The 243,793-nt window shown below is 43.3% G+C and overlaps 3 protein-coding genes across 3 annotated transcripts; 2 read left to right on the forward strand and 1 right to left on the reverse strand.

Moving 5' to 3' along the window:
* The first annotated feature begins 20,360 nt into the window (after window positions 1–20,360).
* DUSP16 (dual specificity phosphatase 16) lies at window positions 20,361–62,941 on the forward strand. The gene is made up of 6 exons (XM_077807424.1): window positions 20,361–20,684; window positions 21,922–22,060; window positions 45,661–45,824; window positions 54,638–54,797; window positions 56,790–56,913; window positions 61,414–62,941. The coding sequence occupies exons 1-6, from the start codon at window positions 20,454–20,456 to the stop codon at window positions 62,591–62,593; spliced, it is 1,998 nt and encodes a 665-aa protein (XP_077663550.1). The 5' UTR covers window positions 20,361–20,453; the 3' UTR covers window positions 62,594–62,941.
* A 25,979-nt stretch (window positions 62,942–88,920) lies between these two features.
* BORCS5 (BLOC-1 related complex subunit 5) lies at window positions 88,921–214,489 on the reverse strand. Its single transcript, XM_077825382.1, has 4 exons — window positions 214,075–214,489; window positions 212,107–212,250; window positions 123,698–123,855; window positions 88,921–89,768 (listed from the first exon to the last, which is right to left on the reverse strand). The coding sequence occupies exons 1-4, from the start codon at window positions 214,130–214,132 to the stop codon at window positions 89,538–89,540; spliced, it is 591 nt and encodes a 196-aa protein (XP_077681508.1). The 5' UTR covers window positions 214,133–214,489; the 3' UTR covers window positions 88,921–89,537.
* A 13,089-nt stretch (window positions 214,490–227,578) lies between these two features.
* Window positions 227,579–241,279, forward strand: MANSC1 (MANSC domain containing 1). Its single transcript, XM_077807425.1, has 4 exons — window positions 227,579–227,689; window positions 232,636–232,951; window positions 233,947–234,087; window positions 240,267–241,279. Exons 2-4 carry the CDS (start codon window positions 232,729–232,731, stop codon window positions 241,094–241,096), a joined length of 1,194 nt encoding a protein of 397 aa, XP_077663551.1. The 5' UTR covers window positions 227,579–227,689; window positions 232,636–232,728; the 3' UTR covers window positions 241,097–241,279.
* The last annotated feature ends 2,514 nt before the right edge of the window (window positions 241,280–243,793 follow it).

A 243,793-nucleotide genomic window follows, 5' to 3' on the forward strand; every position in this document is an offset into this window, starting at 1 on the left:
AAGTGTTTTTTCTCTGAACTTAAAAACAAACCAAAATCTTACATTTCTGATGCAATTGGGCTTTAATTTGGCTGGATGTGTGCCAGACATTCAGCTTGTGGTGTTTGGGTCATTTAATTCTTGGCTTCCAGCAGTATGTGCCCTGGCATGTTGCTTCTCAGTCCCAGTATGATGGACAAACAAGAAAAGAAGCCTGAAGGGAAAAACCTGCTCTTTCTGCACCTCTTCCCAGGGAAACCAGACAGTGAGCTTTGCTGGAATTGTGGCTGAGGGGAAAATGACTCCCCCTTCCCTCCTGCATATCTTGACCCATTCCACAAATATGTTACCTAGGCTTCCAACCTCTGAGTCGGGGGAGAGCTGTGCTGAGAAGACAACCTCTCATTTCCAAGAGGACCTCATCACCTAGACTTTCCCATCCAAAAGGCATCTGGCATTTATAGGGAGAGACTGGTTCTCCCAGTGTAACACCATTTTTCTTTCCCCACAACCAGCTGACAGTCACTGCTGGGGACAGCAATCTTGGACTTTCTATCCTCTGCGAAATTCCCAGCAGAAAAGCCCAGGAAGATATCTGAATAGATAGAGAGCTGTCTAGCTGATATTTTATTCACTGGATCTTGGCCAACTACTTCCAGGGTACTTATCTCTCCTGTAACAATTTAAAAGGCATACCTTTTTTTTTTTTTTTTGCTCCCATGTACTTGCCCTTGGAAAATCTGTCTTGCCATTTGGTTTGTTTATACTGTATAATGAAGCCTTGAAACAGAGAAAAACATGAAACATTATTAGTTTGGAAGAGCCAGATTATTGGGTCTTGGTTTCCCTCTATTCTGTATGGCTAGTTTTCATTTCCTTGTATTCCGCTATGGTTGGAGCTGGTCAGTTTTTCAGAAGAAACAAATATTTGTCAATTCACTTTTGTGTGAGATTTTTTTTCAGAGAAAATACCACTTTTTCCCCCCCCCGAGTAGTCCTAGTTATAATGTAGTTTAGCAGGACCACAGTTTTTCATTGACCACTCTACCAATGAAAGAGAGAACTTAAATCTTATCCATGCTGCAGCTGACACTGGTGCTGGAAACAGCCCTGATCAGCCTGGAGTTTTCCGCATATAGTGGGAAGGGATATTTTCCCCTCCAATTGCATGCTAAGGAACCCATGCTATAGCATTGCACCACAGAGTAGACTATGGTATGGATTTATGACATCGTGTCAGGAAAAACAAACATTTCATGTCGCCACTGGTCAGAAAAACCTGGACTAGCATCACTTCATTACTAGTGTGGACCCTGGACAAGGTGTTTAGTAGACTGTTCTATTGCACTTTCCTTTACACTAGGGATCGGCAACCTTTGGCACATGGACCATCAGGGAAATCCGCCTGCAGGCCGGGACGGTTTGTTTACCTGCAGTGTCCACTGGCCAAAAGTGGTTCGCTGTTCCAGGCCAATGGAGGCCGCGGGAAGCGGTGTGGGCCGAGGAATATGCTGGGCACCGCTTCCTGCAGCCCCCATTGGCCTGGAATGACGAACTGCGGCCAGTGAGAGCTGTGATCGCCCAAAACTGTGGACGCTGCAGGTAAACAAACAAGCCAGGTGCCAAAGGTTGCAGATCCCTGCTTTACACCCTCATGTATGTTTCAGTGTTGGGAGTCTCTGCTTCTTTTGTCATTAGAAATAAATAAATCCGTTTTTGTTAAGACGCCTACAGCAATAGATAATTCCCCCCCGCTTCCCTCCAAAAAAAAAAAAAATTGCTATTCTCTTTGTAACTGGCCAGATACCCTAAGTATTTTTCTGCCTTAGGGCCTGATCCTAAGCCCACTGAGGCCATTGGGAGTCTTTCCATTGACTTCAGTAGGCTTTAGATCAGGCCACCAATGACCAAAGTTTAACTGTTAAATCCGAACTTCACAATATACTTGCAGCCTCATAAACCATCCCTTATGCCAGAATTCCCTAAGTACTTTACAAGAACCTGGGCAAGATCTGTGTCTGAAACAATAAAGATAGAAAAACTAAATTTGTTTTTTGGTTTAAAAACATTATATAATCAACTGAGTTTGCCTCTTTTTCTTTTTGGGGGGGGGGCCTGTATGCAGAGCGTCCCCAAACTAAGGGTCTAATCCTGTGAGATGCTGTGTGCCTTCAAAACTCATTCAGGATTTTGCTAGATCAGGCCATAAAGGTTAAAAACAACTGGAAGCACCTGCTTCCTAGGTGTTCTAGACTAGCAGTTTAGGTTTAAGTCAATAAAGCACTACCAAAAAACCCCCACCAACCTCTCTGCGCAATATTTGAGAGGAAGCCAGCGTAACTCCCTCGAAACTGAGGTGGCATGCCTGAGTCAGCTTAGTATGAGCTAAGCATCTGGCAGCAGTGTTAAGGTTGAAAGAGGCTCTCAGGAAAGCTATATGCTGCTAAATGTGGCATGTTTGAACAGGAGACTGACATCATTCTGAGTTCATAGTCACCAAAGAACAAAGTATCAGCCATAAATTGGACTGACCTATTTTTAAGTCACTTCTGAAAACTTATTAGTACAGCATGAAGCTTTTGTAAGCCGCTTATTTCCATTCTAGCCTCTTGATTAAGCAACAAGTCATCCATTTCTCAGAGAACTTTCTAGTTTCTTTTTTCATAGGTTTTCTTCCTTGATTTTTCCTATTTTGGCCTCATTCTCCAGATGGAAGAAGTGATTAGAATGACCACTTGTGGTATACCTGATATTCCAGGATCAGTCTCTAGGAAGTAGAGACTGGAGGTATAACAAAAGACATATGCAGCTCATACGTGCCTATCAGCTTCTTAGAGTGAAACTAGAAATCTTTTTAAAAAGATGTAAAATATTCCCACTTTTTGTGAAACTCAAGAAAAGTTTGACTGAAATGTAACTGGCTTATCGTAAATACCTTCTGAGCAAGTCAACTAGGCAAATTTTAAAATTGCATTGTCAAAGGAGCTCTTTATCTTCTTAAGGTTTGTAATGATTCCTCTGGAGACTTAACTCTGAAATGTTTCTGTCCTAAATTTTGTTTCCCTTCATCATAAATATACATGTTGATAAATACACATGAATGTTGGCACCGGTATTCTGGAATTTTTCTTTATGAAACTGCTTTTGGGTTTTGTTTGCTTTTGTTTTTTAACTTATAAAAAGCACACTCTTCCCAGGATGTTCAGGTCATGTGTGATCAAGTTAATAAAACACAAAGGTATACGTGAGGTAGCTTTAGAGAGAGTGAAAAACTTGCCTCTCTCTGGTGGTGAACAACCAATCCTTCCCCCATTTGCTAATTGCCTGCTAAGTTGCTGGGCCTGGCAATTTAGGGTGAGCTTTTCAAAAGTGTTTTGCATTGGCCTTACTCTGCTTCCATGGAAGTTAATGTTTACTTTTTTTTTCTTTCACTATTTTATTTGTTCTTGTAGAAGTAAAACATTGAACTACTAATTATAGCATAGAACTATTATTTATTTGTATTAGCATTGCACCGAGGAGCAGGAGTCAATGGATCAGGATTCCATTGGGCTAGTATGAAGTCCAGTACTACTTCATTTGTCACTGAGAACAAATGCTCAACAAAATAACAGCTGCTGACCTACAGTTGCTATTAAAAAGGGATCTGTAAAATCATTCATTGTGTAGCTGGAGGAATCTGAGTAAATGTAATTAAATCCAATGTTTTTGTTTTTAAATTCTTTTGTATATATATTTTATAGATGGTGTAGACACTTACAGGCGCACTTCGGACAATGAGTATGTCATGTAAATGAATAATAGCCCACGTTGTTCCCTGCATCTTCAAAGCTCTGTGGCAACATTATTGTGTTATCTGCTGCAAAATTATATAATCCCCGTGGGTAATAGATGCTCTAGAAAACACTACATTTGAAAATATTAAATGCTTCCAAACTGAAAGTGTAGTAAGGGAGCCCGACAGATATTTTGAGGGGGGAAAATTGTACGGTTATGGCATTCTTCTATATGTATCTGTTACTCTATAGAGAGATAGATAGATAGACTTGGCGAAATTCAATTTGTATTTTTTGATTAAATTGAAGGATAATAGCAATGCTTGTTTTAAAGTTTATTTTTTATTAACTTTCACAGTTGTGGGAAAGTATTGGTGGTGGTGGGGGGAAAGGGTCAGACAGTAAAAGAGCGTGACAAATGTTTCCTGACAGTAGGTGTTAAGATTCAGAAAGTTAAAGCTTTATGACAATTTTGTGTTTTAATGGTTAACATCACATGTCAATATACAAAGTGAATATCCATTAAATCAAACTCTAAGTTTCTTTGGTAACAGAAATTTGTAGATAGAGAATGGAAATATTTTGTCTGTGTATGCCCAGTGAAATAAACATTTACTGACATTTACTGATTAAAAAAATGTAATCCTTGCAAGCCTATATATATGGTGCCATAGAGAGTTGCAGGTGGGGAACATAAAGCAGAAGTCATATGGCTGGAAACAGTAAACCCCTAAAAATTAAATACAAATTCTGTGTTTTAGCATTCTGACTACCTAATGCACCTGCCCATTGTGCCATGTGCTCTGGCAAGTTAAATACTGTAGTGGCTTTGAGACTACTGCTAAACTTGAACCCTAAATGCAATACCAAGTAAGGTCCTAGCACCTTTCATACAAGCATCTCGAAGCACATTACAATAAGTACATGCTGTGTGCTGTCACAGCCCTCTGTATATCCATTGTACTCACAGATTTTTCTATTACTGATGTCATTCAAATGACAAATTGGAAGTAAATGGCTGATGGGGAACAAGAAGTATCCCTACAAATGATGTGCATGGGGCTAAACTTGCCTGGAAAATATTTTCAGTTCTGATTTTTCTGAATTATCCTCTCAGAAGTAAGTGAGTGTTGGTGGAAGGGGCAATGGTAGGAGTTTGGCCCCTAATCTTGCATCTGAGGACCCTCATGTAGACGCTCTCCGCATTGCAGCGGTGAAAGTAAAATTGATCTCTTACCAGTACGGGGGCCAACTCCGGCTCCCAGAAGGGACAGGGCAGAAGGGGTGGGGTTGGGGGTCAGCGTCCCACAGCCATCCCATCCGCGCTGCCCGGCCCATGCCACCTGGGGCTCCAGTAGCGATTTAAAGGGCCCAGGGCTCCAGCTGCTGTCGCGGTAGCAGCAGTGGTGGCCTGGGCCCTATTAAATTGCCAGCCCCGGGGCAGCTGCTCCTTTGCGCCTGCCCCCACCCCAAACCACCAACGTGGGAGGGCAAAAGGAGCAGCATTTTAAGCAGGGTCCAGCTTCATTTCTTTGCTTGATAGGGATGAGCTTAAGCACATGCTTAAGTGCCATTGCTGGACCCAAAAATATCCCTTCAGATCAGAATGGCACATACTGGTAGGGACATCTTGCAGTAGCGCTGTTCTAGCTGCTCTGTTAACAGAGGACTTCCCCTGGACTCTCCCTAACACTTCGGCTTTGTCTACACTAGCACTTTTGTCGGTAACATTTTTGTCGTTCAGGGGTGTGAAAAAAACACACCTCCAACTGACATAAGTTACACTGACAGAAGTGCTGGTGTGCACAGCGCTCTGCCAGCGGGAGACGCTCTCCCGCCATCATAGCTACTGTCGCTCATTGGGGGTGGTTTAATTATGCTGGGGGAGAACTCTTTCCCGTTGGCATAGAGTAGGTACGCGAGAGATCATGTAATGGCACAGCTGTGCTGCTGTAAGCTCTCTAGTGTAGATGTCGCCTTCGCCTCCATTTTAAAAAAAATTAGAACAATCTTCATTTTGGGGTAGACTTGTGGAGTGTCTTGAACTTTGTTAGCTATTAAATGTAAGTTACATCTTATTGTCAATCTGAAACGTTACTTGTGGTAATAAGATTGCTTTTTCTTTTTTACATATATTTTTGGGTGCCGTTCCTAAGAGCTGACTAGACACGTGCAATACTGTGTTTCCAAACACAAGGAGGAAGAAGCAAGCTATTAAAGCTGACCTAATATTTAAAAAAAAAAAAAAAAAAATCCCTGTAGCTTTTCTCATGCCCTGGTGTGAATGAGTTGAATGCTCGTTGCCCTCTGAGAATTAGTTCACTTCCTCAAATGGGTGAAAGATCATAGAAATTAACCCACTGTTTACCACAGTGACAATGTTTAATGCATTTTTCAGTTTTTAAATGAGGCCTGCTTCTCTTGTGAAGGTGATACTTTGTTTAGAACTATTCCTGAAAAGGCACCCCTCCCCCCAAAAGTTATTCTATTTTTCTCCCACAATAAAACCACCATTATGCCCTCTAGGCTACTTGGTGAAGAGTTCAGCACCATCCTTCCACTTGCTCCCTGAAGTGGCCACAGAAAAAGATACTTTCTTTTGCTGGATCATTGCTGGGGCTTGCCTCTGATTCACTCTCTCACAAAACATCCATCCATCATTACACTTGCCTACAAGGTTTTTTAAAGAAAGCTAATCACAACACCCTTTTACTATATCTGCGATCCTAATCTTAAAGGGGGCAGGCATTATCTAAATTCTCTGGGGTCATGCTGGATAAGACAGACTAGTGAAAGAGGTGTTGTACTGGATAAAACTGGAAATACTGTACTTAAGTTTTTAATTTAGCATTCTTCCGCAATCCACTGGCTTTTTTGTTTTTAACTTGTTCCCTAGTAAAGATGTTATATAAGATCACCGTTTACACTGGTCTGCCCAATTAGGGTGGTTCTTGTGGAGCAGTTGTATGCAATTTGATTGTATTGCTTATATATAAAAACCTTGAATGCATTGTAATTGCCCCCATGTTGTAAATGAGTGTGTGGTCTATGCTGCTAAGACATAGGAGTTACTGAAATATAAAGAGCTCAGAGCTGCAGAGTAGTTGGTAACTCTAGTCTGTATTTGTGCATTTTAGGTCTTTGAATCATATGCTAAAATTTTGAGATGATAAACCACAGTGTTACATTTTTGGAATGTATGTGGCCAGTCTCCACATCCTGTGGGATCACATAAATGAGACTCTCTTAAGTATTCTATGTAGGGTTTATAACGGGAAAGAGGCAACTACCATCGACCTCCCAATTTGGATATTTGAGGGTAGCTGTAAATCCTTAAATCCGCCCTACATCCTGTAACTTAGGTCTCGAAAGTATTGTCTTTTGAGAGGAGGATTGTGTGGAATCAGGCAGATAAGTCTTACAACTGGGTCATTCTGCTCCAGCTAAACAGTCTGACCAACTTTATATCAGACCCTTACTAGGCAGAGGATTAAACCTACATGGACCAAGACAAAAGATGACCGAGCTCATTGTTAAGAGGCAGTGCCCCTCTAGCTGCGAGAGGAAGAAAGGGTGCTGGGATTCCTACAAGGGTGCTGTCCCTGAACCATGCTAGAAGGCTTGGTGTCTCACGTCAGCTTTTAGTTAGTGACACATTTGAAGCCACACCATTCAACCCTGGTGGCTGCCGAAAGAGAGAGGAGAATTCTGTCTCTTTTTGTTACAAGATTGCAGCACAGTAAAAACTGACCAGCTTGGGAAAGCTTTGAGTAGCAGCAGGGTTGAAAATATCCAAATTTTTGGTGCAAGATACAAGCAGAACATAGTACAGTAGAACCTCAGAGTTATGAACACTTCGGGAATGGAGGTTGTTCGTAACTCTGAAATGTTCATAACTCTTTCAAAAGTTGTTCTTTCAAAAGTTTACAACTGAATGTTGACTTAATACAGCCTTTGAAACTTTACAATGCAGAAGAAAAATTCTGCTTTCCTCTTCTTATTTTTTTTGTCTGTGTTGCTGCTTGATTGTGCATTTCCGGGTCCAAATGTGATGTGTGATTGACTGGTCAGTTCATAACTCTGGTGTTTGTAACTCTGACGTTCTATTGTATTAATAATAATTTTAAAAGGCTTGAAGGGTTTTCTTATGTACCATAAATAAGCAAAATAATAAACTTATGTTTTACAAGTCACCTTTATTTACTGTGTATTAACTTTTCCAGTATCAGCAGAAAAATCCCTCCTTGTCCCAATGAACAAAAACTATTAAGTGTGACTAACTGAAGTTTGCATTTTAAACTCAGGGGTCTCTCTCACATTTTGCTTAATTATAATATAGCATCCTCCCCTCCCTCCCCCTCACACCAGGCTCAAGAGGAGAATAAAATGCTTCCGAAAATTACAGGAAATGTCTGTTCCTGCAACAACACTGCCAGGGAATTTCCAAACGCACTTAAGTGTGGTTATGAACGTTGCCGGGGCCCAAGCAGTCTCCAGTCATGAGCAATTCCTATTTTAAACATGTTTTACTGGAAAGAGGTAAAGTGCTTTGAAACTGCTAAGTGTGTCTGTTTGTTTTTTATCTGGTGTTCTGCAGAGTGCATGTTGTCTAGGTGTAGAGTGGTACGCTGGAATTCAGGAGTTCTCTGTTCCATTGTATATGCCTGGCCAGGATACTTAGCGTCTCTGTGCCTCATTGCCCCGTGTGTAAAATGGGGAGAATGCTAATCTAGCTCCGCATGGTGCTGGTTAGGTTTAATAATTGTTTGTGAGGACTTTGAGGCCCATGGATGAAAGACACTGTGAATGTGCCGAGTGTTACTAACTACACTATTGTGATAGTTATCTGAGGCATTGTGAGAGAATTTGCATAAAAGGGATTAAGTCAAGACTTTGGCAACCATGCACCATGGCAAAAGGTGTCCTGGGACTATTCCAGTACCAACTCTAATAAAGTTTTCTCTAAGCAAAACCAAAGGTGTGTGAAGCACTAGCACCAATTATTAATAGGCTGTTTCTAGCCAAATGCTGAACCAAGACTGCACAAAGAGCTTTCACTTCTCTTGCCTCTGTCCCTACCCCACTGCCTTCTATTGGGATCCCACGTGGTGGGGAATGGGGGGAGCAAAGGGAAGAGATTTGCAGGTTTAATTCCTGTGTGGGCTTCAAAGGAGCTCTGCTGGAGCGAGCAGGTGTGAGGACATGTTAAATTGGCACAACACTGAATAGATTATCTTGTGCTGCTGCTCTTGGTGTGTACTGCCCTTCTTCCCCCTTTTCCCCGTTACACACGTGTATGTGCATGCAAGTGTTGCATCCTTAGCCTGGAATTGTGGAGGAGTTTCTGCCACCAGGGAACTTCTGCTGGCATAAATTTAGCCCTTGGTGGCTAACATACTTTTATAAAACTTACCTACCCAGTGCTCCCGCAGACAAACTACCTGCTAACAAAACAAGTTAGAGGTTGTGGGTATTGTTTTACTGTATCATGTGCAAACATGTCATATTTTTCAAAGATTTTAATGCCTGTTATCACAAAGTAGAGAGGTCATTCCTGCAGGTCCTTCCAATGCAAGATGGCATTAATTTGAGAGAATCTGCAGCATCTTTCAGAATGAGCTCTGCCCTCTTTTGTGATGACTCCTTATGGTTTTGTTAGATTGTATATGCTACATGGTTGAGAACCACTTCTGGATTTCATAATAAGGCAATACTTGGCAATGGTTTGTTATGACAATTAAGTAGAGTTGCCAACTGTAGATAGTGATTTTTGTTTTCTTTAGCCTCCCAGGATCTGTTGAGTGTGGAATGAGCATTAGTGTCTTTATTTTTACTTCGTTATGATCCTTACTTCCACTTAATCATCTTTCAATAACCACAGGTACTTGTAGAGTTTATACAGAAATTAGTACATATGCTTTAAACTCTGAATAAGCTAAATATTGGTTCTAGGTAGTTTCCGCTATTGGACTAAGTTGCAACGTGATGGAATTGGGAGCAGTTAGTTACCATTTCATATTCATCTGTAGCCAAAAGACTGTCAGTTAACTTTATTAATAGACATTAAACATGCACCCCTGTGGGCCCTTGTAAATATTTATATGGGATGCAGTTGTACCGGTCTGAATTTAAGAACTTTCCAGCAGGAAGGTAGGTCAGCCCACTGTTCATAAAGCATTACATTTGCTTTAATGTCCAGCTTTTCATTGTAGTCAAAGGCTAGGATGTTTGTCTCTAGAAAATAGCAGTTGAATCCCCCCACAATCTCTTCCATTTTAATGGGAGGGAAAAAAATCACATTTCTATATCTACAAGTGTTTTTTAATACAGAGAGTTGTGGGGAGGGAGTACTGCAAATTATTGAGAGTTGGAATCATCATGTGTGTTTGCTTTTGACTTATGTTTTAGGTACTTTCTTCTCAATGACGTGTAGGGTGGGGGAGTATCCCACCTGGCTAATGTAGAAATTGGCTTAGATTTGGGTAATCATTGGCAATTGCAACATCCTGATAAGTGAATTGATGATGTTCATACCACCTCTTGACTTCTTACATTCTTTTAAACTTTTTCATAAATTGTAACATTGCCAGGTGAAAGTGAATTAGCTCCCAGGTACCTCTGGTGTCTAGAATGAGCTAAATTTTGAATGTTCTTATGTTTAAAGATCATGTTGGGCTAGTGAAAATCAGTTGTAAGTCTTTGCTGGTTGTCTGCAGTTCCCTGAAGATGGGAAGCTTAAAAATTTGTACTCTGACATTTGGCGTTGAAGCAGATTAGATAAGCTGTCAGTGCAAATGACACATGCTCTCACCCAACAATGAGAAATGTTTCCATCTGGAAACAACTTATTGCTTGGGTGGATTTGGGGAGGGAGGCCAAGAAATAAACTGGGTGTGTGAGCTGCGGATTATTGAGCGAAGCACTATATCAGCAACATTCTTCAGTGTTTCCCATGACTTCATATTATAGCAATCAGGTTTGTCTGCTATAATAAACACTGTAAATAAGCCTAATTGATCTTTGGAATGAAATAAACAGCTTGACTTCTCAATAAGAGCAAGTGAATGATAATCAATTATGGCCACTCTGAGTTGGTATTCGTGCATTAGGAGGCCTCTCAATAACATTACACATGGATTGAGAGATAAATAGGACAGTAACAGACAGTTGTTGAGAAGCATGCTATGTCACTTGTGAAACTGTTTTAAATGACATTTGTATAGTGCGCAATATCCCACCATTGCTTAAAAGTAAACTCCACCCATCTTGCTTAGCTCAGCTGTCTGAATCTGCTGGTCGTGAAAAGCACTTCAATGCAGAAATCAGATGAGAGGTATTTTGAAAATAAAGGGCAAGACTTTGCAGACTATAGACCGCAAGGTGACCCGAGTGTGAATTTGAGTGAAACTTTTCAGCTGATCCAGGTAAAATGAAACAGTTCACAAATTCGTGTTAGTTGCGGCAATCGTTTTGGTCAAAATGAAAAAAGAAAACATTCAGAACTGTCAATGTCAAAACGAACCACTATCAAAGCTTTGATTTTTCAGGCTAGATTCACAAGGGGATTTGTGCACCATTCACAAAATGTAGGAGATGGTAGTGGTGGAGGTGAGGTACCCCCTTTTACCAAACAACCCTGTGGTTAGGGCATTCACCTGGATGGGGGAGAACTGGGTTCAAGTCCCTGCTCCAGCTATTTTGAGGCGAGTCCCTCTCAGTCTCTCCAGTTGAAGCTGTTCTATGCTTTAAAAAATACTTAAATATTAATTGGAGCAGAGACTGGAACCTGGTGTCCAGTACTCCATGTATTCTATACAAAGCAGAACAGCTTCAACAGGAGAGATCAAGCAATCCCCACCCCAGAGTAAATGAGAATTCCAAAAAGCTTCAGTTTGACCCACACCAATTTGTGTTCCAATTTCTGAAATTGCCAGCTAACCCAAAAAATCACCTCTACACAGGAATTAGGCACTTTGTAAATCCTGTCGGGTGCATATCTGCATTGTTAGGCCCGAACAATACTTTTTAAAACTCTAGCGCCAGGTCTAAGGTTTGTAACTACAACTTTCCAGTTAGTGCTGGTAATGGCATGCTTTCTGAAAAACGTATTGTTTGGGGCTTCAGACTGCAGCATGTGAGACTAACTACATTTCCAATAAATACCCAAAATAAAAAGAAATTGTAAGAGGTCTTTTTTAAATGTTTCTATTCTGCTTTCTATAAAATTCAAAAATTTGGACAAGAACTTCATAAATCACTGATGTAATGCTCTGGAATATGGGAATTTATTGGCAGTAGAGTCAGGCATACAAATTATAATTTTAAAATATAAATTTCAGATACATTCTGAAGGTTATTCATGCAAAGAAGGTGCTTTTCCTCCATCCCGGTCTGAGCTGGGCAGAACAAGATTTGTCCAAAAGTCATTTAAAACTACTAATCACAACTACTAGCAATTACTGATCAAAAAGCATGAAGAACAATTTGCTGAGCAATGATGCATTGACAGAAAAGTGTCTGCAGAGCATTTCCGCAATGAATTGCATTTCCCTTTATCATAAACAAGCATTCTGTTTATCAGGTAATCAAAAATGCATGCTATCTGCATTAGAGTTGAGCAAACATCCTGGGTTTCACTGCAAAATCTGCCAAAAGGGGGAAGTATTAATTTAAAAAAAAAAAATGCACAGCGTCAAATTTTCACTTATAGGCTCCCTCTGTTCATGCAAGCCATACCACTTTACTAAGACAGAGACAATACAGGTGAGTCGCATCATACGCGCATTTAACTTACACAAATTCAACTATATGCGCTTGACAAAAAAAAAAGAAAAATAACAAGATACCTTTAAATAGTGCAGGCGATTCTGCCCACCATTCCACTCAATGAGTGTATGCCCCGGAGTGAGCGTGAGATGGGAGACGTGAATCGGCTGTTCCCTCAATCGATCTCCGTTCCCACGTGCCTCTCATAATATGAGCATCTTACCGTGCTGAGTGTGATTCTAGTGGTTAAAGATTTGTATTTTTCATACAACATGGCCCCTAAATGCAAGCCAACTACTTCATCTGGTGCTCAACTGAAGAAACAGCGATCTGTTCCAACGCGGGAGGAAAAACTGGCTGTGTTGGACTTATTGAGAGACAGTATGTCGGTCTGCAAAGTGGCGCGTAAATATGGCTGCAACGAATCTAGCATCCATGCCATCAAGATTCGAGAGAGAGAAAGAGAAATTCATCAAGCCGTATCATCAAGTGCTCCAATAACTGCTAAGATGAAGAGCCAGGTGTGTGATAAGACTTCAGTGAAGACTGAAAAGGCATTAAACTTATGGCTGGAAGACATGAACCGTAAACGTGTGCCTATCGATGGCAACACGTTGCGAGAAAAGGCTCTTAGCCTCTACGCGCTGTTCAAACCTCCCACCGAAGAGGGACAGCCTTCTGATGAGAAGGAATTCAAAGCCAGCCAAGGTTGGCTAACAGTTTTAGGAACCTCTTCAACTTCAAAAACGTGCAGACTACTGGTGAAGCTGCATCTGCCAATGAAGAGGCAGCAAATGCCTACCCCAAACAATTAAAGAAAATCCTAGAAGAAAAGGGCTAGCTTCCGGAACAAGTTTTTAATGCTGACGAGACTGGGATCTTCTGGAAAAAAAAATGCCCAACCGCACTTACACTTCGAAATCAGAAAGACAAGCCCCTGGCTTCAAAGCAGCTAAAGACCATGTGACTGTGTTGTTTTGTGGCAATGCAGCAGGACATTTGGTAAAGCTGGACTTGCTCTACAGGGCCACAGCTGCCTGTGCCCTAAAAGGCAAGAACAAAAAACTCCAGCCTGTGTTCTGGCAATCAAATAAAAAAAGCTTGGGTGACGGCAGCATTATTTCTGGATTGGTTCCACAAGTGTTTCATTCTGGAGGTCAAGCGGTACCTCGAAGAAAAAGGACTTGACTTTAAAGTGTTGCTGATCATAGACAATGCTCCTGGCCACACTGCGGCACTCCGGTTTGTGCATTGACATTGAAGTCGTCTTTCTCCCCCCTAATACCACCTCCATCCTCCAAATCTCGACCAAGGCGTGATTCCCTGTTTCAAGGCCACATGCACGAGGCTTATGTTCTCACGGATATGTAGTGCTATGGATGCTGATCCCAGTCTTAATGTGATGTAGTGTTGGAAGTCCTTCAACATTGCCGATTGCATCACTTATATTAAACAGGCCGTGTATGCAATCAAGCCTGAAACAGTCAATGCATGTTGGTGAAACCTATGGAAAGAATGTGTGAATGATTTTAAGGGCTTCCCGACCATTGACAAAGAAGTGAAACGCATTGTTCAGGTGGCCAGGCAAGTGGGTGGTGATGGCTTCGTCGATATTCTTGAGGAAGAAATTGAAGAATTAATTGAGAGCCATAGAGAAACATTGACTAACGAAGAGTTAGAGGAATGGATAAAATCGTCTACAGAAGACGAAGATGATGACTATGACGAACAGGAAGAGTCAGCAAGTTGGAATCTTCATAAATTTGCTGAAGTGTTCCAAGCAGCGAAACACTTAAATGATTTAATTTCTGAATATGATCCCTCTATGGAACGACGCACCAAAATCACACGTGGTATTGAGGACAATTTGAGACCATATCAAGAAATGTTTGAGCAGCTCAAGAGACAACAGCGACAGTTGCCGATCACCATATTTTTCAAGGAAAAACAACCAGCAGCAGATGAGCCTACAAAATCAACTTCTCGAGCTGAACCAGAGCCAATCACTTCGTCTACGACTCGCTCTCCGTCACCCAAGCTCTCTGTCACCTCCGTCTCCTGGATTGACATCAAGCCCTGACAACCCCCTGTAATTAAAAATACAGTACTGTAAAATTATATTTTGCATATGTACTCTATTATGTAATGTACATTACTGTATACATATTATTGTACAGGGTTGTATATACAAACATGTGCAGTATACTGTACTTTATGGGCGATTTAAGGGATTTTCAAGGGTAATTTTGACTATACGTGATTTTCGCCTTACGCACTGACTTTAGAACCGAACCCCCGCATAAGATGTGATTCCACTGTAACGCACTTGTATTCTGGCTCTAGATGGTTCCAGACATGAATTGCAGATACACTGGAGGAAGGGCAGGCAGGAGCATGTGAAAGTTTTATCTCTGTGCTCAACCACAAGTGCCCAAGTCACTCTTGAAAATAGTACTTGGGTTCTGTGGGCCTGAGATGCTTTTGAAAATTTTTACTTGAGGTCCTCTCTCTCCTTGTCTTCCTTACTGCTCTTTACTATTAGACCAATTTAGAATGCCCTAGTGGGGTAGGGCAAAACCTGCATCTTTCCATGCTCTGTGCTGACCTTAAAGCTTAAGTTGGCCTGTTGTATTCATTCTCTCTGAAGCATCTGGCACTGGCCACTGGCAGAGAGAGGATACTTGGACCATTAGTCTGTCCCAGTATGGCCGTTTTTATGTTCTTAAGAGGTGAGTCTGAGTAACAATGGTGCTGCTTGGGTCATCTGCAGTTATTGAACCCAGGCCCTGTAGGTCTAAAAGCATGAGCCTCTACTACTTGTTCTAATGGACCTAGTCCTTTAGGTCACAGGCAACAGCAGACTCCTAAAAGTCTATGGGTTCATCTGTACTACAGCATGGACGTTTTGGCTCCAGCAGAGACTTGGGCTAGTCAGACTGGTGAGTTGGATGGGCTTGAGACCCCAACCTGCTGCCTGAGCCACAATGCCCATGCTGCTGCTGTTTAAAGCGCCCTCGCTTCCATTGGAGCTAGTGTAAGTCTGTCTACCCGAGCTGGGAGGCTCACTTTCCAGCTGCAGTGTAGACATCCCCTCTGCGTGGTCTAGGCAATGGGAGGAAATAGAGAACCATAACTTGTTTAGCATGAATTTCATACGTGACACACAGACTTTCTGCTCTTTTATGCAGCTGGCCTATAGAGTTAATATGTTGTATCTTGCACCATGGATTGAAGTTGATGGGAGATTCCCCACAGGACTTCCCTTTGAGCAGGATCCCTTATGCTCCACTCCTCACTGGAAATCATCCACTCCTCCCCCACATACATACAGCTTCTCCCTACTGGTGGATAACAATCCGATCTAGCCGTTTACTGTTGTTTCTGTTGGTCTTGAATTGAAATATACCTCCAACTGTATGGGTAATAGACTCCTTTCCAGAACAATTTTCATTCCCATTTTTCTGCGGTCAGTGTGGGGAGACCTCTAGTTGGTATATGGCCCATAATTTGAAACTTGATTCCGATGCAGTTTTGCTTAAACAGCAAAGGTTTTTGCCTTGAGTATTGGAATGTCTTGTTCAGTCCCCAGATAATCTCTTTAGAATGCTGTTGATCACGTGTCTAGGAGAGAACTTGTAAAACAGGTTGCAGAAAGTGGAATTTACCCTAAAACCTATAGATGCCTGACCTCTGCCCATGTATTATTTTGTTTGGATCCATGACCAAAACTAAACCTCATTTTTTTTTTTTCATCTTTTTGCAAACGGCAACAGGAGAAAATCCACTTTTTAAAAAAAACAACTTTTTGAAACGCCTTCCTTACACAGGTTTCAGAGTGTTAGTCTGTATTAGCAAAAACAATGAGGAGTCCTTGTGGCACCTTAGAGACTTATGCCCAAACAAATTTGTTAGTCTCTAAGGTGCCACAAGGACTCCTCGTTGTTCCTCCTTACACAGTTCTACCACATGAGCAGTACCTGTGATCATCCTGTAACTTGGGTTTTCTAAGATGTTTCCTGGTCCAAAGATCAGCAATATAATGGCCTGCTTTTGACACGTTAATTAAGTGCAGCCTCATGACGTTGTCACTTATGTTGCAATGGAGCACAATGAATTGACAGTCACTCCATGATGCAGTTTAGTACATGAAACTGGCAGCCATACATGTGAGACAAAACTAAAGTCAAAGTGCTTGTAACATTCAGATTACCACTATGTAAACACAGCCAGAAGTTTGCAGATTACAAAACTGTATTAGAAAATTTACTAAAAGGACTCAAAGAGAGCCATACCTCTTAAAAAAGGGGGGTGGAGGGAGTCCTTACAATCAGATTTTTAGGGTCTTTGAGAAGAATTTGTGGCTTTAGAAAAACTCACACTGTGTGAGAAGGGGCTGACTGTGTCAGCAAGAGGGAATAAATTGCCTGGGAATATTGCTTTTTTTCATAGCCTCTTAATTTACTTAATAATCCTTTTCTGAAGGAATGTTTTTAAACATTTATAAATCAGTAAAATTAAGAATGTTGAAAGTTCATGAAACTTCTTACCTACTGTATTTCTTCTTTGTTATTCAGACTTAAACTCAGCCCTTTACCCATCCAAGCAGAACATCTAGCTCAGTAACGGCGTGATCCAAATCCCATTGTAGCTAGTGGAAAGGCACCCATTAATTTCATCAAGCTTTGGATCAGGCTCTAGTATGTCTGGGTACAGAGAAGTGAATCCAAAATTCAGGGTACAATATATTAATACAAATCTAAACATATTTTTTTCTTGCTGGTTTTAGAAATTAGGCATAACTCGCTAGGCTAACAAGCTCTAGCCATGCTTTATGTTCTTTTGTAACAAGATAGTTTAAAGCCTGTTAACTAGTTCAGCTTTATCCCCTTCGGCCTACTTTTAAAATAAGCGTGGACTTCAGTGAACATTCTATGTAGGAAAAGCATCTGCTGGTCAGATTGCATAGATAGGATTTCGCTAGTTCCTAAAGGTCTGCTATAGTAATTTTTCCCACTACTTTATTTTGGCCTCTAGAGAAATATGTATTTCACTAGGTCTGAATAGAAATGGTGGCAACTTGCCATGAAGCAGTGGGGTCTTGGCAATTAGATAAACAACATTTTATCAACCCAGTGACTGCTTATGTACAAGTCTGGCATGTTTCTTGTGCTGGTAAATGCAACACTGTTCTCTTTAAAACATGAAACAAGTTATTTATCCTAGGGTTGGTTGGTGTGTGTGTGTGTGTGTGTGTGTGTGTGTTTTAAGACTAACTCTTGCTGTCAGAGTGAACCTTGTTCACTTTTCTGAATTGAGATTAGATATATGGGGGGGGGGTACGTGTTTTGAATAATCTTTGTCTAATTAATGGAACACCTACTGCTGTGGGATTTCCCACTGCTAAACACAAATGACCTGTTACTATAACAGAAACCATGTATACAACCATTTCTGAATTAATTTGAATTCATGAGCTTATCACAATAAAGATGTTGTTTTCTTCAGACTTGACTCCGCAAGGTGTTAAGTGCTTCCTGGAGGGTGCTGAGCTCCTTTAACTCCACTTGTAATCAGTGGGATTTAAAAGTACTCACCACCTTACACAATTGGAACCCCTGTTCATTATGCTTGCAGACCAAGGTGCATGTGCTACTTTAGACCCTGATTCTGCCCTGGAAAGTCTGCAGGCCCATCCCTACCTCTGCGCTGTTTGTAGTTCAGGATTAGGGCTGTAAAATGTGTTCTACCCTGGACGTATTCTGGCTAGATTTAGATGAACACTTAAAAGAAATCTGAGGTAAGATTTTTCTTTTTTAAAAAAATCCAACAACTCAGTATTGCAGATGGGGTTGTGTTCAAAGCCTCTTATCTTTGCATGTGCATTGTATACTAAATTTCAGAAATATTTTTTTGCAAAAATTAGTGCTTTGAAGTTTACAGAAATGTTCCAGTGTTTAATTTGTATCCCCCAAAAGAGACTGATCGTTATGGGGATTTTAATAATTTATTTAAAACCTCGTCCCTCTGCCCCTTTTCTCTAACAATCCTCATGGTTGGATTGCCTTGCTTGCCTATCATCAGTCTGGTATAACCACTAGCAAATTAAGATTGCCTGGGTTGCAGGTCAGATGCTACGAGCCTAGGCTATAGCTAGCTGACATGACAAAGAGCTGCTAGATTTGTACTTTGCTTTGTATCAAAGAGGTACTTCAGTTTTATATATGACATTTCCCTAAACAACAGAAAACAGCATTACTACACTGCAGAACCACTTGTAGCTGAGAAGGATATATTGGACAGATTTAAGCACAAATTGTTCATTTTGGGTATGTCTACACTGCAATTAGATACCTGTGGAGGGCCCATGCCAGCTGGCTCAGGCTAAGGGGCTGTTTAATTGCAGTATAGACATTGAGGCTCAGGCTGCAGCCTGAGCTCTGGGACCCAAACACCTACACTGCACTTAAACAGCCCCTTAGCTCAAGCCTTGCAAGCTTGTGTCAGCTGGCATGGACCAGCTGTGGGTTTTCAAATTGCAGTAGAGACATACCTTTTGTGGTCCTGCTAGCCATGCTGAATTTCTGGCAGGTTTGCCCGTTTCTGTTAACCCTAAACTGTGTCCATTGCTGTGGCCTCTGAGTACATATCCCACAGGTTCCAGAAGCAGTGCCCTCTGGGAGACTTCAAAAAGCAGCTGACCGACTGTATTGGGAGGACAAGATGAACCATTTCATCTAGTTTGTACACCACTCTGGCACTAAAACTGTTTAAACTGGATTGGTTGAGGTTATATCAGTATTTAGCTCTGCTGAAGTCACCTCCGAATGATATTTAGCAGGCATGTAAACTGTTTGTAACACACCTCTCACAAGTGCTCCAATTAGACTGAACAAACATGGTGAATTTCTCTAGTGTAGACAAGCCTTATGTCATTGATACTGTACGTTGAATGATAAACCAAAAAGTTTGGGTCCTGAAGGCAGCATGTTGCTCTTGTGTGTTCTCTTCACCCACCTTCTCCAACCAGGGGAGTTGATATGCCATTTTAGCTCCTGACAATTTCCACTCAAATGTTTGCCCTCACCTTAAGGTGAAACTTTGAAGAAAGGCCGTGCACAAGCTCACACAAAAAATCCTTTTCAAAGCATCAAGCTTTTACATTTCCCTAATAAATTGTAGATCTTCTCACTAAATCTGCTGCAATGCACCTAGAAGGAACACCAGTGCTTAGAGCAGTGTTGCATAATTCTATTCTAACGCACAGTCTTATGAAGCGATTGTTCCAGTGACAACAAAATTCTTCAGTTAAGACTGACTGACTGTATTTGCCCCAACAGGGTAATTGTACAGCCAGGATAGTTGGAGTAGAGTCAGAAGAGAGTCAGAGCCCACTCTTCCAGATATTACCCCTAGCTCTTTGGAATGTACAGCAAAGAAAATGTGAAGTTTTAAGTGTATATTAAAAATGTAATGTCTGCAGAGCATGGGCTAGATTGTGATAACGTCAAATACTGTATACTGCAAGCACTTTTCTTTTCTTTTCTTTTTTCCTTTTTCTTTTTCTTCCAGGCCCTCAGTCCGGTGCAAAGCTGGGAGCATAGGTAAAGAATGATGTAATGCAGTGGCAGCCCAAAAGCATCTTTTGTTTGAATTGTGAAATGGCTACTCCATAGTAGTCTCCTGATGAATCAGATGTGAGGGGCTGCTTTGTGGAACGAGCCCTTTGTAACAGCGCATCAACTGGAAGCAGAAGGAGACATTCACTTGGAGGGCTCTTTCTGAAAATGGGTTTAACTTTTCTTTTGCCAGTCACTACCAGCATGACCTCATACACTTTCAGTACAATGGAGTGGCTAAGCCTTTGAGTACATAGCCATTACATCATCTCTGCAAATTAGAAAGGGAGGTGGTAAAAGAGGCCTTATTGTTGTCATGGCTGATGAGATGATCAGGACTCAACTCGTGGTTGCTGAGAGGTTGGTGGCTTTACTGGAAAGTGGCACAGAAAAATTGCTACTGATTGATAGCCGTCCCTTTGTGGAATACAATACATCCCACATCTTGGATGCTATCAATATCAACTGCTCCAAGCTTATGAAGCGGAGGCTGCAGCAGGACAAAGTGTTGATTACGGAACTCATTCAGCATTCAGCAAAATACAAGGTAAGGATGGTTTCCCCCCCCCCCCTTTTTTTTTTTTAAAGGGTGTGTGGAAGTAAAACTTTAAAATAAAATTAACTACATTGTAGTGAAATGAGTAATGATGAACTGCAGTCTTCCACAACTTTATTATCTAGTTCTCAGGAGCTACAGTAAATAAACTACTGGTGAATTTATGCTTATAGACGATACAGTAATGTTTAAGAATTTAAGATTACTGAAAATCTCCCCATCAGTTTACTTTTCTATAACCCTCTTAAGGGTTTTTCATGTAGTATGGTCCCTGTATGTAGCTAATTCGTATTTCAAGTGTATGTTTTTGCAAATTAAACTTCAAACATCTTGGTGTATAAAATACAGTGAATCCCATGGTAAGGAGCCCCTTGAGAGACCACCACAAAAATCCAGTTGTTGGAAGTTTTTTTTTTTTTATACATGTGGAACAGAACTATATTTAATACTTTCAAGGATTGTTTGGGATGGTCTTTTTTTGGGCAGCAAGGATTGCTTATTAAAGGGTTTTACTGTACGTTGTGGAAGGAAATGTGTAAATTCGAAAAAACCCCACCCATTCTGGCTAACTTTAAAATATCTTTTGTTTTGGATTTAAAAGATAAGCCTTTCATAGTTAGGCCAATGAGAGAGAATTTTAAGTGTAATTTTAAGTGAATCTATTTGTGGATTTTATTTAAGAGGTCTTTCAACGTTTCCAAAATATTTTGGGTTGGGCAGAAAAGATTGGGGGGAGGGGGAGAAGAGAGAGTGAATGTCTGCATAAACTTTTTGCCACAGGTTGACATGTTATACATGGTGTAATCTGGAAAGTCTAATTTTCAAAAAAGTCAATCAAGTTTTATAGATGTAATAAAATATACTTGTAGCAGTTCAATGTCTTTGGATAGGTAAATAGTTTGGGAGAAGAAACTAAAGCTTTGTTGCTTTACATTTGAATGCAAAACACCTTAATTTCAGGTAAACTTTTTTTAAAGTGGCTCAGATTTGCCCAGTGGATGAACCTCATGCAACAAGCTTCAGCCCTGATCAGATAATCCATTTACTAAACCCCGAAGCAATACAGTACAGTCAGGTTTACTAAGAGGTGTAAAAATGTCAGTTTTATTTAAACCTGTATGTAAAATCCAGATACTGGAACCACTGTACAGTAAAGATGTAGGGTCTCTTAATTCTGTTTGGTAAGGTTTCCTATCCTTTCCCTTATTTGCAATTATTTGCTTTTCAGATTGAGATTGATTGCAAGCAGGAGGTGGTGGTGTATGATCAAAGTTCCAAGGATGTTGCCTCTCTCTCCTCTGACTGCTTTCTTACTGTACTACTGGGCAAGTTGGAGAACAATTTCAACTCTGTACACCTGCTTTCAGGTAGGATGCAAGAAAATCACTTGAGCGAGGGAGGGTGTAATTCTTTATATGTAAAGAGTGCACACTTTCGCTTTTTTGCCTGTATTAAGAAAAGCGTTGTACTAAACCTGCTGTAGTCAGGTCACTTACGTTTATAAATGTAACTGTAGGGTTTTAAAAAATAGTTACAGTACTATGTGCAGATAGATGTATATGCTGCACATGTGAGCATCTCTATAAAGCTTAAGGTCCTGACTTCTATTTACACTAGGGCTCTTTACACTATTCTGGCTCTGTAAAACGAGAATTGGGTTCTAGGCTTTTTACCTAGAAATGCTGATTATATTTGACCCGGAAGCAGCTTTAGGAGTGCAGTTCCTGGCTCTTAAAGCCTTGTATACACTTTGGCTGGGAGGAATGTCCCTCCATTGCTGAACTGGAGCATAGAACTAAAATGTCCACACTGGGGAAACAAACACCATATTCTCAGTCTTGTGTGGTTTTTATATTTTTTCTCTCCCCTTTCCCCTGCTCTCAATTCTCCCCAAGTCTGAATCGGAGAAACAGAAAGCTATAATACAGGGTTAGTTTTTGTTTGGGGTGTTTTTTTGGGGGGAGGGTTGAAATGGAGGGGCAGCAGGTTCTCCTGTTCAGAAGGAGATGCAGTAGACACACACATGATACCAAGTGAAGGGGGATAAAGTGAAGCCAGTGGTGGGAAGAAGAGAGAACTGTATATAGCAGTGGTTCTCAACCTGCAGCCTGCAGGCCGCTTGCAGCCCAATCAGCACAGAGCTGCAACCCATGTGACATCCTCAGGGCCATACAGGTAGTATTGGATGAGACCCACATAACACATTGAAAGGAGGAGACTGACAGTGTGGGGTAAGTGGACCAGTGGGAGGCACGCACACATCAGTTTCGGACTGAGTTTGGTCTCTGGGCCAAATAGGGGTGAGCAACACTGAGGATGCAGCACACTCAGCTTTTGGAGATGCTGCTTGTTTCTCCTACTCTAGTTCCCACATCCTTATCTGGCCCAGTGAGGGAGAAGAGTTGGTAGGCTAAGGAGAAGGGAGCTGAAAGAAAGGTTTGCAGGGCTTCTTTGGCAGGGGAGGGAAAATTTCAGAAACCTGCCCTCCAAAAACAAAACACCAACAACAAAAACCTTCAAAGAAATTACTGTAGTCATTGGGAAGGGAAAGGTGCATAGAAATTAAGGAGAAAATGGTTATAAGAAAATGAAATGCAGAGGGAAGGAGGAAAGGGAAGAAATTCTAAAGAAATGTTTCCTTTTAGCAGGAGGCTGCATTTGAGGTTTTTCAGTGACTTCATCCAACAGTGGTGGTGAATTGCATTGGTTGCTGATAGAAACTGAGAAAATTGCCCAATTTGAAAGTGGAGTGTGGGGATCTCAGGGAGATATTCCAACAGAGAGAAACTCAACTAAATGCCTGTTGCTAATGATGCAGTGAGAAGTCTCGAGTGCTTGAAGCAAAATGAAGTTATAGTTATTTGACTTCAGTGGGAGCTATGCACAGACACAGAGTAGATTTGTTTAACTGTGTCGGGGTGCTCGGAGACTAGTTTTACTTCTTGACTGTCTTATCAAGAGTTATGCTTCTGAGCTTTAGTTTCTGTCTCTACAGCCAGGTAATTCTTCTTGTGTATGAGACCCCCCTCAACCTAATGAACAGGAATAGTTTTACCCTCAGGCACTGGATACATTTAGAGAGAAATGCTGAGAGATGTGACTAATGCTTTATTAAAAGTGAAACTCTTTTTGTTTACAGTGGACTTGTTAGAAGCAGTTCATGCCACATCATGAAATCCTTTTTCTGATCAAACGTTACAAGTGTCTAACTTGTCCAACTGGCTGTGTTGAGGGTGCTTTTTTTTTTTTTAAATAACGTACGCTGCATTGTTGCATCATGCCACAATACAAAGTATTCACACTTAATGCACCCAGAGGGAAGACGTACCAAATTCTTCCTCCTCGAAATGCCTTACAGCTCCGTAATAACTAAGGGACAGATCACCGGCAGAGGAACCTGAAGGAGGCAGCCAGAGAACTCCATGAGGCTCACCTCCCAGCATTTTCAGGGCACCATTATCCTCTAATGGGAGTGGGGAGATCAGTCATGGGATCAGTGAGGAAAAGACACCTAAGTTCTGTGGAGATTGACTCTCTGCATCAATTGTCATTTTCCTACTGGTGAGCTCGCTCATGTCAGTTTTGATGGAGGCACAGAAGGACTCAATGCTGCTTTGGAAAAAGCATTAACTCTGTGTGAGTGAATGGACGGATAGCTGGGTGCTGAGCAGGGGAGCATGTTCAGTCTCCTGCTCTGCTTTCACCTCCATGTGCCTCCTAATCTCCATGGAGAGAAGACCCCAAAGAGCAGCCACACAGACTCTTCTGTGGCGTTGAGGAGAAGAGTGAGTGACCGTGCAGAGGGAAAGCACCCCAACTCTCCACGGCCAGGGCAAATCCCACTTGTGTAGGTCATGTTTACACTAGGAAGAAAGGTTTGTTATTGGCACGCTAGTTACGTGGTTAGGCCAGACCAGGCAAGTTTTAATTTTAACTATTAAAGTGTTAGCTGATCAACATAAACCTAGGCTCCCCACTAAAGTTGAGCCCCGACCATCTAGTGTGTGACTACCCTAGTGTAGACAGGACAATATATACTTTAACTTGTATTTAAAAACCTGTTTTCTTAGTGAAGGGAAGGCTGTAGAGTCACCCTCACGTAAAGTGGGGATAATCTGTTTTTTGTTGTTGCAGAGTATAAACATAATTGAGAGGTGGAAATATTTACTACATGTAGTAGATTAATAACTGTGTGCTATTTCAGGAAAGATGAGCCAAATAAGAAACTACTATGGAAAAAAATTGATAACTATTAGTATACTCAGACTACACTGCTTCATCTCCAAGTTTCCTTCTTTTATATCCAACTTCCTCTGTTTTTAGTATTTGTATAGGAAAATATCTTGTCCAGTCTAAAATGCTGTTTGTTTTTAATAGAAGGTTAGTAACTAAAAAAGGAGCAAGTCTTACACAAGTGGTGGACAAGGCTATAGATTAGGCCACAGTAGGAAATGTAATCTTAGAAAAGTTGCCTTTCCTGCTTGAGTATTTTAAGTATGAGTCTAATGGAATGAATCTTTTTTTGCCTGTTTAAAAAAAAAATTATGTAAAATTTAGTGTTTAAAAAAAAAAAGGCAATAGCTTGCTGGTGCCTTGCTCTGTAGAAGACTGGATAAAATTGTTCTTTCAGCAAGTTGATAACAAATCCTTGTAAAACATTTATGGCTAATAACGAGTTTAAGGGTCAATGCACCTTGCGGAAAGGGAAAAACTTAAGTCTAAAGGTTTTTCTTAATCACTGTGTAGCTTATTTACAACAATGACCTGAAATAAATGTGTTTTGTGGGAGGAAAAAAAGTAAGTCTCAACAGCAGTTAATAGACTTCTTGGGAATGGTCTCACTGATCCCCATTACTGAGGGTTCAATGAGTTGTTTGGTTGTGTGTTTTTTTTTTTTAATTGAGGCTTAATATGAAGGCACACCTCCCCCTTGAAGATTACTTTTAATTGAAATTACAGATGGAAAGCTCCTTAAAGGGACGCTATTAGCTAAAACCCTGGATTTGACCTAGTAAAAACACTTGAATCTTGTGAGCAACATTCTTAGGATTCTAAAGGTCTGTTTTGGCTTTTAAATTTACTACTCATGATATTGAAAAAGGGCACCCACTGCTTATCCCTATTCCCAGCACGCCCTGAGGGAAGAAGGTGGTGTGCAGAAAACTCTGTGCAAGCCTGGGACCGAGCATCAGGCTGTTTACTCCCTCTGGATCCCTCGGCTCAGGTGGGAGGGGGAGAGCAGTTGTCTGGGCTGGTGGGGCTATGGCTGGCCTATGGGTGGGTTTGGGGGTGTGGATATCTGGGCAAGAGGGGGGCCTTGCAGCTGGGCTTGTGTGGAGAGGGTGCAGGTATCTAGGCTGGGGAGGCCCTGTGGCTTAGCTCTGAGGGGGAGGGGGTTTGGGTGTATTGGCTGGGGGGACCCTGCTGCTGGGCTCAGGGGTGGAGGGGAGGGGTTGTGGGTGTCTGGCCCCCGGCTGGGCTTGAGGGGAGAGGGAAGAAGGTAGAGAAACTGGGTTGTCATAGGGGTTTCTTTAACTCTCTACTCCTGGGGGAATTTTTGTGTGTGTGTATTGTTACAGACATACTTGCTGACAGGTATTTTGAAATAAATTCTCAAAATAATTGAAACTGGTGTGATTATGTAGTGCTGTTTTGACAAAAAAATTGCAGGATTTTAAAATATTGCGTGCAGGATTTTTAACGTTTTGGCACAGAATGTCCCAGGAGTAACCCATGTACCACTATAACTAGGATCTTACAACTTACACTAGAGCTCCCATCATTTCTATCGCAGGTGGAGCTGCATCTGCAGTAGTGCAAGAGTAGGAAATTTTAAGAAAAAGCTCAGTATAGATACAGCCTGTCATTGTAACCTATCCTTGAAGTGAATAGGGCCACTCATGTGAGTGAAAAGTTACAGAATTAGGGGAACAGGTTTCAGAGTAACAGCCGTGTTAGTCTGTATTCGCAAAAAGAACAGGAGTACTTGTGGCACCTTAGAGACTAACCAATTTATTTGAGCATGAGCTTTCGTGAGCTACAGCTCACTTCATCGGATGCATACTGTGGAAAATGTAGAAGATCTTTTTATATACACACAAAGCATGAAAAAATACCTCCCCCCACCCCACTCTCCTGCTGGTAATAGCTTATCTAAAGTGATCACTCTCCTTACAGTGTGTATGATAATCAAGTTGGGCCATTTCCAGCACAAATCCAGGGTTTAACAAGAACGTCGGGGGGGGGGGGGGAGGAAAAAACAAGGGGAAATAGGTTACCTTGAACCCCGACCTGGAATATTGTATCTACTACCCAAGATCCATAAACCTGGAAATCCTGGGCGCCCCACCATCTCAGGCATTGGCACCCTGACAGCAGGATTGTCTGGCTATGTAGACTCCCTCCTCAGGCCCTACACTACCAGCACTCCCAGCTACCTTCAAGACACCACTGACTTCCTGAGGAAACTACAATCCATCGGTGATCTTCCTGAAAACACCATCCTGGCCACTATGGATGTAGAAGCCCTCTACACCAACATTCCACACAAAGATGGACTACAAGCCGTCAAGAACACTATCCCCGATAATGTCACGGCTAACCTGGTGGCTGAACTTTGTGACTTTGTCCTTACCCATAACTATTTTACATTTGGGGACAATGTATACCTTCAGATCAGCGGCACTGCTATGGGTACCCGCATGGCCCCACAGTATGCCAACATTTTTATGGCTGACTTAGAACAACGCTTCCTCAGCTCTCATCCCCTAACGCCCCTACTCTACTTGCGCTAGACATCTGGACCCATGGAAAAGAAGCCCTTGAGGAATTCCACCATGATTTCAACAATTTCCATCCCACCATCAACCTCAACCTGTTCCAGTCCATACAAAAGATCCACTTCCTGGACACTACAGTGCTAATAAACGATGGTCACATAAACACCACCCTATACCGGAAACCTACTGACCGCTATTCCTACCTACATGCCTCCAGCTTTCACCCTGACCACACCACACGATCCATCGTCGACAGCCAAGCTCTGCGATACAACTGCATTTGCTCCAACCCCTCAGACAGAGACAAACACCTACAAGATCTCTATCAAGCATTCTTACAACTACAGTACCCACCTGTGGAAGTGAAGAAACAGATTGATAGAGCCAGAAGAGTTCCCAGAAGTCACCTACTACAGGACAGGCCTAACAAAGAAAACAACAGAATGCCACTAGCCGTCACCTTCAGCCCCCAACTAAAACCCCTCCAACGCATTATTAAGGATCTGCAACCTATCCTGAAGGATGACCCAACACTCTCACAAATCCTGGGAGACAGACCAGTCCTTGCCTACAGACAGCCCCCCAACCTGAAGCAAATACTCACCAACAACCACATGCCACACAACAGAACCACTAATCCAGGAACCTATCTTTGCAACAAAGCCCGTTGCCAACTGTGCCCACATATCTATTCAGGGTACACCATCACAGGGCCTAATAACATCAGCCACACCATCAGAGGCTCGTTCGCCTGCACATCCACCAATGTGATATATGCCATCATGTGCCAGCAATGCCCCTCTGCCATGTACATTGATCAAACTGAACAGTCTCTACGTAAAAGAATAAATGGACACAAATCAGATGTCAAGAATTATAACCTTTATAAACCAGTCAGAGAACACTTCAATCTCTCTGGTCACGCGATTACAGACATGAAAGTTGCTATATTACAACAAAAAAACTTCAAATCCAGACTCCAGCGAGAAACTGTTGAATTGGAATTCATTTGCAAATTGGATACAATTAACTTAGGCTTGAATAGAGACTGGGAGTGGCTAAGTCATTATGCAAAGTAACTTATTTCCCCTTGTTTTTTCCTACTCTCCCCCCCCCCCCACGTTTTTCTTAAACTCTGGATTTGTGCTGGAAATGGCCCAACTTGATTATCATACACATTGTAAGGAGAGTGATCACTTTAGATAAGCTATTACCAGCAGGAGAGTGGGGTGGGAGGAGGTATTTTTTCATGCTTTGTGTGTATATAAAAAGATCTTCTACACTTTCCACAGTATGCATCCGATGAAGTGAGCTGTAGCTCACAAAAGCTTATGCTCAAATAAATTTGTTAGTCTCTAAGGTGCCACAAGTACTCCTTTTCTTTTTGAGAATTAGGGGAAAATTTTCAAAGGCACATATGATAGGTGCCTGATTGCTATTTGAAAATATTTTCCTGAGGACATCTTTACTTTTGCACAGCCTTGGTAAAGACCTGTGTGCTCTCTTAAGCTTCCCTTAGTCTGTCTCTTTTGGCCTCTCCGGCACACAGTTCCTAGGCATGCTCTGTTACCCCTACAGAGAAATAGGTCGCGCTGGCCTAGGCCCCGGCCCTAGGATGAGCGCTGTACAGCATCCCAGACAATGGGGCCATGATCTGATTAGGAGCCTTTTACTCACTGCTGTAATATAATGGATTTGTTTTTTAATCTGCTCTAAGAACTCAACAAAATCTGTGTGAAGGGACTGAACAGGAGAGTGCAAGGAAAAATAATGCTGTCTGCTGAAATGGCAGTGTTCCTAACTGAGTGAGCTGCATGAGCTTATGTAATGGAAAATGGCAGGCATCCCTGTTTAGCTGAGCTGGAATGCATGAATTGTAATGATCTGAGTAGATCTGCAGTTCATTTAAACAAGGTGGAAACATGGCAGATGCATAGAAGTTCAAGGCAGAAAGCTGACAACTTTATTTTCTTTGGTACGAACAGGGAAAAAACTGCTGTGGCGTTAGATAAGCATTTTAATATGTATGGGGGGAAATATGGAACGGAAACACAATTTTGAAGGTGCTACTCATAAGCCACAATTGAAGAATAGCTAATCTTACATGAAGCAAAGTACTGCTTCGCTAAGCTTTAGGTATTTGTATACTTATGGGTTTTTATATTAATACTGCTTCATTTTGTTAGTGAATGGTACATAAGGCATCTCTACAACCCCCCCACCCCCTCAGTCTTAGTTAAACTCTTGTTTGGAGGACAGCAACTTCTTCAATTCTAGTTTGCTCTTCTGGTCTTTGGTTCTAGGCTAGTCTTTTACATGGTCTTCGCAATTGTGCTGAAGCAATCCACAAGTGAAAATAGAAATGAGGTAGATAAAAATAGATAAGTTTGCATGAGTTAGACTTCGTTATCAGGCAAAAACATTCTTTAAACAATTAGAAACGTTGATACATAGCTTTAATTTTTTAATGGACTTTTTGTCTGAAGGGGTATTAGTCCCACTTTATACAATTTACAAATGGAAGTGACCCTAGTTGAGGAGGAAAAAAAGAATGCCAACCCGAAGTTTTTTGGTTAAGTGGGAAACCTTTTATTTGTCAAATGATCTCTTGCTGCTTCTCTAGTGGATGCTTGCTGCTTGGTTTTTGGTCTGTCACCTGGGATTTAGACTTTACTGTCTCTCACTACCCATGCCTCCTGACCTAAAATCAGTTAAAAGTGTGTGTGTGTGTGTGTGTGTGTGTGTATATATATATACACACACATATATAATATATAAACACAGAGATTGGGAATGGCTATGAATATCATCTAAGTCAAGAGTGGCAATGCTGAGAAACTGGCAGAAAGATGAGTAGTTTTTCTTTTCCCTCCTGTCCATGTTGACAGAGGAGAGTGAAGAAAACTTCAAAGAGAAGTTCTGCCTCACCTTTTAACTCGGATAATCTCTAACAAGAATCCAAGTTGGGAAGGGCAGGGAGGTTGTGGAAAATCAGACTGTTTGAATGACACTAAAAAGGGTGATACAATCTTTGTAACTGCTTTTCTTGGGTATCCCCACTATGCATTGTTCCTGGGCTCCTCCAACAGGCCTTCCATCCTTTCAAACAGACAGTTACTGATTGATCTCTGGTTTCAATTGAGTAGCTAAGGAAGGAATTCTTCTGTGAATCTTGCCATGTAACCATATATCTGGCTTTTGGTTTTCCAGCAGTATGTGTTTGTCAGACTGCTGGGAGATTGTGCTAAATATTTCACAAGAGAATTTTTTTTTTTTTTAAAGGATGTGCTGTTTCTTTGGACTTCATTTAATAGGCGCTCTGCGTGGATTTCCAATACCCTCAGTCAAACCACTAACCAGGGATGGGCAAACTTTTTGGCCCAAGGGCCACATCGGGGTTGCGAAACAGTGTGGAGCGCCAGCTAGGGAAGGCTGTGCCTCCCCAAATAGCCTAGCCCCTGACCCCCATCCGCCCCCTCCCACTTCCTGCCCCCTGACTGCTCCCCTCAGAACCCCCTTCCCATCCAACCCCCCCCGCCCCTGCTCCTTGTCCCCTGACCGCCTCCTCCCAGGACCTCCCGCCCCTAACTGCCCCCCCCCGGAATGCCACACCCTATCCAACTCCCCTGCTCCCTGTCCCGTGACTGCCACAACCCCTATCCACACCCCTGCCCCCTGACAGGCCCACCGGGACTCCCAGGCCTATCCAACCTCCCCTGCCCCCCTGGGGCCCCACCCCACCCCCACTCAACCCCCCCCACTCCCTGTCCCCCCTGGGATCCCACCCCCTATCCAACTCCCCCTGCTCCCTCTCCCCTGACTGCCGCCTGGGACTTCATGCCCCTTATCCAACCCCCCACCCCCTTACTCTTACCATACCACTTAGAGCGGCAGGATAGGCTTATTTGAAAGCCTGGGAGGTGGGCGGGCATAAGCCATGTTGCCCGCGTGGTGGCATAACTGCAGGGGAGGGGCTGGGGCTAGCCACCCCGGCCAGGAGTTCAGGGGCCGGGCTAGACAGTCCCACGGGCCAGATGTGGCCCATGGGCTGTAGTTCGCCCACCCCTGCTCTAAACCAAGGGTTCTCAAACTTCCATTGCGCTGCCACCCCTTTCTGACAACAAAAATTGCTACACAACCCCAGGATGGGGGACTGAAGCCTGAGCCCACCCAAGCCCTGCCACCCGGGCAGGGGGGCCAAAGCTGAAGTTCAAGGTGGGGGGGGGCCTGTAACCTAAGCCCGGGGCAGTGGGGTCTGGCTTTGGCTTCAGCCCCAGGCAGTGGGGCTCAGACTTCAGCCCTGGGCCCAGCAAGTCTAATGCTAGACCTGGCAACCCCATTAAAACAGGGTTGCAAACCACTTTGGGATCCTGACCCACAGTTTGAGAACTGCTGCTCTAAACTGTGGTATCTGAAATTAACTTAGTCTCTGTAAGTTGAGAAAGAGACCACTTGAACTCCATTGATGTTTTAACCTCTCACAACTGGGGAGTCTCATTATAAAGGTCAGTTTTCTCTGACCCGCCCCCAAATAAAATTTCTTCCCTCTTCCTCTCCTCCTGGGCTTCTGGGGTTGTCACCCATCCGGGTTTTACCCAGACAGTCTGGTTTCTGGCTTCTGTGTCCAGATGCCATTTAGGGTTGCCAGGTGTCCAGTTTTTGACCAGAAAGTCCAGTCAAAAAGGGGACCTGGTAACCCTAAATGGCTCCCAAACCACAAGTCCGGTTACCACGGGGTGGGGCTGGGTCATTAACATGCACCAGGCCCTGCTCAGCCGGGGCTGCCTCCTACCTGTAGGCAGTCTCCTTGAGACGATCCAGTGAGCGACAGGGTGGGAGGGGTCCCCCGTTACCAGCAATTAGAAAGGTAGCAACCCTACAGCTCCTCTACCAGACTTTTGGCAGAGGAGAACTGCATTGGGCTCCCTTCAGAGCTTGTGATGTTGCTCCTTTTTGACAGAAGTGTGAGGAGTAAATTAAGTGAGGAGTGGAACTGTCTGTTCTTCTTACTAACTTTTCATATTTCAAGTTCAATTTCCTGACAGTCTCAAAAATAAGGAATATTTTGGTTTGTGAGGAGATAAGATATTAAAACACACATCTGCCCACACGCACACATGCACGACTCTTGCTTTCTTGTGCTTTGTCCATGTTTTCAACTCACTTAAAGAGGGCACTCACCTTTAGACACTTATGGGAAAATTTCAGTTGTTGTGTCCCTAAAGCACTTGAGAGCATTAAGTAATTAGTGTGCAGTATGTATTAATCTTCTCAAAGTAACTTTAAAGGGATGTTAGGAGGAAGGATTATCTAGTGGTTAGTGATTTATTTGAATTGTAGTTATATCTAGAAGTCTGAGTTCAGGACAGGGCCCTATTATGCGATGCATGCATTCATTGAAAAGACTAATTCTGCCCCCAAAGAATTGTTTATTGTCACATGCTTAGATTGTAAAAGATGGATACAAGAGACAGTGGGAGTGCAAGGTAACAGCTAGACTACTCTGATTAGTGTAACCGTCAGTGATGACAGCCCTCCAGCTGCCTACTCATTGTTGAGTATTTTCTAGGCATCACAGCAGAGGTGAGTTTTTCGAAAGATTTGAAAGAGGATAGCGTAGTGGTCTTGTGGAACTTTACAGAAACTTCACAGGAACTTCCTTCCATGCCAAAGGGGCTGCATGGGAGAAGGGGCAACAGTGAAATTGGACTGCTGGGCAATGAAGGCTGGCATCACTGGCTGAGCAGGAGCAGAGATTGACCACTTATGGTCATCAGGTAAGAGAGGAGGTAATCATCAGGTAAGAGAGGAGTTAGGGCAGGGCTAACCCAGTTATGGACTTAAAACTGAAGATGAGTAGCTGGTGCTTGTGGTGAAAATGGGGAGTTTGAGGTAACTGGAGACCAAGAGTTATGACATCTGGATCTTGAGTTATAACTGACTGCCAGGGACTTCCTGTGTGATCACTGTGTCTTTGTTCCCCATATATAAAATGGGGATAAACACCTACCTCATGGGGTGAGGAGCCTTTATTAAAGGGCTTTTGAGCTTCTCTCAGCAAACATACTATGTAAATTAAGTATTTTTAATCAGAACCTGCTAGTGTTTAAATTTTTGCTGAAATCTTCCGGGTTATCTTTCATCAGCACACCCGTTGAAGTGTGTATGAAGGCCTAGCTTGATCCAGCTGAAGGAACTAAGGTGTGAATACTCAAAATAAGGCACTGGAACGCAGTCTGCGGCGAGGAAGCTTCTCATTTTCTTTTCGTAGTTTAAAATGCCTTTGCAGTAGGATTCCATCTTGAATGGTTGAAATGGGTATTAGATTGTACTGATAGAGTATTTAAGTTACACATTTCTGTGATTTGTACTTTACAAATCCAGATCATAGATCCAGAACCTAGGAGAATCTGTTTCTATAATAGAGGTTATTGTCTCTCTTTAGTCAAAGATGCTGGTTTGGTGGCCCTGGAGAAGGGAAATTCTCTGTCTACAGAACTGATATAGTACCTGCAGCAGCAACCAACAATATTTTTCCCAATGTTATCAAACTACCCCATTCTGACCTGGCGGGACCAAAATTCTAGGATTGTGAGAGTAGCTCTGTCTCTATGCCTAGTCAGTCTTTGCATGTTAAACAAAGCAGTTTTAAGGACCTGTCTCAGTTTTTTCTCCTACAAACTAGTTGTGACAATTAGCCGTGCCAACTTTCCCATCATTCGGGTACCCCGTGGTCGAGGTGTGTGGTGTAGGCCTCTCTCTGTGCCGAGATGATAATGAATTTGAACAGGAAAATAACTCCGCCTGAGGGAGTTTGTGAAAACTTTATCCCTTCTAGGTTTGGCCCTATATTGTTTCCTGAGTTAGCTAGGAAGGGAGCTGAAACGCCTCTGGTATTAGGATTCCTTAACAATCATAACACATGTAAACTGTATTAGGAATCTTGAGTGCTTTGATCAAAGGGAGGTTGAGCAGCCACCACTTTTCAGATCCATAGCAACAGGGTAATTAAATAGGAGACTGAATTTTGGCAGAAGTCTGTGAATGGAAGTGGAGGCATGTATGCAAGGAAAGCTGGCTTTACAGTAAAGATCGGGGGGAGCACACTGTGTTTTCTGCCACCCACAAGCATTTTGGGCTGCTAAACCACTGAAGGCTTTTGGCACCATAACGTAGTTTCATAGAAACTCCATTTGAGAATCATAGCCACAAGTAATGAACTAAACAAGTCTGCACTAGAATGCACTGTGGTACATCAATATGTGTTGAGTGCGCTGACCGCTACCTAAAATGAACAGATGTTGATGTTTATTTAAAACTGTGAACTCATTGAGGAGAATCCAGTTCATTCTAACAAGCTACCTAATGAATTGATTTAGGTTTAGCCAATTATGTCTAATTGTAATTTCTTGTAGAGTTGTATCTTCTAAACTCCGTTAATAAGTTTACAGAGCCAAAACAAAAAGCTGAACTGTAGTGGATTATTTTTTTCAGATAGGTACAGTCCAACTGACTTTAATGTCAACATCCATTTACCAGAATTTTTTTTTTTTTTTGGACATCTAATTTCTTCTTCTATAGGACCAGACCTTTCTCCAAACCAAAAAAGAAAATTGCCAAGGCTGAGTGACATTTTTGCAATTATTTAGAGCTGAAAAGTGAACTCCATTATGCATCTCACTGTCTGTACATACTCTGCAAATAGGTTGCAGTGAAAAGCCACTTTGACAGTACAATAATTGACATTAAGTACTCCCTTGGAACTGGCAATCATTTTTTCATACAGTAAATAAGAAATTGCAATTTAGCTTTGATGAATAGAAACAGTTTGCCATTTAGTTTGACATGAGGTGAACTTATCTGTGTTACCATATTTTTATTTGCAGGGCACAGGTAATCTTTCAAAACCGTCATTTAAAAAGACCTTCAAATTTCTGCACTTATTGGAGGGATTATTGGTTGTGTTTTGAAAAGAGAATGAAAATAGCGCACAGTTTATACTTTTAGGAAATTCTCCCCTTCTGCCCCCCGTCCATAGTTTTAAAACAAATAGAAGAGAAGAGGCTTTGTTTTGTTGAAAGTCAAAAGACCAAGTTGTTTGATTCCAATTTCACAATAAAGCACAGAAGAACGTGAATGGCTCAATAAGGCTATTTAAAAACAAATATTTCAAAGTTCTTCTTGACTTTTTCAGTCTCTCTAATTCCAGTCCTTTGTGCATTTGGCAGTTGCCCTGATTGCTAGGGCTACAAAGAATAGCTTGCCAGATATTTCAAACAGAGGATTGTCCTTGTGGTTTAGGCACCCCTGGCTAGAAGGTGAACTGAGATTTACCAAAACTTGCCTAGGAGGTTAGGACCTAGGCCCAGTTAAGTTTATCAAAAGCTTCAGTGAAACTTTGTTAAACTACTAGCTCTGATAATGACCTGTAGATCTTGCTACAGTTTCAACATGCCCATGTGATTGATTTACTATTTGCAAGGGCTGGAGTGGTAGTGGAGAATGGGTGTTGTTTAGAAATGAGTGCCAAAAGAAAAGCACATTTTCTCTTCCTAAAACAAACAGCAGGGTGCTGCAAATCTGATCTTGCCACTAGCCTAGTTCCAATTTAAGTAGTTATGGAGATGATTTAGAGATTAAGTTTGCCTTGGCAGAAAGGTGATGCACATGTTATGAAAACAAAATCTATTTCTTCCCCAGTAAGCTTGAATGTGTGATTCTTTTCGAAGGCAGGATTTGTGCTTTGTGTCCTCATCTGTCCACTAAGTTAGTTTTCCAGTTACCTTTACAGCAAGACAGTAGGTAGTATCATTAACTAAAGCTCTGTTCTTGCATAGGAAGATGCTTATATTAGGGGCATGCTAGTTTTCAGCCTGCAGGTACTCTAGTATGGAACACAACCAAGCTTTACAGCCAGAGATGCTTGAAACAAGATGGGATACTTTTTCACTATCGGAACATTTTTATGTAAAACTTCAGTATCATGTTTCAGTATTTCTGATGTCAAAAATCAGCTAACAAAAGTATGGACGGTGCCAGATCTTTGGGCTGGAATTTAGTTTCACTCCTATGTTGCAGCTTAAAGTTATGGTACAGATAGATATTATTTGTTTCGAGTTCTTGATACTATGCTCTATATTTGGATCAGAAAGTCTAAACTGAAATTGTTGCATTTCCTCGTGACAGCTGTCAATATTTTTACTTTATTGAGGCTGTGTTTGTGTGGATAATGGCTGCTGTTTGAATTGGTCTCTGCTGTTGTGGGGAAGGAAAAACAGAAGGTATTTAACAGAAGGGAACTAAAGACACATTCATTAAGATGTTGCATCTGACTTTAAAGGAGTGTGGCACATTAAAGGTAGACAAAGTAATTAAGAAATAAGGATTGGTTCTCACACCCTTTGAAGGCAGTGGCTCTGTAGAAGAGTGTACTCACCACAGGCACACCGCCTCATGGCTGGGCAGGACATAGTGGCTTCTCCTTTGGCAGCCCTTGAGCTTCAGCCCAACTTCAGGCTTTGTGGGCCTTCCAGCAGCTGGCTCCAGGCTTTTTGCACCACTGCCTTAGGTGTGCCCAGAGGGGAGCCCAGGCCCACACTCTGCTCTGGATTCCAGACCAGGAAAAAGAGAGAGTCTGTTTCTTCAGACCCTCTCTTCTGTATCCCTTGGCTGCTTCCTACCATAGTCCACAGCAAGGCTCTTCTCACAGCCTATTCCTAGGTTGACTCTCTTCTGCAGATCCACCCCCAAAATGGGAACCAAACTAGTTCAGGGGAACAAAAGAAACATAAAGGTCCTGCACCAGGCCTGCCTGTCTGCCCTCAGGAGGCTCTGAGACTTTAGAGGCTCTGGTTTGGCTCTGGCCCCAGCTGGGCCTTGCTTTGTGAAGCTAGCCTAAAAGGTCCTCTCACAGTCAGCCACTACTGGGCTGGAATCTTCCTCTTTTTACTCCTCCCTCCAGGCTTGGCATGTCACACCTGTAACAAGGTGGGGCTGATTGGGCCTCTCTGACTCTTGTTAATCCTTTCTTGGTTAGTGTGGAGTCTATGTACCCCATCATAGGCTCCCACTGATGCCAGTGGGACAGAATCAGGCAGTGATGTACAATGCAAGAATTAGGAAAACATTTAAAGGAACTGAAAGGTCTCTGACATGAGACTGGGTGTAGGGAGAGTCCATTAACAGAATGTCAGTGGTATCTGGATACTCGGGGCGAGAGTGAGGGTGTCTCCCTAATGATAAGCTCTATTAGATTAGGGAATAGTATCCCAGAGGAAGTATTGGAAGCATCATCAGAAGTAGAAGACGATAGTTTGACTTTGTTTAATCTTCCTTCTCCTTTCAGGTGGGCTGCTGAGACTCTGGCCCTACAACATCTTAAATCAGCTACATCTAAAAGTCTTGACCTGCCACATAAGTGACTAAATATTCAAGAATCTCTTTTCATAAGAGGGAAGAGTTAAAGCAATATCTGGTACACGTTAAGAACTCTGTAAATTATTTGGAAAGGGCCACAGTTAGTCCACAATGCATTGCTCAACATATTAGTCAAAGGACAATGAATCTCTCTTCTCCAGAATGGAGATGAAGTAGAGTAAAATAGGAATTATCTGGGATGGGAGCCTAACTAATAGGAACTCTTGAAAACACTGAAACCGTGAATGCTTTGCTTTTCTTCCCCCTACTCCAAGTGGATGACTGAATTATTTTCCTCATCCACTCATGGCTGGAACTTGCTGCTGGAGGCTAAGGGTATGTCTACACTGGCAAGTTTCTGGGCCACAAGTTATACCACTTTTATCAACACGCTGGAATTAAACTGCTGTTGCGTGTCCACTCTGTGCTCCTTGTGACGCTGGAGCGCATCCATGTTAGCCACTCTTGCAACAGCAAAGACAGCAGTGCATTATGGTAGCTTATGTTGAACTGGCTGCAGGGTGCTTTGGGAAGGGTTTGTAATGCCCCATGGGGCGGGCCCAGCATCACATGATGCAGGTTTCCCAATCCCATTGTTCCATGGGCATCCTACTACATTGCCAGCTGCTTTGCAACTGAAGTGTGTGCGGGGGTGGGCGGGAAGAGTGAGTGAGTGTATGTAGGGGGGAGAGAGACAGTGTGTTGTGGTGGACAGAGTGTGTGTCAGCATGCTGTCTTGTATGTTCAGACAGCGGCAGGAAGCAACCAGTCCTGAGGCAGCGGGAGAGGGAAACCCTGACATCAGCATCGGCTGTCAGAAACGGGGGAGGAGTGCATGTCTCCAGGGCAGCCGAGTTCAAAACAATGAGCAGAACGGTCATTTGAGGCATTGTGGCACAGCTCTGGAGGCCAATTACTGCGCAGAAAGCAATCAAGTGTCTACCCTGGCAATAGAGCGCTGGAGCCTTTGCGCAAATAGCCTTATGACTCTCGTTGCGGTGGCTTTTTTGCAGCACTGCAACTGAGGAGTTTCTGCGCACAAAGTGGCTTGGCAGTGTGTGCGCATGTCAGCAGTTTGAGCGCAAAAAGCTGCTTTACTGCACAGAAACTTGCCAGCGTAGACAAGCCCTAAGGGAATACCATCAATGAAACTCTTCTAATGTAAACCTCTCTTCAGCTGAGCTTGTTACCGGCAAGTCATTTGGCGTAAAGAATAATATTTTGGAGACTAACGTTTAGCGCTCAGTTATTGAAGACTGATTGATTGAGATCTTTGGCTAATACTCTCTTCCTAACATAACAAAAGGGAGACTTCTCTCTGGGTAAAGGGATAGATAAACCTGTAAATAGAATGGTTTCCCATAGTATTTTGTCCTGCTGAGTTACTTTTGGATTTTGCCAGACATATTTTGCTTTTCAGATACGTAGGAGCTGTTAAGAATGTGACTGCATTGTAAGACACGGAAATGCTTTGAAAATCTGAAGTAGATGGGATTTATATTTTTTATTAAACTAAGGGCCTGGCGACACTTGCAGATGTAGAGCGCTGTGAGTTAAAGCAGCCCTTAGAGAGCGCAGCAGGGAAAGCGCTGCCGTGTGTTCACACTGTCAGCTGCAAGCTCACTGACGTGGCCACCTTTGCGGCATTGGGAGCGGTGCATTATGGGCAGCTATCCCACAGAGCACTCTTCCCATTCTGACGCTGTGGCTTGTGGGAAGAGGGCGGTGGGTGGGGTGCAGGGCATTCTGGGTCCTGTCCCAACACCCCATGATGCATCGCTTTGCATCCCAGCAGTCCCTGTGCTTCTGTCCACATTTGGCGCCATCTTTCAACATTTTTTGTACTGCGTGCTGTAGGAATGGATCCCGAACTGCTGAGGAATATGCTGATGGTCTCAGCAACACATCACAAATAGCAGTCAAGTTACTCCTCAAGCTACTGTAGCTACTGGACACCCGCTCAGGCCCAGAGGGGTTTAAAATAGCCCTGGGAGAGGGCTGGGGCAGGGGAAAAGCTGGGCTGATTGGCAGAGCAGCCGCAGCTGGGGGCCATGCCCCAAACAGACCCAGCGGGCCATATAAAAGCCAGGGAAGCCAGGAACAGAAGAACACTCTCTCTCTAGCTCTGAGAGGGAGGGACCTGGCTGCAGGAACCTGAATAGAGGATCTAGTTTGGAGCAGGACTGGGGAAAGGCCAACGGAGCTGGGGAGCTCTGGCCTAGGAAAGCCCCAGGCTGCAGGCCTGGGAAGGCCTATTAGGTATGGGGGTTGCAGGGGCAGCCATGGGTAGGCAGAGGCAGCAGGTCCAAACCCAACCTTGCCTGTGATGAGTGGCTCATACTGCAGTCTGCCCCAGGGAGCGGGAGCCAGCTGGTGACTGGCAGGAGCCTACGACTGAGGTGGGAGGGGGAGACCCAGAACTGTGACAGTACTGCCAGGGGGCAGCGCCCAGTTAAAGGGGCACCAGGGTTCTGGGAGGGACACAAGAGCCAGCAGCAAGGCGAGACACCAGCTGACAGAGGGCGCTCTAGAGGCTGGAATGTTAATTCCCTGAGATGACCAGCAGGAGGTGCCGCCGGTGTGTCCGCCTAGTTACACTACAAACTGATAGTGAGGAGTCCGACAATGATGTCGACTCACATAACGCATATGACACAAGATTGCTTGTGGCATTCACGGACATGCTCACCACCGTGGAACGCCACTTTTGGGCTCAGGAAACAAGCACTGAGTGGTGGGATCACATCGTCATACAAGTCTGGGATGAGGAGCAGTGGCTGCAGAACTTTCGGATGAGAAAAGCCACTTTCATGGGACTGTGTGAGGAGCTCGCCCCCACGCTGCGGCGCAAGGACATGAGATTGAGAACTGCCCTGACCGTGGAGAAGCGGGTGGCTGTTGCAATCTGGAAGCTGGCAACTCCAGACAGCTACCGATTTGGTTGCTAACTAGTTTAGAGTGGGGAAGTCAACCGTTGGAATCGTGTTGATGCAAGTTTGCAGGGCCATTAATTGCATCCTGCTCAGAAGAACCGTGACTCTGGGTAACGTGCATGACATTGCGGCTGGCTTTGCACAAATGGGTTTCCCTAACTGCAGAGGGGCGATAGATGGCACGCATATTCCAATTCTAGCACCAGCCCACCTAGCCTCCGAATATGTTAATTGGAAGGGGTATTTCTCTATATGGTTCTCCAGGTGCTTGTGGATCACCGTGGGCGTTTCACTGACATTAACACAGGCTGGTCCGGAAAGGTGCATGACGCACGCATCTTTTGGAACGCCGGCCTGTTCAGGAAGCTGCAAGCCGGGTCTTTCTTCCCAGACCAGAAGATCACTGTAGGGGAAGTTGAAATGCCCGTTGTGATCCTTGGAGACCCCACTTACCCTTTAATGCCATGGCTCATGAAACCCTACACATGGAGCCTGGACAGCAGCAAGGAGCGGTTCAACAACAGGCTGAGCCGGCGCAGAAAGACTGTGGAGTGCCCTTTTGGCTGTTTAAAGGGCCGCTGGCACTGTCTGTATGGGAAGCTGGACCTGGCCGATGACAACATCCCCACGGTTATATCCCTGTGCTGTACCCTCCATAACATTTGTGAAGGGAGGGGTGAAAGATTCAACACCTGGAGGCTGAATTTGAACAGCCAGAGAATAGGGCTATTAGAGGGGCCCAGCACAGGGCTGCAAGGATTAGGGATGCCTTGAGGGAGCAATTTGAGACTGAAAGCCACCAGTAATGTCTGGTGCCCTGCACGGGAGTGAAGTGCAGTGTTTCCAGTGTCAGTAGGAATTTGTATTTGCTGCACTGACTTGCAGTGCCTGTTGCTTTCCTGGGCTAAGGTATCTTTTACTTAATGCAATAATAAAGAATGTTTTCAAAGCCAAAAACTCCATTTATCAAAAAGAAACACAACTGCTTGGGAAACAGAAAGGGCAAGGGGGTGGGGTGGGAACGGTAGAATCACAGATTTGCGTATGTCCTGTGATCATACTCCGCCTTCCTGTCTGGAGTGCTGTGCAATGAGTGTTGCGCTTCTGGCTGGCTAAAATGCATGGTGAGGGGGGTTGGGTAAGGGTTGTAGTTTTGCAGGGCTGCGTGGTGAAGCTACAGGTGTTGGAGGCAGCTGGTGGCGATAAGAACCCGGATGTTGGGTAAAGTGGGTTGGAGGTGACATGGGGGCACGAGAGAGTTTTGGGACAAGGGCTGCGAGAGGGGGTGGGGCGGGGGCAGAAGTGCTCCGCCTGCATGGCTATGAGCACCTGTATCGAGCCCGCTTGGCGCTCCATGATGCTGAGCAGCCGGTCCGGGCTTTGGTGCCGGCGATCCGCATTCTGCTGGCGGACCCTCCTTTCTCTCTCCCGCCACTCCTGCGCTTTTTGATTTTTCATTAAGGGACTGCTGCGTGACTTCATGCAGCATGTCCTCTTCCTAATTCTTTGGAGTCTTTCGGCCGTTGATTACAAGGACGGCTGAGATCTCAAGATTGTAAAGGCAAAATGCAACACTTAACAGAGGCAGCGTTGTTCACACCAGACAGAGCAATGATTCGGCCGTACTTAAAGTAGACAAGCACAGTCTATACAATAGCAGAAATTGCCCATCCCAAAGTGAGCACACATAACCCACAAGAGTCCCAAAATTGTGAGTAAGCACAGGGGCAAGGGGGACTGATTGTTTCAGGGCTGTACTGTGCTCCGGGGTCCTGTGCCTTGGGGAGAGCCAACAGCGGCAGGGGGCCCCTATACTGAACGCTTTCCCCACATTTTCCACAGGAGTTCGTCCGGGAAGATATCTCACTTCCAGGAGGGTGACTTGGGAAGCAAGGGAGGGTCCTCTACTACAATGGGATTTCCACCCTGGCCCATGTGCAGCTTGCCTGTGTGCAGCAATGGTCCTCACGGCACAGTGGCATGGACATGTTAGCCTGACTGGGACAAGGAGCACAGTAGCACTGCCAAGGAACCTGTGCCAGCGGATTGCCCAGCTTCTGCATGAGACCTTTTGATGAGATCACTGAGGCTGATTACCATGATGTGAGAGACACATGAACGCCCTATTCACCATCTAGGCAAGCATGCAGCCCTAACCCTCCTCACCCCAAGAGCCTGCACTGAACAACTTCCTTCCCAAAATAAAAGCCGCTTACCGGGCACCCCCTCTGGTGTTTGTTCTTCCCCAAGCACCGGCCACCACAACTGGTTACCTTCTTCCTGGCTTGAGAACTGTCCTGGCTGCATGCGTCTAGGGATTCCGGGGTGTCTTCCTCCGCCTCAGCACCCTCGCTCCCGCTTTCCTCCTCGTCCTGCCTTGTTGAACTGGGCTCTGAAGTGTCCATGGTGGTACTCAGAGAGGAGGTGGGGTCGCGTCCAGCTCCTTCTAGAAAAGGCAGGTCGTGGGGGCAGCACCGGAGTGGCTGTTTGCCTCGCGGGCTTTGTGGTAGGCATTCCGCAGCTCCTTTACTTTAACCCTGCACTGCAGTGTGTCCCGGTCATGGCCCCTTTCCAACATGTCCCTTGATATCTGCCCAAAGGTATCGTAATTCGTACAGCTGGAGCACAGCTGGGACTGGACAGCTTCCTCCCCCCAAATACTGATGAGGTCCAACACCCCGCCATTGCTCCATACTGGAGATCACCTGGAGGCATGGTCACCTGGAAAGATTCGCTGAGAACACTCCCGGCCTTGCTGACCAAACAGGAAGAGGATTTTCAAAATTCCCAGAGAATTTAAAGGGCGGGTCTGACTGTTGGTCACCTGAGGGAAGTGCAGTAGAGATCAAAGTGATGACCAGAGTGGCTAGAACAGGCATTGTGGGACACTTCTGGAGGCCGATCAGAGCGCATTAATAGACCAGGGCGTCCACACTGGGGCTGTGGCGCTCAAGCCAGGGCGCATCAAGCATTCTGCTTCTCGTCGAGGTGGAGTACCAGGAGCGCTCCAGCCGTGGAGTCCGGGCGCTCTACGTGCCTTGCCAGTGTGGATGCGTCATGAGTTAGGGCACCCGGGGCTGCTTTAATGCACTCTAACTCGCAAGTGTAGCCATGCCCTAAATTTTGGTAAAAGATGTCAGATCTGCCAGCAGTAGAGACTCAATTCCTATATATCCAGAGAACAGATACAACTCAGACAGTGGCAGGACAAGCTTTTTGTGAAAAACAGTATAATTTTGTGAATTACTTTATTTTTTTGTTACCTGTTACTGCAGTTTGTAGTGTTTGGTATATTTAGCACATTAATACTCTATTTTCTAGATACAAAGGATTTAGGGGCATTTATAATTATAATCTGTTTAGGATTTTCTCTCTACTTTCCTTACTTATAATTCTGTATAAGATCCCATGGGGAGAGAACTGGAGACTCTTATCTTGATTTGTATCATACTTACTGTCTAATTTTGAATAGCATTGGCAAATAAACATGTGCACTGAATAAGTGGCTGGGTACTTTTTAATGGTAATATGTAAATTGTTCATGAGGCATGAGAGTAAAAAGCCCATGCTTTAGTTTAATTTGGTTTCTAGCATGCTAGCTAGCCAGATTTTGCTAGCACATGTTTGCCAACAACTATGTTGAATCATGATTTTTAAACTCTGTAAGGCCAGTGCAGATGGAGCATATAGCGTGGCTTTTTAACACTAACACAGTTCTCAGGGGAAACCTATCCACACAGGAGAAAGGAATCGATCTTGAACTGTGCTTATATGTTTGTGGCTAACCATCTTAACCTTTGTCTGCACTAGCATTTATCTTCGTATTTCCTACCAGCAGAGCTACATTAATGGTGGAAATGCTAGTGTAGACAGATCAGTGGTAACCTCTGGGATTTTAGTCCTAGCGTCAGATAGATCTTCTTTGAGCAGACTTAAACAATACTGTGGCTAAAACACTAGCAGCCAGTCTATACATGTGATAATGCAATGAGGGGAAAACTTCAGTAAAAATACTAGGATAACCATAATGTGAAGAGAATCTAAAGCATTAACCAGAATGATTGAGGGACCACTTATTCAAGATTCGTGTTATTTTTACTGACCAGCTGCCAGGAGAATCCCAGAATCTAGATTTTTATTTTTTTCTTTCTTCCTTTTTTTTTTTTTTTTTTTTTTTTTTTTAAAAAAGACCGAAGTTTCTACTTGTTGCAGCTTTGAAACGTAAGGTCTACAGGGAGACTGGCTGAATTTTTTTGTTGGGGCACAAGGCTAGGATGACGAAAAATTCTGCAGTCAGTGTTCATTCAGCTAACAATGCATTTTAACACTTTTAAAAACCCTGTACTGATGACACATTCTTCACTGCAATCGCTGTCACAGCAATGGAAAGGAGAATTATTAAAGCCTTGGCTCAAGGGAAAAGGGACAATGTCATTGCTAATTCTAAGTGATCGGATATCTTGGGGGGGGGGGGGGGTGTTGTCTCCATTCCACAAGTAAATATTGAGAATTGAGAAGTACCTCAAGTTTTTGAGGTAATGAAGAGAAGAAACATTTCAGGCTTCTTTTAGATCGTTATATCATTGGTGGGGGGCATATGAAGCAAGACTCTGTGCTGGATTACATACTGAACTTGGCAGTCACAGCAGCTCTGGAAAAGATGCACATGCAGCTCTATCAACTTGCTTCTCTAGGGTTTTCCAGCTGCATCCCATCACCGCCTCCCACCCCCAGAATAATTTTTTGTGTTTGATATTGGGGGTACGCTAAAATACTTTTACATGGCTTTGTCTTACACTCTCCCCACTGCACTGAAACTCAGGTTTTTGCTTTTCTTAGGTGGGTTTGCTGAATTCTCCAGCTGTTTCCCTGGCCTCTGTGAAGGAAAATCTGTTCTAGTCCCTACTTGTATTTCTCAACCTTGCTTACCTGTCTCCAACATTGGTCCAACCAGAATCCTGCCTCATCTTTACCTTGGTTGCCAGCGAGATGTCCTCAACAAGGTGGGTACTTTGAAATTATTATTTACGGCCATGGATATGTAGTTTTCAGGAGTGGAAAGAGTTGCTTAAAAACAAAACAAAAAAATATACAGATCACGCTTTCTGAAATAATTGCGTCTCAGTGTTTTTTGTGAGTGCATTGTGATGTTGCAGCAGTACAAATGCAAAACACCTAGAGTAAATGCAACTGACAGCCTTGTGTGGCTTAACCTCAATCAGCTATGTGACACCTACTTCAGCAATCTATCAACCAATGGAAAATTTAATAATCTCTCACTGCAGAAGTTGAACAGGCTTCATGTGTGGCTCCAACTAGTTCTTCTGGCAAACATACAAGTTATGAACACAAGTGTACTGATGGCAACTACAGGACAAAAAAAATTGTGTTATTTCATGTATTTTCTATAAGTACTAGGAAAAATCTGTTTGAAACACTGGGCATCTTGTAAGGAGATATTACTGCGCGTATCTTTCTTTAAAGTCACCTTTATAAAATATACAGTCTTAGACAGTCCATTGGGCCTTTTAAATTCATCCGTACTATAGCACTGTAATCATGGTAAAACACTGATCACAAGTATAAATAAGGTTAATAGATCGCTGTTCCTTTGCTGCTTTCCTAAAATCAGCAGCCCTGCAGTGTCTTTAAAATAGCCAATTACACCTTCTGTTGGGGAACTAAATGATGTTCTTGCAGTGGGGCAGGCTCATGATTTCTCTAAAAGCTTCCTGGTTTGAGCATTGGCCTGCTAAACCCAGGGTTGTGAGTTCAATGCTTGAGGGGGCCATTTAGGGATCTGGGGCAAAAATTGGGGATTGGCCCTGCTTTGAGCAGGGGGTTGGACTAGATGACCTTCTGAGGTCCCTTCCAACCCTGATATTCTATGATTCCTCAATATCTAATTTCTGTTGCCCTGTGTGTACACATCAACTATCTACATGCCTGGCTCATGCGTCAGCCCTCCTGTCATCTCACCAGGTAATCACTTTTTTTTAATGTTGAAATGAAGGGGGGGGGGACCTTCCCTCTTTCTCAAAATTCCAGTTTATTCCCATTTGACAGCTGCTGTTTACAAGGTGTTTAAATACTGAGCTGTGAGAACTATCTAAGACCCACATAAGGTTCCTCCACTCCCACCCCACAACATGTTAGTTCTTCACCCAAGTAGGGAATGTCCAGTTTCATATGCATATGTAAAAACTTGTGTGTGAAGACATTTCTTGTTCCAGTCTTAACAGGCTTGTAATTCTATCACATTCAGATCCCTTTACCATAATTAGATTCTTTCCAGTTCCTTCTGTTTCTCTCTGCTTTCCAGTCTGTTTTTAATAAGGTATTGTTCATGGCTTTTTAGACCCATTATTTTAATGGAGTCCTTGCAGTACAGGCAATTTACTAGATACTTTTTTCCACAGCACATAAAGAAAGCAGCCAGTATGGAGGTTAGTCCGTGGCGATTATATTCACTTCAGATATTTCTTTTAAAACTTGCACATATTTTACTGTGCAACAAGCCAGCAGTTTAGACCCGACTTATTTTTGGTGGATGTCCGAGCAATTTATCATTTTTCTTAGCATGTATATTCTTAGTGGCCCCAGGACAGTACAAATCAAAGATTTTTCTTTTCTCCCTTGCCACAAACCCATAGAACGTCTCCAAGAAGCTTTATTTTCTATTCTGATTATTTTAAATACACAATGCTATTCTGGTCCCCAAGGACGGTCATGTCCAGACATGACAAAGTCCAGCTGAGCAGCCCCCATCAGGTTCCTGATCAAGGTCCCTGCATTCAGGATGAGGGACAGAACTCTTGCCCTCATGTTATCCATCTGGTTCTGAGGCACTAAACGTTTGCCATTGGTTATGCCTATAGTGGCCCCTAGCCAGTGAATAATCCTGGAGGGGAAAAAAGAAGCTCCTCTCCACACTTGCAATAATTTAATGCCTGTAAAGGGAGGAGAGCACTTGCACAGTTGTTCTATGTGTAATCTTCAAGGACAAAGCTTGGGTTAACTTTTGATGAGAAATGGGTGTGGGGGAAGGGGAGTGAATCCTGTCAGAGTGGAGGGGTTGCTATAACCACAGTGGCTGTCTGTGGGGGCCCTGGGTGGCTCTTTTTTTGTTCAGCAGAAGCAGGGGACCATGCAATGAGAATTTCTGATCTTGATGTAAAGGTATGTGGCCGCTATATTGATCAGTCCTTCAGTTGTCCATGACTACAGTTAGAGTAGGACCCTAGAATTCCATCAAATCCTGCATTTCTCCATCTATCTGTTGAGGGAATTCATGTCTAAAATCACTATCCACTTTCCATTTCCTTTGGAGAGTCACATAAAAGGTAGAATAAAGTCTACAGAATCTCTCTCCCCCACAGTTGGTTCTTCTGTCCCAGTCCTGGACAGATTATTAATTTCTTCATTTATCAGTTTGCTAGAAGTTCTAGCAGAAACTAGGAACCTGTCTTTTGGGTTTCTTATCAGGTCCAGGGCAAAGCTGCATCTTATGATCTCAGACCTATTTATCCATCATACTTTTTCTCTCTCTCTCTCTCTCTCTCTCTCTCTCTCTGAACAAAAGGTGGAAGCCTCCTTTTGTGAACTAGGCATCTCTGACGGGGCTTACACTGCAATAACTAGGTAGTTTTAAGGGTATTGATGGCCCTTGGATGCTTATTGTTCTGGTCACTAGCCTCTTCTGACAAGTCTATACCATGGCTTTCACCTTGAATATCTGTAGTCTTTTCTGCCTTGTCTATGTAGCTGTGAGAGCAAAAAGAAGATCTCTACCTCTGGAATCCCATTGACACCTTCCCAGGTGATTTAGCAGCAGAAAGAGACTTTCCTTCTCTGTGGTGGGAGATGCCAACAGCCTTCATTTAGCTTTCCTGAGAACCTCAATTTTCTGGCAGTCTGCTAATACTAACTGTGAGGGACACGTGAGGCACTACGTTCCACTGAAGAGGTTAGAAGAGGGCTCACAGTGATAAGAACCTCCAGTGTTTGATCGTGCCTAGATCAAAGGACCACTTTCACCGCTTCTGTAGTGCCAGGATCTGACTGTTGAGAGAATGCTTATAGGGAGAGCAATCTAGAAGAGACGGATCATTTTAAAAAAATGTTCCAAGTGGATGAAAGTGAGGACTCTCTGCTGGAAGGAAGGAAGGGAACCAGACTTAGTGACAAGTAGCAGAAGAACTTTCTCTGAGGCAGCCATTAGGATTGCATGCCCCTGACTGACCGCTCGGCTTCTGTCTCTGCTGCTTAGGATAAGATATGCTTCTTGTTCATGTTTTTAAATTATGAAAAGTGCAGTAAAGTGTATGGGCAATTCTGCAGGAAAATTCTATAAAATTCAGATCTCTATTGTCCTTGCTTTTGCCTTCTAAGTGCTCTCTAATCATCGATTGTGTTGTGAGCAATCCTAACCAGACCAACTGATCTCCATATCACCGAAACTTATCCAAAATATTCTGCAAAATGAATTATAAATCAGCTGTGGATATTGGAGCCTGTAGATGATTCAGTCTAGTTTATGGGGCTGGAGGAGTCTCTGACACATCACTTGGCAAGCTTGCTGAGTGTTGTCCTCTGCGGTCTTATGTGAGACTCCTGGGAGAAACAAAACATTTTATCCTGTTGCAGAAGTTTTTGTACCTTACAATCTGAAGTTACCAATAATCCCCAACCTAGACCAATTAAAACAATATTCACAATGTTTCTGATTCATATGTATAGTTGGTATATAGCATCACTTAGGAAAAGGTAAGGCACGCAGAAATGTGTGGTTTCAGTTTTTGTTAGTCATCAAAATTTGCAACTTCTTTACAAAGTCCTAGGGATTCTTTACATGTTCACTGTATTGACTTAAAATATTTGTTTAAAGAAATTGTAAAGAGAACACCTATTTCTGTTTTAGGATTTTATATTGGATAGCTTTTTAGTATTTAAATTAGAAATAGGTACAAAGTTCAGAAATGCTTTTCGTGGACCCATTATGAATTTAGTACTTGAGCCCTGGCACTGGAAATATTTAGGCATTTAACTTTTTGATGGGTCTACCCATATGAGAAATCAGTCAGACTGCGCATGCAAGCAAAGTTGGGTATAAACGTTTGTAAAGTCAGGCTCTTATTAACCATTTATACTATTAACTTTCTGTATTTTTGGATAATGAAAATTGATGAGTCAGTTCCACTTTCTGGGTCTCAAAACATTTAAGACAAAGTTGAGTATTTGCAAAAATGTTACAAGGGAGTATTTAGGTCCAAACACACTCTGTTTTTGTTGATCTTAAAATTTTGTGTAAGGACACAACCTACATTTTGGGCATACGTTTACCTGACTGTGTCCCTTTTAAAGGATGGCATATAACGTACAAGTTTTTTTATAGTCAGTGTTTTCAGGTGTAGGCAAGAGTTGCTCAGGCTCATGTATATTTCATAAGCACATTTTACACAAGTTACTGTAAAACCTTTTGCTTTGCTCCTTACAAAGCTATTTTGTTTTTCTAGACCTGGCTTTTGTGTCCTGGAAAAATATGGCATTTTTGGGTAGTCATTAATTTTAAGATTAAACAAGTCGCAAAAGGTAAATAACTTGATAAAAGAGCATTTACCTCCTTTTCACATAGTTGTTAGTATTAGGATTTCTGGATCTTCCTCCCATCATAATTCATTTCTTCCTCTTGGGTGCCTTACAGTGAAGTCACTGTTTTCTGGTTATTACATTATAGTCTGCAGCTCTGTGAATGATTTTATATCCCAAACACAAGGAATCATAACTTCTTTCTTTAGGCCTAGTCCCAAAGATGAGCACTAACTCTTTTTTACTCAAACACACACAGGCTTGGAATGTGCTGTTTTATGCCATCCTCTCCATTCCAATTTACATAATCAGTTCCTCACCAAAAATCTTTGTTTGCGCTGAGGTTCTTAGAGCGAGTGGCCCACCAGCACCATATGAAAAAGCTAAGAAAGAAGCCATTCAATGCCCCATCTACATTCACTCATCAGTTCCCCTTCCACAGCTAATATATCTCCTCCCTCATCCTGAACAAACAGTTTCAAACTCCAGCAATGGTTGTTGGCAATAAGTTTGGGGTTTTTTTCCCCTGGTGGGCTTTCATAAATTACATTGTGTGGTTCTGCGTGTGATTTTTTGTACAGGCTTGTGAAAGTGAGGTACACTGTCAAACTGCAAATGGCAACAGCGTTCCTGTAACATTTAGGAGAACTTACGTGAGTTGGTGATCTGTATTATTTTTAGTGATCTAAATTTGGTTATTGATTTGATTTTTTTTATAGTATTCACACACAGATTTCTATACTGTTACACTGTATTTATGGCCAGAGTTAAGGCTCCATGTTGGTTATTCAGGATGAGTTTGGAGATATGTGAACTGTGTGTGGTTTAACCTTTTGTATTTTTTAGCATTTGCATTGATGGGAGTCAAGCAACCTTTGACTCAAACTTAAAAATATTGTGCCCACCCCCACCAAACCCCATTCCCAACCCATGGCACTTTCTGTGCACAGCTCAGATTAGCCCCTACATTCCTTCCATATTCAGATTTAAACATTTGCGTATCAATATGTAATAGCTAAATGTGATGTAATGGAGAGTGGGGGAGCATGTTGCAGAGTGGTGCTGTGGAAGATATGCGGGAAGCAGGATTGAGGAGGAGGGGTGCAGAGCCTATGTGTGATGGAGAGAAATTAGAATTGGGGCTTGGCCTGTGATGGGGGTGGGGAGGAGAGAGAAGCTGTGCTGTGAATTGAACTCCTATGGAGGTGTTGGTAGTGACTCTATGGTTAGGGTAGCATTGAGCTTGGCACTCACATCAGAACTAAAATGCCTGTTTCATGTTGGAATGACTGACTGAAGTAACTTCCAGATTTGGCACAGTAACTCTTCAGAGGACAAATGATTTTTCTGTGTGTGTTTTAAGCAAACTATTTATTGACTCTTGTAGAGGAAACATTTATAAATGCTCCCTGTTAAAGACATTGTGCTGTATTCCTCACATTTCTCTAGGTCCCTGGCTATACAAGATTCTCAAATATAGCAGTAAAGAGGGTTGTATGATCAATAGTTAAAGTGTGCAACTTGCCAAATATGTGTTTGTGTTCTGTTAATCCCTAAGTAGTTATATCCTTATACTGTGCCAAAAAATACACACACACACACACACACACAAGTTTACTACTGCCAAACTGATTTCTTTTTTAAAAATAGAACTGGATATGCAAACAGGAAAAGGGAGAAATAAATTTAATGGACAAAAGATCAAGTCTGCAGACATCTTAAGAGCCAGCTGTTTGGGAAGATATAATAATGGAGAGGTGGGGGCACTAATTGCTGTAAACTGTATATTTTTAAAATATTTAAATTGCTTGAACCAACATTTTTCTTACTGAATGTGCTTACATGTAAATCCCAGCCTTAATGTGACAGCAGTATCAGTTATTTTTAAACAAATATAAAGCTGTGCAGCAATTAGTCTCACGCACACCCCCACCCACCCACCCCCAATCTACCTTTACTATTGCATTTTCCCATACTGAGGGCTGTTAAGGAGGTATGTGCCTAGACCTGAATTTCAGTAGAAGCTCAGTGCCTAATTCCCCTAGGGTCCTTTTGAAAATCCCAGCTGGAAGGGTTTGAATGTGCTTATAAGTGCATTGCTCATCACTGTTCTTTGGAGAATATACACCCTGCAGCAGAGAGCTTGCACAAGTCCTGAAGCCCCACTTACAACTCATGTTTAGGCTGAATTTTACCCACTGAGTACAGCAAGCCAAAATGGGGGGAAACTTTCTCTTTAGCTCAAACTCTTGCGCCTCTAGCCTCCAGACAGTTCTGTTGGAATAAGGTGAGTGCATCTCACACACACACACTTTCCCTCTCTGACACCCCCCCGCACCTCTCTTCAAATCTGGTCATGTGCCAGATGTCTTTTGCGTAAGGCCCAGTCCAGTTGGTAAGCAGTCTCAGAGCATGCCTGATTGGGCCCTGCAGGTGAGATAGGTGTACTTTGAAATCCCCTGGGGTTTAGGCATGAGCTAGAGCACCAAGCAGCTCAGCAGCATCAGGATTTAGGCAGGCTTGCACAGGCCCACCAGCAAAAACTTAGGTTCATGGCGACTTTAAGTGCCTTTTGGTTAGGCAGCAGCTGAATGGGAGTTTTGAGGATCTTAGTGCTTGGACTTGGGTGCTTAAGTCCCTTTGTGAATCTAGCTGTGAGTGACTTGCCCAAGCTCACAAAAGAAGTCTGCGGCAAAGCCAGGAAGCTAGGATGAAGAAGCCCTGATTCTGACAGATGTTGGGGAAAATGAGTTCCAAATCAGGACCTTTAGCTCTTCACTAACCAGGATAGACTGATTTACCTCTGTGTCTGGAAGTATGATTTATATGCAGAACCTACCTTCATACAACTCTCAGAAGCCAGAGATATGCCAATCGGGGAGGTGGTTAACTTACTGCTTGGTGATGAAAGTGTTTGTTCGTTCATTCTAGCGGGGATGTTCTCACTTGCCATTATTAAGGCTAAGATTTTGTCATGGTTAGTTTTAGTTAGTCACGGACAGGTCACAGGCAATAAACAAAAATTCACTGAAGCCGTGACCTGTCTGTGACTTCTGCTGCTGCAGCTCCATGGTTTCTCCCACCACTGTGGTGGCTGGGAGCTATGGGGGGGTCCCCCTCCGCCCGCGGCGGCAGGCAGGGCCACCATATTTCCCAAAGAGAAAATGGGACACCCTCAGCCACTCACCTGAGGCATCCCCCTCTCCCCCATCCCCGCGCAAGGCTGTTGGCTGTGGCTGAAACCCCCAGGAGGGCCCCCTCAGGAGTCTGTCACCTGTCGCTGGAACTTTGCAGGGGGCCCCCTGTTGCTGCAACCTTGTCAGGGCCCTGCTGGTTGACAGCTCCAGAGTCCCACAGCCCCTGGGGCTGAAGCAGAAAATGTCACGGAGGTCTCTGGAAATCACAGATTCTGTGACGTCCGTGACCTCCATGACAAACATAGCCTTAGCCATTATCCATGCAAAAATGCAGAGAATATTGACTGCAATAACAAAAAGCTGGAATTGCTAATAAGTTACATGCATTTTAGGGATCATTCTTCTATTGCATTAGCAGTATGGGAGCTATCAGATTCATTTCACACTTTTCAGTGACCCCTCTTTTATACCCTCTCAGTGAGGGCAACTTTATTCTGGGACGGATAACCCAGAACTACATATGTGGTAAGTAAGCCTGTTAATACTGGACCTGTTGAGAGGGCCAGTTCTGTTGCTACCAAATGAACGTATATTTTAACAAAAGTGGCAGTGAATCCCACCTCTCCTATTAACAACACTTTACACTTGAGAACGGGAAGGGTTCCCCCCTCCTTCTTTGTAAGTCTCCCCGATGAGTACGTAGTCATTCCATCCATTTAAGTGTGTCTTGAGTGTTCAGATGGATTTTAGCAAGATAATCCAACACATAGAAATTTTGCCAGAAGCTGGGAATGGATGACAGAGGATGGATCACTTGATGATTGTCTGTTCTGTTCAATCCCTCTGAAGCACCTGGCATTGGCCACTGGTCAGAAGACCAGATACTAGGCTAGATGGACCTTTGTTCTGACCCAGTGTGGCCGTTCTTATGTCTAACATACAGTTAGAATTATGCAAATAAGAATTCTGATCTAGCTTCCAGTTAAGTAACATTCCAAGTAGGCTCAGGTTTACTTTTATTTGCTTAATTTTCTTACCTTGCAGAGATAAGGCTGTATTTTTTTCACTCTTGATCTTTGTCTCTTTTATAGGAGCTGATGCAGCAGAATGCTATTGGTTATGTATTAAATGCAAGCAATACCTGTCCAAAGCCTGACTTTATCCCAGAGTCCCATTTCTTGAGAGTACCTGTGAATGACAGCTTCTGCGAGAAAATTTTGCCTTGGTTAGACAAATCAGTTGATTTTATTGGTAAGATGAGATAAAACAGTTCTATGCTAATTATGCCATGTTTTTTAAAAAAAGCGTTTTTATCCATTTTAATTCTTTGATTTTTTTTGCTAAGTTTCTCATCTTTTATTATGAGAAAGTAACCAGAAGCACCTGATCTACCTTCCATATTGCAGTTGTCATTTTATATACCACTCTCGTGTCCCTACTCATACATCTCCTCTCTAAACTCAACATTCCCAAACCTTCAACTTCTGCTCCAGCTCAGGTCTCTGTCTCTAATTTACGTTCTTGTCTATCTGTGAACCCCTTTCATTTCTGCTATACTTATTTTGAGATAGAATGTGTAGATCGGAACATGCTATTCAGAAACCATCATCTTTAGCACAATAATATTTTCATTATTTTTGTTCATTCTCTATGTATATGGACATTTTGCTTATTTGGCGGGGGGAGAAGGGGGAGCAGTGCTACACATGGACTAGATGGTTTTTATGGAGTTGACATCGAAGACTTTCTCCTGCCTGGTTACAGTTACTTTGAAACGTTGTTTGCTTTTAAAGTAGTTCAGTTGCATTTATCAGCATAAAAGGCAGCGCCACATACAGGAAGAAAATTACATGTATAAATATAGGTGTGCATGTGTTTTAAAATATATGCAACCATTCTGTCATCAGAAAACGTTAGTTAGCTGGTAATCTTTGGAATAAGTAATGCTGTACCCTCCCTACATGGTTTCTCTGTTGGCTAGGAAACAGCCTGCCTCTCTACATCACACTAACAGTTAAGAAATCAGCAAAGGTACTTCTGCTGACAATTTGTAGAGGGGATTTTGAAGGTCCTGGAAGCAGTAAGAGCATCAGCACATACCATAGCAGTGCCATAAAAAGGGAAGTAGAGTCAAGTGCCAATCGCAGATTCCTGCTGAACACACATGTAGCGTTACATAAATGTCAGGTGTGAACAAAGAACTCTGTCATAATCTTTCTTAAAGGGAAATGGGTCAAATTTGGCTTCAGATTCAGCATTTTGTAAAAGTAAGCTTATCCAAAAGCTAAGAAACGTAACCACAAAGTTTATGTACAATTTGACGGAAGGCTTTTAACAAATAAACAATTTTATAGTGACTTAGCAACAGCATTGTAAGGTTTTCTTTCTCTAGCACAGATTAAACAGACAGTTGACACCGACTTATCTTTTGCATATGTCTTAGCCTAGATCATAGAATTTCCCCCGGTCACATACTATGTGATGTAACTAAAATTTTGAAATCATTGCTCTAAGTATGAGTTCAGTATAAATGTAAATTTTGGCTTCAGAGGAAACGGAAAGATTAAAGGTTTGGGCTCCCCTCTTTTCCCTTCTCTTGTATCATGTCCTCCCTGATCCAAAACAAAGGTGTACGTGTGTGTGTGTGTTTGTAAATATTACAGGTTTCCTTTAAAAAAAAAAAAAATCTGCATGAAGATCTTGAACTTTCCAACACATTAATGATTAAGCTTCCATTGAGTTCATTGGGTGGAGGATCAGGCTACAACAAAGCTGCTGCTCCATCCGTGGGTTTTTTTTGTTTTGTTTTGTTTTTTTAAGGAGAGGGTGTTGTGTTTAGAGCAAGAGAGCTGCACTTTCGGGTCCTGTTCTCAGCTTTGACATTGACCCACCACGTGAACGTGAGCAAATCATTTAATTTGTGTTACATTTTATTCCTATACAAAATGGGAACAAATCCCCCCCCCCCGGTCAGGATTATTATTTAATGCATCGTGAGATGGTAGTTTCTGTAATGCTGTTTGTATATAGTAATATTCTTAATACAAGAACAGATCAACATGGATACATGCAATGAAAGACAACAGATCAGTCATAACACTGATTTCTGCTTGAAGCTTCCATGGGATTGGTAATAAAGAGTGAACTTTAAAGTTCTGTCATTTTCACAGGGAGGCTTTAAATATTTCATCACCCTGTGCCATTGACAGTGACATGTCTTGAATTTTTCTTTTTGTTGTACAGAGAAAGCAAAAGCCTCAAATGGGCGAGTTTTAGTGCACTGTTTAGCAGGGATCTCCCGCTCCGCCACAATTGCAATTGCATACATCATGAAAAGAATGGATATGTCCCTTGATGAAGCCTACAGGTAAGGACAGACTTTTCCTTTTAAATTAGCTTTTGTGCTTGTCAGCTTGAAACTTATTAACATTATTTCATCCTGTACTCTTTCCTCTTCATCCAAGAATGCCTGAAGTCACTCTTGCTTTAAATATGGGCTTCCTGCAGACTCAGCCCTGTCGTTTGTAGGAAGTAAAAACCTAACATTGATGTGGACACAGCTGCAAAATGAGGACAGCCACATGCATGGAATGAAGCGACATGCTGCAACTTGTATTAAATTTTAATATACAGATGGGGCATTACCCGCCCATCACCCATGCTCTCCTATACCAGGCATTTAATTGGCTCCTGTGTGGGGGTTACAAGGCTCCTTACCATATAACCCATAACACAGGGTGGCTTTCTTCGGCCGACCTCTTCCACCCCCCTGCTCTGAGTCCCAGCCTCCCTACCTCTGACAAGAGGGACAGAGGCTGCAGAAGGCTTGAGACCTCGACCCACGAGGGCCCCAAGGTCTGACCTATCACAAGAGCCCAAGGCCCATCACCAAAATTCCCGGTATTATACTTGTGGGAACCATTAATTTTATTCTCTTAACTGCACTGGAAATGGGCTGCAAGTTGCAACAAATAAACTCCACCTCAGTACCTTGGTTAGGTACTCAGCACATTCCTATTTAACCCACTGTGGCTTGAAGGTGCCACAAAGAAGACAAAAACTCCCTGGTCCTCTGCCAGTTGGCCCTTGAGAGAAAAAAATCCTTCCTGATCCCCTAAACAGGTGATTGCCTAGACTCTGTTTAGTCTATCAGCATCTGTCAGACCGGGTTCCCATCCCTACTTCAAGTGGGTAGGGTGAGCTGCTGAAATGGAGCCAAAAGAGGCTCCACGTGGCCCCTGTGCTGAGCTGAATCCTGAGAGCTGTGGAATGGTGGCCAATCAGCACCTTTCTCACCCATCTGGCCAATGGGTGCCAGAGACCCCAGCGGGAGAAGCTACCTATTGTCCCTTGGTGAGTGTCTCCCTCCCTTGCTACTGGGACTGTCCCCTTTTCACCACTGGCCCCATCAAGTTCCCCCACCCATTGATGTGGGTGTGTGGCATTTAGCTCCCAACTGCAGAATATAGTCTTGGCCTCTGCTCAGAGTAGGTAAGGGGCAGAATGTTAAATAATAGTAATAGCTAGGAAGAAATAGAATATGCAGATGAGACCACATATAGGCCACCATCTAGTAGTCTGTGCCAATATAAGCCACAAAGAGAGAGGAGAGAAACCAGAATAGCAAATGTTGTTTATATAGTGTGTGCACTTTGGAAAATGCCAGATTGAATCTATTGATTTACTGGTGGTATTGGATGATGATCACAAATGGCTGTAGTGAATGTCTTCTAGGAATTAAGTAAACTGAAAGATGAATAATTTGTTGCCATTGAAGTCCGTCAACGATCATTCTGAAAATCTTTTGAAGTAACAGTTCTTTGGGCAGCCCAGGGTTTTGTACAAGAATTGAGCTCCATTTCACACGAGTAGGCAATTTTGAAATCTAGTTTGACTGTGAATGCTTTGGGAAGGTTGAACACAGACTTGTTACCACCATTTTTGTACTTCATTTGACAAACATTTTGTTCTCAATGCCACAGAAAGCCAGGCTGGCTTTCTTTTTGTTTACTTCTGAGGAGGTTGTTATCTGTAACGTGTACTGTAAGCTCCCAAGAACATAATTTTGAACAGCTGCTGCTGAGCTGGTTAGACACACCTTGCCAATTACCCTTCTTCCTATCACAGCAACACCTGTAGTATTAGAAATCTGCCTGGGATTAACTTCTATTTGAGTGGCAGAATTTCTTCTGGATCTAATCAATATTTCATTAGACGGGGGATAGGAATTCTCGTTTTTAAAGGCTGCTTTTTACAGAATGTGAGAGATGTATCATGCAAGATCTGAACACTGCACCTCCTCAGAACTAGTTAGGAACCTACTAATGCAAGGGAACTTCCATTAGATATGGTGAAAGTGGCATAAATAAGGGATGCTGATGAACAAACTAGGAATTAGACAGGACACAGACAAAAAATACATGGTTTATGTGCAGTGATTACCTGTGTCACAAGGCAGACTAAGATTTTGTGTTACAATCACTTTAAGCTGGCAACATTAAGAGAAATGAAACTGGAGTTGTATGAATGACAGAAGTCCAACACCTTTTTCTAGTGAGATTTCTCATTGGCTCTAAGCACTTGCAGTCAATTGAACTTTTGCAATGAATTCTAGCATGTCACTGTCAATCAAGTCAAACTTCTGTGCAAAGGTGTGCTAAAGGACTTTTTTTAAAAAAACACAATTGTTTAACATTGTTTTGGTGCAAAGCTTTTAAAAACGAAAATCTACAAAGGGCATATTTTATTTTCTGAATTAGTGAAAGGTAGAAGATAAACAACTATAAAATAACTTGTCTGAAACCTTAGCTTTACATTTGTTACCAGTAAAATCCAAGTGAAGGATCAAAGTATTTTCTCTAGTTTATTTGGTACATCTGACAACATGATGGAAAGAAGCTATTGGGTTAATCCAACAAGGGCAACCAGCAGAGAGGAAAACAATTAGAACAAAGATGGTATGAAATCAATGACTGACTTCCTGAACACGTTAGAATGAATGCTTCAAGTTCCTTGCTCAGGAGATTCCGAGATGGAGAATTGTCTGCAGGATGTCCCTTTCTCCCAGCTGCCAGAGAATAATATGGATGCATGTGTAAGGGTGGTAGAGTCAGCTGCCATTTTATGCTTCTTGTCTGATCTTCCCATTCAAATTATTATTATTATTATTATTATTATTAATTTGCCCGTTTTCACTAGTCACAGGATTAGCACTGAAAGGGTTAGCATAAACTGTAATCAGAAGGTTCCAAGTCCTCTCCATGACTGGTAGCGGTGACTACTGCAAACCAAACCAATCTCTTGCGTTTTTGTAGTTCTTTATTTGATGGTTCTATAACTTAGTTATATGGATTTTTCTGTTTTAGTCTGACTGGAACAGTTTCTTGTGGATACTTTTTTTGTGTTTAGCTTTTTTAACGTAGTATAGTTTGAGTGTTTTACTTTTCCACATGTGCATGTTTGTAAGAGAAAATTACTTTCTCCTAGAGTTCACTAGGGCTTGATGGTTTTTGCTCCTGTTTTAATACTCTTCCTCACCCCATTTCCCAGGATATTCCTAGACTTCCAGATATTTGCCTTTCCCTGGTGGGTTTTTATATTTTCTCCTCCTACCCAAATACATGATCACAGGGACAGATGCATTTGCTGCCACTTCCACTTATACTGGCTTTTTGTGATTGCACCTGCCATTTTGTTACCTGTGTAATTCCAGGAATGAAAACACAAGGGTGGGAGGGTGGGGTTGGACTCCTATGCTGGCACGTACAGTAACAATGGTAACTTTTTAGAGCTTATAAAGAGCAGGTAGTATTCATGGGCTACAATGCAAATCAAACAAGTTGTCAAGATGTTACTGTATATAACTTCAGAGGAAGTGCTTGCCCAGACTTCAATATTGAACCTCTGTTTACTTTTGGATTCTAATTTAGCAAATGTACTTTCTTAACTTTATATATTTTAAGTTCATCCGGTTCAATACTGGATGCTTAAATTTAAGCATGTACATAAATGCCGTTGATTTCAATAGGCTGTAAGGACTTGTTTCAGTGCTTTACCCACCGAGCATGAAGCAAATTTTTACAAAATTGCCAGCCAAGGAACTGGGGGGAATCTATTTCTGAGAAATTCTGAAATGTTGACATAGCCCAACTGTGTTGCATTTTTAGATTTAATTAATCAAATTATATAAAAGTCAATTAATTTTCAGTTGGCTGAAGACCGAACTGATGCATCATAGAAACCAGTGGTCCTTGTTGCACAAATTAGGCCCAACATATTGCAGATCAGGCTGACCCTGCCTACAAGAAGATAAAAACAGGATAGAGAGAAGATCAGAAAATGCTAATGTTAGCAAGATAAACTAATTTAAAATATTGAGAGAGAGAGTTAAAAGTGACCTACGAGGGAGAGGGGCGAAAAGAATGAAGAACTCTTTTCTTTAATATATGAAGAAGGTCTGAGAGGCTCTTAAAAAAAAATCCAGCAGAACAGGGTATTCAAAACCAGATAATCTGAAGTAAAAACTTGCACAGAATAACTCCAAGCCCCTGTTAGGCTTTCTTTATATATAGTGAGGAAGAAAAAATAAAGGCACCGTTTCCCCCCTCTCTTTAAGAAGAGCAGTGTAAACTGTAAAAAGGAGAGAGACTATTTTGGGTTGTCTAGTTGCTTACCTTTGAGTCATTCAGTTCATTGATGTCCCTGCCTTTCCCATGCATCCATTAGTGGTGCTTCTTTGAACCTGAATCCAAATACCTTAACAAGAATCAAGACCCCCCAAGGACTGTAAGCCCAGTACTCTCAGTGGGAATATTATTCACATTTTAACCAGTAGGGTTTTTAAATAATTCTTGCTTTTCCCCCTTAGATTTGTGAAAGAAAAAAGGGCAACAATTTCTCCCAACTTCAATTTCCTGGGCCAGCTTCTGGATTTTGAGAAGAAGATTAAGAACCAGACTGGGCAGCCTGGACCAATGAGCAAGCTGAAACGTTTGCATTTGGAAAAAAGCAGCGAGCATGGACTGGTCCCGGAAAGCGGACAGAGCAGTGGCCTCTCCACTAATCAGCTTGGCCCTAACTCTACCTCCGAGCCTGTGGAGCAGAAGCTGATGGACTCTGGAAGTCTCCCGTACTCGCACTTGCCAGCGTTAGAGGACAGCCCGCTGGTACAGGGCATAAATGGACTCTATGTGTCCTCGGACAAGGTAGAAGATAGCAACAGACTGAAGCGCTCATTTTCTTTGGATATCAAATCAGTATCCTACACAGCAAGCAGCAGCTGTGTGGCTGCATCGGTGCAGGGTTTTGCCGCATCCGAGGACGCTTTAAAACAGTTGAACGTCTGTAGCATTCTAGACGGCGGCAACAAGCTGTGTCAGTTCTCCCCCGTCCAGGAAGTTTCCGAACAGACGCCAGAGACCAGCCCCGATAAAGAGGCGGCAGATCCCCCCGAGAGACCGCAGAACGCCTGGCAGCTGGACAGCCAGAGCAAGCGGCCGCATGTGGGGAGAACCAGCAGCGGCAGCACGACTCAGAGGTCGCTGCTGTACCCGCTGCATCGGAGCGGGAGCATGGAAGACAACTACAGAACAAACTTCCTGTTTGGCCTTCCCACCAGTCAGCAACACGTGGGGAAGTCTGCTGCTGGGCTGGGCCTCAAAGGCTGGCACTCTGACATTTTAGCTCCTCAGACATCCACCACGTCCCTTACCAACAGCTGGTATTTTGCGACTGAATCCTCACGCTTCTACTCCGCTTCCGCAATCTACGGGAGCAGCGCCACTTACTCTGCTTACAGCTGCAGCCAGTTGCCCACGGGCTGTGACCAGGCTGGCGCTGTGCGCAGGAGGCAGAAGCAGGGCGACAGAGGTGACTCAAGGCGCAGCTGGCATGAGGAAAGCTCCTTTGAAAAGCAGTTTAAGCGGAGAAGTTGCCAGATGGAATTTGGGGAGAGCATCATGTCAGAAAACAGATCCCGAGAGGAACTGGGGAAAGTGGGCAGCCAGTCTAGCTTTTCGGGCAGCATGGAAATCATTGAGGTATCTTGAGACATGGCAGACAATTGTGACACTGTAGCTGGCTTATTTTTCCCCGTTTAAAACAATTCCCTGTAAATCTGAAATTTTTTTAAAAACTGGGGCTTCAGTGTGAAGGCAATGAATAGATTTATTACCAGACATGACAAACTAATATCTGCACGGGGGAGAGCCGCTGTATTTTTTTTGTTGTTTTTCTCCCCCTCCCCCTTAAGATGGAAGGCCAGATGTTTCAGAAGTTTTCCCTGACAGATGAAGCGATTATATGCGACAAATTGCACATCCTTTAAACGAAGCTTTCTTGGTGATAGGCCATCTCCCTGGTTCCACTGACACACATTACTAAAAATCACAAACAAATTCTAGTGCCCCTCTTCAAACCCTTCCCTCCCCCCCACACCCCCAATCAACAATGCACCTTAGCCCTGAGACTGAGCCGACTTCTGGAGAGAGATCCTTTTCCTTAAGGACAGAGACTGGTTATGAAACCAAACAAGTGGTGACTGATCACAGCAGGGCTGGGCTAAAAACAAAGCTCAGACAATGTAAATATTGACATAACTATCATTCTCATGGACAGGTTTGAGGTGACTTGCCAGAAAGCTGCTTTAGAGCAAAACCCATACCTCAAAAAATAAAGAAAGCTACAGCTTTCATGGCGACGCACTCTCTGGTAGTCAGCTTGTAAGCAGTGTGAGTAGATGACTGGCCACACAGTGAGACTGATTAAAACGGTCTCCGCACAAGTTTCTCAGTTGGCTTAGAGACCAGTGGTAGAATTTAATCTTCTCAAATGTGCTCAATCCCCAGTTCATTTAAACACAAAACCAGACAGAGTTTTTTAGTGTGTGATTCTGAAGTTGGCTCTTGAGGTGTAAGGGGTCACCTCTAAACCTGATATTAAAGGAAGAACTGAATGCTGGTAGCATGAACGGTGGATAATATTTAGGGTTATGTGCAAGAGAGACGTGGCTGGGTGCAAGTAGCACCATCCCTTTGTCTGCCGAAAATTAAATAGGTGACAGAGCAGAATTTTTTTAATTTTTTTTTTAAGAAAATGAGTAGGAGCCTTGGATTTGACCCCTCAAGTATAGTAACAGTGTGAGAATTGCCCCGTCTGTACTTTTCCCTTTTCCTAAAGGGGAAGGCTTAGTCTCTACTTCCAACCTTTTAAAAGAAATAAAAGTAATTGTTTCCATATCCTTGCCCAAATCCTGAGGATTCGCACATCCCTAGGCATGTACACATCCCTTCTTTAATCCTCAAACCTTGTCGGACCCACTAACTTCAGATGAGAAGTGGAGTAGCCTGTTAAGATCAAGCCTCAGTCATCCAAGAGGGACAGAAGGGGTTCCACATTACTGTCCTTCAGGGACTGGGGGTAGAAGATAGCATTTAAAGAAATGAGATTTAAAAAGAAAAATCAAGACCAAGTGCTGGAGATAAAAGAATTTCCCATGACATGTTCTAAGCTAACCTGAGAATCTGGCCATTGCAGTTCTATCTCTATCCCCACTGCAGGGCTTCTATGCTAATACAACATAGTTTTGCTGATGGCGAGAGTTGTAAATCCTGCCACTGCTGCTCTTGTTGTTGTTGCTGGCCAGTACCTGTTTCAGAGCCTTAACTACCTATTGGAGATTCCTGCTAGGGAAGATCCTGTCATTTCCTTGCTGCCAGAGGGGACAGGGATAGGGCTCATTCATTTATTGTATTTTTATTTATTCTGAGAGGGAGAGAACCAGCTGCTTTCTCTCTCCAGCCTGTGATTCTTGTGGTACTCTGGCTGCCACTTCATATGCCTTGTTAGAGGATTATGGTATTAAAATAACAAACGATACGCAGGGGTCTAACATCATGCTTCGTTGTTCAGTCCAGCATTGTGACAAAGATCACAATTTGAAAATTCTCCAGATCCCTACAGCGTCCTGCAGTAGGCCCCCCTGTTTGTACAGTTTCAGTGCAGGCAGCTGAAAATATAAAATACTTTAAAATGATTTAACTGCTTTTTAAAGCAGTTGGCTGAGGTTTTGTCAGTTAAGATCTGGTAGTCACTGAAGCCCTAGTTCAAGTCAGCAGCTTGTTTTTGTTCTTTAAGAGTAGCTAGTTGGTGACTCAAATCTCAGGTTTTACTATATTGAGAAATGGACAGGATTTTGTCTTTTTTGTTTTATTTGTGGCTAGGATGTGACTTAAATGTCCTATGATGGACTTTTTTAAAACTAGCACTGAGAGAAAGCTACAGAGTTGATTAACTTGATCCTAAAGAGTGCGAGACACACAGACTGCAACTGGAATGGTTGAATCCATAGACTGTGTTTGTTATGTGTGTATGAAATGCAGGAAGGGAGGGTAGTTTCGGCAAGCATGTAGGTTGATACCACATTGTAAAGCATATCAGGTCTTGGCTAATCGCTACCCATGCTGCCACTTGTTTTATGTAGCAAGTGAAAGTGACATTGAGCATATAAACACACAATGTTTGTAATATACAGGATACATGTGATCCATTTATCAGATCTCATGTATACCAGATTTCAGTTACAACCATTTTTTTTAAGTAATAGTTGAAATCAAATATTTCACAAGAAGGGGGTTTGGAAAGTATTTTAAAGACATCCCTGCCAGCAGAAACAAAGCTGAGATCGTCCTGGCTTCTGCTAGGAGACTTTTTTTTAAAAAAAAAACCCTTTCTTGGCAACTGAAATCTGGTCTCATTGCAACTCCTCATCATTCCAAACATCCTCTAATCAACTGTTAAGTCATGGCTGCAGGATCAGCAGGCTATTGGATTGGGCTGTTGAGTGCACCAGCATGGGAGAAAGAAGCTTTGGAGCCTGTCTAGTAGTGGTATCTCCTTATCTCATTTCTGTACTCGTATCCTGTACCTGAGAGATGCTAGAAAATGGGTTTAAGAAGCTTGGAAAGTGAGACGGAGGCTGGGGGGAGCAGTGTGTAAATGTTTAATCTGAATATAATGTTCTTTGGTGTATGGCAAGCTGTTTAAATGGTTCAAAGATGAGTTTCTCATCTTGATGTGTCATGAGCATTACTTGTATGTTATGATGAAATAAAATCAGAAGTGGTACCTGTTTCTATAGAATGGCTGAGAGACTTTTTGCAGTCAGCTGCAGAGCATGCACCTACCGGCTTGCAATACAACACAGTTCCAAGCAACCAGGAGGCTGGATCTCCTGTATGCTTTGTCAGCGGCTGCTGCTGGTCATCTACTTATTAATGAGAGAATGGGCAGCTTTGCTGAAGTGGAGGCAAACGAATGTTGAACTTTAACTGAGCTTAGTCACACTTAGCAGTCAGTCGTGATTCTACATCTTCAATAATCATTTGGTGTTTTTGCCTGTCCCCACACACCCTCTACCCATTAGAACAGCAACAGCTGTTGTATCCGTGTGTTTAACAATAATTGACGGTTTAAAAGGTTAACACAAATGCACAGTGGTACTTGCTTTACAAGGCAATAATCCAGTTCCCCAAGTGGATACACTGAGGCTTTGAAGAACAGCTGTGCTACTGGTCTTGCTGCAACTGTTTCAAACTCTTTAAATTACCTAGGGGCCGGGGAGTGCCTCTCATGCTATGCTCTCGTGCTGCCCTTCCCCTAGTTTGTTTAGCATGACTGACAGATGCTGCATGGGCAGGTGTGCGCACACAGTGCCTTCTTGCTGCTGAAGGGGAGTGACGCATGCGGGGACAGTGGACATGCCAGCCTGGCCTCACCTTTCAGACTCAGTCGTAGTGCTTTCTTTTCTGGGAAAACCTAGTAAGATTAAACTCTGACAGTACTGAACGGAGGATGTTTCTTTGGCTGAGATGTCAGCCTACCAGCTGGTGAAGGCATTGGTGCTGAAGGTGCTCCTGCACCCCCTGGCTTGAAGCAGTTTCCATCATATCCAGGGTTTATGGTTTGGTTCAATGGCTCTCAGCACCCCTGGGTGAGCTGTAGCTCAGGAAAGCTTATGCTCAAATAAAGTTGTTAGTCTCTAAGGTGCCACAAATCCTCCTTCTCTTTTTGCGCATACAGACTAACACGGCTGCTACTCTGAAATGGGTCAAGAGTGATAGTACTGGAGACTATAATGACTCCTACAAACCCTTGCATGCCAGCTTATTAAAATCATTCCTAACTATCCACCCAAAATGCAGCAGTCTCTTCCTTTTTTTAAAAAAAAAAGTTCCATTTATAATATTAAAAGGGAAAGGGCCAAACGTTTCTGTATTTCCCCTTCCCTAGGAGGTAGTAGCACCATGTAACTCGCAATCTTACTTTGTGTTGGCTTTCTGAAAACAAACTACCAGTGCTAAATAACTGCTTGAATCCAATACAGGAAAAAAAAAATATAGGGCAAGAGCAACGTCTCATCTAAACTGCGTCATGTTCTTAGATGAAGAAAAATGCCCATTTTGAAAACTTCCGTGCAGTGTCTGCCCTCACGTGGCTTCACTCTGCCCCCAGCAAGTCAAGTTCTGATTTAAATAGAACATTTTGCACTTGTTCTCCTTGAGAAATAGACCTTAAAAGGAACAAGAGTCTAGTTTCAAAATGAGTCTCCTTATCTTCCAATTGTTCCTCACCCCCACCCAGCTGCATGCCCCACCCAGCCTTTCCATGATTTACCGTACTCCTCTCCCCACACCCACCCTCCTGTGCTCCGTGCTGGTTCCATCAGAGCACTGCAACAAGAGACCCCAAGCCCTCCCTGGCGGAAGGGAAGGAGATGAAATTCAGTTGGACTCACCATAACTTTGTCAGCTGCATCAGCAGCTTGCATGCTGCCACAAGCCAGTTCCAACAACATTCTCAAATCTGCCTCTTACTATTTCAGGGGTCTGGCAGCCTACTGATTAAATGCACGACCTTTTCACCTGTGGAACATCTAGGTCTATGCAGCAAAGAAAAACACCGGGCTGTTTAATTGCTGTGTAGATTTCCAGGCTCAGTCTGGAGCCCAAGCTCTAGGACCCTCCAACCTCTCAGGGCCCTGGAGCCCAGGCTGTAATCTGGGCCTGGAAGTCCACACAGCACTGGAATAACCCTGCAGCCCGAGCCCTGGCTGTCTAGTTGCTGTGTAGACATGCCTTTAGCTTGATATAAAGGCCAAGTTCCAGACCTGGGTTGTTCAGTCCAGATTCTAGTGGACAACTTGGTCTACTTCTCCAACCACAACACAAGAGAACTCCATAATGCAGAAAAAGGCAATGTGGTGCTGTTGAGTGTAAGGAACTTAATACCAATAAAGTAAAGCATTTCAACTTTGGTAAGAGAGCAGTAAGTAATGTTTCTCTACAGACATTTTTCCAGATTGTTCAAGCTTCCCAAAGTGTGTGCGCAGAGCGTTCATCTGTCAAAACTGTAACTTACTGTTTGTAGCGAAGGGCTGTGAAACAGTCTGCTGCTAGGTATGAACACAGCAACCATACAACCTGATTTGATTGGTGCTTGTTCTGTTTAAGAAAAATGACCGAAGGGTGGTATTTTCAAAAGACTCAGTGTTGGCCTAACTCTATGTCCACCGTCTTCAGTAGGAGCAGAGTTAGATGAAGGCTGAACAGTTCTGAAAATCAGAGTTCTTCCTAGGAGCTCCTGACTCTCTCACACATTAAAGCTGAGCAAAAACGCATCTGAATTTTAAATTCAATAGTTGGGTTTTTTAGTCACCATGCTATTCCCTCACCAAACTCCCCTGCATTTGTTTTTAACCTTAACTTCCTCCTGAGGTAAAGAAAATATTCCATTATTGTAGTACTCTGCTGATCACAGTGAACACTCTCCCAGAACATAATTTGTTTCGAAGCCCAAAAGGATTCTACTCCTAATTATCCTTATTGGACAACTGAGCTCTGGGCAAACTACCCCTCTAGAGTATTACTTAAAGAAAAGGAGTACTTGTGGCACCTTAGAGACTAACCAATTTATTTGAGCATAAGCTTTCGTGAGCTACAGCTCACTTCATCGGATGCATACTGTGAAAAATACAGAAGATGTTCTTATACATGCAAACCATGAAAAAATGGGTGTTTACCACTACAAAAGGTTTTCTCTCCCCCCACCCCACTCTCCTGTTGGTAATAGCTTATCTAAAGTGATCACTCTCCTTACAATGTGTATGATAATCAAGGTGGGCCATTTCCAGCACAAATCCAGGGTTTAACAAGACCATCTGGGGGAAGGAGGGGGTAGGAAAAAACAAGGGGAAATAGGCTTGAAGAGAGACTGGGAGTGGCTAAGTCATTATGCAAGGTAACCTAAGTTAATTGTATCCAATTTGCAAATGAATTCGAATTCAACAGTCTCTCGCTGGAGTCTGGTTTTGAAGTTTTTCTGTTGTAATATCGCAACTTTCATGTCTGTAATCGCGTGACCAGAGAGATTGAAGTGTTCTCCGACTGGTTTATGAATGTTATAATTCTTGACATCTGATTTGTGTCCATTTATTCTTTTACGTAGAGACTATCCAGTTTGACCAATGTAAATGGCAGAGGGGCATTGCTGGCACATGATGGCATATATCACATTGGTGGATGTGCAGGTGAACGAGCCTCTGATAGTGTGGCTGATGTTATTAGGCCCTGTGATGGTGTCCCCTGAATAGATATGTGGGCACAGTTGGCAACGGGCTTTGTTGCAAGGATAGGTTCCTGGGTTAGTGGCTCTGTTGTGTGGTATGTGATTGCTGGTGAGTATTCGCTTCAGGTTGGGGGGCTGTCTGTAGGCAAGGACTGGCCTGTCTCCCAACATTTGTGAGAGTGTTGGGTCATCCTTCAGGATAGGTTGTAGATCCTTAATAATGCGTTGGAGGGGTTTTAGTTGGGGGCTGAAGATGACGGCAAGTGGCGTTCTGTTATTTTCTTTGTTAGGCCTGTCCTGTAGTAGGTGACTTCTGGGAACTCTTCTGGCTCTATCAATCTGTTTCTTCACTTCCGCAGGTGAGTATTGTAGTTGTAAGAATGCTTGATAGAGATCTTGTAGGTGTTTGTCTCTGTCTGAGGGGTTGGAGCAAATGCGGTTGTATCGCAGAGCTTGGCTGTAGACAATGGATCAAGTGGTGTGGTCAGGGTGAAAGCTGGAGGCATGTAGGTAGGAATAGCGGTCAGTAGGTTTCCGGTATAGGGTGGTGTTTATGTGACCATCGTCTATTAGCACTGTAGTGTCCAGGAAGTGGATCTGTTGTATGGACTGGACCAGGCTGAGGTTGATGGTGGGATGGAAATTGTTGAAATCATGGTGGAATTCCTCAAGGGCTTCTTTTCCATGGGTCCAGATGATGAAGATGTCATCAATATAGCGCAAGTAGAGTAGGGGCGTTAGGGGACGAGAGCTGAGGAAGCGTTGTTCTAAGTCAGCCATAAAAATGTTGGCATACTGTGGGGCCATGCGGGTACCCATAGCAGTGCCGCTGATCTGAAGGTATACATTGTCCCCAAATGTAAAATAGTTATGGGTAAGGACAAAGTCACAAAGTCCAGCCACCAGGTTAGCCGTGACATTATCGGGGATAATGTTCTTGACGGCTTGTAGTCCATCTTTGTGTGGAATGTTGGTGTAGAGGGCTTCTACATCCATAGTGGCCAGGATGGTGTTATCAGGAAGATCACCGATGGATTGTAGTTTCCTCAGGAAGTCAGTGGTGTCTTGAAGGTAGCTGGGAGTGCTGGTAGCGTAGGGCCTGAGGAGGGAGTCTACATAGCCAGACAATCCTGCTGTCAGGGTTCCAATGCCTGAGATGGTGGGGCGCCCAGGATTTCCAGGTTTATGGATCTTGGATAGTAGATAGAATATCCCAGGTCCGGGTTCCAGGGGTGTGTCTGTGCAGATTTGATCTAGTGCTTTTTCAGGGAGTTTCTTGAGCAAATGCTGTAGTTTCTTTCGGTAACTCTCAGTGGGATCAGAGGGTAATGGCTTGTAGAAAGTGGTGTTGGAGAGCTGCCAAGCAGCCTCTTGTTCATATTCCGACCTATTCATGATGACAACAGCACCTCCTTTGTCAGCCTTTTTGATTATGATGTCAGAGTTGTATCTGAGGCTGTGGATGGCATTGTGTTCTGTATGGCTGAGGTTGTGGGGCAAGTGATGCTGCTTTTCCACAATTTCAGCCCGTGCACGTCGGTGGAAGCACTCTATGTAGAAGTCCAGTCTGCTGTCTCCACCTTCAGGAGGAGTCCACCTAGAATCTTTCTTTTTGTAGTGTTGGTAGGGAGGTCTCTGTGGATTAGTCTCCAGCGAGAGACTGTTGAATTGGAATTCATTTGCAAATTGGATACAATTAACTTAGGCTTGAATAGAGACTGGGAGTGGCTAAGTCATTATGCAAGGTAACTTATTTCCCCTTGTTTTTTCCTCCCCCCCCTCAGACATTCTTGTTAAACCCTGGATTTGTGCTGGAAATGGACCACCTTAATTATCATACACATTGTAAGGAGAGTGATCACTTTAGATAAGCTATTACCAACAGGAGAGTGGGGTGGGGAGAGAGAAAACCTTTTGTAGTGATAAACACCCATTTTTTCATGGTTTGAATGTATAAGAACATCTTCTGTATTTTCCACAGTATGCATCCGATGAAGTGAGCTGTAGCTCACGAAAGCTTATGCTCAAATAAATTGGTTAGTCTCTATAGTGCCAAAAGGACTCCTTTTGTTTTTGCGAATACAGATTAACACAGCTGTTACTTGACGTTCAACTGGAATTCAGGTCTTCCAGGTGGAATTGTCATACTTAAGGCGTATTAGAGTTTCTAGAAACACATCTTCCAGTACAGATTGTGCTGCCGGACTATTAGGGACAGCTGTTATAAATAGAAAAGAAAAAGGGGGCTATTTCGAGCATTCAGCAGTTCCACCCTTTTCCATAAAGTGCTGCCTTTCTAAAAAGCTGGAGTGTAATTAGGTTTATCAACTGCAGCAAAAGAGACTGAAAGATTATAGAGTTGTCCTAGTAGAGGGAGGTGCTGACAATTAGTCATTTACATTATATTTTTAGTTTATGGGAAATGTCTGAACATGTAATTCCACCTACTGTTTGGGAACTGGCAGAGGTAAAGCTCTCACTAGGGTACTACAGATTATGGCGACAGAGCTTCTGATTAAGTCACTGCTTTGACACTGCCAGAGCACAGTGGACAAAGGCTGAACAGGCATGGGGAAAAAGTTAAGGCCTCAAAACTGCAATTGACTCCATGCAAATGCATGCCTGCACCAACCAGTGACCTAGACAGTGCTGGGGCTCGTGGGTAGAGGGGACTGCCTGAGTGGTTCTCAATTCAGGACTGGATCCTAACTTTATACCATATGAGAGAGCCATTTCAGGTCACCACTGGGATACAGTGATAGACTAGTGTGAGAAAGCTTGTACAGGGCCATGGGGTGGGTAAGTAGGACTTCCAGTTGCCTGGACTGCAGCTATGGTAACATCCCACAATCGCTTTTAAAATATAAATTGGTTTAACAAATATTTGTATTGTTCAAAACCCCAGCACAAAGGAGGGGTTTTGCACTGTTTGCTCCTATCCCAAGCCCATTCTATGCAGGCAGACTCACTCACTTTTTCCTTGTAGCCCATGGTCTTCCAGCTGGCTGGTCGCTGTTATGGGGTGGTCAGGGTGGTACAGCCTGTATCCTCCCCTCCCCCGAATTCCTTGTTTCCCCTTGACCAATCCTACCCTCTCCCCACCCCTCCCTAGCAGAAGCAGGATCTAGTGAAAAAACTTTAGCAGTTCTGTTGCAGGAGTGTGGCAGGCAGCAACCAGATTTAGGGAGGCTTCCCTCTGGCTCCCAGCCCAGCAGCTGTTTCAAATCCTTCTGCTACACACAATGCAGTCCTAAATGTATGACCCTAAACCCACTGCCCAGTAACACACCTTTACAGCAGGAGACAGCTACGGCTGTACTGATGGTGTGTTTAATGCTATGCTTTATGGTGGCAAATACCAGGGGTCAATGGTCAACCCTCCTGCTTCACAGGCTACAGTCCTAGTGCTAAAAGAAAAGGAGTACTTGTGGCACCTTAGAGACTAACAACTTTATTTGAGCATAAGCTTTCGTGAGCTAGAGCTCACCTGATGAAGTGAGCTGTAGCTCACGAAAGCTTATGCTCAAATAAAGTTGTTAGTCTCTAAGGTGCCACAAGTACTCCTTTTCTTTCTGCGAATACAGACTAGCACGGCTGCTGCTTTGAGTCCTAGTGCTGTATTTTGAAGCTAGAAATTATCATGCAGAAAACCTGCTGCCAAACTAACAGTGCATGTGTGAAAAGGTAATACAGGCCTATTGTGATTATTGAACACTTCTATACTTAAAGCACTCTCCTGCAGCTTAATTGGCTGCTGGCTGAATCACTACAGGATGACCCCCTAGGCTGCCTGTAGGACCCACAGCTGAACGCCAAGCATTTTTCAGAATGGGAAGGTTACCTTCAAATGGTATGCGTCCTAAAACGCAGAACAGGGTTAAAGACCTCCACCCACAGGATGACACACAGGAACTGGACAGTACTTCTAAGGATAAGAAGTTTTTCCCCCCTGAAGAAGTCTCCACAGAGGAGGTTCCAGCATGAATCACACATCCTTCGTTTATTAATAAAACCCAAACAGTGCCAAACAGAATAAATATTTCAAGTCAAGGTTGTCTCCTCGGCTAGAGAGATTTGAAAATGTCCTTAGACAACAGCCCAGTGTGAGAAGTCCTCCTGCTGGCTAGCACTGGAGGAAGCTGCATTTTGTAAATAAACACACACAACTTTCATACGGCATTAAATAAACTGCTGGACAATCAACCTCGCTCAATAACATAAACCACTGAAGCGGCACTAAAGTGTCGGTGGGGCAGGACAACATCTATGCTACAAGTCTCACCATTCCGGTGCACAGTTAGGGTACGGTAGAACATGGCCATCCCCTATCTTCGCTACTCCTATGAGCCCCATTACTATAGCACCTGACCACTCACAATCTTTAACATACTTATCCTCACAGCACCTCTGTGAGGTAGGGCAGGGACATTATCCCCATTTGACAGATGGGGAATGGAGGCCCAGAGAGACTAAGTGACTTACCCAGCATCACAGAGGAGGTGTGTGTGTAGCAGAAAATGAACTTGGGTCTCTCCAGTCCCAGGCTAGCACCCTAACCATTAAGCCACCCTTCCTCTCTTCCAAGCTTCCCCACTGCAGTTCTAGAGTAATGTCCTATCCAGACTTTTTCACTCCCGAAGCTGTACCAGATGAACATGGGCTAGTAAGGGTCAGGCTAATTGAACAGAAATTAGAGTATGGCATTCAAAGCTGTAAATCAGTCGCGGCTGACACATTCACCTACCCATCCCACCGCTGTGACTACTGCTGAATGACCTTATGCCCTTCATTTTAAGCTGAAGAGAGGAGGGGCAGAATTATTGAGGGCGCAAAGATCTGAGGCAGACTGTGGAAGGGAGAAGCAAAAATGGGGCAGCCTCCAACCCAGTAGTGCCAGGCTTCCCTTTCAGCAGCTATTGCTGGCCCTCTACCCCCTTTTACCTCTGTGCTACTTTAACAGCCATTCAATATTCCAACTTTAGTTAGAACGGGAGCCGCCAGGTGCCTGTTGGGACAAACTGCTGCTGAAAGGCTTCCTGGCGGGCTGGATAGGGGACCCAACTCAACCAGGCAACTTTCCAAATGGAGAAGGAAAAGAGGAATGAAAACACTCAGTATTTTTCCCTATTTCTTTAAACAGTTTATAACCTTCCCCTGCTGTTTTCTCCTCCAGTTAGGAACTATTTTTCTTAGTGGAAGGATAAACTCACTAATCATTATTTGTCCATCTAACCCCCCTCAAAATGGTTTTAATTTTTTTTTTTTTAATCAAACATTTACAATTATAAGGAGCCATACACAGGCACTTCTCTGGTGGCGGAAGCAACACAATGTTAAACTTTGTTTGATGTCTCACTACCACAGCGCCTGCTCTCACGTCTATCTGGGTTTCACACCCTCTAGCGCCGCATGACTTCAAGCAACCCCCAACCACATCTTTCCTCTCCAGCATAGGGACGGTGGCAAGCAATACCTACACACTGCCCTCTCCAGAGCTTTGGCAAACTTTTGGCTGCACACCCTCCAGGCCTACCTAGAAAGGCTGCAGGAAAGCAGCCTATCAGAATGCAGCAGGCTCAGGTAAAAGGAGCTACAGGGTCAGAGGAAGGGGCTCTGGGAAGTGGCCCAGGGAATAGCAGCAGCAGCTATTGCAGAAAGCCACACCTGGCTGCTATTTATAGGTTCCCTGGGTCAGGATCTGGAGTACTGGGTGGGCCTGGTGTGGCCAAAGCCCTGAGAAGGGGAGAAGGCTTGTTTAGAGGCCCAAGTGAAGGGCAGGACTTAGAGTCTCCAGAGTGAAAGCTCTGCAGGAACTGCTCTCTACCAGGGCAGACACAGACTTAAAGCTAGCCCAGAAGGGGCTGAGGACTGAGCCCAGAAATAGGGCTAAAGACAGTAACAAGGTCACAGGGACAGGCCCTGTTGGACCTTTTACCCCAGGGTTCCTTCATGTGTTTAGACTCTGTGTGACTTCGCTGAAGGGCTGAGCCACTGAAGACCCACCTGATGAGGGCAAGAGATGAGTGTGCCCTGTCACAGCAACAATCTACTTAGTGAGAAAACTGATAAGTCTCTGCACACCCTTAAAGACTCCTGTGCAACCGTCTGCTCCTCTGGTATTTACACCCCAGCACCTTGGAGAGGTTCTCCAAACCATCTCCTTATAAATAACATCCTGCTCCTCACCCCTTTTACCATCAGAGAGCTTATGAGCCTCCCAGGAAGTGCCAGAAAATGCAGCAGAGCAGACAAAATGCCCCAGTGTTATCCTCTGCCCAGTCCCAACCTCCTGTCCCATTTTGATGGGACCCCAGGGAGCTGACAATCAGTCCCCACTCCTTCTGATACCCGTTTTGGTGGCCACCTAGCCAGTTTCTTTCCAGTACTGCATCATATTGTGTCAGACAGATGGGTCCTAAAGATCATATCCAGCAGCTACACAACAGAACTTCCTTCCATCCCTTTCACAAAACCCCCTTCCCCATCCTTCTTCACGGATCCCTCTCACAAGAGGATCTTCAGACAGAAGGGAGACTCCCTGATCCAGCTAGCAACTGTAGAACCCTGCCTCCTTGACACAGGGGGACAGGTTTTCGTTGGAGATGCTTCTTCGTTCCCAAACAGAAGGGAGGCTGGAGACCCATCCTGCTCCTTAGACAACTGAACATCTTCATACGCTGTTCAAGATTCAGGATAACCACCCTCGCATCAAACTCCTTGAACTGAGAGCAGTACATGAAGCCTGCAAAAGGTTCCTTTCATCTGTGCCCTGCATGTTCAGGTCATGTCAGACATTATAACCATAATATACTATGTCAACAAACAGGAAGGAGTGAGGTCCACCCCTCTGAGAACAGAGGTGACCAAATTCTGAAACTGGTGCATCCAACACCAGATCATCATCTTGGTAGTGCACCTTCCGGGAGTAACAAACATGTTGGCGAACAGTCTCGGCAGGCATTTCAACAGTGAACACAAGTGGGGACTGCACGACTGGGTGGTACAGAACATCTTTCGACAGTGGGGATTTCCAGCGTGGAACCTCTTCATGTCCCAAGAGAAGAAAAAATGCCAAGCCTACTACTCCCAAGCAGCTTAGGTCCTAGTTCACTGTTCAGAGCCACTAACGTATACCCACCCATCCCTCTTATCTTGAATACTGAGAAAAATAAAGCAGGGCAAAACTTTGGTAATTCTGATGGCACCCTGCTGCCTGAGGCAGTTTTGGTTCACCAGCATCCTTCATGCAGCAGCATGTCTGTGCCTATGATTCCAGCAGTTTCCAAACCTGCTGACTCAGGTCAAAGGCAAGACCAACCATTCCAACCCAGCATCCCTCCATCTATAAGCCTTGTATTTGGATAGACAACAAGCTTAGAAAGGTCATGTTCACAGGGGGTACAATACATCTTCTAATAACAGCAGGAAGATCTCCATGAGAAATGTTATGCTGTTAAATGGAAATATTTTCTATCTGGTGCCAACGTCGCCCAATACCTCCAAAGCACTCGGAGCCCTACCATTTTGGACTATCTCCTTTCCCTAAAGAACTGAGGCCTATGTCTAAGCTTACTGTGTGCATTTCACAGCTGTCAAGGTTCCTCCCCCACTCTGAACTCTAGGGTACAGATGTGGGGACCTGCATGAAAACCTCCTAAGCTTACTTTCACCACCTTAGGTTAAAACTTCCCCAAGGTACAAATTAATTTTATCCTTTGACCCTGGATCTCCACTGCCACCACCAAACTCTAACTGGGTTTACTGGGAAACATAGTTTGGACATGTCTTTCCCCCCAAAATCCTCCCAACCCTTGCACCCCACTTCCTGGGGAAGGTTTGGTAAAAATCCTCACCAATTTGCATAGGTGACCACAGACCCCAAACCCTTGGATCTGAGAACAATGAAAAAGCACTCAGTTTTCTTACAAGAAGACTTTTAATAGAAGAAAAGGAATCACCTCTGTAAAATCAGGATGGTAGATACCTTACAGGGTAATTAGATTCAAAACACAGAGAATCCTTCTAGGCAAAACCTTAAGTTACAAAAAAGACACACAGACAGGAATAGTCATTCTATTCAGCACAGTTCTTTTCTCAGCCATTTAAAGAAATCATAATCTAACACATACCTAGCTAGATTACTTACTAAAAGTTCTAAGACTCCATTCCTGTTCTATCCCCGGCAAAAGCAGCATACAGACAGATACAGACCCCTTGTTTCTCTCCCTCCTCCCAGCTTTTGAAAGTATCTTGTCTCCTCATTGGTCATTTTGGTCAGGTGCCAGCGAGGTTACCTTTAGCTTCTTAACCCTTTACAGGTGAGAGGATTTTTCCTCTGGCCAGGAGGGATTTTTAAGGGGTTTACCCTTCCCTTTATATTTATGACACGCCCCCCAAATCTCAGCTAGGGTGAAACGCTGGCTGGGATTTCTTCCTGGAGCTCTAGGAAAAACAGAGTTAATAAGACACATGCACCTCTAACTATACTACCAAGTACATAAAGACTAACAATATTTTCCACATCTCAAGGACGATTTTAACCAGTTGATTCTGGGAAACTTTCACGGGAGAGTGCATCAGCCACTTTGTTAGAAGCTCCTGAGATGTGTTGGATGTCAAAATCAAAATCTTGGAGAGCTAAACTCTGAGTAAGTTTCTTGTTATTTCCCATGGTGGTAGTGCAGCATGGTCGGTTTGCAGGTGGAAACGCCGTCCCCAAACATATGGGCGTAGCTTTTCCAGGGCATAGACAATGACGTAACATTCTTTTTCACCGACTGACCAGTTGCTTTCCCTCTCAGACAGTTTTTTGCTGAGAAACACTACAGGGTGGAATTCTTGATCAGGTCCTTTCTGCATTAAAACTGCTCCAACACCACGCTCGGACGCATCTGTGGTTACTAGGAACAGTTTGTCAAAGTCTGGGGCCCTTAGTACGGGGTCAGACATGAGTGTCGCTTTAAGCTTGTTAAAGACCTTCTGACACTTTTCGGTCCACTGAACGGCATTTGGCTGTTTCTTTTTGGTTAGGTCTGTCAGTGGGGCGGTGATTTGGCTGTATTGCGGTACAAATCGTCTGTAATAACCAGCCAAGCCCAAGAAGGATTGAACCTGTTTCTTTGATTTTGGGACAGGCCACTTTTGGATAGCACCCACTTTGGCCTGTAGAGGGCTGATAGTTCCTTGACCCACCTGGTGTCCAAGGTAAGTCACTCTGTTTAGGCCTATTTGACACTTCTTAGCCTTAACAGTTAGTCCTGCCTCCCTTATGTGCTCAAGGACTTTTTGTAGATGCTCCAGGTGTTCTGCCCAGGAATCCGAAAATATGGCCACGTCGTCAAGGTAGGCAACTGCATATTCTCCTAATCCCGCTAGGAGACCATCTACAAGTCTTTGGAAGGTGGCGGGTGCATTTCGCAGCCCGAAAGGGAGTACATTAAATTCATACAGCCCGAGATGTGTGGTGAAGGCTGACCTTTCCTTGGCAGATTCATCTAGCGGTACCTGCCAGTACCCCTTGGTTAAGTCCAAGGTAGAGATGAACTGGGCCCGTCCCAGTTTCTCTAATAGTTCATCTGTGCGTGGCATTGGATAGTTGTCTGGGCGAGTTACAGCATTTAGCTTACGGTAGTCCACGCAAAAACGTATCTCCCCATCTGGTTTGGGAACTAGAACCACTGGAGATGCCCATGCACTTCCAGAGGGGCGGATTACACCCATCTGTAACATATCCTGGATCTCCCAGTCTATAGCAGTTTTAGCTTGAGGAGACACCCGGTAAGGTTGGACTTTAATTGGGTGAGCATTACCTGTGTCAATGGAGTGGTATGCCCGTTCAGTCAGTCCTGGGGTGTCTGAGAACGTTGGCACGTAGCTAGTGCACAGCTCCTTGATCTGCTGTCGCTGCATACGCCCAAGGGTCATGGAGAGGTTCACCTCTTCCACACCACCAGCACTTTTCCCTTCATAGTAGACACCTTCAGGCCACTCAGCGTCCTCTCCTCCCTGGGCTGTAAACTGACAAACCTTTAATTCTCTGGAATAAAAGGGCTTTAGAGAATTAATATGGTACACCTTAGGCTTTCGGTTGGAGGTGGGGAATGCTATGAGATAATTAAGAGCTCCCAGGCGCTCCTGGACTGTGAATGGCCCTTCCCACGATGCTTCCATTTTATGGGCCTGGAGCGCCTTTAAGACCATGACCTGGTCCCCTGCTTTGAAGGAACGCTCTTTGGTATGTTTATCATACCAGGCTTTTTGCTCTTTTTGAGCATCCTGTACGTTTTCTTTAGCAAGGGCTAAAGAGGTTCGGAGGGTGTTTGGTAGGTTGGTTACAAAGTCCAGAATGTTAGTACCTGGAGAAGGTGTAAATCCCTCCCATTGCTGCTTCACCAACTGTAATGGCCCCTTAACCTCACGGCCATATACAAGTTCAAATGGGGAAAACCCTAAACTGGGATGGTGGTACAGCTCTGTAGGCAAAGAGCAACTGCTGCAACACTACGTCCCAATCATTGGAGTGCTCATTTACGAATTTACGTATCATGGCCCCCAAAGTTCCATTAAACTTCTCCACCATGCCATTTGTTTGATGGTGGTAAGGAGTGGCAACCAAGTGATTTACCCCATGAGCTTCCAAAGGTTTTCCATAGTTCCTGCCAGGAAATTAGTCCCTGCATCTGTGAGGATGTCGGAGGGCCAACCTACCCTGGCAAAAATGTCTGCTAGTGCCTGGCACACACTTTTAGCCCTGGTGTTGCTTAGATCTACTGCTTCCAGCCATCGGGTGGCAAAATCCAGGAAAGTCGGTATGTACTGCTTTCCTCTGGGTGTCTTTTTCGGAAAAGGACCCAGAATATCCACAGCTACTCGCTGAAATGGAACTTCAATGATGGGGAGTGGCTGGAGAGGGGCTTTGACCTGGTCTTGGGGTTTTCCCACTCTTTGGCATACTTCACAAGACCGGACATAGGTAGAAACATCCTTGCCCATTCCCTCCCAGTGGAATGACCCCCCCAAACAGTCTTTGGTCCTGTTCACCCCAGCATGGCCACTAGGGTGATCATGGGCTAAGCTCAAGAGCTTGGCCCAGTATTTAGTTGGAACTACCAACTGTCTCTGAGGATGCCAGTCTTCCTGGTGTCCACCAGAAAGAGTTTCTTTGTATAAAAGTCCTCTTTCTACAACAAACCTGGATCGATTAGAAGAGCTGAGAGGCGGTGGGTTGCTCCGTGCTGCCGTCCAAGCTCTCTGGAGGCTTTCATCTACTTCCTGTTCGCTCTGGAACTGTTCCCTTGATGCTGGAGACATCAGTTCCTCATTGGATTGTGGACCTATGCTTGGTCCCTCTGGAAGTGATGTAGGGGATGGGGCTGTTTCCATTGACTGTGAACCGCTTTCCGCTGGGACACTCTGTTGGGGTTCCAGCTCTGGCTGAGCCTCTTGTGTAGGGTTATGGGCTGCTGCCGGTTCAGGTTCGGTGGGGCCCTCTGGTGTTGAGGTTGCAAGTACTGGATTCAGTGCTGGCAATGGGTCTGGTGCTGGTTGTTCCGCTGGTTCCGGTTCTGGGACTGGTTCCGTCTGGGTCTCTGGGACTGGATCCACTACTGCTATTGCAGACATTGGCCTGGGGTCCAGGTCCATCACCTCTGACTGGGTCCTGATAGAAGTTTCCGGAAGAGAGCTAGGCCTCACGACTTGTTTAGCCTGGCTGCGGATGACCATTTCCACCCTCTTGGCCTGCTTCACATGATTGGCCAAGTCTTCCCCCAACAGCATGGGGATGGGATAATCATCATAGACTGCAAAAGTCCACGTTCCTGACCAGCCCTGGTACTGGACAGGCAACTTGGCTGTAGGCAAATCGAAAGAGTTGGACTTGAAGGGTTGAATCGTCACTTGGATCTCTGGGTTGATTAAATTGGAGTCCACTAAGGAAGCATGGATAGCTGACACTTGTGCTCTGGTGTCCCTCCACACGGTGAACTTCTTCCCGCCCACACTCACAGTTTCCCTCCGCTCCAAGGGTATCTGGGAGGTATCTGGGCCTGCGGACCTCTGGTGTGATTCCGGTGCAATGAACTGTAATCTGTTGGGGTTCTTGGAGCAGTTGGCCTTTACATGCCCCAGCTCGTTACATTTAAAACATCGTCCAGCTGACGGGACACTGGGACGAGGTGGGTTGCTAGAGAACGGGGTGGTGGGACGATAAGGGGTCTGGAGGGTTCTTCGGGAGGTAGGTGGGGCCTTGGGCAGCCCCCGATAATAGGGTGTGGTCTGGGGTTGTCCCTTCTGGTCTCCGCTCTAACTGCGACCAGTTTTCTTCTTCTCTGCCACCTCCACCCATCTGGCTCCAATCTCTCCTGCCTCGATTACAGTTTTGGGCTTCCCATCTAGGATGTATCTTTCTATTTCCTCAGGAACACCCTCTAAGAATTGTTCCATTTGCATTAGGAAGGGCAAATTTACTGGAGATTCAACACTTGCTCCTGATATCCAAGCATCTCAATGTTTCACAATGCAGTAGGCATGTCGGGTAAATGACACGTCTGGTTTCCACCTTAGGGCTCTGAACCTCCGACGAGAATGCTCGGGTGTTATCCCCATTCTGACTCTCGCCTTGGATTTAAACAGTTCATACTTGTTCATGTGTTCCTTAGGCATTTCAGCCGCCACCTCAGCTAAGGGTCCACTGAGCTGCAGCCTCAGCTCTACCATGTATTGGTCGGTAGAGATGCTGTACCCAAGGCAGGCCCTTTTGAAGTTTTCTAAGAAGGCCTCAGTATCATCGCCTGCCTTGTAGGTGGGGAACATTCTGGGATGGGAAGTGGTACCTGGAGAAGGATTGCTAGGGTTTGTTGGTATATGCTGCTGAGCCTTTATCTTCTCCATCTCCTCCACAAGCTTCCTCTCTTTTTCCTTCTCCTCCAGTTCTTTGGCCCTTGCCTCCATTTCTTTGTCTCTTGCTTCCATAGCTCTCCTGTGAGCAGCCGCTTGGTGTTGTTCTGCCTCTTTCGCTGCCTCCCTTTCTTTGTCCTTTGCCTCCAGTTCTTTGTCCCTTGCTTCTATTGCTCTCCTGTGAGCAGCTTCTAGAGCTTTTTCGATTTCTTTCATTGTCTCCAGTTTGGCTAACTCCAATTTGTGTAGTGCCTTGGTGTCTGCCATCTTTACCTCTCTGTTTTTAACTAACTTTACACCCGAGGGTTAGAAATAAAACAAACAAAACTTGGCTTGTAAAATTTTGCTGTGCTGGAATAGGATATCTATTATTTGTTAGTGGTTGTCAATCCGCAGAAAAAGGCAATTCCCTTTGTCTCTGCTCTGGCCCCCAAATCAAAGCAAAAAACCTCCAACTACTTGGAAACCTGCTTACCAGCAGCCCAAAGGAAAAAAAAATCCTTTCAAACCTGTGCTCCTTGTAAAAAAAATCAAAATCCTAAAAAAAAAAAAATCCCTGCCACTTTTGTCTCCAGGCAAATGGGTAGAACACCCTCCCTCCCATTTACTTTTAGGGGGGAAAAAACCTCTGGTTTGGAAGACTGTGAATTTCCCTGCAAGTGCTAAGTACCCTGCCTCCACGCAAAGAAAACCTGCAATTCACAAAGATAATCCCCTTTTGTCTCTGCTCTGGCCCCAAAGCAGAGAAAAAACTAGCTGCTTTCAGTTGGACCTCCTTTCCAGCAGCCCCAAAGGAAAAAAAAAATTTCCTTTTTAAAATCTGTATTTCTAGTTCAAAAAATCTCAAATTGATCTCAAAATGATTTCAGGTTAATCCCACCACTCTGCCACCATGTCAAGGTTCCTCCCCCACTCTGAACTCTAGGGTACAGATGTGGGGACCTGAATGAAAACCTCCTAAGCTTACTTTCACCACCTTAGGTTAAAACTTCCCCAAGGTACAAATTAATTTTATCCTTTGACCCTGGATCTCCACTGCCACCACCAAACTCTAACTGGGTTTACTGGGAAACATAGTTTGGACATGTCTTTCCCCCCAAAATCCTCCCAACCCTTGCACCCCACTTCCTGGGGAAGGTTTGGTAAAAATCCTCACCAATTTGCATAGGTGACCACAGACCCAAACCCTTGGATCTGAGAACAATGAAAAAGCATTCAGTTTTCTTACAAGAAGACTTTTAATAGAAGTAAAGGAATCACCTCTGTAAACTCAGGATGGTAGATACCTTACAGGGTAATTAGATTCAAAACATAGAGAATCCCTCTAGGCAAAACCTTAAGTTACAAAAAAGACACACAGACAGGAATAGTCATTCTATTCAGCACAGTTCTTTTCTCAGCCATTTAAAGAAATCATAATCTAACACATACCTAGCTAGATTACTTACTAAAAGTTCTAAGACTCCATTCCTGTTCTATCCCCGGCAAAAGCAGCCTACAGACAGACACAGACCCTTTGTTTCTCTCTCTCCTCCCAGCTTTTGAAAGTATCTTGTCTCCTCATTGGTCATTTTGGTCAGGTGCCAGCAAGGTTACCTTTAGCTTCTTAACCCTTTACAGGTGAGAGGATTTTTCCTCTGACCAGAGGGATTTTAAAGGGGTTTACCCTTCCCTTTATATTTATGACAACAGCAATCAATACTTTCCATGCTGTGGTGGTGATCTATTCAGTCTTCACCCACCCTCTGACTTCAAGGTTTTTGAAAAGGACTTACCAGAACATTTCCTCTGGTACCAGAACTGGCACGAACCTGGGACCTCAATCTGGTGTTGTCAGCGCTCACGAATCCTCCTTTTGAATCTTTGGCTTCCTGCTCCTTTTATCTGTCTCTGAAGGTGGCCTTCCTGACTACAATCACCTCCACAAGACTCGATGAGCTCGGCGCCCTTATGGCAGACCCTCCAGACAAGGTCTTTCATAAGGATAAGGTTTCTTTGAGGTTACACTCCAAGTTCATTCCCAGCGTTTCCTCTGAACTCCTCTTGACTCAGGTCATATACCTACCGGTTTTCTACCCAAAACCCTCACAGCACCAAAGAAGACAGGAAGCTCCATTCTCTGTATGTCTGCTGTGCCTTAGTTTTCTACCTGCAAAGGAGAAAATCCTTCAGGAAATCTCTGAGATTCTTTGTTTCCATTACTGAGGGGACGGAAGGGGAAGCAATCTCCTCACAGAGGCTTTGTAAATGGATCCCAGATTGCTTCCTGCTCTGCTATGAGCTGATGGAGACTCCCCCTCCCCCCCCAAGAGGCGGAGGGCTCACTTGGCTAGAGCTAAGGCTACCTCAGGGGCTTCTCTTCAGGGTGTTCCCCTCCTGGATATTAGAGTCTGGTACAAGCACATCCTTCAGCGTGGTATATGGTTCCTGCAGTCTGTGGTGCAGCATGGTTCCTTGCACCCTCCTCCTCTATGAATACTGATTGTGAGTCATCCTCAGTAGAATACCCCATCGGGACCACCACTCAAAGAAGAAAGGAAGGTTATTTACCTTGGAGTAACTGGAGTTCTCTGAGATGTATGGTCCCTATGGGTATTTCGCTGCCTACCCTCCTTCTCCTTGGCTTCAGAGCCTTTCCTCAGGTGATTCACAGTAGAGAAGGAATTGGAGAGGTGGTCAGGCTATGCCATCCCTTATGCCCTTGGGTCAGAGCATGAGGTGACAAAGGCATGGACAGTCTCAGTGCATGAAGCCCATAAACACCCACAGTGGTATACCCATGGGGATCACACATCTCAAAGAATTCCAGGTACTGTAAAGTAAGTAACCTTCCTTTCTCCAAAAGGAAAAGTTTGAGTTAAATAGGTGTTACTAAAACACACAATGTTTAGAAAATCTACTCACATTTCAGCCCCCTATGACAGTGGTTCTCAACCTTTGCAGACTACTGTACCCCTTTCACGATTCTGATTTGTGTTGTGTACCCCAAGTTTCACTTCACTTAAACGACTTGATTACAGAATTAGACATAAAAATACAAAGGTGTCACAGAACATTATTACTGCAAAATTGCTGACTTTCTCATTTTTACCATATAATTATAAAATAAATCAACAGGAATATAAATATTGTACTTACATGTCAGTGTATATATAGAGAGCAGTACAAACAAGTCATTGACTGTGTGAAATTGTAGTTTGTACTGACTTTGCTAGTGCTTTTTATGTAGCCTGTTGTAAAACTAGGCAAATATTTAGATGAGCTGAAGTACCCCCAGGAGTACATAGACCCCTGGTTGAGAACCGCTGCCCTATGATATCAGAAACCCACCTTGTTCTCTGGAGGATTTTCAATCAATAACAGGAGGCCAACGACTAATATTTCTAGTTTAAAACAAAAGAAACATAAGCCACCAAACATTTTTTAGCAACCCCCAAACCATCAGACCTTTTTTCACATCATAATGCAGCAGCAAAGGACAGGAATGTTTATTTTCCTTTTACAGTCACCTTTGAGTATTATTCGTGCCAGGGCGTGGGGCTGCATCTCTTCCAGAACTACTGGCCAGCTGTGTTTCATGGATGACATAACGGAGTGTGTTATTGGGACTATTTTTGATGCTGTTTGGGAGGAGGTTTGGAAAAGGAATTGCATTAGTAGGCTGGTGACTCAAGGCTTACACCAAATGCCATACTAAACAGCGTGAAGGAAAAAAAGGGCATCTAACACCTTGAGTATCACATATGTCTGAGATGAAGACAATAAGCAGGACACGGAGCAAACTGGAGAGCAGCAGCAATTAAGAAAACCAACAGCAGCAAAATGACCAAAGCAGCAGCTTATGGACATACAGAAAGGAGTAGCTTTCCCTCCGCAAGTGGTCCAAAGACTTATGGGTTACAAAATCTAATGGTGGAGAAATTAAATAAAATTGTGAACAATTACAGAACGTGTACATGGCATTTTACAAAGCAACTGTCACATGTACGCTTTCTGTGCCACCCATTGAACAGAATGGCTGACACTTGTATACACACTTTTGAGGATGTTTGGCATCAGGGCCCAGTTATATTTTCCAGTTAAGCTACTGATTTTACTGGTTTGTTTTGATACCCGACACGGAGGCCTGCAGACCACATTGTTGTTTCCTTGCTATTTGTAAAGCACTAACAGGGTGCTCAGCAGTGTCCAGAGATCTATACAACCAGATTCTCACAAATAAGAATTTTTTTCAGAATCAGACCATTTTCTAGATGTTTCATGGCAACAGTGCATAAATTAAGAAGTTGCTGACTTGCTGTGGCATCTAAGTTCCCTCTAAGCTGCGTGGCCACACAGCAGGCTATCAAGGACCTCACAGGCAGGGAGAAGCGCCTCTCCCCTGGTCCCAGAGCTGCTGTGACAAGGGCCGGGGGGAGTTCTCTCTCCCCGCTGCAGCCTGCACCCCAAACCCCTCATCCCAGCCTCACCCCAGAGCCCACACCCTGAGCCAGAGCCCTCACCCCAACCCTCTGTCCCGGCCCTGAGCCCCCTCCCCGCACTCCGAACCCCGTGACCCCACCCTGCCACACATCATCTCCATACTGGTGCACATAACAAAATTAATTCCGCACATGGACGTAAAAAATTAGAGGGAACATCGTGTCACCTGCAGCAAATTTTACATCACTGCCTTAGTTTCTGCAGCTGTAGTAAAATGGAGAGAATACTCAAGACACCTGCCTCACTTGTGCTGCAAGGAGCAATACTGGAAAGTACTTAGAAGATGGGAAGTGCATGTGCGCCACACTTCGAGAGACAGAACAAATTGCGGAACCACAGGATATATTGCATCTTTGATATAGTACCTTAATAGCAGGACTGTCCAACTGTCCAGACCTTTATGGGAGAGAAAACATTTACAGTACCTACCTTCTAAAAAAAGACCTAACAAAATGTAAGCTCTGGTATCTTGTGACCTACCCAGAGGTATAAGCTTCCAGCATCTAGCTCCGCACAGCTGTGGGATATCGATCATTCAACTCATCATTGGTCTAGGACTGAATATTGCCCATCCTGGATCTCAAGCCAGTGTAATTCGAGAGAGGAGGTAATACTTGTGTGTCAAGTTGATTTAAGGAAATATGGCAGCTGTTTGAAGCTGCTCGAGGGAATGTCAGACACCCAGGGGTGATGGAATAGTGGGCAGAGATCAGGGTTGCGTCAAGGTGCATGATAAGGGATCTTATTACAGTGCTCCCCAATTTAGCAAATGGATCTCTCCACTACGGTGGAGAGGCAGTGTGTATTATATGGCTTTTGGCTTGCAAGTGTCTTGACAATCTAGGAAAGAGCCCAGGACCTCGGGGCCTGATTCCCCCTTGCCTTGAACTTTGTGTTGTCATTAGCACTTGTGCAAAGCAGTTGTAAAATACTACCATTGGTGTGAGAAAGGGGGGAATTTTGATTTGGCAGTGTTTTGCTCACAAGTACACAAGGTATAAAGCAATGGAGAACTGGGCCCATTAAGCTGCCTTTACTTGCATGTACCCTGCCAATAAATCTTTTGCCAAATCTGAATCATTAATTGTTTCTCATTTCAAAGGGACTCCATTCCCACACAATGGTCAGAGGGCTTGAGTCCAACCATTGCTATGTTTCAAATATAAGTCAAAGTGGGCTGCACTCTAAAATATGGATACCAATACAAGACCACCTGGCCTTAGGTAATGCAACAAGAGAGAACAATAAGCAGCTTGCTGCCAACAGGCAGCAATTAATATTGACAGGAGCCTGAGCCACTCTTATTCACCAGTGCTTACACACAAACTTTGGCTGAATAAATTCTCTACATGTACAATAATGTTTTCAAAGCCCCGAAGGAAGCATTCAAAAAACCCTTTGGGTAAATTACCTAACCATCCACTACATGGGGAGGATGCCACAGGAGGCTCTCAAACAGAACTACGAGTGGACTATTAACATTCAAAGCAGCCAGCAGGAATCACACCCTGCTTCAGGATTCCAAGATCTGGGCCTGCGGTAGCATGCTCCCTGTGGAATGGTGTAACGACTACTCAAGCCAGGTACAGGTGTGCTTTTCACCCTCCGTGGCATTTTCTGGTTAAAGTAACAAGCCCATGTTTGGGCCTGATTGTGGGTCCTGATTTCTTTCCTCAGGTCGCTACAAGCCAAAAGCAGGGAAGGGTTCCTCACTTTTAAGACTAATCACGAAGCAGCCATTCAGGTCATTACATATTTGTGGCTTACACAGCACCGTTCATCTAGAGAGCTCAAAGCACTGTACACAGGTGAGTAAAGTATCATTACCCCGATTTTAGAGACTGAGAAACCATGGCCCAGAGAGGTGCACTGACCTGCCAAAGGTCACCCAGCAGGCAAGTGAAAGAGCTAGGAATAGAGCCCAGCTGTCTATGTCCCAGAGCAGAGCTCTTCCAGCACCAGTACACTGCCTCCCTTCCAGAGCTGCGTGGTGTTTGCAATAGAGTGAGAACGTCCTGTTGCCTTTGGAGCAGTTTTCTGAGCACAATCCCGAAGGGCTGTGTGGTTTTAGTCATGAAACACTGCACTCACAACTGCTCTCAGAATGAAGGCAGCTGAGCCAACACACCAAGCTCAATGGACACTTCAGCCTCCCTTCCAAGATAGAGGACTACAGTCTTCCAGCTAAAGGCAGCAGCAAACAATCTGACTGGCATGTTAAAGGCTCCCATCACCTCACATTCATCTCTTGATGCAAAACCAAAGGATGCCAAGGTTTCGATAGAATTGCTCTGGGGTAAATGTCCCGGATTAGCGTCACTACGTGGGGGGTTAGAGCAGGGCCTGTATAACAATAATGACACAGACACATGGAACTGGAACAGTTATTCATTTACAGCCCCACAAATTAGTAAGACCATAAAAATAGGAGCCTCAAGGAAAGAGATGCTGACTAGAACTGAAAGGGAAACTTCCTTGCCACGCAAACCATGTTAATTACAACAACAGGCAGATTTAATAAGCCTGTTCCTGGTTCCACATTTTCACCTACAAAATATACATGTTTCCAGGGCTGGGGAATATTGTAAATATCTGCCAGCCATCTAATTGTCCACTTCTCAAGTGGCATGGAAAGTACGCTACAGGGTTTCTTACACCCAATACCCCTTTGAATTTTTTCGAAAAAGATCAGGTGGAGGAATCGCTCCTCTTTGAGGCTGAATCTAGTTACAGGAATGAAGCACATGTTTCAGTACAGATGGAGGTGCTATGGGGATAAAGGAAGGGTAAATTTTCTTCTCCAAACAATCCGAATAGGGAGCTCCTTTATTCCTGGCTGTACTGTTTCAATGCACAGTTCTGGCAGCTGAGACGGCAAAAAGTCAAGCAACAAAGCGGTCTGTTCCAAGGGACTGCCAATCAGGCGTGCTGGAAGCGCAGCGTTGTGCTGAATGTGTGAACGAGAAGGGGAGGAAAGGGAGTTTGGAGCCACTATAGCTTGAGCTCCCGGTCAGGTTTCATGGTGAAGGGTTCCAGCCTCTCGCTTTCAGGCAGCATGCTGTTTAGCTTCTCCATGAGAGGGACCGTCTGGTCAATGCCCATCTGTATGCGGCGGAGGATCGCAGACATCTCGTTGACCTTTTGGATCTGCTCTGCATACTTGGCGTACCTTTTCTGGCGCTCCTGCATGAAGCTATAGAGAGTTTCCACTGAGAGGTCCATCTGTTTAAAAACAAAACAGGGAGGGCCACGTTAGGCTAGAGTTTCCAAATGCCTTTCAGCGGGGCACATGACTCTTACCAGTGATCAAGTGTATTTGTCAGTCTGCCAGATTTACCAGTAGCTAAAAAGGCGCTTCTCTAGCAGCTCTATCTTGCCCATCTCTACAATTAGATATAATATGTACCTACCGATCATGGAAGTGGTATGGATCAGTTAGTGCTGGAATAGCACTCTGCATTTATATCGCTTATTTCATCTTCAAAGTAATTCACGATGCATCATCTGTTCCCAGCTTTCTAATCTACAATTTTAAAACCTATTAAGTGTTCCAGCTGTTAGTCATTTCTGATGAATGCATGACAGGATAATTCCTTTTTTTTTTTTTAAAAGGATTTTGAATATTGACAGATCTAGTGTACACATCTCTCTCAGTCACAGCAGTTGGGAGTATTTACATTCCAAACCCTCAGGAACCATCTAAGACCCCAAATACCCAAGCTTGCAACGGCTCAGTCATATGATCACACACTTGCACACACTTCAGTTTGCTGACTATTCAAACTCTGGTATTTCCAAGCACTTGGGCACAGGTCATGTCTCTGGCACGCAACATTGGTAAGTGGGAGTCCTCAATCATCAGTTGAAGTAAGATAAATATACAGAATTGTGAAAGTACTACATTCAGTCTCCACAGAAAACTACCTCCTCAGTCACGAATGAAGAAATGCTAGGTGGTGGCTACCAGATGAAGGGGAGAAAGCGGGCATGATGGCTTCACTTTAGCCCACAGGCCTTCTGCTCTCATTGTCACCAGTTCAAGTTACCATTGTGGCACTTGAATTGGCAACATCACTGCAGTGAATTTCAGGAATCCAGTCACACTACTGTAATATGGGGAGGAAAAGAAGCATTTTTGATCATGGAACTCCTTTCCTATTTCCTCAACCAGCACCGCTTTCTGTTGTTCTGCTGGTGTGAACAGGCTTGACCAAGATTGCTTATTTTAACTAATAGTGGACATTAACTAATAGTGTTAGATTGAAGGTGCTGACCCCAGTAACTGGAAGCTCAACAGTGACTTACAAACTAGCTAGCTTTGCTGATCATTTCTGCACTGTACACTTTTCCACACAGCACTCACTAAACAACTGGGTTCTGTCCCAGCATGCACTAGGGAAGGATACTCTGGGAGCAGACTCTTTAGCTGCTCCAAAGTTCTGCTTGTGAATCGGGAGGGGATGTCCCCAAGACAATAGAGAGGAGGAGTGAGCCAAGGTTTTGTTGAATGACCGTTGAATTCAGTTGATGCAGTCCACATCAGCAATGTCTGGCAAGAGCTCAGGAAGAAAAACAGCCGGGAAGGAATCAAGGCAAAAGTAGTCAGGAAATAATATTTTGCTAAGGAACTGAAGTTACAAGTAGTATTAAAATAATATATGTCTGTTTAATTGCCCTGCAGATTTAGGAGCATTTTTTCTATCACCTCCACCAGTGCCGGATACAGTATCAATTAACCTTTAATTCTTTCTAGCCTGCTTTCTGTCACTCTCAGGCTGAAATCCTTACTTTCCCCTCTGTTCTTTCCTGTGGATTCCTCCCGCTACCCTTTCACACATGGGACAAAATAAAAGCCAGCAGAGCAGGAAACTCCAAATCGTGTGGAAACAATTTAAGCCTGCTTAGGGGTTTCCATTAAAACTTCAGCTTAATACTTTGATGCTAGTTCTGTAAATTGTAGTGTGTAAAAGCAGATCACCACCAGGTCGGCTTGGCATGGAAGTAAATTCAATCCAGTGCCTAAAAATGAGCCACCTAATGAGAGAGTGCTGCGGTATGGTAGGCAGTTGGAATCCTTTCAAAAGTCAGCATGCCTCATTAAACAGAGCAACACGGAGGCTGAAGTAGAAATCTCCCCTGGTTTTAAAGTTTTCCTCAAGATACGTTCTTCACATGGCCTCAAAACCCCAAGCAATAGGCAAAGCTCATCTTTACAAAAGGTTTGAACATAATAAACAATCAAATAATCAGAATTAGCAGCTTCTATATAGCACACTTTATTAATAGATCTCTGGACACTTTGTGAATGTGAGTAAGAATCATTATCCCCATTTAGGGAAGTGGAGGCACAAAAAGTTTCCACTTGACCTGCAAAGAGGAAAAAATAATGGGCTTGTGCTACTTTGGATGTGCACACAAAGGCTAAAAAAGAGCCAGTCCCCCCCCCAGCCCCCAAAAAAGGTGGGTGAGGTCACTTGGGATGGTTGGGTTTTTTCCACATTAGTAATTCACGTTTTGTCTGCTCTGGAAGACTATGGCAACTGCAGAGCTGGCGATCTCACAAGAAGGGTGAAATTTGCGCGTCTGATTGAGGGGAGATGGGATTTTTGATCAGACTGTTTCAAAAATAATGTTTTGTGTTAGCATCTGTTTATAATGCCAGCGCCTATCTGTGTATTTGGGCCTGTCATTGTTACAGGGCCAGCTGCACCTCTGAAGTCAATGGGTGTCTTTTCCTTTACCTTAAGGGGCTTTCAGGTCTTAAGCAACATGCCCAAGGACAAATAAGAAGTCTGCATCAGAGTCCAGAACTAAACATAGACTTCTCAAGTTCCAGTCCAGAGTGTGAGCAACACTACAGTCCTTCTTAATTTGGACTTGAGGAAGAGGAAGTGTTTATCAGTTAGGGTGCAAGAACTCAAAATACACATCCTCCAAGACTTCCTCCCTTCCCTCCTCCTGTCCAAAAGAATTCCTCCTGCTAAATTTAGGCTTCCCTGATTTTGCATTTTTATAGTAAAACAGGATTTTTCCCCCACCCCCACATAAAAAAGTTAAGTCTTAACAGTGTAACACAGTAAAAACAAGTACAAGCCCAATGTTTTTTAAATATGTTCTTTTGCAAGTGAATGGCAGAGTCAGCAATAGAATCTGGGTCTGCTGGTTTCTAATCCAGTGCCCTAGTCACTTGGCCAGTAATGTTGAGAGAACATTTCATGCACCTAAGAAGTAAACAGGCAGTGTGTTTACAGTCATGAAAACTGGATCTCAGCCAACTGTGGTTGAAACACTGCAGAGGACTTTGGAGGCGAGAAACTTCTTCAGACAGGAGATTAACTTTGTTAAGTTTAGGCTCCAGAAAACGGGGTATGATTTTGTTTTATTCTTACTTCTATCATTTGAATCTTGAATCTTTGATAACAAATGTATTCTGATTTTCACTCTAAATATATCTAAGTGCCGTGATATTAAGCAAGGTGCTAATCCTGAGCTGAATCATTCAATCTGGTGTGCATTGTTCCTCTGAGGCCAGCAGACCTGATATTACTGTGAGCATTCAGTGGAGAATGGACTGAACACACTATAAGGGAATGTTTCAAAAGGGACTTGGGTGTCTTTGTTGGTAACCAGAAAGGCAAAGTAAGGGCTGGTAAGGGCTGGCAGAGCTCAAAGGAGAGTGCCTGGGTGGCTGACGGTGCTGGTGCTGGAAACTGACACCCAGTTAAGCACAAGAGTCCCTCATGATGAGGCAGGGGCGTAACAAGGTAACATTCAGTCCTGGGTACCCCAAGAGCTGATGGGGAAAGCATTACAAGTGTTTAATGATATGGATGTAAGTGAAGCTATATGAAATGTGATGTTTTTAAATTATTTCCATTAAAAAGGTTTCAAATTACACCAGAGGCTTATCGCCTCATATTGAGGAACCTTAAAATGCTTGATATATTAAGTCAAGGAGAATATGTGCATTAAATGGTGGATTATTTGAAAAAAACAGATTAAGAGTAAAGGGGCAAACACCCGTGACAAATCAGTGGATTTAATAGCTCAAGAGCAGTTCTCTGAGATTTGCACTGAAGAAGTGTGAATTGCTGTGTGGCAGAAAACTCCTATATCAGTAGAAGCAGCTGCAGAAACAGCTGACTTATACATACAAGCAAGGCAATGCAAGGAGCACAAGCCCCAAGGAGAAGGACAAAGATTTGGAGTAAAAGTGGGTCCCTGGTTTGTCCGTAGGAATAAGGAAGAGGGGAAGTAAAGTCCACCCAACCCCAGTACCACTCTCCTCCAAGGACCCCAGCCCAAGAAGATGGTCCCTGAAAGTGTTACCATGTGCTTCCCCTGATCACATGAAAAGGGAGCGTCCTATGAATGAGTTCCAAAGTCACTCAACAATCTGTTCGGGTTAATATATCTATCCTGGAGTCAGAAATTTCAGTGGTGGCAGAGGGAGCTCTGGTTAACTCTGTCAGGTCTGACCTCTCGGAGGAGGACAAAGAGTTCATTAAAATGGCCAAAGTAAATGGCAAAGTCTGTCAAGGCTAACAAAACACTCGTGCTCAGATCTCCCTAATCAGGAGAGATGTGGTTCAGGAAAGCAACATGCTCTCTGGGGAAGAAGTGAACCTGCTACTGTTAGGTCAGGTTAAAATGACAATGCCTTTAACATGCATTCTACTGGAACGGGAAGGTTTAAGGGGTAACTTAAAAGTGGGAGTTCTTGAGCATTTACTAGCTGATGTGCTGGTTGGTAATGATATGCTCTCACTGCTCAAAGCTGTTACTATTGTGACACGTAGTAAAAAGGAATATGTCTCTCAGCTCCCAGACGTGAACACTGAGGAAGGAAAGGTGGATTCTCTCTATCAGCAGACAACAGTTTTGTGTCTCAAGGTGCAGAAGGAGGGGGAGCCTTTCTCCTTATTTGTGGCCAGACCTCCTTGCAAGCAAAAGCGAATCAGTTTTTGATGTTGAACAGGAAGCAGACTCTCCCTAGAAAGCATAAAAGGAACCATATTCATCAAGCCCCAAATCAAGAAAACAGGGGAAAGGTTTTTTGTACACGAGGGAAAGGATGTACAGAAAAGCACCTTTAGGGAAAAATAGAAGGCCTGGGGAGCCCTACAAACAACTGACTGTGCCACTAAGCATTGTGGGGAGTTAGTGTTACTAACCCATGACTCCCCTGGTGCAAGTCACTTGGCATCAGAGAGGACATATGAAAAGTTACAAACAGCCCAATACTCTGAGTATTTATGACCCAATATTCAGAATGAGGGAAAGAAATATTTGAGACTTATGTCAGCAGTGGAAAAAGCCTCTAGGGCCCCACAAGGCTTCCATGCACTCATTACCAATAATCAAGGAAACACTTTTCCAGGGTAGCCATAGATATTGTTGGGCCAATGCCCCAAGCGACTCAGAGAGGAAAGAAATATATGCCAGTAACAGTGGACTTCACCACAAGATACCCAGAGGCAGTTGCTCTGTCTACTATAGAGGCTGAAAGGGTGGCTGGGGCTTTGTTCGCTATATTCAGCGGAGTAGGTTTTCCAAAAGAAATCTTATCAGATAGTGGGTCAAATTGCGTCCGCGCTATTTACTGTCTCAGTTAGGGAAGATGTAACAGGTAAAACAGCTGAGCTCTGCCCCATATCACCCATGAACAGTTTAGTTGAAAGCTTCTGTGGGATTCTAAAAACAATGATGGGAATATATGCAACCAAAAGGGCAAATGGCTGGGCTATAATGTTACCCACCCTGTGTGTTAATTGCTTTGAGGGAAGTACCCCAAGAGTCCACTGGGTTCATTCCATTTGCTCTCCAGTCTGGGAGAAAGGTCAGAGGTCTCATCAGGGACTCCTGAGAGGGTGGCACTGGGGCTAAGGGGGAACCAGTGACTGAATAGATACAGAAGCTTAGGAAAGACCTAAAGTCTGATGGAAATGGTTCAGCTGAACCTCAGTAAAAGCCAAGCTGCACAGAAAACGTGGTATGACCACAATGCCTGCAAATGATCACCTGATGTTACTCCTTGTAAAAAGGCACAAAATGGGACCCCACCACCACCAGGTCCCAAGGCTTGGGCTCCAGCCTGAGCTGAACGTCTGCACTGCAACTTTATAGTCCCACAGCCTGTGCACTGTAAGCCTGAGTCAGCTGACACGGGACAATCGTGGGTGTTCTACTGCAATACAGACATACTCTGTTGAGCCCTGCCTACCCCTATCAGGCCATATCAGACCATTGGGAAAACACATCAGTAAATTCATAAGGAAATACAAAGTATGCTAGAAATAGGGCTAATTAAAGAGTCAAACAATCCTGGGCCTCACCAGTCATCAAGGTTCCTAAGAAGGATGGGACTACAAGGTTTTGTGTTGATTACAGAAAACTTAATGCTGTCACAGTACCTGATTCATATCCTACGCCCTGAACTGATGATATGTTTAGGCAAGGCAAAATACTTAAGTACTCTTGACTTCAAAAGAATATTGGTAAATCCCATGAGCGAAGCACAGAAAAAAAACCCACTTTCATTACTTATTTGGGACTTTATGAGTTCAAAGTGTAACCTTTTGAGTTAATTAATGCAGGAGCCACTTTTCAGAGGCTTGTTAATAAAGCATTAAATGGGTAACAGACTATGTATGGGCTTATATTTAGGATGCCCCAATAGTCACCAAGTCTTGGTCAGATCATAAAAACCACTTGGGAATTGTGCTGATGAAACTCAGAGAGACAGGTCTCACTGTGAAAGGTGAGAGAATGTAAAATAGGCACAGTCAAATCCCTTATTTAGGGCACAGGGTAGACGGTGGCCAAATTTCTCTTGAAAATGGAATCTATTGTTAGCTGGCCTAGATTGCAGACTAAAAAGCAAGTCCAGTCTTTCATAGGTGTGGCTAACTACTATTGCCGATTTGTACCCGGTTTCAGTGACATGGTGTCTGCTATCGCAGAGTGGTGCAAAAAGACAAAGACAAATAAAGTAGTGTGGATAAAAGCTTGTCAGAAAGGTTTTGATGAGGCAAATAAAACCCTGTGAAGAAAGCCTGCTCTAGCCAGTCAGGTTTTGACAAAATACTTGAACCACGTACCGATGCAGACATGGGTTTAAGTGTGGTACTGATGCAAACGGGGAAGTAATAAAAAGCATCCCACTGCTTTCTTTCATAAAAAACTGACACCTACTGAACACAATTATTCTGTCATAGAAAAAAGAATATTATGCTATTGTGTGGGCAAGCAGTTAAGGTCCTAGCTATTTACCAGAAAATGTAGGATCCTAACAGACCATTCTCTCTTTTGGTATGGCTACATTGAACCAAAGGTACCAACACCAAACTACTACACTGAACAACTGCTCTAAGAATATGGCATTGCAATTGTGCATATTAAAGGGAGAGAGTATATAGTGGAAGATGACTTGTCCGGGCAAGAAAGTTATGGCCAGACAACTATGGATCAGCCAGTGGCTAACCCCACTGCATCAACATAAGGAGGGGAGGTGTGACCCAAGAATCTCTTAATGCCAACTGGTAAGGGGACAACAGGAATGTCTTGATTCTGATATGTCCACTCTGGTTCACCAAAAAATGTCAAGTGAGGTCTTAAATGAAAGCCAGGGTCACACTGGTCATTAATATCATTGTGAAATGCATTTAAGGAATTATGTTTATGTACTGAAAACATGTCCTTAGATTTTGTATCAAGACATGAGTCACCAGCAGAGGTGAAGAAACGGGTTTTCTGCCAGACAAGAGATGTTTATTCACCTCTCTCTGTCATATGTAAATTAAGCACTGTAAGCCAGCACTGTTATCGAAGAGATGTGAAATCAACAGGGCAGCCGCATACAAGAACAAGAAGCCACAGGGGCTTACGCTGTCTAAGGGTATGTCTACGCTACGAAATTAGGTTGAATTTATAGAAGTCAATTTTTAGGAAGCTATTTTATATAGTCGATTGTGTGTGTCCCCACTAAGCGCATTAAGTTGGTGGAGTGTGTCCACAGTTCCTGCAGTCTCCACTGCCCACTGGAATTCTGGGTTGAGCTCCCAATGCCTGACGGGGCAAAAACATTGTCGCGGGTGGTTTTGGGTACGTTGTCAGTCGCCCCTCCCTCCATGAAAGCAATGGCAGACAATCGTTTTGTGCCTTTTTTCCATGCAGACACCATACTGCTGTCAGCAGACAGTGCAGTAGGACTGCTAACTGTCGTTATCATCCACCGCTTCCACTGCAACTCTGCTCTCCTGGTACCATGAATCCTCCTCGCAGGTCCTCTCGTCGTTCTGTATAAATATCTATTCTCGTGGCAGCCGTCGTCACCCACCGCTTCTGCTGCAACTCTGCTCTCCTGCAGACGACATACCACGGTAAGCATGGAGCCCACTCACCTCACTGCTGCTGTTGTGAGCATTGTAAACACCTCACGCATTATCCTGTACTATGTGCAGACTTGCAAAAGCAGGCAAGGAGGCGACAACAGTGCAATCATGATAGTGATGAGGACATGGACACAGACTTCTCTCAAAGCACGAGCCCTGGCAATTTGGACATCATGGCGGTAATGGGGCAGGTTCCTGCCGTGGAATGCCGATTCTGGGCCTGGGAAACAACCACAGACTGGTGGGACCACATAGTGTTGCAGGTCTGGGATGATTCCCAGTGGCTGTGAAACTTTCGCATGCGTTAAGGACACTTTCACGGAACTTTCTTTTTCACTTGCTTTCCCCTGCCCTGAAGCACAAGAATACCAAGATGAGAGCAGCCCTCACAGTTGAGAAGCAAGTGGCGATAGCCCTCTGGAAGCTTGCAACGCCAGAAAGCTACCAGTCAGTCGGGAATCAATTTGGAGTGGGTAAATTTACCGTGGGGGCTGCTGTGATCCAACTGGCCAATGCAATCACTGAGCTGCTGCTATCAAGGGTAGTGACTCTGGGAAATGTGCAGGTCTTAGTGGATGGCCTTGCTGCAATGGGGTTCCCTAACTGTGGTGGGGCAATAGACGGAACGCATATCCTTATCTTGGGACCGGACTACCTTGGCAGCCAGTATGTAAACTGCAAGGGGTACTTTTCAATGGTGCTGCAAGCACTGGTGGATCACAAGGGACGTTTCACTGACATCAACGTGAGATGGCCGGGAAAGGTGCACGATGCTCACATCTTCAGGAACTCTGGTCTGTTTGAACAGCTGCAAGAAGGAACTTATTTTCCAGATCAGAAAATAACCGTTGGGAATGTTGAAATGCCTATAGTTATCCTTGGGGACCCAGCCTACCCCTTAATGCCATGGCTCATGAAGCCATACACAGGCAGCCTGGACAGTAGTAAGGAGCAGTTCAACTATAGGCTGAGCAAGTGCAGAATGGTGGTAGAATGTGCATTTGGACGTTTAAAAGCTCACTGGTGCAGTTTACTGACTTAGTTAGACCTCAGCAAAACCAATATTCCCATTGTTATTGCTGCTTGCTATGTGCTCCACAATATCTGTGAGAGTAAGGGGAAGACGTTTATGGCGGGGTGGGAGGTTGAGGCAAATCGCCTGGCGGCCGATTACGCACAGCTAGACACCAGGGCGATTAGAAGAGCACAGCTGGGCGCCCTGCGCATCAGAGAAGCTTTGAAAACCAGTTTCATGACTGGCCAGGCTACGGTGTGACAGTTCTGTTTGTTTCTCCTTGATGAAAACCCACCCCCTTGGTTGACTCCACCTCCCTGTAAGCCAACCAACCTCCTGCCTTCAATCACTGCTTTCAGAGGTAATAAAGTCATTATTATTTCAAAATCATGTATTCTTTATTAATTCATCACACAAATAGGGGTAAAACTCGCAAGGTAGCCTGGGAGGGGTGGCTGAGGAGGGAAGCACTGGGTGGGGTGGTGGATGAGGGGAGAAGGGAAGGACAAGACCACACTACAGTTCAAAACTTATTGAATGCCACCCTTCTGTTGTTTGGGCAATTCTCTGGGGTGAAGTGGCTGGGTGCCCGTAGCCTCCCTCCCCCCACGTTCTTGGGCATCTGGGTGAGGAGGATATGGAACTTTGAGAGGAGGGTAGGCAGTTATACAGGGACTGCAGCGGCGGTCTGTGCTGCTGCTGCCTTTCCTGCAGCTCCACCAGACGCCTGAGCATGTCAGTTTGCTCCCCCATTAGGCTCTGCATTGCATCTTGCCTCCTCTCAGTGTGCTCCTCCCTCCTCTCATCACATTCATTTAACGCTTTCCTGGACTCTGCCATTGTTTGCCTCCACACATTCTGCTGAGCTCTTTCAGTGCGGGAGGACTGCATGAGCTCTGAGAACATGTCATCGTGAGTGTGGTTTTTTCGCCTTCTCATCTGTGCTAGCCACTGAGACGGAGATGATAGGGGGAGTGTAGAAACATTTGCAACTGCGGGAGGAAAAAAAAGGAAGAGTAATAGTTAAAAAGATACATTTTAGAGAACAAAGGGAAGACTATTTCACACTGAATCAAGCGATTCACATTACATAGCACATGTGCTTCACTCCCCACCACAGCGTGGCTAGTTATCAGGGAAGATCCCTCTCAGCCAAACGTGAACAGCTCAGCACAAACGGGCCTCCCCCCACCACATGGCAAAGGCTTTTAGAGTACCTCCAGGAGAGCTTCATGGAGATGTCCCTGGAGGATTTCCACTCCATTCCCAGACACATTAACAGACTTTTCCAGTAGCTATACTGGCCGCAAATGCATCCCAAGTCTTCAGGGCAAATTAATCATTAAACACGCTTGCTTTTAAACCCTGTATTATATTTACAAAGGTACACTCACCAGAGGTGCCTTCTCTGGCTTCATGGTCTGAGAGCCTGCCTTGGGAGGGTATTGGCTCCAGGGTGATGAACAGTTCCTGGCTGCCAGGGAGAAGGGATTCTCCGCTTGCCTGCTGTGCGCTATCCTCAACCTTCTCCTCCTCCTCCTCATCCACAAAATCCTCATTCCTGTTGCATGAGACTCCCCCCTTGCTGGTGTCCACGGACAGTGGTGGGGTAGTGGTAGGGGCCCCCCCTAGAATTGCATGCAGCTCATCATAGAAGCGACATGTATGGGGCTCTGACCCAGAGCGAGTTTTTTGGTAGGCTTGCCTCAGCTCCTTAACTTTCATGCCACACTGCTGTGTGTCCCTGTCGTAGCCTCTGTCCATCATGCCTTTGGAGATTTTGGCAAATATATTGGCATTTCATCTTTTGGAATGGAGTTCTGCCTGCACGGATTCTTCTCCCATACAGCGTTCAGTACCTCCCATTTGGTCTATGCTGGAGCTCTTTTGCGATTCTGGCACTCCATGGTCACCTGTGCCGATCAGCTCTGCATGGTCACCTGTTCTGATCAGCTCACCACGCTGGCCAAAGAGGAAATGAAATTCAAAAGTTCCCGGGGTTTTTCCTGTGTACCTGGCCAGCGCATCTGAGTTGAGAGTGCTGTCCAGAGCGGTCACAATGGAGCACTCTGGGATAGCTCCCAGAGGCCAATACTGTCAAATTGAGTCCACACTACCCCAAATTCGACCCAGCGAGGTCGATTTTAGCGCTAAACCCCACGCCAGGGAGGAGTACAGAAATCGATTTTAAGAGCCCTTTAAGTCAACAAAACAGGCTTGGTCGTGTGGAAGGGTGCAGGGTTAAATTGACCTAATGCTGCTAAATTCAACCTAAACTCGTAGTGTAGACCAGGGCTAAGAGTACAGACAAGGAACTTTGAGGATATAACTAGAAAGCAAAGAAAACACTGCAGCTAGGAAGTAAATACACTGCCTGTTTACATTAAGGAAAATGGGATTCCAGCCAACCTTGGCTGAAATGCTGCCGAGGACTTTGGGGATGAGAGAAACTTCTTTAGACAGGAGGGAAGCCTGTTAGTTAAGTTTAGTCTCTAGAAAGTGTGTCATGATCTTGTTTTATGTAACCATTTGTTTCCAGTATTCTTGTTCTCTATCACTTGAATCTGAGAGAATAAATGTATTCTGGTTTTCTATAAATATATAGAAGTGCTGTGATATTAAGCAAGGTGTTAATCCTGAAATGAATCATACAAGCTTGTGCCTACATGTATCTTTGGGGGATTAAAGACCTGGTATTTCTGGGAGCGTTCAGTGGAAAAGGGGCTGAACATTATAGGGGAATGCTTCAAAGGGCCTCTGCAACTGGGGGCCATCTATTGTTAACCTGCAAGGGAAAATAGGGACTGGCAGCGCCCAGAGGAAAGTGCTTCAGTGGCTAACAGGGGTAACTGATGGAGGCAGGGGTAACAAGATGACTCACAGTCCTGGATACCCTGACAACCATCACACAATTCATGGCATTTTGTGACATTTTGCACATACTGAATAGTTGCATTTCATCCCACAATTATTTCTGACCCATGCTGCTGACCAGAATGAAGATGTCAACTTAGTCAATGGAGGATTCAGATCAGCACTGGACGCTACCTTCTCCTTTTCAAGACACAGTGCAAAAAATAGTATTGCAAAAATGAATGATTCCTATTTCTGAGCCAGTGGGATTTTATAGCACTTTTACAGTGAATACACGTTGAGCAATGGGAGGTTGAGGTCACAGCTTCTAATTTTGATCTCAATTTTGTCCTCCCTTGTGCTACTCACACTTTTTCATAGTTTCAAGATTTAATATGGGAAGAGAAAATACAATGAAAGTTTCATGACTCTTGAGCTTTGAGGCAAATTTTTAAAGCAGCGTTTGCCATGTTGACAGTGGTAGAAAAATATATTCCACAAAAAATGCTTTGTCATTTCCAACCCCTCTTGAAATTTCCCTGGTGGCACAAAGATTTTTCTCTTTTCAATAACAACTTTGGAGATCCCAATGACATGTTCCAAAATTTTGGTTTTTGCAGGTTTCTCTTGTCCCCGTCGCCTTCTCTGCAGGCTTTCAACCTCTGTCTCTGCTGTGGCTCAGAGAACACTGCAATTAGAAGCAGATCTTTATTCTGCAAAACTCACTTATTAGAACAATGCCCTTTAACATAAATGGCCTCCACTGTGCACTGTCAGGTGCCTGGCTATGAATGAATGAGTTTCTTCTTGCAGCTGCACATAAATCACATCTGAAAATGACAGACAGGAACATGACTGCACAGAATATTAGTCATGATGAGCTGGTGTGGAAATTCTTTTAAATAAATACACTCCAAGCTGAAGACAGACCTTCTCTCTGTCAGAAGCTAGAGAAAATGTGTTTGGCGAATTACATTTTTGATAATGTTATGCAAGGTTAACACAATATCATGATGATTTCTTGATGGTGGAATATCTTCTTTCTCCCTATCTTTTATGCTTGAAAATGAAAAACATACAGGGTGAGTAACCTGGTCAGTGCATAACACAACATACACGAGATCCAGGAAGCCTGAACCCTGCTGTGCAAAAGCAATTGTGGATAGTTTTTTTCTGGAGTGTTACCAGGCCAACATTTGCAAAACAGATGATTTCAGGTTTTGTTTACCACTTCCAAGACCAAAACCACGTCAACCCCCTCCTTTTCCATTTATATAACCTATCTTTGATGCAAACAATGCCAAGGACTCGTTCAATCCACTCTCTGCAGAGATGTAATCTGAGCTAGGAGAAAAAGAAGCATTTATTCTAATTGGATGTAAAAGTCCTACTAGGATTTGAAAAAGTACACTGGAACCTGTACTACACACAAAGGGCCAAATTCCATGCCCCAAAAGCTCCATTTATTTCAGTGGAGTTTCTCTATGTTCATCTACATGATCCTTCATCACTATAGCGTCTGAGCTGCAGAGTGTCTTAGCTAAGGTTTAGCCAGGACGGCAGAGTCTGTAAGCCAAGGTCATTCATATTTTTGGATACAGGTTGTGCATATATTTTACTTAAAGCAACACCAGAGTGGTTTTTTAAAATAACTTCTGTAATTTTTAATGTGAACCTTTCCTCTCGGTTGCCATGTACATTTCTGGGCCTTCCACATATCCTGACTATAAGAACCCATCTTTTTCTCACAACCTCCATTCAGCACTTCCATATTTCTAACCAACTGGCATCCCCTTAACAAAACAGACTCAAGGTAAGATGTGACAGATCTCTCTCATCACTAAATGCTGCTATGAAGCCTCCTGAAAATACTATCAAAATTATGTGTTGTACTGCTTAAATACATCTAATGTTAGAGAGTCCTGTTCTCAGTGCTGTGCTGTGTCACTAAAAACACACCCAAGTTCCTGAAGGCCTCACAGAAATGTGTGTTGTGGACAACTGCTGTCCATTATCATTGCACATGTGCTAGCTCTATCCTTCTTCTTGCCTTTTACTATGGTGATTAAGAGTGAAGATGCAAGTTAAGAACAACTGGAAGGCCAAACATTTACTTAGTGTCTCTTTATCTGGATCTGTTGAGTGATGGGTTGGCGCAGTAGTAAGGGAAGTTTAACCCAATACTGACTTAAACATTTATAAAGTCAAAATTGTAAGAAGACCAAAATACATTTCACTGTAACTGCACTTAGCTCAGATCTAGACTGGAACACCACAAAATGCCACTTGGTATTAATTACTTCATTCCCTATTTCCCTGCCTCTCCACCCCAGGTATTTACAGTCTGTTCAGGGTCTTCCATTTTTCTCCCCATCATTTATAATACCTCACATTCAAATAAAAAAGGCGAAACATTTAAACCTAATAAAATTCAGTACTTTCATATGTCTCATAGGATTAATCTGTGCAACTCACGCTACCGGGACATTATGATACCACATGCTTTAGTAACAATCTTCACATGGTAGAACTGGCTGTCAGTGCAAGTGCCAGACATTTTACAGGTTTCAGAGTAGCAGCCGTGTTAGTCCATATTCGCAAAAAGAACAGGAGTACTTGTGGCACCTTAGAGATTAACCAATTTATTTGAGCATAAGCTTTCCTGAGCTACAGCCTCAAAGTTATTAGTTTGATTGTTGTTATGAGATTTGTGAAATCTGAATCATCACTAGGTTCCTGACTTCCTAGTCTGAGCTGCAGATTGTCCCTTTTTAGACTTTTAAAACTCTTCAGGAAGTATTAAATTACACTATTTTAACAGTTATGGGTGATTACTTATTTTAGGAAAGAACAAGCTTTTCTGTCTTCAGCAAAATTACAGGAGTTAAGAAAACTTGCTACCATGAACAGTTCAAACAGTATGTTCTTACCCAATTCTTTGAGGTATTTACCCGCTGCTGTTTTTTGCCACGAGTTTAATACGTTTGGTACACAAAAAAGTCGTAAACTTAGTCCTTTGACTTAAGCAATTTATCAGTCATTTGTCTCCCCGTCACTGGATTTTGCTCAATCGATTCAGATTTTAGAAAAAAGGTATTGCAATTCTTAATATTGCAAATTTTTCCATATTAGCAGGAAAACTCCCTAGTTGACCCAAATAATAAATCATTCAGTCAGTGCTTTTACAAAATATTCGGCACAGACTTTAAAAAGAGTCTCTGTGAGACAAGTCTTTTCCAGATGCATTAATATGCTCTACATGGGGCTACACCTAAAATCCATTCAAAGCTTGTCATGGACTGCTCACTTGTTAAATGAGATATCGCAGTAGAGTACATGACACTGGAGCCCTGGGATCTGAACTGGCTGCCTATTGGTTTCTGTATGGAAATTAAAGAAGTATTATTTTTGATCTACAAAAGCCCTAAATACCTTGGGATTCGCCTATCTGAGAGAATCACATTAAAGTGGAGTACCGAATCTGGTCCAAGAGATGCATATAGCTAAACCTCTCGGTAACAGCAACCATAATGTAATTATATTTAACATCCTTGTAAGGGGGAAAATACCAAAGAAACCCAACTTCAAACAGTGGAACTACATAAAAATGAGGAAGCTAGCTAAATGGATATTAAAAGGAACAGTCACAAGGGTGAACTGCCGACAAGCTGCATGGAAATGATTTAAAAACACCATAATAAAGGCTCAAACTAAATGTACACCCCAAATAACAAAAAAGTAAGAGGAACAAAAAATGCCACCATGGCTAAACAACAGCAGAGAAAAAGAGGCAGTCAGAGACAAAAAGACATCATTTAGAAATTGGAAGTCAAATCCTATCAAGGAAAATAGAAAAGGAGCATAAACTCTGACAAGTCAAGTATAAAAATATAATTAGTCAGGCCAAAAAAGAATGTGAAGAGCAACTAGAAAAATAAAAACTAAACAGCAATTTTTTTTCAAAAGTACATCAGAAGCAGGAAGCCTGCCAAACAATCAGTGGGCCAGGGACAATCAAGGTGCTAAAGGAGCACTGAAGGGAGACAAGACCATTGCAGAGAAGCTAAATGAATTTTTGCATTGGTCTTTACTGCAGAGAATATGGGGAAGATTCCCACACCTTTCTTTTCAGGTCACAAATCTGAGAAACTGTCCCAGAGTGAGGTGTAAACAGATATGGAATTGTCATACCCTAACTTTGAGATGTAATCTATCACTTAAATCAGCCTCTGTAACAGATGACCAGCCTCTGTACCAGATGACTGGAGGACAGCTAATATAACGTCAATTTTTAAAAAACACTCCAGAGGTGATCCTGGCAATTACAGGCCAGTAAGCCTAACTTCAGTACCAGGCAAATTGGTCAAAACTACAGCGAAGAACAGAATTAGACACATAAATGAATACAGTATGTTGGGGAAGAGTCAACATGGCATTTGTAAAGGGAAATCATGCCTCACCAATCTATTAGAATTTTTTCAGGGTGCCAGCAAGCATGTGGACAAGGGTGATCCAGTAGATATAGTGTACTTGGACTTTCAGAAAGCCTTTGACAAGGTCCCACACCAACGCCTCTTAAGCAAAATAAGCAGTAATAGGATAAGAGGGAAGTAACTAGTTAAAAGATAGGAGACAAAGGGTAGGAATAAATGATCAGTTCTCGCAATGGAAAGTGGTAAATAGTGGGGTCTCCCAATGATCTGTACTGGGATCTGTGCTGTTCAACATATTCATAAATTATCTCGAAAAGGGAGTAAACAGTGAGATGCTAAATAAAGTCTGCAGATAATGCTAAATTTCTCAAGATAATTAAGTACAAAGCATACTGTGACGTTACAAAGGGATCTCACAAAACTGGGTCACTGGGCAACAAAATGGGAGATGAACTTCCGTGTTGATAAATGCAAAGTAATGCACATTAGAAAACAATCCCAACTATATACACAAAATGATGAGGTCTAAATTAGCTGTTAACAATCAAGAAAACATCTGCTTATTGTGCAGTGGCAGTCAAAAAAACTAACAGAATGTTAGGAACCATTAGGAAAGGGATAGATAAGACGACAAAAAAAATATCATAATGCCACTGTATAAATTACTCCTGGGAGGATTCTGCGTGACTGTGCACCTGCAGAAAATCTCCCCCGCCCCCCAGCAATTTCCTGTGTTTCCCTGGAGAAAATGGCAGGGAAGCAAAGGGACACTGCGCATGGGAGAGGAGGGTGGTGAGCGACCATGGGCACAGTTTTTTGGAGGGGACTGTCCCCCTCCAAACAGGCGAGGCATGGGGGGGGCACATGGGGTTAACATGCCACTGCCGCCCCCCGCACCCTGTTCTGCAAGCGCAGAGCTGCCCGCTGTGTCTGGGCTCTGCTGACTCTGCAGCTGAATGCTGCCTTCTGGCTTCTGGTTCCCCTCCTGTGTGCTGGGAGCCTTCCTGTTTTTCTATTCTGTGCAACAGTGAGTGCCCGCGGTGGGGCTGGGGAAGAGGGGTGGGGGAAATGAGGGAAGAGAGAGTGGGGAAGGAAGAGGGAGTGGAATAGGGCAGTAGGAGGGGAATGTGGAAGTGATGGGAGGGGGATGGAAAAGAGAAGGGGATGGGGAATCGCAGAGAGAAGCAGAAGCCCGGTATGCTGGGTCCCCTCTGCAGCAGCTGGGGCTCCCCCATTAAGCAGGCCCATTGAACACTCACCCTGACAAGCCCTATCCCCTACACCTGGAGCCCTCCGATGAGCCCCCCACACCCAGATGCCCACCCCACTGATCCCCAACCAGCTGCACTTGGACCCCCAACCCATCAAGCACCACTCCCCCAGCACCCGAAGACCCCCACTGAGCCCCACACACCCAGACCCTCCCACCGAGCCCCATCTCCCCATATCCAACTTCCTGAGCCTCAACCACCTTCACCTAGATCTCCTGCAGAATCCCATTGCCCCTGCACCCAGAACCCTCCAATGAGCCTCTGTGCATCCAGATCTCCCACTGAGCCGCCCACACCAGACTGCACCACACAGAAACCTCTCACCCCACACCTGGATCCCCCCACACTAAGCCCCTCCACACTTGGATTGTCCTGGGCTGAGCCTGCCCACCCACACCTGGTGCACCTGGCACAGAGGGACAGAGCCCCAGGGTGTTTCTGGGGCAGGCTCAGCCCTTGCACTGGGTCAGGCTCAGGTGCAGCCTCACTGCCGAGTCCCTATACTGGGGGAAGCGGGGGCTTCAGGGTGATCTCCCACCTCAATGCAGCCAGTGGCCTGTGCTCCCCACTGCCATGCTGGAGCCACATTTATTTACTGACAAATAAAATTTGCAGAATTTTAAAATATTGTGCACTTAATTTTTAATTTTTTGGTGCAGAAATCCCTCAGGAGTAAATTAAATCCACGGTACAGCTACCTCTTTAATACTGCATGTAGTTCTGGTTGCTCCATCTCAGAAAAGATATATTACACTTGGAAAAGGTAAAGAAAAGGACAACAAAAATGATTAGGAGTATGAAACTACTTCCATATGAGAAAAAATTTAGAAGACTTGGACTGTTCAGTATAGAAGAGAGACAACTAAGAGGGATATTATAGAGACCTATAAAATCATGAAGGGCGTGGAGAAAGTGTTATTTACTCCTTCACATAACACAAAAACCAGAGGTCACTCAATGAAATTAATAGGCAGCAAGTTTCAAACAAACATTTTCAGGAGATGTTATGAGGCCACAAGTATAATTGGGTTCAAAAATAAATTAGATAAATTCATGGAGGATAGGTCCATCAATGTATTAGAAAAGATAGTCAAGGACTCAATCCCATGCTCCAGGTGTTCCTAAACCTCTGACTGCCAGAAGCTAGGACCAGACAACATGGGATGGATCACTCTATAACTGTCCTGTTTATTCCCTCTGAAGTATCCGGCATAGGCCATTTTGGAAGACAGGATACCGAGCTAGATGGATGATTCTTGTGTTCTAAAGGCACTAGCCCTGTCTACATCTTTATCAACCGCTAAAGTGCAGATTTTATATAAAAGAACAAAGAGTACTTGTGGCACCTTGACCACATATTTATCTGAGCGTAAGCTTTCATGGGCTAAAGGTCACTTCATCAGATGCATGCAGTGGAAAATAGAGTAGGAAGAGATATATATATACACACAGAGAACATGAAAAAATGGGGGTTACCATACCAACTCTAACAAGAGTAATCAATTATGGTGGGCTATTATCAGCAGGAGAAAAAAAAACGTTTGTAGTGATAATCAGGATGGCCCACTTCAAACAGTTGACAAGAAGGTGCGAGTAACAGTAGGGGGAAAATTAGCATGGGGAAATCCCCGATAATGTCACGGCAAACCTCATGGCTGAGCTTTGTCCTCACCACTGTTCCCTCTAAGCTGTGCGCGCGCCCTAAACCGCACACACACAGCGAAACACCGCATGCACAAAAATTTGCACGGAAGAAATTTTTAGTGCACAAGGCCTGTCAAAAATTAGCGGGAACATTGGTCCTCACCCACAACTGTTTCACATTTGGGGACAATGTATACAAGTCAGCGGCACAGCTATGGTTACCCACATGGCCCCACAGTATGCCAACATTTTTATGGCTGACTTAGAACAACGCTACCTCAGCTCTCGTCCCTTAACGCCCCTATTCTACTTGCGCTACAGTGATGACATCTTCATCATCTGGACCCAGGGAAAAGAAGCCCTTGAGGAATTCCACCATGATTTCAACAATTTCCATCCCACCATCAACCTCAGCCTGGTCCAGTCCATACAACAGATCCACTTCCTGGACACTACAGTGCTAATAGACGATGGTCACATAAACACCACCCTATACCGGAAACCTACTGACCGCTATTCCTACCTACATGCCTCCAGCTTTCATCCAGATCACACCACATGATCCATTGTCTACAGCCAAGTTCAAAGATAAAACCGCATTTGCTCTAACCCCTCAGACAGAGACAAACACCTACAAGATCTCTATCAAGCGTTCTTACAACTACAATACGCACCTGCTGAAGTGAAGAAACAGATTGACAGAGCCAGAAGAGTACCCAGAAGTCACCTACTACAGGACAGGTCCAACAAAGAAAGTAACAGAACGCCACTAGCTGTCACCTTCAGCCCTCAACTAAAACCTCTCCAATGCATCATCAAGGATCTACAACCTATCCTGAAGGATGATCCCTCACTCTCATGGATCTTGGGAGACAGGCAAGTCCTCACTTACCGGCAGCCCCCCAACCTCAAGCAAATACTCACCAGCAACCACACACCACACAACAAAAACACTAAGCCAGGTACCTATCCTTGCAACAAAGCCCAGTGCCAACTCTGTCCACATGTCTATTCAAGGGACACCATCATAGGACCTAATCACATCAGCCACACTATCAGAAGCTCATTCACCTGCACATCTACCAATGTGATATATGCCATCATGTGCCAGCAATGCTCCTCTGCCATGTACACTGGCCAAACCAGACAGTCTCTACGCAAAAGAATAAATGGACACAAATCAGATGTCAAGAATTATAACGTTCAAAAACCAGTTGGAGAACACTTCAACCTCCCTGGACACTCAATTACAGACCTAAAAGTCACAATTACAAAAAAACTTCAAAAACAGACTCCAAAGAGAAACTGCAGAACTGGAATTAATTAGCAAACTGGACACCATTAAATTAGACTTGAATAAAGACTGGAAGTGGATGAGTCATTACACTAACTAAAAACTATTTCCCCTTGCTAATTTTCCCCCTTACTCACACCTTCTTGTCAACTGTTTGAAATGGGCCGACCTGATTATCACTACAAACATTTTTTTTCTCCTGCTGCTAATAGCCCACCTTACTCGATTAGTCTTGTTAGAGTTGGTATTGCAACCTGCATTTTTTCATGTTCTCTGTGTATATATATATATATATCTTCCTACTCTATTTTCCACTGCATGCATTTGATGAAGTGGGCTTTAGCCCATGAAAGCTTATGCTCAAATAAATTTGTTAGTCTCTAAGGATCCACAAGTACGCCTCATTCTTTTTGCTGATACAGACTAACACAGCTACTACTCTGAAACCTGTCAGATTTTAAGTGTGTCTGATACACACTGGCTGATGAAATTTAATTTTTGGTGTCCCCATAAAACCTTTGTTCTGAACCAGTAAGTCTCTACAGAAGGAGATAAAAAGAGGCTGGGACTTTCTATAATAATTCCAGGAGAAAAACTAATCAGTTTTAGACAGACCAGTGCTAACTTATACAACTCTGCTTTCAACTAAGCAAATAGTAACAAAACATGACCTCTAATTACAAAATATAGCTTCCAATTGCCCTACTTCCTGATCTTACAATGATGTCTATAAGCCTCAGATCTTCTTTTCCAGCACATCAGAACACCTAGTTATTTCAACTAAGTGGATTTTTATGCAAGTTGTTCTATCTGTACAACAATCTTTGAAGCTTTGATTTTAAAGGAAAACCAAGACCATTACTGAGACATTTCTCATGAAGATCATTGTTTTCATTTTAAAGTGAAAAGGTGTTTATGTAAAATACCCTGTCAAAGTGAACATCATTAAGTTTGCAGGCTGCAGATTCAATTATTATTATTCAGAGTCTCACCCCCCTGGAGCCGACAGCTGTTCTTTTTACTTTCCGTGAGGCCTAAAAAAGTCTGCTATAACTTTTCAAATGGAGATGCTCACCTTTGCCACTCTTAGAAAGGGTTAGATGTACTGCAAGTCAGGAACAGACAAGAGGGGAATGCGAGGATGTCACATAGCTCAAGTGAACAAGCTCTCTATCTCTGCTCCTTACCCCTTTTGAGAACAGAGTTAACATGCTTCCTAAAAAACTAAGAGATAGGAGGAGAATGAGAAATAAGTTGTTTAAATTACTGGGTATCAAGTTTGAGGGATGGAACCTCTGAACTGGTCACTTTGTCCAGTCCCTTCTTTTTCCATTCTCAGGTAAAGTCCTCTTGGGGAAAAAAAACAAACAAAAAGCTCATCACCTTCATTTCCAGAAGATTAGCCTTTTAAGATTTTATGTCCATCCTCCCTCCACTCCAGGTACTTCAGCAATTTTTTCCTACGAGGCTGCATTTCCGCTATGGCACAAACGTCTTTTGACTTCAGGAAGGCCTAGCAGAAAGCTCGGGCATCCTAATCTACTCCCAAGCAAGCTATTTTGTGGCCACAAACAGAGGATTATGATATCATGCAAAGAAGGGGAGTAAGAGCATATGACCACTTAAGACTCAAAGATCCTGGCTAAGATTTCAAAAGGGACTAGTTACTTTGGAGGCATCAATTTTTGTGGACTGAATTGATAAACCTTAAAAAGACCACTTTCAGAAAGTGCTGCACAGTCCTCTCCTCCCACCCTGAAAGTCAGGCTCCTTTAAGTTATCTGAAGTGGAGTTCAAAAAAACTGAGGCACCCAAAGTTACTAGTCACTTTGAAGATTGAAGCTAAGAGAAAGCAGAGGACCTTTTGTTTAAAAGTAAAATAGTCAATCTTCATCTTGTGCCTAGCCTAGCAGTGGGTAACATGCAGGGTGAAATTCTATGGCCTGTGTTACCCAGAGGATGGCCACTGCCACATCCCCAGAATACTGGACATTCAGGTACTTCTAAGAACAGCATGGGCCTACCCAGTCTGCGTGACCCCTGCATGGTGCATGCTAGGTCACGTCATATGGAAGACGTCATTTGGAAGAGCATGCCGCTCTGCCCCCACCAGCATGACCGTGCATGCGAGATCACACTGGTGGGGGTGGAGCAGGATGCTCTTCAAAATGATGTCCCCTCTCTGTGATACCACCTAGTTATAACACCTGACCCAAAACTGACTAAACCAAAGCCAATCCTGAACCCAACCAGAACCAGAGAGCATGGAGTTGTTTCATACCCAACCTGAAAACCTCTCCCTATATAATAATCCCAAGCATACACTCTTCAAACTAAGGACTTGTCTATATGAACAATTAATTCACGGCAAGCTAGAGTGTGAATCTACTCCACGCTGGCCGGCTGCTGCGGACTAACTGCTGATGCACACGTGATCAGTTTGTTAATGCACTTTGATCTAGTCCTCTTTCAAATGGGACTAGATCAAAACACATTAATGAACAGTTCATGAGTACGTCAACAGGGAGCACATTTGAACAGTCAGTCCTGAGCAGGCTAGCATGGGCAATATTCACACCCTAGCTGCCGCAAACAAAACGTTTGTGAAGACAAGCCCTCAGTGATCAGAGACTACTGAACCTGAACTGAGCCCAAATGCATGCTATACAAGTTACACCCGATCCAAAGCTGACACTTGTAGTCAGGCCCCATTGGATTGGGTTTGGGTTGCAAGCCTCTATGCACTCTCTGAAAAGCCAGGCAGTTTTTAAAAGGCATCTCAAATTGACATTTGAAAATTGAGGTGCACAAAAATCACGGGTTACTTGGAAATATGTCGTAAAGTTGCAGTGCTTAGGTATTAAGAGTCAGGTCCTAAATTGTCAATTATCTCTTCTACTCATCTTTCCTATTACACAGTCCCCTAGCAGATCTTCTAGCCAACCGTGATAGATTTCTTTTACTGATGAAAGACTATCCTGAAACTGGGTCCTTATTCCCTTCTGCTTCTGTCATGTATTTGATTCTATTTTATCAGATGACACTTTCATACAGCACCCAATTTATAAGTCAGCTCTTATAACTCCCATTCTGTAACAAATACTTAGCACTTGGACAGTGTTTGTCTTGAAACTAATCCACACAGAATCCCCTTGAAATATTATTTACTCCATTCTACAGATCAGGAAACTGAGGCCTCATGGTATGATTTTCTAAGGTGTGGCTCATCAACTTTAACAGCCATTAGGGTTGCTCAGCAACTCTGAAAATCAGACCATTAGTAACTCCCACAAGGCTAGAGAGAGAGAGAGCACCAGTAACAGAGTTGGAAATATCTCCAGACTAATTCTCAGCTATAGACAGGAATGTAAAAGAAGACAATTAAGCTCTTTTTTCCTAGTGTGTGTATATATGCACTAAAAAGGTGTGTTTTTATCATGGGATAGCTAACACACTGGAAAATTCTAGGACACACAGGACAAGTTGTCATTTACCTCAGTTTAGCAGGTCAAGGTGAAATACAGATTTCAGCCTGAAGTATCCCAAAAGCTCTCTGTACACAAAGGTAACTTAACCCACCTCAAAAATGCAGCTATCTCTGGGGTGAAGCCCCTGGGGAGGAATAGGGGGGGTCACCTAGACTTGTCCAATAAAGGTTAACTATAACTTGTCCTGCGTACACTATGATTTTACCATTTGCTAACTATTGTCTTAAAAATATACTTTTCCCCCTGGTGTAGACATTACAAAGAAACCCACTTTTTCCCATATTGTCAGCACTCAAGCTTCTGCAAACCAGTTTCCAGTTTGTTTGCACAGCATGGCCACAGAAATCAACTGTGCAATAATTAATCCAACAAGCTGCCAGTTTTCATCCTACACGATATTGCAATCCGCTAAAGGACAGATATACCACCCAGACAAACCTACACAAGTCATTTTGGTGGGAAACTGACAGGTGATATCAAGTGCCATAACACAGAATTAAAGTTCCACAATCTGACACAAAAATCTAAGTTGTTCTTTCTGTAGTTTTTCAGTCAGAAAAAAAAGCTGTATTAATTGCACAGTTTGGCAGTCATGTAACAAGCAATGGTGACCTAACAATACTGCAAACAATATTGTGACAGATGGTGATTCATATGTCAATAATTCATGTCTGACACAGAATGAAAAATAATTTTAACTGGGAATTAATTTAAAGGAGTCAGGGCTCAAATTTCTAGATTAGGAAAACTGTCCTGGTTTTAAAACATGATAGCTAACAGGCTTTTAAACAGGACATTGAACTTAGTGTAGTCCAAGGAAAGTTGGGTTTAAAAACCATGTTAAGATGTTTTTATTCAAGGACTGTTTGTTGTGCAAAGTCTTGTTTAAAATCACATTGCTTAAATCATCTTAGGACATTTTTTAAATGTTAACTATTTTCCTTGTCTACAAACAGAAGTCGAACTGGTTGAAGTTAAACTTATTTTATTAAACCAATACAAGAGGCTGAACCAAATTAAGCTGAACCCTGAATAAACCAGGTTTAAGCCAAAGTAAAAGCATCCAAAAAGACTTGCACTGGTTTACAAAACAGTTTTCAGTTAAACTGGTACAACTTCTGCACTGTAGACAAGCCCCTAAGCCTTGTCTACACACAACAGCTGTGCCACTTCACTATACTGGTTTAGTTAAAGCAGTACAACCCTCCCTAGTGTGGACGCAATTACACCAGAATAAAGGTGCCTTTACAGGAATAAGCTCTACCAGTATAAGGCTTGCTCTACACTACAAACTTTGATCAACCTAAGTCAACTTGTGTAGACCTAGCTATGAATGTGTCTACACTAAAATTTGTCTCCTGCCAACACATACATCCCATTACAGCGATGCAATAAAGCCACCGCCTTGATGCAGAGTCACAAATCAACCTCCTTAGGTCAGTACCATGCAAGTGAAAACACCGCATTAGTTGTATTGCCCTAAGAGTCCTCCAGAAGCTCTCCCACTATGCCCCTGACCTCATGACAATGGCTGCTCCAGTAACAATTTTGAACTCCACTACCCAGAGGTCACAGACACCAGAAGACCACCCACCTGTTTTTGAAATGCCTTTTACTGATTGCCTACCTTAGTAAGCACACCTACCAGCTCACTTCAGCTGTGTGCATCTAACTATGCCAGCTCCACATAGAGAGAACTTGCTACTAGACAAGTTCCTGCCTGGAGCAGGAAAGTAATCTTCGATCTCCATAATCTATGGGGAGAAGAGGCTGTGCAAGCACAACTATGAATCAGACACAGAAACACTGACATCTAATTGTGTGTCTGTCTCTTTTAATCAGTAGCCTCTGGTATGGTGACCTTGAGAGATTCTCCTTTCATGACTTCTAAACCTCTGACCCCTATCAGGAAGAGAAAGAAGCAGACTAAGGGAGTATATGTTTGGTGAGCTCTACTAGGCCTCTAAGGCCTCAGCTCATGAGCACAATGAGTAGAGGGCCATGTGACTTGACCTTGGAGGAGGCTTGAGAATTGAGGGATCGGTTGTTCCACGATTACTGTTTACTTCAAATTTGAATGCGAGGATTTAAATTGTGGTTCATGTTGGCAAGCTGTTTTTATCTTATATATTTGTTTTCATTTTACTTTTGTTGCCCTGTTTCTTTGTATACAAAGTTCTATTTCTGGAAACTCAAATTATCTTTATCAGTTTACACCACACATTGAGGAATTCATTGCAGGGGCCAATAACCCACCCAGATTTCCTAGTTTGTACCATACATTACAGAATTTACAGCAGCAGGCAATAACAGACACATGAACAGTTTCATAACATATTCATCAGAAAACATTTAAATGTGCCTAACTATTAAAATTGTCGTTCAAGGCCTCCTTGAGCTGTACAGCTCCAGGATAGGTTCTTTTAATAGTCCTTGGGTATGGTTGTTCAAATTCAGCAGACAGCCACTCCACCTCACTCCTCCACCCTGGCAGTAGCTTTTCACCTTCCCCTCACAGATACTGTGGAACATACAACATGCAGCAATAACGATGGGGCTGTTTCCCACACTGAGATCCAATCCAGTGAACAGATAGCGCCAACATCCTTCCAGTTTACCAAAAGCACAATTCCAGTCATTCTGCACTTGCTAAACCAGTAGTTGAATCTTTCCTTGGTGCTGCTGAGATGGCCAATTACAGCTACCTGAGCCAGGGAAACAAGGGGTAGGCTGGATCCCACAGAATCACTAACTGGCATTTCAACTTCGCCGATGATAATACACCAGCTGAGAAGATGTGCCCATGCTTGCAACGTCCTGTGTTCTTAAAGATGCAGATGTCATGCACCTTCCCTCACCAGCCCACACTGATAACAGTAACATATCTCCAGCAATACAGGGTTTGCAAAACCACAGGAAAGTATGCCTTTCTGTTGATATTCTCAATGGCAAGGTGGGCTGGTGCCAGGATAGGGATATGCATGCCACCTATTATGCAGTTTGGAAGCCCCTAATTCAGTCATTATTTCCTGCATTTCACAAAGAGTCACAATCCTGTATAGCAGGAGGCAAGAGCCTTACACTCTTGGATAAAAATAGCCCTTACTGTGGATTTTCCAAAGCCAAACTGATTACCCATTGACTGGTAGCAATACGGCAGCATCACAAGTATTCAGAGCATAATCCCCCCTTGCTTCTCCACTACCAATGTAGCTGTCATTCTGGTGTGGGGGGTTGGGTGAGCTCAGCACACAGATCCTGGAACGTAGTCTTTTGCATTCAAAAGTGTTGCAGCCGCTGCTTGTTATCCCATACCCCCGTTACCATGCAATCCCACCAATCAGTGCTCGTTTTTTCTGGGACAGAAGCAGTGGTGTGGAGCTGTTCCATGAATACCAGCAACAGCCTCACCCTTTTTTTTTTTTTTTGCTGTGTCCATCAGCATCCAGTTATTGTGCTGAAACATCTCTGCATCTTCCTCATCACACACACACACACATAGTTCTGCAAATAAAGGGCAATCATGTGTCCGGTATCAGCAACGCTCATGATAATTATGCTGAACTATGTAGGGTGCACACTTCTGCCAGAAAGATGGCAGAGACTGAAAAGCAGAATGCAGGACTGTGGGAGGTTGTATTTTTTTAAAATGGCACAAAATTATAGGATGGGATAAGCATTATTGGATGGAGAAAGTGGCATGGTGGGAACTTGATCCCTAGCTCTCAGAGATCCATGGGCAAATGGATGATATCCCATAAAGCACTACAAAAATGTCCCACAAGGCACTGAGCTGGATGGCAGTTCAGGGCCCACTGGGATCCCTATCCATGGTGCAATGTATTTTACACCAACGCAGCCACTCATTCATACACACAACACCAACCAAACATCCAAGTGTGCAGGTGCTCAAGCAATATACAATAGTTCGTGGCTGTACACCGAGGTAACTTGTGTCAGCAAAAGTCTATAGTATAGAGTTGGCCCAAGGGATCTTTACACTGACGTAACTACGTACACAATAGCGGTCTTACAGTGGTTTAACTAGGGTTATGTCTTCATTGCCAAAAAAGGAAGGGTTTTTTGTTTTGTTTTTTAGGTTTTTTGTTTGTTTTTTTACAGTTAGCTATCTCACTCTAAAATCCCAGTGAAGACAAGTTGCAGGTGATTTTTACTGTGCTGTTATTAGGTGAGGTCAACAACACATCTCCAACCTGTGGTTGACCTTTCCTAGTTACATCACAGTTTAAAAAAAAAATCCACCTTGCCTTGCCTTCACTAGGATTTTACAGCAAGATAACCAATATGCATTAATTCTTCTTCTCATGTGGTATCTCCATTACTAGAAGTTCACAAACTTGGTATCACATTCTGTACAATCCTCTGCTAATCTCCTTTGTGGATGGAGAAGTCATTTTGATCCCACCGGGATACCACATCATTCATCCAAGTTCTTCTTTTTCTGTCTCATTTTCTGCCATCAACTTTCTCCTCCTGTTCCCTTAAACATGCATCACCCACTGAACCTCTTAAAATGTGTCCTTCAAATCAAATCTCTTTTCATAAGATCTCTAACAAGTGTTAGTTTTTCGTTGGTTATGTGGCCTACTCATGATATTTTTGAATTCTTCTATAAAACCATAATTCAAAAATTGTAGTTTCTTTATTATACATTATTTGAATGTCCATGTTTCACAGCTGTCATAAATACAAAACAGAAGGGTAACCACCTTTCTGTATACAGTGCTATAAAATCCCTCTTGGCCAGAGGCAACATCCTGTTACCTGTAAAGGGTTAAGAAGTTCAGCTAACCTGGCTGGCACTTGACCCAAAGGACCAACAGGGGACAAGATACTTTCAAATCTTGGTGGGGCGGGGGGGGGGGGGGGGGAGGGAGGCTTTTGTTTGTGCTCTTTGTTTACATGGTTGTTCTCTCTTGGGACTGAGAGAGGCCAGACAGAAATCCATCTTTTCCAACCCATCCTAATCCAAGTCTCCACTATTGCAACCAGAATAGGTAAACCAGTCAAGGCGGATTAGTTTATCTTTTGTTTTATGTGAATTTTCCCTGTGTTAAGAGGGAGGTTTATTCCTGTTTTCTGTAACTTTAAGCTTTTGCCCAGAAGGGGATCCTCTGTGTTTTGAATCTGAATACCCTGTAAAGTATTTTCCATCCTGATTTTACAGAGATTATTTTTACCTTTCTTTTTCTTTAATAGAATAATTCTTTTAAGAACCTGACAGATTTTTCCATTGTTCCAAGATCCAGGGGGTTGGGTCTTTTTTGATTTTTGTAACCAATTGGTTAGGATATTATTCTCAAGCCTCCCCAGGAAAGGGGGTGTGTAGGGCTTGGGGGATATTTTTTGGGGGGAAGACATCTCCAAGTGATCTCTTTCCCTGTTCTTTGTTTAAAACACTTGGTGGTGGCAGCATACTGTTCAAGGATAAGGCAAAGTTTGTACCTTGGGGAAGTTTTTAACCTAAGCTAGTCAGAATAAGCTTAGGGGGTCTTTCATGCGGGTCCCCACATCTGTACCCTAGAATTCAGAGTGGGGAAGGAACCCTGACAACAGCTATAATTTAAACACAGATCAAATGTAAGTTTTTAGGAGAAGTGAAAAATCTGAAGACTAAATTCTGACTCAGATATTTATTCTTCCACAATGTCCCTTTTGCTCTTGATATTATGGTGTTGCTTTCAGTTTTTGATCTTCCATCTTCTGTAATGATGCTTCCTAAGTGGTAGTACTTTCTCACTTGATGTACACTTGTGTCACTCACGGCAATCTTGCATGTTTTTCCAGGCTCCTCACACAGTAGCATAGTTTTTAACTTGACCCATTCAACTCTAGACCACATTCATATATAAATCTCTGCTAACTTCAAAACCAACAAACATTCTTTTGAATCAGCCAACTTCACTGTCATCTGCACAGCGAATGTTATTCACCATTTTTCCATTCACCTTAATACCATCTTCTGTTTCTTCAATTAATTTCAAACACTCGTTACAAAAGTTGAACAAAATCCGTGAGTGGTAGATTCTGTCAAATGCTTTAGGGAAGTCAATGAAACACACGTATACTATTTTCCCCATTTCAAATGATCTTTCTAGTATGAGCTTTAAGTTCATGAAGTCATTTATTATGGCTTTCCATGTTTGAAGCTGTATTGCTGTTCGTGTATTTCATTATCAATCTTTTCTTTTATACAATCTTGAACAACTCGCAAGAGTCTCATGTGACACGAGGCTGATTGTTCTGTATTCTTTACAATCCATCACATTGTTCTTTTTTGGGATTTGAATACAAAGTGAGATTGTAAAATCTTCCGGCTATTCTGTCTCAAACATTCTTCATTATCTCTGACAGGGCTTTAAAGCCTTCATCCCCTATTCTTTCGAACAATTCACATGACAAGCTATGCTTTTCCATTCAGAAGTCCTTGTACTGATGCTATGATTTCTTCACCCATTTTTGGTGGGCTTACTTGACTGGTCTCTAGTTGAGGTTTTTCACAATATAATTCCTTGATATATTCTCCCCATCTCTCATTCTTGTCTTTAAGGTCTGTCAAATAGTGTCCACTTTTGTCCTTAAGGGACATATTGATAACTTTTCTTCTGTAATCAAAGACTCTTATCTTTTGATATATCTCACTTTATTTGTTCAATTTCTGTGCATTTCTCATTCAACCATTTAGACTTTGATAAAGAATAAATGCAGATTAGCATTTTAGTCAGTCTCTGGTGTTTCTCTTTTTCTGATGTCGATCTTCGTGCTTTTACTTTCCTTCTTTCACCCATCAGAGCAAAAATTTTATCTGTTATCCAAGGATTTTTCTTAGCTAGTAACTTCTTTCCTACATGTTTATCTGCATTAATTATCTTGCTGTAAAAAACACCGTTTCAGCTATGCAAACAGCCTATTTTGATAAAAACAATTACACCAATGTTGGTACAAAAACTGTACATAGACCAAGGCCTCGATACAGCCATCGATACAGCCTAAGTCAACACTGTCCCTCAGAGACAATTCACGTCCAGAATGATGCTAGCTAAGCTAAAGCACAAGCAGACAGATAGCTGTGGCAGGGATGGTGGTGGTACTCTGTGTGTGTCCATAACTGAAAGCTAGTACACATTGAAACAGGGTATGAGTTTGAAGTGCAGCAGCCATTCCTGACCAACTCCATGCGTGAACAGCCTTAGTCAGGAACAAGAGCACCATGTTCCTGTTTAGCTTAACTCACTGAAACAACTGTGCACGTAGACAAGCCCTAATTTCATTAGAGATAATAACAGCTGTTTGTGGAAGGCAAGACAAAAAGTGATTGATGAATATTTTCCTTTTGATGCTTCTTCTTACATTTGAGCAGATACCCTTAAAATGGCCATGTAACCCTTTGTATGTCTGAGAGATGGGTATTTTAAAATGATTCTCTTTTTACTTAAGACCATTTTGTGTCAGATAATGAGTTTTTGAGGAACTGTAAATTCACCGCCCTACTTTGTCAAAAGAAACATCCTCTCGCAAAACTCAGGAGCAAAAAGCACTTGCCATGGTGCACTTAGTCAAGGTGACACCAAAAAAGGGACCTGACTATGGTCATGTGGTCAGTAAGGCCTGAGGAAAGGTGGCTGGCCCTGAGAGGTAGGACAAATAGAGGACTGAAGGTTACAAGCATTTGAGGAAAGTTAAGGAGGTATTGTCAAACAAACAACACTTCTGTCAGAAGCAGTTTACCTACTTTAAAACAAACAACAACTAAAATTTACCAGTATGGAGAGGAGAGAGTGTATTCCCCGTAGCTTGCAAACATTGTGCTTTTTGCTGTATGCTATATATTCTCTTTCACCATTTCCTCTCTATAGTCAGTTAGGCCTAGTCTATACCGCAAAACTGAACTACCGATGACAGTGGGTGGGGCTCATCTTGCTTTGTCCTAGTTTATATTTGTATCTAAGTCATATTTAGCCCGCCAGTTCAACTATACCAATTGCTGGCACTCACTGTCAACAATGGGTCAGTTTAATACTGTACAGGGCCCATGTCTTGCTTCCCATTTTATTTAAATTGAGGGACTTCCTCTGTACCCACCTCCTCTCCAAAGCAGATATACAGCAACAGGAGAGGGGGGGAAACAAAAAGTAACAGGAAAGTAAGTTGTAAAACCACACAGATTGGCAGAGGGACTCAGGGCCCTGAAACTACTTAAGCGTTATGACAAAAACAGAAGTGACTGGTCAGCTGTCCATATCTTCAGGTTGTACTAGAGAAGACCATAATAAAGAGGCTAGTGAGAGCTGCGCGTTCCAGTACTGAACCAAGACCAAGGCACTATATTTTTACAAACTAAGGTATTATGAATCAAATGAAAGCATCATAATCATTAAGTCGAGTGGTAGCCATGCCACCTACCCTGCATAAAATAAACCCATCTACAGAAAGTGAAACTGCGTCAGAAGCCAGTTGTACAGTCTACCAGTCCTTCAAATTAGTTTGACACTGGCCCTTGCATTCTAATGGCCAAAAGAATAACAAACTATTTGAATTAATGCACTGTAATGTCATTAAATTGGCAATTTAAATAAATTCTGGATTTATGTGATCTGAGTCACCAACATCTGCAAGTACCTTTACATCTTGCATAATAGCTGGCTTTATATCTTCACTCACCAAAGTAGAAAAAGGGATTTTTTTTTTATATGGCTCCCATGGTATTTTGGACTCAGCACATCATGAAAACACAGCAGTTCTCCAAAACAGCCCATGAATCACATTTATTATCCAGTTCATATTGTGGGGTTTCTTAATCTTGAGCCAATAGAACAGCAACAAAACAAGGTCACTGTTTATGGGGAGCCGGTACAAATTAACCACCTGCTCATCAAACTCTCCACCCTGTTGATACTAAGTGCATTTGGTCTTGGTGATACCACTTACTCTTGTCAAAAGCAACATTCCCAAGTGTGTTCCACTATGCTTTGGGCTGGGTTATCCACCATGGATTGGTTATTGACAGACATGCTGTTCTAAGAGCTCTCTCTCACTTGCACTGTACCTTAACTTCTGAAATCTGTATGGTCTTATGACCATTGACAACACTGTAAGTATGCATATAAAAATAATCCAGTTGCAAGCTTCAAGGTGTATGCTGCTTGCATCAGGAATTAATTTCCTTCCCATGTGTGCCATTGCTTAACTGACCAGGTGAGTGATTCTCAAACATTGGCTTAGTGGTAACCCATGCTCCATGAAGCCTTTTTTGCTGGTCTCCACATTGAATCACTTTGAGAATTAACCAACTGCGGTTAACAGGCACTGGGAGAGAAGGAGGGTCCACAAGAGATTCTCTCACAAAATGGCACTCAGTAAAAACAAGAAAAGTTTGAGAATCATACTGGGCAGGTGCATTAGAAGTGCAGGTCAGCATACATTTGCCTGAAACATCAGGAACTGGACACTACATGAGGCAGGATACTGGTCCAATGATCTAGTCTCATATGGCAAAGCTTTTACCAGTAAGGTTTAGGGTGTCCATTGCTCAAGCCAAGAGGATACTCAATCACGCACAAATACACACACACACACTTACTTCCCTTTAAAGTTTCCCTTTGAAAGAAGAACCTAAGGGATTACTGCAAATGACTTAAGGTGATCTATAGCAAGCACTGCTATAGCTGTTGAGCTAGTCCTGGTTCAACCCCAGCTATCTCCCTCTTTGACAGAAGCATGCACCTATTGTACAGCATACCTCTTTGATTCGTTTCACTAGAGCATTCTGATCAAAGGCAACAGCTTCTGCACACTGATGAAGGTGATCTTGGTATCGGAGGCACAGCTGTAACACTTGCTGAGAGTCCAGCTTCTCCAATTTGCTGTTTGTAGGGGAAGTCTGCCCACTGAGCAGTCCTAGAAGAGATGGGAAATAATGGAATTAATCTGACTGCTTAAACAGCAACTAATACACAACTGAACTATGAAAGATCAGCAGTGGAAAAAACCTGCCAAAAAGAAATAATGCAGTATGTAAATAATGCAGTAGACAGAAGTGCTAAAACAGGTACCTCTAACCATACCCAGCAAGGACCCTTGACGCACCTGAAACACATTCTAAGTGCGGCAGCACAACTTCAGAAAACGTGATTTGCTGGTGGTGGGTTACCTAAGAATTTAAATCCCCTTCCTTCTTCCTCATCCAGTTTCCCACCTTTAATAATTCCCCCAACATTTTCAAATTGTGGAAGGGGAGGAAAGATGGTAAGCTTTGAAACGTTCCCAAAAGGTCATCAGATTCGGACTATTTTGGACCAAAAAGACAGTACTGCCAACGACAAGAGTTCCCACGTCACGAGTCAGGCCTCCACAAAGAAAAGAATGAGTTGAAATCTTCTTTAAAAAAAGGAGGCAGGGGCCTGTATTTTTTGTTTGCTTTCTGCTTTTGAGACTCCAGAATGCTACTGAGTCACGTTTTCAGGCTTTCCTACACAATCCTGAAGACCAGAAATTCACTGTTTTCTTTAAATGAAAGTTGAGATTCTCACCTAATCACATGACTCCAGGGACTGAGACTCATGATAAAAATGCGAGTTGGCAACACTGGGAAAGCAACTTCCAGAGTTGTGGGGCCCTTACAGAGAATGCTCTTCTAAGCAATCCCATATTATTTTTATCAAAAGGAGTCGAACTTGAGACCCTCTTCTGATTTCCACTGTGGCAGTTTGATATAAAACTTTTTTTTTAAGTTATAAGGAAGAAATGATACGAGTACTACTAAGCTCCTCCTTGTACTACTTCCTACTGTTTTGTTCTAGTTTTCCTACTGGTTTAGTTAAACTTTTTCCTTGTTCAGGCTAAGCACCGTCTGAACCTTCTAGCACTAGAGCTGCAATAGGCAAATACCACAAAAGGTTTTCCAATAATATCTGTCAGAGCTGCTAAATAAATTTAGTTTGACTGCATTTGCATCCCTTTTGTGCTCATTGCCTGTGAATATTCACAGGCATTCTAGTTTACTGGCAGGAATATCCACTGAAAAAAAACAAACAAACACAGAAGGCAGATTTCAAATTGATAATTGTGAATATTTTGAATCAGAAACTGCTTCTAAGAGTCCACCCAGCCAGGAAATTGAAACAATGCTATATGACCAATAGCTGGATTTTCAAATATCAAATACTTGTCAGAAAATGGTTTATGACCAAGCTACAGATCAAGAATCAACTTGTTTGACAAATAAACTTGAGGAAAAAATACATCTGGTTACAGATCAGTCACAATCAGAAATAAAAGCATTCATTCTACTAAATTTGCCATCAGGTATTTAATTAGCTCAATTTAGCAGCATCTATTAGAGAAAAAGTTCCACAACAGAGGTTCCCTCAACTGAGTCTAGTTTCTCTCCTCCCAAAATCATGCTTCCCTCACCACACTGCCTGTCAGAATTCATCCTTTTATCCCAACTTTGTGCCCAATACAGGTGCCTGGGTTGATAAAAACTAAATGTTTGTCACTGAAACCGTATTAACACTGTGAGTAATGGTCTTTGTCATTTACTTTCTGAAAGACAAACCAACCTCAGGTGAAATCCTGGTTCCACCAAATTTAACGGAAAAACTCCCATAGACTTCAGTGGGGCAAAGAGGATTTAACCCTTGATTCTCGAACAGTAAAGCTCATGCATAACTTTAATCTCACTGAAGCGGATGGGATTCCTTGTGTGTGTGACTTCAAGCATTTTTAGGGTTTTGCTGGATCTGTTTAACTCCAAACTTCTCAAAAGTAATGAGAGCAAGCATCTCATGACACAGAACTAGGATAAAGTCTGACTAGCACGGTCAGCTTGTGTCTTACTGGATGTTCACACAGTCACAACATAGTATTCCCCATCCTAGATCAGACCACTGGTCATTGAGGTGCCATCCTGCTCTTGGAAGCAGCCAAAAACTCTATGCCCCTGGCCAATTAATTTCATTTACATTTATTACTACTCACTCACCAACCTCCAACCAGCAGAGGAGAAGCTACATGTCATTTAGGATATTGAAGTTTAACCTTAAAGTTTTGTGTAGGTATTTGGGGAACTCTTCAAGCTGTTTGTTGGAATTTGCAAAGATAGCTAGGATAAAGATTGCAACATGGGTAATATGTTCCTTTATGGCTCTTAAGCTTATAGACATAAAATCTTGTACCGTTCCGTACTGTGAAAAGCAATTAAAAGACACTTAAAATATAAGAAACAGCCTGTAACTCACTACCCAGGATATCATGGGCTGAAGTGAAAGTGGAGGAATGTTAACTGTTCAAATAGAGTTTTATTTATTAAAACAATACATCATAGAATCATAGTGTTAGAAGGGACTGCAAGGGTCATCTAGTCTACCCCCAAGTGTGTTTCATCACTGGTTGAAATACAATCCAGCACCAATTTATGAGGTAGCAATAAAAAACAAGTAGTGTAAATCAGTTCAAGAAGAGCTGGATGCTATTTTTTGAGGAGGTGGGGATGGAATTCAGCGCCTCTCTAGGATTTCTATACTCAGGTTGATGATGTGTGCCATTATAAGTAAATTTAACTCACATGGAAATCTTCCATCCATCTGAAAAACAACCAGAGTTAGTACTAACAGGCTGAAACGGGCACGTGATGTTCTCTGTTGGACTTCGAGGTTCCATAAGCTATAAAATGATCAGTTATTTATTGTTTTTAAAAACTTTCTGACTACTGCTATGGAATTTGTGCTATGAATATTAATGTTTCATTAATTCACTGCATTTTCAGCAAGTTATTAACTTCTAAATTGCTTCAAGAGAGCAGATTATGTTCACAGTAAGTCACCTTAATTCTTCATGGAAGAGACCGTAAACACTCTGGGTTTACAAGGGTTTTGCATGGGTGAAGGAGGAATACTGGGAGTTCCAAGGCCAAGATTTTCCAGAAGTGACTAGTGATTTGGGTGTCCAATCTGAGACATCTTATTTTCAAAGGGGAGGGATGCTCTGAACTTTCTAAAAGGCAAGCCTCTTTTAAGGTCTCTCTTAAATCTCTAGTTACTTTTTAAAGGCCTGGCCATAAGAGTTTGCCATAAGGCTTCCAGTAGGGAAGCTCTTAAGTTTTAATACAGCTTGGGCCCCAGGAGATAGGATGTTTGGCACATAAGGTGCTGCAGCTTGTCCTGAAAGACAGGTAGGGGTGAGACATATGGAAAGTGCATCATGACTAAGGCTACGATTTAGTCATGGAATCCGTGACTTCCAGCAACCTCCATGACTTCAGCCTGCGGCGGTCAAGAGCTGCAGGGTCCCCCGCCACCTCACAGCTCCTGGCCACTCCGACTGGTGGGGGGACCCCTGCAGCTCCCGGCAGCCGTGAGCAGCAGGGACACCACACAGAGCACCTGGCTGCCGTGGCTGGACCTCCAAAGCTGTGGGCAGCAGGGGTGCACTGCTGAGCTCAGAGCACCCCAGAACTCCAAGCCGCCACGCAGCTGCCCTGCTGCAGGTGGTGTGGGGACCCGCAGATCCCCATTTTGTCAGATATTTCTAGTAAAAGTCAGGGACAGGTCACGGCTTCCGTGCATTTTTCTTTACTGCCCGTGACCTGCTTGTGACTTTTACTAAAAATATCTGTGACAAAATCTTAGCATTAGTCATGACTAACTGGAAAGAAAGGGGAAGTGGGTTACAGAGAAGCAAGGAGCAAAACACTGGCATGAGGGAAAAGGACTACAGCAGGGCTGAGGAGCTGTAGTGTATGGACGCAAAATGTCTTGGCAATTGCTACCAATACACATTCTTAGCTTTTCAAACTGCACTGCAAAATAAATAAAGGCAGACCGCACTACATGCCTGCCAGAGAGGACCAAGAGGAGTCAGCCTCTATGTTCCTTACTAAACAACACACAACCATGAAGGTGATGTTCTGCAGTTGTTGGGGCAAACAGATGGGAAATCACATTTCAGCTGCTAAACGGCACTTTAAAAAAAAAAAAAAAAAAAAGCAAAATGTGGCATGCCTATAAAAACACCATATATCACTAGTAGGCTAGCTGACCCACAGACTTGACAAAGCTCTCATTGTTTTCATATTCCTTGGCAAAGCAGAGGCATGTTAAAACCATTTCCCTCCTAGTTAGTCATCATCTTGCTGGTTCCAGTTTATAGTTTTACAGTTTACAGTTACAACAAATCACATCCTATTGAGCAGAAGAAAGCTGTTAATACGAAACCATTTCTATGAAGCCAGAGGAACAACAGAGGAGAGTCTCGAAGAGATCCTTATTACACCACTACTGTAAACGTATGTGCATAACACGTTAACCAATTACAGTAACATTCAACAGATTTAAATAAACGATCCTGAGAAGAATCAGCTCACTTTGCAGGCTGAAAAGCAATGACTGTATTTTCACTTAGTTATATTTCCTGGCATTTTGTTAATCCCAGTCCCAAGCAGACATGACAAAAAGGAATCAACACTTTTACTGCTGACATTTTATATATTACAGAATACACAATATTAGGGACAGTACACAATGGTGTGGCCTGATTATGAAGATTTTAATCAGCATGAGAGCCTGAGATGCACACATTACTCACAAAAGAGGAAAGCTCCTCAGGAGCTACACAAGGTGTTCCAACAAGTGCCAGATATTTTACAGAAAAGCTATGTTAGAAGCATTTTGTGGCATTCTATTTTCTAACATTAATGGCACTATTTGTTATCTCCCTCCTTGAGTTAAGCTAACCTTCCTTCATGTCATGAGTCCAACTGCACGAACCTCAAGAGTCAGAAAAATTAAAAGCAACACACTAGAAATAGGTTTCAGAGTGGTAGCCGTGTTAGTCTGTATCAGCAAAAAGAACGAGGAATACTTGTGTACTCCTTAGAGACTAACAAATTTATTTGAGCATAAGCTTTCATGGGCTAAAGCGCACTTCATCAGTTGCATGCAATGGAAAATACAGTAGAAAGAGAGAGAACATGAGAAAATGGGGGTTGCCATACCAACTCTTCAATGCCCCTCTGCCGTGTACATTGGCCAAACCGGACAGCCTCTACGCAAAAGAATAAATGGACACAAATCAGACGTCAAGCATTATAACGTTCAAAAACCAATTGGAGAACACTTCAACCTCCCTGGACGCTCAATTACAGACCTAAAAGTCGCAATTATTCAACAAAAAAAACTTCAAAAACAGACTCCAAAGAGAAACTGCAGAACTGGAATTAATTTGCAAACTGGACACCATTGAATTAGGCTTGAATAAAGACTGGGAGTGGATGAGTCATTACACAAACTAAAAACTATTTCCCCATGCTAATTTTCCCCCTACTGTTACTCACACCTTCTTGTCAACTGTTTGAAATGGGCCATCCTGATTACCACTACAAAAGTTTTTTTCCTCCTGCTGCTAATAGCCCACCTTAATCAATTAGTCTTGTTAGAGTTGGTATGGCAACCCCCATTTTCTCATGTTCTCTGTATATTATCTTCCTACTCTGTTTTCCACTGCATGCATCCGATGAAGTGAGCTTTAGCCCATGAAAGCTTATGCTCAGATAAATTTCTTAGTCTCTAAGGTGACACTAGAAATAAGTTATCTAAAACTAGTATAACGTCACCGTCTTAAAGTTCACTATCTCAGTATTTATCAGGACTAGAAACAAAAGGCTGTGTCTCATTGGAAAGGGCATCAATCCCAGTAGTACCCATTTCTAGCCGTGGTGGTACACAAAATACTTTATTGTTAACCTGTATTTGGCCTAGTACTGAAGACTGGTGGCAGGCTCCATAATCACTTGGTTTGTGCAACAAGCAATAGCAGGCTTTTCTAAAAATGCACCCCTTTGTAGAGGGCCACACAGGATATGCCTCACTTATGCCTTTGAAAAGCAGGCTTCAAGCATTGCATAGGCCTTTTGTTAAGTCCTCTGAATTTCACCCTGAGCACAACTAGGCAAGACCTGCTACAGTTGCGGACACTGCTGCACAAACTAAACGGCTATGGAACCTACCACCTATAGTCAATTCCTAGCACACAGCCCCACAAACACCCCTTCTCTTCCTGCTTAGCTGCTTCAAACTGCTCCAGCACAGCAATTTCTCCCAGTGTCCAGGTGAACAAACCAGCTTTGATGGACCCACTCAGTATGTCCCCAGCAGCCTTGAGTCCCATTTCTTGATCAATATGACCTGAACCAGATTGGAGACAGTGGACTTGCTGGTAAATGGGGATATTGGAGCCTTTTTGTCTCTACTTTAAATTATTTTAAAGCCTAACTTAGTGAAAGAAATAGCGCTCTGTGTGTGTGTGGGGGGGGGGGGGGACAGGGGCGTCGGTTGTTTTTAAATACTTCCAAACAGACAAGAAGTCTGGTTTGCAGAAATTATAAATACTGTGAATTTAAATAGTATTCTTCATCCATAAAAGGTTCTCCGAATGGAAGAACCTCAAAATGCTAGGTTTTAACCAATTTTAAAGACAGGAGAAATGGCCAGACTGTCCAAATTCTTTACTTCAATAATTGTTGTAGACACAGGTAGAATGCACCAAAACTTGTCTCACTATGCTTTGGAAATCCCTGCGTTCCTTCCACCTCTCAGACAGACCCTGGACAGATGAACATTCATGTAGCGATGGAAAAAATTGTACATATTGAACAATAAAACATTACAGCATTCAGTAGGATCTGAGAATCTACTGATCATTACTTACCTTGAAAACCAAGTTAGTAAATCTAAGGCCATGTCTACACTACAAAATTATGTCAACCTAACCTTACATTAGCATACAGCCACCACAGTTATTAAATCACTTGTATGTGTGCGTGCGTTTGGCTCCTCTGATGGTGGTGCACAACCTCACCAGGAGCACTTGTATCGATTGTATTTTCAGCGTGGGGCATTGTGGGATGGTTCTTGAAAGCCAGTAATAGTCGATGTAAGCAATTGACCTAATTACATTGACCACGCCAATGTATGTGGTCTACGCCATTTGGGGAGGTAGTGTTACTAAACCAGCATAGAGAGGCGCTTAAGTTGGCGGGAGCCAAATTTCAGTGAAGACACTTACACAGCTAGATCGACGCAAGGCAGATTACATTGACCTAACTATGTAGCATAGAGCAGACCAAAGGCACTAAGAATGGCAAGATATCACACTTTAACCCACTGCTGATTATGTAGAAGTCTGTAAGCTCTTGTTACCAACAAATTTATCTTAAAAGTGTAATTTTAAGAGATCTTGTAATAAAATATGCATTCGGTCATGATCGCACAGGTTTTGAACTTGGGTCCTCAGCAAACTGTTGCTTCCCTGCTCCCAGCCAGCAGCTCATTATTAACCAGCTGAGCAGGAGAGAGTATGAAACCTGAAGTTACATCAGGAAGGGCTTCTTTCCTCGGCCTGACCGAAGGTACACCATGAACTTCGATTGGCCAGAGCTTCTTATTTAAACCCAAAGAGAGGCACAGGAATTTGTCCGCACAAGTGGGCTGCTACACTGGACCTTGCCTTCTTACCAGATTCCTTGGCCGACTCCTTGCCCATGGTCTCTGACTCTAATTCTGACCCTTGGTTCAACTCCCTGATTCTGATTCCAGCTCCAACCACTAGACCTGGCCGCCTGCATCTAGGCCCTGACACATCCATTCTAGAATAAAATTTGGCTTTATACTGCATATATTTTCAAATGCTTTGCGGTTGGATAAGGTAGTGCAATGACTATAGGCAAACTGTGCAGTCATTATGTGAGCAACAGCAGCTTATTCACAGCCAGGAACATTTAACATGTTTTTTACTGTGACCAGGAATGTTGGCTAGAACAGCAGTTTCTAACCCTCTCCAGGGCGGCTTTAGCATGGTTCAGTTGTACCTAGAGAAATCATGATATCAATAAACAGGCAAACATTTCTCCCAGCCTGGTGCAGAGGGAAGGCCCCAGGGCTGGAGGCAAAAGAGGGACTAGAGAATGAGCACCCTCCGCAATCACCATGCAGTGGTAGCTCCTGTCCCACAGGGCTGGGCTTAACTTCCTGCTCTGGGTATGGTGACCAGGCACAGAGGGTTGCAACGGCACTTAGGGCTGGCCCTGTTGCCCCTCTGCACTGGGATGGGATTAGGGTTGCAGTGCTGGGGCAGCCGGTGCTGTTGTAGATGGTCAGTGCCCCTCTGGCAGGTTAGCATAGTGCACCCATTGAAACAGGGTGCCCCAGCCCTCTTGTCGAAAAAGCACCTTGTGATCTTTAACTTCTGCAGTTGTAGCCCCCCAAAGATGGGCAGAAGGGAAAAATTGTCTCATGTCTCTCTCTCTTTTTTTTTTTTAAAACAGGTGACAGCTCTAACAGTGGAGCACCAACACCCGCTCACTGTCAACAGTATGCTTCAATGCTGTCACTGTAATGTCTAAACCTAAGACCACAACCTAGTACACGGTGAGAACACTGCCATTGAGGAACCCCTCATTTTCCCCTCCCCTTCCCTCTCCCGCTTCTTCCCTAGAAGTTTCTGAGGACCAGATCACTATGTGATCTTTACATATTCTGCATTATATTAAAGCACCACCACCACCCCAGACCTCCGCCTAACAAGACTGTGGAAGCCACATTAAGTAGTTTATAATTAGTTATTTGGAACAATTTCACTAAAAGGGAATCCAATTACAGATTACTCGGTCTTCCTCCCAGGAATGCATGTGCTACACCTACCTGATACATCTTGTCTTTATTTAGGCCCAAATCCTGCAAAGATTTGTATGTGATTAATGTTATCCACCTAGGTAAATAGGCCTACAGTAGAACTAATTAATGTAAAATTAAGCATATACATAATCTTTGCAGGATCAAGGCCTTAGTTTTTCAGTTCCTTGAAGCAAGGACTACTGCCTCTTATTTTATGTCTGTAGAGTACTTAGCACAATGGGACCCCCAACTCATTACTATAAACGAAAAGTATTTTAGCGATGCTGTAGATGTACAGAATTTTAAACTCCCACATTTAAACAATGGTAACGCTTCACCATTTGGATTATTGGAATCCTTCTACTTCTATAACGATTAGAAAAACAAAAACATGAATAACGAGACTGAATACTTCATAAGTCCAGTATACAGTCACTATATACATCTCTGTGCACATGCAGACTGTTGAATGGTTTGCACCATGGAAAAGTCATCAGCAGTTGCCAGAACTTTGGAAAACGTTGTGTCAACAAATACCCTTCTTTTGAAGCTACAGGTAGGGAAAAAAAAACCCCGCACAATAGTCTGATGGCACACACATAGCTGTCGCAAAAAGAAAAGGAGTACTTGTGGCACCTTAGAGACTAACCAATTTATTTGAGCATGAGCTTTCATGAGCTACAGCTCACTTCATCGGATGCATACTGTGGAAACTGCAGAAGACATTATATACACAGAGACCATGAAACAATACCTCCTCCCACCCCACGCTCCTGCTGGTAATAGCTTATCTAAAGTGATCATCAAGTTGGGCCATTTCCAGCACAAATCCAGGTTTTCTCACTCTCCGCCCTCCCTCCCCCCCACACACACACAAACTCACTCTCCTGCTCATAATAGCCCATCCAAAGTGACCACTCTCTTTAAAATGTGTGTGTTAAGCCAGCCTCACAAACAGCCAAGCTGCTGCCCAGTCCAGCTCCATGTTGATTCTCCACTTCTGGTGCACAGAGGTGGTTTACAAAGGGTGTTTTCTTCTACATATTTGCAACAGTGTATGTCCCACTTCCTGCCACAGACTTGAAAATATAAAAATAAATCTAACACTGAAAAAAATGGTTGAGAGAGCCACATGGAAAAGTGGCAAGATGTTCACGTGATAGAAACAGAACCAACAAGCTTCTTTTATTTTGCAGGAAAGTATCTTTAAAACACATCAAAATTGATCAAAAACCTATTATTATTGTTTGTATTACAGTAGCACTTAGAAGGCCGCAGCCAAGACCAGAGCCCCATTATTCCAAGTACTATATAAATACACAGAGAAGGAGAAAGAAAACGTGACTATCCTCGTAAAACGGATGGGGAACTGAGATACAGGGAGATAAGGTGACTTATCCAGTGTTGCACAGGAACAGCTGTAGTGGAGCCAGGAACAGAATCCAGATTTCAATGTCCCTGTCCAATGCCTTAACCACAAGACCATCCCCTTTGCCTCTCCAGTACTTGATAAAAAACCCAGCTAATTAGTCTTATTATCAAACTACTGAGAGCTCATTGGGGCTAACCAATGATGATTGTAGGCAAAAGGATAAGGCTATGTACATTATTGGTATGTCAACAGCAGTTACTAACAGAAGAGAAAAAATTATTGGAGGGTCCTTGTTTTCAAGATGAAATTTAGACTAATCTCTGCCTCTACACTGCAACCAGGAGTGTAATTTACAGCACACGTATATATATCTGTGCTAGCTTGCTAAGAACTGCAATGAGAACACAGGGGTACAGGCTTCACTACAGGTATGTCTATACTGCAATAAAAGCATGGGGCACCAAGTCATGAGCCCGGGTCAACTGACTCGGGCTCACAGGCCTCAGGGCTAAAAATTGCAGTGTAGATGCGCAGGCTGGAGCCTGGGCTCTGTGGCCCTCCTCTCTCACAAGGCCTCAGAGACCAGGTTCCAGCCCAAGGCCAAACGTCTAAACTGCAATTTTTAGCCCCACAGCCCAAGCCCTACGAGCCTGAGTCGATTGACCAAGGCCAACCGCAGCCATGCCCACTGGCCTTTTACTGCAGTGTAGTTATACCCTACAAGCCCACCTGTCCACCTTAAGGTACATCCATGCTTATGCAGTCCACACCACTGCATTTTCACTGCTATTTTTAGCAAGCTACCAAGAGTACAGTTAGCACAAATATGTCTGCAGGAACTGCAAATTACAGTGCCAACATAACTTAAGACAAAGATATGATTGTTAGGGATAAATGGGAGAGAACATTTAAGGAAACACTGCCAAATAAGTTAGGACTAAACACTGACTTGCCTTGAGTGTCATAGGAGTTCATTCCACAATGTCCGCAATGCAGTTCAAATTCACACGACGGTCAGAAGAAAGACTGATGTACAGGTTACTCACTCTGAGATTCAGCTAGTCTAGTATTTGAGTTTGCACTTTAATTTTTCTGAGACGCAAGCTACAGTTTAAAAAATGGCAGGGAAATTGTGGAGCTAAAAATTACAAGAACGTCTGAAAATTTGCTTAAGCTAGAAATGTATCTATTTGTACCTCCTGGGGGGAATAATGTCTAAATAGATTTAACTATTTTTACAACATTTTCCCCTGAACATTTTAATGCTACACATATTTTTTTTTTAATAAGTTACATTTTAAATCCTCCTTATTCCTCCAAAAAATTGTCATGAAGGTCTCAGCCCCTTAAAATTAACCTATCATAATAATGATAATGCTAGCTAGCTCTTATGCAGCACTTTTCGTTGTTAGACCTCAAAGCACATAACAAAGGTCAGTATCATTATACCTATGTCACAGAAGGGGAAACTAAGGCAAATGGAGGAAAGTGACTTGCCTGAGGTCACCCAGCAGGAGAGTGGCAGAGGCAGGAACTAAACCCAGGTCTCTCAAGCCCCAAACCAGTCCCCTATCACACTGCCACCCCATCAAGGCTCTGAAGACTTCCTGATGCAGTCCGGTGTGAATGAAGAGGGGAAAGACCTCCGATTTTAAGTGAAATGGCCAGACCTGCTAAAATGCCACAAAGATCTTAGATTTATCCTCATTGGGGTGAGAGGGAGGAGGAGAGGGAGGGGATTATTAACATTCATTCTCAAAACCATCTTGGAATTCTTGTGGGAAGCTCTTTCAGTTTGCAAGTCCAATTATTTCCCTTACCAACTGTGGGCAGGTGAGCAACACAAGCCTTGAATCTGGAGAGCAATGTAAAAAGTGCATGTAAAAAAGTCTTATCAGGACCAGCTTGTTACATAAGGTGCAGGACCAGATAACTGGGTTTGGTCATGGTGTTCTCTCATTTGGCTGCCCTGACATAAATCAGTCAACAGAGTTGATCATCCCATCGTCCTGCATGTCCCATTCCTGTCTTTAGCAGTTGCTCAGACTTGATGCTTCAGAGGATAACAGAAATACCCATTAAAGTACTTCACAATAATAGTGGGGTACATGAGTGGAGAAAGAGATCTCTACATTGTTTTCTTATCATCCTTTTAGAAGGGTCTACCTTATATGTCTAGGTCTCTCTTTTCTATTAGGGTTCTGTCAAAAATCTTTCTGCCCTGCCCTCATAAATTTGCTATGCAGTAATCTCTGATCTATTCTTATAAGTATCAGATCCTCCTTATTTAGCGTTAGATTGTGGATCTGTCACTAGCCATGTGTAGGGAGCAGTATGTAGTTTCAGTGCCCCAGGATCAACCAGAGACGGAAATATGAGAATCACAATTCTGTCTCTGTTTATGTCATAGTATGGACAGGGGGGAATTAGCACCAGTCCTTTATCTGGGGCAGATTACTTTTCTCTCCACATCAGATCACTTTTGGATGGGAGCCCCCCAGAGTCAATGCTCCACACACTCTCTGCGAAGGAAGCTGCATAGCAGCCCCATGGAGGTTACTGTCCCCACAGCTATATCGTATACAATGCAGGTAGCCTGCACAGAGGAGTGTTTTATGCATGTTAATTCCCTGGCACTGGGAGAGCCAAAATCTTGCCCATGGTGCTGGGAAGGTTTTGAATTTATCATTTTCAAATGTCTTTCATTTGTTTCAATATATGTATTACAGAAGACATTTTAAAAGTCTTTTACAGCTATAGTTCATGGCCACTCTTCTCTGTTGCCTTTCCTATAAACTTTATTCGCATTCCTGACTTTATTTTGTAAGTGCCCCCATTTCCCAATCTCAATAAACTTCATCATACTTGACTTCCTGTGAATCATTGTCTGAGTTCCTCTGTTTCTTCCCATTATTCACACACACACACACACACTCACCCAGGCTCTTCCTCTGACTTGATTCTCTGTCTTAGGTTCTCTAACAAGAGCATTAAAAGGAATTTGGCCATTACCTCAGGACATTCATGTCTCCACACAGCCTATAACCAACTTAACCAAGATTCACAGATGTTGCCCCCTTTGGGAAAAGACAAGGATGCAGTCAGACTTGATCGCTTAAAAGATGCTTTGATTTGGTGATATGTAATCTGCCACTTAGCTTTTGTATGCGTATTGAAATATATCTTCGTTTTCTCTATTTAGTAATATTTTTCCTAGATGGTCACCCGGTAGGTCTGTTAATGGAAGCAGAGACAGCGGAAATTAGAGTACTGGCAGTTTGCACGAGGAGTACTAGGAAGAGTAATTTAAGCCCATTACTGGTACATTACATGTATTCAGTAAAATACAAAGAAGAGCAGCAGCAATTTGTAAATGCTACAAGCCTAGCTGGCATTTTCTATTTTAAACCCTTTTTACTCTACAGCAATTTAACACTCAAGCACTTCCATTTGTGTCATGAGCTACAGCTTCATGCACAGATTTCATTTGGATGACAGTCTATTTATTAAAAAAAATTGGTTAAAAGGGGAAGTTACTCACCTTGCAGTAACTGACGTTCTTCGAGATGTGTCCCCCTGTGGGTGCTCCACTCCAGGTGTCGGTGCGTCCCGGCGCCGTTGATCGGAGATTTTCGGTAGCAGTGCCTGGTCGGGACACAGGCGTTCAGTTGGTATCTCCCGTCTCGTTGCAATCTTCCTAAGCGCCTGCGTCCCGCACCCCCCTCAGTTCCTTCTCTACCGTGGAGCGATTATACTAGTACTCCAAAGTAGAGGGAAGGAGGGTGAGGAGTGGAGCACCCATGGGGACACACATTTCGAAGAACTTCAGTTACTGCAAGGTGAGTAACTTCCCCTTCTTCTTCGAGTGCTGTCCCTGTGGGTGCTCCACTCTAGGTGAACGTGTAGCAGTACCCACTATGGTCGGTGGGACTTTGGAGATGCGGCAGTGAGAGTACTGTATGGCTTACTATGGTGTCTGCCGTGGTATCTTGCATGATAGCATAGTGTTTGGCAAACGTGTGTTCAGATGACATGTAGCCGCTCTACAGATGTCAGAAATGGGTATGTTATGCAGGAAGGCAACAGATGTTGACATAGCTTGAGTGGAATGAGTTCTAATGCCTTCGGGCGGTTGAATATTTTGAATACGGTAAGAGGATCTGATGCAGTCAGAGATCCACTTGGACAGACATTGTTTAGAGACAGCCATTTTAATCTTTCGGTGATGGAGACAAAGAGTCGTGGAGATTTACAAAATGGCTTAGTCCTGTCTATGTAAAAGGCGATTGCTCACCTGACATCAAGAGTATGCAGGGATGCCTCGTGTGGAGTCTTGTGAGGTTTGGGATAAAAAGTAGGCAAGTATATCGGTTGGTTAAGGTGGATACTACGGAGAAATTTAGGATGTGGTCTCAGAATGACTTTGTCTTTGGAGAAGATCGTGTAGGGAGGATGGGCCATCAGGGCACTTATTTCACCTAGTCTCCTTGCTGATGTTATTGAAACTAAGAAAGCTACCTTCATGGACATATGGAGAAGAGAGGAGGTAGCCAAAGGCTCGAATGGAGGTTTCATGAGAGCGTGAAGAATGAAGTTAAGATTCCACGTAGCTGCTGTTGGGTAAATTTCAGGGTAGAGATTTTGCAGGACTGTGAGAAATCATTTTATGGTGGGGTGGGCAAAGAGTGAATAACCTTCTAACAGGTCGTGGAAGGTGGTAAGCGCCTGGTGTACTTTGATAGAACTGAGAGAAAGTCCGTCCTGTTTTAGTCTCAAGAGGTAGTCTAGAATGTTAGCGAGGGTCACCGTATTGGGCGTTAAGTGATTATGTGAGCACCAGAGGATGACATGCTTCCACTTCTGCACAGAAGTTTTATGAGTGGAATCTTTTCTACTGTGCAGGAGGACATATCTGACTTGCTCGGACCAGGCTAGTTCATGGGTTTGGAGCCATGAAGGAACCAGGCTGTCAGGTGGAGCTTTTGGAGCTGGGGGTGACGAACCCGTCCGTTGTCCTGGGAAAGGAGATCTGGCCTGTTGGGGAGAGCCTGTGGATGACGGGAGGTCATGCGGAGTAGGTAAGGATACCACGTCTGTCTCGGCCAAGCCGGGGCAATAAGGATGACCCAGACCTTGTCGTCTACGATCTTCCGAAGAACCCTGTGTAGCAGAGGGATTGGTGGGAAGGTGCAGAGGAGAGAGTTGTTCCACGGGATGAGGAACGCGTCTCCTAAGGATGCAGGTCCAAGTCCCTCTCTGGAGCAAAACAGCCGACATTTCCGATTCTGGGGTGTGGCAAAGACGGGGTGATGGGGTGCCCCAGAGGGAGAAGAGCTGTTGACGTATTGCGGGATGCAGTTCCCATTCCTGTTCTGTCGAGAAGTTCCTGCTGAGTGCATCGGCAGTAGTGTTGTGGCAGCCTGGTAGGTAGGAAGTAATGATTTGTACTTGATGTTTCATGCACCAACTCCATACTCGGATGGCTTCCACGCAAAGGGAATGTGATCGGGCTCCCCCTTGTCTGTTGATGTAGTACATACATGCTATGTTGTCTGTTAAGACTCGAATAGATTTGTTCTTTATGAGGGGAAGAAAGTGAAGGCATGCTCATCTCACTGCTCTGAGCTCTAAGAGATTTATGTGTAGGTGTGTCTCTGATGCGGACTACCGGCCTTGTGCCCTGTGTCCCCCTAGATGCACTCCCCAACTGATTAGGGAAGTGTCCGGGGTGAGTGTGAGCATTGGGGATAGTTGCTGGAAGGAAACCCCCCGTGCAGAGGTTTTCTGGTCTTGTCCACCAATGTAGGGAAGCTAGAACGTTGGGAGAAGGAGTTAGCCGCGTCCCTAAGGTGTGTCTGTTGGGTTTGAAATTGGAATTGAGCCAGCCCTGAAGACATCTCATGTGTAGCCTGGCATACTGGACCACGAAGGTGGTGGCTGCCATGTGACCAAGGAGTTGTAGACAGATTCTTGCCTGTGTCCTGGGACGAATAGAGAGTGTGGGTATGAGCTGCGTGATAGCAAGGAATCTGTGATATGGGAGCAAGGCTCTGCTCTGGATTGAGTCGAAATGAGCGCCGATGAACTCGATCTGTTGTGTAGGTGTCAGGGTGGATTTTTGGACATTTATTTGGAGGCCTAGGCTGTGAAAGAGGGAGATGGCAAAGCGGGTAGCCTGAAGTGTCTCACCATAGGAGTCGCCTTTGACGAGGCAATCGTCCAGGCAGGGGAAAAGCGTGATCCCATGTTTGTGGAGGTGAGCCACGACCACGGCTAGAGTTTTGGAAAAGACTCTCAGCACTGTGGAGAGGCCAAAAGGAAGAACTCTTTATTGAAAATGGTCGTGACCAACTGTGAATCATAGGAAGCATCTGTGAGCTGGATGAATTGATATATGAAAATAAGCATCCTGTATGTCGAGGGCTGTGAACCAGTCCCCTTGATCCAGTGCAGGAATTATTGTGCCCAGTGTGACCATCTAGAATTTTTGTATCCTCACAAATTTGTTCAGTTGGCGCAGATCTAGTATAGGCCTCCATCCCCTGGTCTTTTTCTGGGTCAGGAAGTAATGGGAGTAGAACCCTTTCCCTCGATGCTGTGTCGGCACACGTTCCACTGCGCCTAGCTGGAGAAGGTGAGCCACTTCTACGCGAAGTAGGTGCTCGTGAGAGGGGTCCCTGAAGAGGGAGGGGGAAGGGTAGGAGGATAGGATATGAAGGGATAGAGTAACCGGACTGAACTATTTTGAGGACCCAGCGATCTTGTGTAATATGCTGCCGGGCACATTGGGAACTGTGGAGGCGGTGGCCAAATGGGCAAGTAGGCTGTGGAATCAAGGGGTAGTCGTTTTGACCAACATTTCAAAATTGTTGTTTATTCCTGGATGGGTGGGAGGTGGATGCTTGAGCTTGATTTTGTCTGTGCTTAGGTGGTCTACAGCAATTCCTATTTATGTCACATGGTTTGGGTTGAGGCCAATAATACTGTTGTGTGCGTGATCTTTGGTAAGGTTGGTATCATTGTCTCCTGGAAAGAGATGGGTGAATACTGAGGGTGCGCAGTGTCGCTCTAGAATCTTTCATAGTGTGAAGTAGTTCATCGGATTTTTTTGGAAAACAGTTTGTCTTTATCAAAAGAGAGGTCCTCCACTTTGGTCTGCAGATCTTTAGGGATGCCAGATGCAGAAAGTCATGAAGATCTGCGCATAACCACAACAGTTGCAGTAGTACAGGCTGCTGTGTCTGCCATGTCTAAAGAGGCTTGTAGGGCCGTTCTGGAAATCAATTGACCCTCGCTCAGAATTGATTTAAAGTCCGCTCTACTATCCTCTGGAATGTAGGAGGCAAATTCAAAAAGTTTATTGTAGTTATCAAAGTCGTAGCTGGCGAGGAGTGCAGAGTAGTTTGCAATCCTGAATTGAAGAGTGGAGGATGTGTAAACCTTGTGTCCCAAGACGTCAAGGCATTTAAGGTCCTTGTCTTGCGGGGTGGGCCGATATTGTGGCTGTTTCGTCCTTTGTGCGACTGCATCCGTGACGAGAGAGTTCGTTTGTGGGTGAGAAAATAGGAAGTCAGCATCCTTAGCAGGAACATAGTATTTACATTCGGACTTTCTGCAGGTAGGTAATAAAGAAGCTGGAGGTTGCCAGAGAGTGTCAGCTGGTTCCAGGAGAGCTTCATTTATAGGGAAAGCGATCTTTGCGGGAGCAGAGGGTTGAAGGATTCTGAGGAGTTTGTGTTGTGTCTCCTGAACCTCTTCTAGGGGGATGTCTTGACTGAGTGCCACCCTCTTGAAAAGCTCTTGAAATTGTTTACAGTTGTCCACGTTCTGTGGAGGCTCTGTCTGGAGCAGTTAGAGAATTCGGGTTCGGTGAGTCAGGATATGGTTCATAGCTCACATTCTCAGGAGGGGGTTCAGGTACTCTAGAAGTGGACGGAGCTGGAGATCGAGGCACAGAAGAAAGCAGTGGTTTTGTGGAAGAGGTCTGAGGATGAGTGGTAGGAGGATGTGGCCAAGGGTACCACTGGGGCCAAGTGTACAAGAACCCAGGTGCCGTCCATGGGGGGTGAAGTAGGGAAACGGAGGCTGGTAACTGATGACCGTAGCCTGAGGTGGAAGAGGGTCCAGTGGAGGAGGAGAGGCAGGTGGGGAGAACTCCGCCAGCTGCTGTATATCGGGTTTGCTGTCAGGTAGCCAGTTCAGGTGGTGAGAGCGGCTGCTCAAAGAGTGAGCCCTGAATACCCAGGAGTGGAGAGTTAAGCTCCGGTGGCACTGATAAATCACATTCAGTGAGGAACAGCTGCTCCTGCTCCCTGGGATGCGCTGAGCCGGGACTGTGCTCTAGCGCATTAGCAATGGAAAGTGAAAGTGACAGCGGTGCCGCGGGTCTGTTGGAAGTGCCCTGCAGGGGGTCCGCTGCTGGTGCCGGGGCAGGCTCGGTGCCGACGTTCAGAACGCGCAGCCGGCACCGCGACTATCTTTAGCGCTGAGGCGCTCAGTGCCGCGGAGACCTTCCCGGTATGGGAGGTCAGGTTTCTACCTCTGCGGTCTGTGGGAGCCACAGCTGAGGCTTTAGAAAGATCTGTGGTGCCCCCCTGTGGCGCTGTCAGCACAGAGGGTAAGGATCTCGCGGGAGACTCTTTACCCTTGTCGGAGTCTCTCCTATGAGACTGCTGTGCTTCTTGCCTCTGCTCCAGAGAGGGTGAAGCAATGCTCCCAACTGGTTCGGATCTGGCCGGGGAGCATGTAGGAGCGGGTTTAACTTTCCCCACCTCCAAGAGGGGCTGCAGGGATTTTTCCATCAGATGCATTTTAAATCGCAAGTCCCTGTCTCGCTGAGCCCTTGACTTGAGGCTTGTACAGTGGAGGCACTTTGCAGGGATGTGGGTTTCCCCGAGGCAGTTCACACAATGTGAGTGCCCATCGGACCATGGCATGGAGTCCTGACAGGAAACACACTTTTTGAATCCTGAAGCCCCTGGCATTGTGAACTAGAAATAGCAGGGGATTTGTGTCTCAGGAAGGAAGGGAAACAACTGGGATGTAACTAATAACTATTTCTATATTCTATTCTTTGATACTTTTTTTCCTACAGAGACCACGGAAGAGAAGTAGCACTGCCCCGAGTCCCGTTTCCAGCCAGGGATGGTTGAGAAGGAACTGAGGGGGGTGCAGGACGCTGGCGCTCAGGAAGATTCCAGCTGAGCGCCTGTGTCCCGACCAGGCACTGCTACCAAAAATCTCCGATCAACGGTGCCAGGACGCACCGACACCTAGAGTGGAGCACCCACAGGGACAGCACTCGAAGAAGAACCATTGTTTTTAGATGATTATGATATTATGATATTCAGATGATTTAGATATTATGACAACATTTTGGTTGTCTCCATCGTCTATTTTTAAAACACAGATTTGTGGGCACTTAGTCCTCAATCAGATTTGATATTTAGGGGATTACATGAAGCGGTGCTACGAAGGTTTTACCAGCTTGACAGGTTTCAGAGTAACAGCCGTGTTAGTCTGTATTCGCAAAAAGAAAAGGAGGACTTGTGGCACCTTAGAGACTAACCAATTTATTTGAGCATGAGCTTTCGTGAGCTACAGCTCACTTCACCAGCTTGAGTTTGGGATGGCTGCATTAGTCACAGAGTGACAATGCCAAAGAATGAAACCTTTTAGCAGTGCAACACCACACCACCATGAGCTTTGTATGTGCCATGGCCCCTATTTCACAGAAATGAAGAAAGGAATGTTCTGGACAGGATTTTGTTTAAAAATGTTATCAGAATATTTGTCTTTTTCTAGCTATAATGCCTGGTGGCACATTAGTCCAACCAAACAAGACTTAGGAGAGGAAAGTTATACCCAATCCATGTAATACAGCTATACTACACAAAAAATTGTTCAGCTATACATAAAATGTCAGATTTAAGATCGGATATCTCATGATAGTCCAGAAATAGAAGCAACTGCTGTATCTTCAGTGGGAATCCCCCTTTTCCAAAGAGATAAAGCTTTGTTTTCTGGCCAACCTAGATTTTTAAACATTTTCCATCACCAAGCTACCAAAGCACCTTACAAATTTTCAAGTCTATATGAATGGTCTACAAGGTGACTTGATTTTTCACTTCTCTCACAAGTGTGTGTGTGTGTGGGGGGGGGTTAGAATTTCATTTCTTTGTTCATCTCCGCATTCTGAAAGTGGGCAAAGTAGTAGGTGGTGATTAGCTACAGGTTGTCTGTGCACACCAGTGAGTGGGAGCTATGCTGTGCTATGAGAAAGTAATGTGAAGAGGCACATTTCATATTGTCTTCAACCTGGTTGAGTTCATGGTCAAAAACCAGCCCCTTCTGAAGCAAGTTCCTCAGCTTTTCAGCCAGCTGCTGAAAAGGCTCAAATCTCATTGTTCCCCAGGACCGCAGCCACCTCTGGAGGTTCTACTTACAAGCAGGCAAGCAGGATATTAAATTCAAAGTTCTGAAAGGACTGTGCTAAAACTGAGCTCTTCCAAAAGACCAGGACTTTGAATAGCACCAAAACCAACTGATTTGAAGAACACTCTGAATCCTATGTGGCAGAGCCACACATCATCATATTTGAAAATATGCACCGCAATACAAGTACAATGAACTGGCAATAGAGACGAAGTAGATGTTGCAATGCATCTGCTTTATGCTGCACCATGAGAGCAAGATGGCCATAAAGCTATCAAAGCTGTCAATGGGGGAAATCCCTCCACTGTAGGGGCGGTCTGGTGTTTGAGTCAGTGTAACGTGTAGGTGGAGGAAAGATGGCATAGCTGGTGCCTCCCTAGGCTTAGCTGTCATATCAGCCTCGTGGAGGCATTCTCTTTCTATCGACTTATATGCCCCTCATCACCATACTATTTGAAAGCCTTACAAGATTTTATGCACCACCACGCCCCCAGGTGGTAGAGAAGTAGCATTTTACAAATGGGGAACTGAGGCACAAAACGGATTAAGTTACCTGCCCAAGGAAGTCTGCGGCTGTGCCAGAAACTGCACCCAGGGCTCTGAGTCCCAGCTCAGTACCCTACCCACAAGACTATCCCACGGACAGTTACTACAAGTTAGAACAGCCCTCTAAATTAGCCTTGCTGCTGCAATTTACACCAAAGAACCAATCTGGTTCACAGACAAGCCAGGACTGCAGAATTGCGTGCCTTAAATCCACCTTTGCACCACCGCTATTCAAGCTGCATTGTGTTTTCTTTGCTGTAGCCAAGATCTGGACCATTATCATCTAGTTCCCTATTTTTTTAAAAAAAGCTATTCAAATTAAAATATGGTTGACTGCACCCTTTTCCCTCCTCTTGATATTGAAGAGGAGACAAGAGCCAGTGCAGAGCCCCCCCAAGGAATGATTCATCTGATCACAGCAGGTGGTCTGATACTAAAGGTCCCTTCATGCTAGACAATAAAATGTTGGCAGACTTCTAATGTAAAAGGTTAACAGAGATAGTAATGCTTTGTTATTGCCTTTAATACCACAGTGAAAGGGATATTGTCCTGAAGTTCAGGTCCAGAATTTGACCTACCTTAACACTTTTTATGTGATGGGAATCTCAGCCAGGTTCCCAATAAATATTTGAAGAGAGAAAAAAAAATCCATGCCTCCCCTGAGATTTTTTGGTAACGATCCAGTGACAGCTCCTCGGCCAGTTTAAGCCTTCACAGGTCTTCAAATGGATTTGCCTTCTCCCTTGTTTAGGTTGGACATAATTTTGTTGTGTACTGAGCTAGTGTTTCACTAACAGAGAGAGCACAGGTTCATTGCAAGAACTCTACTGGTGCACAAGAAAGGAATAAAAAAAACAAACCATGGTGGGGATCAGAGGGGAAAACCAATGTTTGCCAGAAAGAAAAGTGATAACACTAGAGAAAGGATAAAAACATAGATTTTAATATAGAAAATAACGGAAATGGCATTTTATGTTTCTATTTGCAGTGTTGTAACTGTGTTGGTCCCAGGACACTAGAGACACAAAGAACATCTTCTACTGGACCAACTTCTATTGGCGAAAGAGACAAACTTTTGAGCTTACACAGAGCTGAACAAGAGCTCTCAGCTCCCCACCAGCACTTCCTTCCTCTCAATTTATATGCTCCCAGCTGCTGGAGTTGCTTGCCCCTCAGCTGTAGCTCTGCTCAGTTAATTGACCTTCTAGTTAGTACCCACTCAATCTATATTGGAGCTATTAGAGTTACAGGGTGTTGAGTCAGCTGCTAACAGCACACCCTATTACATGACCCTTTATGACAGACTAGATGTACTGGCTTCTTTTAATCAAAAATGCAGTTGATACAAAAGAAGGGAGAGATAAAGGTATTAATTCCACTTAAAGTGAGGGAAGTGGGAGCCCAACAAACAAACAAAAAAAAAGCACAACCCAAGGTAATTTTGCTTTCTTCTGATGAGCAACCGAAGCCCCAGTTACACTGTATCTATCAACTCTTAAATGTTTCTCACTTAGGAGCTTTAGTATCCAAACTCCTTTTCACCACACAACCTAGCTAGGAAACATAGCTTAAGAGGCACTGTTGAAAACTGGCTAGTCAAGCCTCCTGGAGACATTACAAAGACTGAAAAAGCATCTTCTGAAATCTGGATGCTAACACTTCACATGTAAGTAGTACTTTCCACCTCCAATCTACTGTACAAACATTAGTCCTTGCTATGTTCCTGTGAAGTGGATAAGTATTACCACCCCTGTTTTTCAGATGGGGAAACTGAGGTGGGCTATTTGATTTATTCAAGGGCAGAAACCACATCCAAGCAAAAGCCAATACTAGAACTCTGGGTGCTCCAAGGTTAGTTTCACAATCTGTCCCCTCCTATACCATGCTGGTTTCTCAGCATCCTTTCAGTCAAGAGGATACACCATTGCCCTGGCAGCACACTCAAAGTGAGGTTCTGCTCTGAAGGATAACTGCAGCATCAGCAGCATTGTGGAGTTCCGTGTTTATTGTTCTTAGTAAGTTTCATATTAAATTTGCACAAGTGAAAGCATGGCTAACCTATCTAACTCAAGCTGATGCCAAACCCGAAAGTCAAGCAGCATTCCTTCTGGCCTCATCAATAATAAAGATTCTGAAATTGGAATGTACATGGACTGAAGATGAATTCATTCAAATGTAATTCATAGTTACATTTCTGTATCAGAAAAACAGTACTGTTGGTCCCATCATCCGCTGGCTTGTCATAAAATTATTGCGCAATTTCTAATGCTTATTGAACCCAATCGTTATTTCCAAATAAGTGCAAAACAAGTTACTAAAAAAGCTGCTTCCTCATTTTTATCTTGCCTTCATTATTTAGCCTCCAAGGACATAAACTAGAGGACCAGCTATTGCCCAAACACATTTCACTCTTAAGAGACCAGTAGATATACATAGCAATGATAACATCTTATCATAGACTATCAGGGTTGGAAGGGCCCTCAGGAGCTCATCTAGTCCAACCCCCTGCTCAAAGCAGGACCAATCCCCAATTTTTGCCCCAGATCCCTAAATGGCACCTTCAAGGATTGAACCCTGGGTTTTGCAGGCCAATGCTCCAACCACTAAGCTATTCTTACCTCGTCTCCTGCACATGAGTGTGAAACCCATGGTTGTCACAAGCAGAGAGGCACAGCTGCTGACAAAAGTTAGGCGTGTTAGTACTTCCAAGGCAGAGTGCACCTCCCTACTAGCTGTGCCTGTACAAGTCTTTGCTAAATTATTTTTTTTCCCCCTCTCAAGCCAAACACAAGTAGGTGGTGTTATCCGGCTTTGTTACTTAGCATTTATTAATTGGAGTACCTCCGTGTTTTTATGAAGTTAACATCTTTTTAAATAAGGACTAGACTGTAGTTGTGGCTGTGGCAGGGACAGCCAGAACCAGAATAGCAGGAAAAAACTCTAAATCCTGTTGTATTAATACTATAGCAGCTAAATGAGCTGGAAGAGGAAAATAAAGAGACAGTGCACCTTTGAAGTAACCGCAAGAGAGTGGTGGTGAGGGGAAAGGCGGGGATCACAAGACTAGCAATATTAGGAACACTGAGCCTTACCATAGTTCTAAGTCAGGGGTGGCCAACCTGTGGCTCCGGAGCCACATGAGACTCTTCAGAGGTTAATATGCAGCTCCTTGCACAGGTGCCAACTACGGGGCTGGAGCTACAGGCGCCAACTTTCCAATGTGCTACAGGGAGCTCACTGCTCAACCCCTGGCTCTGCCCCAGCCCCACTCTGCTCCTTCCCCAGGGCCCCCGCCCCTTCCCCATAGTCTGCTGCACCCTTGCTCCTCCTCCTTCCCTCCCCCCCCGCCCACCCCCAGCCTCCTGCACACCACAAAACAGCTGATCGCGGCGGGCGGGAGGCGCAGGGATGGAGGGTTAGGTGCTGATCGGCAGTGCTGCTGGTGGGTGGGAGACACTGGGGGCAGGGGAGAAGGGGTTACGGGGGGCTGCTGATGTGTTACTGTGGCTCTTTGGCAATGCACATTAGTAAATTTTGAAGAAGCTGACTGAAATCAGTATGGGCACAGAAGCTTAGTTTGGACATGAGGGAGGCACTGATAGTGTGTTAAGGGAAAGTGGGGTTATTGTCCTTCCTATTCTTCTTTCATTTAAGAAGTTTTCAATTTGGGGTGCTGCTGGATCCTCAATGACGCCTGGAAGTACAGGTGGCACCAGGGGCCCAAAGCATCATTTTACAACAGGATCTGTTTAACAAATGGAGTTGTAAAATTTTAGACAAGTAAGGGGGGAGGAGTGTTGGAGGGGACAGGAGAGCATGGTGGCCCCAGGCTGGGTGCAGAGCAGGGAGGAATCACACGGAGGGGCACATGGGGAGGTAACGTGCCCCCCTTTGTGTCCCTCCCATGAGTGCAGTCCTGGCAAGAAATGATTTCTACTTGTACCACTGGGCACAAGTTGGTCAAGAGTTTTAGTGTACATTCAGCTCAAGATGGACTTCACATTTTTGTTCATTATTGAATGTTCCCCGAATATGAGCATCTTCATGAGAAATCCATTTAAAAGGTATTCTATTTATGTAAGCTCATGATGTTTTGAAGCACATGCGGTGTGTCTGTCTACACTATTACTGTCTTCTGAAGCAGTATGTTATCAAATTCTCTCTCTCTTTTTTAAAATAAAGTTATGAAACACATGACCATTGTTCATTATATCAAATATAGAAGTTAGAGCAGTATATGAGAAATATAAGTCTATTTTGAAATGGACTCTTAATCTGCACATAATATGCAGGAGAAGCACAAGCCTAAACTTGTGTTTCAAATCTCCCCTAAATTCTTCCAGCATACAATAACCTCCAGTGATACTGTGACTATGGCACTGTACCAAATCAGTTAGCAGAAAAACCCCTTACAAAACAATATTAAGGGGCCTTTAAAAAAAATTCAGATCACGCTACTGCTATTTAAGGAGAAATCATATTTTGTTTTTAAAAATTAATTAGTTAAGAAAAATCCAAGTTGACAGTGTCCCTTTAATGTCTTGAGTGCATTACACTCTGCATGTTAGCCTTAGAAGCATTAAATATTATATTTTATATACGTTCTTACACCACACTCATCATCATAGTACCCAAGCGCTCCCCAGTAGTGCATTAAGCAACACGACTATACATCTGTAATGTGTTTGTTCTCTCACCCACACCCCAGAGGAGAAGCATGTGCAATGGAGTGTCTTGTTTTGGTAGGTTTTGCATGCACACAGATAGAGAAACAGAGAGAGGGCAAGGTCCATAAATAACGAACTTGCTTATGATGTTGCATCTCAGTGGGGAGAAGTCAAGACAGTATTCAGGTTTAGCATGAAATCTACCACCAGCCCATCACTTAAACCAAAAATGTCAATATTAAGACACAGCAAGTAATTAATCTTTTAGTTCATCTGGCCCTACTGTGCCACCTTTATTCTCCTGGAGTAGTGCCTTACTGTACTATGGAGTTACTCACAGAACAAAGTACAATTCAATGTGAATAAGGTGGAGAATTTGGCCCTTTGCGGTTAAGGATCTCTGACTCGATTTAATGTCTGACAATATTTCTTTTCAGTGGAGACAGTAACGATATTTCAACAAAAGTCACCTTCTCAGTGTTACAAAGTCAATTTGTAAACTCAAGTCCGGGAGGTAGGGACCATATGGATGGCTTATATATGGAAAGAGAAAACATATGAGGAAAGTGCTAGCAGTTCAGCAATTAAATGTACTGTGGGGTTCTCAGGCAGTCCCACAAGCTACTTCCAGTCTTGGTTTAGTGTCATAAGCCCCAATTCAGTAAAGTAGGAGAGGATACTCACCTTGTGAAGTAACTGAAGTTCTTCGAGAACTATATCCCTGTGGGTGCTTCACTTCAGGTGACTAGGTACCCATGCACCTTTGAGCGGAGATTTTTGGTAGCGTTGCCTGTATGGCCCATGCATGTGCCCTGCACATCCTCATGCCCCATACCAAGGCTCTATAGGGTTGCATGTGTGAACTGCCCTCAGTTCCTTCTGCACCACAAAGCCTATAAAGGAAAACTCTGAAGTAGAGGGGAAGCACTCACAGGGGGACACATCTCAACAGTTGTTCTTTACTGCACAAGGTGAGTAACTTCTCCTTCCTCTTTGAGTAGTGTCCCTATGGGTGTCCCACTTCAGGTGACTGCCCAGCAGTATCCCCAGCAGGAAGAGGAAGCTTCAGAACAGAGACTTGTCTCTAAGACAGAACTACGTTCCAACTACAGCGTTGGATCTAGAGGCATGAACCAGAATATAATGGTTGGAGAAAGTATGTACAGAGGTACAAGTGACAGTTCTGCAGACTTCAGTAAATGCCGCATTACTTAAATATGTTCCAAATGTAGATTGTGACCTTGAAAAATAAGCTAACACTCCAGAAGGAGGCAGAGTCATAATATGAAATAATACACCCCAAGTCCATCTTGAGAGTCTCTGGGTGGAGACTGCAGATCCCTTGGACCTGTCCACAACTGAAATAAGTAGTCTAGGAGACTTTTGGAAAGATTTGGTTCTGCCCAGATAGAAGGCTAATGCTCTTTTGACCCCTAAATTATGGAAGGCAGATTCCTGCCTAGAGTGATATGGTTTCACAAAAAAAAACTGGAAGGTGAATAGTCTGGTTTATGAGAAATTCAGAGGACACCTGAAATGTGGGATGTAGCCACAATGGTACCTTGTCCTTCAAAAAAAAAAAAAAAACCAAAAAACAAAAAACAAAAAAACCTCTATGAAAGGAGGATCCACCATGAAAGCCCCCAGTTCTCTGACTCTCTGGATGGAAGTGATGGTCACCATGGAAACTGTTTCCATAGATAGGTGAAGCAATGAACACATACTTACTGACTCAAAGAGGGGTTTCATAAGTCTACTAAGAAAAAGGTTAAAATCCCATACAGGGGTAGGTACTCTAATGTGTGGGGAAAAGTTCACAGGGCCTGTGATAAGCCTTGAAGTTATGGGGTGAGGGGAAAAAACCCCACAAACCTTCTATCAGTGAGTGAAAGGCTGTGATAGTGGCCAAATGAACCTTGACAGAACTTGTGTCAAGATCTGATCATTTTAATTTCGACAGGTGGTCAACGGCGGTGGAAAGAGAAGAGTCAACTGGAGAAACTTGTCGATGGGTAAAGTGGTGGTGAAATCTCTTCTGTTTCTGGAGGTAATTCTCTCCCGCAGATGTCTTTCTGCTGTTAAATAATACCTGTTGTACCTCTATTTAACAGGAGGCCTCCATACATGAAAACCATCCAAGAGCTATATGTGGAGTCGCAGATTGGAGTGAAGTGTCTGACCGGAATGCTAAGACAACAGAGTGCAACTGGTTGGAAGTTTCAATGGTGGACAAGAAGCAGTTGAATCAGGTAAGGATACCAAACTTGTCTCAGCCAGATCAATGCAGTTAGAATGACCCTGGCCTTGTCTTGCTTGATCTTCTTCAGTACTTTCAAATGTAATGATGTTGGTGGATACGTGTAGAGAAGACCTCTTGTCCAGTAGATGAGGAAGGCATTCCCCCCTTGATTGAGGATCTAGTTCCCATCTCAGCAAAATTTCTTGTTTTGTGTTGGCTGCAGTGGCAAAAAGGTCCACTTCTGGAAATCCTCAAGTTAAAAATAGGCTGTTGAGGACTCATGAATACAAATGTCACTTGTAACTCTGGGAGAAGTGTCTGCTGAGGTCATTGGCCATGATGTTCTGCATACCCAGAAGGTAAGATGCTGAGATGAGTATCTGGTTGATTATGCACCAAATTACTGTTTTTACTGCTTTGGCACCAAGTGAGTAGGAATGCGCCCTGCCCTGACAATTTATGTAGACTATGCAGGCCACATTATCTGTCATGATCTTGATAGATATGGCTCTATCAGACATGGCTCTGATAAAAGGAAGGAAGTGCATGCAAGCTTTCCTGACTGTCCTCAGCTCTAGAAGTTTGATGTGGAGAAGCTGGTCTTGGAATGACCATTTGCCCTGGATTGTGAGAAACCCCAGATGTGCCTCCCCACCCCAAGAGTGATGTGTCTGATGTTATGATGACAGAAGGAGGATCTTTAACAAAATGGGACTCCTCACAGACCTTGAAGGGTCCTTCTACCAGTCAAGTGACCATAGACCCCAGCAAGGGACAGACACCTGTTTGTTCATACTGTGCTTGTTCGGAATATAGCACCCCCCGAGCTATCCCCCTGGCATGTTGAGTTTGAATACATAAGCTACGATGTGCCCTAAACATTGAAGACAACTTCTTGCGGAGGTTTGAGGACTGAACTGAACCATACCTCTTAAGATAAGATCTGCTCTTGAGTAACCAGTCATCGAGCTAAGAGAAGACAATTATCCACAGACGACATAGGTGAATGGCTAGGACTGCCTTTGAGAATAGCCTTGGGACAGAGGCAGAGGTGAAAGTAAGCCGGTACAGTACGGTGTACCAGTAAGAGCCAGTACACAGCCCACCGTACCAGCAGGGGGCAACTGCCCTGGGGCCTGGCAATTTAAAAGGTTCCGGGGTTCCTGGCAGCAGCCGGAGCCCCTGGCCCTTTAAATCACCGCCAGAGCCTGGGGGCTCCCGGCCGCCATCGCTGCTACCACTACCATGGGGCTCCAACAGTGATTTAAAGGACCCTTTAAATCACTGCCGGAGCCTGGCCAGAGCCTGGCCCCAGCAACACCCCTTCTGTTGAGATGACCCCCAACCTTGCTCAGGACCCCGGCTGCGCTGCGTACCGGTAAGTCCCTCAAGTTACTTTCACCCCTGGGCAGAGGAGAGGCTAAAGGGGAGCATGCGGGACTGGCAGTGGTCACAGTTGACTATAAAGTGAATAAACCTCCTGTGTGAAGGATGAATTGCGACATGTAAATAGGCATCTTGAAGGTCAAGGTTCACAAACTAATCCCCAGAATCCAGGGAAGGAATTAGAGCTGCATGGGTCACCATCCTGAATTTCTGCTGCCATTTCACATAGTTGTTCAGACATTTAAGATCTAATATTTGTCTCCACCCTCTGTTCTTTCTGGGAACCAGAAAGTATTTCTAATGAAACCCTTTTCCCATGTCCTGACCTGGGATAAAGTTCTGTAGCTCCTATGAACAGAAGATAACCATGGTCCTGTCTCAGTAACGGATTGAGAGATGGGTCCCTGGAAAGGGGATGGGAGGGATGGATAGAGGAGATACAGATGGAGTAATCAGACATTATGACCTCCAAAACCCAGTTGACAGATGATATGCTCCCCCATGCAGGTTGAAACTGAAAGAGAGACGGTGTCAAAAGGGAGGATGGGATGGTGCAGTAATAAATCCGTGTCAAGGAGGTGGTCCAGATTCTCAACCAAGCCATCAGAATGGGTGCTTGGATGAGGGGGATAGCTGAGATGAAGTAGTTGTGGCAGTAGCTAGCTTTTTCGAATATTGAGGCTTCTTGGCTAGTGGCTCAAGTAGTCTATGAAAGTTAGAAAAATGGGCTAGGCAAGATCTCTGCACCATCTGAAATCTGCTAAAGTTTCTTCTGTTGTTTGCAGGGGTATAAATCCCGAGGGAATTGGAGAGCAGATCTTGAGTCCTTCAAGCCAATGTGTGAAGGGAGTCATCCATAGACTTTGCAAACTATTTATGACCATCAAAAGGAAGGTCCTCACCTCAGTAGTACTCTGCACCTCCCTAGGGAAGCCCAACAGCCATAAGCAAGATGCTTGCCGCATCATAACTGCGTTGGAAATACATCAGGATGCAGCATCTGCTGCATCTAAGGAAGCCTGCAATGGTGTTCTTACTAAAAGTTGGCCCATCTGGATAAAGGCCTTGAATTGCTCACAATGTTCCTCTGATAGATGGTCAATAAAGGCATTAAATATATTGTAGTTCACATAATCATATTTTGACAAAAGCACCTGATGTTCGCTATTTGAAACTGAAGAGAAAATTTTAAGACCGAAGAGGTCAAGCCTCCTTGGTCCTTACGGTAAAGAGTAGACTTAGCATTGTGTTGTCTAACCATGTTCAGTAACTGCATTCACTATCAGGCACTTCAGTGAAGATGTTTCAGTCCCTAGCTAGAACATAGTATTTTTTATCCACACACTTGTAAGTAGGTGGTGCAGACAGTGGAATCTGCCAAAAAGTCTTAGCAGGCTCCAGTAATGCTTAATTGACAGGGATGGCTATGTGTGTAGAAACTGAAGAATGTAAAATGTCCAGGAGTTTATGTGAATCCTGGACCTCCTCTAATGGAATTTGAAGCACATCAGCAACACACTATCAGTTCCTGAAACTGTTTGAAGTCATCCTCCATAGATGGTAGTGGACACATGACAGCCTCATCAGGTGATGATGAGGACATATTTGTAAGGGGGTGGGGGCACTCTCCTTATCAGCCCTTGCTTCCTGCTCCTCAAATCTTTCTTCTTATGGTTGTGATGGTGGGAGTGGAGGCTGAGGAGAATACGTCTGTTTATGCTCCCTCCGTGAGTAGAGGCTCTCAAACTGCACATAACAGCGTCCAAGGGTTACAACAAGCCCACTGCAGGGTGCCATAGGGCAAAGGGGGACACATCCATCATACCACAGAGTGATGTGATACTGCTGTAAGTACCAGAGACATATTAAGGTTTAGTGGTGCAGACCTCTTAGAGGAAGATTCTCTATTAGTCTGGTAGGGGTATTCGAAGTAGAAGACAACCTTGGTACCAAGTCCCGTTTTGTAGTCTGGCTCTTAGAGGACACTTTTGACAACCTCACAGCACCAGAGCCATCTGAAGCCTCCATGGAACTTCTCTTGGTAAGTAAGTTCTCCATAGTCTTCTTGTGGGTTAGTGACTTAGACTTCTTAGGAGATCTAGTACTCCTAGTCTCTAGATTGGTAGCCTAGAGACTCAGATAACACACCTCTCAGTACCATGGATACCTGGACAGAAGCTCTCTCCCCTAAGGCTTTTGGTGATCGCGAACCAGAGATGGATGGTGAAGTAGCATTTGTATCCCTCAAGGCTCTCAGTCACCAGAACCTTGACGTAAAACAGGACGCTAGGAGTACTGGAAGACTTGCGGGGGGAAGGGGAGGGTTCTCAACATCCAGGTCAGAAACCGGCCTTAAAGTTTTCTCCGTCATTAGTCATTTAAACTTGCTCTTCCTTTTTCAAGATCTACTTTTGAAGGAGCTACAGATTTTACATTTGCTAGGGACGCAAATGTCTCCCAAACAGCAGAGGCAGCAAAGATGCCTGTCACTGACTGGGATAACATCAAGGCAGGAAAGACACCACTTACAGCCCAGGGATCCAGCTATACCCCAGAACAACCACTTAATGGGGGGGAAAGTGAAAATGGTAAACAATGGTGCCACTAACTCACTAACTAGCACGAACAATAACTACACTAAAACGAAGTTGTGGAGAGAACAGGCATGCGCTGTACTCCATCTCAGGTCGAAGGTGGTTAAGAAGAAACTGAGGGTGGGGTCGCCCACACAGCCCTAGATAGCCTCTGGACAGACATCAAGAATACATATGGCACTTGTGTGGGCCAAACAGGCACTGCTACCAAAAATCTCTAATCAAAAGGTACACAGGCACATATGTATCTGAAAGGGAGCACCCATCAAGACACTACTCAAAGAACATCATAATGTACTCTACTCTTCAACACACAAACTAATTCCTCTCCTGCGATCCTAAGGATGCTCGTCTTCACACTCCAAACCCCCCTGCAAACTTGAAAAATGCAAGAAAGAATGGAAAATTATCTTGTATCTTCCATTCAGAAATGCAAAGCACCAGCCTCTGCACTGCTGGGATGTTTCAGAGTAGCAGCCGTGTTAGTCTGTATCCGCAAAAAAAAAAAAAGGAGTACTTGTGGCACCTTAGAGACTAACAAATTTATCTGAGCATAACCTTTTGTAGTGATAATCAAGGTGGGCCTTGTCAGTTGACTTGTCAGCTGCTGGAAATGGCCCACCTTGATCATCACTACAAAAGGTTTTTTTCTCTCCTGCTGGTAATAGCTCACCTTACCTGATCACTCTCGTTACAGTGTGTATGGTAACACCCATTGTCTCATGTTCTCTGTGTATATAAAATCTCCCCACTGTATTTTCTACTGCATGCAGCCGATGAAGTGAGCTGTAGCTCATGAAAGCTTATGCTCAAATAAATTTGTTAGTCTCTAAGGTGCCACAAGTACTCCTTTTCTTACTGCTGGGATGGTGGCTCTTCCTCTTGTAGAATACAGGATGGAGAAGCCTGACTTGCCTGTGCACGTTAATTTCTGCCTTTGGCAACACGATTGTCCAAACAGAACAAAATGATTCAAATAGCTCAGATCAATCTGTATTAAAAGATACTACCACTGCCAAACTAACTGGCTTGGGGAATACAGCAGTTATACCTGGCACTAAAACATTGTAAAAATACCTGCTTTTGTTGTTCCTACCTTCATGACTTGACTTAACAAAACTAAACCACTGTTTCCCATTTCTTCCTCAATCTGTTTTTGATTCATTTTCACATGCATTAGAACAACTGATTTTAAAGTCTCTTAAAGTATACAATATATGCCTTTTCCCCCCCCAAGAGGTGTATGTTCTAGCAGCTGCTACTGTTCTCAGTTTTGTATTGCAACATTTTGAGCACTTTCTCTGAGGTTAGAGGGATACATGGGGAATGGAGTTGACCTGGAAATGAAATTAACAAATGTGGCAAATGGATGTTAAATTTAGCCACAGGTTGAGATGGAAAGTTGTGAAGGAGTACAAAATATTTTTTTAAAACCATTTTCAAAAAGTATCACTTGGCTTTTTGTGGCTTATTACAACATCTAAGGTATGCAACAATTACTCAGAAATAAGTGACCTGATTTGCTTTGTAGCACTTCAATATTTACCCTATGCTGTCATTACTATTAAGTGGCAAAGCACCTTGAGGAAAGAGAGGAATCCATGTCATGCAATGTTTTAAAATCTTTGAAAAACAAATCAAATATTCCCTCTCCCCGTAGTAAATGGTTTACATTCTATTCAGACCTCTTCAGTAAGCGAACTCATTGGTATGATCTATATTAAAAGATAGAGTCATCCAAGTTTTAAAAGAAGATTTACTTATGCTGAATAATCCCTAAAAAAAAACACTTGATTATATTCTTAGAGAACGATATGTATTTGCAAAGAACTGTATAATTTGGACCCAAGGCAACTATTCATTTTCTCCCAGGCCCTGCAATTTCTTCCATTATACACTACTTTCACTTCTAAGAGTACAGCTTTATCAGTCATACGTACCACAAATGACATCATGCATTAAGCAAGCATAAGGGTTTCCTGAACCCTGGCTTCCAACATTATAAGAAGACTCTGAATCTCAGGGTGGTCATCAATGACGAGGTTCATATCACACAGCCAATGGAGTGAATTTCTACCAGCTCTGCCAAGCATGTGCGTCACGGCCTTTGTGGTTAGAGATACCCAGATAATAAAAATTCATTTTTCTCCCTATTGCCCCCAAAGAACACAGCTGTAAAAACATGCCCATTTTCTGATAAAAACACTACCCGTGATGCACTCAAAACACAGCATGGAACTATTTCCCAAAGCCTAAAATGGAAAGTATCAGTCATTTTACAGTCCATTTTCAGGATCTCATTCCTCACACGACAATTTTTAACTAGATACCCTACTACTTTTGTGTGGCAAAGTTTATTTTTCCTACACCACTTTTGTGTCCATCTGTGTACCTTAGATACTTACATGGCTCCCATTACCATAGTATCTGAGCTCCTTTCAACCCCCCGTGTTTATTGACACAGATACCTCTTTGTGGTGGGGAGGTACTTGTACCGCCATTTTACACACTGGGACCTGAGACACAGAGAGACAAGGGTATATGCACACTCTGAACTGGGCGTATATTTCTAATGTGCTAGAAATAGAGCGTAGCTGCGGCAGCGCATGTGGCAAGAGGGGCTAGTTGTCCCATGTACATGCCCAGCATCTCGGATGTATTCGGAGTGGCTAGCCTTTCTCACCACTTGCACTTTCATGGCTACACTCTAATTTTAGCGCACCAGCTTCATCAGAGCTAGCGTGGGTGTGTCTTCTTGCACTGGGAATTACACCCCTTGCTTGAAGCATAAACATACATAGTATGACTTACCCAAAGTCACATAGGAAGTCTGTGGAAGAGCAGGGTACTGAACCCAGATCTCCCTTGTCCCAGGTTAGGGCCTTAACTGTTGGACAATCCTTCCTCTCGCATCAATGATATTTAACCACATCAAGCGAGTCAATCTTGTCAACACACCGGTACTAAGGAATATATATAGCTGGACCCACAACAACACTAGATACAACTGTAACATACTACTGCTTGTATTATTAGAAAATATGCACAATGTGCCAAACAAAAGATTTTGCATTTGATTGAATAGCTACTCAGTTGCTTAGCATTAATCTGGTGTGGCTTTAAAAAAAGTCAGATGTGTGCTGTAACTGAAGCATACTGTATTTCACTGAATAGACTTCCTTTGAGTAGTACTCTATACACGCAATGCTATTAGAAATAGTGCACCAGACTCTGCACCCTTCTCCCATAGCACAAAGAATCTGTAAATCCAGCTGAGAACTGGCTTTGCAGACAGGAATCCCCCAAAGCTTGGCACAGCTGGCTCCACATCACCCCTTAGCAACCTCATTCACCCAGCAATCACTAGCCAGCAGATGGGCTCTGGGGGACAACTTCGGTCTCCACCTCCATCTCCCACCTGCATCAAATGGAGGCCAGGCAGAGTAGAGGATTGCGCTTAATGTGCGAGATAAAATATAAACAAAATATTAAAAAGTTCACACACAAACACACACACTTATATACAATTCCCCCTGCTGCTTACTCCAATTCTGAAGCTATGATGCTGTGTCTGTGACACTGACAGCAATTAATTTTGATATTGTATGCAGAGGGTTGTGACTTCAGATAAGGAACAGAACAGCAGGAAGGGATGAGCTCGGAAGCCAAAGACATTCTTGCTGCCAGGCAAATGCCCTCAGTAATTAAAAAAAAAAAAAAAAAAAAGGCAGAGGAAGAATCTTGTAATAAATAAAGAGGACATAAAAGCAGAATTGCTTCCAAATAGATTTTTCAAGGTTGTCAGTGTCAGAGTCAGATGTAGAACTCAAACTTTTAGCTTCTAGTCCCAAATGTAATAAACCCAGCTTCACTCACAATATTCTTAAAGCCTGAAACTGTTTTACCAATAACTTTATCCTTTTGGTGTGGGACTTGCTATTTTCTCGGTTTCTTACAAAAGTTGAAATTAAGACTTTTTTGTTTATTTCAGTGGGCACAGGCATTATTGAAGATGGTCATCGCAGCCCTGCGAACAGCATTTGGTAACAATAGCTGCTCGTGCTGCTGTTTTGGTTTAGGTCAGTGCTGGGTTTACAATGGTTCCAGTGGCGCCATGGAGCTGGGCCCATGCTCAGAAGGGGCCCTGGCCTGCTCTGCTTGCACTGTACCCTGAGACCCCGCCAGCTCCCCCACACCCTGCCCACCACTTGCTCCTCTCGGCCTGCCCGCCGGCGGCTCCTTTCCACCCCCTGGCCTCCTGCTGGCTTCTCTCTGCTTCCTGGCCAAACCCCAGTACACCTCCGGCTCTGGGCAGTCTCTGCTTCCCACCATCTGTGGGACCCCACCTGTCTCCCTGGAGCTGAGCCACCTGGGACTGATGCAGAAGCCTGGCCAGTCTCGGCCAGTTGGGGAAGGGACAGTGTGGGGGGCTTGGCTGGGCCCCTCCAGGCAAGTGGGTCCTGCAGGAGCCGAGGTGGGGCAGGCCCTGGCCTAGCTGATCGCACCACTCCCGAGGGGCCGGAGTGGTTCCCCGCCCCGGGACGCTGGCAGCTCAGCCAGGCAGACACAGTCGCCCCTCAGCAGGGCCAGTGAGTGGGGCCAGGAGGCAGGGCATGGGGGAGTGGGTCTCTGGAGGGCCTTGGGGGGTGGGTGCTCGGCTGTGAGGTGGCAGGGAAGATCTCTGTGTGTTGGGGCACTAGGGAGTGGGTGTTCTGTGTGGGGCACTGTGCATTTGTGGCAGGGTCTGGGGCAGCGCTGGGCATAGAAGGTCCAGGGGGCCTTTGGCCATAGGGAATCGGGAAGGTGTTCTGGTGTTGGGCAGGGGGACTGCATGGGATGGCATGGGCCCACCCCCGAGGGTAAGGGGTATGCTGGCAGCACAGGCCTGGGCGAACCACTGTGCTTCTGGCAACTGCCAGTTTGTAAATAGTGCCCTCGCACTGGCTGGGCAAAGCGGGGCCTCCCCTGCCATGCCCCTTTGCCTCTGGCTGGCCCCTTGCTCCAACGACCAAACCCCCCTGTACCATGTTCCATTGCCTCCATGGGGGCCCACAAATATGTTTGGCGCCGAGCCCACAAAAAGTTAATCCGGCCCTGGTTTAGGTACTATATAAACTTATTTCCATAAGACTTTTCAAGAAACAGTAGAGTCGAACTTAAAAAGCTAGAGGCGTTGAATTCTGAAGACTCTCTTTAAAATTTACTCCAGCTCAAATTTTAGACATAAAACTACAAGACAGCATTGTGAAATCCTATTGTACATTCACCGCTTCACGCAATCAGAGGTGCTGGAACAATTTGGATAGTGGGGGTGCTGAAAACCATTGAACCAAACTGTAAACCCTGGATATGATGGAATCCAATTCAAGCCAGGGGGTGCAACAGCACCTCCAGCACCCCTAGTTCCAGCACCTATGCATGCAACATACAGTGTTTGTTTTCTTTCTCTCCTTTGGCCATGATAGTGGGGTCAAGGAGACGCATGTGGAGCAATTGCTCGGTGAAGAATTTTACTTTGATAATCCTTATAATTATGGAAATAGAAAACATGACAAACTTGACCCTTCTCTGGAAGTTACACAGCCTTCTTTTAACTGTCCTGAGTCTGAATGCCACTGCTTGCCTCTGTCTAGCCAGTGTACATTGAAGTCTGATGTATTACTCTATGCCCATACCCACAAATGATTGCAATGGAGGTTAAAAGAAGTATAAGTATTTCTAATAAGGTCGCTCAGCATAACAAAGTGCTCATTTCTACTCAACCCATCACACACCAGCAGGACCTTTTGAATGATATAACGTATGCCTGTCAGGAAGTCATCAAATCAAAACCGTTTCCAGACAGGAGAGAATTATAAAGCTAAGGGGTCAAATGTAGAGTTATGCCTGCTTATACTCGCATAAATTTGACCAATGCTTTTAAAGGCTAAGTGACAATAATTTGCTGAAAATAAGTTTAAGATCCTCAAATTGTTTACAAATCATTTACATTTTTTAAAACAAGCTGCCCAATTTGTAGGAGTGCTAAGCATCCATAAATCCCATTGGAGGTGCTCAGCTTTGAGGAAAAAATATCAGACCAAAAATAAATAAAAAAAACCAAAACACATCAAATTGTTTACAAATCATTTACATTTTTTAAAACAAGCTGCCCAATTTGTAGGAGTGCTAAGTATCCATAAATCCCATTGGAGGTGCTCAGCTTTGAGGAAAAAATATCAGACCAAAAATGTTTGAAAAGCATCTTGTCCCAATAAATAAATGAAGAGTCCTCTGATCAGGTGACCATACTCTTAACTATTAGAGGGAAAACACATCAAATGCCTTGAACAGACCAGAGAATGTTTCCTTGCACTTCTTGCTGTATTTTAGGTTGTATGATGACATCAATTGCTATGGGACAATAAGCAAGGAGGGAGGAAGAGTTGAGGGTTTTTTTAGAAACACTGTAGTTATATTTGTAATGTCTCTGGGTCCAGATTTTAATGGAAACTCAAATAACCTCTCTGTCGCAGGCACAATTTGCAACTTATCAAAGAAGACACCTAAGTGTCTTATATTGGTAAAACTGTAATGGCATAACTCCCTACATGGACATTCTGGAATAAGAGTTCCTTTTTCTGATTTAGTTTGTGTCACTTTGGAAGTGGTATAAGCTAAACTAGAAAAAAGGAACTCTTATTCTGGAACAAGGGTGTCCATATAGGGAGTTATGCCAGTAAATTTCCAAACAGATAAACCCCTAGATTATATGTTAACAATCCTTTTCTGTTCTTCTAGGAGAAGGGAGGTTGGATAATGAAGGGGAGCAAGTTATGACTTGCAATTAGAATATGGACCATCTGTTGTTCCGTGTTTGTACAGCACCTTGCACAATGGAGTCCTGCTCCATGACTAGATGCTACAGTAGTACAATTAATAATAAACCACCACTAAATTCACTCAGCAAATCTACCCCATTTCTGAGGACATTTAAAATCCACTGCTGTCAGATTCATATACAGTACTGTCTGTACGCTTGTGAAGAATACATCTTGGCATCTCTTTTTGTAGTTAAAATTGTGTTATTTATGTTAAACATGCAATGAAGTTTTAACACAAGAAGGACATGCAAGTTACACAGTGTATCATATACATTTTCAAAACACTGAAGTTACCAAAGGTCACAATCCTGAACTTCTTTACACAAACAAAAACTCCCACTAAAATCCATTAGAGGTTTGCCTGAGTAAGGATTTGAGGAATGAGTCCATAGCATTCTTTACTGGAAAAGATTCAAAGCAGTTATGCAATATTCTGCAGAGATCTGTGTACAGTTCTTCATAGCTGCAGTGTAGGAGGAGCTCGCACGCATCCTTAACCTTTGTCTATTTATGTCCTAGGACTCAAGACTCCTTCCAACAAAACAAACAAAGCTTTTATATATTTTTTATTAGTTCAGTTTACAGCAAACAGCTCTCTTCCCCCCTTCCTCTTTCCCCTCCCCCCACCCTTTTTTCCCCTGGCGATGTTGTGCTGTTTGTATGGCGCTGGGGGGAGGGGGGAAACAAGCTCCCAATCTTGCCAAGTGTGACCTCAACTCATTCTTATTCAGTGATGTCCAGTAGAATCTCACTCTGACAAACATTTGCTCTGTTCCAACAGCCACAAGGTTACTGGCTGTGTTTTGTTTTCATTGTCGTTTGTTTTCTGACACTTTCCTGTTGCTTGTGCAAGTCACAATATGTTAAACCCACCACATTTCCTAGACCTGGGGCCACCATAGCATTGCAAATAAAATTAAAAAAAAAAAAAAAAAAAGATTCCACTGTGCTCACATTTGAGCAAGGAAAACACTTTGTAAAAGGAGTCAGTTTGCTTCTTTTTTAGCAGTGAAAGAGCGATACTGGGGGCAGGCAGAAAGTCTACAAAATAAGAATGAAGAGCAATTCTGACTTCAACCCTACACAACTCTTTTGATACTTTCTGAATTTCTTTGAGATTGTTTAACATAGCCAAAAATGAATGGGCCTGTATCTTCCCCCATCCCATGCCTCCTACTTAGTGTAGGAATATGTGGGGAAAGGCTCCATTCAGAGGCAGCGGTAGGGGGAAGCGGGGAGAGAGGAGGAGACACACAAATCCCAGATGCTATTTCTTTCGCTGGGGCATTTCTCCACCAGCACCCCAGATTTTTTCTTCCATGCTCCTTCCCCTCTATCCACCTGGCTGTCTCTCTCCCTTCTTAAGGGTGGGGTTTTGTTTCTCCCTGCTCACTCCCCACAAACTGCCCCGATTATTGGGACAGAAGGAACAAGATGTTCCTTTCTCTCCCTCAGCTTTTTAGGCTTCTCCTGGTAGAACTCTGAGGCACCCATCAGCTAGTTGCCTTCAGGCAACCAGTGCTGCCCTAGGTATTTCAGCTGCTTGGCCTGACCTCTGCTGAGAAAGGGATTTAGGGGTTCCCAGATGGCCTAATAATCAACCAACAGAGCAAAAGTAGCCATTTACTCTCCCTGACATGTGACAGCACTGTGTCTAACCCCATTTAAGCCAAAGGGATTTTATGAGCCTTCATACTCCAGAAGAACTAATGTATTCGGAGTGCACCTGAATCATTGATTTTCTTCAGCCAGCGCAGAGAGTGAAAAATCAATTTATAGAACTCTCCAAAAGGGAAAGACAGATTCTAGATTGTTGTCATTAAAGGGAGAAGTCCACCTACAGGCTTCCTCTCCTCCACGAAACAAGCCCTGCAGACTCCTCTGGTGGTCAGAACAGCTTTTAACAACAAACAACAACATCCTTTTAGCTTAATCCACCACAGAAGTTAATTACCTTTAAAATGAGAGTGAGGAGCGATCACTGTCAAGTATCATCATTCACACATGCCACCTGTACTGATGTCTGCAAGTACTGAGAAAGTCTATATTGCTAGGAAGATTATTTTTTCACCCATCTTTAACACAGACCATACAAAAAATCAACTCCTTTCCTCCCTTTTCTCCTATGTCAAAATATTTTAGGACCTGCTTTTCAGACTGGCTTCAACAGCCCATCCTCTTTATTTTTCTTAACACCCACAGTTCTTAGCAGATGCAGTTAATATCATTTAGACATCTAAGTAAGTACCTGATTGTGCCCGCACATTCACATTTGCGTCTGCCATTGCAAGAAAGAACAGATTTTTAAAAGCTGGCCTAAGTGTTCTTAGCATCTCCTCTGTAATATTGATAATGCAACCAAAAACCTTTCCTGAACTCATTACCGGATTTTTTAACGTACCGAATCCATTGCTGCTCCCACTTAAGTCAACGGAAGCAGCAGTACTTGGACCATCAGGCAGGAAGTGCTTAGTGCAGGTAACAACTGCAATCAAGGCCAGGCAGGAGTATGTTCCAAAGCAAGCCTCGAAGAAGGCTGGTGCATAAGGCATATAGATGATCTCACAAAACAACAAAACGATACTGATTTTATCACACGCAGTTTCTAACGGGAAGAATGCTCGTTTTTCAGGCAGAAGCACAGGAATGATCAGATATAAATCTTCAGAATCTCACATGCTCTACATCAGTGTGTCTCAACCTTTTTGATACCAGGGACCAGCTTGCTGCCTTCCTAAACTGTGTCAGGGAGATCTCAGGGACTGGCGCCAGTCCATGGTCTGGTCATTGAGAACCACTGCTCTACATCACATTCTATTTGAAATTGTAAAAATAAATGTTTTTGTTTTAAATAAAACAAGAGCCACCAGCTAGTTTGGCAGAAACATGTTTGCACAGCACCTGGCACAATGGTGGTCCATGACCGGGACTCTTCAGCACTATGACAATACAAATAAATAATTTTGAGCAGAAGGCCCAGTAAATTAATCTATTTGATTCTTCAGAAAGCCGATGGGTATTCACTTAGATGGCTGCCTACTAGTGTATGCACATTCTCTCCCCCTCCTCCACTCTCAAATGGCTGCTTCGGTAAATCTCAGCTCCACAAACAAACACTTCATGACTTGTCCTTTGGTATGGTCATGCTGCTTGTCTCCAAGTACTGTCAGGTTATAGACAATGAGGGGCACCAGTACCACATTGGGCTGTCATGGAAAAGACAATGTGATGCTGTAACTGGACATGCAGCACTACCCCAGGGATGCAGCTATGCACATAAGCGCCCATGGGGAAAAAAACTGATCCAAGAAAAGGTCTTTAAATCTGTTTATGCAAGAAACGCCTCGGGAATGTATTTATTTTTAAAAGACAGAGTGCATTAATTGTTAACACTGGATTCTTACATGAAAGCCATGAGACTCAGATAGGGAAGTTTTTCCCACACACAAAACAGCCTTGTAAGAGTTCAGTTTGGGGAAAAATGTTTTTAAAATTACAGGAGCACAAAAATACATCTGAAACTAGCAATCTCAATTTGTTGCATTGGGGTTATTGTAATTTAATTTTTAAAAAAGGGAGAGATCTATTTTACATTTTGCAAAAGGGAAGAAAGTGGAGAAAATACACATCTTCCCTATCGCCAACCAAAATTCAGGCAATTTTCACAGGTTTGTTCATTTCCGGGCTTAAACCTTTTTCCCCCAAATTGTAGTTCACAGCATATTTTTACATGTGTTTCAAACATCTAGAAATATGGTGTTTGGTCACAGAAATATGAAACAGAGAAATAATGAAATGAGTTGGACTATAACAGGCCAAATGCCACTATAATTAGACTGGTTACCAACACATCTTAGCAGCCTCCAGTTGTTTTATCTCCATTTATGCAGACAACAGAATTTGTCGGAGCTGCCCATTTAGCCAAATAAATCTCCAGTGCAATGGGAGAGGTGATGAATTATCTTACCGCAGCTATTTGTACTGTATACTCATGGACAAAACAAACACTTATTCAGGACATACAGTAACACATACACTGCAACACTGTCTCAGGGGGCTAATTAGTTCAGCAGGAATGCTGATAAAACACATCTTATCACCAGTTTTTGCCTTCCACAAAGCCGATGACTATCAATTTAAACAGCACAAGCTGTGATAAAAACATGTACATAACATGCATGACCTTCATAGGACAAAACTGACATTTCTTCATATAGCTTTCTTGTAAGTATTCAAATCCATTGAGAAGTTTAGGTTCACAGTGCTTAATTATTAAGGACTGGATGGCTTCCTTCTTGGTCAGAAAGACGACTTTTAAAAACAATAACCAAATGAAAATTTGAAAATTCTCCTCCAAGCAATAACAAGGTTTAGAATTCAACACATCAATTTCTGCCAATCCTCATAAAAAGCAAAAGTTATGAGGGAAGGGATGGACCTCAGGTCGGCTGTGGGATCTCATAATTAGTTCAAATTGCTGAACTTTTTTCTCCTGTAACTGTAAGTCTTTTCAATATCAATCCAAATTTTTAAAGACTCATGTTTTCTAGCTGGGGAGAAATCTGTGGGGACAAAGGAGAACAGCACCCTTTGAGTTCATGAAAGGAGGCTCCTCTTGACCTGGGAGGCAAGAGCAGCTGGAATCTGATTATAGTTGAGAAACCTGCTTAAATAAAGACTGTAACTTGCTGAAATTAAAGTTTAGTCACTAGAAAGGGTTTTTTGTTTTCATTTTAACCATACCTGTCTCTTTCATCCTTATCTATTATCACTTAAATCTCTGTTCTTTGTTAAAACAAGAATAAGTTTATTATTACAAAACCATCTCAGTGCTGTGTATTAAACTGGAGAGTGAGTACTCAGCTAGCCTAACAGGTTGATGGGCATGCTATCTCTATGGAGGCAGCGAACTTAACCCCTGCGAGTGTCCAGGGAGAGGGACTGAACACTGCAGAGAAAGACTTCTCTGGGGATCTCAGGAATTGGTGTTCACTGGTTGTTACTTGCAAGACAAATGTTTGGGCTGCCAGAGTCCTGTAGAGCAGCGGTTCTCAACCAGGGATCCACGAGCAGCGCAGCAAGCAGGTTTCAGGGTGGCCACCAAGGAGGGCCAGTGTTAGACTTGCTGGGGTCCACGGCAGAAAGTTCAAACCTCAGAGGGTGGGGCTGAAACCTAGGGCTCCCAGCCCTGCCACCTGGGGCTGAAGCCAAAGTCTGAGCAACGTTGCTTTGTGGGGACCCCCGTAGTATGGGGCCCTGGGCAATTGTCCTGCTTGCTACCCCGTAATGCTGGCCCTGGCTTTTATATGCAGAAAAACAGTTGTTGTGATACTGATGGGCCGTGGAGTTTTTATAGCATGTTGTGGGGGCCTTAGAAATAAAAAGGTTAAAAACCCCTGCTGTAGAGTTTGCTAGCAAGGCAGACAAGCTGGAGTGTCAGAAATCTGGTACATAGCTTAGCAGCAGCAAAGCTCTCACTTACTGAGGCTGAGAGGGTAAAAGAGTGGCTCACAGTTCTTGGTACCCAAAGAGAAGTGTCACAATATTTAAAGACAAAAGAACTTTTAACACGGTATTTATTTGTATTTGCCACTTTAAGCCAAACTGTCATCTAATGCAGTGGTTCTCAACCCATGGCCTAATTAGCACACAGCTGCAGCCCAGCTGTGTGCTAAAGGGCGGCCCCCTGCAGCATGCTCGGGATGCAGGCTCTGGGAGGGAGTTTTGGTGGGGGGTGAGGGCTCTGGGCTGGGGGAGGGGGTTGGGGTGTGGTGCTTACCTCGGGGCAGCTCCCAAAAACGACTGACACATCCCTCTAGCAGTGGCTCCTAGGCAGCGGGATCAGGGGTGTCTGCGCACTGCCCCTGCCCGCAGGCACTGCCCCCCCAACTCCCATTGGCTGCAGTTCCCAGCCAATGGGAGCTGCGGAATCAGTGCTCAAGGGAGGGACAGTGCGCAGAGACCCCGTGCCCTCCCGCAAGGGCTGCAGATACGTGCCGGCCACTTCTAGGAGCCGTGCAGGGCCAGGGAAGGCAGGGAGTCTGCCTTGGCCCCACTGGACTTTGAGCACCTAAGATCTCCCAATTTGGTATCAGTAGCCTCCGAGAGATAGGGCCTGATTCCAGGAGACTCCCAGTGAAACCAGGAGGGTTGGCAAGCCTAGGGTCAGGGTCACCGCTTGGCCCTGTACGGTGGGGGTCAGAGTCAGGATTGGCAGCGGGGTTGGGTCGAGGCTGCTGCCCGGCCCCACACAACAGGATCCAAGGTCCCTGCCACCCAGCCCCATCACCAGGGCTCCACTCCTGGGCCCACTCTGTGGAGGGGTCTCTCGGCTTGGGGAGCCGGCCACAGCAGTGTGTGAGGGTGGTGCTGTGGCTCGCAACCTGCAGCCCTGGTAATACATTGCGGGCTACAATGATTAATAGGTTGAGAACAACTGATCTAATGTAATTTTTAAGACATTCCAAAATGTGGCCAATAAGCATGCATGTGTGCTCAGTCATTTGTACAACAACAGAAACAGATGTGTTTTTAGATATCTTTGGGTCCTGCTACACAGGCTGGAAGTTTAACCCTATAGACTTCAATTCAGACAAAGTTTTGGGATCTCAGCTGGGCACCACACTGCAAATCAAACCCTGGTATGTTGCCTCATGTGTCCAAGAATCTTGAAATTGTTACTTATCTACACATTCAGTAAGTAGGTTTAGGAACATAGGAACTACAAATACTGGATCAAACCTGAGAGCCATCTCTTGTCCAAATGCCCTGCCTCCAACAATAGCCAGTATCAGATGCTTCAGAAGAAGGTGAAAGAACCCCACAGTAGGCAGATCTGGGATAATCTACCCCTGACTCGTTAGGTCTCAGCCTGATCTCTAATAATTAAAGACTGGCATAAGGCCCAAAGCACGAGGTTTATTTTTCCTTCCAAACTTCGTTATCACAAATTATGACAACTGTGGATATCCTTGCTATCCACATAAGTGTCCCTTCCCTTTTTTAATCTTGCAAAATTCTTGGCCTCAGTTTCCTGTGGCAGTCAGTTCCACAGTCTCATTAGGTTGATCAAACTATGGAGCAATGCAACAGTCAACTTCCTCGCTTAAGTACTGAGCCTCTGAGTTTTAATTAAAAGGTTACTGTCTAATCCTTTTGAACATGTTTACATTTGTCAAGAGTAACTGATGTGGCCACCTGTCTAAGAACAGTTCTGCAGAGGGCCTGGAGTCTCATGTACAAGACCAACAGACAGATGTGAAATGAGAATGTGCAAGACTGGCTGCCCCCTGAAGCAATTAACTTATTCTGCTGACCAAAGAAAATTCAGAGGAAGGGACCAGGAAAGCTATTCCATGTCCACATCCTACTCTTAAACATTCACTGTGAATAGACAATCTTGCAGATTTTTCTAGAGTATGCCTGAATTCATGGCACACTCTCTCACAGTCCAGCATTCCCTAGCCAGTTGATATTCATCAAGTAAAATTCATATGATGTGAACCAGTGCTAGCTCTCCCCTTTCATGCAGTTGTGCATCAATGAGCCATACTGTCCTGGCAAATATCAAGAATGAAAATCTCACAGTCTGCTATGCAACATAATGAGCTTGTATCCCCCAAAAAACCCTGATGTCACAGCCTGAAAATAATTAAAATCAATAATTTCTCAGTAATGATAATGTCAAGCTGCATACCTATCTGGGGAATAAAAATCTGTTAACAATAAACAAGATACTTAATGACTTGGGAAAATAATCATTAATATGTATTATAACCTTTGACATTCAGAACAACTGCAGCTATGGCTAAAAAAAGTCTAATTTTGTTTTTCTACATGCACTACAAAAATACAGCTAGTGAAAATGTATTTTACTTGATTTTATGATCAGGCAGTTCAGCTGAGATGGCTAATAAACACTGCAAGAGTATCACCTAAAACTGAGACTAATTATGCCTTGCAAGTGCTGCCAGTAGATAAAGGGCATTATTTCATCTAAAGCAATATGAATAGCTTGTTGGGCACACATTGCAGAATTCACCCAAACCCCAGCTACAGTACAGAAGGTCTCATTTTTCCCTTGGAAAACAAACGAAACTGTCCCCTTCACCTCTGTTAAAAGGTTCCATCCAAATGGAAACCTACTTCATTTTGGCAATATTCCTATCAGCAGCAAAGGTCAAATATATTCTGAACACCCTAAACAGAGCAAATAAGAACCATACAATTATTCCTCAAGTGATCAATCCTGCAGTTACAGCACAAACCATACTCTCATTGCACTTCACTACTATGTTGCCTTCTTAAAGCTTTCACAGTGAGGCTCTCATTAACTGCAATTTGTCAGTGCTTCACTTGTTTTATTAGAACAGGAATATAATATTTAAATGCAACAAGTCTAATTCTGATAGGATGTAAATGCATATTAAAAAACCCAGAGCATATTTGCTTACCATGTTATTTTTTCCAAAACCTACTGGAGGTACAAGTTTGCTATCAGTGGCCAAAATCAAACTTAACTCTTGGATGCAGTTTCTTAATAGAGGGACTGAAAGGAAAGTTTAGTGAACTGTATTTCAGGAGAGCTGTCTAAGGGTATATTAGCAGTTCAGTTATACACTGAATCATGTCTCTTATGACAGAGAGGCTATCCACTCTGTGAAAGCAGCATTATTCCAAAGCAGTGGTTTTCAACCAGTGGTTCGTGTACCTTTGGGGGTCTGCAAACTATGTCTAAGATTTCCAAAGGGAGCTGCACCTCCCTTTGAAATTTTTTAGGGGTCCACAAATGAAAAAAGGTTTAAACCCACTGTTGTAAAGGCCTGGATCAGAACATGACTAAGCAACTAAGCCATTTATCTATTTGTATTTAAAATAGTGGGACAACTAAGAATGAAAATGATGGCCAAGATTTTTGGCAGCGACTAGTGGTTTGGGGGTATTTCCATTAGGGGACATCCAATGAGACACCTATAGACTTTCAATTTCTGAAAAAAAATTAGACCCCTTTAAAGGTATCTCAAGTTGAGTACCCAAAATCTCTAGCCACTTTTGGAAATCTTGTCTTTTATTTAAACTTGTAATCTCATAGAAGGAAAATCTGTCCCGTATCAGTCTGACTCTAGTTTGATACCTTTAGTACAATCAAAGAAGAAGCCTAGAAGGCCTACTAATAGGATTAAAATAAATAACCCAAGAAGGCTTGTTCAACTTACTCTATGCAATGGAGTCAGACTTTTATACTGATGTCCCGTAAGAGTTTTTTCTACCTTACTCAAAGTATTAAAAAGAAAAAAATTTAGAGTCAAGTTAAATGTAGGTGCTGATGTCCTGAAATAAGAAGGTAATATTACAACCACAGCAGAACGAGCCTATAGCAAGTGGTGCTTATTTTACTATAAATCATCATTCTGGATAAGGTTTTACAACTACTTTGTTCCAAAATGTATTAAATTGTGTTCAAGCAGGGTTCTATGGCACTCACCCTGGACACTGCAGGACAGTCAAACACATGATCCTATATTAAGATTTTGATAAACACCACCGCCTCCATTTACCTTTAAAGAGTTCACAGTGCATCAAGAACATTACCAGGCACATCATCACTTAGGCCCCAATCCTGCAATGTACAAAGCACAGGCAGACTGCTTCACCTTCATGAAGGGCCACTGAAAATAACTCTCATATTATACATTTCAGGATTGGGGCTTTAAACTCACCATACTTCCTTTTTTATTTTCAGCTGTTGCACCTTGAGACGTTAGAGTCAGACAGAGTAAGTGATCCCACCCCACCTTTATATTACCCTTTCACACATATATAGGCAACAATTTTATGCCCTGACCAGCTGTCTATATTTGATTTCATTAGCATTTATTCAGAAGGCTGGTATTTTTCAAATCCATTAATCAGTTTTGTCACCTACCATGGATTCTTTGTAATTTGAGATTTGTATAATGGAAGTAATTGAGGACTAATTTTGAGTTGCAAACAATATCAGAGATGTTTAATGAAGTATTACTACTTCCTTGCCTCTACTCTGAAGTAGTACTCTCAACTTGACATGAGGCAATTTTGGATTGGTTGGCTATGATTGTTTCAGGTTTGGCTTCTTCCATCCAGAGCGTGTCTTGGGGAGCAAAGCTCAAGGAGACGTGACATGGAAAAAAATGTTAGGGTTGTGCTTATTTTATTGCTTTTATGGTATATAAGATCTTGAAGGTTTATTATTATAAGCAACCCATTTTCCCTGCATGTTTATTAATCAGAAGTTTCAGAAACATCAAGTCTGGTCTTTCTTGATTTCGTTGACAGACTCACTGGTGGGACCAGGATTTAACCACAATTAGCAAACATGATTTGTCCTAGGGTTAGCTACAGATCTTAGACTGTGGTCAGCTGACTATTCTTCACAACCCAAACTTGGTGAAGTTTTGTCATGTGGACAAGTCCCTTCAGGTAGATAAGATCTGAAGTGCTAATGTAAAGAACAAATAGGAAACAACAACCATGAACAAACACAAGCATTTCAGACCTATGTTACACATGGTAAAGCAGCAGAAAACATGACATGTTTTTCCCCCTCTTTTTTCGGTAATTTGGCTGCCTTAATTGATTTCCATCCTTTCATTTCTTTGGTTTTCTTTTAAATTTTAATCTTAACTGACCATTAGAAATTCAGGTTTGTTTCTTTACAATAACAATTTAAGAAATAAAATAATAAATTACCCATATTTGTTCTTAACCCTAATTCCACTTTAAGGACTTTTTCCCTGGGGAAATATTAAACAAATTAAAAAGCCTTAATTAAATGTTCTGATTTCTTCTTTGCATGATTAAACACATTTGTTGAACATTCTCTGCCATATTAAACAAAACAGAAAAACACTAGCTACAGGGAATTCCAGATCTGCAGCAGAGTGAGGCTCATAGGAACGAAAGACACCTGTAAAGAATCTCTACACGAATGAGCAGGTCATGGCTTAACCTCAAGAGAACATGTCTCACAGCTGAGAACGTAAACTGGAGAGGCAATGGCTCTGGGCAAACTACTACATTCTAATCAATGTAGCTTAATCTAGTTATTACCAGCAGGATGGTTTTTTTCACCTTAAAGCAAGAAATGTATAAAAACAGATATCCAGAAATTAGAAGGATAGATTTGTCCTTGAAGATTGCAAAGGCATTTCATCCAACTGAAATAGTTCTTATCTCACTATCACAGTGATTGCAAGTGCACTTTAAAATATAACAGACTACTGTACTATGCCAAGATACACTGCAGCTAGGACTTTGGCAGAAGTCCTCTCTTTCGTATTCGTGAACGGAATTCAAATTTCTGGCCTTTTATTTAATTTATTTATTAAGTGTTCTGTTTTACTGACATGCACTGCTTACAGAATAGCAGCATCCCTGTAACCTATTTCTCAAAGGCTTTGCAGAAGAGAGCACCCATTTAGCTGTTGAGTCACCTGTACCAAGGACATGTGTCAGCAAATACTACAGCGAATGAGACCAGTGAAGAAAGGCAATGGGCAAAAATGCAAAGTAAATATTATTCCTTAAATAAGTGCAGTCAAAGGAACAAACAGAAGATTGAGCCCATTTAAACACACACACACACACACACGGAAAAGAGCTGGTCAAAAATTTTCCATCAGAAAAATCCAGTTCAACAAAATCATTTCATTGAAACTATAATTTTGACTAGTGTTAAAAGATAACAGAACACACAAGTCCAAATGTTTCCAGTAGCAGCTGCTTCAGAGGAAGGTGCAAGAATGTCCACATTGAACAACTATTGAATAACCTGCCCCTAGGAGAAGTTAGTAGTTGGTTTATAGGTAGAAATATTAAGGTTTATACCCGTTTTAAAAATCTTTTTATTTAACCTAGTGTAAACTAGGGATGTTCTCATTATCAATACAAAAATCTAATTTTTTAAAACCTATTGAGATCTTGGCTTCAAAGATCTCTAGAGAAAGTGAGTAAAATATTTAAGTTCATTGTCTTTCAATATCAGTCACTCAATCTCCCCTTGTTCTCATATTATGAGAAATGGTAAGTAGGGAAAATTTGACTTATCTTCACTATATTCTTTATTATTATGTATACCTCTATCATATCCCTCTCTTATTCATCTCATGTCTGAACAATTCCAGTATGAGGAAATCTTTACATCTCTCTACACATTTTTGCCACTCAACTCTGAGCCATCCCTTCTAGTCCATGTGTGTGCATGTGCACACCGGTATGTATTAGAGATAAAATGACCAGCTGAAGAACACAGAGGAAAATAAGTTTACTTTGTCAGTATAGGCAGGAAGGATGGACAGAGGCATTGCTAAAGTTGGACATAGGCAGCAATAAGGTGTCAACAGACATATGCAGCTGGGTATCATTTTAAACCTGGTAACACAAGCTAAGGGCTTTGTCTACACATGAACATCAATCTGGAATAAAGTATGGTGTGAATTTAAATATATTAAATATTGTTGATTAACTCATTGTGTGGATGCTCTTATTTCAGAATAAGAGCACCTTATTCCAAATTAACCTAATCTATGGGATTAAGCTAAATGTAGAGCAGGAATGGGCAAACTACGGTGTGGGGGCCACATCCGGCCGTTCAGACATTTTAATCCAGCCCTTGAGCTCCCGCCAGGAAGCGGGGTCTGGGTCTTGCCCCGCTCCAGCGCTCCAACCGGGGCTTGCCCCGCTCCACATGTGCTATGGCTTGACGTGGCTCCCGGAAGCAGCAGCACGTCCCCTCCGGCTCCTATGGTTAGGGCCAGCCAGGGGGCTTCGCGCACTGCCCCCTCCCCCAAGCACCTCTCCCACAGCTCCCTTTGGCCTGGAACCATGGCCAAAGGGAGCTGCAGGGGCAGCGCCTGAGGACAGGGCAGTGTGTCAAGCCACCTGGCTGTATCTCCATGTGGGAGCCGGAGGGGGGACATGCTGCTGCTTCCAGGAGCTGCTTGAGGTAAGCGACACCCAGACCCTGCACTCCTGACCCCTTCCTGCATCCCAACCCCTGTCCCAGCCCTGATCCCTCTCCCACCCTCTGACCCCCTTCGTCCCATCCTGGAGCACCTTCCTACACTCCCAACCCCTCATCCCTTGCCCCACCCCAAAGCCCACACCCCCAGCTGGAGCCCTCACCCCCCGCCCCCACACCCCAATCCCCTACCTCAGCCCACAGCCCCCTTCTGCACTCTGAACTCCTTATTTCTGGCCCCACCCCAGAGCTTGCACCCCCAGCTGGAGCCCTCACCACAACCCCCAATTCCTTGAGCATTCATGGCCTGCCATATAATTTCCATACCCAGATGTGGCCCTCAGGCCAAAAGGTTTGCCCACCCCTGATGTAAAGGGTAGAGTGGATTAAAGTTAATTCAGAATAAGGTGCTTTTATTCCAAAATAAGAGCATCCACACACAGAGTTAATCAGTAATTGCTATTCCAGAATAACTCCCTATGTAGAGAAGACCTAGAGGTGGGGGGGGAGAGATTCTGTGATTTCCCCTCCCGCTCCCCACTGTAGTATTAATAAAATTTGTTCTACTCATTGTTCAAATACTTACATTTCCTAATATTCAGTGAACATCATTATCTTGAATTTGGTAAGACAGAAAAGACGAGATGTCAGAACACCCCACGTCTTTAGGAGAGTAAAAAGTATAAATAGCTCAGCATAATACAGTGTATCTAAATTTTACTCTCTAAAACTGAAAAGTAGCATCAACAAGCAGAAGGAATTGCTAAAGCAGCAAATGCTTCATGCTATGCCCTTGGAATTAAAATTAAGGAAGAAGACTCAGAATGAGAGATCTTCATGACAGTTTCTTAATAAAGGTTTCCTATAGAGTCAGCAAGTTTTTAAACAGAGTCCTCTCATGATAGAGCTTCTTGAATAGGATTATGTTTTCCTACCTTTGGAAAAAGAAAATGAAGCATTTAATCAATCTTCTCCATTTATTCCTACTAGTGGAGACTAACTGAACCAAATATCTAAGTCAAATCTCAGGATGTCATATTAAATATTTTCTCTCACACACACAAAATCAGATGCTAGTGACCAAGGAAGAGTCTGAAATTGAGCCAAGAAAATTCTCATCATAGTATCGTGGACTATGTCTACACAGAATGCAGCATATAGAGCAAAACCACTGCACACCCCACTAGCATGGGTATAAACAAGCAGTGTAGATGGTGAGGCACTACTTAAGAGAGTAAAGACACACCAGAACCTTAGGGTATATACCGTACATGGCTCTCTGCACACCAAAGCAGTGCCCCTAACATCTACACTGCTAATTTTAGCTCTCTAGTGTCCTGCTGCCTGCCAACTTCTGGAGGCCTTTCCCCTGTAGAGTGGGAGGCTCCAGCAGCTGGGGGGCAATAGGGAAAGCCCTCACATCTCAGCGTGGATGCAGCCTACTTTTCACTGCAGCATATAGCTACAATACCTTACATGCCGCCGCAAGCACAGACAAATCCTTGGTGTAGGGAGACCAGACAGAAAGTGTGAAAAATCAGGACACGCTAAAAACTTACTGTTTTGAGTACCACTTGTACTCCAATGGCATGTTTTTCATATACATTCCGAGGTGCACAACCTCAGCTGGTGTAAATTGTTTCAGCTCCATTGATGCCCACAGAGTTATGACCATCTATACGAGCCAAGCATCGACCCTATAGTCTCTCCATTCTTGTACCTCTTGCTATCTGAATATTATTGCTAGATGAATGCATTCACCTATCCACTTCAGAATCTCTCTCTTTGGAGATTACTTTATTCACATCACTCCTGTTACTGCGGGGTGACATATAAGTGCTATCTTTGACTGACCTACAGTCTATCCCATGCACCTTTGTTGATTCATTGTGACTGTCTGCTGATGTGCAGTGGGGGCTGATTTTATTTTTTATTATTATTGATGCAACAAAACTGGTGCAACTTCAGCACTTGGACTGGTTCTTGCCAGGCTAGCCTTTCATAAGAGCCTCCTTGCTAGCCTGCTGATGTCCACCACATGCAAAATGTAATTACTCCAGAGACATGAAGCTGCTCTGATCTTTTGATGCTCCAGTTAGTCCTACGTGACCATATTAAGTGCCTTCATTGATAAAAATTAAATTGACAGAGTAGTTAACACTAGCATACAAAGCCATTCATTTTTACATTTGCCATCTTCTCTACATGATTTGCCACACTTTCCGTTCAATATTCCATGTTTTTTATCACTCAGATATAGATTCTATAGGATTATATAGGAATATTTTCCCCATGTATGATTCTTGTGACCATGGAGTCAATTCTTATGTTGACCAACCACCTTGCATTAGTGACAGTCCTGATTCTTTTACTTCTACCTTTAAATAAAATGCAAAATTTTAACAGTGAGGGTAGTTAAACCACTGGAACAAATTACTAAGAGATGTGGCAAAGTTTACATTGCTTGGAGTCTTTAAAGCAAGAATGCATGTCTTTCTAAAAGACACACTCTAGCTTTGCCATGAGTTAAAGTGAACCAGTTTAGTCACCAGTCACAGAGTGAAATCTATGGCTTGTGCTATGCACGGCGTCAGACTACAACTACATAATCATAATGATACCCTTATTGGTCCCCCTGTCTTCACTTGCAGTAGCGGTCCTGAAAGTTTTAGTTTATCTGGAAGAGTATATCCAGGGTAAAGGACTCCAGCTGCTTTTTTAACCTGATAGTGTGGTTATAGCTAGTCAGGAATTTTCTGAGAGAACTCCCCTCATTCCACCCTCAGAAAATGGTGATTTGTCAAAAGCAAAACGTTTAGTGAAAATGCATCAATTTCAACAAAAGCTCGTTTCAAAAGTAAAACTGAAAAAGTGACAAGGTCAAGACATTCTGTTTCAGCCTTTTCAGAATGGAATATCTCAATTTTCCATTTGAAATTACTTTTCATTTCAATGTAATTTATTGTATGTAACAAAAAATACAAACCATTTTGATTATATTGAAACAAAATGTTTCAATCATCCTGAAATGACTTTTCTTTGGGAAGGGGGAGAAGGGGATGGAAGTGGGAGGAGAGAAGGTCGGATTTTGTTTTGCAGAGTATTTAAGACATTTTTGGTTTTGCTACATTTCAGAACAGGAAATATTAAAAACTACCACAGATTCTCCTATGAAAAGGAAATCCGATTTCTTCCCAGCGCCAAGTTTGGTGCTATGCTGAAGTCAATATTGTTAGTATAAAAGAAGGTTGCAACTTTCCCATCACCAAGTTCAAGCCTTTCCCATTTAGTTCTTTCCGTAGCATAACTTGTGACTAATTATTGCCATTTCTTGGGTGTCAAAATGAACAGCGCCCGCTCCTGAATTAAGCTGATGCTGGAAAGTATGGAGCACAGACAACTTTGATAGCATAAAACATATCACACCTGCAGGATTATTAAACTCAATGTCTTCCTTTCCATTCCAAAAAAGACAGTTTCATTGAATCACATATTTGATCTTGAAGAATAAAAGAAATAGATTTTCTGCACTTTTGAGATGAGCATGAATCCTTTCCATCTTGCTCTTAACAATTCCTGACTCTTATGTTAGAAGAATGTATCTGTTTTCATTACTTCACTCTATACAATTGCTTGTTTCCTATCACTGCCTTCAAATTTAGGCATATCAACTCTGACAGTCACGCACCAATACTTGATAATTACCAAATACTAAGTCACCCATTTGCAATATTGATAAGCCAGTTTTGTATTTTCTACAGTTAGAATGAGAAACAATCTTGATGCACAGCCAGAAAATATAAGATGGAGTTAGCCAGCTTCAACAGAACCGTGTTTTCAAATGCCCTGCCGACCTTCCACAAATTTCTAGATTCTAGCAAATTAAGCCTCCATACCACTTTATAATCCTAACTAGTCATCTCGACAACATCCAGCGACAGCTGATTCCACCTATTTCCCTCTAGGCTTCTAGGAAGTTCTGTAGCAGGGTGGATAAAAATCAATGATTTTTTTTTAAATTAAAAAATTATATTTTTTTTTATTTAAAGCGGATTTTTTGATAAAATGCTTTTTGAGTAAAAAACCTATCTAAAGATAGTTTTAATTAAAATAGATTATATCTTAAAGATATCTCATCATGGAATAGGGATTATGAATTCTAATTCTATAGTATGAGACAATATATTCATGTAGTGTTTAAGAAAAGTTTTGTAAATGAGTTCCAATAGTTCATGGATTAGGGACCCAATCTTATGGGGGTTTCAGGGGCTTCTGTATAGATTATTTAGGTTAATCCTTCTATCTACCCAATGGGACTCAGTGCTCAGTCTAGAAGATACCATCAGAGATGCTTAGGTTTGCAGTTCTCAAACTGTGGATTTGTGTCTCCAGGGGTCATATGCTTTTAATAGCAAAAATGTTTTAATTAAATAAATAAATATATAGAGGTGGGAAATAACAGACCTCAAATCTATTGTCCCTCTGCATATTTGTGTACAGAGTCAATCCCTTCCCTCTCTCTAAAATTGTAAAGTTTCAAAAAGTTCAACGAATAGAAGATTGTTGGGGGCAGAATAGATCTGGACAAGGAGAAGAACTCTGGAGATAATTGTGAGAAACAAGGGACATATGCTTGTTTTGTTAAAATATTATATGTTTGCTGTTGAAGAAAAACATCCAGAATACTTAACATTGTTGTTTTAGTTAAATAAAACAATTTAAATGTCTGTCTGATGATGTTCTTCTCCTAATACAGCATGGTAAGAAAATCCTCCAAATATTAATGATTAACCTGTTGCATTGGAGATAGTTCACCTCCCAATGACTTCATAAATATCTGCTTCAATTACTTTTGGTAAATGAAATAACCAAACAATCATTCATTTTCTGATATAGCTGTAAAACTAATGTGAAAAGTTTTCAAAATAAATCACTGTTTAAAAATGCATAGTGTGTACTTTCTAAAAATGAAACCTACATCCATCTCTGAGTTGTGGAGAATATGTATTAAGGTTATAACAACCAACAAGAAGGCACTTTTATGCAGAGAACCATGAATAAATCAAGTCTTCCTGACTAGTGATTTAAATCACGATTTAAATCAAATCCACCCTGTACTGTAGTATTCTTATTGCTTCGTACTAGTTATAACAAGACCCTGGATGTTCTCATCAATTCCCCCTTTATTTTATTTTATTTTTGAAGAAAAAAAAGTTAGAATTTTCATTCAGATTAACTCTTCTTTCAGTGTTTCTAGCATAATCTGACCCCCCCAACACACACACACACATCTTTCAAGTATGTTTATGCAAATTTCAGAATGACAAATTCCCAAAAGTGACAAAACCGTCAAACTCCCTCTGACTCATAATAAGGATTCTTTAAACTCCTACAACATCATCTGATGAGGACAGTTGTTTCAGCAATCTCTCCAAGAAGAGATTAAATGCAACAGCGCTGCAAAAGACTTTGCTACTGTGTTTCATAGTTTTGGTTAATGTCTACACCAGTGGTCCCCAACCTTTCTGTTGCAATAGCATATTCATGTTCCCAGAAGAGTGTGGCGGGCGCCGGACAACCAGCCGCTGAAATGCCGCTAAGAAGCAGCGTCATCGAGAAGCGTCACCGCCAAATGCTTCTTCGCGTTGCCGCTTCTGGGTGGCATTTCGGCGGCGGGTTGTCTGGCAGAAGTGCTCCCTTGTCAGTAGGCGAGGGCACATAAATGCCCCAGCGGACGCCATGGTGCCTGCAGGCACCGCGTTGGGGACCATTGGTCTAAACGGATATCAACAGATGCTGTAGTATGCAGATCTTAAAAATAGAAAATACTATTGCACAGACAATCCAGGAAGTTTTTGGAAAATGTAGGGGACAATTTCCTGGTGCAAGTGCTGGAGGAGCCAACTAGGGGGAGAGCTTTTCTTCACCTGCTGCTCACAAACTGGGAAGAATTAGTAGGGGAAGCAAAAGTGGATGGGAATCTGGGAGGCAGTGACCATGAGATGGTCGAGTTCAGGATCCTGACACAGGGAAGAAAGGTAAGCAGCAGAATATGGACCCTGGACTTCAGGAAAGCAGACTTCGATTCCCTCAGGGAACTGATGGGTAGGATCCCCTGGGGGAATAACATGAGGGGGAAAGGAGTCCAGGAGAGCTGGCTGTATTTCAAAGAATCCCTATTGAGGTTACAGGGACAAACCATCCCAATGTGTCAAAAGAACAGTAAATATGGCAGGCGACCAGCTTGGCTTAACAGTGACATCCTTGCGGATCTTAAACATAAAAAAGAAGCTTACAAGAAGTGGAAGATTGGACAAATGACCACGGAAGAGTATAAAAATGTTGCTCGGGCATGTAGGAATGAAATCAAGAGGGCCAAATCGCACCTGGAGTGCAGCTAGCAAGAGATGTTAAGAGTAACAAGAAGGGTTTCTTCAGGTATGTTGGCAACAAGAAGAAAACCAAGGAAAGTGTGGGCCCCTTATTGAATGAGGGAGGCAACCTAGTAACAGAGGATGTGGAAAAAGCTAATGTACTCAATGCTTTTTTTGCCTCTGTCTTCACGAACAAGGTCAGCTCCCAGACTGCTGCACTGGGCAAAACAGCATGGGGAGTAGGTGGTCAGCCCTCCATGGAGAAAGAAGTGGTTAGGGACTATTTAGAAAAGCTGGATGTGCACAAGTCCATGGGGCCGGATGCGTTGCATCCGAGAGTGCTAAAGGAGTTGGCGGCTGTGATTGCAGAGCCATTGGCCATTATCTTTGAAAACTCATGGCGATCGGAGGAAGTCCCGGATGACTGGAAAAAGGCTAATGTAATGCCCATCTTTAAAAAAGGGAAGAAGGAGAATCCTGGGAACTACAGGCCAGTCAGCCTCACCTCAGTCCCCGGAAAAATCATGGAGCAGGTCCTCAAGGAATCAATCCTGAAGCACTTACACGAGAGGAAAATGATCAGGAACAGTCAGCATGGATTCACCAAGGGAAGGTCATGCCTGACTAATCTAATCACCTTCTATGATGAGATTACTGGTTCTGTGGATGAAGGAAAAGCAGTGCATGTATTGTTTCTTGACTTTAGTAAAGCTTTTGACACGGTCTCCCACAGTATTCTTGTCAGCAAGTTAAAGAAGTATGGGCTGGATGAATGCACTATAAGGTGGGTAGAAAGTTGGCTAGATTGTCAGGCTCAACGGGTAGTGATCAATGGCTCCATGTCTAGATGGCAGCCGTTATCAAGTGGAGTGCCCCAAGGGTCAGTCCTGGGGCCGGTTTTGTTCAATATCTTCATAAATGATCTGGAGGATGGTCTGGATTGCACTCTCAGCAAATTTGCGGATGATACTAAACTAGGAGGAGTGGTAGATACGGTGGCAGGTAGGGATAGAATACAGAGGGACCTAGACAAATTGGAGGATTGGGCCAAAACAAATCTGATGAGGTTCAACAAGGATAAGTGCAGGGTCCTGCACTTAGGAAGGAAGAATCCAATGCACCGCTACAGACTGGGGACCGAATGGCTAGGCAGCAGTTCTGCGGAAAAGGACCTAGGGGTTACAGTGGACAAGAAGCTGGATATGAGTCAACAGTGTGCCCTTGTTGCCAAGAAGGCCAATGGCATTTTGGGATGTATAAGTAGGGGCATTGCCAGCAGACCGAGGGACATGATCGTTCCCCTCTATTCAACATTGATGAGGCCTCATCTGGAGTACTGTGTCCAGTTTTGGGCCTCACACTAGAAGAAGGATGTGGAAAAATTGGAGAGAGTCCAGCGAAGGGCAACAAAAATGATTAGGGGTCTGGAACACATGACTTATGAGGAGAGGCTGAGGGAACTGGGATTGTTTAGTCTGCAGAAGAGAAGAATGGGGGGGGATTTGATAGCTGCTATCAACTACCTGAGAGGTGGTTCCAAAGAGGATGGTTCTAGACTATTCTCAGTGGTAGAAGATGACAGGACAAGGAGTAATGGTCTCAAGTTGCAGTGGGGGAGGTTTAGGTTGGATATTAGGAAAAACTTTTTCACTAGGAGGGTGGTGAAACACTGGAATGCGTTACCTAGGGAGGTGGTAGAATCTCCTTCCTTAGAAATTTTTAAGGTCAGGCCTGACAAAGCCCTGGCTGGGATGATTTAATTGGGGGTTGGTCCTGCTTTGAGCAGGGGGTTGGACTAGATGACCTCCTGAGGTCCCTTCCAACCCTGATATTCTATGATTCTATTAGACTAATCCAGGAGGTACAGCCAGAAGCAAACAGATGTCTTCCACTTACCATATATACTATCTACTGATTCATCAATACTCAATACCACTTTACAGTTAGTGAGTTATGAAAGACTAAATAAATTAATTTTAAGACATGAACTGAATTCTTCTCTTTTGTTAACTATCAAGATATGCTGTGTCTCAGTCAAAATGCCTCCATGACAATGTGTCTTTACAGGAATCACAGTTAATTTAATTAGATTCACACTGTGAAAAATTCATTTATCAGAATAGCCATCTGTATCCTTGAAATGATTTGTGGTTCATATATTAAATTGGTCCCAAGTCTAATTCTCATCCCCAGTTGTCTTTATTAGGAAATTATGCAATCCAAAAGCTGCTGCAGGCAGTGAAGATTAACCTATGATCTTATGTTTGTTATTGTGTTTAGTTATATTGATAAAATGTCATATAAATTATTGGAGGAACCGGGAATAGCAGTCCAAGGGTTTGCACTCTATGTAAGGTTTCAGAGTAACAGCCGTGTTAGTCTGTATTCGCAAAAAGAAAAGGAGTACTTGTGGCACCTTAGAGACTAACCAATTTATCTGAGCATGAGCTTTCGTGAGCTACATCTCACTTCATCGGATGCATACCGTGGAAACTGCAGCAGACATTATATTATTGTTTCATGATCTCTGTGTGTATATAATGTCTGCTGCAGTTTCCATGGTATGCATCCGATGAAGTGAGCTGTAGCTCACGAAAGCTCATGCTCAAATAAATTGGTTAGTCTCTAAGCTGCCACAAGTACTCCTTTTCTTTTTTCACTTTATGTAACTTCAGTGTAGATGAAGTTCAGCCCATAAGCCAAATGCAGTCCAGAATTCCAAAATATAGCCCAATTTCCTGCTCATCTTTAATTCAGGTCCCACCATGCAATGCTCCACCTTGATGAAAGTAAATGCATGCTGGGAATCCACCTCTGCGCTGAAGAAGAGGGTATGTGCAATCAACACTATTTTGTACTAATCCGGGCATCTGACAAGTTGCAAGCATAGCACCAGGTTTGGCAAAGCTTGGATATTACTGATACAGTGACCTGTTCCCTCTTGCCACCAAAACACACACCTGCTTTGGAGCTTGGGAAAGATTTCAATAAACACAACCTACACGGATTTGGGGAAGAACTTAAGAACAACAACAAGACCTCCATCTTCACCACTCAGCTCAGTATCCAATGTAAGGTCTCACATAGTACCTTCTACGCGGTGGGACACTAAAGACACAGACCTGTAGCAGAGGGAATGCAAAACAACCAAGAATTTCAAATAGACTAATGAGAGTAATTTTAATAGCACCCTGCCAGACCTCCAAGGCTTCAGCTTTGCAATAAATTCTGAATTCACAGCTGTGACACTGTCTACCCTGGTGCCAGCTCAAGACAAAGTCACAGGCTAATTCACTCATATGCTAATAGAAATCAAAGGAATGTCAAAAGGTATTGTAATGTAATCAGGCCAATTCATTTGTGTGTTAGTTTAGTTCAAAGGAAACGTTAATGGTATTGGCTTCACTTATCTATAACGTGTTGATTGCTATTACATTATATTATGTATCTCCCTTTAACTAGTTAACCCTAGACCAAAAGTGTGAGAGAGTGTTAAGATGAGAATCTACTCGATGTGTAAACTTCATGAAAACTAATGAAGGATTGTTGTTTTCTATTACATTACCTTTTACATTGTATATATCCCTGTAATTAAATTACCCATCAAACACGACTGGAACCTTGGAAATGTAAATGAAGAAGAGTGCTATCTGTGATGGGTTCCCCCAAGGGTGACACCTGGAACTGGGGTACCACTGAGCCTTCTGACTCACCGGTCTGGGCTCCCTCTCACACTGCTGCTGTGACAAGCTGCAGACCCGCTCCCGGTCCTACACTTCCACCAGCATTCACACAGGTAGGGGACACACGCAGCTGCAGTTACATGCAGGCTCTCTAACGAGCTACTGCATGAACCGACAATAGAGAGGCTACAGCCAAGATAACCCCAACTCCCCAGGTACGCATCCCCCATCTGGAGTATAAACCCAAAATTGTACCGTCTTGCACTGCACAGGGATTTATACAATATAAAGTCATAGAGTTTGCCCCTCCCTCAACATGGAGAGGAAATGCAACAGTCCCTGCCCCTTGAACCAAAGATTCCCAAGCATTTCACTCCAAACTTACCAGTTTAGATGAAAATATAAAATAATTTTTATTAATTAAAAAAGATAGATTTAAAGTGAGTATAAGTGATAACAAACAGATCAAAGCAGATTACCTAGTAAATAAGTTTAGTTTTTGTTTACCATACTAGAAGGATAGGACTTGAATTAACAATCTCTCACCCTGACTGAGGATGCAAGCAGGCTTGCAGATTCTCAAGGCACAAGCTGCACTTGCTTTTCAGCTTGTGATCCCTATCCCTTTTCCCAGTCCTTTTCTTTTGAAGCTTTTCTTAAGTGTTCAGTTGTGAGGGTGTGGCATCATCTCCACTTGGTGTGAGATCCAGAGTACCAAATTGATCTGGGGTAAATCACTAATCCTTTGGGATTGGGAGTAACCTGATGTGGTGTGATTTTTGGTTTATGTGACCATTATTATTAACTCCAGTTTGTCTGGGTGACAGGATGACAGGTGACAGCCTAAAGGGACTGTTTGAGACTCCATGGTAAAACAGGGAGAGTGCACATTTACTACTGGCTTGGTGAAATCTAATTATAGAATATACCACCAGTTTGGGGTGTCTGCCTTATTTTCCGACAGTCTGACCAGAGTTTGTCAGATACAGATGTGAGCCACTCTAGACAAGGTGACAATAGCAACATCTCCAGACAACAGGTAATAAAAACAAACAGTGTAGGTATTCTGCTCAATCTTCTGTTTAGAGATGATGCTTGTATTTGAATATACAATCTAACCATTTATATGATTAACTGATTGCTGTTGGTTACATATTTTGAGATATAAGAATAAGGCTTAATATACAATGGGAAATGGAAGAGGCATAAGAGATGTATATGCTCTTATCAAAACATCTGTTTTGCTAGAGCTTTTGTCACTCTTATAAAATAAAATTCTACCTCAGCTTATCACGGTGATTTTGAAAGGCAGAATTTGGCCCTCTGTCTTGGCTATCTTACCAGAGAAAATATAGAAGTGAATGTTTTTTTCTCCCCACTTTCTGCTTAAATTTAAGTTTTGCACTGCTACATAATGATGGAAACCTGTCAAGAATACTGTATGGAACGGATATTACAAAAGATAAAACCCTGAAGAATATTCAGCCAATCTCTTTCCTCAGGTTTCAGAGTAGCAGCCGTGTTAGTCTGTATTCACAAAAAGAAAAGGAGTACTAGTGGCACCTTAGAGACTAACCAATTTATTTGAGCATAAGCTTTCGTGAGCTATACCCGATGCAGTGAGCTGCAGCTCACGAAAGCTTATGCTCAAATAAATTGGTTAGTCTCTAAGGTGCCACTAGTACTCCCTCTCTCTTTCTTCAGTTAGATGAACATTCTGACATGTCTTCTTAGCAAGAAGCCAGAATGAGCTTCTAACGAATCTCCAACAAATCTCCAGTATTTATTCTTTGGGACTTGTGTTACTGAAGAGAAAAAATAAAGCAATGTTCTAAATGCCTAACTGATTTTTATTTAAAACTCATTATAAAAATGAGATTATAATAATATGTACGGCAACCTCTGTCTCTTGTTATTGGTGAGTCTGAGTTCTTCTCACAGTCCTTTCAGGGGCACCCAAGCTGATTAACAGCAGAGGGCTAGCCACTGCAGCACATCTGAGTGAATAATTAATTATTACAGCGTTTCTACAGTCTCTTCGAATTAAAGGTGCTTCTTTCCCCTACTGGCCACTATGAAGCCCACCTTATAATGGTTCGACCAGCAAGCAGATCATGTTGGGAAAAGAATGCTTGAAAAAAATCCAGTATATACTGCCATAGTTGTGAACAGCACTCCTCAGATGAACAACAAAAAGACAGGGAGCCTGATTCTGATTTTCAATGCACTAGTGTGGAACAACAGTAATGCTGTTCAAATAACTATTTATTCTGGGGTGGTCAGAATTGAGTAAAAAAAAAAAATCTATAGGACATAACACTGAAAGGGACCTCTCCTTGGTCATCAAATCCAGTCTCCTGCTATTGCAGGCAGCCTTCCACAAGGGCTTATACTCTAAGTTAAATCAAGACACAAAAGATAACTTGTTGGGAGAGAGACACTGGGAAAGACAGGAGGAAGAGGAGAAGATTACTGCTCTTGGGAAGCCCAGGTGATCTCAGGTGTTTTGTTAAAGGGGTTTAGGGTTTTGGGTTTTTTTGTTTTTGTTTTGTTTTTCTTTCATTTTGAGAAGGGGATGAGGGGGAAGAGGTGTTAACATTAAACAGAGCTTCCCTCCTGCCCCTAACTTGTGAATTAGTTTAGAAAGGCTTTGCAGAAGTAGTGAGTTTTAAGGAGGGACCTGAGCAAATCTAGTCAGATTATACCAAAAGCAGGAGTGCTTAAGGAGCAAAACCTGCAAGTCTTTTGAACGCAGTCCATGCCTATCTTCTCTCTGTAACAGCAATATCAGGACAAAGGCAAACAACTGCACATTGTGAACCCACACACACAGGCAATTTCCACTGTCTCACTGAAGACAAGTCTAAGCAAGTATTAAGGTTTTGCATATGTATATCAAGCAGTTACATGTAAATTAGGTATAACTTCAAATTCTTGCTAAATTGTCAATCCAGCTGTTGGTGGCACAAAGTTTGAACAGCCTGTAATAAAGAGCATACTTCTCCAGTTGATCCCTGGATGTTCTAGTATACACCTCCCACTAACATGTTAATGAAAGATAGGCATATAAATCTCTTGTGAAGTAGAAGGGCTTCTGCTGGATATTATAGATTTTGGATAAAAGTGTCCTTATGACATCTCTAAGGCAACAGAAATGAAGATTCTAGACATTACACACATGCGTGCACATATGTAAATGACAGGAATTAGCAGAGCACTGGACTTCAAGCTGATTAGGTGTGTCTGATGACTAGAGATGGAGGAACATTTTATTCAGTTAGAATAGCCTGAGAAAAAAAGGCTGAAGTCTTATATTCTGATTATGCAAAGATTTATGCATTTGCCTAATTCTACACACTGCAAGTAGTCTTACTGAAGTGAATGAGATGACTCACAGCATGTAAAACTACAGGCATAAGTCTTTGCAAGATCTATTATCTAATCTAAGGTACTTACATAACTCTCATTTCCATAGTACCAGTGTACCTCAATCTTTAATGTACTTATGTTCACAATATGCCTGTGACGTAGGGAAATATTATCCCCATTTTACAGATGGGGAAGCAACACAGAGAGATAAAGCGACTTTGCCCAAAGTCACACAGGAAGTCTGAAGTGGAGACAGAAACTGAACTCAGGTCTCCTGAATGCCTTAACCACCAATAATCTTCTGTATCATTATATTAAAACACCAATATGATTAATAAACAAATACTCAATAAGGGTATCAACAACGGAAGAGAAACTTAATGCAAAGTCTTCTGTCTGAGACTCCTATATTGAACATTGCAGATTCCAATTTCTGAACAACTGTCACAGAGAGTACTGTTTTCATACCATTCCCCCTTGACTGATCCTAAAATCAGTCACATCTTGGTTATATGCAGCAGGCTCATCCTATGTGAAAAGTCATAGATATACGAGGAACAAACTTGTATCAAAGCTGCATAGACCAAGATAGCTTAGTAAAAATAATATTAACTTTCAAACTGTTAAAGACTCACTTTCATTTTCTCCTAAAAGAGAGACAGTTTTCATGTATAGTTTCAAGAATACTTCCAGATGTTTTCATATTCCATTTTTTTGTATTATAGTGACATCTGCTGGTTGAATGTTTGCTAAACAGTATCAATTTGAATTACTCTATTAGTATTTGACATGGATGTCAGAACAAAACGAAGAGGCAGGAAATGTAGGAGCAAAGCTGAAACGCTGCACCTAAACAGCCCTGATGTGTTTCATTAGTGAAATGAAAGCATGAAATATACATGCCTTCCCTAATAGAAAAGATTAGAGCAGTGGTGAGCAAACTACAGCCTGCAGGACTCTCCTGCCCAGCCCCTGAGCTCCTGGCCCGGGACGCTCGCCCCCTGGCCCCCCACCATGCTGTCCCCCCGCAACCTCAGCCTGTCCTGGTGCAGCCGCGCCACCAGCTACTGGTGCTCCAGGCAGCGTGGTAAGGGGGCAGGGAGCAGGGGGGGTTGGATAGAGGGCAGGGGAGTTTGGGGTGGTGGTTAGGGGCCAGGGGTTTGGATAGGGGTTGGGACGATCAGAGGGAGGGGAACAGGGGGGTTGAATGGGGGTCAGGGTCCCGGGGGGGGGGGGCAGTCAGGAAGGAGAGGAGGGGTTGGATGGGGCAGCGGGGAGCGGTCAGGGAACAGGGAGCAGGAGGGGTGGATGGGGTAGGGGCAGTCAGGAAGAAGAGGAGGGGTTGGATGGGGCAGTGGGGGGCAATTAGGTGCAGAGGGTCTGGGGGCGGTCAGGGGACGGGGGGTGGGGGTGGATGGGGCAGGGATCCCAGGGGGGGCCGTCAGGGGGTGAGAAGCAGGAGGGCTCGGTTAGGGGGTGGGGGCCATCCCACGTCTGGCTGTTTGGGGAGGCACAGACTCCCCTAACTGGCCCACCATACAATTTTGGAAATCTGATGAGGCCCTCAGGCCAAAAAGTTTGCCTGCCCCTGGATTAGAGGGTGCTGGTGATGTGTTTTCCCAGTGCCAATGCAGAATATAGAGAGATTCAAAAGCAATAATGCAACTGTTGAAATATCACACCATTTTATTGTGGCTTTCACTTGGGTGGGCCAAGCCTTTCAAAGCTGACATAACAAGGTGAAAAATTAAACACACTTCACTACCTAGGATTCTAAGTAATTCATTGCAAGGCAGAAATGCAGCTCTGCAGTCCATTATTTCTGTCTGACTGTTAGTGATATTCCTATTCTGTCAAGAATTTAATCAGCCTTAAAGACAGAACTGCAGCCTTCATTCTGAAAACCTTGCTTTTTGTTGAATTAGAATATACCTAACATTTTCTAAAGGTAGGGTGTCTTAATACAGGCTAGCTATAAAAAAAAAAAAAAAAAAAAAAGCATTGAACAACACATCCAAGAGTGCAGACTAATGTTTCAGTGTTTTGCTCTGAAACATCATTCTCATTTTTGACTGATAAAATGGAAGAAAAAGACCCAGATCTCCCTGCATCATTAACCCTTCTTTCTGTCCTCTGTCTGTATAGGGCCTTAAAAATCTACTCCAAATGCTACTCCAGTACAGTAGGCAATTGGAAGACATTACATTATGTTCCATTTTGTACTTTACAACCAAGTCATTGTGAAACAGGCGATCTCACGTCACTGTTCTTTGTGGAATAATGGTCTGGTTGTGCAGTCACTGTGTAGACAAGTGAAGCTGCTATTATGCACTCTGTAACAACAGCTGACAGGTAGCCTTGAGTATGCAAGGCTTTTTTGTATATAAATAGAAAGGCAACAATACCCAAATATCCAATGTTATCTCCTCAGTCTTTTCCAGAAATGTTTTGGGTTCTTAAATCAAAGTGTTTTTGCCTGTTTCTTGTGCAGTTTGCCACTGCAACCTCCCTCTCCCATTCCAAAACCCACCTATTCAAAAATGACATCCATTACTGTGTCTGATTGATTTTCAATAAATACATGAACAAAGTGAGCACCTGGCCCTGCTGATATCTATGGAAGCTTTTACACCAATTTCAGCACGGTCAGGATTTCACCCTGAATATGCATTACACAACCTCATACCATGTATGCCCATTCCTTCCCCTTCCTCACTCCTTTTGTGCAATGTTCTCTCTCCCTATAACACATCTAATTTAGCTGCACTTAGAATCTTGCAGCTTATCTGCCATATTTTACTAGTTTGCAAATTGCTATGTACATCTATAGTATGATTAATAAAATAATCATAAAAGCATGGATGTAGTTTGGGGGAGGCCAAGGGGTTTTGCCCCCTACAACCTGCAAGCCTCAGTCAGGTGTGGAATTTGCCCCCTGATGCACAGCCCTGTTGGCTTGATTGGAGCTGCCCCCACAAATACAGAAGTCAAGTTACGCCTATTCATAAAAGTCCAATGGAAGTTCAATGTCACAGCTGAAGGACTGCATCTTAAACAGAACCCACAACGGACTGTTGCACCAGCACTAGGTATAAACCCAAGACACAGCATGGGATCTGAATCTATGACCCTCTGGCAAGAGTGCTAGCAACTGAGACTTGTTGTCCAGGATCAAGTCTTTACAAAGAGATGTTGCACTTACATAATTCATTATGTCAGACTTCAATATTCAAATCAAATGCATACAAAACATTTTAACTAGGGCTGTCAATTAATCACAGTTAATTACACAGTTAACGTGTAATTTAGTAATCACACGATTAACTAAAAAAATGAATTGCAATTAAAAAATTAATCAAAAGGAACCTCAGTTTTAAATCGCACTGTTAATAGAATACCAATTGAAATGTAGTAAATATTTTTGTATTTTTTCTACATTTTCAAATATATTGTATTCTGTGTTGTAATTGAAATCAAAGTGTACAGCGCTCACTTTATATTATTTTTATTACAAATATTTGCACTGTAAAAATAACAAAAGAAATAGTATTTTTCATTTCACCTCATACAAGTACTGTAGTGCAATCTCTTTGTCGTGAAAGTGCAATTTACAAATGTAGATTTTTTGTTACAATAACTACACTCAAAAACAAAACAATGTAAAACTTTAGACAAACAAGTTTGTTAACATTTATGGGAGATAATGCTACCCGCTTCTTATTTACATGACCTGAAAGCGAGAACAGGCATTTGTTTGCATGGCACTTTTGTGGCTCTCATAGCAAGGTATTTACATGCCAGAGACAAATGTTTAGCGTAGGCCCCTTCATGCTTCGATCACCATTCCAGAGGACATGCTTCCGTGCTGTTGACGCTCATTAAAAAAAAATAATGCATTAATTACATTTGTGACTGAACTCCTTGGGGAAGAATTGTATGTCTCAGCTCTGTTTTACTCATATTCAGCCAGATATTTCATGTTACAGCAGTCTCAGATGATGACCCAGCACATAACTTTCACAGCAGATCTGACAAAACGCAAAGAAGGTATCAATATGAGATTTCTAAAGATAGCTACACCACTTAACCCAAGGTTTAAGAATCGAAAGTGCCTTCCAAAATCTGAGAGGGACGAGGTGTGGAGCATGAGTTCAGAAGTCTTAAAAGAGCAACACTCTGATGCTGAAACTACAGAACCCAAACCACCAACAAAGAAAATCAACCTTCTGGTGGTAGTATCTGACTCAGACGATGAAAATGAACATGTGTCGGCCCATACTGCTTTGGATCTTTATCAGCATGGATGCATGTCCTCTGGAACGGTGGTTGAAGCAGGAAGAGACATATGAATTTTTAGTGCATTTGGCACATAACTATCTTGTGACACCAGTTACAACAGTGCCATGCAAATGCCTGTTCTCAATTTCAGGAAAAAGCACTACTCCTGAGGGAATTCTGCACCACTGCACATGTGCAGAATTCATGTCCCCCGCAGCAAAATGACTTTCTGACAGGGAAGCTGCAAGAGCAGTCACACACCACTCCCTAGCAGCGCAAGTACATCATTTCAGGCACCCAGAGCAGCTAGCGGAGAGGTAAATCACTGTGGTGGCTCCTACCCTGAGCTGGGATCAGCTGCCTGCCTCATACCTGGTGTGCCTGGCACAGAGAGGCAGGGCCCCAGGGTGTTTCTGGGGCAGGCCCAAGCCTTGTGCTGTGTCCAGGTCGGGTACAGCTTCACCACTGAGTCCGTGTCCCAGGGGCGAGGGTGGTGGGGCTGCAGGGTGATCTCCCACCTTTGTGCAGCCCGTGGCCTGTGCTCCCCACTGCTATGCTGGGACCTCTGCATTTATTTATTGATAAATAAAACTTTCAGAATTTTAAAATATTGTGAGCATAATTTTTTGGCATAGAATGACCTCAGGAGTAAAGCACCTGGCCTGAGGCCAAAGGCAGAGAAGTCCTTGGCATGTCACACAGTTTTTCGTTTTGTTAGGAGCCTAAATAAAATACAGCATCCCCAGGAAGGGGAGAGACATTTTCATTAACTCAAGTGTCCACTGTCTCTTACCATGGGGAAATCTGGGCTCTATTACAATATAATTTATAACCTGACTGTGTCCCCGTTAAGCGTTGCTCCAAACGCTATTACCACACATTGTGTTGCTTATCCAGCACCATAGACATTTACTATTAGAAAGTCTCCTGGTTTATTGCTCTTCAGAATTTGAGACACTCATATATATCTGGGTACTTATGCATCCCTCTTGACTGTAGAATTCGAGTGCCTGTCTGTAACAACATTCTCTGCCCACACGCGAGAGCCTCACTCAGGGGCCACGTCATGTTCTGAAAGGCCCAGCACTTAAGGCCTTTCAGTGAGATATAAGTCACTTCAACCCCTTGCTGGTGGATGTGTCAGGAATCCTCTTGTTAGTACTAATGCACATTTACATCATGTCTAGAAATACTCCAAAGCATTATGGACTACCTACTGCACACACGCATACACACACCCTTCATGATATTACTGGTGAGACAAAACAATAAAATTAATAGGAGTAATGACTACAGAATGGCCAATCACTGGGAGAAAGCCAGCCCTGCTGCCACTGACATAATAACCCAATGTCTACTATTTAACTCTTCTTCATATCCCCAACCTCCAAACCCCATCCCCAGCACTTACCTGCTGCTTTCCAAGCTGCAATGGAATTGCATTGCTCAGGACTAGGAAATACTTTTCCTGCTTCCCATCCAGTCACCAAAGCAATGGGACCTAACATCAACAGACCAGAACCTCAGTTAACTATCTCGAGTGATGCTTTCTAATTGATTTATCCTTACTGATTCCAGCTCTGTGTAATCAATTCTGTTGCACTGCTGATTGTGCTCCCTCCTATCACTGCCATTTTTTGGATTATGATGCCATTTAATTGTGTTCAATTCCTCCTAATTAATTCCATTAACTGTGTTTACAATTTGAGTAATGGATTGCCTTCTAACCTGCTCACTCCTTTCTAAACCTGATTGACAGGAATGTGGCAAGGCATCTCCTGGCTATTGGTTTATGCCCCCTTAATTCTCCCCTACTCCTCCACAACCCCACTTTCCCAGCTCACCTGCCTCCCAACTACTATGTCTCTTGTTACTATAAATTCTCTTTACATCTCCACCTCTTCCCTTTGGAGTCATTTGCTCTGTCATCATCCACACCCCTTTGGCTCCTCCCACAATCTCCAGCATATTTTCCCTCTCTCAAACTCAGACCACATCTCCAAAAAAATGGCTACTACCCATGATCTTTTCCATGTCCTGCTCTTTCCATCTCCTTGCTTCCTCATAGACTTGGCTCTCTCACTCTAATGCCCTATCTGCCTTCCTACACCATACCCATCTGGTGGTGGTGGCAGCATTGAGATCATCTTGCTCCCACTACCACTAATTCCAACTTCTCCTGCCTCAGTCTTTTCAGAATACCTGGCTATTCTGTTCCTCCTCTCCGTCTGTTAATCTCCCCGCTCTTCCTCTTAGATTCCTGGTTTCATCCATCTGCTTCTTCCAGTTCTCCAGCATCGTTTTCTGTAACTTCCACTTCCATGCAGATAACCCCTCACGTCCTCTCACTTTCTGTGCCTCACTTTCCCATCTGACCTACATGTCTGGATCAGTATCTCACTTATGTGGTCACTTGACCTAGTACTAACCCAAAACTGCTCTTTCACTGACCTCCTCACCAAATTCTCTCACTCCCCTTTGCCTTCAGTCTCTCTCAGTCCCCCAGCACCCTAGTCCTCTAATGACCTACAAGCCATCAATACCTTCAACATCCTCTACCAGCTCCTTCCTCTCATTTGTAATCTGTACTTAAAGCTCTAACTCCAACCACACTTCTATCTGACCCCTTTGCCCCTAGTCTTTTTTTTTGGGGGGGGGGGGATGGGGAGGGGTGTCTCTGCTGTCCTGCCAACTTACCCAGCCCTTGTATCTATTCTTCTCTTCCTGTGACCCTGATCCTGTTGGATAGAGAGGTGTGAGGCGATCACTAATACAGCAGATAAATTGAAACTGTAAAGTGTGAAAAAAGGAATAGTTTAGTGAAATAGATTATTTTACTTTAAAGAAAACTACATAATAAGATCCCAGGAATGTCTCTCAGAAGCCTAACATGTCCACTGAGTCCGTGTGAAGTGATGGAACAACTATATGCACAGGTAAGGGCTTTTTTTGTTCAGACTATCATGAGGTTGAATCACTGTTATCATCCAATTTTTAAGTTCTTGGTCATTTTGACTTTATGAATTACACCCGGTTGGCATACAGCTACAGTAAGATATGTATCTATGCAATACCAAAATCCTAGATCACAGTGATATTGGTAACTCAGTTACCACACTTACTCTATAGCTAATTTACATGCAACAATTTCATTGGTGGGATGGGTAAGACTGCACAGACAGTGGATTACTTGACCCAACTGCCATCCCCAAAAATCGCTCAGCACAACCCCCCAGACACAAATCAACACAGCCACCCACAATAATCCCAAACACCACTTATGTGTTGAGTCTGTGTGAAGCAACGGAAACAGCTACAGCACGGTTGAAAACTCTTTTTGTTAAGAATAGCATCAAGTTCAATCATCACAGAGCCCTGTGAGAACCAGATGGAATGCTGGAGCCCAAAGGTTCGGTGACAGTTGGAATGCAACAGCTGATCAGAGAAAGAGTAACGGCTACATGGGTGACAAAGAGGTGGCTGTACCCCCAGACAGGGGGTCCGCTCTGTGCACAAACTTTGAGGAATGCGTACTCGTGACACTACATGACCGTGCGTCAAAACAAGAGCTCCCATTCCCCTCCTCCCACAAACACATGACTTTACAAATTACACCTCCATGACAGCACGGGTTTCAGCTACTAGCCTCAAATATTTAAAAGCCACAAACATGTCCTGATTTTGCCAGACTTTGCATTTTTAAAGTTTTAAAGTTATTTGAGGTTTGCGCCATACCTAGCATGGAACATTAAGAAGACTACCCAAATAGGTCTGCACGAAGGTTAGAATGCTTCCCCTCAGTCTTGGGCACCTGGTTCAGCAGAAGCCACTCACTCTTCCACATACAGAGCAAACACTATATTGGCAACTGCCATTACAGCAACTGGAGAGTTGAATTTAGTATTGGAGGAAATGAGGGGAAGGGATAGAGAGGAAAATACCAGCACAAACCTGCTAAAATTAACAGGGTAATGGTTCCCATCACTTTGTTTTGAATTATTAACAAAGTTGTTTTAGTGATGAGTGTTTCAGTTGAAACATACAAGTACATGCATCTAGAAGAGGGCCATAATACTCCACACATGTATGCCATTCTCACACAACAAGCAGCCCTGATGGAACACAGCACTGGACTTCAAAACAAACACATCATAAAGGTATTCACCAATAGATCATCCATCCAACTGGATCAGCTAAAGAGCCAGCTGGTGTCTGCCAAACACATATAACCGATCCTGGTTTTCATTTTTAAAGAATCTGTGTTCACTCATCTAAGTTACTGTCTATGGATTTTATTTGTTCTTTAAAGTTGACAAAACTTTTTCCTTAGTACAATACAATTACCACCAGCAGACAGTAGTCCATTACCAATCCAAAAACACTAACAAAAAGAAATACAGCACAACCATACTACAGATACAGGGCTCCCTTTCTGCAAAGCTAGTCCTTTAACAAATCCAGATTCAAACAAAAAAGAGACAAGTCCAGGAACATACAATTAATCGTCTGTCCAGAAGGTATTTTACGAAACACAACAACCACTCCATGGCCTACAATAAGGACATCGAGATGAGTCTGGCTCAAAATAGTAATTTAACAAATATCATTCAGTACTATTCATTATTGCCCATGCAATGAATGAGCAAAACCTAGACCAATTATTCTGATATCAGTAGCACAATGGCAGAATCAGCAGTTGAGAAGGTACTGCTCACCGCAAGTCCTTGTTTTCAGGTGCTTACAATTTTTTTTTAAAAATACCCTTTAGGCTGATATTTTTCATACTTGTTCTCACTGAAAGGCAATTTTGGGAGGGCAGTTCTGTGAAAATCTTGTTTAGCAGAACTAGGAAAGTAGTCCTGGGTGGGACTCGGTGGATTGGGACATGGGGCAAGGATAAAAGTTTGGGTAAGAATAGGCCAAAGTGTCAGACCTACTACAAGCAGACACAACTCTGCTAAAGTTAATGGGGTTACGCCCATTTGCAATTGATCTCAACTTGGTTCATCATGTTAGCCCAACAAGATACTGCAGTGCTAAAAGAGTAATTAACTGATTTCTCAGTTCCATACACTGATGCTCACTCTTATGTATCCTTACTTATGTCTAGTCTTTCCCCCACCCACGCTCTAAGGCTATGTCTACACTACAGAGGTAAGTCGACTACGCCAGGCCGAGTTACCTCGGGGCCTAAACCTCGGGGGGGGGGGGGGGGGAGGGGAGAAGAGGGGCTGACGGGAGAAACTCTCCCATTGACTTACCTTACTCTTCTCATCAGGAGTCAAGTACAGGGGTTGACTGGAGAGCGATCTGCTGTCGATTTGGCGGGTCTTTCACTAGACCCACTAAATCGACCGCCGGTGGATCGATCTCAGAGCATCACGGCTGTAATGTAGCTGTAGCCTAAGTTCTTATTGATGCACTGTATCATCTACTGTTGTAATTGCTTTGCAGGGAGATATTTGTACAAATGACACTCAAAATTAGACTGCAATGTCCCAGTAAAGAAGCAAATAGTGCCACCTTGTGGTAACTCAAAAAAGTCATCTAGTAGACTGGACAAGATTTTCAAATAAGTGATTTTGGGCAACCAACTTGAGACCCTTATCAGGACCTGATTTTCAGGGGTTGGGAGTTCAGAACTTGCTGAAAATCAGGCCCTTTCATGGTTTTTCAAGTTGAGTATCCAGGAATTCGCACATAAGGCCAGAGGGAACCGTTTTGATCTAGTCCAGGGGTCAGCAACCTGTGGCTCCAGAGCCAAATGCGGCTCTTTCGTTGCCCCCTTGCGGACAGCCAATTTTTGAGGGAGTGTGAGGTGCAGGCTCTGGCCGGCAGGTGCTTACCACAGGCGGCTCCCGGCTGGCGGCACAGCAGGGCTTAGGCAGGCTGCCTGCCTGCCCTGTCCCCACGCCACTCCCAGAAGCAGCTGGCTGTTGGCATGTCTCTGCATGCCCCTTGGTGGGAGGGGAGCAGCAGGTCTCCATGCACCCCCCATGTCCACAAGCACCGCCCACTGCAGCTCCCATTGGCCCTGCTGCGCTGCCAGCCGGGAGCCGCCTATGGTAAGCGCCTCGTGGCCAGAGCCTGCACCTTACACCCCCTCCTACACACCAACCCCCTACCCCAGGTCAGAACCCCTTTCTGCACCCAAACTCCCTCCCAAACCTTGTACCCCCTCCTGCACCCCAATCCTCTGCCCCAGCCCAGAGTCCCCTCCTGTTTATATTCAAATTCAAACAGCTCATTACCAAGGCAACTGTTGCCTACCAATAAAACTCTTGGAATTTCTTGTGAAAAGGAAGCAGATGTGCTGTCTTTATTAGTATGTTCCAACATCCAACAGTTTGAAAAAGTCTAAAGTCAGAAATAAAATAGATCAGATAAATACCTTCAATCAAAAAAATGACAACCAAAAAGAGAAAGCTAGAAGATGAACATCGAGAATTTCAAAATGATTGGACTGAGTCTTATGCTTTTATAGCAAGTTCAGCTGGAGTCCCATTGTGCCTCATTTACAATGAGAAACTATCCAACAATAAGCAATCAAACCTAGAAAGACATTTTGAAAAGAAACATTGGATGTTTTGCTGAAACCTGTCCAGCTGGTGATGTGAGGAAAAAAGCAGTACACGAGCTCCGACGCAAAGCAGAGCAAACAAGATGTACGTTTGCTAAATGGATGAAGGCACCAAGTGGAACTGCTACTGCGAGTTTCATGGCAGCTCAAGAAAACGTCAAATGTGGGAAGCCATTCACAGATGGAGAATATGTGAAAGAATGTTTCATTAAAACATGGGGGTGAGGGATAGCTCAGTGGTTTGAGCTGTGGCCTGCTAAACCCAGGGTTGTGAGTTCAATCCTTGAGGGGGCCATTTAGGGGACTGGGGCAAAAATTGGGGACTGGTCCTGCTTTGAGCAGGGGGTTGAACTAGATGACCTCCTGAGGTCCCTTCCAACTCTGATATTCTATGATTCTATGATCTGAGCACCTCTTCAGCAATTTTAAAAACAAAGATGTAATAGTTAGAAAATTAGAGAAATGCCATTATCTGCGAAGACTGTAAAGGACAGAACTATAAAGATGGCCACAGACGTAACCAGCCAGCAGATTAGAGATATTAGATCAGCACCAGGTTTTTCTATTGCCTGCGATGAGACATGTAATGTGGATGACATCGCTTAGGTTGCCTTACTCGGCAGATACGTTAACGATCAAGGTCCTCAAGAACAGCTGATCGCATTATTGCCACTCAAAGGACAAACTCAAGGCAAAGATATTGCATCTGTTGTCGCTGAATAATTGATACAAAAAGATATTGACATCAGCAGAATAATTTCTATTGCTACAGATGGAGCACCGAGCATGAAGGGGGCACACAAAGGTTTCGTTTCTTTACTTAAAAAAAGTATGGAGCATGACGTAATTTCATTTCATGACATAATCCACCAGAGGGTGCTGTGTGCACAAAACTTTCCAGAGGAAATCTCAAAAGTATGGAAATGGTTGTGCAGATTGTTAACAAAATAATGGCAAGCGCACTCAACAGGGCCGTCCTTAGGCATACGCAGCTGCGTAGGTCACCCAAAAAATTGGGGCACCACCCTCGCTGGCTGTGGCACGGACTCCTCTCCATCCCCTCTCCAGTTCTGGTCCACAGGCCCCTCCCCTCCGGCAACTCCCTTCTCAGCCAGCCAGCTGAGGGCTCCAGCTGGAGCGGGGCCTCCTGGGGCCAGGAGTGAAAGTTTGCATGTGAGTGAGCAGGGAGGGGCCAGGCAAGGCTGGGAACAGAGCCGGGGTGGGGGGGAATACCTGGAGGCTGGAAAGAGATGGGGGAGCCGAGCTCGGGGGGTAGAGCCGGGCATGGGACATTGGGGAGCAGGGGGAAGGAAGAGGAGGAGCCAGGCTGGGGATTGCTCCAGGGAGCTGGGCTGGGAAGGGAAAATGTGGGGGAGGTTCTTCGTTTGGCAAGCAGCAGGACCTCCTGGGGAGCAGGCTGGTAACCCCGTGGGGGAGCAACTGTTCCAAGCAACCCCACACTGTATCTGCACCTCTCCCTTCTTCTGCCCACATGCGCTGCCCCACTGGCAACTCCCTGCAATCTCTCCTAGTCTCCTTTTCATTTCGCCTCCCTCTTCTCTGACGCAGAGGATCCCCTTTAGACAGTCACCTTTTTCTCTCCTCCCTTCCCCAGCAGGGATCAGCAGCAGCAGGCTGGGAGGAGGGAAGAGACACACACAACCAGGGTGGAGAGGAGGGAAAAGGTAAAGGAAAACAAAAGAAACTGGTGTTTGCTTTTCCTGCCCATTCACAATATTCCAGTATCAACGGGAGGAAATGGACACTAAGGGTATGTCTACACTTACATTTTATAGCGCTCTAACTTGCTGGCTCAGGGGGGTGAAAAATCACCCCCCTGAGCGCAGCAAGTCAGAGCGCTTTAAAGCGCCAGTGTAGACAGGCTCCGAGCGCTGAGAGCTAATCCCCTCATGGAGGTGGATTACCAGGAGCACTGGGAGAGCTCTCTCTCAGTGCTCGCGAGCCACCACACTCGCACTTCAAAGTGCTGCAGCGGGAGCGTTCCCACAGCAGCGCTTTGAAGTTTCCAGTGTAGACATACCCTAAAACAAAAGGAGGAGAGGGGCGTACCTGGAGCAGAAAAGAAGCAATCAGGGCTGCAGAATACAAGGCAGGAAGTGACCTCTTAGCTGGGGAAGAAGATGGACTCGCACTTGACAAGGCTGAAGTAGCTGAAAACTTTTATTTAGGAAAAAGGGACATGATTTTTTTCTTGTGGATCCAAGTATCTCCAGGGCTGTCTCTCAAGCTGGTAGCATTTTGAACGAGGGAGAGTTCTAAACAGTGCAGAGTTAAGTGGGATTTTAAAGGTCCCTTCAAGAATGCAGCTCCTTCTTCCTCACCCGTGGGAAAGACCTTTAAAAACGGCTTAAATAATCCAAAACAAGAGCCACTGTTCAAAGGAGACTTGGCTGATTATGTTACTCAGGGTTCTTTCAACCCACAGCTCTTGGTAACTTTTACTCTGTGTGAGGTGGTGTCAGGAAATAAATCAGGGGAGACATGGCCGTCCGACCGATAGATGGCTGGCACAAACAGGACAACACAAGAGTGCTTTCACTTAAAGCTAAACTTTACTTAGTCTCAAGCACTTACACATGTCCGCAAAAGGTTAGTAAAACACCCCAACCCTTGATGACAGCCACACTCAGCTTTGGTAATTGAGTGACACAGCAGCAGGCTTCCGGTGGCCAAATCTTCCGTCTGCTCGTGGGGACTGCAAGATGTATTCCCTCCTGCCTTGGTTAAGCTAAGCCTGCTGACTTGGCTGCTTTTAGCAATAAGCCAGTGTTTCCCAAACTTGGGACGCCGCTTGTTCAGGGAAAGCCCCTGGAGGGCTGGGCTGGTTTGTTTACCTGCCACGTCCGCAGGTTCAGCCGATCGCGGCTCCCACTGGCTGCGGTTCGCCGCTGCAGGCCAATGGGGGCTGCAGGAAGCGGCGGCCGGTATGTCCCTCGGCCCATGAGGGCTGCAGGAAGCAGCGGCCGGTACGTCCCTCGGCCCACGCCGCTCCCACAGCCCCCATTGGCCTGCGGCAGCAAACCATGGCCAGTGGGAGCCGCAATTGGCTGAACCTGCAGATGCAGCAGGTAAACAAACCAGCCCGGCCCGCCAGGCGCTTTCCCTGAACAAGTGGCATCCCAAGTTTGAGAAACACTGCAATAAGCCATAGTGGTTTCAGGCACTTTACTCATTTGCTGACATCTCCCCATACTGTTACGGCTCCAGCCCCACTGTTGAAGCATTGTTGAAACTGCACGCTGAGTTATACCCAGTACAATCCCACTGAGGCGTGTGTGGCAACCAGGCGTGTAAATCAGGGCAGAAAAAAAAAAAAGACTGGTGCCTGACTATAATTCCTTTTCTTATTAAACTGCACATCAGAAGCACCTCTGTACTTTTCAGGATTAGAGGGAAATGCTCTGTTTTAGGGAGAATAAAAGGCAATTTGGGAGTTGATGGCTCAGAGCAGTGGCAGGCAAGGGCCTGTATGAGGGCTGGACTCAGCCATTGGTATCAGCTATTTCTTTTTTGTCATTCAAATGGATTTTGGGTCAGGGCTGACACCCCAGCCATCACGTAAAAGGCTTCGCTTTGGCCTTTTGACATGCACACAGCAGTATCTCACTGCCAGGTCCCTATCCAAGGAGGGGAGGAGCGATCTCCCACCTGCATGCAGCCATTGGCCTATGCTTGCTACTGCCATGCTGGAGCCTCCACATTTATTTATTGACAAAATTTGCAGAATTTTAAAATATTGTGCACAGAATTTAATTTTTTGGTGCTGAATGGGGGAGGGGGCTGTGAGAGGGGTGCTAGGCAGTGGTCTATAGGTGGGAGATTGCTGGGCATAGGGATCTGCGGTGGAGATTTCTGGATGAGGGGCCACTGGGCATGAGGGTGTTGGGCATAAGGGGGTGGTGGGGACTGGGCAGGGGGCAGTGTAGCAGGCCACACTGGCAGCACAGGGCTGGGTTTGGGGGTGCAGGTAGGAGGAAAGTACAGGGGTTGGGGTGAGGAAGGTACAATTAAACTGTTTTAAAGAAAGTGCAGATTGCAAGTTTTCCAGTACTGTAAGCTTATGTTTGTGTTGCTATGAGCAAGTCAGACATAGGGGCACCAGTTTAATAATACTGCATAAGGCCCCATAAATCCTAAGGACAGCCCTGGCTCTCAATCATCAGCAGTTCTGCGAGCTTCTTCGAGAAGTTAACAGCCAATATTCTGATCTTCTCATGTATCACAAGGTAAGATGGCTTTCCAGAGGCACAGTCCTGGTGAGGTTTGCGTCACGTCTTGAGGAAATTAGGGTGTTCCTCTGAGAAAAGGGCCTTAAATAGGTGGCGCTAACAGATCCTTACTAGCTGCAGAAATTCAATTTCATGGTGGATTTAACTTCTCATTTAAACATGTTGAATCGGAAGCTATGGGGAAAAGGAAATATTGCAATTTCGCTTTTGGAAGTTCTTTCATTTGAACGAAAGCAGTCTTTGTTTGTAAGGAATACTGAGACGGGCATGTTAGTGCATTTCCCAACACTGAAGCAATACAAACAAACAACTGTGACACTGATGTTAGGTTCTTTGCAGAAACATCATCAAAATGCTGGCTGCATTTGCTGACCAATTTCACAAGTTTAGAAGGGAAAAGACCACTTTGTCAGTTCTGTTGAAACCACGTGAAGCTGAAACTTCTGCATTTAATTTTTCAGCATTTGTGGGAATCGAGCACAATTTGAACTTGAATTAACGGACTTGCAAGACAAGGATTTATGGAATTCAAAACTGAAAGAGCTTGTCACTGAACTTGAAAATCTGGAAAGGCAGAAATCCACCCTAGGGCTACAACACAAGTGGTTTGAAATGGACGACCTTAAACAGCAAGACCAGATTATATTCGACATTTGGAACTGTCTACCAGATACGTACAGTCAGCTGAAGAAATACACCACTTGGGCTTCTCTCAATCTTTGGTTCAACGTACTTCTGTGAACAAGTGTTTTCCGACATGAATTTAATCAAAAACAAACTGAGGAGCCAACTGCAAGATATTAGTCTTGAGTCCTGCTTGAAAAATGAAAATCACAGCATATTCACCAAACATTGAGCAACCCTCTAAAGATGTCCCACAGCAGAAGTCACATTAAAAGTATTGGTGAGTAGTAATAACTTTAACACGTTCAATTATTATTAGTTTATAAATTTTAACTCTACAAATAGCTTTGCGTGTGATGCGGCTCTCAAAATATTTTGGTCAAAGACAAAAACAAAAAAATGGCTCCTCTTCCCTAAAAAGTTGCCAACCCCTGATCTAGTCTGACCTCCTGCATAACACGCAACAGATACAAATATCCACTCTTGATTTAAAATATCCAATGATGGGGAAATCCACAACAACTCTTGGTGAGCTGTTCCACTGGTTAATTACCCTCATCATTAAAATGTGTACCTTATTTTGGGTATTAAGGCACCTAAAAAACAATCACCTTTGAAAATCTTGACCATTATTTAAGCACTTACAATGCATTATGGTCCCTAAGCAGATGGGTACAAGACATGTTAATAGACCCAGAGGTGGTTCTGTGTCACACTACTTGGGTTTAAGTCGTTTTCTTAATGGGTGACATTTTCATTGATGTATATCAGTGTTTTGGGCCTCAGTGAAGATATTAGATGTAAAGAATCTTCTCTGCAATTAGGAAGAGAAAATAAAGCTCAGACTAGTTAATTCTCTTCTTGTGCTAGGAAGGACTCAGCATTGTGTGTTATGGATTGGTTTAACAGTACAGCTTTGCCATAGGAAAATCAATATAGTAACACTCCTGGTATGGACTATTTTCCTAATTCTGTCAGCTTGTAGTTCTGCGAAACTCCAATGCAGTAAACTCAAATACTGGAACAGAAGAAAGGGAAATGTACACATTCTGTTGAGAACTGTTTTCTAAAATGAAACACAGCACTGACAGAATGCAGGGGACTCCGAAGAAGTACAGCCAAGCACTGTGAGCCAAGGTCACATTCTGAAAAGAAGGGGCCAAAACCAAGGGAAGGGATACCAGTGGTAAAGAGAAGTTCCAACTCTTATCCAAGCCCTGGATAAGACGGCTCAAGATATTTAAGTATAACGTGTATAGTTATTGAGCACGTTAATATCCAGGAGTGGAAGCGCTGATGACAATACAAGTTTTACCTGATTAAGGACTGGAAGCTTTGACCCTCCAACTTTTTTTCCCAAGAAGAAGAGCTGCCCAGAGCTCCTGTGCCTGTTTATTTTCCTTTCCTGCTTGCAGTGGCCCTGATATACCTCAGAAGTCTCAGTTTTTTCTCAACTTTAAATGTGGAATTTTCTTGGTGGTTGGTTTTAAAGTCTCGTAAGAACCGCAACTCAGTCACCATAGTGTTTTTCTTAAGAGCCTTCTGGAAAGTAACCAGTCTTTAAATAGAAATTAAAGCAGTATTGCTAACTCATAATTTGGTCATGACTCTCATGATAATTATTGTTTTTCTGAAAGCCCCAGCTCCCGGAGTCAAGTGGCTGTGTGACGATTTCAGCCGTCATTCTTAAAGAAAAAAAAAAGTTAGTCTCTAGCCCTTGTGGCTTCGGAGAAAACGTCAAAATGTGACCCCAGTGCACCCTAAAGGCTCAAAAAGCAGCAGGCAAATAAAAAGAACACCAATGAAGACAGACCTAACCCTGCACACACAGCTATACAGATACACAGTCAGCTAATGTCTATGTTTTCTGAAAAGAAAAAAAAAAAAAAAAAAACACACCTAGAGTTTTCAGTTGCCTAAGTAGCCCCTGGAATCACACTTAAAGTTGCCCCCTCCAACCAGAATCTGAAATGGCGCTCCTCATCATGGGCCCATGCTGCTATACTTACTCCAGTTGACTGACTCATTAACTGCTTCATGTGACACACTTAAAACAAAACAAAAAAAGACAACCGACATCCCTTTTATTTTTGCTCAGTGTAGGAGGAACCAAGAAGGGTGAAGGGCACTAATATCTCTGCCACATGAGGTATATGGGTTTAGGTCTTTAGCTCTCCAGGCCGGCAATGCATGAGTGTGAAACAGGGGCAGCAGCTTAGCTCCTAAAAAAGGCCATCTCAAGCATCCTCCTTCTACCTGATTCAGGAATGAGATCTTTGTAGTGGGGAATGCAGAGGGGAAAACAGTCATCTTGAATTGGCTTAACTCCCCAATGAAAATAAAGTCGCATAGCCAATTAGAATACCTACGACAGTAAAGGTGCTAAAGGTTATTTGTATTTTGTCAGCCAAGCACTCAAAGGAAATTTCTTGGAGTTTCCTTTAAGTAGTTTTGAAATGACATCATAGGTTCTAGGTAACATTAGTTACTTCCCAACAGCCTTTTATTTAGTGTATATATATATATATATATATATATATATATATATATATATATATCTTAAGTTGTTGAAACACACACTGAAGAAATAAATCATATACACACACGCTAGTGTGTGAAATATAGAATACAATCTTGACCAATAGGGTGAGCACTCTACTTCTGGAGCAATGCTTCCCTTTTCCACGTTGGTTTTTCAGCTGCAATCATTGAATCAAAACCCCCAGCAGTGCCTGCAGAGCTCTTGACACTAAAAAGACTTAATATGCTAATGAAGATGGATGAATATCTATAACTTCAAAGTGAATTTTGTGTGTTGGTGAAAGATGCAGGGTTAATAAACAATGGAAATGAAGCCTTCTGTTTATCCATAGCACAGGTACAATATGGGCAGTGCAAGTTTCCACACAGTACCCTGCCTCAATCCCCTTACCCAGAGGGATCACCCATCTCTGGGGCCTAGTGGCTAGTGTGGTCCCCATGCCAACTTGATGACCCATCCAACAAGGATGGGAGTCAGTGTAATTTTTAATGTGAATACCTGCCCACTAGCCACTGAGAAGCCATTGTTAAATGACAATGACTTTCAGCCTCTTTTGTGAAACACTAATTTGGAGTGCATATCCCATAACTAATTCCAAAAACTCACACTAATCAGTTCCATTAACTTGATTGGGACAGACATGTGAGTTAAGGGTTTGAAGAATCTGCCTTTGAAAGTGGCATAAAATTTAGGGAATGACCTTTATACTTTTATTTAGTGGCATTTATTTAGTGGCATTTATTTAGTGGCATTTATTTAGTGGCATTTATGGAAAAACTGAAAAAGAGAAATCATAAGGGTCTGTTAGTTAACTCTGAAAATGTCAGCCACTTTGAGGTGCCTTGTATTTCGTCCTATTTAAAATCCCACTTGCTACATGTTGATAGTACATACTAAGCACGGAGACCAGTGAGCATTTAGGTGAGAATCACATGCAAGATCAGGTCAGGCAATGGCTAAGGGACAAATTCTGTGTTTGCAACTTCTAGAGACTTCAGTTTCCTGGGCTGTGGAACAGAACTTCGCTCTTGGGGACAGGGATTGTCTTTTTGTTCTGTGTTTGTACAGCACCTAGTACAGCAGGGTCCTGATCTGTGACTAGGGGTCTTCGGAGCTAGCAAAATACACAGAGAGAATCATCTTTCACCAGCACTACATTCACGCCAACAGAAGACAGAGTGCACCACATACTGGGTCAGCAAGGCAGTCTAGTTTCAACATGCTGCATTGCCATTTCAAAGATGCAAGTTCATGTCCCACTTCCTCCCCCCTCGGCTGGCAGCACTGAAGTGTATGTTCGGTTCCAGGAACAAGCACCTTGTGATGTTCTCCTGCAATTCCTATAACTGCCTCAGAGGGGGTTTGTCTTGTACCTGAGGAAGCCATTTCCAGCTCTCCTCACAGAGGATGCCTACTGAAGACAAGAAGTTTGGTACTGCCAGTTTAAAGCATTAGTACATACATTTAATCAACTGGTGCAACAGAAACTGATTTAAAATGGGAGTGGAGGGTAAATTGGGTGTGTTAAAAAAAGTCACAACTCAAAAATATATTTGAGAATGGCAAAGTGATTCCACAACAGAATTTAGAGAGCTACCGACACCTCAGGACAAAAACTGACAAGCATGCTACATAGAGACCACTCTGCTAACTGTGCAATAGATCACATTTTCTGTATTTTAATTCCCTATGTTTATTACTAGGGGTATTCGCATGCAAACAGGATCTCTGCCTCTTAAGAGTCCACTAGAGCTTGCTGCTCATTCCCCCCTTGAAATAATAACTGGCAATGTGCAAAATCCAAGTCTTCTCCTCAACAGCTTAATGGGAGTCACAAGGATAAAACGTTAGGATTTCAGGTGAGGATTAAGCAGCAGAAGCACGGCTGACAAGTGGAATCCTGGTTTTCCATGCAAATGTTCCTAGCAATTAAAGAAGATGGGGGAGGGGAGGAGGGGACATTAATCTCCCCAGACATTTCATAGAAACACACCTCATTTTATTTTTTATGTTGGAAGACTGAATGGTTAACAGCGTTCTCCAGAAAACAGCATCATGTTCAACATTCAAGAGAGGCCAGATGGTTTTCCTTGCAACAGATACATGGGTTGTTCTGTTTTGTTTTTTTTAAGGGGGCGGGGGAAAAAAAGGAAGAAGTAAAGATTTGCTGGCACAGAGAACCTATTGATGGATGTCAATTATACAGGACAAATTGTTCAAGGACTAGTCATCCAAGTATAACTATAACTTCTACAATGCACCAAGGTCAGCAAACCCAAAGGCAAATGGCAAAGGAGATACCGGCTGACTACATTAAGCATTGCTTAAATTTGTCTAAGATTTAATAAAAGTGGATTTTAATAAAACAATTAATTCCCAGTTTCCTTTTCTTCACTGATTTGAGCTAGGTTTCAAATCTGTTCTTCCCTCCATGTAAACTACACACACACACAGTGCAAGATTTTCCCAGGTGCATGCCAAATTGTAGTAATACTTAGCTCCTATATAGCACTTTTCATCATTAGTTCTCAAAGCGCATTGCAGAGGAGGTCAGGATCATTATCCCCATTTTATCCATGGGAAGTGACTTTCCAAGGTCACCCTGCAGGCTAGTCGCAGAACCATGAATAGAACCCAGGTCTCCCAAGTCCCAGTCCAGTGCCGTATCCTAAGTCATGCTGCTTTCAGTGATTTCAGTGCAAGAATCACACACATTTTGTTTTACAAATACGACACTTGGGCTGGAAAGACAGGATATAATTATTTATTCCATGCAATATAGTCTAGTTTGCAGCTCTGCCCAAGAGCCAGCAGATATCAGCATGACCTACATGGTCGAGCCAATTAAATGGCTAAAGACTTCCTAGCAAACTGTATAATTTATTTATTTATTTTTTAAGGGGAAGAAGGGGCTGGTCACCAGTGACCTAGTGTTCAGTTCTCTGCAGGTCTTATGTGGGATTCAGGTTCCATTTCCTGGTCTCTGGATTCTTGGACTGGCAAAGGTAGAGTGCACCAAACTGGCAACACTTCAGCCCTTTGATGACATTCTCCCACACCATTCAGCAACTTTATAGCTAGTTATGAAGCAGTGCTGATAGGCTTTGAAGCAAGTCACAAACATGGATTATTTTGAGCACAGTGGTCTCTTTTCTCTCCTGGGAATACCAATCCAAATGAAGTGTCCTCACTTATCCCTTTCCCTCACCTCCACCCATTTGCTTCCCCTGCTTGCCCACCTTACCTCCCTTTTGCTGGAAAGGATCCTTCCAAGGCCACTTCTGCTGCATTCATCCACTTGCCTCACCTCAAAGCATAACCATACAGAGCTCTAAGGAGCTTCCCCAGAACAGAAGCACTCCAGCACCGCAAAACTCAGAGCCTAGTCTATAACACTCTCAATCTCTATAGCAGGGGTGGCCACTTACTGACCCTCCAAGCCGCATACGACAATCTTCAGAAGTTCAAGAGCCAGGGTGCACCTACCAGGGCCTGGGGCTTCAGCCCAGCTGGTGGCACCTGCCGGGGCTCAGAGCTTCAGCCCCACTCCTGCTGAAGCCCCGAGCCCTGGCAGGCATGCCCCACGGGGCTGGAACCCCAAGACCCCCCCCCACCCTACTGGGCAGAAGCCAGAGGCACCATGTGGGGACAAGCCCCGCCCCTCACATTTTTGCCAGGATTTGCTGGCCCCCTTGGTTACATGGTGCCACATGGCCCCCCTCCCTGAACGGCAGCTGCTGGAGCCGGCAAGCTGGGAGCTGCTGCAGCAGTGGGAGAGGCATGGCAAACAGCTGAGAGCTGGAGGGAGAGGCCACTAAGAGTAAGGGGGAGGGGGCATGACTCAAGCTGTTGTGGGGGGCAAATCTTTAAATTGTGCCTCCCACTCCCTCCACGCAAGTCCGGTAGGCAGAGATTGAAGGAGTCGCGGGGGGCGGGGGGGCAGAGGGGACTCCGCAAGTCGCACTTTAACTATAAAAGAGCTGCATATGGCTCATCCTAAGCCATGGTTTGGCCACCCCTGCTATATAGCATGCAGGCAACACCAAGGTAACAGACAGACATGGTGCTCCTATCAGCAACACACTCAGAAATGTGAAGTATCACTTTCATACAAAGTACCAGAAAAGCAACTGAGCAGCAGGGACAACGGAAGGGTCAGCTCAGAAAGGGGAATAGAACAAGCAAAAGAATAAGGATGGGGTGAAGGGAAGGAAGACGATGTGGTGGGAATAAAGGAAATGAACTGATACTAGGGGACACTATTATGTTCCATAGGCGCCAAAGGGTACTTTCTTTCTCTCTACCCATTTTCCAATAGCCTCCAATAACAAAAAGTCCAAAACAGTCTTAACGTACTCGGACCAGGCTGGGCAACCTAACAACTAAACCAGATCTCTAGATCTCTTGTAATCACAAAAGCGTGCCCCTGGCCTCTGGGAGAGGCAGAACTTCCAACATTCCCATTATGCCATTGCCCCGGCTCACCACTCCTCAGGATAGCAACAGCAGTTTAGGGCTTATGGGTGCAAGGCATAAAACATAGATTGGGGAACGAAGGGAAGTGATTAGATCATCAGAAACCTGGACTCTGATAGAGATGGGGTTGTGTCCCCCACTGAGTTTCCTAAGGGGAAAAAGTGCCCAGGGGGGCAGGGGGAAGAGAACAGAAAATTCTCACTTACCAGTCAAAAGGGGTTGGAAAGTTGGAATCTCTTGCAATTTTATCACATCAGGATCATTGCTTACGTTCCGCGAGGACTGTGTTCCCGGAGCCACCACCACAATATCATCCATTTTAGCTCGTTGCTTGGCTGGAGAAGGAGATGCTGTGGGGAAAAAATAAGTAAATCAAACATTTAAATGAATAAGGCCGTACAGTGCTAACTCTGTCACTATTGATCTGCTTCATCCTTTGTCAAAAAATATGACTGTGGTGTGTGCAGTCTATATTAAAGGTTTTCTATAGCAGCCACCACTGGAGTACCTAGATGCCTCTCAGGTAAGTTAAATGGACTTCATAGTGCTCTTCTACTTTCACTGGTTATAAGAGGTTCTGCTTGATAGCATTATTCCAGGGTTTTTTAAAAGTCAATGGAATGCAGAATAAAGAATATTTGTTACTTAAAAGTAGATTAAGCTTTCAGAAAGTAACTGCTGTTGGCCATTTCAAACCTTCACTTAGACCCAGACATGCTGCACTTCTTAAAATTCTAGAGAGTGTCATTATAAACTTAAATTTGACCTAAAATTTTAATGTTATTAAAAACAAGCCAAAGAACAAACAGAAATGTTTCCATTTAAAAAAAACAAAAACAAAAACCACCGTCACAAGACAGTTAGGGACTTAGTGAACATTTACAAAGTCAGTTTCACTTTTGTTCATGCCACTATCTAGAAAAATGTAAAAAAGTACATATAAAACACACACACACACACAGGCAAATACAGCATTTTTATAGTTCTTTCATTTTTAATACTCTAAAGGGTTTTAGTAACACAAGTAAAGATATTTGTGACAACACATGATTTTGAAGATGACACTATCCCATTACATTTAGGGTTTTTTAAAATCCTCAAAATATTTCCTGCTACAGTCACTTTCTGCAGTTAATTGGTTGTACATGGTGTTTCAGCTATTTGTTTTAAACTAATGTTGTTACTCATTGTGATGAAAATTAGATAAAACAAACTCTGCTGAAGTCTCTTTCCACACCTTTCTCCAGAAACCTTGGCTGGGGCTAAAAGCTCCTCCATCCTCCCATGGCCATCTGATTAGCATGCAGCATAGCCCGAGAGAGCTGAAGTGTGCAAACAAGACACTCTGTGGCCATGTTGCCTGCCGTATTCCCCCACTCTCCTGAGACACATCTGCCAGCATACACAATATGATCATTAACATGCAGGGATGAAATTAGACAGATCTTTCTCTCCCTTTGCCACAAATTTCCTCTTCACTGTCCCTTCACTCGTTTCATCTTTTGCATGAATGTAATGCTGAGCCTCACCTTCAAGGTTCTGAACAACATCTCTGTTTCTGTTCCCATCTCTTACTCTTAAGAGATATTTTAGTATTCTTCTGCCTTGCCACCCCTTGGGATCAAACAGTCTCCCACCTCTTGTATACAAATTACCCACCCCCTCATCATCCTGATCCCTCCATACACAGATGCCGCTTCACAATCGCCCACCTACAACAGGAATAGAAGGAAGAACTATAGCAACATATACAAGCTGCTTTCTGCGGTGGGGAGCGGGGGCACAACACACCCCTAAGGCTCCACCATCAAATGCTGTTTTCCCTTGCTATAGAAGTTGTGTCTTGTCCCCCTCACTACCCCTCTTGCTGTCAATTTGTTGCATTCCTGACACATGTATAAGCAGGGACTGTGTCATTTTAGTCTCCTGTAAAACACCATGCAAACACATATGGCTCAGTAAGACATATAATCATCCAGCTACGTATTAACAAGAGTACACAAAAATCCCTGCCACTCCTCAAACCAGCACCACCCAAATCGCCCCAGAAATCCAGACTGCACACAAGGGTTTATGCTGCTGCTGCTGCTGTCCCCTCCCGCATACCCCTGTGACTGGTGGACTGGAGCAAAGGGGTGAGAGAGATGGGGGCGGGAGGACACAGAGAGACCGACCTGAACTGCTCAGGTCATTTGGCCGGTTCTCAGCTTCTGCACTTTGCTCAGCTCCCATGGTGGCTGCGGCTGTGCTGGAGGATTCTCCCTCGGACCTCTTCGCCGCTGCAAACACCCCACCCTCTCCTCTCCTTTGGGGGAAGCAAGGGCAGCAACCTGCCCTGGAAACCAAGCACCTGCCACTGCACTGAAAGCCAACCTGCCCCCACCCCCCCCCACCCGCGGGCCCCAAACTGCTAGGGCCACGGGGCTCGGGAGCAGGGGATGCAGCGCATACACAGCAGCTCAGCCCCAACACGCAAAAGAAAGCGTCCCGCCTGCCGCAGCTGCGGCTCCTGCAACCTCCCCTGTGCGTGACTCAATGTACGGAGTCTGCGGCGCGATGCCTTCCGGGTTGCAGCAGCCGGCCGGCCAGCCAGCTCAGAGGACGTTCCTGTTCCTGGGTCAGGAGGAGGCCTGGCCCATGCAGGAGATGGGCGGAGGCAGAGCCCGGTGGCTCAGTTTTAAAGGGCCCGCTGCACTGCCTCCCAACATACAGCGGTGTTATTAACCTTACCCCGGGCTGGGTTTTGTTGGGGGGAGAGCTTACGAGCAGGAAAATAGTGATAACGAGCATCTCGCCTGCCAAAGGCGCTGAGCGAGAAAAGGGAAGGAGAAAGGGGAGAGGACTGGAAAAGGAAAATAAAGGAGCTTTTTAACCTGCTAACTAAAATGAGAAAGGAAAGACCTGGGGGAGCTGGAGTATACTGGAGTATTGCCCTGATCCTGCAGACATTTATGCATATACTTCTTGGCTCCGTGGAGCCAAGATCAAGTGTAAGTTGTTTCTCGGCCTGTTAAAGACTATGGTCAAGTGTCTTGATGGGTTTGGTCTTTTGGCCCCGAGATGAAAACCTTGTCGGTGTCTCTTGGATCGTGAAGTGCAAACATTATCTTCTAAGCTCATATCTAAGGGTTTTATACTGCCACCACCCATCACCTTACTATCTGAGCACCATCTATGTGAAATAGATTAGCGAGAACAAAGTCCCTGCTAGACTTCACAGCATCTTCCTTTGAGGGTCCTTGGGAGCGGGTTATTTGTTGGTTTATGTGGTCTGTTTGTTCATTTGGGGTCTGTTTCAGGAAGGATGAGTAGTAAAGGGTATTGGTTTTGTGACTGCCATTCTTGCTATATGGAAAGACCTTATCAAAGAGGAAGATTTTGAAATGTTTCCTAAAAATAGGAAGACTCTGGATTCATTTAATCTGGATGTTGATTCCATAGGCCTCCATGGGGTTACTCCTATGAGTAAACTTACACATGTGAGTATGCATTTACAGGATCAGAGCCTAAATCTCTCTCTCTTATGCCCCAAGCCTGGAAACACACGCTTAACTCCTAACTAGTCCCATCAATAGTAGTCAAATTAAACACATGCATAAGTGATCAGGACCTTATGATGAATTTGTTATTAGTGTGTTTCAATGAAACATTTTAAATATCATTCAGTCATCATTTTAAATTGTCCCTCATTTCTGAAAAAAGAAAAGGAGTACTTGTGGCACCTTAGAGACTAACAAATTTATTTGAGCATAAGCTTTCGTGAGCTACAGCTCACTTCATCGGATGCATTTCTGAGAGAGCAATGAATATGCCCACGTGATTTTTCAGAAAAAAACTCTTAAGAGTAGCATTAATCCATGTGCAATTTGTCAGTGAGGTGTATTTATTAATTGTTCAATGTATACAAACGTTTTTGGGGAAATCAGGTGCAAACATTTTTCTTATTTTAAAATCACTGGTGACAATGATGGGATTAGAGCCTAAATGTGTATCCTGAACATCTTAATAACTAATAAATAAATAGAAACTCACCTTCTTTTTCTGATTTTATATTTTTAATTCTTTTTGTTGACACTGTGAAATTTAGTACCCATCTCTTAAAAAACAAGTAACATCTTTCTGTGATAAATAACTAATCAGGTCCAACATGCAGGAAGCAGCACTCTATATTTATCATTGTGACAGGGCTGAGATAATAACAGCCAGATAGAAAGTTCATAGGAGGCTTAGGTTAAGCAAAATGAAAAAATCCTCTTTGAAGGTTTCAGGTTTATTGTTTTTGTATCTAGCACAATTAAAACAGCAACAAAACCCCCTCAGTGTCCCTGGACACATTCCCTTCATAAAACTTGCAAAACAGGACTATCTATAAACACAAAATAATATAAACAGACCAACTCTTCCATCTCCAGCATTCCCTGTGCTGGCTCCTAGCCAAGCCCATGCTTATCGTGAGTGTGAAGCCCAGCCTCTTTGTAAAGTTCTGAGTTTTATCTTAGCTCAGCAGCACCTAATTATTCCCCAGATGAGCATGCCTGGATCACTTCTCAGTCATAAACTGTAGGATTTGTCTACACAGCAAGTTACTGCACGGCAAGCCAGGATATGAATCTGCAGTGTGCCAGCGGACACTGCTACAGCACAATGAAAGTCCTGGTGTGCAGTTTCTGGGACTTTCATTGCACTGTCCATGTGACAGGTATGGCAATTTCCTGCAATATCCTGGACAAACCTTACTGAATTAAGTTGATGTATCATTGTCCAGGGATATCATTGATGAGGGCCAGGGATTTTATATAATTCCCAGGGAACAAGGGGGACCAGTGCTACTCCAGGAACTAAAAAGAATGACGGGGGACAGAGGGTAGGCAAGTTCATTAAGCTTATAACACCTCCAGAGAGGTACGCCCACCTGGAGAGAGGCTCACATATACTAATCAGACTGGATTCTCTGGAGACCAACAGACAAAGCAAGGATTTTTGGATAAATAGCCTGAGTTTAAACTGTTTCGGGGCCTTCTTTGTGGTCAAGCAAACCATCCAACCGGACATCTGATCCACGGGGGTCCCCAATCCTTAGGGAAGGGTTGGAAGGATTTGGCCCAGGCTGGGTGTTTGTTCTGAGCTGAAGCTGTCGTGAACTGGTGACCACAGGGAAACCCTGTATAGGGTTTGAAGACTGATGATCAGCAAGAGGTCTTGTCAGAGTGACGGGGTGATCTCTGGTAAGCTTATTAGCCTCTGTGTCAGTTCTTTGATTAGTTTTAATATGTTGTTTCTTTAATGCTTTTACCTTAAGAATAAATGTTTTTGCTTAGAAAGAGCGGTGTGGTAGATTAACTATGATAATTACACTGTTTACTGTCTTTGCAGAATAAGTAAAACAGGAATGGTTAGGCAGCCTCACTTTGCTGGAGAATAACACAGTGAAGGCAGGGAACTGTTCAGCCTTATAATACCCTAGTTAGAAGGGAGAGAGATGCAGTTTTCCTCCCAAGAAAGGCAACTGCTGGGGAGCCAGACGTCTAGAGTGGTGCTGAACCACAGAAGAGGGATACCTTGGCTTGCTGCGCAGCAACTTGCCCTGTAGACAAGCCCATAGTGTTTTTGCAATCTAATAATAATGTAACTGGTTTTACAGTGGAATCTGTAATTATGAATACAGTTTTTTTCTTAAGTAATTTTAAAGCCATATAATTCTTTGAGTGGGAAATCAAACAAACGATTGTTGGCGCAGTGCCATCCTTAGCAAAGTGATGACAATCATGAGTTCTGATCCTTCAAATACTTACCCATGTGCTTAAAAATAATCACATGTGATCTCATTGAGACTACTCATAGTGTGCAAAATTAAGCATGTGTGTAAATCTTTGGAAAATCAGGGCCTAATTAACATATGAGATAATGTAATGTAACATAACAGAGTTCAGGCAAATTCTTAAATTAGCTTGATTCAGTTTCGCACTTTTTATTTCTGTGAACTGTATAATTATTTTGTTTTTATGGTGATCATGTTATAATAACCTTATTTGGGCAGAATATTGATTTTATTATAGATGAGACCTGTACATTAATTACAGGTAACATTAAGGATCTTTTTCTGCTTAATGTTTGTGTATATATGGATAGACATATCTCTCTCTCGATAAACAGATAGTTTCCTTTAAATGTAACAGTATGGTATTTCTCCTCTCCAAAATCCTACTCCTCTCTTTTCTTTTTTAATTTTAAAAATGTGATTTTTGAGATGTGTTATCATCACTCTAAATTTCAGGCTTTTGATTTACTAAATACTAGTATATGTGTTGAATATATGAGGATTTGTACTTGAAAAAGGAAAGAAGTAATTAAAAATTTGTTCTCTGTAAGCTTTTTAAATAAAATAACCTGTGTTCATACTTTAAAATATATTAGGTGTGCAAATTATTTTGGTTTTGTATTTTGCTAATAGTTTGGAGACGAGACAATTGCTCCTCAGCATCCTTTCAACTGCTGGCTAAGATAATGCTTTTGAAAGTACATATCCCTTTTATATATCTACATATAGAATATACAGATCTGATATGTTTATTACCAAGAACCAAACAATTTAAAGGAACAAAGTCAAATATTCTCTTATGATATAGTTTTGATTTTATTTTTTCACTCTCCCTATGAGAAGTTTGAAAATAATAAAAGGCAGTAGATGTGTGAGGATATGTAAACTGTTTACTTAAATCTTTAACCGGAAGGTACCCAGGAGGGACTGTGTAAGATTACAGACAGAAGCTCTACCATGAAGCAGAGACATCTAAGAAGCAGGTATTGTTGCCAACTCAAAGCATTCAAAAATCATGAGTTGGCCCCTCCCGAAATCATATTGGCTTAAAATTATGTGACTTAAAACAAATTATGAATCTGAGGTTCTTTTTCTTTGTCTTCTAGTACTTGAGCATTTAGGGTACACTCAGGTCATGTATTCAAACATTTCTTTCACAACAACTGGCAATCTACTTGGCAGACTCAGTAAAAAGGGCAAGAATTGAACTGGCTATGGAGATTAAACTATTCTCTTGCTCCTCCAGTTCATGGTTGGGGCATGTTAGAAAGACAGCGAAGGCAAATTTCCACTTTTGTCACATATGTTGTATGTATTCCATGCATTAATACAGGAATTTAGTCTATAGGTCTCTGTGTATATATACAGATCTCTATAAAATCAGTTCTGCCTCTACTAAAATATTTTTTGCTGTCTAACCCAAATCAGTTGCATTTTATTGAATCTGCCTGGCAATAGCCAGAAGGAGCTTTGAGGAGCTGGAGTCCTGCTCGTAATCTGACCTTGACATCTTGGCCAAGTACTTTTTGTAGTAGGGACTTAAACTAAATGCACTAAAAACAGTGTCATGTTATTTCCATCTCCCCAGATAGTTAGCTGGTCAACAGCTGCAGGTCCTTGTGCAAAAGTAGAGGTCAGGATGCTCCCTGTGGGTATGTTAATGGAATATATATTTTATCATCTGTAGATGATTCACTCATTTTTGATTCAGGTCAACTAATGACTAAACCACATTTCCATCTCATGGCTATTTGACAGCCCATTTAATGTGAAATGAGTCAGCAGGTTCGATCTAACTACTACATAGGTGTCCGCATAAAAGCCCGTCGCTGGCTGTCTCAAAAAAAAAAAAAAGGACAAGGATTGAATGGGCATAGAGGATAAATTAGCCTTCCATCCATGACAAGGCATGCGGCACTTTGGTAAGGCAGCATGAGGCAGGTTGCATTGCTGCTGCCAGTGTTGCATTAATTCCATCCAAGGATCTCAAAGTGTGCTACACATATCAGGGAAGTAAGTAGCAATATCCTTATTTCATAGATGTGGAGACTGAGGTACAGAGAGGTTTACATTACTTGCTTTAAGTCCCACAGCAAGTCTCTAGCAGAAGCAAGACTAAACTGCAGATTTTCTGTTTTCCACTTTTCAGCTTTAACCATTTTAAAGGTCCAGGATGTAAAATCTGGGATTTAAACTACGTGTCAGTACCTCTTTGAACTCAAGGCTGCCTCTGAAAGGAAGACAAAATAGGGTACTGGTGAGGCAGAAATGTCTAGCAGTTTGTTAATAAAAATCCTAATGAAGAACTAAAAATTGGCCAGTCTTCTTAAGCAATGTTGCTCCTATGAAATAAAACAATTGCATGCTGTGGCATAATGTACAGGCTGTCTGCCTAGATTAGCTCATTCCTGGGATGACGGACATAGGTATGTCTGCTTCCTGTCAAAATACTTTGAAATCTTGGGGTCTTAATCACTGAGCTTCACCCTCTGTTTTGTTGATTGTACTGTAAATGTAATGGCAAGTCTACTCTGTCAGACTACAGTAAATCTACTGATGGGGGAAGGTGCAAACAAATCTGTTAGTCAGGTCTGGTCTACACTACAAAGTTAGGTTGGCTTAATTACATCACTCAGGGCTGTGAAAAATGTCATGCCCTGTGCAATGTAATTAAGATGACCTAAGCCCTGGTGTAAATACCGATGGAAGAATTCTTCCATCAACCTAGCTATTGCCTCCTGGACAAATGGATGTACTAGAGCGGTGGAAGATTCTCTTCTGTCACTGTAGTGTTGACATGACAGCACTAAAGCTGCGCCTCTGTAGCATTTCTAATGTAGTCATACCTGGAGTGTACAGATTTCAGTCCTACTCAGCTGTCACATTCTGGGGTGCAGTCCAGACCAGTGAGGGCTGTGTCACTGCCTCCCCCACAACCTTGGGTGCCTCACAGTGCTTTGCTGTTGTAGCTCCCAACCAGGGCCATTCACAAACAGCCTAACACAGTGGTTTTCAACCTTTTTTCAATTGTGGACCCCTAAACATTTTCAAATGGAGTTGCAAACCCCTTTAGAAATTTTTGAGATAGTCTGTGGTCTCCCAGGGGTCTGCAGACCACAGGTTAAAAACCATTGGCCTAACAGCATGTAGGTGTCACCCTGTGTATCTGTGTGTAATTGCAGCACTGTCCAGCAACTCTGACCTGTCAGCAGCACTCCAGCCACACTCTGGCTTCCACCAGCCTTGGTTACAGCTTGCAAGAAGATGACCCCAACATACTCCGAGTCCCAAATTTTCCCAAAAACATGTGTTCTGCACTTCCCTGCCCTCTCCTGGACAGTTCAGATATTAAAGGTCCGTTGCTCCTGAATGGGTCAATATTCAACAGTTTGCTGCTTTAATTGGAATTACCAAACTGTTCAGTTTAAACACAACACTGAATTAGTTTAGATTAAAAAAATAAAACAAATGTATTTAACTACAAAGAGAGAGATTTTAAGTGAGTACAAGTATAAGGTATTAAAGTCTGAAGTGATTACAAGAAAAATAAAGATGAAACGCTTCCTAATAGCTAAAACTTAACAAGCTAGACTTGGTTCAAGGTAAAATCCTTACCATGGGTTCCCAGCAACATGGCTGACCAAATTCTCACGTCAGGATCTCCCTCAAAGTCAAAGGGCTGGTTCCTTTGTCTCCTTAGATGAAAGAGAGAGAGAGAGAGAGAGAGATAACCTAGGGTGTTTTACCCCTCACTTTTATAGTCCAGTCACCCATTTAAATGCATTTTCCTGAGGGTTACCCCTACATAAAGTTTGTTCCAGCTGTGAGGATGGAGACATGGAGTCTCATGGTGAAAGAGGTTCCATGTTGTTGTTTGCTAAAATGCAGATTGATCTGTTCCTGCCCCCGTTCTTTGCAAAAGAATGGTCACTTGACCAGTGATTGCCAATCAGCTTTGACACCTGGCTAGAGGCGTCGGCTTGTCCTTTGTCTTTGAGAAACCAGTTCCCCGTTCCCCAGACTTGTCTGGTAAACACATTGTACTCATAATTTCAGTTTATGTTCATAACTCTGAATATGCATTTTGTACATACATTACACAAGAATACCGACGATCAGTGTGTTGTTAGTTTTTAAATGATATCGCACGAGGCAGATGTTGCACATATTGTGTATGGAAAGAATACAGAGATGCTTGGGGGTCACACCAGCAGGTTGCATTTGCCCCACTGACCAATTAGCAGCCAGCTCACAAAGCAAGGTTTGCTCTAATTCTGGGCCAAATCCTGTCGTGTCTACGAGGTGCCCAGTGTCTTAAACTCCCATTGCATTACATACCTTGCAGGATTGAGCCCTTAGGCCCTTTTCCTGCAAGCTGGTCTGAGGAAGAGGGTGGGCCACATGAGTGGGGCTCTGTTTGCCACAGGATTCTGCCTATGTACAGCAGTTTTCAAGAGCAGGGCCCTTACCAAGCAGTAAACTGTGTAGGTAACACGCGTTAATGAGGACAAAACTTACACTCCTCCTGGGCTTCTTCAGGGTGCTAGAGCTCTCCTAAAAAAAAAGGGGAGGGGAAGAAATCATTCCATATGGAAAACATTAATAGTGTCTGCACTGAGGCCATTCAAAATAGGTTGTCTACAGTTAGAATCCTATGTCCACATATAGGCACCTAAATAAGGCCCCAGTCCTGCAAACACTTATGCTTGCACTTAGCTGTCCTATGATTTCCCTGGGACTACTCCTGGTGCTAAAGTTAAGCACATGTGTAAGTGTTAATAGGATCAGGACCTTACGCTCTGATCCTGCAACCTGCTTTTCACAGGCAAAGGGGTCCAGCCGCACCGAGAAGTTTGCATAATGAGGGCTTCTGTGACATGGGGAACTGCTGCATGTGAGCATCTTTGAAAGCCATGCCATGGGGATTTAGTGATATCACCCTGTATCCGTCTTGTCTATCTAGATTGTAATCTCTTTGGCACGGAGACTGTCTACTATTCTGTGGTTGTACAGTAACTAGCACAATGAGGCCCCACTCTTGGTTGGCCTGTACACTCTACCATAATAAAGATGATTATTAATAGTAATAAAAAACACTGACATTTTTATATGATCATCATGATCATTCTAATATATATATGTATGTATGTATGTTCTCAATACCATTTCCAACTAGTGCTGCTCAGTTCACCCCTCTTTTACATTGGTCAATGTGGCATTCAGTTGAATGGATAAAATTCAGAATAACTTGTTTGATTTTTCTTTGTTATTTTCAAAGGTAGGGCACAGCATCTAGCTTTCAACAAGGGGAACCAAGAGGGCCCAGGGAATTATAGATCCATCAGCCTAACTTTGATACCCTGGAGAGATACTGTAATAAATTATTAAACAATCAGTTTGTAAGCACCCAGAGGATAATAGGGTTCTAAGGAATAGCCAGTATGGAGTTGTCAAGAATAAATCACGCCGAACCAGCCTACTACACTTAGGAAAGAGAAACCAACTACAAAATGAGGAATGACCAGCCAAATGATAGCACTGCTGAAAAGTATCTGGGCGGAATAGTGGATCAGAAATTGAATATGAGTCAACAATGTGATACAGTTGGGAAAAAAGCTAATATTCTGTCACGCTATCTGGAGTGGTTCACGACCATGAATGCCAAGCTCAGGGTAGACAGTCAAAAGCAGGACATACATCTCAAACTGGTTGTATGTTCTGTAATTCGATTTCACCAACCCAGTAACAAATGTGAACTCCTGAAGTACTATAACAATCGTGCCATGGATTCACAGACAGTCCCCCTGGACATTCCCGTCTATCTTGCCACCCAAATGAGCTGGATTTAGTTTATAGTGGTTCCCACATATCAAAGATCACAAAAGATTCAGGTTGCTTCCAGTTGCAAGAGACCAGTCACTTACCCTAGGTCAATTTGTACCTCATATCTCACACCAAAGAGAATGCTTGTAGCCAGTCCTATAGTAAACTAACTAAGAATATATTAACTAGGAAAAAGAAATGAGAGAATTATTTAAAGGTTAAAGGAGGCAACATATATATATATATATATATATAAATGAGTTACAGTCTGTGGTTCCAAAAGATGACAGAACTGTAGTATTAATTTGTCAGCACTGAATGTCTTTTAGGGCCAACCGTTGACCCTGGGGATCTCTGCTTCTATTTCATAGCTCCAGCCCTGTGAGAGTCCAAACAGCAAAGAGATCAAAAATTTTCATGTCAGCTGTCTTTATTTTCTTCTTCCAGAATTCAAGCTGATGGGACCAGCTTCCTTGTACGTAGCACCTTCATGGGTGTGAGAGGGGTGTCAACCCAGTCTTTATATTGTGATGTTTCACAATGGCCCACTTAGTATTGATAGTCCTTGATGGGCAAGGGAACCACTTCCCCTGCCTTGGTTCACAAGTTAAGAGCAGGCATTTTTACAGTTATAAAGCAAAACTTACATATTACCTTATGGCAGCAGTTCTCAAACTTTGGGTCGGGACCTCAAAGTGCTGTTTTCATAGGGTTGCCAGGGCTGGCATAAGGCTTGCTGGAGCCAGGGGCCGAAGCCAAAGCCTGAGCCCCACTGCCTGCCTGTTACAGGCCCTCCCACCCAAAGTTGAAGCCCTTTGGCTTTGGCCCCCTGATAGCCCCGGTGGGGGCTTGGGTGGGCTAAGGCTTCAGTCCCCGCTCCTGGGGTCATGTAGTAATTTTTGTCGTCAGAAGGGGCGTTGTGGTACAATGAAGTTTGAGAACCCCTGCCTTATTGGATACAGACATTACAAGTAAGATTAATGTATGCAGCAATTTACAAGCATTTTACAGAGTCTAAACACTAAACACATGTTTATAAGTCAAACCCCTATCTTGAACAATACTAACATATAGGTGAGCGCGTCTGGTTTCCAGCTATGAATTTATCAATGCTCGCTGACACCTACAGCCTTGACAAGAGCTGGCAGCATGTCTACCAGTGTCACACATTCTAGGGTGTCAACAGGAATGTTATTTGTAAGACATGAGGTAATTGCCCTGCTCTACTTGGCACTGGAGAGGTCTCAGCTGGAGTGCTATGTCCAATTCTGAGAGGCACACTTTAGAAAAGATGTGCATAAATTGCAGTGAGTCCAGAGGAGAACAATGGTGATGAAAAGTTTAGAAAATGTGACCTATGAGGAAAGGTTAAAAACACCTGGGCATATTAATCTTGGGAACAGAAGACTGATAGGACAACCTGATAATGTCCAAGAATTTTAAAAGAGCTGGCTGAGGGGCTCAGAGACCGTTAATGTTTATTTTCAATAAGTCTTGGAACACCAGGGAAGTTCTAGAAGATTAGAAGAAAGCTAATATTGTGCCAATATTTTGAAAGGGTAGACAGGATGATCTGAGTTATTATAGGCCTGCAAGTCTGACATCAATTGCAGGCAACATAATGGATCAGTTGTTATGGGACTTGATTAATAAAGCCTTATAGGAGGGTAATATAATTAATGCCAATCAACATAGGTTTGTGTCTAACTAACTTGATACCTTTTTTGATGAGATTACACGTTTGGTTGATAAAGATAATAATGTTGATGTTATATACTTTTGTAAGGCATTTGGCTTGGTACCACCTGACATTCTGATTAAAAATCTAGAAATATATAAAATGAACATGGCACACATTAAATGTGTCAAAATCTGGCTAACTGATATGTCTCAAAATTTAATTATAAATGAGAAATCATCACAGAATGGGTATATTTCTACTGGGGTCCTGCAGGGGTCCGTTCTTGGTCCTACAGTAGTTAATATTTTTATTAATGACCTGGAGGAAAACAAAAAAATTATCAATGATAAAGTTTGCAAGGGACACAAAAACTGGGAGAGTGGTAAATAACAAGGAAGACAGGTCACTGATACAGAGGGATCTGGATTGCTTGGTAAACTGGGCATAAGCAAACAACGTGCTTTTTAATATGGTTAAACATAAATTATACATCTAGGAACAAAAAATGTAGGCCACACTTTTAGATGATGGGAGACTCTATCCAGAGAGGCAGTGACTCTGAAAAAGATATGGGGTTCTGGTGAATAATCAGCTGAACATGAGCTCCCAGTGTGACGCTGTGGCCAAAAGAGCTAATGCAATCCTTAAATAGGGGAATCTCAAGTAGGAATAGAGTGGTCCCTTCAGGCCCTATATTTCTATGATTCCATGATAACTTTACACCTTTTGTATTGCCCCTCATCTGCATTTGTGAGAGAGATAATTAGAGCAAATTATAACTTGACTGACCTGTGTTGGCATTTAAGTGTCAGGAAGAATTTTCTCTGTTTTTGGAAGGAGGACATTTTTCTTTTTGTCTTATTTGGGAAGTTCAGTGGTTTATGGATCCGGATGTGGTGGCAGATCAGATAGTGTGTAATGACCAATGTTTGTTTTACACTCCTGACAACACAGGTGCCTTCAGCCCATCTAGCAAAGGTGAGAGAGGGATAGAGGCCCTGATCCTGCAAACATATGACTCAGCATTGCCAAGTCTCTGGAGTTTCTAGATATTTGGTATTTTTCTGAAAGACCCAGATCCTGGAGTTATAGGTGCTGGAACTATGGGTGCTGCTGCATCCCCTGACTTAAAATGGTTTCCATCACATACAGGGTTTACCATTTGGTTCAATGGCTCTCATCAGTCCCCCCACTATACAAATTGTTCCAGCACCTCTGCCTGGAGTCATGTTATTAGGTAAGATTGTCAGCTTTCAAGGGTGGGGGGAGAGAGTAAGTTTTTAACTCCCATGGTTGCAGAGAAAAGCTGGAAGATGTGAACCCTGAAGGCTCAAAACCAGGAGGCAAATAAAAAGACCCCAGAAACGGTTGCTGTTTAAAAAATACACAAATCCCATTCTTATGCCAATCATTTGGAGCCTCATTCAGGATTTGCGAGCAGGGGACTGAGGAGTAGCCCCATTGGGATCAAGAAGACTAGACACTGGAGTCGAGCAGCGCATGAGTTTGCTTTCAAGCGTCCGGGATCACACAGACCTCAAAGTCACACAGCTCAGCCCTCCCCTGCCCGCAGCAGCTCTGCCTCCTCCCTCCCGGACCCGGAGGCGCCTGAAAGCAAAGCTCCTTCCTGCGGCTGCGGCTGCGGCAGCCTCCCTGGGCAGCGCTGCCCCCTGCGCGGGACGTCTCTTGCCGGTAAGGCTGTCTGGAGAGAGCCGCGCGAGGGGGGCTCTCAGCAGCGGCTACTCCTTGGGGGCAGGAGCGAGAGATCCGGGGGGCAGCCAGGTCCTGTTGGCCAGGCTCCGTCCACTGGGGAGCCTGACCGCGAGCTGCGAAAGGGAAAACACGTTGCAAGTCATTTAGAAGAGGGGTCTTGTTAATTGGTGCCTTAATCCTCTCCCCCTTCCTTTCCTGTCCCAGCAGCCGTTTCCTCTCCTTTCTGAGTGCATGTGTAATCTCCTTCCCTGCCCCCCGGCTTTGATTCAGGACTCGGGCTCCCTGAAACCATAACTGCAAACGCAGCTTCTTGTGACCGCCCCAGGGATTATTGTGCCCCTCTGCCCCACCCACATATGCGGGATGGGGAACCTGTTTTTCCTGGCAGATGGCCCTGTAAGCAGCGCTGCTCCGCCTTCTGTTTAGTTATGTAGTTTTCAACAAGTTGCCCAGTTTGCTTTAAAGGGCAATGAGTGTTCGCTTAAACTAGGGACATCAAAAATAATCTTGCTCCTTTTTTTACGGGTGGGAGGACTGAGGTAGGGCAGGAGGAACTCACTGTTGTTTGTTTGTATACAGAGGCTACTTCCCATATCTTTGCAGGACTTCAAAATAATTTAAACTCTTTAAGTTTGTGTTCATGAAAGAACACAAGAACGGCCATACTGGGTCAGACCAAGGATGCATCTAACCCAGTATCCTGTCTTCCAACAGTGGCCAATGGCAAGTGCTTCAGAGGGAATGAACAGAACAGGTAATCTTCAAGTGATCCATCCCTAATCGTCCATTCCCAAATTCTGGTAACAGAGCTCCCCATTCCCCATCCTAGCTGATAGTCATTGATGGACCTATCCTCCATGAACTTATCTAGTTCTTTTTTGAGCCCTGTTATAGTCTTGGCCTTCACAACATCCTCCAGCAAACAGTTCCACAGGTTGACTGTGCGTTGTGTGAAGAAATACTTCCTTTTGTTTGTTTTAAACCTGCTGCCTATTGATTTCATTTGGTGACCCCTAGTTCTTGTGTTATGAGAAGGAGTAAATAACACTTCCTTATTTACTTTCTCCACACCAGTAATGATTTTATAGACCTCTATCATATTCCCCCTTAGTCGTCTCTTTTCCAAGATGAAAAGTCCCAATCTTGTTAATCTCTCCTCATATGGAAGCGCTTCCATACCGCTAATCATTTTTGTTGCCCTTTTCTGAACCTTTTTCAATTCCAATATATCTTTTTTGAGATGGGGTGACCACATCTTCACGCAGTATTCAAGCTGTGGGCGTACCATGGATGTATATAGAGGCAATATGATCTTTTCTGTTTTATTACCTATCTCTTTCTTAATGATTCCCAACATTGTTTGCTTTTTTGACTGCACACTGAGTGGATGTTTTCAAAGAACTATCCACAATGACTCCAAGATCACTTTCTTGAGTGGGAACAGCTAATGTAGACACCATCATTTTATATATATAGTTAGGATTATATTTTCCAGTATACATTACTTTGCATTTAGCAACATTTATGTTCATCTGCCATTTTGTTGCACAGTCACCCGCTTTTGTGAGTTCCCTGTGTAACTCTTTGCAGCCTACTTTGGACTTAACTATCTTGAGTAGTTTTGTATCATCTGCAGTTTTTGAAACTTCACTGTTTATCCCTTTTTCCAGATCATTTATGCATATGTTGAATAGGACTGGTCCCAGTACAGACCCCTGGAGAACCCCACTTTTTACCTCTCTCCATTCTGAAAATGACCATTTATTCCTACCCTTTGTTTTCTATCTTTTAACCAGTTACTTATCCATGAGAGGACCTTCCCTCTTATCCCATAACAGCTTACTTTGTTTAAGAGCCTTTGGTGAGGGACCTTGCCGTCCCTAGCTGGGTGCAGAGCCTGGAGCAAATTAGCCTGTTTGTGGCCACCCTTAACATTTTTTATACAGATGAAATCTGGTTACAGTGAACTTCAAGGGCAGCTGCTGGCCACAGGTTAAATATTGATAGCGCCCAGCTGCATAATTATAATGTTATATTGTAGTTTTTTTACAATAAAGTTCATATAATTTAAAAAAACCCTCACCGATCACGATCAGTGTCACACCGCTTACATTCTGAAATCCACCTTCCTGGACTTCCTTGCAGCAAACTTACTTCCCAGGTGCATATGGTCTCACTACCCTCAGTGGATTTTTTAAAATGTAATTACACATTTGCAACACTGAGAGCCCATGTCTCGGGAACTGCGTGGCTCTTGGACAGCCTATATGTGCGCTGTGCTGGGGGACCCCAGGACCCTCCAGCATGGAGGAGGGGCTCTAAGATCTGCTTTCTCTGGGGGCTGGGAGGGGGAGGGGAGGCAGAAAAGCAGATGGATGGAGGATCCCAGTTCCTGGTGGGTGGTACTGCAGGGAGGGGGACCCCAAGGCTGGAGAGCTGAAAGGCAAGGAGGACCCTGAGGCGGGGGGTGATAAGGGCTGGCCCTGGCCTGGAGGTGGCATTGGAGGACCCCACCCAGCGCTGGGAGAGGGGAGAAAGGGCAGTACAAGGGGGAGGTGTGGGGCACTGGCAGGACACCAGGGCTGGGCGATGGGTGAGGGATGTTGGAGACTAGTGACTGGCACTCACCTGTGCTAGGGGCGAGGGGATGCCTGTGCTGGTGGAGGGTACTACCAGAAAAGGGAAGGGTCCGTCCGAGGCAGAAGGGCAGGGTCAGGTTCAGCCTGCCCTGGCCCTAGTAGTTGGGGGACACTAGGACCATGCTGTGGCAGGCGATGCTGGGAGCCAGCAGAGTGGGCTGCGGCCAGGTTACTCGCTCCTGCTGCACAGACTGAGCCCAAGCCCAGGGGGCTGCAGGCAAGAAAAAGAAATAAATGCCTGGGCCAGTGAGTATGGGGCCTGGGCCCAACCCTGCTGCTGGCGCCAGGCCCCCCACAAGGCCCCTGGGCTGCCCTGCCCTCCCATGCACCCCAAAGCTCAGGGCCCAGGACGGTTCCCCTGTCCTTCCTATGGACAGGATGGCTCTGATCTTTTCAAAGGGTTTCTGAAAATCTAAGACACTATATCCACTGGCTCACCCTTGTCCACATGTTTATTGAGCCCCCTCAAAGAATTCTAGTAGATTGGTGAGGCATGACGTCCCTTTACAAAACCATGTTGACTCTTCCCCCAACAAAGCACGTTCATCTATGTGTCTGACAATTCTGTTCTTTACTGCAGTTTCAGCCAGTTTGCCCAGTACTGACGTTAGGCTTACAGGCCTGTAATTGCCAGATCGCCTCTGGAGCCTTTTTAAAAAATTGGCATCACATTACCTATCCTCCAGTCTTAAGGTATAAGACTTAAGTATCCTGAGATCTGTATCCTTCTAATTACTAGACAGATAGAGCACAGGCAGTAACGTTGCAAGCTTCTTCTGTGTTGTCCCTGCCCTTGGGACCTGGAGGTCATTTAGTCTCCATCAGCTATTCAAATCTTAGCCAGACTACTGAGAGTACCACCGGCACTGCTAGATTCGATGGTGCTTTTTGTGGTGTGGATGCCTATCCATTAAAAAAGTTACTGAAACCACTATTTTGCTTGACAAAACTGCCAGTGGAGTTATGGTGGATATTCAGGTGAATATGAGCTCCCTGTATGATGCTGTGGCCAAAAGGTCTAATGCAATCCTTGAATACATAAACAGGGGAATCTTGAGTAACACTAGAGAGGTTGTTTTCCCTCTATATTTGATGCTGGCACAACTACTGCTAGAATACTGTGTCCAGTTCTGGTGTCCACAATTCAAGAAGATCTTGATAAATTGGAGAGGCTTCAGAGAAGAGCCAAGAAAATGATTAAAGGATTAAAAAACCTGCCTCTTAATGATAGACACGCTGAGCTCATTCTATTTACCTTAACAAAGAAAAAGTGAAGGCGTGACTTGATTACAGTCTGTAAGGACCTATGTGGGAAACAAATATTTAATAATGGGCTCTTTAATCTAGAAGAGAAAAGTATAACACAATTCAATGGCTGGAAGCTGAACCTAGAGAAATTCAGAATGGAAACAATGCATACATTTTTAACAGTGAGAGTAATTAATCTTTGGAACAACTTACCAAGAGTCCTGGTGGATTCTCCATCACTGACCATTTTAAAATCAACACTGGATGTTTTTTGAAAAAATACCCTCTATGAATTATTGTAGGGAAGTTCTATGGCTTGTGTTATACAGGAGGTCAGACTAGATGATCACAGTGGTCCCTTCTGGCCTTGGAATCTATGTAACTATTTTTACTCTATTGACCCTCTAGCATATCTGAGCAGGAGCTTGGTTATGTAAGGGGGGCTGTCTCTCTCAATAGCAATCCCCCAAATCACCTGTTTCCAGTGTTTGCACTGATCCCCTTTGTTACTCTTTTTATGTCCTTGGGCATCTTGGTTGAAAAAGTAGGGAAGAGGATTCCAATATGTGTCCCCAGGGCTGATGTAGACTTCCTGTGTGACTGTGGACAAGTCCCTTATGCCTTCTGTGCCGTTCCCCCTCTGTAAAATGGGGATAATAGCAGTTTCCTACCTTATAGGTATGTAATGAAAATACATTAAAGATTAAGAGCCACTCAGATATTATGATAGGGACCATATAAATACCTCAGAGAGATTCTTGTGTGCTGTATTCACCACCCTTTTTCATTTGAAAAGTGTAGCAATGTTTTTAATTGGGAAATTCTAAAATATCTTAAATGCCAAGTATGTTGGGAAGTGTCAGGGTTCCCTCCCCACTGTGACTTTTGGGGTACAGATGTGGGGACCCGCATGAAAGACCCCCTAAGCTTATTTCTATCAGCTTAGGTTAAAAACTTCCCCAAGGCACAAATCCTTCCTTGTCCTTGGATGAGTACTGCTGCCACCACCAAGTGAGTTAGACAAAGATTCAGGAAAAGGACCACTTGGAGTCCCTGTTTCCCCAAAATATTCCCCCAAGCCACTTCACCCCCTTTCCTGGGGAGGCTTGAGAATAATCTACCAACCAGATAGGTAAACAAGGTGAGCACAGACCAGACCTCTGTTTTTTTAGGACACTGAAAATCAGTCAGATTCCTAAAAAAAAGTAAAAAAAGCACCTCTGTAAAATCAGGATGGAAGGTAATTTTACAGGGTAATAAGACTTAAAACACTGAGGATTCCCCCCTAGGCAAAACTTCAAAGTTACAAAAAAACAGGGATAAACCTCCCTCTTAACACAGGGAAAATTCACAAGCTAAAACAAAAGATAATCTAACGCATTCCTTGCTATTACTTACTATTTTTCTAATATTAGATGTATCATTTCAGTAGGAGCTGGGTTACTTGCTTGGTCTCTCTCTTTGTCTCGGAGAGAACACACACGGAGCACAAAAACAAAGCCTTCGCCCACAGATTTGAAAGTATCTTCTTTCCCCATTGGTCCTTCTGGTCAGGTGCTAACTAGGTTAATTGAACTGATTAACTCCTTACAGGTAAGGGGATTCTCCAAGAGGGATTTTATATTACTGTATACATAAAATTTGTTACCCTTCCCTTTATATTTATGACAGGAAGTAAGTAACTTTGCATCAAATATGTAATATAAACTTTAAAAAAAAAAGACCAACATTTGCTACTTGTACAAAAGGCTCTTAAAAGTTGTTGAAAACTTCATTTTGACTAAAGGAAGCCATTCTTTATTTTTCCTCACAGATATGCATTCTTCTTGAAATGAGATTATCTTGAAGTTAAACACCAAGAAGTTCATCGCTGTTCCTGACTGAAGAAGAAGGCGCCTAAGTAAAAATGTCCATCAGCATAACTTGGTGGTCTACTTGCACATTTCTAATCATGTGTTACATGATACCTGGGCCATCCCTAAGTCAAGATTGCTCTCTAGAGAAGATGGAAAATGTTGTCATTGATATGATGCGATCTCTCTCAAAAGGCATCAGAGGGACTGAGCCAATATATACACCAACTCGGGAAGCTTGTATTAATGTTTGCTGCTTAGAAAAAAAAATATCGGGTAACCTTATACTCCCTTGATCTCTGTTCTTCTCTATCATTGCTTATGACATGCTTGTAATGGGCTGGGATAGGATGAGCTGGTGTCAGCCCTCAAAGGGGAAGAACCAGGACATTCTGCATTTCCTTTCTTCTTTCAGCACTAAATGTGAATATCTCTCTCCTTTCACACCAAGACTAACGAGATATTGTGAATATTGGTCTGTTTTGCTAAACCTATTAGCCAATGAAATGAGATTTTAGTGATTAAGTCCTAGCAATATGTATTAGTCTGAGCAATTATTGCATGTATCTTGAACGTTTGGCATGTGCAATGGTTTTAAGCCCTTCCCCCTCGCCCTCACCATCCACTCCAAGATGTAGAAGCCATAACTTTGTGAGTCCAGTAGACAGAATAAAAAGAAACAATGGATTGTTTTATGTTACATATGAGTAGCTAAAAATAAAATGCTTAAACTCTTCTGGGATCTTTGCTTTCCATCAAGCCATTAGAAGCAAAATGAACTATAGCTGCAGATAGCAGCTTCACAGTGTTAACAGTGAATCAAACAGTAGAAAGAGTCAGGAGGCTGTGGGAATGGTGAAATCTTCTCTCAGTCATTCAAAGAAATTAGGGGTTTTTCAAATTTATCAGATGCCTTTGAGCCAAAGGCTCATATGAAAAATGGTGTCCCCAGATCTGATCTGAGGGCAACAGCACCTTGGTAGGAATCCCAGCAGGTGGGTGAGGGGAGGCTTATCCTACTATTTCTGTTAGAACTCATTGGCACGTAGAAGGATGGGCAACATCTTGCACATAAGCTTTTGGCTTGTAGGTATCTAGTTATATATATTAATCCCCATAACTATATTTCCTGCAGAATGTGATATATTCATTCTTTTCCCTTCATACTGATCTGGAGGATTTTAGTCAAGCTAAGCAGAGCTTATTGCCATAAAAGAGGCAGATACAACACTTCTTGCTGCTAAAGTATATAATATATTATCCTTTTTTAGGAGACAGGCAATGTAATTTGATGATTTTTGATGCTCGAAGGATAAGTCAGCATCCAAACTGCTACCTGTTTTACTGCCCTAGTAAGGAAGCTTGTCCAATGAAACCATTAAAAGGACTCGTGAGCTACAGGATAAATAGAGGTAAACAATACTAAAATCAACTGATCATTGACTTTGTTTATACTCATGTGCCTTACTGATGTGTGTTTGCATTAGAGTTGGTCATAAATGTTTTGATTTATCAGCAAAAATTAAAACTGAAACAATCAGCTGAAAACTGAAAATTTCGTTTTGGAAATGCTACCATAGTACTTCATGGGAGTTATAGTTTTGGGTGCCTTATACCCCCTTTCTTCTTTATGGACCTGGCTTCTCATGTGGACTGCATCTCCCATGATACATCCTGATTGCCCCCCCTTTATTAGACTTCAAAATCTTTTATATTCTTTCTCTCTTTAAAAAAACGAAACAAGCCCACCCTGTCATACCATGACAATGTGAGACATAGTTAATATTCATATGTCAGGAAAATATATCTCCTCTCCAATCTTTCATATCTATGCTTTCTGTTTAGACTGTAAGCTCTTTAAGGCAGGGATTTATTCCTAAATAATACAGTTTGTGTGTGCTTAAAAAGATTCTTCCTTTTTGACACATTCTGTATGTTTGGGAGAAATTCCTTGTGGGTATATTAAATATTACAGAAGCAGTAGAAATTTAGCATCCTTGTAGCATTTTACATATTTGAAGGGATCATATTGTGGTGGCTGAGGGGCATATAAATATTTAGTTATAGAAAGCACTCTACAAATATTAATCTTCATTACATCTCTGCAAGGTTAGTAAGTAAACAAAAGTAGTAATATTCCTCTTTTTTCAGGTAGAGAAACTGAAGCAGAGATGCAAAGGGACTTATTACCCAAGGCCAAACTGCGTGTCAGTAGCAAGGTTTAGAGAAGACTTAGAACTCAGGAATTTCTTGTCGTGTCTAATGTGCTGTGCACTTTTTGGTGCTAATACATTAGCTGTACTAAGGTCCGCTATTAAGATGTAGCAAGCTGACCAAAATATACTTTGCAGTGTAGTGATAGCCATGGCAGTTCCAGCATATTGGAGAGACAAGATGGGTGAGGTAATGAAGACGAGCTCTGAGTAGCTTGAAAGCTTGGTTCTTTCACTGACAGTGTTTGGTCCACTAAAAGGTACCTCACACACCTTGTCTCTCAAAATGTACTTCTACACTGGCACCTTATCTGACTGAACTCTTCAAATAACAAATTGACAATTAGACTGTCCTCTCGCAAGGGAGTTTATATGGTGGTTTCAGTATGGCTCATTTTGCAGAGAACACAAGTTTTTTAAATATACTGGAGTTTTTCCTCTCTCTCAGATAGCTCCCAAAGGCTGAGTTTACTGAAGAGGTAACTTTCTCCTGGGAAGGAATTGGCTGGTGAGGGAAAGCATGCTGTCTGTCAGGGTCATCCGCATAACTTTTTCAGAAACTGTTCGGGTGCATTTGCTGTGACAACACCAGGAAACCAGGGCAGGGGAAGGAACAAATGGCTTAAACTCCTAGGGTGCAAAAACAGAAGAGTCCAAGTAATTAATTTATTATCTAACTTTTATCACTCTTCTCCCACTCTTTTCTCCCCCAGGAGTATGTAGAGGAATGAAAGAGGGAAGGGAACATGTGACTGTGCTGGGCTCTTGATTTGCCAAAGTGCAATTGCTGAGTTATACCCATTTGTTTTCAATTGTGCTGTTTTTCTGGCTCCTGGTCACATTGATTTATGAAAATGACGTCTGTGAGCTCATTTACCTTAAGCCTGATAAGCTTTTCAAAGGTAGTTACCAAGAAGCCTAGCCCACTTCTTGTGACAAACCTTTTAAGTTTGTTTTTTCAGATAGAAATGTGCACAAGGTTACACTTATTAGTGATAAAGAAAAATACTCAAATATTGGAGCAGCTTTATTCAGTGCAAACTTGATTTTTCCAGCTCAGCCACCACAGAACCCATTTGTGATTCAGGAGATGTCTTTATCTTCTGTTTCCAGCCACAAAAGCTATTCCTGAAAAACTACTTGGGGTTTCTGCTCTGCCTCTCACACTCTCATTTGGAACATAGACAACATGTTCCATACAGATAATCAATCGTGATATATTGATGGGATTCTATGGGTATTCTCAGTAGGTATCCACCAATATCACGATTGATTATCTGTATGGAACGTGTTGTCTATGTTCCAAATGAGAGTTCCATCAAGGAGATGACCTCTAAGGTAGTTTAGCAGATGGACTATTTGAGAATGGTCCTGTAGAATACTCTTCTTTTATATTTTTTTAAATAGTGGCTTGTGCACTGCTTTATCTGTCTTCCTTCAATAGCAAGATTATTTATTCTATTATAATGCCACTAGTGTCCCTAGCACGTGACAATTTCTTAAGAAGACAAGGCCCCTGCAGTTGGGAGCTTACAATCTAAAATGAAAATGAGGAAATAAGGCTGACTTTTGTTTTTTAACTCCCAGAATATAGGGTGTGATTAGTCAGACTCCGGCTGCAATAACTGTCTGCTTCCTGATAGTACATCCAAGAGTGTTCAGGTACATCTGTTGGCTTTGTGGAAGAAGGTGGGGAGACTCAAGTAGGGTGATGAGCTCATTCTTTGTCAGCCAACCAAGCTGTTTCCCACAGCATAAATTCCACACACACTGCAGTTTTCTGACGGTTATTTGAGGGAGTGAACTTGGTAACCTGCAGGTTGCACAACCCAATTTACATGAACACTGCATCATTGTTCTACTTTGGGAGCTTGTCTAAAAGCATGGGTTCTACAAGTGGGGTTCAGTCCCACACTCCTTTGTTTGGAATGAGAAGAGAATGGTGGTTTAGCTGACCACATCTGCTGTATTGTTGGGCAAATTCCTTGTCTCAGAGGTATTGCACTTGGAACTGAGGAAACTGTTGGATTTTGACCATCTAGATTTTGACCTTTGAGTTTGTGGTGCACGTTAAATAATAACATATCAATTTATGTAGAAATCCCTTTCTGACTACTGAGTAAAGCTTGCAGAAAAATCAATAACTTGTTCTTGGAAGACTCTGGGAGTTTTTTGGTGTCTGTTGGATAGATTGTGAAAAGGCCATGTGGTAAAAAACTGGTATATAACAAGGATTTTCTCGTTCTGATTATGGTTTTAAATGGAATTTTCTTTAAAAAGTTATTGCATTCCAGTTTATAACATAACTGTTTTTTTGCTCTATGCTGCTTAATGTCCCTTCTAGAAACCTAAAATATATTTCCCAACTTGTACCACAGCAGCTGGGGTAGGTGGTCTTTCCATTTCAATTAATTGAATTAACTGTGAAGGTTTTTTTCCTTCCTTGTGACCCAATATAATGGAAGTTAGCACAGCACTCTGCATAAAGGGGCTTCCAGTTGAGACAGAAGAGACCATGAATTGTATATTTTAAATCCGCCACTTCTTTTTTCAAAAGTCCTATATGTATCTAATTATATCAATTTTAAGGCAGGCAAAATCTGAATGTAAGCTACTTAGCAGTGTACTCTCCTTCTAAATTCTCCATATATTCAGTTTCTCGTCTTCTTCCTGTCTGTTCTCTTGCAAAGACCTGTTGCTAAGGAAGGGTGAAATTCTGTGGCCTGCGTTGTGCAGGAGGTCAGACTAGATGATCATAATGGTCCCTTCTGACCTAAATATCTATGAATACACAGGGTTAGTGCACTAGCCTGAGGTCAAATCCTGACTTACGCGTCAGGTGATCTCAGTTTGGTACTTATTTTGTGTGTATTGCACAATTTTGCTCTTAAGAGCAGAGATGTTGCTGGTCAAAATCTAGATATATTGGGGGAAATTCTGAGGGAAGCAAGAGTGTACACCCTTCATATAGTTTTACATTAGGGATACTAGGGCAATCACTGATGAGGTGAGCCTGTGAGTCAACTTGTTTATCTTAGTTTCTGGCTGCTGTCAGGTGGCAGGGGAAAATTTAAAGGTATACAGTGAAGGTCACCCAAATATTTACATACTTTAATGTTATGGTGATCTTGTAAAGTGGAACCTTAACATGGTTGTCTTATCACTTAACTTTTCTCAGAGAGAAAATCCATTTCTTAGAGATTTTTCAGTTGAAGGAAGAGTCAGATTCTTTCACCATTAATTCTAGGTTATCTAAGTGTTGGGGGTGTGTGGTTTCTTGTTTGCTTAGGAATTTCATGTCTGATCAACCCTCCAGTACTTAGAGGTAATACAATGAATAAGGGTGAAGCACCACACCCAATGGTAAATTCAGCTGGCTGTTGGATGATGTGAACAAAGGAGGTGTGCCAGTTAGTTAGTCTTCCCAAGAACTATTACTCACCCAAAGTGTTAGGGGTTTTTTTTGCATAGGATCTATATACAGTATCTTAACATAATGGAATCTTTGTCTACAATGTGAGTTTGTATGCAGCTTTTATCATGCCAAACTGTGCATATTTTGCTACCAGACTCCAGTTAATAGTTTTAACATAGCTGCTATGCACTGTGCTGCTTAGAAACCGATTCAATTTAACTTCAGAGGAAAGGTGAACATTTGAGTCAACTACTTATGATGGACCCTGCCTCTCCTCATTTCTAACAACTCTTTATCCACTTCCCGTCATGATGGCTCTCATGGGGGTACCTTTCTCTTAGTAAAAGAGTGGAGACCCAGACTGTTCAACAAGTCAGTTTGTTGTGTAGGAAGTTGGCAGGATGTTTTGGAGAATGTGGGGATTTGTTACACTCGTAATAGCAATTGCTTGCCATGGTAGAAATCCCTATGTGTCACACTTCTGAGATCCATTCTTTCTGTTCTTCTTAGCTTCTGGGATGGAGAGGGTTCTTCTGTCTCCTAGTTACTGGGTATTAGGGTGGCTTTCTTTACTTTCTACAGGTATAGGGTTGGATGGGTCGAACTCTCCTACCTGGCTGCTAAGTTGGAATATCTCCTTGCTCTGCTCACTGCGTGGTGGTAGGGCTGGGAATCCATGTGACAATCCCTCTATTTGATAGACAGGATTGATAAACCCAGTCAGAGCAAGTGGAATGCATTTGCAATGAGCAGATTTCAGGATGTGATGTGGGAACATGGGTCTTCCACTAGTGTGGTCACAAATTCCATATGTATATGCATGTACAACTTTTGTTTTCAATAGGCATATCCTGCATCCTTCAAGCTATGCCTGCAAGATATTAAGATATTTAAATTCGTTCAGTGCCAATGTAACACCTCAGCATTTTAATTTGTTCCAGGTACACTGTTGAACCCTGAGTCAGGCAGATACTTCAATCAGAGAGGTGCTTGTAAACTGTAGAGGCTCCATTCAATCCCTGATGCAATACAGTTGTAACAATGCAGTGTTCCTCCTTCTTCCCAGAGAGATCAAGGACTGAATTATCTATCCTCTGTGTAGATGGCTGTCCCCAGGTTACCCCTAAGCCTGTCTCATCTGCATGGATTAAAAAAAAATAAAAGTATTGCAGGCAGCTACACAGAGAAACTAAGTGGAGTGAAGCGGGTTTGTAAGAAAATTAATTCTGGATGGTCCAGTAGTTAGGACACTAGCCTGAGTCTCAGGAGAGCTGGGCTGAAGTTCATGCTCCTCCATAGACTTCCTGTGAGACTTTTTGCAAGTCACTGAACCTTTTTGTGCCTGTGTAAAATGAAGATAATGGTACTTCCCTACCCCACAGGATAATTACATTGTGAGGATAATAACATTAAAAGATTGTGAGGCATCCAGATACTGAAGCAACAGGGACCTTATAAGTACTTTAGATCGATCTATGCAAAATTGACGAATACAAGTGTGACTTGGTAACTTCTGCTTCTCTGGTTGGCAAAGACTAAGAAGGTTTTGAAGATGATTGGCCTGATTCTTCACAGCCTTGCACCTCTGTATAAGCATTTAAACATGTGCAATGTGAGTGCAGAACACTACCAAATCAAATGCTTGCTTTACACAGAGGTAAATGCTTACATGAGGTGTAAGACTGTGAAGAATCCGGCCTGATACTTTTAGGCTTTGGAGATGGAGTATCAATTTGTGCTACGACAACTGTAATTTTAATATGCCTATTGCCAAACACTTGAGTGATTTAAAAAAAAAATATAGGAGAAAATCATGATACCCCAGGCAGTTTAGTTGTTTCTTTTCGGGGTGGGTCCCTTTTGTGATTCTCTATTGGATTCAGAAGAAGCAGGAGGCAGAGGAAGCATTTGATTGCTAAAGTGGATTGAATAATTAATTTATATATTTTCTTTCTATTTTTAGGTATACAGATTCTGGACTCACAGCTTGCAAATTACAACACGAATGGAAACTCTCTTTCTTCACAAGCAGCTCGCTTTGACCTTCCCAGTCAGGCAGGTCACCTGAATCATACTGCTGCTTTGCAGAAATCGGTTACTTCTCAGATGTCTGAACTCATTGACCATATAGAAGAAGATTTAGTTAAGACTGAATCGCACACACAGGTTCCTGAAGGCCAAGAGAAAAAACATCCTGAGACCTTAGATTATTTCCCAAAACAAAAGCTAACTGAGCTGATGCCTACAAGGGCTGCTCATACTTTTCAGTTCAGCACCTCCTCTCCACCACCGCCTCCCATGCTTCCTACCACTGTCAGTAGCGCGGTACCCAAAACCACAACCTCTAGCATTCAGATTCCTACCACCACTGCTTTTACCACACCTGGCCACCTGGTCTCAAATTCCAGAACTGCTACAGAATTTGCAAGGCTAAGAACATCTGCCACCACGATCAAGCCAATAGCCACCTCTGCAGACAGTACTAGCAGCATCGCTCTCTTTTCTTTGTCAGTTGGTGCTTTGCTTAGTAAGGATTCCTTGGCTCCTTTTCAAAATATGCACCAGGATAATAGGCAGCTTGATTCAGAAGCCTACCTATTAGATGATGATCCAAAAAGCAAGCATGCCCCTCAATCTGGTGACAAAAGTGGTCTCATAGCAGCTTTACTTTTTGGGATAGTGTCTTTGCTATTAGTTATTGCGCTAATAGGCAGAAGGATGTCTCAATCTCTTCAGAGAAGACATTATAATAGGCTAGATTACTTGATCAATGGAATGTATACTGACGTGTGATGGGAGGGGAAATTGAAACAATACATTGGTAAGAAGTGCAGTCTTTGTTAGCAGCTGTAGCCTGAAACTGAACTGCAGTGCTCAAATCCTTGAGAAGGGTGTGTTCTCTCTTAGCTGAAGATGGGAAAGGGGCAAGCAGCTGTTGATATGGTCTTCGCCCCACCCCCTGCAAAAAAAGTACACCTTGAATTGCGGAGTAACATTTATTTAACTGCAAAATCATAAAATAAACAAACACTGTCTACGTTAAGCAGAGATGTCTTTAGATTTAAAATAAAAGATCAAGATCCTAACATAATATTCTACACCTTGATTAGGTTGTGAACAAAACTTATTTTGTGCATCTGTACAGCCCACCCCCCTATTCTGTTACTATTTGGCACAAAAATATCTGTTAAACAGTGTGTAAACACTACTGTTTGCCTGACAGTCCTATTTAATACATTGCCTCATGCCATAGGGGGACACTTTAAAAAGAAATCATTCATATGCAAAATTTCATGGTGTAAGAGTGAAGGGTGCTACGCACATAAACCTACCTGATATAAAATCAAGGAAATGAAAGGTTAAGGCACCTAACACCATTTGTCTTCTATTCCACCGCTTAAAGGCATGGGTCCTGCCACTGCCACTTCCATAGGGATACTAATCTCTGACTTCTGAGTTTTGCCGTAAATGTCAGAGAGAGAACCTGCTTTGTCATTGCAAAGTAAAGCAAGCTGCATTCAAGTTTCTTCAGGACAAAAGCATGACCGGGTGACTTGGCTTCTGCCTGTAAAAGATTCTGCCCTGTCCCTAAGTTGGTATGACTCAACACCTAACCAAAGAGCATGCACAGGCTTCTGGTGGAGTTGACATCGACAGTGGGATTGCTATCGATAGAGAGGGCAATGGGAGGTAGGCAATCTTCAGTTTCATAACAATTGCTGGTAAATAAGAAAGTTTAAAGGACAGCTGTGTCTGCATCACACAAATCTGTCTAGCAGTCAGAGATGCCACTTCCAATCAATAGAAATGTCTCAGCAAGCCTGTGTATCTTCTGAGTTTAGTAGAAGAAGCTCTAAGCTGTCTCAGCGCACTGGGGAACCCAGGCAGCACTGCTGTCCCAGTGCTGAGCTCACACTCCATTCCAGGCCCACTGCACAGCCCTGTCCCCTCACTCCCAACCTCCCTGTATCTAATAGCATGTTGCCCCTTCTTATACCTCCCTCCACACATGCATCTTCATTCACCTCCTGCATAGAGTTGCCACCTCTGAGGTACAAAACCTGGAACATCCAAAATGATCCTGAGCCCATAAAACTGGACAGCTGGCAGTGTGTACAGAGCATCCTTGCAGATTTCCCAGGACAGCGACCTCAAAACAGGGATGATCCTGGGAAAACCTAGTCAGGTGGCAACCCTACTCTCATGCCTCCTCTACATGGCTGTTAACACCCACATGCACTCTACACATGGACTTCCCTGCCTCTGGGGATGCGGGCAAGGGATGAGCAAGAGTGTGGGAGTGAACAGCCACATTCAGGGGGCACAGCTGTGGGAAGCAACAGTGTGTGGGGTGGGATGACAGGGTTTGTAGCATCCAGTTCTTGTTTTCAAAGCTTGTCACAATCATGAAGTATAGAATCTTTTTTTTTTTTAAATGAAAGCCTAGATCCTAGAGCATCCATTTGACAGCCAGTACAATCAACAACAGAAAAATGGGATTATCAAAAATAAGGGGAAATAATTCATTTTTAAATTAAAAAAATAACCTATATCCAATCGTTTCTTAGGCGGTGTGAGAAATTTGGTGCTTGAGGTGAGGTTTTTATCATGGGATTAAGCTGGAGGGGTACAAAAATAATTTTCTTAGAATAAATTTCTTAAAGCATCCATCTTTAATTTTAACTCAAACTAACAGAGTTATGAAGAAAAATTAATTGTTCACAGATTAATTTATGCAAAACAAAGAAGTTGAAAACTTTCTCTAAATAAACTTCATTGTACCTATTGGGTTCCGGGAAGTGGGCTGGCGGAAGCTCGCCCACTGCTGAGGGACCCTCCCTCCCCAGCTTAAGGGGAAGATCCACAGGACCTGGAAACCAAATGATTCCGGGGGACAACTAATGAAATAACAGGGACAGGAGCACGGTCAAAGGATCAGAAGAAGGGAGCCTGATGGGGGACACCGAGCAGAGAACCCCGGACAGGGCCCACTGCTCCTCAAAGGCGTCAAGGGAGCCAGTGGATGCCGCCCAGAAGAACTCTGCCTGGATACATGAACCGACAGAGGATCGGAAACAGGCCCCACAGTCACAGGAGTCTCTATCGGTCAGCCTCCTCTCCCTGGTTTTATAGATGGCCGTTTTAGCGAGGGCCAGGAGGAGGTTGACCAGGAGGTCCCTTGACTTTGTGGGGCCACGGACAGGGAGTGCATAGAGAAAGAAGTGAGGGGAAAAGTGCAGCCAAAAATGTAACAGAATATTCGTGAGGAGCCAATATAGGGGCTGCAACCTGGCACACTCCAAGTAAATGTGCGCCAGAGTCTCCCTCATGCTGCAGAAGGGGCAGGTGTCCGGGACATGTAAACTGCACCAAGTACATGCCCGTGCTCATGGCCCCATGAAGGAGCCACCAGCTGATATCCCCGGCGAGCCTCGGGACCAGGGTGGAGTATAGGCTGGCCCACCGGGGCTTCTCACCCTCTAGAGGTGG

This window comes from Eretmochelys imbricata, chromosome 1, assembly GCF_965152235.1.
Source record: "Eretmochelys imbricata isolate rEreImb1 chromosome 1, rEreImb1.hap1, whole genome shotgun sequence".
NCBI lineage: Eukaryota > Metazoa > Chordata > Testudines > Cheloniidae > Eretmochelys > Eretmochelys imbricata.

What these genes read in the sequence shown, in the direction of transcription:
- BORCS5 (XM_077825382.1), bottom strand. Translation starts at nt 214,132, where the DNA reads ATGGGAGCTGAGCAAAGTGCAGAAGCTGAGAACCGGCCAAATGACCTG. An exon ending in TTTCCAACCCCTTTTGACTG is followed by an intron (nt 123,856 to 212,106) that starts GTAAGTGAGAAT and finishes CATCTCTTCTAG; the next exon opens with GACTGCTCAGTGGGCAGACT. An exon ending in TAGTGAAACGAATCAAAGAG is followed by an intron (nt 89,769 to 123,697) that starts GTATGCTGTACA and finishes GTTTTTAAACAG; the next exon opens with ATGGACCTCTCAGTGGAAAC.
- MANSC1 (XM_077807425.1), top strand. Translation starts at nt 232,729, where the DNA reads ATGTCCATCAGCATAACTTGGTGGTCTACTTGCACATTTCTAATCATG. An exon ending in CTTAGAAAAAAAAATATCGG is followed by an intron (nt 232,952 to 233,946) that starts GTAACCTTATAC and finishes ATCCTTTTTTAG; the next exon opens with GAGACAGGCAATGTAATTTG. An exon ending in GAGCTACAGGATAAATAGAG is followed by an intron (nt 234,088 to 240,266) that starts GTAAACAATACT and finishes TTCTATTTTTAG; the next exon opens with GTATACAGATTCTGGACTCA.
- DUSP16 (XM_077807424.1), top strand. Translation starts at nt 20,454, where the DNA reads ATGGCTGATGAGATGATCAGGACTCAACTCGTGGTTGCTGAGAGGTTG. An exon ending in AGCATTCAGCAAAATACAAG is followed by an intron (nt 20,685 to 21,921) that starts GTAAGGATGGTT and finishes TTTGCTTTTCAG; the next exon opens with ATTGAGATTGATTGCAAGCA. An exon ending in CAAATCAGTTGATTTTATTG is followed by an intron (nt 54,798 to 56,789) that starts GTAAGATGAGAT and finishes TTTGTTGTACAG; the next exon opens with AGAAAGCAAAAGCCTCAAAT.